This window comes from Nyctereutes procyonoides, unplaced genomic scaffold, assembly GCF_905146905.1.
Source record: "Nyctereutes procyonoides isolate TBG_1078 unplaced genomic scaffold, NYPRO_anot_genome, whole genome shotgun sequence".
In the NCBI taxonomy this organism is placed as follows: domain Eukaryota; kingdom Metazoa; phylum Chordata; class Mammalia; order Carnivora; family Canidae; genus Nyctereutes; species Nyctereutes procyonoides.
In genome coordinates this window covers 60,804,113-61,092,470 of record NW_026575133.1, presented here as the reverse complement: position 1 = coordinate 61,092,470, position 288,358 = coordinate 60,804,113, and the positions used below count along the sequence as shown (strand labels likewise).

Here is a 288,358-nt window from a genome sequence, read left to right as displayed (position 1 = left end):
TTAAGAAAAAGAAATGTTTTGCCACTATAAACTCAGTGCATAGTGACATCACAGTTCAAGAACCAATTCCAACAGATTATCCACTCAGGGACTAAACCTGATCCATGTTTGTATTTTTAGCGCTGTGTTTTGCTCAGAGTAGGCGCTCGAAAAATCTTGTTTCATCTAAAGTGAAGGTAGTAGAAGAACAAGTAGAGGCTCAGAAGCATCCCCAGTACAATGATCCTTAATGTTGCCACTGTGTAAAAACAAAGACTGCCCTGAGGTATTTTCATTTCATTTATTTTGGAAGTCACTCAAGGCAGAGTTCAGAATTAAGAAATTGGATATTATCTTGGAAACTGGTGATGGGCCATGAAAAACAAATTAGGTCCTTTAAATAGTAAGTATAGCAAAACTCAGGAGTAGGGACGCCTGGGTGGCTCAGTGGTTGAGCAACTGCCCTCAGCTCAAGGCGTGATCCCGGGTCCGGGGATCAAATCCCACATCGGGCTCCCTGCGAAGAGCCTGCTTCTCTCTCTGTGTCTGCCTCTCTCTCTGTGTCTTTCATGAATAAATAAATACAATCTTAAAAAAAGAAACCTCAGTAATAATCCAGACAAAAAATGGCAAAGCAAATTTTTAAATAAATTTTTCTGTAATCTATTGAATCTTTTTAGAACTCAGACAATATAATAGACTCAGAACTTTGTCATAAAAATAAAACTGCCAGGGATCCCTGGGTGGCGCAGCGGTTTGGCGCCTGCCTTTGGCCCAGGGCGCGATGCTGGAGATGCGGGATCGAATCCCACGTCGGGCTCCTGGTGCATGGAGCCTGCTTCTCCCTCTGCCTGTGTCTCTGCCTCTCTCTCTCTCTCTCTCTGTGACTATCATAAATAAATAAAAATTAAAAAAATAAATAAAACTGCCAAAATAATGATATGAAATAATGTAGGATTTTTATTTTTATAAATTTGTTTTTCAAAAGAAAATAGAGACTCAGTCAATTTATCGCTCAGTGACCTTCCAAATGTGTGAAGCATTAAAATAATATAGGCTATTTAAAAATTATTAGGGATCCATTAAATTGGCAAGATCTCAGATTTCATGTGTTGAGGGTTTTGCTTTGGTGGGAAGCAAATGCTATAAACTCCCTATTGGAATGAGATAGTTTTGGATGTGAGTAACAGTTTTCTTCTCGCTGGAGGGAAAATGCTGAATAAATAAGAGTGAATAGTTGATTTTCATCTGTTGAATTCTTCTCCCAGCATTAGACAGCAGCGAAGCAACCTGCAGGAAGGAAGAAGAAACCATCCACCCATTGTGGATTCTCTGTTTAAGAGGATTTATATCCACGAAGGGGAAGAATTGTTCTCCAGCCCCTTCCAAGTTGATAGCTGCATCAGTGGAGCCTTGTTACTGCTGGTTTTAGTGTCTACACAGGCTACTGATTCTATTAGAGGCATATAATGTCACATATTGCTGTTCTGTTGCCAGCTAGGCTCTGTTCATGTGTACACATCTCTTCAGTAAATGAATGATAACCTTTCTGGGGTCTTACCCTCTGTTGGGAGGCTGAGCATCTGACCTAGCCCAGGTGGAGAACTCAGAGTTAGGAACAAGGAATAGTTCGTATTAGTGATTTGTCCCTCCCTATATCCCCCCCCCCCCGTCTTCTCTCTCTCTCTCTTTTTCACTTATCATTGGTAAGCACCACAATATATGTCTATCAGGTGATATAAGCTATTATAGAAACAGAAGATAAGATTTTAAATTGGCATGGAAACTTACATTGGGCATCTCATAAGCATTCCACAGCAAGTCATAAAGGACACGCAAGATGAACAAGGCATGATCCTTTCCTCCTGGGTTATAGTTGAAATGACTGAGATCAGGTCACAAGTGACTTGGTGTTTTCATCATATTGATTTGTCCAATAGTCTCTGGTGGCTGAGAAGCGATCATAAAGATTATAGGGGAAAAAACACCCTTCTGCCACAGCAAACTAAATAACGAAGCCCTAATTGGATCCCTTACCATCTTCTGGTTGAAATGCACTTCATATGAACATCTGCCTACTTAGATGAGCTTTTGTTTTATGCAATACTAAAGAAGCCATATGATTTTTTTCTTTATTTCTTTTTATTTTTCTTCTTTATTTATTTTTATACAGTTCAATGAAACTATCTGTATTTAGTGCCTTGATTTGTTATTTTTTTAGCACTGTGAGAACTTTCAGAAACAGTCATGCTAACTAAAAGCAGTGGAATATAAGTTTTACTTAATAGTTTTTAAAAGTTAAATATGTTCGTAGTTTAGCACCCAAAGGCAAATAAAATGAACAAATCTTATGAAATATCAGTGGACTCTAGGAAATAAGACATTTTTTAAAACCCTCTGTGAGTAATAGCCTTTAAATACAATTTCCCCCAAACATCAAAGGGTAAGAATTAAGAAGAAATAAGGAAAATCTTATTCTTTTTAACCTTTGAAGGTTAAGCATTTATGAAGAAATAAAAGCTGAAAACATTATCTATTTTTTGAACATTAAAAGCAGCATAGCAACTGGGCCTCTGTGATGAAATGATATTGGCTATGCACAAAGAGTTTTTGAAGTCCATTATTCCTGGATACTGAGCTTGGAGATGCAGTATAGATTGAGTCAGAAAGAAGAAATCACCTGATAGATTTATGAGAATAAATGTCAAGTCTATTTGAAGGCAAAGAATTAAAGTGACCCTATATAATGGCAAACGCAAAGTAGGTTCTTAATAAATACGGAGCGCATTTGGAAGAAAACAATGCATTTTTGCTTAGAGTACTAACAAAGTCTTCTAGAATCTTCGTAGCTTCTTCATTGTGGTTAAACCTATGCAGGGCTTCACACCTGAACTGCACTCTGGGTAAGAATACCCCCATCTCTAGGGCAGCTCAGTACAGAAATTGGAACAGTCTCCTTAAGCTTCTATCAACACTGCCCCCAACACACACACACACACACACACACACACACACACACACACTTTTATACTCAAATGAGTATTTAATTCTGTTTTTTAAAAAAATCAAAATTCTAAAATTACCATTTGAGAGTAAAAACCAGAACAACCAACCAAGTAAACCATTTTTTTGCAGTGAGTTGCCTCATCAAAATAGTGAAGCCTTAAACCACCAGAGAACACTAACTCCTGAAGAAGGAAGAAGAGATGGGAAATGAGTTCTGAAAGTAGAATCACACTGACCTCTTACCACCTCTGCTTCTTCCTTTTCTGACCCTGTTGCTCCCTTGACTGGGGCACAAAGCTTTCAGCTGTTATTTGGTTATTTATCACGGAAGCCATCATTTCTCATGGGAGAATCTTTCTTTTCAAAAGGAAAATAAAAAAGAATAAAACTCAGTGTCTAACACATGGCTATGGAGTAATTAATAATATGCAAGATGTGTTCACATATATTTTACCTTTCTCATGTATGATTTCCTTCACTGGTTGCATCTCTGGCACATTAACTTTAGAAGTTTTTTCTTAAGATTGTATTTATTTCTTCATGAGAGACACAGAAAGAGAGGCAGAAACACAGGCAGAGGGAGAAGTAGGCTCCTCGCAGGGAGCCAGAAGTGGACCTGATCCCAGGACCCCAGGACAGACGCTCAATCACTGAGCCACCCAGGGACACCTAGAAGTATTATTTTTATGGGAACCTTTGTGATACTTGGTGGCTGAACTTCAGAAAATTAGATTCCCTTTAGCTGTTTTATTTTATATAAATATGTATCTTATATACATACAAAGAGATTTAGTATAAGGAACTGGCCCACATGATTATGGAGGCTGAGAAGTCTCAAGATCTGTATTCGGCAAGCTGAGGATCCAGGAGAATTGATGGTGTAGTTCTAGTGGGACTCAGGGGTGGAAAACCAGGAAAGCTGATAGTATATAGTTCTAGAATGAAAACTGCAAGCTTGAGGGATGACTGGATGGCTCAGCTCAGTAGTTGAGGATCTGCCTTTGGCTCAGGGCATGATTCTGGGATCCAGGATCGAGTCCCACATCGGGCTCTCCTGCAAGGAGCCTGCTTTTCCCTCTGCCTATGTCTCTGCCTCTCTCTCTGTCTCTCATAGAAAGAAAGAAAGAAAGAAAGAAAGAAAGAAAGAAAGAAAGAAAGAAAGAAAGAAAGAAAGAAAGAAGAAAAGAAAAGAAAGAAAAGAAAAGAAAAGAAAAGAAAAGAAAAGAAAAGAAAAGAAAAGAAAAGAAAGAAAAGAAAAGAAAAGAAAACTTCAGGCTTAAGATCCAAGAAGAGCCGATGTTTCCATCTGAGTCCAAATGCAGGAGAAAATTGGCTTCCCAGCTCAAAGGTGGTCAGGCAAGGAAGACTTGCCTCTCACTCCTGGGATTGGGCTTTTTATTCTGTTGTTCATCGGTTGATAAGATGAGGCCACATGCATTAGGGGGGCAATTTGCCTTACTTAGTCTATTGAATAAAATGTGAATCTCACCCACAAACACCTTCACAAACACACCCGAATAACATTGGACCGAGTGTCCGGGCTCCTTGTGGCCCATTCAGGTTGACACAGAACATTAACCACCACACCAGGAGAGATTCAATTATCTGATTAAATGATGACTGATCAATTTACATGTATAGAATTATGCTTTTATCATAAGTTCAAGTATTTGATTATAGAACGTTTGGAGACTTGAGGGCGCTTGGTGGCTCAGTCGATTAAGTGTCTGCCTTCAGGTTGGGTCCTGATCCCAGGGACTTGGGATGGGTCCTGGGTCGGGCAACCTGCTCGGTGGGGAGCCTGCTTCTCCCTCCCACCCATTTGTGCTCTCTCTCTCTCAAACAAATAATAAAAACAAAATCTTAAAAAAAATTTGGGCACCTGGGTGGCTCAGTGGTTGAGCACCTGCCTTTGGCTCAAGTCATGATCCCAAGGTCCTGGGGTCGAGTCCTGCACTGGGCTCCCTGCACGGAGCCTGCTTCTCCCTCTGCCTATGTTTCTGCCTCTCTCTGTGTGTCTCTCATGAATAAATATATAAAATCTTAAAAGTACACACACACATTTGGAGACTTGAGTAGCCATTTTAAGGAAAAATTAGCCTTTGCAGGATTATCTGCAAAATTATTGTTTGAACAAAAACTCTTCTAAAAATATTATCCACTATTAAATTAGTTCATTTATTCATCTATCAATCATGAATATGTTCAACAAATTTCCTTTGAGTATCTACTATGTGCCCCACATGGTATCAGGCAAGGCATTCAGATGCCAAAGGAGAGAAACCTGGTTCCTATTAGCCAGGAACTAAATAAATTAGGGAGTAAAGTAGGTGATTCATTTATTTTCTAAATCAAAATTTAACTGACATATGCCATTAGGTTTCAGGTACACAGTATGATAATTTGATATATGTGTGTGTGTGTGTGTGTGTGTGTGTGTGTGTGTGAAATGAAGTATTAATGGTGGGATGACCATTAATACAGTCCACTAGTCCACAGTCCACTACCGCAGAGCAGTCCCCTTTACATCTGTTGTTGTGTATACTAATTAATAGCTCCCTGTTATTTGCAAAAGTGTCCTAATTTGGGCAATAAATTATGCAGCCACCCAGCTATAGGAGATGTGAAAGACGTTCCTATGAAATGCAGTAGGGATTCCCGTGAGGGAGAAGCTGAGCTACCTGTTGGAGATCCTGAGACTGATCCTGACAAATGAGGATGGGTGTTTATTGGACAGTGGGAGAAATGGAAAGAAAGCTCTGTGTGTAAGGGGCAAGAGTCAGGGATCAGCAGCGGGTGCAGGACCGCTGTAAATATTTTGACATATCTGGGGCAGTAGGAGCTGGGGGTTGGGAGGAGGTAGTAAGGCTGCAGAAGTTCACAGTAGCTCAATCCTGAAGGCCCCTCTGGGTTGCACTGAGGAGTTTGAACACATCCTGTCAGTGAGGATGACACACTGGCAGGGTCGTGGCAGATAATGGTTTGGGTTACATTTGTGATTTTGAAAAATAAACATGTCTGTTGAAAGTTGACTTTCTGGGGGAAAAAAGGTTGACAAAGTATTTGCCAGAGTGAACCAACTTTTGAAAACTGAGGTATTAGAATTAATGGCATCATTAACTTCACCCTCACAATTTTAGAGCTTTTTATCAGATGATTTTATCAGACATCACGTTCTAGGCATTAGGCTAAACAGGTTACATGCATTGCCTCAGTTAATCCTCACAGCCTTACCTTTTAAGGCAAGTGTTTGATCCCATTCCCCATACATGTAAACCTTCCCCAGGGGTCTTCGTGAAGAAATGCTCACCCCTTCAGAATATATAAGCGGTCATTTCTGGTTAGTGCATTTGATAACATTGAGGAAAATATTTTCATCTTCCCACTGATCTTTCAGAAGCACTAGCAGAATCCAGAGGAATTGGAGCAAACTCTTTTAGTTTCATGGCACTCTTCCTCAGACAGTTGCCACCTGTCTGTCATCACCAAGGTCATGATATTCTGAGTATCCTCCATGAATTCATATGCTTCTTCAGGGGCTATTTATTTTTAAATGTTAGTTGAAACCATGAGTAGGGAATGTCATTTAATGATTCAAGATCCCAGAGGAAAGAGAAGATGGGAAGGAAACTTTCCTGTTTCTGGTGCACTGAATGTTTTCCTGAATTTTTTTTTCTGAGAAAGCTCTAAGTCGTACCTTTACAAAGACCTCGACTTCCAGACCACACATGTGATTCAGGCAATAATTTACTCAGCAGCTCACGGCACCAGGGTCTCCTCACCTTGGAAGCTGCAACGGGTATGGACTTGGAACCAGAACATGGACCCAACACCTGGCTCCGGCAGCCCCACACAGACCAGATTTGGCCACTGCCATTGACAAAACCCAAAGTCAGAGAGTGGAGTGGTGGTGAAACAACAAAGGAATTTATTTCCATGAGACCAACACTACTAGGAAGATAGTGTACTAGCGCCACAAGGACTGTCTCCAAAGTGATGAAAGTACTTCTAGATTTCTGTGGGACGAAGGTTGGCGAGTTCATGCAGGTGGGCACTAAAGGTCAAATTGCGGTCAATCACGTGGGGTTGGGCTGCATCAGGGCAGTTCCGACTGCTTGAGGGTGTAGTTTGGTTCACATCACAGGATACTTTGCCCTCAGGGTCTTTTGCCAAAGTTAAGAGATTAGTGGGACAGAAGAACTTTGGGAGCCTGGGTTGGCTCAGTGGTTGAGTGTCTGCCATTGGCTTGAGTCATGATCCCCATGTCCTGGGATCAGGTCTCACACCGGGCTCTCTGTGACGAGCCTGCTTCTCCCTCTGCCTATGTCTCTGCTTCTGTGTGTCTCTCATGAATAAATAAATAAAATTTAAAAAAAGGAGGGGGGGGGAATACCTAGGTGGCTCAGGAGTTTGGCACCTGCCTTCGGCCCAGGGCCCAGGATCCAGACCCATATCGGGATCCCTGCATGGAGCCTGCTTCTCCCTCTGCCTGTGTCTCTGCCACCCCCCTCTCTCCGTGTCTCTCATGAATAAATAAATAAAATCTTTAAAAAAAAAAAGACCTTACACACTAAGGTGGAAATGAAGGTAGTCAGAGTCCTCAGACATAAGAGAGTAACAGGCATTGGACTACAATTGTTATTGTTCTTGCTGAAGGAGACCTTGGCTGGAAGAGCCAAAGGAGGCAGTGTCCCAAGCCTGCACCTTGTACCTACTATTCATTTCAGTAAACTTATTTATGTGCAGTGCTGCCATCTTCAACTTCAAATTCTGAGAGATTGGACAGCCAATTGCTTCCTTCTGGTCCAGGTAAAATAAAGAAGCAAAAGGCAGGGCATCACCCAAATATGCAAATTGAAGTCACTGATGATGGAAATTCCCACACAAGTGAACATTTAGCTTGGAATGTTATTACGAAGCCGCAAGAGACAGGATAGCCTTTAGAGAGCTGGAAGCAATGTGAGGATGGCTTTTTCTATCAGGCTGGAGATTCAGTGTACAAGAAACATAACTTCATGGTGCCACTACAATTCTATTTCAAGGCATTGTTCAGCCAACTCAGGAATTTTCTTTGTCACTAGTATCCCATTTTGAATTCTGGGGTGCTTTACACAGAGCCAAGGTATTCAAGAGGCTCATCTAATTACTGGGTTATATGGTAATTCTGTTTAAATTTTGAGGAATTTTTATATTGTTTCCACAGTGGTTGCATCATTTTACCTTCCCACCAGCAATACACAAGGGCTCCAGTTCCTCAGTATTCTTGCCCACCAGTGAGTTTTATAACAGGGGTGCTCTTGGCACTTGGGGTCAGTCCTCCCTTCTTATGCAAGATTGTCCCACTCTTTGTAGAATGGTTAGTGTCCCTGGCTCCATCCACCATTTGCACATAATGGGATAATGTTTTTCACTTGTGACAAACACCTACCTCCACCCCCTCACTACACTTTCAAATGTCCCCTAAGGGGTGGGAAGAAGCTACCCCCTTGAAACCCCTGGTCTATGCCTTGAATGTTTTCTGACGCCATAAGGCCTTGTCTTTGAAAGCTCAAAGTCCTGGAAGAGGCCCTTTTTTTTCTTTGTCTTATTGTCACATCACTTCCTTGATTCAATAAGCAAAGAAAGGCCTAGTTTAATTAGATGGAGGGGACAGGAAGGGGGGTGGGGAGGGATGAGAGAGAGATTAATATTTCAAAATATGAGCTCACCACAGAAGGATTTCTCATCTTGTTGACTTTCTTCTCTTGAGTAACTATGAGTTACTCTGTCATTTTTATTTTCTTGTCAGACAAATTTAGATTTTCTAAAAAGGCCTAGACTTGCATACAACGTGTCCTTCAAAAAAGCATATGAACTATATTAACAGAATGAATGCAGTGACGAATATCACTCCTATCCTTAAAGGAAAACACCCCTCTGTGTCTCTTTGACTCTCACACTCCTCTACTCTTCCAATTCACTCCCAACTGGTATCATGCTGTGATACCAGTAGGGTGTCTTGCAAGGGAGCTCAACTCTGACACTCTGAAGTAGCATCAGATGCCACAGGTTAAGGGCTCAGTCCCACAAGATTGCCCGCACCACCACCACCACACTTCAGATGCCAGTTGCAAGTCCAGGTTGTCACCTGTGTTCCTGACTGGCTATAAACTGGTGGTGCCGATTACCATCCCCTCCTTGGGCTTGATTAATTTGCTAGAGTGGCTCACAGAGCTCAGAGAAAGTCTATTTTCTAGTTTACCAGTTCATTACAAAAGAATATAACTGAGGGACTGCCAGATGAAAGAGATGAGGGACAAAGAAAGTTCCTGAATTAACTGAACAATAGCTAAATGTTCACTTGTGTGAGAATTTCCATCATCAGTGACTTCAATTTGCATATTTGGGTGACGCCTTGCCTGTTGCTTCTTTATTTTACCTGGACCAGAAGGAAGCAATTGGCTGTCCAATCTCTCAGAATTTGAAGTTGAAAATGGCAGCACTGCACATAAGTAAGTTTACTGAAATGAACAGTAGGTACAAGGTGCAGGCTTGGGACACTGCCTCCTTTGACTCTTCCAGCCAAGGTCTCTTTCAGCAAGAACAATGACAATAGTTTTTTTTTTTTTAAGATTTTATTTATTTATTCATGAGACACACACACAGAGAGGCAGAGACATAGACAGAGGGAGAAGCAGGCTCCTCTCAGGGAACCTGATGTGGAACTGGATCCCGGGACCGGAATCATGCCCTGAGCCAAAGGCAGATGCTCAACCACTGAGCCATCCAGGCGTTCCATGAACAATGACAATTGTAAAGTCCAATGCCTGTTACTTTCCTAGCTTATGTCTACACCTATTGCAGCTTCCAGGGTGAGAAGACCCTGCTGCAGTCAGCCACTGAGTAAATAAATAATTGCCCGAAATACGTGTGTGGTCTGGAAGTTGAGCTCTTTGTAAAGGTGTGACTGAGAGCTTTCTCAGAAAAAGGGTAATAAATACTACACCAGAAACAGGAAAGTTTCCTTGCCATATGCTTTTCCCTCTTGGGTAAGTGCTCTTCTCCTGTCATTCCAAATAGATTTCCCCAAGGTGTTCAGGGGCAGGTGGATCAATAGAGCACATACCTACGGACAGCTGCAACACTCTCCCCTTCCAGTCAGCACAGCCAGAAGCAGCCTTCCATGGGAGGTGCCTACATTCTACTCTTCCTTTATGGAGGAAGGGAGGTGAGTTGAATGAGTATGATGGAGCTTCTGGCCTGAGATAGCCAGCACACGGTCTTGCTTTTGTTTTTCTGTAAAGAAATGATGCTAAACCCTAGTGACTGGGTTTGGCTCCCCCAAACACCTGGATTCTAGTACCTGAAAATTTAAGCTAATTAGAAAAATAGAAATCCTACTTACCATATAGCTTTCATCTGCTGATATCAATTTAATATGGTTATTCCCAGTGTTAATTCCAAGTTCTAAATACAGTCTCACATAATGGGTGGCTCACATAGCATCTCATCTCTCCATTTTACTAATTCTACTGCAGATAAGTGGTCCCTGGGCTACTCAGGCAAATCCTTCTAATCCTGGGCATGTGGTCCTTAAGTAACTAACCTCTTGTTGGAAAAAATACTACTCCTGGTCTTCATCACATTTCTATACTCTACTGAGCCCAGATTTGGGCAATTTCCAGTTTTCTTGTGTCTAGAGACTTCTGCTGGCTGCAAGACTTCTCAATTTTCTCATTTTCCTCTCATGTCTGCTGTAGAGCTTCTCACAGTTTTAACTCTCCCTCTGGCTCACTCTTGCTCTCTCTTCCCCCTTTCATCCTGGGAATTGAAGGTATGTGCTCTGCAGTCTCAGTAACATTGGCTTTTAGTCAGACCACAGTACAAAATAATAAATGAGATTTTAAACAATGTTTGAAGTGGGTGCGAGCCATGTCATATGTTTCAAGACTGATATTCTTGCAGAAGCCATTGTGGAAGATGACGAAAGGCAAATGAATCACAGATGGGGGTGAAACGAAACCAATGAAATAAAGAAAATGAACAGACGCAGATTTTAGAAATGGTTTTTTATTCCTAATTAGGCTTGATACCACCATGTTTGATTTTGAGTATGTTTTCACTCCCATCTTCTGACCTTCTGAAAACAGGAAACAAAGAAGTTACTCCAAGGGACCCCCATTTCAATTTCAATGTGTGGCACAGTTAGTTCATTATATCACTTAATATGGTTATTAAAGAGTTGAGTAGACCCCATATCTTCCATCAGTTCACGACTTCTTAGTACAATGGGTGCTGCCGGGAACACATTTTGTTACTCATGGCAATATGACATTCACTTCCATAATACTCTATAGTTCCACTTCTAACTTGGCACGTAGTAATGATAAAATAAGATGAGTGAATAAGAGAACTACAACACATAACTCTGGTAACCCACTAATGCCCAATTTAGCAAGCCAGATATGCATGACTACTATACACAAAAATGGCACCCCAAATGACAAACATATGAGCAGAGAATTTCATAATTTTAGGTTGAATATAACCAGCTAGGTGAAAACTCTGAAAAACAGTATAATCCTTTATAAAACTAAAAGCACAAGGAGTTCTGTTTAAATAAAAACAAAACCTAACGTTAGGGAACTGAATTTTTCATGGTGCCAAATTCCATGCCACTTGCTTACTGACAAAGGGAAAATGCATCTTACTAGTGAAAAGAACTGTGTTTGCCATCCCATTAACTCAAGGATCAAACTTGTCATCAACAGTGGGGCAACCAGACAATGCACAGCTGATGTCATGCACTGTGAAGTAGATAACTCTCTTTTATGGAATATTTTTCGATGTATAACCTGGAGGCACCTGGGTGGCTCAGTCTGTTAAGCGTCTACCTTCAGCTCAGGTCATGATCCCAGGGTCCTGGGATTGAGCCCCACATCAGGCTCTTAGGGAGTCTGCTTCTCCCTCTCTTTCTTGCTCATGCTCTCTCTCACTATCTCTGTCTCTCTCCCACATAAATAAATAAAATATTTAAAAAAATGTATAACGTGAATCTCATCAAGACTTAAGATCTAAGGGAGAGACAGAAGATAGATGGAGCAAGTTAAAGTACCATGAAAAATGAACCAAAAGTCCAGAATTGGGGTAGTCTGTAAGACAGTTGGCCTTGCCTTGCCTCTTCAAAAAGTCAAAATAGCATGTGAAAAGGGTAAGTATGTGCTATTCTAGATTTTAAAAGACTGAAGACATAATTGTTGAATAAACTATGCCACTGGATTCTAAACTGGAAAAAAATCTATAAAACTGAGGTTACCATTTAAATATACACTGGGTATTACACAATACTAGGGAATTAATATTAATTTGTTAAGTGGAGTATGTTAGAATTTGGTTATGCAAAAAGATATGCGGGGCACCTGGGGGGCTCAGTGGTTGAGCAGAGTCTGCCTTTGGCTCAGGTCATCATCCCAGGGTCCTGGGATGGAGTCCCACATCAGGCTTCCAGCAGGGAGCCTGCTTTTCCCTCTGCCTATGTCTCTGCCTCTATCTGTGTCTCTCATAGATGATAGATAGATAGATAGATATGCTCATTTTTTGTAGATGTATGTTAAGTACTTGAGGGTGATTAACTTAAAAATAATCCAACAACAACAAAACAGATGAAGCTAAGATGGAAAATGATAATAATTATTGATAAAGGTCATGGGTATTTATTGTACTATTTTTTCCATTTCTCTGCATGTTTGAACATTTCTGTGATAAAAAGGAAAAATGGCAACAGTGCCTGGTTTTCATATAAGTTAAAATCAATATAATTGATTATTTGCTGTTCTTATTAATGAATGACTTTTAAGTAGACTTTTAAAAGTGAAAACAATCTTGCTCATCACAAAGTATCTGTTGTAATCAATTTTTAAGAGTTAGCTGAAGCATAGAGAGTACCTGTCAGTAAAAAGAGAGCCAAACTTTGGAAAATGCCCATAATTTTTTTAAAAATTTTATTTATTTATGCATGAGAGACATAGAGAGAGAGAGGCAAAGACATAGAGAGAGGGAGAAGCAGGCTCCCCACAGGGAATCCAATGTGGGACTCGATTCCAGGATCATGACCTGAGCCAAAGGCAGACACTCAACCGCTGAGCCACCCAGGTGCCCCAATGCCCATAATTTATAAATAAATGATCTTGTTTGCACATTAACAAAATAATTTAGTCCTCATATTTCTTTTAACCAGCCTACCTTCCTATCTGGATGTTTGTATAAATATGTTAATAAAATACTTATATTTTCTGCATATATTTGACTTGAATTATCCTGATTTGGTAGTCAAATGTGATTTACAAAACTGCTGAAATCCATTGCCTGTAATAATCAGGTGATTATCTATTGGGCATAATGCAAATGGCACTGGACTGGTAGTTGTAAGACATACATGATAGGCATACTTACGTGCTTCTATACTACATACATATCTGACTTTGGGCAGGTCTTCAATCACTTTGGGTTTTAATTTCCTTATTTAAATATGCAATGGTTAGAATAGATGAAAGGCTCTTAGCTTCCCCCACTATGTAAATTAGTGCCTGCCCTTCTGCTGGAGACATGTGGCTCAGCTGACAGCCAGCAACAACCACCGAGTATGTGACTAAGGCAATCTTGGACCATCTAGCCTAAATTAAGCTATACATGACCAAAGCTTCCTGAGTGATTCCAGACAAGACCAGCAGGAGAACCACCCAGATGGACACAGGAAAATAGCCAAATTGCGAACAAGTTAATAATAGCTGTTTCAAGCCACTAAGTGTTGGGATAGTTTGTTACACTGTAATATCCAACTATTTCAAAAATGTATTTAACTTTTATTTAATTCTCAAAGGTTGTAAACTTCTGAATTTGAATGATTTAAAATTTTAGGATTCCTCATCTCTAGCCTCTTCATGAACTATGTCATAAATAGGATTAAACCTGGCAAATGTTACAAACTGTGCTTAAAAGTAAATTCTAGGATTTTTGAACTGAAAAATCAACAGGTCTTTGAGTCTATAATTCAAATACATTTTCTACTCTCCTTTTGAAAAAAAATGTGGAACTGGTCAGGTACTTCTTTTATTTGCTATACTTTCTTCCTTAAAAAAAAAAACTCCATATTTTTTAAAGATTAAAGCAATTTCATTTGAAAATTCTAATAATATTCTAGTCTGATTTCCAGTGTTTGAACTTATTTAAGACAGTTAGCATTTGCTCTTAAGTGCTCTTATTTTTCAATTCCTTCTTCCCAAACTTTGTCCTGCCTTTCTCATTTAAAGAGATGATGGAGTCTGAGGGGGTGGCCACCTTGTATTTTCACCGTTGACATAACCTCAACCTAACACCATCACAGCCCCACACAGATTCCACACTTCTTTGATTTTGTTTCAAACAGACCCTCTTCATCATCTATAATGTTAGTCTCCTTCTAGATTTAATCTTTCCTACTCTCTTCTCACATATTCTTGACAGAGTTTTCATATCTATGCTTGTTTTTTGAGATCATCTTTCACATTTTACATATACCATTTAAAAATGTATCTGCTCTCAGCAGACAGCTTCCTGCATGAAGACACTAAATCTTTTTGGCCACCTCCTTCTTTTTTCTTTTCTTCTTTTTTTCTCCTCTGTCTAGGACAATTTACCATAGTAGCATCCGAATTTTATTTTGAGGACTCTCCCCAACTCCTTTTTGGAATCTCAGACTGAGGGGTCAAAGTCAGGCTTTTATAATTTCCTGAGGTATTTTAAAACTCCAACTAACCAAATGTGTGTCTGGCAGTGACCACATCCCTCTGGAATTTTCTGATGGCCAGGTGGCCCTCTTCCAGGATTCCTGTCACTTCTGATTTTCCATGCAGGGCCTCTGAGTTGGCCAGAATTAGAAGCAGGGTGTTAATCCTCTTCATCACTTCCTCTCCCTTCTGAAAGATGAAATTATCATGTGGGTTAGTGAGTCTCAACCTGGCTGCACATTCAAATCACTTGGGAGCACTTCAAAAAGAAATCTGGGGCCCTACCCTGAGAGATTCTACTTTAATTGGAATGGGTGGACCCTACCTATTGATATATATATGTATATATATTTTTTAATTTTGGGATTATTCTAATGTGCTGCCAGGACCAAGAATACTAAGTGAGGCAAATCGTGGATTTATCAGATGTTCTGAGTTTAGAAATTGAACATCTGGCAGATGCCTGGATAGTGGAAGCCCCCATCATTAAGATCCTGGATGCTTCTCTTCTCTAGCCCATTAAGTTTTAACACAGGCAATCTAGTTCTAGCGTGTCTAAACAGGATAATGACAACCAGAACCATGATATTACTTTCTGATTGTTGATATTAACCTCAACACAGCTCTGACATCTTTAAACAAGATGAAGCTAGACAGCAAAAGGTCCTTTGAAAAGTTCAGAAGACAACTAGGGACACTGGCTTTTCTGAAATTCCAAATGAAGATGAACCAACTATGTTGTCCTTGATGGTTTCCCTCATTCGTTAAGGGAGTCATTTGACAAAGGAAGTATATTTCAAGTGACAAAATGAAACACAATTTTTTTCTACTTCTTTGGTCAGTTCTCAAGATGCCAATGCTCTGTTAGTCAAAAGGCGATTGAGACGTCAAATACATTAGATTTTTGAAAAATTTCCTCTTACCGCACATCACACATGCCACACATTTGGGCTTTCTTAAATCTTAAGTTCTAATTGTTAATTATTATCACCAAGTATGCAAATGCAATTTTCCATGTGGCGATTGTCCTTTCACCATAGACATAGCCTTGTTTCTGGTTAGTGGCAGAGCTGATTTTAGTGTCATTCTCAGAGGTAGGCTAGATGTCAGCCCAACCGGGACACTTAAGAGTGAGCAATAAATCAACACAGAAGCTGCATGATTTGAATGAGCATCTCCTCAAAGGACCCACCAAGGGGCATGGCTGCATCTTGGCCACCATGGCACACACTGGGAGTTGACAAGCGTGACTGTGTAACTTGGTAGGCTGTGCTGGGCACTCTGGGCACGTGCAGTTCAGCCTCCTAGGAGTTAGAGGTGACCATGGGAGAACATGAGAATGAGATTTTCCTGTATGCTTGATCAAGAAATAAAAGGCATAGAGTGTCCTAAAACTCTAATCTGTTCTGAGTTAGCTGTGTAGAAATGGCTATCGGGGGACAGTGGAGGTCCAGAGGTATGTTCTATAGCAATCTAAAAACAGATCGACGAAGGAAAGGATAAGCCACATTCTCATGTTGAAACACTGCAACTGCTTTCAATTAAGCAGGCCCTTTTGGAATCACATGCATTTTGTCAATAATTCAGTTCTGCAAATGTTTGGCAATATGGTTTCATCTGACAAACTCTCAATAATGTCTTTTTCCACTTTCTAAAGAAAGCACATGTAGGAGAGGGTGTCAAGTAACGTTAAAGAAGATGTTTCGGAACCGTGGACACTATGAAAACTAGTGTTGGTTCTCTCTCCAACTCTAACTCATGCCATCTTAAGCTAGGATTATAGGAGTCTAAAAACAATGAATGAGAAGATGGTAGAATGAAACAGGATGCCTGCCAAAACGAGACAGAGCTAATAGCAGAGTGAACACAACTGGTAGAGGATTTCCTAAAATGGGGCGCTTTTAAAGTACGAAGACTTACTTTAATGTCTCTTTCATCTTACTTAGACAACACCTATATGCACACAAATATTTCATCATCTGCACTCAAACATCGATGTTAAAAACAATGTATACTGCAAAAATTGCAGATTCATGCATGAGTGTTTACAGAAGTTTGAAAAATAATCCGGTTACATTTCTGCTCCTACCAAAATTGTGCAATCTTTCTAAACAACTCTGTTGACTTTCCTGCAGAAAAGAGAAGATTCCCACTGCTTCAAATTAAAGTCCACATATTAGCAGAGGAACTATTGGTTATGACTGATGCAAAACAGATTGGGTATTCTTTCAATTAGAAATAAGTACATTCGTTTTATAAATGGTTTGCCTCAGGAAAGCAGGCACGTTCAGACCTCAGGTGTACATTGCGATTGCTTCTCCCACCTCTTTCCTTAGAAATGCAGTGAAAAACTACACCTAATACTTTGAATGTTTTGGTTTGGCAAGCAATACAATCTCTTAATTTCATCCTCAACCAGTAGGCTGTTTGGTACAGATCAACCAGGACTGCACAAAGGGCCAGGATCAAAAGAAGACAGTCTATCTCTTCACTTGAGCTGAGTCAGTGTAAATTAAATTAAAATGTCAAACTTGATTTCTATAAAACAGGCTTGAAAAACAATACTGTTTGGTTAAGAAAGAGGTTAATGAGGAAAATGTAATCCCCACTCAAATGCCATTGGAATGCAAAGCCACATTTATTTGCATGTGTGGTATCTGTAAAAGGTCCAAGGAATTTTGTTTTTGGTGTTTCGAATTGTTTATAATGTATTCTCTTTTTATTCCATCTACTAACAATTCCCAGAAATGATGGAAATCAAAAGACGGAAAAATATAAATGCATTTGGCTTCTAAGAAAATTACCAGTTGCAACATCAGCTCTAGCCACAGTTCATAAAGCAGGTGATTATGGGGACAATAAAGAAAAATGTTATTAAATCAGTATAAAAAAAAAATCTCTCAAACCTTGCCAATTCTGTGATAGCGTCTTAAAGTCTGACACTCCAAAACAGTCAGTGCCAAAATTTGCAACAAAATTTCACTAATAATGATGCTCATTTGCAAGCATATAGTTTAGATATTCCAGGCTGCAGGACACAAAACACTCTGGATAATTTCTTTGGCCTTGTTATATTTTATTATAGCATTTACCAAAGTGTCAAATAAAACAAATCCATTATTTTAAAATCAACACTGGAAAGGTCACTGACTTTCAATAGACGAGTTTTTCATCACACTTTCAGATGATTTTCTTACACATTTCAGGGTCAGAAGCTGCTTCATTAAGAACACTGGGTTTCAAAACAAGCCCTCTTCCCTCAGGCCCTGCAGCCGGAACAGAGCACTGTGCTGGGAGCCACAGGCTGTCAATTAACAACAAGCCAGGCCCTTGGAGGAAGGGATGTCTTGGCAGAAAGTCGGTCCTTTAACCTTCAGGCCTTGGTTCTCGTTTACCACGGAGCTGCTTTCCTATCGCAGCTATGCGCTAATAAATTACCTCTATTAAATGTAGGTTAGGATTACCATTATCTAAACTTATTTCAATGCCTTGATCTGTCACTTGAATGCTTCTCCCAGGCTTTCAAATATGCAAGAATAAAAATGAGACAAAAATTAATGTTTTTATCGCCTCTCCTAATATTTCTATTTCTGGAAAATTCTTTTTGCTGCATGGAGTGATAAAGTTCTACAGTAACAAAATCCCTTCAGAAATCTCTATTTCCCTTGCCTAAAGTTTTCCGGGGATTGGATCCAGGACCAAACCCTTTGGAGTAACCGCTCTGGCCCCTGAGAGGGAGGAGGGGTGATTTGATTGGTGCCCTTGGAAGAAAGACCTGAGCATGCCCAGTCCAGTCCTTTGGGACCAAACTCTGGCCAGGACAACAGGTGTGATATATTGAGCCTCAAGAATGCCAATTACTTCACGAAGTAAATTACCTAGTACAGAATTAATATAAAAACGTAAGTTTTAGCAACATGTCCACTCTGCGTTCCCATTCAGCCCTGCTCCACAGACTTTATTCTGGAGCCCCAGCCTCTATCTGGAGCCACCTGTATGTGTCTACTTCATTGCTGCCATGTGCTTAGAGGGACTAGGGACCAAAGACAGTCATTTCCACTCATCCTTCATTGGCCAGGGCCAGTCTCCCATGACCACAACTGTCAGCCACAGAGTGGGGACATGTGTGCCTCCTGCAGAGAGTGGTACCATGCATTTGTGAACAACGACACAATCACCAGAGTGATCAGTTCCTTCTGCACAAAAATTAGCTAAATGACCATCTTGTCTCTGCTCAGGAAGAATTGACAAGTCAAAGAACCAGCTCCTGAATAATATCTGCAGTTTGAGGGCCCCAAGGTGGGCTTTAGGCTGCAAGGCCGGGCAGAGGGCATGGCCATACTGTCTGTGCTGCCACAGAAACTTGCAGCGTCCACTTGGCTCCCAGGTCACACTTGAGTGAAGCAGACTCGCCCAAGAAAATCATCATTCATTCTCAGGCTGGAAACTGAAAACTCATTATCCTCCTTTAATCACTTACAACCTTACCACAGAGTGAGTGCCCAGATATTGGAGCACAGCACAGGACAACACACAATCAAGTATCAAAATGAGCAGAACAGATAATCACTGAGCCCTACGACAAATTTTTGCCTGAACTCTCCAAAAATTACTGTTTTTCCTGTTTTGCCATGAAAAATCAGAAGGGGGAAGCAGCAGAAGTGAGCTTTTGTTGGGAGAGAGAACAAGATGACAGCGATTCAGCAGGCTCATCTCTTCAGTTTCCTGATTTCTGGATAGCATGCAGGCTCCCTGGGATCAGGCTCAGTGTCCCCAGACTGCCCCAGCCATCTTACCACCTGCAGGGTCTCCACTATGCTGTGCCACTGTGCCCACGCTAATCCTGGCCTCAAGTATGAAGCGCCCAAACAGCTTCTTCCCTGGATCCATCAGGGTTTAGCACAGGAAACAGAAGACAATCTAGATTTTTCGAGCTCAAACAGATTTAATACAAGTTCTCAAGTGGAAGGATTGGAGGAGTAGAGTCCAGGGGAAGCCATCAGAACCCCCATAACCATGGAATGCAGCCACCGCCCATATTCATGCCTTCCAGAGCCTTCTTGGGCACTCACAAACTAAAGGAAGACAGGGTGCTCCTCTTTCTGGCCTTCCCATCCTATATGAGTGCTTTTCATTATCAGAACCTAAAGTGCACCCTGAATTCTAGACGCAAGGGCGACTGGGAAATAGTTTTTATACTCCTAGGCCCTGTGATATAAGGTGGTAGAGAAACCCAGGAATGCTGAGCATATAGATAGTAACTAGCAATCCTACAGGGCCTCTACAACCAATCACTTAATGGTCTGTCCAAGAATAAGGTGCCCCGAACCCATACTCTCCTGAGTCCCCCTCCAAGATGGAAAGTCCCCCAACTAACCACTGGGAGCTGGTGTTGTTGCTGGAGTCACCGTCCTCCATATTGGATCCCCTGGCAGCCTTGAGTGTTGGGGGATTGGCCTGGGGCAGGGTTCCTGGGATTAAGTTGGCATTAGGGCCCAAAACTCAGGAGTGTTTTCATTTTGCCCTGCAGGTCAACTTCCTACTCCTGAACCCTTCTCAGAATTTTTTTTTTAAGATTTTATTTATTCATGAGAGACAGAGAGAAAGAGAGAGAGAGAGAGAGGCAGAGACACAGGCAGAGGGAGAAGCAGGCTCCATGCAGGAGGCCTGACGTGGGACTCGATCCCCGGTCTCCAGGATCAGGCCCTGGGCTAATGCCGGCACTAAACCACTGAACCACCTGGGCTGCTGCCTTCTCAGAATTTTATGGAGAAATCATTCTCAAGGTTTGGTCCTGGGTCAGCAGCAACAGCATCACTTAGGAACTTGTTAGGAAGGCAAATTCTCAAGCCCCACCCAGACCTGGTGAATCAAAACAATCAGTGGTTTAACAAGAGCCCCCGGGTGACTCTGATGCATGCTAAAGTCTGAGAACAACTGCTATAGGGAATTATTAGACATTTCTGGAACAAGAGAAAATGAAAAATGCCCACTGGATTACTAGAGGCAAAAACAGCATACACCTCAGCACAGAGCTCTAAGTCAAGCTAAATGGAGCCTGTGGTAGGTCCATCTCCGAAGTCCAATTCAACATCTCCTTTCCCTCTGGCTCACCAGGGGAGGCAGGAACCCAAAGCCATGATCAGCATGTTTCCAAGTAAAGAAGGCCACACCCAAGCTGGGTCTTGGCTCAGCTGCCTAGTATTTGGAGTAGGAAAGGGATGTCAACTCTTAGGTGTCCCCCTTCAGGGCAGACTGTACCCAGCAGGCCCACTTACCAGGAAATAGGAGAGAGCCAAAGGGAGCCATTGCCTTTAAACACAAAATGACCTGGCTTCTAGTAAATGTGGTGTAATGGGTGCCCTAAAACAGTAACAGTAGTACCTGCTCCTCTTCGCCGCCACGGAGACTAGAAAGAAGTGGAGGAACAAAAGCATTCCTTACCCCCCAGCATCCATCACTGAGATCCTAACTTGCTTCTCATGGTCAACACTACCCCACCTGGTCCTGTTAAGATAGTGAGTCCCCAAGCAGCCCTCTTCCCACAGCCAGTTTGAATAAGCAGTACTTTGCTTTGCTCTTTGCTCCAGGGCCCCTATGGTAATCTTCCTACTGCCACTCATCCTCTCTTAAAGCCTTGGCTCCTCATCCCTTCTTTCTTGCCAGTCTTCTCACTGTGGCCCTAAGCCTGACATGATCTCTTATCCAGTGTAACCTTCATAATCAGGAAAGAACCTACCATGCTTAGGTTTTAAAATTGAATACCTTGGGGTGGTTGGCTGGCTCAGTCAAGTAGAGTATGTGACTCTTGATCTCGGGGTTGGTGAGTTCCACCCCACTTTGAGCTTAGAGATTATTTTAAAAATAAAATAAAATTTTAAATTAGAAACCACAATTTTCAAACTCCTTTTAAAATGTAAACCATGATAAGAAATGCATTTTACATTGTGACTCAGGTTATAGGCACGAAATGGGAGAAAAAAATGATTTGTGAAAGGATATTTATTCTTACATCTTTCTGATATCTTTAATTCTTTTCTATTTCGTTAAAAGAAAAAAAAAATACCGCTCAAATCCCACAGTGTCGATTTCATGAGTTACTAATGGTTGGCAACCTGCAGTATGAAAAACACTGCTCCAGAGTGCACACTGTAATAAACACACCACCAGCACCATATAAAAAGCAGCATTAATAGCACACTGTCATCATTACTATGTTGCTGAGTGCTCTATGTGTTTGTATGTATGTTACTGTCATTTCAATTAAAATCTTAAAATTGCTATAGGCCATAATACCAACTCGACTCTTAAGTGTTCCAGTGAATTAAAAAAAACTTACTTTTATTGAATTCATCTTAACTTCAAATTTGGTGATGATTTGCAACAGCAGCACATGTGTATGGCTCCATTTTCGTTACCAGACAGTAGTTATTTTGTAAGTTTCAACAAACATTTTTATTCAGGGATGTTTGGTTTAGATCACGTAAATCGATATGCTCATATAATGGAGTTTCTCCCTTCTTCCTGTTAAGTAACAGTAGTTCAAAGACTGGAAACATTTCAAGGATAAAAAATGGGGTTTGAAAACTGAACCGTGCGCCTTCCATAATAGATTCAGACTCTCAGCTGTCCTAGGACGGAACCTCAAAGCCCTTCTCTTGCAGCTGGATTTCTTGCTACCCGGTTTTTGTTTTGGTTTGTTTTGTTTTTGTTTTTTAAAATGAACATGCACCTACTCTGTTCCTTAGAGGCAGGTAGGCCACCACACACGACACCCAGAGACGGGATCCTGCACCCACGGCCCCCGCGCACCAGAGCGCCCCACGCGTCATCTGCTGCACAGACAGATGCAGCTTGCCGGCAGATTGGAACCGGCCTTAACCTTTCCTCGCTCTCCTTCCCCAAATCAAAACCCACCGTAAACACCGCGAAGAGCCAGGAAACCTCATGGCTTTAATGATTTCCGTTCCCCAAGCTCCATGTGGCACACAGGACACCCCACTTCCCTTTGGGCTTGCCGGGATCGTGCGAGGGGCGCGGAAGAAGAGCAAAGCCCGTGTCCCTCCCCGCAGGCGCGAGAGCGCAGAGCGGAGGGGAGGGCGCGGGGCGCGGGGCCGGGGGCGCGGGGCGGAGGGCGCGGGGCCGGGGGCGTGGGGCCGGGGGCGCGGGGCGCAGGGCGAAGCTCCCGCCTGAGGCTGAGCTCGTGCTCCCTCTCTCCTCCCGACCCCGCCGCGGGCGGGAAGACCCCCCAGCTCCAGCAGGGGTTGGGAGTTGGCGCCACCTGGCTTGTTAAAGAAGAACGGGACCCGGAGGTGGACGCAGTGGAAGAAGCCCCCGCGCGCTCCTCTGCAGCGCGGCCTCGGGCGGCGCCTAGAGAGCCCCGCTGCGCCTGCCACTTCAAAGCCCCCAGGGCGCCCGGGCAGCTGGCAACTGCGCGGTACGGAAGGAGAGGCAATTACCCTGCCGGGAATTGAAAAAATCGGGAACTGATGTGAGAATAGCGGATTCCACATTTAGGGCAGGTCCAATGTGCAGAGATAACTGGCAACTGAGAGCATCGTCGTACATAAGCACTGGACGGTTTACACACTGGTCAGCTCTGGCTCGGTCATATCATCACTTATTCTGTGCAAACTTTCTACACCAACTCTTGGAAAAAGAAAGAAGACAGGAGAAACGGCATCCTAGGGTTCTGACCTCCACTCTGTTGCAACATTGAAAAGCAAGCATGGTATTTAATGAATCATCTGTGCCTCCGTTTGTTCACGTGCAGAATGAGGAAAACAATACCATCAATGAATGCTCCGAGTGACCCACGTAAAAATAAAATGAAAGCCTAGCGGGAAAGTGCTTCAATGTTACCGTTTTAGTAGGAAGGTACAGAATACTCATAGTAAAAAGAGGAAGGGGCTATAATTACCCATTCGGTGTTCTATAAATTTGCACTGTTTGTAGTTGTGTGTTTGGATATAATGAATCCACAGAATGGCTGCTAATTGGGGGGTCCATTATATCCAAACACATAAATAGGGAAAGGTATGTTTGGAAATTGCTTTTCCATGTAACCACACAGGTGCACAAACGCAGAAATGTGGATCCGTACAGTAGGTACGCATTAAGTGCCTGTATGAAAATGTATACATGCATGGGAAATGTAGCTCAGTCCTTATTATAACAATGACCTTCCTAGGGTGCTAGAAGACTTGCATTCACTTTTCATTTACTTCTCACAATATTAGGGGTATTGTTAGTTCTCATCTTAACAAATGAGAAACAGAGGCGCAGAAAAAGAACTTTCCCCAAATTTTGATGATACAAATCTATAGAACCAGTCATTTGTTCTAATTTGGGGTCATTCTCATATTCAGCAAACACGTGATAAACACCTACTGTGTGCCAGGCATGAAAGCCTTGTGGCCACAAAGATCGAAGATTTACTCACACTGCCCTCAAGGAACTCACACCTAGTAGAGAAGAACAAGAAATTGCAATCCTATAAAACTCTGTAAAACTCGGGATAAAAACTCTGTAATCAGCCTGGGGCTTGGTGAAAGCTTCCAAGAAGCAAACACCCAGGCTGAATCTTGAAGGACAAGCATCAGGAATCTGATGAAGGAGAGAGTGGTGTATGCTGGGCAGAAAGACAACATGTGCAAAGACATGAAGGCAAAAAAAGAAATAAGAAAGAAAAAAAAAAGAAAACCTCAGTGCCAGCACTTAGCAGGTATGAAGGGAAAGTGGTGAGAAAGGAGACTCTAAAGAGCATTGTACATTCAGCATTTGGGTTTTTCTGATGTCTATGGGGAATGCACAAAAGATTTAAAGCAGGGCAATGACATGATCAAATTGCAATACATAAAGATCCCTCCAGCTGCTGTGAGGACAGACTGGCAGTAGGAAAAATGATGGAATGATACAGGCAAAATTCAGTATCTGTCATTACTAAGGCAGGAGGTTGTGGGTTCACTTATTTGAAATATTTAGGAGGACTTGGTGACAGTTACCAGGTAGCTGGCCTGAGCTGCTGATTAGTGGTGGTGTCGCTCATAGGGACTAGGAGAACAGACTAGAAATTCAGTCTGTTTTGAACATAGTGGGCCTTACAAGTCTAAGTTCATCTATATGTAAATAACCCGCAGGAGGTGGTTGGATATTCAGATCTAGTGTTTCAAGAAAAGGTCTGAATTGTTGACAAATATGTCATTGGCATCAAATGAAATCACCGAATGGTTCAAAATACTAACTGCTAACATGCATTGAATACTTGCTATGTGTTGGGCACTGTGGAAAGCACTTTTAGTAGATTTTCTCATTTAATCCCCATAAGGACCTCAGGAAGTTTATTATGATTATATATTGCCCAGAGAGAGATTTTCATATAAGAAAAGGTCCAAAACAGGATCCTGAGGATGATGTTTAAGAGGAGTGGCAGGAGACCTCTTTCTACTATATTGCACAGCTAGAGCCACAAAGAACAATTTACATATCATCTGGATTTAAACACAAGGGGTGACATGTCTACCTTCAGTTGGCTGAATTTTCAGCTCCATCCTTTCTCTGCATGCCTAGGGCATGGAGAGCAGATGTTTGGGCTGGGCAGCCCATTCCCACATGCCTAAGTCCCTGCTGAAGGAGATTCTCTCAAACCTGGTGCTTTGTGAGATTCTTTTAGCCCCCACGTCATCAAGGTTCCCAGTAGGAAGGTGACAGAGGAAAAGGCAGTCTCAGTGAAGAGAAACTGCCTGTCCCACTCCATATCGAGGGAAAACATATCACAACTCTTCCTTGATACACTCTGGATGCCAACAAGGCTGCATCAGGCTAGTCAAGGTCAACCAGGGCCAGGCAGGCAGAAGGGAAAAAGTGCCCTAGACTTAATTTTCAACACGGCAGACAGTTCCCCAAATAATTTTCTCACATCAAGAAAGTTCTTCCCCAAAGCAAGCAAGAACAACTTTATTGTCTTATTCTTAATGGTGGATAATTTGCTAGCTTCTCCACTTACCCCCAACATTGATAATTTGGGAGTTTGTTGTGTGAAGGGAAAGGATCAGTTGAATATAATTGTGAACATTGGCTTTATTAATTTTATCTCATTATTAAATTTGACTAGAGTTTATGTTGATTTTGAGACTCTAAAAACAAATTAAGACTAGCTGCTATACTCCTCATTAGAGGAACCATTCCCCTTGTCACAGTGCACCTTGAGGGCTCAAAGTCTAAGGCAACAGAGAGGCTATGTTTTAAGAAGCACCACCCAAGTAAAATGGTACTGACTTCCATTTCTGCTTTAAATTCACCCTCCTGAACCCAAGACAATTATATTCTGCCTAGGTTATTCCTGGCTTGAATGAGAAAATGGAGCGAGGAATGTGGATGAATGGGTAGTAGAAGTAAGTATCCTAAAGAATTGATCTGTGCTGGGAGAGGAGGGGCAGTGATGCTGGCTAGCTCAGTCAGTAGAGCATTCAACTCTTTTTTTATTTTTAAGATTTTATTTATCTATTTGAGAGAGTGGTCAAGAGTGAGAAAGAACACAAGCAAGGGGAGGAGCAGAGGGAAAGGGGTAAGCAGGAAGCCATACTGGGACTCCAGGGCTCCCAGTATGCAGGGCTCCATACTGGGACTCCAGGACCATGGCCTGAGCCCAACACATGTTTAACAGACTGAGCCACCCAGATGCCTAAGAGCATGCAACTTTTGATCTTAGGGTTGTGAGTTCAAGCCCTACATTGGTGTAGAGATTGTTTAAAAGTAAAAAAAAAAAAAAAAAAAAAAAAAAAAAAAAAAAAAAAAAAAAAAAAAAAAAAACTTTACGATTTTTTTTTTAAACCTTATTGATCTATGCTCATCTAACCCATCACAGAGACTGGTGGATGCCCATATTTGCAGTAACTCTCTTCAGGGAGTAGGAACTGTCTTCCTGAGCAGGGCTCTCCAGCTGTGCAGTGTAGGCATGGGGAAATCAGCTCTCTGGGCTCCAAAAGCCCCTGCTCTTCTGGGGCAGGAGCAGCTAGAAACCCTTTTGCAAGTTTAATATTGACTCAATACTAATACAAGAAGCAGCAGGGTTCTAGTGTTGACTCTTGTTTTTCCATCTATATGGGTAAGGGGATCACTGTATGTTGATACATCAGAGAATAGAAGAACAGAAATTGGATTTATGGGGATCCCTGGGTGGCGCAGCGGTTTAGCGCCTGCCTTTGGCCCAGGGCTCGATCCTGGAGACCCAGGATCGAATCCCACGTCGCGCTCCCGGTGCATGGAGCCTGCTTCTCCCTCTGCCTATGTCTCTGCCTCTCTCTCTCTCTTTCTGTGTGACTATCATAAATAAATAAAAAATAAATAAAAAAAGAAATTGGATTTATGAATAGATCACATAGATTACAAATTAAAATATATTATTATCTATGCATAATACATACACATACACACGTTTGTATATATATACATATATGTATATATGAGAGAGAAAGAGAGAAATAGATGCAGCAAAATTGGTCAAGATATGCAGCAGGTTGATGGCAAAGCCAGGTCTAAAGCCCAGGTTTTCAAACTACTTGTCAGGTAATTTGCCCACTGGTCTCTGTGTATAAGTCGTGTAAGGCCTCCGAACACTGGAAGATGTGATAAAGATTCATATTTAATCAGCTCCATGTGTGATATATTTCCTTCCCCCACCATCATTAATATTGCATTAGAAAAAGCTGCAAGTTCTGGCAACAGCATGCTTCTTCTTTTAAATGGGAGCCCCAAGAATTTACCCCTGCTTTTAATACTAACCCTACATGTAAATTTACTGAAGGAGAATATCATTTTTCAGAGGTGATGATAGGAATCCATTTAATGGGAGAAGCTAAAAGAGAGGAAATTATCCAGCTTGTCCTTCGCTTGAGGGTAATGTGAGGTAGTGAGCCCTGTGGGTACTAGGCCTGGGAAAGAGGGCCCTTCCCCAGCTCCATCCCAGCTCTGTGCCCTGAACACCTTTCTGGGTCTCTGTTCATCTTCAGAGAAATTCAGAAGTTGAACTAGATCACGTTAATGACACCTGACATTCTGAGATTTCTTCTTGAGAAATTCCTGAAGGAAAGTGCCTGAACTTTTAGCCAACTTTCCCCTGCCTCTCTCTCTGCTAAATAATTTGAAAAACTGAGCCGGTGGTCTACACAATAATAGTAAATAATAACAATAATAGCACTTAAGAAGAGGAACTGTGCAACTAACTCTTGTTTGGAGCGAAGTAAAAAAGTGGTTTGCCAGCTATTGCCTTTACTACCTTCATTCAATATTCATTCAATAAACATTTAAGTGCCCCCCATTCGAGCAATATACTAAGGCCTGGGGATTCAGCCAGTGTAACTTGACCGCATTAAGGAAGCACTAACAGGAAAACGTGCTTTTGCTGATAGAATGCCAAAAGCGACCTGCAGCCTGATGATGCCTGGACTGTGCCCCGGGCAGGCTCTGGGTCCTGGGGAGTCCGGGCCTCCCCAGCCTGGCTCTGCAGCCCATCTCCCAGGTTCCCAATCCGGGCTGGAGGCAGTTCCTGAAAGGCCTCATGGATCGCCTCCAAACAGCCGCCAAGGGGCCTCTGGTGAACCCCGCACGTCCTAGGGTAACTCGAGCCTGGGCTCCCTCCCATTTGGGGAGAAAAAAGAGAGAGAGAGAGAGAGAGAGAGAGAGAGAGAGAGAGAGAGGGAAGGGAGAGAGAGATTGGGGAGGCGGGGAGGAGTGTGATCGAAAAAGGAAAGGAGAAAAATACTGAGAAACATGTTTTGGCAGGCGAGGCCTTCGGAGACGACCATATGTGCTCCATATTGAGCAGCCCCTAGGTCTTTGATGTTTTTTCTGAAAGTAAAGACATTATTCTTTCTCAAACTGTGCCTAAGTACTACAGACATTAAAACAATGAGGCCAGGGGCACCTGGGTGGCTCAGTGGTTGAGCCTCTGCCTTCGGCTCCGCTCCGGGCGTGATCCCTGGGGGCTGGGATCGAGTCCCACGTCGGGCTCCCCGCACCGAGCCTCTTCTCCCGCTGCCTGTGTCTGCCTCTCCGTCTGTCTCTCATGAATGAATAAGTAAAATCTTTTAAAAATAAATAAATAAAAGTATGTGGCCAGAAGGAGCGGACTACTGGGTCCCTCACCCCGGTGCTCACCGCCCCCTCCAGGCCCTGGTGTCCCTGGGTCAGGCCCTCGGGCCGTCCGGACCCCCCACCCCCCACCCCAACACCTTGGCGCCAGGTTGGGCAGTGAGCACTTTCCCGGAAGCCCTGCGCGTACTCCCCAGGTGTTTCCAGCGCCACGGCAAGGAGCCCTGGTGGGATCTGAAGCATCCACACGGGGGAATCCCTGGGTGGCTCAGCGGGTTAGCTCCGCCTTCCGCCCAGGCCGTGATCCTGGAGACCCGGGGTCGAGTCCCGCATCCGGCTCCCCGCATGGAGCCTGCTTCTCCCTCTGCCTGTGTCTCTGCCTCTGTGTCTCTCATGAATAAAAAAGTAAAATTAAAAAAAAAATGAAGCATCCACACGACGACGGCGGGTCACGGGGAGAGGCCCACGCGGCGGGAAATCCAACCGGAGCGGCGGGCACTTGATTACGTGCGAACACGACTGAAGGTCCCTAATTCGCGTACAGCCTGGTCTCTGGCTGGTCTCTGGCAGTCTGCTAGTCACCGACGCGCCGACTGTAAAGTCCTCCTCCGCGCCTCCCCTCACCCACGGCCAGTCAGTCACAACGGCGACCTTAAACGAGGGGCCTAAACCCACTCGTGGCTCCTCGGGGAACAGGGAAGCCCGGGCCGCCGCCGCCGCCGCCAGCGAGAGAGCCCCGGGCGGGAGATGCCCCCGGAGGGGCGGGAGGGCGGCGCGAACCCGGGACCCGCTCTCGCGCGACGCGTGGCTTCGCAGACCGGCACCTCGCGGAGGGGCGGGGAGGGCCGCGCGCGCGGGAGCGGCGTCCGCGCGCCGCTGCTTCCGGGTCTCGGTAAGCGCTTCCGGGGAGCGAGCCACGCGGCTGCTCTCCACGCCGCCGACGCGTGGTGACCGGCCGCTGACGGGAGAGTGAGCGCCGGAAGAGAAGAGCGACGGCGGCGGCGGCCGGTCACAGCCCCGGGGTCCAGCCCCAGTGCCGAGCACATCCACATCTGCGCTCCGCCGACCAGAGAAAGGGATTCCAGCAGCGGGGCCCAGAGCGCGCGCCTCAGCATCCCCGTCCCACCCACCCGTGGTCGCTGGGGCTCCGCGTGCCTGAGGAATGGCCTCTCTGTGCCCTGGTCGTCTGGATTGAGTCTGACTCCGTCGGGTGGGCTCAGCTCACCTTGACCCTCGAGGGTGAGGAAAAGAGCCCTGGACGCAGAGGCCACTGATGCCACGTCTGCAAATGGGTCAGCTGGAGGGGGCTCCCTCGACATCCCGGAGGAGCCGGCTTGTGTTGGGGCGCCGGGCTGAGAAGTGGGAGCACAGCCTCGAGGTAATCTCGTATGTGAGCCTGAGCCTAATTGACAAGGCACAGGAAGCACACGCGCCCGCGCCTTTACTTACACTTGCTCTCGAATAATTGCCCCCTTTTCTTCGAAGCATACGTGTCGCCAACCAGGATCTACTGTCTCAGCTCCTACTGTGAGCTCAATATCTTTTTTTTTTTTAAAGATTTTATTTATTTTTTCATGAGAGACACAGGCAGAGGGAGAAGCAGGCTCCTCACAGGGAGCTCCGTGGGCGACTCGATCCCGGGACTGGGATCACACCCTGAGCCGAAGGCAGATGCTCAACTGCTGAGCCACCCAGGCGCCCCTGTGCTCAATATCCTTACCAGACCCTTCAGGGGCTCCAAGGGCCCAAGATTCTGGCTCATGAGCCTGACTCAGGACTGGGAATTAGTGGAAGAAAAGGAGGTTGCCCATTAAAGTTACTTCTGCTGCTGCACTTTATTTTCTGGAATGAATCAAAGGCACCGGAGAAGAATATAATAATGTATGCTTGGACTTCAGGCAAGGCTTCCTTTCTTTGACCCTTGCTCAACCTGGCTTTCCCCCCTCAAGAGATTTGGAATTCCCTTTAAGGAGGGTGGGTGGAGAAACTGCCAGCCCAGGTAAGTATGGGAGCCACATGGTCTCCTGAATGGAAAAAAGGAAATCATCTCCAAATGCAACCAGGCAGGTGGGGGTAGATCGAATCTGAAAGGGAAGGGGAAATCTAAATAACCCCCAAGGCATCAGAATGAGTACCCAATGGTGAGGTGTGAGAAACAGTCACCATTTGGAGCACTGGAGTCAGAAGAGTTTTGGCAGCTGTTAGATAACTTCCTGATCTGCAATAAAGTTCGTATGACTGAGAGAGGATGTTTTCCGCAATTCCGTTGCCTGGCTACCTTCCTCTTTCTCTCTCCAAATCTGCAAGTTTAAGAGATATTTTTTGGGTCCCAATTGAATGGTGGTGCTGGCTGACAGCAACTGGGTTGGACAGGTGCCACCCAGCTGTCAACTGCAGGGTGACATCGAGGCCCCCCCTTTTGAATGAGAAATCCAGGTGCCCCCTCCCCACTACCAGCCACCAATCTGTTTGTTCCAGACCCCACCCAGATGGTGCAAACTAAACAGCATTTTTTCTATGTAAAGTCCCAAGCACCTTACTGGGCCCCAGGGTCCTCAGGCCAAAACAGCCAAGTTTCTTCAAGGCCATCTTCCATAATTAGTGCCTGACTCCTATGGAAATATAAGGAAAAAAAAAAAAAAAAGGAAAGGAAGCCCACAAGTTCTTCAAGAGTCCCTGGGAGGCACTGAGTATTGAGAAAGGCCCAGACACACTAACCTTGAAAGCCTGGGCAAAAGGCTGGGAGGAGGGATGGTGGGGCCCAGACCCAAGAGGTTTTTCATAGCTCAAATCCCTGGGTACATCCTAGCAAAGGATCCTGCATGGCCAGCTAGTCCTCACATTGTTCCCACTCCTGGAACTCCTAGTCAGGCACATGTGGACTGGCCGCCAGGTAGGTGCATAGGAGGCTGTGCTCCACTGGCATCACGGGTCTGAATTTTTGCATGAGTTTTGGCCTGCTTTGAGGGACCATCCTTGGGGTCAGTGGAATATGGGCTTCCCAGAAGTGCAGCTTGGAGGATAACAATTAACCGAAATAGTAAGAATGCAAAAATCAAACCTTGCCACCGGGGGTCAGAGGAGAACATAAAAAGGGGCAAGTTGGAGAATGCACTGGTGAGTTGCAAAGGGAAGGATTTGGAATTTGCAGAGTTGGTAGTAGCTATGGGGGAGGGAGATGATCAGCCTAGCAAGCCATACCTCCCGGTGGGAGAGGAAGCTGGACGTTTTGTTACATTTCTGGAGTTTCTATAAAGAAAAGGAGTCTTTTCCCCCCAAAGATGAATAAACAAATGCACAATGATGAGGATCATCAGGGCTAGGAACAGCACTTTCCAAATCTTTATTGGGCAAATGTCCCGGTTTTGCAAAGGCAGAAACAAACTTGGTGAGGCCAAGGTGCTAGCTTGAGATCACAAAACCAGTAAAGCCAGAAGCCAGGACCCAACCCTGGTGTACCTGGCCATGAAATGCACTAAGCACTTGCCTCTGACAGGGAGGTCAAGCGGGATCTTGGAGACCTAATTCTCCAAGAGTTCCTGATCTGACCAAACTCCTGATGGATTCTGGGGCCAGGGTTGGTCATTCCTAGCAAAGGAGAGACTTACCTTAAACCTGTTGCTGGGGAGGAAGTAGGGGTAGTAGGTCTTCTTAAGTATTCCAGGAGTGCCTCCCATTTTCTGCCAACCAGAAGTGCAGATATTCTAGTTTTTTTCCTATAACCCTTCCAGCACTATACAACTACACACTCTGGACCTCAGAGCCCACCCGCATGCACCTCTTTGCCTGGCGTGGAGTGGATGCTGAAGCAGCAGCTATGGACTTGGTCACTGGTGCAATCCCCTGCTTGCAGCCAGCGTGCAGAATCCGAGCTGCCCTAGTTTCCTCATTTGGATCCATTTCTTTTTGGTCTTGGCTTAAAATCAGTCTGATAATTAATAACTGTAAGTAGAGCACTCTGGCTCAAGTCACCGGGATGGACTGGAGCCCTGAGGCTCCCCTGGGGTGGTGGATGCTGGTGTCCCTCCATATGGATGGGGGAAGACCTCCACCTGACATAAGCCACACCTGCCAGAGCTTTTCTTACCTCATTCCTCCCTGCTACCTCCAGCTGTCCCTACCCACTGCTGTTGGGTAGAGCCCTGCCTGAGACCAAACCCACTTGAATGTGCCCCACCCCCAGAGATACTGAACAAGGGAATTGGGTTTGAGAAACCCACGGGAGACAAACAAGCTTTAGCTTCAGTCGTCAGAAATTCAGGGAGAATTTCCAAATGCCTTTCCAGTTTTGTGTACAGGTATTTTCCTTTTTCTTCCTTTCTCTTCCTACAGTTTTTTGTTTTCTCTCTTGAATTTATTGATCTTTTTTTTTTTTAGAGTTTTCAGACAGCCAGTGTCTCTGAGAAGAGAGGAGATTTTATACCTGAGTCATGCCATTCTAAAACCAAGTCCAATTCAAATTGGCAACCTAATCCTAGTCTTGTGATCAGGCTCTTCCACTTGGTGTTCCTAAAGTCCAGTGGGGTGCCACCAGCCATAGGCAGCAGCAGAAACTATGGCAGAGTATGATAGAGGAGAAAGACATGAATGCAGTACAGCTTTCTTAACTTGATTTTTACTTGTCTGTTGTCTACTTTGTTGTCACCTCTGAGTAAGATAATCAATAATTGTGAAATAGGGCACCTCAGTGGCTCAGTCAGTTAAGTGGCTGCCCTCAGCTCAGGTCATGATCCCAGGGTCCTTGGATCCGAGCTCCACATCAGGAGGGAGTCTTTTTGTCTCTCTGTCCCTCCCCCCCTGCTCATGTTGGATTCTCTCTCTCCCTCAAATAAATAAACCTTTAAAAAAATAGTTGTAAAATAAAACTAGGGCGGGGGGGGGTAGGCAGAGAGACTTAGCTAGTTGGCATTTAGGAAATCACCATAGTCTCTTCCTCTCCCTCCACGATGACTATAAACTGAATTATTATATGGAGATAGGTTTTTTTCTTAATCCTATTAAATGACCACTCATTTAGCTGCCTCCAAGTTTGGAACACTGCTCCAGGGACAATTAGGGTCCAGAGGTCTTAGATTAACCAGAAATTCCCTTCCATGCCCAAAGGGAACAGAGGGCTCAACAGGAATGAGTATAGCTTTAAGGACTCTTTAAAACAATTGGTCCTAAATACCCACCTGGAGTCTGTGCCCCATGCAGCAACTGACCAAAAGAGAAGAATGTGGGCATCTGGCTCCCTAATTTTCCTTAGTCAGGCCCAGCATCAGTAAAGAAGAAGGAAAGTTGTGAAGTAAATAGACAATGGAGAGGATCTAGACTAGGATCCTGCATCTGTGTTGAAGAGAAAACAGAGAAAGTTTCCCTAAGCAACTCCCAAACCACAACTGCCCCTCTGCCCCTCCCCCCCCCACCCCACGCACACACACTTTCCTTCCTTGCTTCCAGGCTTTGCCTGTTTTGTCTCACCCCTCCTGCCTTCTGCAAATGCCTCAAATCCAAAATTGAAGGCACTTTCTCAAGAGTGTGAGCAAGTAGTGGCCAGTTTCTCTGTAGATGAAAAGTCCAGTTATACCAAGAAGGAACTACTGAACAAGTGCTGGAAGGTAGATATGCCAATAAGAACGTTCAAGTAGTGGAACTCCTGGTGTTTCACTGCCAAAAGTTGAACCCTGTATTTCCAGAGCCCACACTCAGTCCTCCCCCGGCTTAAGGGTAGGTGTTCTCTTTTGCTTAGTAGACAAACTCTGGTCCTGACAAGTGGAGGAAGGTCTGAAGTGGCATTTGGAAGTTAGGAACCAAGTTAATTCCTTCCTTGGGTTCCCCAGGCTTCAAAGCCCCAGGCTGAAGTTTAGATGTTAGTGGTATGAACATACACTGAGGTCCAGTGAGTTTAAATCTTCTCAACCCTGGAGTGATGGGATAAGAAAAGTGACAGTAAGGGACATGTGTGTGGCAGACTCTGGGCTCCTCTGGTTGAGTAAGAGATTCCTGGTAACTTTGATTTTCTCGTGAATATTTTGGAGGAATAGGTACAAAGGTGCTGCAGCTTAAAATGCTGTTCAAAGCTTCAAGTCCATAGAACCAGATTTTCTACCAGTTAAATCACTCTCTAGGAATATATGTTAGAGGCTCATGGAAGGCAGAGCATCTCTCTCTTAAAGGTCAACAAGAGACCTCACCCAGGCTGCAGGATCTTTTGGTGTGTCATCAACTCTCAGGACATTGCTAGAAGTAAGAGCATGGTCGTAAGGAAGCCTGGAGTTTAGTTTGGATGCACAGACCTATGGCTCTGCTCAGGTCTCCCCTCTCTGCACCTCAGTTTCCTTGCAGGCACACAAGGTTTGGAAAAACGTCCCTTATGGTTTGTGAAGATTAAACATTATAGAGCCTGTAAAATGCTTGACACTTAATAGGCTCTCATTAAAAGTAGTTCTTTCTCCTTTGTTCTGGAAGTAGGGGCAGGCAGCTTTTACTTCTCTTTATTAAAAAAAAAATTATTAAGTAAGCTCTAGACCCAAGGTGGGACTTGAACTTGCTACTTGGAGATCAAGAATCACATGCTCTATGAAGTGAGCCAGCCAGGTGCCCCTATTCCTCTTTTCTTGATGGAAGAACTGAGGAGAAGTCTTGGAAGAGCAGCAGAGGACCACCCTTAACTTCCCTGACTTCTCAGGTTAAGCCCCATGGCCACCAGGCCCAGTATTGTTGTGGTGGGGAGCTCTCAGCCCCTCCTCACCTTCACAGCATCTTCAAAGAGCCTAGGCCCAAGCTTAGGCAAGTGCCAGGACTGCAGTGCCTAGTACACCAAATTGGGTCCAGTCTGTTTTAACTGGATTCTTAAAATATCTTGCTGTTTAGGTCCACGTGTGACTGACTCAAGTTCGTTTGACAGCCAAAGGGCAAGCAATTCTTGATACAGAGAAGGGTGGCTTTCCCACAGCAGCCTTGCTACTTTGTCCTCTCCTCCCCAGAGATCATTAAGTCTGACTGGGCACAGGGGTCTAATTTAATTGCCCCCACTCCACCCCCACCTGAGGCCCAGATGTATGGAGCAGCCCCCAGATTCTCAGAGCTGCTGCATGGCTGCCAGAGGGGGTGGGGGAAGCATGGTGATTTGCTGTCTCAGAATCCATTAATGCCCAAGTGCTACCATTGGGATTGGCGCTCCAGAACCCAAAGCCAAGAGGTGGTGCTTATGATGTAGGCCAGGCTTTACTCCTTGCTTAAGGCCGACAGGCCTTGTTCTTTAAAAATTGCCAATCTAGCCTCATAAAATGACCAAAAGCCAAAAGAGTCCCCAAATCTCAACCACCTGCTCCAACCACCCCTGCCACACCTGAGGACCCTCAACCAGTGGCCACCACCAGCACCACCTTACCACAGTGTGGATGTAGATCCCAGAGAGAAGAGAAGCTAACTACCCCCACAGGACTAGAGAGCAATGTTCATTCCCATCACCAGGAGGTGGATGAATGATCTGGAGCTGTAGTGGGAGACCTGGCTTGGTGCATGGAAGTATTCAGAGGGTTCAGTGCTATTACTGCCTAACAGGGTGTGAAAAGTAATATGAATGTGAAATAGTGTGGGAAAATGGAAAGTTTCCAAAGCAGGCAGCGAGGCCCTCTCCACCGCCTGGCCTGGGAAGCTCAGAGTCCCTGCCGCCTCCCGTCTGGCACTAGGAGGCGCTGCTACTGGCCTGGGACCACTGATGGAATTAAGGACCCAAGGAGGGGGCGGTGAGCATAAAGACTACTTACTACTGGAAGGGGTGGGGGTACTGGGGGCCAAGCTGGCAGCACTGGGGAGAAACTCCAGTAAAGCCTTGTAGGCTCTCCGGTCTTGGCCAAGGAGGTCGACGCTAGGCAGCCTCTTGGAACTTCACTACCTCCCTACTAAAGGTACCGATAAACACTGACTTTTTACCATTTTTTTTTTTTTACTAATTTTATGAAACAACCTATTAACTCACTGCATAAAGATGACAAGACGTTTCTGCAGGGGGTATGAGCGGATGTGAAATGGAAAGGTCCTAGTTGATGGAAATTTCTCCAATTGGTCACAGATCGAGGAGGCACAAGCCTGGCAAGCGTCTCCCAACTGGGTCCTGAAGACAAGGACCCCTCCTCGGAGTCTGACAACACTCCCCGACCCCGGCACACAGAGGGGTTCAGACTCTCCTACCTCCCAGGCCTCAGCGATCCCTAATTGCAGGACGCCCAAACCACAGACCGGCAACAGGGGGAGACAGACCACCGGCCGTGCCCCGCAGTAGGTTGGTGCTCAAGCGACTTGTCCTGGGGCGATGGCAGGGCCCTCCAGGAAGGCGCCAGAGAAGGCCTGGGACCAGGGTCTCCCCAGGACAGCGTAAAACGACCTCTCAGCTCCCACTCCGCCCGGAGTCGGGCTCTGGACGGTCGCCAGGTGTCTTCAGATGAGAACCCTCTCCGCTACCACCAAGTAATGACTCGGCTGGCAGGGCGGGCCGGCTGGAGCAGCGCGCTCGCGATCGGGAGGCCGAGGAGCGTGTGCCTCCCCTGGGAGCAGGTGCCACCGCATTTGTTGGGCGCACCGTCAGTTTGGAAACGCGGGTAGCTGCAGGCTCCTATTTTCTGCATTCAGGGCCCGCTGCCGGGAGAGGTGGCCGGGCTCCCCTGGGGAACGTTTCCCCAGACCAGGCTGCCTCGGAGCAGTTGGGTGACCGTGTAGTTGGCTGCCGACGGTACCCGATTTGGAACAGACCCCCGGAATATTATTCTAATTCCCCAGTACTGCCGCGTGTCAAGGATGGGTGGCCGAGGTCACCCTGGTTTTCTCATGAAATCAGGCGACGTTCGAATCGTAAATCAGAGTTCCAGGACGTGATTTTGAGAGGGGCGCTGATGAACGAAGAAGTTAGGTGGGGAGGGGGGGATGTGGAAGAGCGCGGGGCAGACGGAGGCAGAGGCTCCCGCCACGGGAGGGACCGGGACGGGGGGGGGGGGGCAGGGGGCTCGTCCGCCTGCAGAGAGCCCAAAGTCTCCAGCCTCAGGTTTCTGTCCAGGAGGCCTGAACCTCCTCCTCCAGGACAGGAGGCGTGGCTCCACGCGGAGTGGTGGCCCGCGGCGCCGGAGCTAGGAAAAGCCAGCCTTGGCCCCCGGCCTGCTCCCCGGGCGCCGGCGGTCGGACCCGACTCGCGGGGACTCCTCCTCCCGCCCCGGCTCCGCGCGCCGCAGCGCTGTGCCTCGGGCCTGGAGGCGGCCGGCCCCAGCCTCTCTTTCCTGCTTTCCCCCGTGAGCTCACTTCCTCCCCGCGCCGCTCCCCGGCGTCGGCCGGAACCCGCTCCTGGGCCGTGCGAGGCCGCGGGGCGCACAGGGCGGGGGGGGGGGGGCGCACGGGCCGCGGGGGGCGCACGGGGACTCGGGCCGCGGGGCCTCCTCCGCGCTCCGGGGCTTTCCTTGGGGCGACGGCCATGAGCCGAGGTCGAAACCTCTGCGAAGACAGGAAATGGCTTCGTCGGTGGCTAAACGGAGAGCGCGGGCCGGGCCGGTGGAGAGCCCTCGTGGTACCCCGTCGCTGCGGCCCAGCCGCCGGCTGCCTCCGCCTGCTTCCTTTCTGTCTCCCCCGCCCCTTACCCCCATGCTTCTCCTTCAGTTTTCACGTGTGTTAAGAAATTCATACGCAGGCACGTTTAAAAAGCAATTTCGCATTTTAAAGTCGGCAGCAGCGGAGGGAGAATTACAAATAGGATTGGATTTAATTAGCTGGTAATTCTCTTCTCATGCCCCCATAATTAAACAGAGATTCTAGAGCTGCTTCAGGGCTCGCAAGTGATTATTACAAGCATATTTTACATTTACGTTAAAGTGCTGTCCCCGGGGTGTAATCCAAGAGCTGGCTCCTTTTATTCGGATTTCGAACCTGAGCGCTGAAGCCAGAATCTCGCTCCCCCAGCTATGTTGTGGGATGGCCTGTGGGGGCTGTTGTTTAGTTTCCTTGGCTGACTTTTAGTTTTGTTCAGTTCTGTTTCCGGGGAGTAAGAAAAGACAGCCGAAGGCTGGGAGAGCCTTCGACTTCAGATCCCACCGAGACTCGCGCCAAAATAATTATATTTAAAGGAAGCACCCTTTTTTGAAAGCGTGAAGTTGTGCAAAATTCAGAGCCACCTTGGTGGATCCCCACCGGGCGTCCAGGGGCGCGTCCTGCCCAAGCACGAGCTTCAGCCCCGACAGCGGACTGGATCCGGCCACACTAGGAGTGGACCCTGTTTCCCTGCAGAGATCCATAAGCTACGTTTCCTGAGCATCCAGTCTCTCTGCCCCCCCCCATCTCTTCTCCCCCATTTCATCCTTCTCAGTCGCGGGGATGTACCAACCTTCCTCCCTCAGAGATTCCCTGTGAACCGTCGCCAGTTCCGCAGCCGAGCCTCAGCCTTTCTCCAGGGACGAAGCCCGCCCCGAGCTCCAGAAAGGTACGGGAGAAGGCGTGGGGCCCGCGCCCCCCCACCCGCCTCTACCCCTGGTCCGGCGTAGGCCCCCCTCCCCCCAGCCCCACCCCACCCGAGCGCTCACCTTGGGACTCCGCAGCGCTGGCGTCCCCCACCCCGCCTCCACCGCCTGACAGTTTCCAGGCTCCAAGCGAAGCGCGTGTCGGTGTTGTCACCAGATCCACGAGGCCTTTTGATGAGAGCTGCTTCCCTTTTAAAAAACACCATTCCCTTTCCCCAAGAGAAAAGGATCTATTCTCCTGGACTGGTTTAAACACACACAGACGAAAAGTATCTGTGTTGTGAAAACATCAGCCTTTAATAATTGTCTTGGAGTCGAGTAAAGACTTTCAGGAAATGATGGAGATAGGCCTGCTCAAGTAACCCATCCCCAGACTGTCATTTCTCTGGCTACCTCTCCTCTTGCCTGATCCTCTGCATCATTTTTCTTCTTAAAAATGGTTCTTACCGCGACCTCCTTCTTTATGCCTTTATCTTAAACAAGAGATCCCTGGAAATAACTATCTAACCAGAGGAGAGGAACTCACCACTCCCAGTTTCACTAATTAGTGGCACATGCTGGCTGCGTAGCAGGAGCATCTTTGGGCCTGAGTCTTCTCATCTGGAAAGAAATGGTTAGAACAGATGAACTCTAAAGGCCTATTTCCAGTCTTAAATTCAGTACTTTCAAGAAAAAACGTTCCTTCTTACTTCTGAATGATGTGTGTGCGTGTGTGTATAACCAGTAAATCTTCTGTGACAAGATGCAGATGAAAAGGACATTTTAAACTTCTAACAGTGTCCTCCTTGCCTAGTTCCTCCCAAACCAGTCTTTCTCTCCCGGCGCAGAAAGAGAGCACCAGGGATAGGTCTCCTGAACACAGCCACCATCCAAGTCCACTTATGGTCACATGATTCATTAGGGACCCTAATCCTCATCTGACCCGGACAATTCATGCACCGCCAGTGAGACCCCATAAAACCAGCCAAGAGGCTGGCCAACATATGCACGCACTAATTAGAGTTATGGGGGCCTTTGGCTTCCAGTCTGATGAACAGTTCCAGGGCTTCAGGGGGCAGAGGGTTTGGGGTACTTTTTACCAAACCTAGTACCCTCTGGTCTGACAAGGGCATCAGCTGAACACAGTGGGTGATCTGAAAGCTAACCCCAGCCACTAAGACTAAAACCTGGCAGTAGGTCCCTAAGAGGGACTGGCAAGAATCTGCTCAAAGGAGATAAAGGGAATTAGCAGTGAGCTTTTCTTGTTATTACTGCACCTAGTTTTATTATGAGAGAGAGGCAGGAGAAGCCCGAAGTAAAAGAGACTTTTAGCATTTATATGCTTAGCAGTTCTCTCCCTGAAAACACACACACACACACACACACACACACACACACACACACACACACACAGTAATGATTGTAGTTTATAAAAAAGCTGAAGATGCTTCCAACCCCATTTACAAGGACAGGGGAAGGCGGAAGGCGTGGTGAGGAGCATGTGGGCTTGAGCCAATTTAGTGACTACAGTTCTGGCCAGGTACCGGGAAGTCACAGAACACCCTAGATAGCAGAACTGACTCCATCCCTGGCAGGGGGCTCTGTGCATGGTACTTTTCCTATGAGAGGTGGAGAGGTGTCCTCTTCTCCATCCACATCTGACTCCTAGATAGAAGATGGTCAAGGTCAGTCACTGCCAGCCAGCAAGACCTCTTTGAGCCTCTCTGAGAACTGCAACAATATAACTGAAGGTACCCCCTGCTCTGTATAGGGAGCAATCAACTCCGGCTTTTATCTTCATCTTTCATTTCCTTATAAAGGGCAAAATATTCAAGGTCTTTAGAGTCTACATACGCTTACTTACGATATTGCCAAGTTTATCTGTTGTTTTATAATACATAGGTATGTCCCAATCCCGTTCTCCTTTATGTATAACCCATTCAAAATATCTACAGGCTAGAATGGGGCAAAACCTCCCTTATAGGAGGAGGAAATTTATGACTTATTTGATGCATAACAATTTAGTCCTTTCCAATTTGTGTTTCAAAGAGTTTGCCTCAAAAAATGAGGAGCCACATTCCCACAAATCTAGAATGTTATAACCTCACTTTTTCTGCTTGCTTTTCTTTCTTCTTTTCTTCCCTGCTTCCTTATTCTTTGGACTTGACCACAGAGGAAAAAAAAAACCCAGTTTGGAGCTTTTAGAAATTGTTTGTTCTGCATGTGCCCTCTCTTTTCCCAGATACTTTTAATTACAATCAGGAGGCATCTTACACCCTGGCCAGATTGTATTTGGTGCGAGTCTCTTTTAAAGTTCTTCAAAGCTTCCAGGGATCTCCCCCCACTGTCAAGCCCTCCAGACCAGCAAAATGGATACAAATGGAGTAACTTTTCTCATTTTAGATCCATAGAGATTATATTCCTATTTGCTTTTCTATGCATTCAGAAGCTCAGGACGGATGTTCAAGAAATGAACAATGGGAGAAGCACCTGGACAGATGTATTCCCATGTACATTTTGTAGGTTTCTGACACATGAGAATTACTGCATATTCATTAGAAATTAATCTGATCAGGGTATATATGAGAGATGCTAAATGCTAAATATATTTAGACATAATATCTCAGGGAGGAGGATCTAGAGGAGATCTAGAACATACCATAGACTTTCTATTTTGTTTAATTGGTCATAAGCTAGAAATATGACTAGAAAATAATACTTTATGCAGATTTATGCAGAAATATAAAACTTTAGGTGAGGCAAAATGCACACTCCTCTTCTCCTCCTCAAATATTCCTTTCTTATTCCCAGATGTGAGTATTTGTCAGTTTAAAGCTATCGATTCCTCCAGTTAAATCAGGTTTTACTGGGAACACAGACTTGCAGGACTGGCGGAGCTCAGTCCTAAGTACAAAGGTTAAACTAGAACACATCTGAAAAAGGACTGACGTTTCCTAATAGACACTTGAAAATGGACAGTTTTCCTCCTTTGTATGAGGAGGACAAGATCCTTCCCTAGAAACAGCCGCCCCTCAGTGGCTCCCCCTCCACACACATCCTTCCACTCCTCTGAGGGTGGGCTAAACACTTTGCCCTAGGACTTCTCCTTTCCCTCAAGCTTTAACCAGGTGCAAAAGTTTTTATTAGGCAAATTCAACTCAGGAAACAATGTTTTAAGCCTAAATCAAAAAAAGAGGATAGTATAAATTCCTTTAGTGATGTTAACACAACCAACCCAATTCTGCCGCACCCCCAACCCAGGTCATTAGATGGCCCTTGAATGCCAAAAAAACTTAGAAGTTCAAACTCCTGTGCCCTTTAAAAAATATGCAAACCAACAACTCCACCTTACTGAGGGATGCAGCTCTTCAGCTGACACTAGTGTTTATATCTCCTGCAGTTTTTCCTGTTGCGTAGTCCCTGCTAGTAAACAACCTAAACTGGTCTCAGGGCGAAGGTCAAATTGCAGTATGAAAGGGACTTTTAAAAACTCTTATTTAAAGGTATGGTATATAGAAAACCACAAGGGGAATAATTTTGTGTTAATAAACAAATCCTCCCCAAATGCGATGTCAGTCACCTTTTCCCACAAAAACAGATGGTTAACTATGTGATTTCCAAGGAGATACTCTTAAATTGGAAACCAGGAGAGATTTCAGGAAACAGACCAGGAGAAAGAACTGGTCAAGGTTTGTAAAACTCCAAAAGGTGGCATTTAGGGAAAAGTGGGGGGCGGGGGCAGGAAGGAAAAGGAAGTGACTTGAAAGAGCCATTGGTTTCCCCAGCTGTTTGCAGAACTTGGAACATATGGTGCCAGGGTTTTCCAAAGATGACAACGGATAGAAAATGAAATCATTTTTCCCTAAGGCATGCCTTTCCCCCAAATAAAGATGCCTCTTCAGGCGGGAGACATTTTTTCCTTCCATAGGGACTTAGAATCAATTCTCGTCTTTTAGTGAAAATAACAGAGTGATTATGGAAGTAAAAGAAGGAGTCAAGGTGTTCATGCTAAAAAAAACCTTTAAGATCAGGCCTGGCCTGGAGTGGGAATATTCAAACAGCTTCTTCATATTTCACATTTTATAGACAGAATTTTCCCCTAAAGGATACACTTTCATTAGGTCATAAATGCACCAACAGAGGAGAGAGAGAGAAGGTAAGAGGGGTGTGTGTGTGTGCGTGTGCACGCATGCACATGGGGACGCCGGACACGGTGAGAGGTAGGGTCAGGGGCGGAGGTGCTTGCCACCCCAGGGCAGAGTTCAGGGACGGTGACTTGAGACCAACCTCTGTGCAGCTTCCTAGGGCTTCTGCTTTGACTTTTTAGTTCTTCTATTTCCTTCGGGTTCCACTGGAGTGCCTAATTGCCTCAAGTCCAAGTACTTAACTTGCCTAAAGGCCATTAAGAAGAGGGATGGAGAGAAACGTTTTTTTTTTTTCTTCTCCAAAAGTTTGTTAAGAAATTTAACTGGAGGAAGATTTTTAGTTGGGGCCTCAGTGCCTGAGCCTAGATGGCAGGGAAAGGGGTTGTCTGAAGACTTTTACTCTCCGCTGGACCCCACTCCTGGACTGGAGAAGTTTACCTCCCCCAACACCCAAGGGATGCGACTTAATGCTCTCAAAGGCTAGTGCTCACCAGGTCTGGGTTCCCTGGGCAGGCAGGAGAGAACGCTGCGGACAGGGAACCGCCCTGCCTCAGCTACAGAGCCACGTTGGCTTCTTCGCATTTCTTAAAAAGTGAGTCGGAGTTATGCAACCAGCATAATTAGCGTCTATCGAGTCCCGGAGAATCTTTACATCCACAGCACTGATTTCACACCTAGAAGTCGTAGCAGTTTCGAAATTATTGTAACACACCGCCCGGATGATATATTGTCTGTCTTAGGCCAGATTAGCAGGACACGCGCGCATACCCTACGTTTAAATCACACCCTGAAACGCGGAAGACGGTTAGCCCCGTAGGATTTACGCGCGACAGAGGAAAACTGGGACAATTCATTGTTTCTCTTTTTTGATTTCCTGTTTCTAGAGAAAGCATTGGTGTCAAGGACGAGGTAGGTAATGCGCTCTAAAAGGCACGCCGGATGCCCCATCCTAATCCGCAGTTCCAGGAAAACTGCCTTCAGTCGACACCGCGTATGTTCCTCTCGCCTCTCCAGCTGCCCCGGCAGGGACGCCCCCAAGGGTCTGTATTCCTAGGGCTGGAAACAAAACAGCTAACCGGGTCTGCGGCGTAAGAGAGCGCTCCAAGATGGACTGCCGGGGAAAGGCATTTTGACCCCGATGGAAATTAGTCATATTGACAGACGCCCAGGGAAGGTAAATTACCCAGCGCGCTGACGTTGCGCAGAAGCGCGCCCCGGTGCGGCTCCGCCGCGGCGCCCAGGGGCCCGGGGCTCCCGGTTCGTTCCCCCAGATGCCGACCAAGCCCCGCTTTGCTTCTCTGGGCCTGGGGTTTCAACGTGAAGGCGCGGAGAGAGCGGTAAAAAGGTGCTCGAGAGTCGTGGGGCAAGAGAAAAACCAAAAAAGGAAAAAGAAAAAAAAAATAGTGGGAAAGAGAAGTGCTGCGCCATAGTGCAGGCAGGCGAGCTGTGGAACCCAGAAGAAAACGAGCAAAATGCGCAGGGGAGGGAGGGAGCGGAGGGAGGGGGGAGGCAGGAGGGAGAGGACCGCGCGGCCCGGGGCTCCCAGGCCCGCCACTTGGGAGGTCCCGGCCCCAGCGCGGGCCGGGCCAGGCGTCCCCCCGGGGGGCTCGCCGCTCGGGCGGGGTCACGATTCCACCGCGGCTGCGGGCGAGGACTTGAAAACCGAGCGGCGGGGGCTTCAGTCTGGAAGCCAGGCCCTGCGGTCATCAGAGGGAGGCCGGGCCGGGGCGCAGGAACTTTTTACAAGGCGTGTGGGTACAAGGGGGGGAAAAATCAAAATAAACCACTTTCATCCAGCGTGGGCCGTGAAAATAAAAGCTGCCTTATAAAGGGGGCGAGCGGGAGTTTTGAAATTCAGTGTGTGTTTTGCTTTTACATAAAGAGCTTTGTGGTTTTACCTGATAACCTAGGGGGAACTGTGGGGGATTAAATAACTGCTGGATTTCTTTCTTTTTTTCTCTTTTCTTTTCTTTTCTTCTTTCTTTTTTTCCGGAAGAGGGCTGTAATAGGAGTTCACAGGTTTCTCCCAAATAGCCTGTATCCCAGAACCGCAAACAACTGTATACATCCATCCATATAGGTCATTACAAACTGGGAGACGGTACTTGCGTGACCAGAATATTGTGGCCATAAAGTGGGATCCAGTAGCTCCACCTTTTTTTTCAAAGTGAGTCTTTAAAACCGAGTCTCCAGAGGAGGCGGAATGTTAAGCGTGAAACAGCGTAACATCTCATTTTACCAGAGACTGGACCGGTGACTCCGGCGTGGTTACAAAATACGCGGCCCAGGACGCAAAGACCAGGAGGATTTGGCCCGGCGGCTGCAGGGAGGGCGCCCAGCCAAGCCCGGGCTTCGGCCCGCGGCTCCACGGAGGGGACTCGACAGCCGGCCCCCCTCCGGGGCAGGGCAGGGCAGGGCTGGGGGGAGGCGGCTACCTCCTCCTGGACTTGGGCCTCCTGTCTGCGGTATTTTTAGCTTTTCTCTCGGGTCCCTGGAGGCTCTTTTGTAAGCCGAATGAAGGCTCTCCAAACTGCCCTCACTGGGAGGGGGTGTGGGAGTAGGTGGAGGCGACTGCACGAGTCTTTTGAAAGAAAAAAAAATTACTTACGTTTAAATGAAAATAAAACTCTAGGTTTTTGTCCTTGCTGCCTTGTCTCTCTCTCGTGCCCCCTCTCCCCGGCCCAGGGCCGTGGGAACACGCCAAGTTCCATAATTAAGAGGACCAAGGGGGGGGGTCAGGATGGGTAGGATCTAGACGTTGGAGCAGAATCCGAGCGTCCTGCGTTCCTCCCTGCTCTCCTGGCCCCTGCTGCTCCCCCGGAGCCCGCCTAGGAACCCTCCGGAAGGGAAGGGAGGAGGGGAGGGATCTCGGTCGCCTTCGAGGAAGCAGGGGCACGCGGCATTTGTTTATTTTTTAAATAGAGGTTTAAAATAAGTCCAAATGTTTTTGCAACGGAGTTTCCAACCCGTGTGTGCCCAGGGATGCGAAACTCGGGACCCAGACTGGCAAATCCCGAAGGGACGGATGTTTATCACGGAGAAAGCCGGGTCTCGCTGCGCCGCATCACACCTTGGAGATGCCCTGGTCCAGCTTCCCGGCTGAGGCCTCAGCCAGGACTTTCCCCATCCCGCGTCCGCCCATCCAGGACCAGGCTGGGCCCCTGCTGGGCCCCGGGGCTCGCCCTCAGCCCCTTCCTGATCCCTGCAGACCTCCCCTGCCCACATACCGCCCCCCCCCTTCGCAGGCTCAGCGCTGCCCCTCGAAGGTGCCCTGGCTCGCGGGACGGCGCTCCGCTGCGGAAAACTGGGGAGGGAAAGCGGAGCGGAGCGCGCGGGCTCTGTGCTTCCGCCTTGGCTTCCATCCACTCCCCACCCCGTCCCCACAGCTGCGCGAGGTGCTCCACGTTGCCCCACATACCCGAAGCCGTGCTTCTACCCACCGGATTGCCTTCGGGGGCCCCTCGGAGCCGTGTCGACGCCGCGGCGCTGTGGGTCCGCGCGAGCAGGAACCAGCAGGCCCGTCAGGTCTGCGCTCTCGGCAGCCGGGTCGCCCAGCGTGGTCGAAGATGCTCAGAGGAGGAGGAGGAAGCGCCGAGAAAAAAAGAGGAAGGAGGCGGCGGGGTGTGTGTGTGTGTGGGGGGGGGAGGACCTGACATACACACAAGCGCGCAAAACCGACTTTGGTGATGGGCTTTTTCAGTTTCACACGAAGCGACCTGTAGTATCTGGAGAAGGTTTTTGAAGACGTTTAGGAGGGAGGGTGAGTTTTCTGCTGAGAAACTCAATCTGCCATACAGTAGCGGCCCCATCTGGGATCTGTCACTGCTGACAGCACCACAGGGCACAGACGTGATCTTCTGCACAGCCTGCACTCCCCGAAATACCCTCCTTAATCAAAGGATGTCTGCGCGCCGGAGCTCAGCTGACCGCACCGGGAGCAGAGGGGCCAGCGAATTCCACCCCCGCCTCCCCCGGCCGCCCCCTCCCCACCGACACAGCCGGGCCCCTCTCCTCTGACCAGCGCATTAATTAAAAGCGGAAAAGAGACAGAGGCTGATGTCACTGCTCTCAGAAGATCATAAACGTAAAAGAGTCATCCTGTGAGAATCCCTGAAAATGACTTTAATGAATAATTTCAGAGACAGTTATGGCTTTGGGTAATTACTGAGCGAGAATATGAAAACCAGATTTGGAAAGCGAAGGCGATGGTCAGGCGGCCTGGCGGCCACTTTCTCCCATTAAAACCGCACCAGCTTTTCTTCACCGCCAAATTCTAGTTACAGACTTTAGATGCATTTTCTTCTTTAGGAATAAAAGCAACAAACACGCATTTTTTCTTTCCTGCGCTTCTGCCTTATCCGAAAGACAAAACTGTCAGCTCAAGGCAACAGCAACCCACTTTAAATAGAAGCCAACCACGTACTGGCTTTAGTAGTCATTGGCTTCCATCTCTTCAGGAAGGGGATATTAACAGCGACTTTGATTTAGAAAGGTGTCTTCTTTGGCCTCTTCTCTAGGCAATTTACTTAAGAAAGGTAGAAAACTTCTGTCCCTAAGTAAGAAACTGTTTCAAATCCTTTCACCTGGTGAAGCAGCCAACAAGTGAACAGCGAATGACCCCACTTCTTACAGAAGAATTTGCAGGTCTCCCTGACTCTAGCACTTGTTCGCCAGGATGATTTGGTTCTACAGTAAAGAAAGATATTTTGAAACACTCCATCTGGTCACAGGGAAGCATTAGATTGGGTCTGGCTGTTCATGGTTAGTTGTGCATTAAATATACTATTTGAGAAAATTGGCTTATTAGTTGGGGAGGAGGTTGGTGAGTACCCTGTGATCTTTTATATGAACCATTTAGCTGCTTGCAAGCCTATCTCCTTTGCTTAGAAATAAAAACTGCGATTTTCCGGGCATGTGGCCCATGTGGATTCTTTCTACCTAATTCAAGTAAAAAAATAATTTATGCTATCTGCAAGAAAGTATTAATAAAAAGTAATGTAGGCAAAAGCAGTGTAGGTTTTTGTTGTTAGTTTTGTTTGTTTTTGAGTCTGTGTTATCTGGACAACTGCATATCTGCCTGAGTAGACTACATCATTAAGGAAGATCATGGGGAAGCCACTTCCCAGCACTGTGGGAAATTACATTGTGCGGCTATTACCTGCTCCTCCCCACTGTAAAAGCACAGCTAGGCCCCTCCTTCCTAGCCCCAAGCCCCCGCCCCCAAACTTTCCTTCCCCTTCTGCTGGGGGATAAGGGTGGGTAAAAGAGGGAGTCAAGCTCTCTCTCAAATGTGACACTGACTTAGGAGGAAATGGTCCTCATCCGTTCTAGATTACATGAAGACACTTTGGAATCTGGTGTACTGAGTTGCCTCAAGGAATTGAAAAGGGGTGAACATTTGGGAAATTTTCTCCACTGGATTTCCTGTTTATATTTGATATCCTGCCCTGCCCCCCCCCAAATAGATCTTCTTGTCACTACGTTCAAATCATGGGCCATGAATTCTTTTCCCTTTTAGCTAAATTCACTGTAAACACCAGCATGGGCTTTGCGACCTGTGTGAAAATAAATAGCATTTTCTGGGTTTGTTTTGAGTCCTTGACTTGCCCAATTAAATGGAGGTGTAGGACTGATTCATGGGATGGTCAATTCTCTCTCTGTAGAGACTTAAAATAATACAGGCCTTGCCCTACCTCTCCACCATCCTTGATAAAGCCATCCTCACCCCCAGGGTCCAGTATTTCACAGTGGTGGTTGACTGAGTGCCAAGAATGTGGAATCAGCTACAGTAGGTGTGTGTGGCCTCAGGCAATGGTTCCTAAATCCCGGGAAAAGGGGTTGGGGGGAGGGGAGCTTTTGAAAATTGAGGACTTCGTTTCTCCTACCTACCTGACCTTCTGAATCAGGATTTCTCGTAAAGTTGGGGTGAAATGAGGGCTGAATTTATAATTTTATCAAGTTCCGGAAATTGTGGATAACTAGGGTGGTAAGCTCCAGCATAAAGTGTTCTGGAGTTGGATTCATCCCAGAGACCAGGACAGTGCCCCAGGGCCTCAAAGTCGGAGGTCTGGGACGTACTCCTCAGGTCCCAGAATTATACAAATACACCTAGCCTGTGCTCTGGGCGTTGAGACATAGTGGGGGACGAGCTGCTGCTGCTGCCAGTCATCCTCCTTTCAGCCAAGGGGCACTCCCACTGGGGAAAGGGGGACGGTAGGCAGAAGAGGGTCTAGAACCTCTGTTCCTTAGATCCATTGGGCTTTAATAGCAGGTGCAGAGACAGAGGCTCGGAGAGACGGCCCGTTCTGCAATTAGCTTCTGCCCAGCCTCCTCACTGGGCAGAAACGGCCAACCTTGTGGCCGTAGGGCTGTGGGGTCCAAGCGGCGGCTAGCGCGGGAAGGGCCGCGCGAAGAGCCGCCTCCCTTGCCTCTCGCCTGCGCGGGCACCGCCGCCAGGGCCGCAGCTGTTGGTGTAGGAGAGCAGCCTCCTGGCGCCCGGCTAGAGGAGCGCTCGCAGGCCAGTCAGGGCCGGCTGGGGAGGCTTTTTCGGCGAAATGCACCAGGCGCAGCGAGTTGGAAAATTTAAAGTGAGGAAGGGGCCAACAGGAACTTTAACTGGCCCCGCCTTACCTCAAACAAGAAAAACAAAAACGTCTTCGGGGCTAAAAATACATATTGAGAAAGTCCCCGTGCGCAAGCAGGCGGCGCGTTCCAGCTGCCGGCCTGGCCCAGGGAGGACTTGGCCGCGCGGCCGCCGATTACACCCAGCTCGGCTGGGATGGCTCCGAGCCGTCTGCCCTGACGTCAGCGCGGCCCCGGGCCCCGCCGCGGCGAGATAGGCAGCGCGGCCCGGCGCGGGCGCGGCGCTAATCACTGCCAGATGTCCCTAATAGCGGAGATAAAGACGGACGGAGCGGCCGGGAATAAATTTGTAATCAGGGCTCTACCATCTGATCATCAAAGCGGCCCAAAAGCCGGGAGAATTTGAAGGGAACGTGCGTGTAGGGGGGTGACGTTTCGGGGAGAGGCGGGGGACGCGGTCCTCGAAGCGAACGGACTCGGGCGGGGTGGAGCGACGGCAGGGAGAGGAGTCTCACGGGTGTGCGCGGGGAAGTCAGACGCCCGGTGCACTTTACCTTCCGCTAGCCTGGCGGGCCGCAGCCGCGGGCGGGGACAGGCCCCTTAGAGCCCGGCAGACAGTCGCCTGCGGGGCGTGCTCGTGGGGCAGAGCTCGAGGGGCAGGGCGCGTGGGGCCGAGCTCGTGGGAGGGGCAGAGCTCGAGGGGCAGAGCTCATGGGACAGAGCTCCAGGGGCAGAGAGCAGTGGGGCAGAGCTCGAGGGCCGAGCGCGTGGGGCAGAGCTCGAGGGGCCGAGCGCGTGGGGCAGAGGCTGGCCGTAAGTCCTCCGGGAACATGCCAACCGCTTCCTCTCCTGCAGTTACCCCCTCTCCCGTCCTCCCCTGCCGAGAAACAGTTAAAAAATACCGCGTTCTCCCACCTCCCCACCCCCTCCCCACCGTCCCGTAGACGGGAACCCTCCTGCTCGGCTGAGCTTCTTCAGGAAGGGAGGTACTGGGGCCTGGAGCAGGGACGGTCTTTCTCTCCGAGGGATCCGCGGGCTGCGACAGGCCAAGAGTCCCGTGCGTTGTAGAGACTCGGTAGTGCCTCCTCCTCATGCGGGGTGCAGGGTCCGGGCGGAGGAGTGGGGCTGGGTGGAGGGAAGGGGCTCCCTTGGGTCAACAGATCCAGGAAAGGCAAGCGGAGCCCGGGGAACGGATTCGGCCCTCCACGAGGCGTACGCCACAAGCCTCCTCCTCTGCAGATCACCTCCGCCTGGCACCTACCACCAGCTCCTCTTCCAAATCCAGGCACGTGGGTGGGACTCGCGCGCAGACGGAACGCAAGGCGGCTGTGGAAGAGAAAACTGCGAGCCGCGTGCGCGGCGTTAGACACAGCATTTCTGGAAAGCTGCAGGAATAGCTGAGACGTTTCCCGCGCTTTGGAGACCCGCAGTGCAAGGCAGTTCCGGCTACTGTGGCATCCTGGGACCAGTTTATTGTTCCCTGCAAGCACACCTCATGCAACTGGCTCGGGTTCTCTGGGCGAAGTCAAAGACTCAGAAGTAGCTCACAAGCCTGCCTCCTTCGGCTCCCCGTGGCTTTGATTTCGAGCTCACTCTCACCCTAGGCATCCCTTCCTGCGAAATCGGCGTGCACGCAACTCACCCTCCTGCTTCCTTCACAACCGGTGGGATACCAGCTCTGTGATCCTCACCAGCAGCAGGCGAGGCAGAGACGAGGGGCAAAGGATTGAGCCACCCTCCAGGCCCAACTCATGCATACTTGCTGTCCCTTCTGGCGACACCAATGCCCCCACCTCCTCAAGGGGAGGACCAGGCCACCTGGTCCTGAGGAGGGCAGCCTAGGCCCAGAAGCCTACCCTACCCAGAGCTATTGGCTAACCCGCTGGGATGCTGGAGCTTCCCAGCAAGCCTCCAGGGAGTGGGTCCGGGATTTAGAAGGCAGGAAGAACCCCAAGTGATCTTGCGGTCTTCCCATAGTTTTGACCTGAAAAAGGCTCTTAAAGCTGCAGTTAATGTTCCAGCTGGGGGCGGAAATCCTGAAAAACTGAGAATGGGAGCAAGGAGAGTGCTCAGGTCCCACTCTGTTGAATTTTTCAGGTTACTTCCCAAGAAGTAGAGAATGGGTAAGAACGAACACACACACACACACACACACACACACACACACACACACACACACACACAGCAGCCGAGCCCTCTCCCCGCTGGTGCTCCAGGGTTATCAGGCTCTCGGCCTGCCCGGCGGTCTGGGGCCGGGCCCTGACAGCCAGATCTACCATCAATTTACCTTCCGCCGCCCCAGCTTCCCATTTAGCTTTTAACGTCAAATCCTGCATTTTTGTCGGCTCCGGCCTGTCTAGAGAGCTTGTGATTTCGCTGCAGGAGTGATTGCTTTTAACAAAATGGCAGCAACCACATTATCCGAGCAATTAAAACAGAGGCCCTTTTAGCAGATCCCGCAAGGCAAGAGGTTGGAAATCTTTTTTTTTTTTTTAAAGCAAAGGAGAAAGGGAGTTAAAAGAGAAATAAATGTGTAGAAGAGAAAAGCATGGACGCTCAGAAGAATCGCCTGCCTAGCACACCACTCACTTCCCGGGACTTGACAACGTGGAGCAGGGATGTTGGGTGGCTGGGAACGTTGGGTAGGTTGGGATGTCCCAATCGACTGTAGAGATGTATAATCTGGGGTGTCTTGCCACTTAGGGTGTGCGTTCAGTTAGGGGTTCGGCCCCCTGGGGTGTCAGGTCTGCTGGATGTCTGGCCAGCTGGGATTTCACACAGGTTGGAATGTCGAGATGCTTGAGGTGTTGGGGCCTGGTGCGGCTGGGCCAGAGGAAGCGTCGTGGCAGGCAGGAGAGCAGGCGGGCAGTGCCTGGCCCGGGCCAGACAAAGAGGATGAATTTCTGCAGCGCGGGTTTTAAAGCATGTGTAGCAGCAGCAAGCTGCCCCATAGCGATGCTGCTGCCAGGCTCTTCTGGATCTCCTCTGCTGGTGTTTAATAAACCAGAAAAAGTGTTAGACCAGCAAAAGTGCAGTAAGGCCCAGATGGTAAAGACGACCAGCTACCCAAGGCAAGTACACATGCATGATGGACATAACTCCTCTTCAGTTCCTGTTTTAAAATCTTACCACCTCCACCACCACTCTCTCCACTATTTCAGTAAACCCTTTTCTTCTGCCCCTGGGATATGATGTCTTGAAAGGATTAAAGACGCAAAAGGCCGTTGGAGGCAGGGAAGGGAGAACGCCACTCGGTCAAACTGACAAGAATCCCAAGAGTAATAGAAAATCAGGGCGCGCCTCCCTACGCCCCCCCCCCCAGTGCTATAAACAAAGGCAAGTGTCTGTAAACACAGCCCTCGCCCACCACGTCGGCCCAGCGCAGCCTGACCCGAGGGGAGAAAGTTCAGATCGCTTTGGCCGAGTTGTTCTAACCCCTCGCCCTCGCGTTGTCAGCTGCCCACAGAAGAAACCCGCAGAGCCACTCGCTGGTCTGTCCCTCAGCACTTGCGAATTTGCCTGCTGTAGGCGACAGGCTCAGAGTGGGCACCGGCGAGCCGCGGGAACCCCTGGGACATCGGGGCAGCGTCTGTGCCTGGAGCCGAGGTGCGAACATCACCCCGAGGATGGGTTCCAAGATGGAAACCCTCTGGCAAGCCTCCCTAACACCAGATTTATATACGTGGCGTTTCATGAAACAAACCGCTTTTTAATACGTTTCACCTTTCTTCCCCCCACCCCCCATCTCTCCCCCTCCTCCCTCCCCTCCCTGGCCTGCCGAGTCCTTTATGGCACTTCAGGTTCTCTGGTTCCTGGGGCAGAGATTCCGGCTGTAGCCAAGACTATGGGCAAAGGAGGCCTCAGGGACTTCCATTCGGGATGTTCCGGGGTTCGAGGAGACCGAACCTCAAACGGGGTGACGTCCCTGGCGGCTGGTAGCCCGGGGAGGGAGCCGGTTGCTCGGCTGGCCTGGGGCCGGGAAGACTTCAGACACTGCAGTTAATATTGAGTTCCCTGTAGCTCCTTGTAAATCTAGTCCCCCCTTCACCCCCCTTTAAATCCTTGGTCATGTTCGCGATTTCTTACTTGATGTAGAATTCCTTGTTACCTAATCATAGACTTTTTTCCCCAAAAGCTCGCCCCTTCCCAAGGCCGGCTCAGATGAGAATCACCCTGATGGAGACTACAAATAAAAACCTCCTCTTTCCCTCTTTTTTCTTTTCCCGGATGAAAGCCCTACATTTTGAATTAAAAACTGTAGACTATTTCCTGCCACTGCAATAACTCCTGGGATCCTCCTCAAATCTCCTCCACCTAAAACATGCTCCCCAAACAAAAACCAAAGTCCCCACAGAATGGCATTTGGTTGATTTTGTGAAAACAAGGACACCTTTTCACCTTCCAGTGAACTGCCAAGGCCTTTCTTGGCCCCAGACCCTCCTAATACTGACCACTCAGCCTACTCTGGGGCTGGGGGTAAGGAGGGGAGCCAGAAGGAGACAGGACCAGGGTAGAGCCCAAGTCCCAGGATTTTCACCAAGGACACTTCCCAATGAGGGCTGCGGCTCCCGCTGAGGATTGATCGGAACTACCGACTCTTTCAAATAAAGTTAGAGGCAATCACGATAATTTAGTTTACTTCTGAATATTTTAAATATTATGAAAACAAGTATAACAGTTTTGTTTTCAAAACTCTTTTGAGGTATCAACCATTAAAAGATTGGGGTTTTTGTAAAAAAAAACACACAGTGGTTTATTGAATACTTACAACGTTTACACCTTCAATATTAATTAAATTCCACTTAGTTTTAGAGGACGGAAGTGCACAAAACAAGTAGCTGTTGGAAACATCTTCGAATAGGGAACGACCACAGATGAAAAGACAGCACTAGATACCGACCTCAACAGAAATGTTAGCGGCCCCGTTTTCTGCTTTGAAATAAAACTTTATAATCCCCAGGAATATTTATATCCAAAGGCCAAGTAGTAAAGATACACTTCACATACACACTATTGTCTGCTGTCTTTATCTGGAAGGGGTTGGGTAAGTGGGGAGGGGGCAACACCGGTGTCTACACAGCCAGGAGGGAACATTCACACATAGAGAATCTAGGAGACGACGGGATCCCTTACCACGCGGGAGTGTCCTCTTCATATTAAAATATGGAATGCTTTTCTTCAAATATCCACTTTTTTTTTTGAGGGGGAAGTGGGGAGCGGATGCCTCAAAGGGGGCCAAAGAGAGGGCAGGCAAATTGCACATAAATAAACCGGATGATTCCAAATGCATGAAGTCCTCGGAGCGGAGCCTGGAGAGCTTGCCCGGAGTCCTGGGTCTGCTTCTGGCTCCTGGGCCCCGGCTCCTTCGCGCTCTCCTCCTCCTCCTCCTCCTCCTCCTCCTCCTCCTCCTCCTCCTCCTCCTCCTCCTCATTGCTTGAGCTCCAGGGCCCAGACGTGCTGTGGCCAGCCCGTCCGGCCTTTCGTTTTCTTGTCGTTGCTGCTTACTGTGCTTTTCAAGATTTCGTTCTGGGCATTGGACAGACGAAGGGGAGAAAGGTGGAATGAGAAATTCAGAAAGGAGGCCTGGTTCCGCGACACCCCCCGCACTTACTGGGGAAAAAAAGGAGATGGTGAGAGATCGAGTTGGGGATGAGAGATATGGGATGGTTTCGAGTCCTCGCCTCTGCAGAAAAAGCTACAAAGGTTTGCGCAGCCTTAGCTACCGCCCAGGCCTCCACGCGCCTGCGACGCTCAACTACCGGATAGGCAGGCTTATAAACAACCAGCCGTTTCCAAGTCTTTTATGGAGGAGCTGGGGCCTTTTCTCTAACTCCAGATGTAGGGGCTCCCTGTTTTCATTCGTAATCCCAGCTTCGCGCTCTAGGGAAGGTGGGGATAAATTCCTGGTGCCTTGGACCTGGCCGGTAGGCGAGGGGCTCCCCGGCCCCCAGCACGGCAGTGCCTCTCCAACGAGGCCTTTAAAATCCCTCGTTATTCGGGAGGTCACTCGACTATGCACCAGCTAAAGCGCCACAGGCCCCAAAGAAGAAAAACTAAACAGCAGCCCTGCTCCGAACACCACTGACCTACGGAGGACTTGGTAGGAACTTGAGAAAACTAATTTTCAGTTATAGGTCCGTGTTACTGTTAACAACAATAACAACGACCATATTAGTATTTACTGTTTGGCTTAAAATGCTCAAGCAAATAAAACCAGAAATAGCCATGACGCACACTCATCTGGGAGGTTACAGTTTAGTCTCATCGCCAAAGAGAAACTGGAGTTGGATTTTAATATTAAAAGTACTTATTTTTATGTTTATCTTTACGTCTTGGAGCATTGTAATGAGAACCACCACAAAATTCTCTTACAATCAGTGGTGGCCTGGTTCTCCTGAAGGGGATAAGGGATCGATAGTGCAATAATTGCAATCTAGCGCTTCCGGGCGATTTATTTTAGAAATACCTGAAAGCAAGATAGGAATGGAGGCCAAATGAAGGCTCTAAGGGACAGAGAACGATTGCACCAGTGCAGTCAGAAGATCGGCGGGGGCCCTGGGTCCGAGAAGCACGCCCGAGGTGCTGGTGCAACAGCGATAACCCAGAGGGAAGATCCCCAGCGCGAAGCATCCCTCCTAACCTCCTCCTCCTCCTCCTGCTTGCTACCTCACCCATCTCTTCAGCTTCTCGGGAAACCACCCTTTCCACAGCCTGGTTTAAACAACCGTGGTTAGGATGCAGCCAGAGACCGAGGGACGGCATGGCTCAGCCCACTTGGAAAGATCCCCGTAGCTCCGGTCCCCCGAACCCGCACCCCCCTCCCCCCTGCCCCTCGGTACTGACCAGCTCCTTCTTCCTCTTCTCCTCTTTCACATCTGTCTTCTTGATCTCCGCCTTGAAGGCCTCCGCCTCGCCATTCTGGTCGTCCTTGGCCAGCAGGTCCATGAGGTAGGCGATGTAGCTGGTGGCCAGGCGCAGCGTCTTGATCTTGGAGAGTTTGGTGTCGGCGGGCACGTTGGGGATACACTCGCGCAGTTCGGCGAAGGCGCTGTTGATGCTCTGAGTCCTGCGCCTCTCCTTGCGGTTAGCGGTGCCCCGGCGCTTCACCGGGCGCGGCCCCCCTAGGCCCGGGGGCCCGGCGCCCGGCGGCACCCCCCCGTAATGGGAGTGGTCCAGGCCGGCCGCGCCGCTGGCGTACTCGGGGCTGTAGGACAGGGCCATGCTGTAGTCGGGGGGCGACATCTCGGGGTGGCCGATGAGCCAGCCATGGAAGTAGGGGTTCTCCTCGTGGCTGCAGCGGCTGGCCGCGGCGGCGGCGGCGGCGGCGGCGGCGGCGGCGAACGGATAGCCCTCATGGTGCACCACCGGGTGGTGGGGGAAGCCCCCCACCAGACTCATATCGCCCTCCGCGCCCCTCCACGCGCCCCAGCGTGCGCGCAGCCCCGCCGCGCCCTCGGCCGGGGCCCCCGCTTCGGCGCCGGGCGGCCTCCCCCACCCCCCGCCCCCCAGCCCTCGGGCGCCCGGGCCGGCCCGGCAGCCGCAGAGGGGGCTGCTGCAGCCCGGGCCCCGACCCCCCGCCTGGCCCGCCGGGCCCGCCTCAGCAGCACCGCGGCCTGCGGCTCCCCATAGGGCGCGGCGAGCTGGTCCCGGCACCGTGCGCCCCCGGCCGCCGCCGACTCCCGCCTGGCTCCCCGGCCCGCGCGCCGGCTCCTGCTCCCCGGGCCGCTGCGCGGAGGCACAAGCCGCTCGTGCTCATGCAAAGGTGCCCGGGCTCCCGCGGGGCTGCTTGGCGGAGGCGCCGGGCTGCGCCGCGGCCGCGATCCTGGCACCGAGGCTGGCTCGGGAGTCCCGGGGCGAGTCCGAGCCACGGTCGGAGGAGCCGGCCCGGCTCTGCAGGGAGGCGGCGGGGTCGGCTGCTCACTGCGAAGCTGCTACCTCCATGCGACCCTCCCCTTCCCGCCCCTTCCCCTCCCCCCACCAGCCCGGTCTGGGTTCTTGGGCGCTTATTGTTTTAATGAAATTTTTGGTTGTTGTTGTTTTGGTCCTTGAACGTGATTTTGGCAGCGGGTAACGTGTCCTCACTCCTCTCGGGCTCCCTCGGAGGGTTTTCAGAGAGGTCTCATTGCATCCATTTTCTCAGATCCTCTCCTTCTTTCAGGGGAAGGACCTGGGGCCCTGCAGGCGCCCCGGGGCGCGAAGGCGGCGGCGCGGGTTCTCGGGGGTCTGCGCGGTGGCCGCGGGGGCTCCCGGGCGGCGGCGGCGGCGGTCCTCCGGGCCTGGACGCCGTGAGGGGAGTAAGCGGATTTCCCCAGCAAGATCTCCATGTACAGCTACATCTTTAGGGCTGCTCGGGTTAATATATGTCGTCAGAGGCTCTTCACGCCAATCCCGGGGCGGCAGGGGCGGTGCCTCTCGCTCTCCGCAATAAAACTTTTTGATGTTCTCGTTGCTAATTGTCGAAGTCCTCTTCCAGGATTGGCTGCCCCTTCACAACCATGAGATAATTAAAACTGGTGGTGGGGGGGGGGCGGGTTAAAAAAACTTTTTTATCAGTCAGAGGTTAATGCAAGTGTTTAGCAGATGCTTTACTATTAAATTATCCGCCCTCCCCCCCCGCCCCAAGTCTCAAATCTTGAAGAATCTCAAACCAGGTATGGTATCACTTCTGCTTTCTTTTCTGGTTTAAGAAAAAGGAAAAAGAAAAAAAAAAGAGGTGGAGGGGACTTAGATATCGCTTTTGTAAGTGTTTGTGTAGGTGACCGAGGCAAGAAAATAAGCAGGCGGCGTGGTGCCTTTTCTGCACGGGATGGGGCGGGGGCGAGAGCAGAGGGGCGGCCGGCGGGCCCCGCCAAGGGGCGGCGGGGGAGGGCTGCCGCTGCGACCTGGGCACCGCTGCACTCGCGCGTCTCGCTGCTTACCCACTGCGTTACCCCGGCCCGGGCCTCTGAGGTCGCTCCTGTGACCGACGTTGCTTTTGAGGATCGCGGTTGAGGCCGCCGGACGAACGTTCAAGCCCCCTGTAAATACCCTTATTTCCATATTCTTCAGGGACACCAGCCCCGGGCGACGACGACCCTGGGCGATTGCAAAGCGCAGGCAACCTCGATTCCCCGAATTGGTGGTGTGGCCGGCATCGGTGTCCCCCTGGTTTCACTGGCCTGTTTGGTAAGTAACTGAATATTTTTTACAGCGTGTTCGGAGCTTATTTTCCAGTTTTTATGAACAAACATATAAATATATCCGTGCATTCCTGCGTCTCCCATAAAAGCGGGCATCTGTGGAAAGCAGGTTTAGTTATCGGAGGGGAACCATTAAACAGCAGTTTAAGAGGCAGACCGGGAGGACGGCTCGTGGATGTTTAGACTGCTGGCCTCAGTGATCTTGAACGCATTATAACGGAAAGTGGATCTCCGCTTGCAAGTCAGCGGGGCCGAGGCGCCCTCGTGGCGTGAGCGTTTTGGGAAAGCCGGAAAGAGGCCGGGGCAGGGATGGACGGAGGCAGCAGCTGGAACATCCCCGGGCTTGGCAGCCAGTCGCGAAGGAGGTCGGGGCCTGATGGAATTGGGTGCGGGTGAGGGTGTCAAGCGGGACCCTGCGGGCCCTAAAGTAGAGGTAGCCCAGGGCCGAGTGGAGAGGAGACCACGCGGGCCCTGGAGGCCTGGGACTCTTGGCTGGGCCTGGCTGGGGTCACCCAGAGGAGACCCTTGACTCCACCTTGGGGGTTGTCCTTTGGAAGCAGGCAGAGACAGGCCCCAGGCCTCACAAGGAGCCCCACCTCACAAAGGGAGCCCCAACCCAAGGACTCTGCAGGGACAGCCCTTTCCCAGGGCACGGGGGCGCTTTCCACAGGTCGGTGGTTGGGGATGGAAGGCAAGGTCAGAGCCAGCGGACAGAGGGAGGGTGGGGGCCCCCAACTGCTCTGCTGCAGGGGATTCAGGGTGGGCTTCACCAGCCTCTACAGCCCAGGGCATCAGCATCGAGAAATGCATTTTAGGTTTGCGGTGGCTTGGTGGTAGGAGAGGGGAACTCAGAGACCGGCATAGGCTAGCAAGCCCAGTCCTGGAGTCCATTCAGGGTCCCTTCTGTCCCCTGGGCAAGGGGTCAGTTCTCTTGGATGCCCCCAGCATTGCGTCTTAAGCCTGAGCACGGGATGTGGGGAGAAGCTGAAATCAGATTTGTTGGTAAAGTGCCACTCAGGCATGGAATAAAATAGCGACCTAGAGCTTGCAAACGCCCCCCCCCCACACACACACTTGGTTGGGTCTGCAATTTTAGCGTGAACGGGAGTGTTTTAAAGACCTCGTTCTTCAAGGAAAGAATATAGGTAGTGTGGTGGGGTTCTGTTTACATTTTCACCAGGGAGGCAAACTCTGAATGTGTAAATACTGGTAGTTCAATCCTCTGACATTTGATACTTAAAAAAAAAAAGTCTGTTTATAAGAACACATCTAGGCCTTGGAAGCAGGTAGACAAAGTTAAAATGGTCGCACTACGTATGGCCGGGAACAGATAACAATATAAGGGAGCAGTTGGTAGGCTGCTTTCAGACCCAGAGGGGGTTTTGGAAATTGAAAGGAAGAAGAGGCTAGGCGGAAGGCTGAACTGGGGACTGAGATGCTGTGTCCACCAGAAGCAAGTAGCCTCAGTGTTGAAGCTATCAGAATTTACCACTTTCAGCCTTTCTCATGCTCTTTTAATTGAAACCAAAAATGGGCAAATCTCTTCATGGTCCCAGATATCATGGCAAGTGATAAAAGAGATGGAGAACACGGGACAGAAAAAAGTCGTAAAAGATGCTAATCTGAGCATCAGTCCTTACTGACAGTGTCATTATCAGTTAATTAATGCTGTGCAAGGGTCTAGGGCTTCACGTAGCTCAGAAAGCCAAGCCCAGGGACTACAGCCTTAGAAAGGCAGCTTGGAGGCAGGGCACAAAGGGATGAACCCTAGTTAGTTATTGACCCAGAGACCAGACTGGCTGAATGCACAACCAAATGAGTCCACTTTTTTTTCTCTTGGTATCCTCTTTTGTATATTCCGCTGCGGGTCTGGTGGCATGCTGGGTTAGGCTCTGCTTTGGAAAGCTGTGAGGCAGATGCCGCCATCTCAAGTCTCACGCGTGCCCCCAGTTTAGATGGCCCTTGCCTTTTAGGGGTGGGGTGGGGTGGATAGTGATGGAGGGGAAAAGTGGGAAAAGAAAGGTGGTGGGGAGGATAAGTTTCCCAGCTTAGATGTCAACCCGGGGATTGTAGGAGTGTGCACTCCCGGTGTGTGGTGCGCTGCCCCCCTAAGGGCACATGTTCTGAGTATTCAAAGGGCCCAAGCAGCTGAGATGATGCAGGCTCTAGGCCACCCTGGGTGCCCGCAGGAGGAAACCTAGTGAGGATGTGCTAACTTGACTCCCCTTTTCTGAAGCCATGGGCAACCCATCTTACCCAGGTGGGCAGCCCCAGGCTGAAGAAATGCTGTGATTCTATGTCACAGTCTTCACTGCAGTTGCTGATATACCCACTGTACTGCGCATTACCTCTGCCCAGAGAGAAACAGACTGAACCGGGTTCAACAATTTATTTTGCGCCCATGTCTCTTGGCTCCTTCCTTTAACTCCCACCCCTTCTCTGGAAAAGACTCAAAGAGCATGGGAGAGGCTGAGCACTCCCTTGCAAACATTTTGGTCTTGTGAGATATTCCTTTTAAAATCAATCTGGTTTAAACTAAATATTTTTTTAAAAAACTTCAGTCTGTTTTTAGGGAAAATACAGATCTTTTTGAGGTATTTATTATTACAAAGGCAAGGGCAGTTTGTATCTCGTGTTTTGCTCAATGAGAACTCAAAATAAACTGGACCTGAAAAGAACCAGGCCGGAGGGCCATAAACACACATTTTATGTTTACGGGAATTATGGCTCAATTCCCTCCATCGTTTTTCAAATCTCGTTTTACCTTATTTTCCTAACCAACATAGTAGAAGTGACTGAGCATTCTTTTAAATACCTATGACACTCTTATCTAAGCCCCAGAATGTGTTAAGAACTCTCCAGAAAGAACATCAAACCCAGGAGGTGGCAGAGAAAGTAATGTGTTCTTGAAGACGTGACCACAGCCCTACCTGCTCCAAGGAAGGTGCTTCTTATGACACCTTAGCTTTGCATTTTGTCTGGCCTAAAGTGGGATTGAGTCATTTTATATGCTAGCCCCTTGGTCTCAGAACCTTTAGGACACATGGAACAAGGCACGTTGTCAGAGTGGCAGCAAGGCATCTCCTTCTAACTCAGGTTCCCTCGTCCCTCCCTTCCTGGGTTGCCTTTTGAGAAACAATTGTCTACCGACGTGGCAAGTGACAGTGGCCCCAGAAATGTAGTGGTGCTCAAAGTACACTCTTACAAAGCAGAATCAAGTTTGATTGACCTCTGATGTCTGCTTCAAAAAGGAAGGACAGGAAAAGTTGTCTTTGGCTCTTAGGAGGTTTTATTTCTGAGCATTTTGTTTTTGCATTTTAGAGTGGGGGTAGGGTATTTGAAGAGTGATCCCTCTTCCCTCCTCTTTCCCGTCCCGAGCAGAGCTGTGGAGATGGGGGTGGGGTGGGGCTGAACTAGCTGCAAGGACTAGGGAGGGTTTGATTGCTTAGGACTCCGTCAGTCCAGCTTTTTTTTTTTTTAAGTCCAGTTTTGATTAGGAAAGATTTAAATTGGTGGAGAAAATTGGGACTTGCTTGGTGCCTCCACCCCACCCCATTTAGCCTCTTTCTCTTTCCCCTTCCTTCTGTCCCTGTCCTTCCCTCTTTCCAACCTTCCCTCCTTTTCTCCTTCCCTCCCTTGTAATTTACCTTTGAGCAATGCTTGGATTTCTTTTCTGAGTTTTTTTTTTTTTTGATGTCACTGAATCTGAAACTGGTGAAGAATAAGAAACTGGTTTATCTTTTAGTCCTTTAAGAAAAAAATTGAGATATGATCGACATACAACACCATGCAAGTTTAAGATGTATAACGTGTAAGAAAAATCTTAATATCCACCACCGTGGATATTAAGGTAGGAATTTGCATTTCCTTCTAATAATCAATGACCAGATCTTCATATTAAGTGGCAGATGTGCTGTTTTGGAAGGTTTTCACTGGTCAGGGAGAACGAGATACCTGGCCAGGTATCCAAGCCTGTCCGTAAAGCTAAAATACTTACTCAGACTAAAGAGAACAAAAGTTAATGTATGCAAAAGGGCCACTCTAGAAGCAGCAGGGTGTGTACATGGGAGGTATTATTAATGTTGTCATACTAGTCTTTAGAAGTAAGGTAGATCTGGTCATTGCTAGTTTCTAATAAAATAGAGCAAAAGTGGCATGAGAAAATGCATCCCATGGGATTTATGTGAACTACTTTGTTTCAAGCAAATTACATACACACTGGCAACATTTTCTTCCAAGCCAGAGAGAAAGCATTCAACAGTCAGATGAGGAAGTAATTGTAATTTTGCAAACCCCGTCTATGGAAAAATAAGTAGTAGTTCACTTTGACCAGTCTACAGTACAGTCTGGGATTCAGAATAAAATACAAAAGCAAATGGCACCTTAAAATGTGGAACTTTAGACAAGCCATTGAAGTGACGGGAAGTTTTGTTTGTGACTCGAGCCCCCTGTGCATTCCTGGTTCTAACTGCAGGGTTGCTCACATTCCCAGGATGTCTTGCTCTGAAGCCTCCTTTGCAAATTCATGTAGGGCTTTTTTTTTTTTTTTTTTTTTTTTTTTTTTTTTTTTAGCCCTGGCAGTTTCTTCCAATCTTTCTACTTTATTCTAGGGCCTTTGCTCCTAGACAGGGGACTTGAGCCAGGACGGTTGGGTTTCAGGTTAACAAAAAGAAACCCTTTTATTGTCAATATTAATGGCAAACCTCGATTTTTACAAGGCTTAGGTTTAGCAGCATGAGCAGATCAAAAGCAGCTTGGCTTGATTTCTCAATATTCTCTAGAGCTTAGACAATTAACTGCAATTTTGCTTCTAATGAAACAACACAAAAATGTTAGTTACAAGAATGTTAAAGTTAGTCTTTCAGCAAAAATTTTACCTGTGTACAACATGTCACAATCTAATAAATTTGTCCACTGATCCTGAGTTGGGTTTTGAGGGAAACCTCCTTAAGAAAACGTGTGAGCGGAGTGTCTTCGTTTGCAATGCCACGAGCCTGTTTCAGTGTGTGCATTCCACACTTGCCTTTCTGGCTGGGTAAGGATCCGGCGACTGAGGTCCCCCTGGTAATTTGGGTACACCGAGTCTCCAGTTAATGATAGATAATCAGCCTTTGGGTCATTCGGTCATTCTCTTATTACAAACCCCTCCTGCTCTCTCTGATCTCCTTTCAAACTAAATTTCACACAAACAAATAAAGCAAGACAGGGACAAGTTCTTGAAAAAAAAAAAAGAGGGAGAAATATTAGAAACTCCTGATACAGAACTCTAAACAAGGAAAGGCAAGCTAAAAGAGGATAGGAAAGAACATCTTATCAAAATGAACATGTTGTGTACAAAACATTAGAAGAAAAGGCTCTGGTTTCTGTTAAAGTGACAGAAAATTAAAATAAAAATAATTGCAGGCAGAGAAGTTATAATATAAACAGAGAAGGCAGGATGCTTGTTGGAAATGCGCAGCACCAGGAGGCTAATTTGTTGTTAGAGATTATATATCTGCACCAGGATAGGAGAGGCGCTACTTTGTTCTATTTTCCAGAAAAGAATGGCTTTCTTTTGAGTACTTGTATGAGTGCCCACTTAAGTTAACAGAGGCCAAACCCTCGAGGAACAAAAAATGGGAATCGCATTCTGCTTGCGAAGCATCCAACTTCAAAAGAAGGAATCGGTTGCATACAAAAAAGGAAAAGCAAAATTCCATTCAGAGCGCATTTAGATGGTTCACTAAATCGGTATGACTGATGCTTTTTTGTTTCGCTGACAGAAGGTGCAGATCATTCTCCGGGAAGTACAGCTGAAACCAGTCCTCCTCTGCCCTCTGGGGGCCTTCATTTTCCCAGCCTACATCTGCTTGTGACTCCAGAAAGACAGACTTCAGATTGGCCAAGGTACATCTCTGACCAGATCCCTCTAAGAAAAACTCAGAAATGTGTGACTCTAATTGTTCAGAACTCTGGTGAGAGCATCCTTGGTGCTATTTTCCTGCCCTGTCTTTGCCCAGTCCTTTTGGCCCAAGTCCAGGGTTCCGGAAGGGTCAAGATTTAGCTACTGGTGTCACCTCCAAGCCCTGGGTTTTCAATCCTAAAAGAGGCTGGAACTGGATTAAGCTCAGGGCTTAATCAACTCCTAGTTCTCCAAGTTAGAGGGGCAGCCGGGAGATGGCAGCAGGTTGTGACAGTGTGACTCCCAGATTGTCCTCAACCATCTGTCTGGCATTCCTTGACTTGCCAGCATAGCTGGCAAACAATCCATCTTTCTCTCTTTTTAAATGTTTCTTCTAGGCCCAGTTTAAATGCCGCCTCCTCCAGGAAGCCTGTCCAGGTATTGCTTTCCTTCTCTCTGCTCCTCCAAATCAAGTCCCCCCTTTCGGAGGGGCCTCCTCATATTCTCTCTGCTAGATCACTGGGCACATACCTTTAACTTCTGGCGACTGTGGGTTCCTTGAGCCCCCAGTCAATGCATTGTGCCCAGTAGGGGACTAAACAGCTTGTGTAAAAGGGATGACTTAGAACTGGGTGCACTCCCATACCTCAATTGCAACCGGATTTATTTTCTTTATTTTGAAAGTGACTCGAACTAGTAGGGGAGGTGGACGTCTCAATAGGGAACAGACCTTCACTTCCAAGCCCACGGGAGAACCGGGGAGGGAAGGCTTCCTTGGGATGGATCCCGGGGGCAGTGGGTCTGCGTGAGCGCATATGGACTCCGAGGGGGGAAACCCGGGCGGGGCCTGGCCTCCCCGCGTGGCCCCTGCCCACGACCTGAGCTCCGGAGTCAGAGCTGGGCAGGGCGGACTAGGGGCACCCAGGCACCAGCTGCGGGATCTCAGGCAAGGCCGTCCGGCTCTCTCAGCCTTAGTGCCTTCATCTGAACAATGGGTTAATGATCCCGAACTGGAGGGTGCGTGTGGGGGGACTAAATGAGATCAAGATGAGCCCGAGAGCAGGGCGCCTGACGCGCAGGCTGCGCTCAATAAATATTCATGTATTTTCTCTTCCTGCCTCTTCCCCTCCCTGACAGCCTCCAGGAGCCCCGGCCCGACGGCGAGGGGCCGCGCGGCGGCGGACCGCACCACTGGCCTCGGTGCCGCGAGCCGAGCCGCCCGCTGCTCCGCGGAGGTGGCGGGGCCCTCAGGCCTCCCGGGACCTGGGCGTCGGGGGGTGATGCGGGCTGCGGCGGCCGCCGGGAAAGCTGGGGTGGGGGTGGCAGGGGGCGCGGCCGCCCCCTGCATCCCGGTTAAGTTATCCTTTTGATCCCCACCCACCTGTCGGTGCCCGGCACGGGTGAGGCTGGTGCCCCGCAGCTCGGACCGGGGTGGGGGGGAGGTCGCCGCGCCCGGGCGGGATGGACCCCCCAGCTCCCCCTAGCTGGTCTCCGAGGACTTTCCGCCCGAGGCGGGCAGGAAGGGGTTAACCGCGCCCTCCCCCCCCCCAAGCCTCCCCCTTTCGCCTCCCGCCCCAATCCGGAGCCCTCGGCCGCGGGGCGAAGGCCGCCGCTCCCTCCCGAGGTCTCATTAGGGAAACCCTCACCGCTATTTGCAACATTTCCTCAATCAAGTGCCTTTAAATAGAGCTGCACAAACAAATTGGCGGCAAAAGCGTAGATCTTGTCACGATTGAGACCGATCCAATATTTCAGCCTTGTTTGCTTTGCAATTACGGGTTGGCTTGTGGCTGCGGTGCCATCGGGGCAGATCTGCAGCCGCGCGCCCGCTCCGCTGCACCCTGGGCGGTGGAGGAGGCGCCCCGCGGGGCCGCTGCCTGGAGGAGGTGGCGGCAGGAGAGGCGGGAGCGCGGCGGGGCGCGGCCTGCACCCGCGTGCAGAGGGCGCGAGCGGCGCGGAGAAGACGGACTTCCCGGCTCTTGGCGGAACCACTGAGATGTACGCGGCAGTAATCAAATGTGCAAGGCTCTCGCAGCCTCTCTCCTCTCTTCCTTGTCCCCTCACTTCCATCTCCTTTACATTTTTCTGCAGTATTTGTTAGCGGTTACCGCTTCCCCCTTCTTTCCCGCTGTTAAGCTGCTAGCATGATTTGTTATGTTTTCCATAGCTGCTTATTCTTGTTTGACTTTTTGTACAGAGTCACCTTAAATCTGCTGCAGGGAGCCTGAAGCTCCCAGCCCTGTGGATGGGCTCCCGCCGGCCTGAGGCTGCCCCCACTGCTCTCCCTCAATTCTTGCGCGATGGCTCTTTTGTGTAAATCTGCTCCGGGTGCGTTCGGTCCCCGCGCAGGCCAGCCTAGTTTCTATCAGCAGAACAGTAGTTAACTCACATCAGGTCCTAAAGCCTTGTATTTCACAGACAATTAAATCTTGGCTGCTGTTTAACAAAATTGTAATATTTACTCTGCTCAGTACTGAGGAGCACTTTTAAAGTCAAAAACAAATACATTTCAAAAAGAAAATATGATAATAAATCTCTTTTTATGGATTTTCTCTGCAGAAGTGGAAACAACGTGATTTAAATCCTCACGCCCGCACCCCCCTCTCAGGCACAGCTGAGGTTACACAGATACTGTCTTTTAACGCACCGTCTTCGTGTCTGGGGCGGGGGGGGGGGGCGGGGGAGGCACCTGCATTTGTTATATTCAATTTAGTTTTTAAGATTTCCCACTGCACCCTAACCCGTATCTGCAAAAGCAACAAGGGTTTTGGAATAATTAGGTCTGGGATATGAACCTTATTTTTCACACTGATTCAGGAAAGGTGGGCATGGCTTGGGTCATTATTTTATGATTTCATATTACCTTATAAATGACAACCCATTTTCCTCTCATGTTGACTTCTGATGGAGGTGAGAAAGTTGAGGCAGAGAAATATTTTTATGAGACTCTGGGGTACATATTAAAATATGGTTCTTTATTATTTAAAAATGTGGAGGTGTGGATGGCCCTACATTTGTTTGCTAACGGTCATAAAATAAATTCATAGCTGTTCTAGTCAATTAACAATCTCTTTTAAGTTTTACATTTTTTTGGGGGGGTGTTTATAATCCCACCTGGATTGTAGCTTCATTCTTCTGGATTACACTCCTATTGTAACATTTTGGCTCTCAATTTTATTTAAAGCAAACCTCTGGAATAATGGTTTCATAAAATTGTGCAATGTCAAAGCCACAGAATAATATTTCACGTTCATATGTCATGCACACCCATGAATATCTTTCAAGAAATAGGAAGCAGTAGCTAGAAAAGGTACCATTTCATGAGAATTCTCTCTTCACCAAAAAAATTGGTCTGGCATATTATTCAATGCACAAATTATAATATTACTTTCATGTGTGTTAATCTGTTTAGTATTAAAACTGCTAGTGTCTTAATCATTAACATGTTTTACCACACTACTTTCAAATGGGTGATCTCAGATAATTATGAAGATTTTGATGTTAATCTCATGTTAAGTGAACAACTATGAAAATAACCTTAGAGCATTATTATTCTTATATAAACGCCAACAAACACAATTGTAAAGGGAACACGATTACTTTTTATCTGGCATTATCCTATAAGGATATGGCTACATTCATTTCTCTTAAAATCAGAGCAGTTTTCAATTACTTTTTAACAATTTTTTTCAAGACAGCATTTTGCAGTATCTGTAAACCACAACAACTTTGTACTGACAGATACATATTTTTTCAACATTTATCCATTAGCTTCTCTGCAAACTCACTAAAATAGAATAATATACAAAAATATCAAAATATAGAGAACAATTATTAGGTTCTACATATTTATTTAGGTAAGCCAATGTTATTAAAATTAAAAACATGTGCCTGGCATATAAATGTTTCTTTAAGAATTCTTTTTTGGATGCACAGTTATTATTTTTTAAACCAACTCAGATTTTCAAGTACTGATTTTTCTCTCTAAACAGGCATTGCATTGTTTTAAACAGTAGCTCCTGGAACAGTACCACTCTTAGTATTTTAGACTTCCAAACAACAATTGGAATTGGATAAATGCTTTCAGCTGGGAGCACTTTCTTAATACCTTTGTAGGTAATAGGATTCCCTATTTGTGTGGAGTGACAAATGGACAGTGTGGTGGACAGACTGCTTACCCTTTACAGAATCTGTCAGAAAATGGCGTTTTTTTCCTATGAGATTGTTTGTGGTCCATCTAAAAGAAATTCTGTTCAAATGTGAAATCAGGGAAAATGAGCGAGTGCTTTTTCCAACTACAGTTATGAAGTGACGACTGAAAGAAGAGGATGAAAAAATAAGACAGAAGGAATGCAAAAACATAAAATCTGAAAAAGACAATTTCCTTAGGCAGGATCTGGCTCTTTGTCTATAAACAGGAGAGTGATGAATTGGATCCATGTAGTCAGAGTTGTTTTTGTTTTCTTCAATCCAGTGATTTTTAAAATAGATTTTTCACTAGATGAAGAAGCCCAAACAAGGAAATATATTTAAATTCTTGAATTTGGGAAAATGGTAGCTTCCATCATTTTTATGTATTAGTTTAAAATATAATGAATTTTAGGGGTCCCTGGGTGGCTCATTTGGTTGAGTGCCTTCAGCTCAGGACATGATCTCCAGGTCCTGGGATCGAGTCCCAAGTCTGGCTCCCTGCTGAGTGGGGAGTCTGCTTCTCCCTCTCTCTCTCTGTGCTCTTCCTCCTTCTGTCATACACTCTTTCACATAAATAAATAAAATCTTAAAAAAAATATAATGACTTTTAATCCATTGTACCATTGTCCTTTCTAAATGAGTACATGTCAAAAAAGAACCTCATGATAAATGAATACATGTCAACAAGCAATGAATTTTCAAACCAGTGAAGTATATCCATGAGATAATTTACGTAAACTCTGACTTGCTGAGAAAAAAATTAAAAAAACAACTTTTTTCAGGAACACACGAAGGAACTTTGTTATTATTCTGGGATAAGTAAAGCAAGAAACTGCCTCCTTCCATTCCTAGTCATTCTTTTGGTTTTTCCAAACATTGTTAAGTTCTATGCGTCTTTTGCTATTCAAGTAAAGATGATGTCAGCAATAAAATTACAGAATCTAATCAAGTGACTATTTTTGCTTTATTACAAATATACATTATATATGGGCTGTTGAAGTGCCTAGTTGTTTGAATGCTGAACTTCTCTTTTTTTGACACACTGATATTTAATGAAGTGTTTGTAAAGATAAATATGATGGCTCATCAAAGGTAAAACAGTCATGGTAACAAAGCGGTATTTGAGTCTGTGAGGTGTGGGCTGCACTTTGTAAATTATAGTGTTTTTAAATCATGACCTAGGTATTTGTAATGAGGATATGTGGGAAGAGAACCCCGAGGGTCCTCGGCATACAGAGGCAAAGGAACACAATCCTATAGGGGAACTTGCTCTCAGAAGAACATTGCCTTTTCCACCCCACTGCCCCAGCCCCTATCCCTGCCATATTTCCACTTGCTATATTTTACTAAAAGTTACAGAGGGACATCTGGGTGGCTCAGTTGGTTAAGCATCTGCTTTTGGCTCAGGTCACTATCTCAGGGTCCTGGGACCCAGCCCCGCATTGAACTCCCTGCTCAGCTGGGAGTCTGCTTCTTCCTCTTCCTCTGCCCCTCTCTCCTGCTCATGCTTTCTCTCTCTCCACCCCCCCCCAAAAAAAAGGCCACAGAATTAAGAGTGGCTGCAACCGGATGGGCTTTTCTCTCCTTAAATACTTTAATATCACATGGCATTAGTATAGCTGCATTAATTATTGAAAAGTTCACTCAGCTGTTCCTGTGTTTTGTTCTCATTGCTAGCTATATGAATATGTGAAAATGACTGGATCAGGCACTGAATTTTTCTCATTGCCTTAAATACTAGTTTTAGTTTATAATCTCAGATAGATTTGAGTAAGTTGTAAGCCATATACATTTTATTGTGTTATTGTGTATGCCCTGCTTCATGTCAGAAAGACTCTAAAGTCGTTTTATCAATAGTTGGTAAGATAAATTTTTAAAAATCTGTAAAAGTAATCCCTGTAAATCTAATTGTAATTTATTTTGACACTTATTATAAGATCAGTGATGTGTTCTGGCAAATATTTGATCCCAAGATGAAACAAAGTCACATTTGAAATATACCAAATTTTAAAAATTAATTTTGAGGATATTGTATTATTAAGAAATCATCATCATAATTCATGGGAATAAAGCTGTACTATGCATGTAGTATAGTATGCATAATAGCAGCATAATGTAGTGATTAAAAGCAAGTCTCTGGAGTGAGAGGCACAGTTTTGAATACTGACTACAACACATATCTGCATGTGATCTTGGGAAAAATCACTATTCTCTGCTTCAGTTACCATGTCTACAGGTGAATAATAATTGTAGACTGTTACAATGTCGTGAACATTTTTTTGAGATGATTCCCACAAGGCTCTCAGTTGAGGGTCTGGCATAGAGTAAATGCTTGATAAACAGTAGCTCTTCTCTTCGGCACAGCTCTGTAGCATTAAAAAGTGGCAAGCCACAGTTCCCTTCCTGAGAGCCAGTAGGCGTGGGGATGTTCATTGCCCACAGATTTCATGGAGATTTGTAGGAGAAGCCTACATTGGCTTCCAGACCTTGATGTTGACAGGGTAAAGGCAATGGCTGCTGTCTGTCTTTAGAGTTTCTAGAAAGGTATGGGGAGATGGTTCTGGTGATAGCAACCTGGCAGATTGGCAGCAGAAGTCTAGTTTCATGCCATCTTGGCTATGTGTAGTGTGGTCTGTTGGTGCCTGACACAAAGGTCTAGACCGAAGAAAATGACACATTAAAGGAATGAAATCCACTAGGGCAATGGTCTCCTCATTGTTTTAATTGTGCACTCCAACAGTAAGACATTTTAAGTATATATTTATTTGCAAATTATAAATCTGCACCACTTTACTGATGTAGTATATACTTGCAAAAAATAAGCTAAAAAAGGGCAAGATAAAGAAGGCTTAAACAATAGGTTTAAATATTTGCAGGTGAGATAAACTCAGTTCAGCAGCAATGGATGCAAATCCACGTTTTAATTGGTCTTGGTCACTTAAAAACGCTTTGGTTGACTTACTCTCTGTGTTATCAGTGTTTCTGTCTTGTTTTGTGGCTGACTAAAGTCTCTAGTAGGAGAAACAGAGTCAGTCTGTCATTTTCTTGATGGTTTATGCCTGTATTTGATTGATCTTTTACTCTAAGGTTTGTTGTAGGGCTATTTGTAAAGACCCCTGTCCATTTGGTGAGGGTTAGTTTAAGTAAAACTGGATTACAGGGCAGCCCGGGTGGCTCAGCGGTTTAGCACCTCCTTCAGTCCAGGGCCTGATCCTGGAGACCTGGGATCGAGTCCCACATCGGGCTCCCTGCATGGGCCTGCTTCTCCCTCTGTGTCTCTGCCTCTCTCTCTCTGTCTTTCATGAATAAGTGAATAAAATCTTTAAAAAAAACCTGGATTACATCATCTACTTCCACCTAACTGAGCCAGATAAGCCATAACACGTCTTGATCTACCCGTGCTCCTGCAGGGCCCATCGTCAACCCTTCTGCAGCTGCGATCTCCTCCTTCCCTGAGGATCCCATATGTGCCTCAGACAACTTGACTAGCACCAAGTTGGGGTGTTGGTGAACTCATTTCTGAGTGTTTACATGAAAACAAATATGAAGAGAATTTCTAATGTGGTCTTCTTGTACTTGATTCTTTGGGCACCATAGTCCCAGATTCAGGTATCATTATGGTACCTGGCATTTCTCTCCCTTGAGGGTCTACAGCAGAATGAATGGGACCCTTGGGTGCACTTGACTTTGTTTTATCTATTTATTTATTTATTTATTTATTTATTTATTTATTTATTTATTTATTTATGAGAGACACACTCAGAGATGCAGAGACACAGGCAGTAGGAGAAGCACAGGAAGTAGAGCCTGATGTGGGATTTGATCCCAGGACCCCGGGATCATGTCCTGAGCTGAAGGCAGACACTCAACCACTGAGCTACTCAGGTGTCCCCAGACTTTTTTCTATAATTTGCCTTATTCTGTGTAGCTTTCCACTGTTTACAAATCACTTTCACCTGTTTCTGTCATTTGAACTTAGCAGCTTTGTAGGGGTGGTAAAGCAGGTCTGATTCTGTCCATTCTGAAGGTAGAAGAGATGAACCATCAGAGGCATTGACTGGAGAAGTGAAATAATTGCCCAAGTTCACACAGGTGGTAGGAGGCAGAGCTGTGTTTGAACTTGTTTTCTTTTCTTTTTTTTTTTTAAAGACTTTATTTATTATTCATGACAGAGAGAGCGAGCGAGCCAGAGACATAGGCAGAGAGAGAAGCAGGCTCCCCACAGGGAGCCTGATGCAGGACTCTGTACCTGGATCATGCCCTGAGTTGAAGGCAGACACTCAACCACTGAGCCACCCAGGCGTCCCTTAACTGAATTTTTAAACTGTATTCATATTTGTCTGAACTAAGAGAGGGAATGACAGGACTGAAGAGAAGCAATGGTTCTAAGTTGTGCTGGGGAAGAGGGGATTAAGAGGAAGCACCTATACTGGAATATACAAAGATCAAATGGAGTAATGCAGAGGAAAGGAATTAGCATTTGTTGAGGACTGATTTTGCCCAGTGCTCTCTACACACATTGTTCCTTTAATATAGTTCTTTACTTCAAGGGGTAGGTTTTTACATATATGGAAGTTGAAGTTCAGAGGTGTTAAAGCAATTTGTCTAAAGCATACAGCTTTTAGGTTGTGGGGTTTAAACCAAAGAGAGCTGACATTAAAAATATATACATTTTCGGTATCCAGGTAATGTTAAAATAACAACATATGTTAAATTTGAAAATCTGGGGATGCCTGGGTGGCTCAGCAGTTGAGCGTTTACCTTCAGCTCAGGGCGTGATCCTGGGGGTCCTGGGATCAAGTCCTGCATTGGGGTCCCGCAGGGAGCCTGCTTCTCCCTCTGCCTATGTCTGTGCCTCTCTCTCTGTGTCTCTCATGAATAAATAAATAAAATCTTTAAAAAAATATTTGAAAGTCTGGTGAGCAACTTTTGTCCCTAATCGGATCTTTGGCTTTGGCTAAAAATCAACAATGACAACACCAAATGCTAGCAAGGTTGCAGAGAAACTGGATCACTAAGGCACTGCTGGTGGGAACGTAAAGTGGTCCAGCCAGCCTGGAAGACAGTCTGGAAGTTTCCTAAAAAGTAAATGTGTAACTACCATGTGACTTAGCAACTGCACTCCTGAGCATTTTTCTCAGATAAATGAAGATCTAAGCTTGCATGGAAACCTGTACATGAATGCTTATTGCAGCTTATTCATAATAGCCCTAAACTGAAGACAACTCACAGGTCCTTCACTAGAGACAAACTATTAATCATTGTGTTAACAGTTAAGCATGTATTGGTAAGTATAGTACATCATTCTGGTGGAATACTGTTCAGCAATAAAAAAGGAATAACTTATTGATAAGAGCAACAACCTGAATGAATCTCCAGAGAATTAACGCTGGGTTAAAAAAAAAAAAACTAACAAGGACAAATTATAGACTATGTATTTCCATTTATATAACATTCTTGAAATGACAAAATCATAGAAATGAAGGAAAGATTAGTGGTTACTAGAGGCTAAGGAGCAGTGGGCGTGAAATAGAAGTGTGTATAGCTATAGGAAGGCAGCAGGAAGGATCCTCGTGGTTATGGAAATGCATCCTAAGTGTATTAATGTCAATATCCTGGTTGTGATGTTTAACTACAGTTTTTTGGATGTTACCACAGGAAGAAACTGGGTAAAGGGTGCAAGGGAACTCAATTATTTGTTACAACTGCATGAGAATTTATAATTCCTTCAAAATAAGAAGCTTAATAAGAAAGTCAATAGACCTTTAGTGACTTCCAATTTTAGTATATGTGCTGCTGAAGTGAGCACTCTTTAGTGACTTCCAGAATGGACCTGAAAATAAGGAAACATTGGGATTGAGAATAGGAGTTGTGAACTTTAAAAATTATTTTGGGATGTCTGGGTGGCTCAGTGGTTGAGTGTCTGCTTTTGACTCAGGCCGTGATCCTGCTTCTGGGATCGAGTTCCACATTGATCTCCCTCTGCCTATGTCTCTCATGAATTGATAAATAAAATCTTTTAAAAAATTTAAAAAATTATTTTCAGTACACCACTCAAACTGGGTCTGAATTTTTTCCTTCTGGTTTTTATTATGGATTATAATGCATTCTTTTTTTTAAATAATGCATTCTTACTGCTATTTTGGGGAAGAAAAATATCACCTCTTCATCATAGGACTTCTGTTTTACACACTACAGTAAATTTTTAGTTCATTGGGTGACAGGTTCACGCACTAAAAGATGAAACTCAGTGAGAAGAGCATGTGACTTGATCTTAGGGTTGTGAGTTCGAGCCCCATGTTGGGTGTAGAGATTACTAAAAAAAAAAAAAAAAAAAAAAAAAAGAAAAAGAAAAACTTAAAAAAAAGGTGAAACTAGATTACTTTGGATCTGATTGTCACATCTATTTTTTTTAAGATTTTATTTTTCAGTAATCTATGTCCATATCCAACATGGGTTCAAACTCACAACCCAAGATCAAGAGTTGTATGCTCTACCAACTAAGCCAGCCAGAGGTCCCTGTCACATTTATTCTTAAAGTCAAAGAAGAAGTATCTTTTGTTTTCTGTTTTTTTATTTTTTAAAATTTACTTATTTATTTGAGAGAGAGGAGAGAGAGAGAGAGAGAGAGAGAGAGAGAATGCCCATGTGCATGTGTATACACCCTTGTGGAAGGAGGGGCAGAGGGAAGGAGTAAGCAGACTCCATGGGACTGGATCTCCCAACCCATGAGATTGTGACCTGAGCCAAAACCAAGAGTAGGTTGCTTAACCAACTAAGCCACTCTGGTGCCCCGAGAGAAGAGTTATTATCCTTTTCTCTTCGTCCGTTTAAACTTATTTTTCTTCTTTTCCTCTTTATCCTAGTTGATCCCATTTCCTTATACTGTACTATTTAATCTAAAAGCCAGTAAGTGTATATATTGTAGATGAAGTCAGTGATGTCATTCTTAAAATGCAGACTAGAAAGATATATTGATTATGCACACAGTACTGTATTTGTACAGAATTCTTGGATGTTCTTATTTTTGGAGAGGTGTAGTGGAGATTATAAGTGTAATTAAAAAAAATCTACTGATGGCTTGTTGAGAAGGTAAAGAAGCAGCAGGATTATAGATGGTTGGTCTCGCTCTTGCAAGCCTCAGACACAGTCACAAGCTCCCCTGCAAGCACCTGACAATGCCAGAGAATGATTTAGTCATTGCCGGGGAGCTGCCGTCATGACAAATAGGGGTTAAATTGTGAGAATTTCAGGACATATTTTGGGGAAGGATTAAATAAATCAGGGGACTTGCTGACAGCAAATAGTATCTTTGAGTGGCTGATTTGAAACACAGCATCAGAGAATTGAGATGAATCCCAGGTGGTCTTTAGGAGCTGGAAAAAATCCCAATGAGATGGCCGACTTCAGCCTCGGCTTCATTTTAGCATCATTAAATGGTCTCTAAGTGATGGCTTATCAATTATCACCTTACGAAAACATTGTGCTAAATACAATAGTGGAGTTAATATATGTTAATCCAGCGAACATTATTTATAGTTAATTTATTTCCCTTATTGCAGGTTAGAAGGCCCTAGAACTGCTCCTTTTTGTTTTTCAGATTTTATTTTATTTTATTTTTTTAAATTTATGATAGTCACACAGAATGAGAGAGAGAGGCAGAGACATAGGCAGAGGGAGAAGCAGGCTCCATGCACCGGGAGCCCGACGTGGGATTCGATCCTGGATCTCCAGGATCGCGCCCTGGGCCAAAGGCAGGCGCTAAACCGCTGCGCCACCCAGGGATCCCTCAGATTTTATTTATTTATTCATGAGAGACACAGAGAGAGGCAGAAACACAGGCAGAGGGAGAAGCAGGCTCCATGGAGGGAGCCCGATACGGGACTTGATCCCAGGACCCTGGAATCACGCCCTGAGCCAAAGGCAGGTGCTCAACCACTAAGCCACCCAGGCGTCCCTAGAACTGCTGCTTTATATTTTCAGTTCTATCACTGTGCTACTATAACACGCCTCTTTCAAGGAACTTAAAGTGCAGTAAATTCTTAACCGTCAGACTGCAGAAGAATTTTTTATTCTAACAGTACATGGAAGCTCTTATACTCTTATGATAGTGAATAACGAACTTTATTCAAGGATGCCATAATTGGATGTTAAAATGAAGTCTTTCAACTCAGCTAGCTCGCAGGGGAGTGAGAGATGTCAAAAACGGTGATTGTGGCACACGTGGGCATTTCCAGCTGCTTGCCAGGAGGAAGTGCCATGGGGGACAGGGGCAGTAAAACAGGTGAATGCCAGGAAACAAAAAGTTCTTGTTGCATGTCTCTATAAGAGAATTTAGCACCACCTCAATTTATAGTTTTGTCAGACCAAATCGACAAAGAAAATATAAACCACAGAAACTGTGAAAATCCCAAGACCAACAATCACACAACAAAAACTTTAGTATGAACCAAAACAAAAATTGGGCTTTTATGAGGTTGGTTCGAGGTCAGGAAAAGAATGGTACACTTTTGAGAGGAAGAAAGAAATCATCAAAGCCAGGGGAAGCTCGAAGTGGGGTTTAATAGCAGCTATCATATTGCTTCCAAGCCTTGGCCATTTCTGATGCAGCTGTTTTGTTTTAAGATGTTCCCATTTCTGTTTCACTAACACAGCCTTCCACAGTGACCCGAGTGCACACACCCAGGCACTCGGGCCATTCTAGATAACCGTAAACCCCTCAGAGAATTACTGCAGGGGCCGTGTAAATGGAAATGATGAAATCCAATATAGCATTTAGCTGAATCATTGTCTGAGGTTAAACCCAGTGAACAGTTAGCAATATTGGGAGTTCTCCGTATACCTGTCAAAATTGCACTGATGGCATTTTGTGCAACTTATGTACATGAGTGGAAGTGACTTTTTATCTTTAATATCAGTGGACTTTGGGTAGTAACTTGGATACAACTTTTTAAAAAAATTATTAAGGACAAGAGTGGTGATAGGCTTCTCACTCTGGAGAATATTTTTAAAAATTGCAAGGTATTAGGCCTTTTGGCGAATTAATTTTATTGAGTGGTGAATTTTGTCTTCTCATCTGCAAAAGGAGGATGATTTATTATGGGGTGAACATTCTCATGGGGCAGTGAGCACCTCTAGGATAGTGTGAAGTTCTGGAAGTTGGTCAAGACCTTGTTTCAACCTATGGCAGGAATTAGAGGTTGAAGGACACCTGGCTGGATCAGTCAGTAGAACATGCAACTCTTGATCTCAGGGTTGTGAATTTGAGCCCCATGTTGGGCGTGGAGATTACTTAAAAAAAATAAAACTGGAGGTTGGAATAGTAATAGTAATAATAATAATAATAATAATAATAATAATAATGGCACTTGCTGTATGTCAGGCCCTTTTCTAAGTGCATTTCCCATATTATCTCATTTATTTTTCACAATTATTAAGATACCATTATTCCTCTTTGACAGATGAGAAACTAAGGCACACAGAAGTCACCAGGGTGACAGAGCTACTGAGTAACAGGAAGGAATGAAACCCATGCAGACTGGCTCTTGATTGTGTTCTATTATCCACTTTCATTCATTAATTTGTCACTTATTAATTGAGCATCCATTACATTATGGGCATTGGGCTTTATGCAGCCAATACTTTAGTGAATCCAGATGGATGTTTGTCTTCTTTGAGCTTACCGTCTATTGGGCATGAAGCTGATGACTTACTGTGTAAAGTACTTGATGTTACGAGAAGGTATTAGTCAATATTTGTATGGCACATTGATTTTGATATAAGCCCCTTAATAAAAAGAAGTAGCCCAACTCTTTCCCATACAACTTTGGTTGTCTTCTTCCTTCTGCTCTCCATCTAAGTGGATAGGAAGGTCAGCTCACTTAAATGTGAACCCTGAAAGTCAGGCACCTTCACTATATGCTGGTGTGTGTTTCAGGTCACAGGCTAGGTGGGCGGGTGGATATGGCTGTACCAGTAATAGTGGCAGTAAAGGTGGGCTTTGGGGGTGGGGGTGACCTTAGAATGCATTGATGTTAACCCATTTTTGGTTTGTGTTGACGTATATCCATACAACTCTGGAATATGACTCTGGGTTCACCAATTCTGGGATGGCCTCCAGAGAGGATGTAGGAGAAAACTTCAAAGGTTCTCTTCTTTTATACACAGGAAGGTCCAAGCTAGCTCTTCTAAAGACATAGTCACATCTATTATCTCTGACCTCTGACTAATTTTGTCTTGACCTTTTGGAAACCTTAAAACTATTTCTTCCTGGGATTCAAATTCAGAATTATGTGGAATGAATGACTCAAAGTGGATTTGAGCCCTGTTTTTGAGACTTCTATCTTGAATTCCATCTGGGATTTCCGCTAGGGTGTACCCCTTTGTGACTCTGGTTTGGGTTCCCAAGTTCAGGTGATTGGGATTCCTTAATTTCTCCATGAATGTTAATTGAATATCTACTATATGCAAGACCTAAAATAAATCCAACTGGAGATTCTAGAGTTCATTGATTTCCTTACAAATTCTAAAGACAAAAAAAAAATTAAATAAAAAATAAAACAAAAAAAAAACAAATTCTAAAGACAAAAATGCTAACTTTAGATTTATATGAGGATTTAGGATTAGAAGGAAATAAGAAAGTAACATTATTGAGGAAACAATTATTTGTTTTGCTCAGGAGGAGAATATTCAATTCTAAGACATACTGATAATGTATAAACACATTTGGTAATAAAACAATGTAATTTTTATGAGAAGGTATCTATCTAAGCATGAACACTGAGATCCAGCTTCTTCCAAATGTGTAAAGTAAGTTAGAGTTTTATTCATACTAATGATAATGGGAGTGACATATGTGCTTACAGTGGGTTGAAGGCCCAGCTGATTAGAATCTGTGTCCTGTGGTTTTTGTCACTTGTGTGTGATTAAACCCTATAGAGTCTGTCCCCATGTATTTGGTTTATGAAGAAACTGGTAATATGATATTGAATTAATGATCCAGTTTCTTAAAAAGGGAGACTATTGGCCTAACACCTTTCTAAATTGTAGCTGTCAACATGTTTATTTGGTTCTAATGGGAGTTGGGCTGGAGAAAGGAAAAGTTTTATAAGAAAGGTTATGTGATATTAATAAGAACCACATTCTGTTTGATGTTCTCTCAAACTATATGTCTTTATCTTACTAAAAATCAAACCATTCACAAATAATAAACCTTCCTTTTCTCAGGCTCAATGAATGATCAACATTTTGGTTGATCAAAAATTTTTGTCCTAAAGATATCCCCACTTTTAGCTCAGCTTTATTTTCTGGTGCTGATTTATAGCTAAGAGCACTACTTCATATTTTTTTCAAGTATCAAAGTCATAATGTATTTTACAAATACTCAAAAGTGCTGAAAACCCATGAACCTCTGTATTCCTATTTTAAAAAATTCTTATATAAAATGTATCCAAATTGGTTAAACAGATGGCTTCCTATTTTTGAAGGAAAAAAAAAAACAACTGCTAAGAATATTCACCTTAAGATGGAGAACTCATAGGTTAAATTTCATTCTGGAGTGCACTTTTACAACCAAGTAATTAACCTTTGAAAATGAGAATATTTCAAGAAAGCAAGGGAAATCTTAACAAGAGGATCTCACTGGCTTGGTAGACATCTCAGAAGCAGAGATGCTCTAGAGATTAATAATGAAAGACCTCAAAATGTCTTACATTTTAAGTAAATGTAAAACATTTAATGAAAGACTTTAAATGTTTTATAAACGTAGCTATTTTAATTTCCCAAACTTTCTTGTTGTCTGTCTTTATTACAATGGCCTTAAGAAATAAATACTTCGAGAAGTATTTCTTCATAGCTATAGGAATTGAGATAAAAATTCTTGGTGGGAGAATGGAGATTGCGATATTACTCACTTTCAATCAGTCATATTTGTTGGGTGCTTACCACTCAACAAAGGTGGTAAGAGTATTTCCACGTTTGTGGAAGGATACAGCAAATTATAACATGGAAAATCTGCCCTTTGAGCTTATAATTTAGTGAGGCTGAGAGGGACTGGATTCATGAAAAGTGAAGAGGAGAAGTAGAAGGAATTGTAGATGGAGTGTTGAAGTAGTCTATGGTTGTTAGCTGAGAAGCTATGTTCATAACACAAAGTTAAACCAATGAAAGGCTGTTATAGGATGGAGTGAACAGGTAAGAAATCTTCTTGCCACTTTCACTAAGCCTTGAGAGAAGGACCAACTTTGGAAAGACAGAATTTGGGTATGTGAAGGCAAAATAATACCCTAGATGGGAGAAGGGTTTCTTTTTGGAGTCAGACAGGGTCCAAATCTGAGTTCAAATTTTAGTTCCATTGTTCTATAGATGTGTGTAATCTTGGGAAGTTACTCAGGTTTTCTAAGCATCTTGTGGAAAATGGGTGTTTTTCTTTTAGGGTTAAGTGAGATAAAACATATAAAATGATACATAATAAGCACTCAATAAATGCTAATGCCCTTAGTTAGAGAGAACATCCTTAACAAGAATAGGAGAAGGAGAGGGCCAGCGATGTCTGTGGAACACTGGGGAGGCAATTATGAGTCTTGGAGGGAAGGATTAAGTAGGAGAAGTGAAGTGAGAGAATGTGGAGAAAATCAGGCTCAAATTTAGTCATTCACTAGTTTCCTCATTCAATAATTTATTGAGCTCATTTTATATGGGAAGTCTTCCGCTAGGCATGGGGATGCAAAGACAAAGAAGACTTAGACTTGAATTTCTGCTGGATGTCAGGGTAAGGAATTGGAACTTTATGCTGAGGGGAATTTTATCTGTCAAAAAGGGAGGAGCTTTAAAATAGTATTTTGGGATGGCATTTTTGAAATATGCTTCTTGTGACCCAAGACATGAGTTCGGTTGTTGTCTCTGGTGGTTGGAGTTTAATGTTTTGTGCTTGTGATCTTGCTGACCAGGATCCTGATGGAAGAGTCTGTTTAAATGAATGAACAGGAAGAACTTACGAGTGGAACTTTATTTCATCCCTTGATGGAAAACCTTGGCAATGAAATTACTCATATTGTACTTGTGGTTAGATTTCTCACTAATCTGGAATTTTCCACACTCAGTGAGTATTGCATTAGGTCTACAGTCATGGTGACCCATAGAACTTGGCACCAGAGTAACTGTTTATTCAGGGCTAAGGAGAAATAGGATAATCCATGCTTAGTGACTTTCTCCATGATTGTATGCCTTATGAGTGGAAGCCCCCTCCCCGTTAGTAGATCTCTATAACCAGAGGCCCTATGCACACAAACACATGGATATTGAAGCAAAAGTTGTAGATTGGCTGAGCACAGATTTTTTTTTTTCATGAAACTTTGCCTTGGTACACAGCTTCTGTGTCTTCTAGTCACAAATTATTGACTCATATTCTCACCTCTACCTTTGCCAACAGTCTACTATTCTTATCTCTACTTCCCTTCTTAGTCCAAGGCTCAGTAGACTACAAGTCAGATGAGATGTGGAATGTATTGCTTTCTGGGATCTTCTGATACATTCCAGTTAACTACTATATAAATGGCCACTTTTTAAATTTCAGAGTTGGTACCATATTGAATTATGATACAAAATTGAGATAAAATTCTTTTTAAGGTGATTGGTTCTCAGTTTGGAAAATGCTACTGGGGCATCGGATACAATATATACAAATTATGAGAGAACATAATACCCTCCTTTAATATCTAAGCATCGCTTTATATCCATTGTCATATATTATTCTATACCTGGCTTTGACACCCACACATAGACATCTATCTACACAGTGTTCAGGTTTCACTTTTTTTTTTTTCTGGGGCTGTTTAGCTCAGGTGGCTAGGGCATTGAGCTAATGAGAACAAGGTCACAGGTTCAATCTTTGTGTGGGCCAGTAAGGTTTGCTTTGTTCAGTGTCCACAGACCTGGTCCAGCCAGCTGTCTAGCATATGTCTGCCCCAGGTCATAAGAGGACACGGCAGGAGTGTGTGGATGGACAAGAGCAAATCCATCACCACCATTAGAGAAAGCCAAACCAAGCACGTGTCCTACTAATGGGGGGTCATTAATGTTTCATTTAAATGAGGTTGACATTTTAATACCTCTTGCTGAGAGGGCCTTTTGAACACCAAATTTAAGCATTGTTACTTTTTTTTTTTTAAAGATTTTATTTATTTATTCATGACAGACACACACACACACACACACACACACAGAGGCAGAGACACAGGCAGAGGGAGAAGTAGGCTCCATGCAGGGAGCTTGATGTGGGACTAGATCCCGGGACTCCAGGATCATACCCCTGGCCTAAGGCAGGAGACAAACCACTGAGCCACCCAGGGATCCCCCTAAGCATTGTTACTTTTTAATAAACAGAAGTCTGTATAAGACCTCAGATGATTACGGATTGCCAACTATAGATTAATGACTTGAATCTCTAAATAGTTGGTCTAGTAATAAAAAGATTTAGTATGGCTATTCAGTTACCCCTTTTTCTTAAAACCTGTTTAAGTTAGTGAAATAAAAAATTAACTAGCTTTTCAGAGAATGGTTGAAATCATTATCTTTGTTTAAGAATGAAAACATTTATATCAAACTTTGTGATAATTAGACTATCAAAATGTTAGCAAAAAACCAGTACAATTCTGTATTTTTCAACATTTTGGCCATCACCCAGACCACACATTCCCTTTTTCATTTCTAGGCAAACAGGTTCCCCAAATTACTTCATTATTTAGCATTGTATCTTGGATCAAAATCTACTCCATTCCAAAGTGCTCTGCCTCAGCTGTTTCCTCCAGCCAGATCTTTATAAGCACTGAATAGTCATTTGATATGGAAGAAGACAGGGCAGAGTACAGGGGGAGATTTTGCAAGAGAAGAATGGAGAATCATACATTGAAGATTCTCTTAAAATCCGTTTGTTAGGGACGCCTGGGTGGCTCAGTGGCTGAGCGTCTGCCTTTGGCTTGGGTCCTGATCCTGGGTCTGGGGATTGAGTACCACATTGGTTTCCCTGCAAGGAGCCTGCTTATCCCTCTGCCTATGTCTCTGCTCTCTCTCTGTGTCTCTCATTAATAAATAAACAAAATCTTCAAAAAAATGAACTTTAACCTCTAGTTCTTATTTTAAAAATCCATTTATTATTAGGCAAACACTAGAAGAATGATAATGGAAATATATATTTGCAATTTTTTTGAATAGGTAATAGATTCACAAGGTTAAAAATAAAAAAATATAAAATGGTATGTTGTGAGAAGTTTTGTGCCTTCCTCTGCCCCACACATAGCCAGTTCCCTCGTATTTCCCTCGTATAGTAATTTTTACTAGTTTCTAGTGTACTCTTCTTGAGTTTTTTTATGCAACAATATCTTGAACACTCCCTTCTTTTGATGCAAAAGTTAACGCACTATAAACATTATTCTTAATCTTGCTTTTTTCACTTAATATATCTTGGAGATCATTCTAAATGCAGAATAGCCTCATTTTTCACAGTTGTATACCATTCTACTGAATGGATGTACTATAACGTATTTATCTAGCTACCTGTTGATAGACTTTGATATAGCTTCCAATATTTTCTATTACCGACAACAATGGAATAAATTATTTTGGATTGCATCCCCTAAAAGCATTCTTATTCTTTTTTGACGTTTGCATATTATCTATTGAATGGATATGTCATAACATATCTATCCAGTCCCCTATTGGTGGACAGTTAGTTTCCAATCTTTTATTTTTTATAGACAATGTTGTAATAAATAACTTTATACATGAATTATTCCATATATGTGCAAGTACCCATGTTGAATGAAACCCTAGAAATCAGATCTTAAGGTAAAAATGGAAATTTTAATGAAGTCAAAGTCATAAAAAAACTTACCACATTTTACAATTCAGTATTTTCATTTTCCAAGTTACCTCTATGCCTAAGTCATTTTTTCCTGGTTGTAGATATAAATTATTTTTCTTTTACACTTTACATTATAATATAGACATTTGAAAAATATAGATTTTAGGTCTATAATAAGAATTAAAGAATTGTGGGAAATCCAACAAAGAAGAAACTTTAGTGGAATGGTACTGGGGGTTATGGTTGTCCTTTAGGCAGTGTCAGAGCCATACAATACACTTAAAATTAGAGAAGTCTCTGTAATCTACTTAATTAAGATAATAGAAAATGACAAACAAAAGAAGTATGAGCCTAAGATAACTGCATGAGTGAAATTTTTGGTTGTGAACAATACTTTTCAGTCATGGATAATTTTTAGAAACTATTAGCTTTGGGAATGATGGGGAAAATCCCTTTGGTCACTGAGTTAGAAATTTTGTGAGAAAACAAGTTAGTGCTAATAATGGTTAATATTGTCATGTACCACTTCAAGAATGTATTATATCCAGATAATTCTATTTGCTTCCAATTAAGTGAAATTAATGGAATGAAGAATTCTAAAAATTATTTTATAGATTTTATTTATTTATTAATGAGAGACACACACACACAGAGAGGCAGAAACACAGGCAGAGGGAGAAGCAGGTTCCATGCAGGGAGCCCGACGTGGGACTGTCTCCAGGATCAGGCCCTGGGCTAAAGGTGGCCCTAAACCGCTGAGCCACCCGGGCTGTCTCTAAGAATCATTTTAAATGAAGAAATAAGAAGGAGAAAAGAAGGTAAAATTCAGGGAACACTTTTCCGAGTACTTTTCAGCTTGCTCTGTACATGAACAATTTATCCTTGTAGTTAACATTGTTATTGGCATTTCTTGTTATGTGTGACCTTTAAAGAAAGGAAATTTAAGAAAGTCATTGATGAATGACTGGGTTAAGGTAGGACAGTGTATTTTTGGGTGATAGCAATAGGGTTCACTATAGGGTATTCATTCATTCAAAAATCCATTTATTCAGTTCACTTATTCATCTATTCCTTGTCACATTCTGTATTTATTTGTGTATAATTATCGTACTCTGGGAAATCTCTTATAGTCTTGTAAAGCAATTAAGAAATGGACAGGGTAGAATAAAAGCATTTATGTACCTCAAGAATGACATACAATGCTATGGCAGTTCTGAAGAGGAACACAGTACTTTTTAAAAAAAAATTATTTATTTTTTTGGGGGAGAGGCCTAGACGGAGGGAGGGGCAGAGGGAGAGAATCTTTTTTTTTTTTCCAAAGATTTTATTTATTTATTCAGGAGAGACACACACACACACAGAGGCAGAGACACAGGCAGAGAGAGAGAAGCAGGCTCCATGCAGGGAACCTGGCGTGGGACTCTATCTGATCCGGGGTCTCCAGGATCAGGCCTTGGGCTGAGGGCGGCACTAAACGGCTGAACCACCTGGGCTGCCCAAGGGAGAGAATCTTTCAAGCCAACTCTCAGCTGAAGGAGGAGCCTGAGGTAGAGTTCCATCCCACAACCCATGAGATCAGGACCTGAGTTGCAACCAAAAGTCAGACACTTTAACCGACAGAGCCACCCAGGTGCCCCAGAAGACATTACTTTCAATAGTCAAGAGACAGTGGCATTTGTCCTGGAGTACAAGGCAATTGGAGTAACAAATATGCAATGTAAGATTTTACTGACAAGCAATGATTTATTCAGAGTCTATATTGACTGGATGAATTGTCAGTAGCTGATAAAGGCACTGTGCCCCTGCCAGCTGCCCACCTTTCCTTAGTTCTGGGGCTGGTATATCACACCTTTGCATAATTTGGTTCCATGTTGTCCAGTGGGGCTGGATGGACTGTTTTAAGTGTCTCTCCAGATGCACGCAAGGGGCAGACTGCCTTGGATGTAGTTCATGACACAGAGACTCTTTTTTCATGGTTGATTCTATCCCCTCCTTTTTAGCATATGTTTTGGGGAGCTTAGCTAGCACTTTCTCAGGCTGTCCCAGTCTCAGCAGATTCACCATGAAACAGCGTATTTGATAGAGTTGAGGCAAGGAGCACAGTACTGGGCTGCCTGGGCACTTTCCTGATGCAGCCTCTTTAAACTACTCATTCTTGTCCTTCTTGCTAAGCTATCATGGCTGCATCTGAAACAATTCTTAGCTTTGCCAAAAATAACTCTGGAAAGGGTCTTGATGAATTTGGACCTAGGGAGGGACTGGGAAGAAAGAGAAATCATTCAAAGTGGAAGAAAACAGGACAAGCAAAGGTATGCACACAGGAAATTGCCAAGTGTGAGGGGTGGGGAAGCAGTTTAGCATAGCTTAACAAGGGAATTTCTATGGGAATGGTGGATCTTAGGCTCCTGTTTTTCAGCTTGCTGCTCTAATTGTGGCATTTGTTGCTATGTTTTTTCCAAGAGAAAGGAGTGTAAGTAATTGTCATTTTTTTAAATGTACATGTTGCATTTGTAATGTATGAAGTGCATTCAAGATTAAAGCTGGCAATGAGATGAGAATAATATACTTAAAGTTAATTGGATTTGCTGGCACACGGCTAGAAGGACAACTATGATATTTATTATCACTCTCGATCAGAGTTGCTCAATTAAACTTTTGGCAATGATGAAGATGTTCCATATTTCTGCTAATACAGTGGTCACTAGTCACCTATAGGTACTGGGCTCTTGAATGGGGTTAATGCAAATGACAACTGAATTATTTATTGTGTTTGATGATATCAGTTAATTTAAATTTAAATGGCCACATTTTAACTAGTGGAAATTGTATTGGAAAGTGGAGCTCTAAACAGTTCTTGGGTATTCTGAAGATTTAGACTCATAGCACTTTTTAAAAAGATTATTTATTTGAGAGAGAGGGGGAGTGAGCATGTGGTGGGGGAGGGGCTGAGGGGGAGAATGAGAGAGAGAGAGAGAGAGAGAGAATTTTTAAGCAGATATCCCACTGAGCGAGGAGCCCGACACAGTGCTCCCCTCCACCGCTGTGTGAGATCACAACCTGAGCCGAAACCAAGAGTTGGTCACTCAACCAACTGTGCCACCCAGGTGCCTCAGAATTATAGCCTTAATCTAGAATAAACCTTATCATTTACCTAGTCTCGCACTTTGTTTTTACAAATGAAGAGACTAAAGCCCAGAGAGTGAAACACCTTGTCCAAGGGCACATGGGTGGTGATGAGCTGATTCCTCATCTTCCAGTTTACTGGACTTTTGACCCCACCATTCTGCTTCCCCATTTATGACAGTGGGCTGTGGCTACACATAACTAAAGATGGTTGATTGGTAGATGAGAAAGTGAGGTCAAGCTTTAGCCCTTCAAATCAAGCAACCAAAAAATATGTGCTGCACATGGTGCCAGGCACTGAGGTCAGGAAGAAATTGTTGGGGTAGGGATCTGAAAAATGGCATAAGGAACCCACAAGTAATTTGAGAAAACAGGAAATGTGTGTGTGTGTGTGTGTGTGTGTGTCCTTGTACAAGGTAACCTACATGGGCTAGGTGAGCAAAACCCCAGACCACTTTGGGCTATGAACATTTAGGGAGACCACTTGGATGAGTAGAGTGTGTCAGGGATGGGACTTGATCTATATTAAAGTCTCTAACACAGGGGGTAAAAGATAACAGTTAATGTCATTCAAACTTAACAGTGGTTGACATGAAGCAAATTTCTGTTTCATAGTTGTTTTTGTATTCTTGCATTCTCTATCAATTATACATGTTCATTTGTGACCACAACCAGGATGCATAGCTTAAAATTGTGTCTGGAGATTTAAAATGTAAAAGGAAAGTAGTTTGTTTCAAGATTTTCTTATAGAATGGTAATTATACAGAATTAATTAATATTGAGGCTGTGTTGTTAGCTCACCGAAAGGCAAACAATCATAGAAGACTGTATATCTGAGTTGGAGAAAAGTTTTGTCTGTTATTATCTTGTAGGCATAGCTGCAAGATCAGATCCTTACTTGGCTTATTAAAGTCTTAATGTAGTACTGCATGACAACATTTCTAGATTTTTCTTTCCCATTGGTAGGCAAAACAAATGAGACCCAAGTGCTCATAGAACATTCCAAAGAGTCAACAAAGAGAAATGGAAAGTATTAGAAACATTATTGTGTTTGGAAGGCAGGCATAAACGTAAGTACAATGGGGAATGAAAAATCATCTATTATCTGAAGTTCAGATTATGGATGTTTCTGAATTTTTTTGTTTGATTTTATAAAGGTTATATGTGCTTATTGTATTTAGCTAGGAAAATAAAGAGAGGAAGATGCAAATAAAAATCACTCAATCTAACTCAGAGATGGCCATTGTCAATCCCTGTTTTCCTCCTTTGCAAACATCTAGTTTTAAATGTTTAGGTAGCTACTATTGTAGAAAGTTTTGAATCCTAATTTTTCACTTTGCCTTAATTGAGTTTTGAATGGAGAATATTTTGAGGGAAGAACTTTTACTAGGGAAGTCCATGGCCAGTGGGGAAGCTATGCAGTATTTATGCCCTGTAGGTTTTTAAGGATGTTAATAAATTATGTTTTGTAATCAGTTGTTCATGACATCCAAAAGTTTCCTTTGTTGGTGTGCTTTGGTAAGTGGATTAAATAATCTGGCTTGTTATCTTGTTGACCAGAGGTTGATATGCACCACCCATCAATTTGCACCAAGTGTTCTTTAGTGACCAGAGGATGACAATTTAGAAAACACCAAATGTCTTCAATTGGCAGGGCCCAGAGATTCCCCCTTGCCTCCTTGGCTTATAGAGATCTGATCTGGTCTGTTGGGCTTCTGGAGTGGACTTCAAGAGCCATCTTTTTTCAATGAAACACATGTAATTATGTTTCATTTATTATATGGACTTTCCCCACTTCCATGTAAGTGTTTGAAAATAACTTCACCTGCCGTTTTGGTCAGTCCCCCAAAAGGATCCTTGATTTGTCAATTTAGTGTTTTTTTCTTGCTGCAAATGATCTATTAGAGATATTGCTAAAAATGTTTGATCAAACTTGGGTAACCTAAAATGATACTCAGTACTTACTAATCTTGAACTTTATAAATCAGTTTCTCATCCTCAGAGGAATTTTTTTTAAGATGCTGTTTCCTGCACAATTATTGCCTGCTTTGATCTAACACTACATTTGGTCTTTCAGATAAGAGAGACCAATAATTCCTCAGCTATAACTTCAGCAACATAGATAACTATCATGCATTGTGTGACATGCAATTCGTTATTCAGTTGTGGATAACCACCATGGTCCTATATTAAATGTTTTACAGCTCATCTCTTCATGGCTCCCTGAGTTAATATAACACTTATGACTATTTTAAGGTCCAAGAACAATAAAACAACTCTTCATAAAATGGCATATAATATTTAAATTAAAACATTTTGAAACATCTTAGAAGAAGAAAATAGTAGAGTGAAGTAAATCTCCATATGTAGCTTAGTTATTTTATTTTATTTTATCCAATAAAGGGGCCTCCTTTCTTTGATGTGTCTAGTAATTCTCATTACTGCCTTCTGGATAACCTAGATAAGTGTGTAGAAGCAAGATTCCGCCTTCAGAAATCTTATGATCAGCCTTTAATGATGTTCCATCATCCTTCTTTATCCATTTAATAATGTACTGTTGAGTTATTTGCCCCGCATAAAGACCTCTTTGGAATGTAACAGAAAACAAAAGATTGGTTCAAGATCTGATCACATATTTGCGGACAATCTTCCTACAGTTTTCCGTTCACCAAATAAAGAGTTGGCAGTCTGGAGATGGCTGGAAGAGCAGTTTCCTAATTTTGAGTCTTTGGCAAGCTGGAATTCCACCTGCTCAAATTTAACAGTGTAGAGATTGTTATCCAGTGGGTACATTTGCAACTTTCTGTTTGGTGCTCAATAAAGCAGACTGTATTACTGTGCTGGAAAAATGTAACTTGCTGTTCGTTTGAGTATTAATCTATCAAAATATTTCCTGGACTTATTTTACAAACTAACAAAAGAGCTATTATACATTTACCATCAGAAAGTTCTTAGTTCATATTGATATTTTTAATTCCTTAATTGAATGGTTTTACTTCCTAGCTTAATGTAGACATTATTTTCGGATTATTAGTGAACTAAGAAAAGGTAATTTGTAAGTTGAATTGGATTTTTGTTACAAACTGAAAAGCCTTTTTGTAGCCCAAGAACATTTTTTTCTTGGACTGTGATTCTCCCTATCACCCCTTTGCCTGCACTCCTCTGCTCTCAAACAGGGTCTCCCATTTCTTCATTCTACTTCTCTTCAGTCAAGTGGCTACTCTGTCAAATAGCATGTGCTCACTCTTTTAGGATGCCTTGGTTTCCAGACATTTTGCGGAGCGGGGGTGGGGGGCGGTGCAGATGTTCAAAAGTGATGAGAACTAAAGTTTCTTACTAAAGTAATGCTTTTTGGTGTAGGTATCAGGATAAAAGTCTGGTCACTTTGTAACATAAATTTGAACCCCCTCAAAAAGACTTTTATATTATTATTTTCTGAAAAAAGTCATTTGAGATGATAATGTACAGTAAATCCTTTTCTAATTTAGCATACAATTCCAGAGCAAGAGTTTAAAATTTTTTTTTCTCCAGTGATTTCTGGGGCTGTAGTTTTTCATCTTTTTGTGTAACATTTTTAACAGAGGATGTTCAAAGTTTGTTTAAATTTAAAAACAAATTTTTCAAGAAAGGTGAATTTAAAAAAATGATCTGAACTAATACTTTAAAAACACAAAATAGGAATTGTTTTGAATTTTGCTGTCCCTTTTTTAATAAAGATTTATCTATCTATCTATTATCTATCTATCTATCATCTATCTATCTATCTATCTATCTATCTATCTATCTATCTATCTATTTGAGAGAGAGAGACCGAGATAGCGACAGAAAGTGTAAGCAGGGTGAGTGGCAGAGGGAGAGGGAGAAGCAGACTTCCTGTTCAGTGGGGAGCCCAATGTGGGGCTTGATCCCAGGAGTCTGGAATCATGACCTGAGCTGGAGGCAGATGCTTGACTGAGCCACCCAGGTGCCCCTAATTTTGCTGTCCTTCTTTCCTCTTATTCAAATCTAATTTGTCAGTGTGTGTGTATGTGTTTAGGATCTGTGGGTATGCATGAACTATTGAAAACAAGAAACTTTAATAGAAGGAATGACATAGTGAATAAGATGTCTACATGAGCAAAATTGAGGGTCATTTAATAATTATTAGGTGAGTTTGGAATATATAGAATGACATGATGGTTGACTGATCTTGGTACCAAATTCCAATTCCTTCAGTAATAATTTTTAAATTATGAAAACAAATCTTTGCTTCATCTATGTGAATCCCACTTAAAGTATCTAGACACTGGGTACTATCAATATTAGCAACCTGAGCTCATGTAGGCAAGGTTTTGTCAGAATAAAAAATCTCTGCTTGATAATGACCTTTTCAGAATCCCCTTCCGTGATGTACATCTAATTCCTAGCCTTGCAGGGGCTTTTCAGATATTTTTATTGTGGACCTTCTGGGGCCTCTTGCAGCCTTCCCACACTACCACACATCCATTGTCCTCAGCACAATCAGAAATTCATTTCTTTTCCAAAATTAAAGTCAACCTTAAAGGCCTGGGAGATGGAAAATGCTGGAATAGAGAAATGGCTGCTTCCTTTTGTTTGCCAATGGCCAGCCATTGTTGCCATTCCCTCTGAGAGCTTTTAAAGGCCCTTGGTGTGGTCCTCATGACCTCCTACAACATCCCTTATTTCCTCTTTGTGGTAGAAAAAGCTCTATGTTCTAGTTGAAAAATCACTGCTGTGGTATATCCAAAGCTCTAAAGAAGAAAGGACTATGTCAAGGACAGACACTGTCCCAGTTTGAAAGTTGTTCAACATCTCGAATGGTGTGCCCAAAGGGTGTCCTAGAGGAGGCTATGGTGGGCCACCCATATCTGTGGTGGGCAATTCTTTAAGTGATAAAGCTTTGCAATCTTGAGAAATTTTGTCTTTTCCATTTCTGCAGGCCACTCCATTTATGTAATTGTTGAGGGGGAGGTACCGGGAATCAAGTAACCTTTGCCATATTGTGTGACCTTAGTATTATTTTCATTATTTAAGCAGACATTAAAAATAATCCCTACCTCACACAGCTCTGTGAACATTCAGGGAGATGAGATGCTGTGGCACTGGGCATGTTGTAGGTGCTTGAAACATGTGCTTTACTATTACTAATAACAAAGATAAGTACTAATAAAGATTGTAAGAGCTTCAGAATCATAGGCCTCTCATGGTTGAGCAAAGACAGATGATCTGATAGACTCAAAGAATGAACTTCCTGCTAGTCTCTGCCTTTAGCATGGCAGGTCCTATACTTGTTCTGGGGGGATGAAACCACTAGAGATTCAGACAATTGCAGAGAGCCCCAGCTTGGGGGGAGGTGATCGAAAGTGGCAGGATTTTCTTCATTGGTTTCTCAATGAGCCATAATTCTTTCAGATTCACTGCTCACATATGGCCTCCAAGCAGATCTGGCAGTTTCCATCCACGATATAGGCTGGAAGAGGTAGGGTCTGGAAAACTCATAAAAGCAGGTTGAGTGGTAAAGGAAAATCAATCTTCTCCTGCTTTGGACCAAGTTGATGAGAATCATTCTCCCTGATTCTCCATAAATTGGAACAAGGCTTAGGACACTAATCCTACTGTAATACCATTTGAAGACGAACACTGACATTTGTGACATTTAAATAACAGTTCAGGTCTGCTATTAAACCAGGGCCTCCAACTGTTTAACCTTTGCCCTTGTGTACTATTACCCTTCGTCTAGTGCATGTAAATGCATTTATTAATGCACTTCAGCTTTCTGATGACACATGCTTATTTAGTGTTGCTGGATACATTGCACAATGTGAACTACACTACACCAAATACCAAATTTATCTTAAAACTTTTAAATATGACATATTTCAAAGCTCTATCTTAGATTGCTTTTATACAGTCAACGCTAAATAAAAAGTTGAGGCAATTATCCAGAAATTTTCCAATGGGTGGATTCAGAAATACAAAGTGTATTTCTTGAGCTAAAATTATCTAGAATAATCCTAAGTCATTCATTCACTCAACAAAATGTCTTGGGTGCGTTTTATGTGTCACATAGAATGTTAGACCCAAAATAAGCAAGATGTGCCTCCTGCTCTTAAAGCACTGTAGCTATGTGATTTTAAGGACCCGCTCATATAGTCCTACAGCTCAATTTAGATGTTTCTTACCTTAGCCTTTGTTTGACAACACAGACAAAATCTTTACTGGTTTCAAAAGAGCAGTTTCTCGGGACATCTGAGTGGCTCAGTCAGTTAAGCATCAGACTCTGGATTTCAGCTCAGGTCATGATCTCAGGGTTTGAGATCGAGCCTCGTGTCAGGCTCTGTGCTCAGTGAGGAGTCAGCTTGGGACTCTCTCCCTCTCCAGCTGTCCCTTCCCCTCCCACTCTCTCTAATAAGTAAATCTAAAAAAAAAAAGGAGCATTTTCTCATTTAGTTTGAATGAATTAGACACTGGGAGTATGGATATTTCCTACTCAGATATGATGTTTTTATAAATATAGTGTTGGTATTAAAATCAGGAATAAACTTTTCATCCCTTGGATATTTTCCTAAACAAGAGAAAACACTTTCTTTTATATTCTTTATCACCACCTACCATTTTCTGAGTATCAACAGATCAGCTCCATATCTGATGGAGATGTGAGTTGGGTTACTTTACTTATTAGGGTCACTTTCATGTCAGAGATTCTAGTTTGGTTTAATATTAATTTAGTCCCAATCTGATGGCACATGACCGACCCAAGCTGGATGACTGGTTCTGCCAGTTTCTGGATGCTATGAAATTCAAGATGTTTAACTTCACAAGCCTCAGTTTCCTCATCCATAAAATGAATCGATAACACTTGCCTTGCTGAGTTATTGGGAAGATCTGAGAAAATAATTCTGGGAAGGTTGCCAACACAGAGGGTGGCATATCACAGCCTGCGTTCTCTTTCCCATGCTTTAGAGAGCTCCCCACCTCACCCCAGCCTGTCTCCAGCTCCACTTATTGCATCACAAGCCTTTCCTTTCTAGACCAGTATTCTAAACTGGGAGCGATTTTGTCCCTATGGAGATATTTGGCAATGCCATGGGATTGTTTGGTTGTTACGATTTTGGGGCAGAGGTTGTTAGTTGCATTTAGTAGGTAGAGTCCAGAGATGCTGCTAAACATCCTATAATGCATAGAAAAACCTCCTCCTTCCCTTATGCACCAAAGCCTTATTCAGGCAAAGTGTTGATAGTCCCAAGCTTAAGAAAACTTGCTCTAGATTCCTAGGACCCTGAGATTCTCTCCCTAAACAGCCTGCTCTCAGGATCTGTGCTTCTCATCACTCGGATAATAGGGTGGCTATTTGAGAGGGAGGTGGGCAAGATATGGATGTGTGGGATAGGATATCCACACAGGCTTGTATGAGGCCTCTCTCAGATGCCTGGAATGGAAGGTAAGGGGTGTGGCTCTTGGGCCAGCTTTCTCATACCACCAGGTTTTCAGTGTGGAACTCCAAGGAGTCTGAGAATTCTAAATTGGAACCTGGCTTTCTAAGTCGTTATGAAGGTATTATTTGTCAAGGACAAAGAATAAAATATATTTTATTTAAGTTTGTAAGCTTGATCTATAACTTTAAATATTTACACATATCATACGTGGGCCTTTGCGCTCTTGCTCTGGGCCCCACACATGTTAGGATGGGCATGCCAGTTAGATTTCCAATTTTAGTATATGTGCTGCTGGAGGGAGCATGCCAGTTAGATTTCTAAAACTGCATCATTCCTGCTGCATGCCTGGAGGGTCACCTGATCTGTGCCCTTCAGGCTCAGTTTTAAGAATTAACTTTTATTAAGGCAGATGCTGCATGATTGGCTCTACTGCCCCATGCCCCATGTGCTGAGGCTCAGCACATTTCTTTCAATTGCTAGTTTATTCCAGAGTTTGTGATCTTTTTTGTAGTTGAAGTATTTATGGTGACCATCCTCCCGATGACCTCTTTTCCTGAGAACTTCACTTCGGCGCAGGCATGGGCCTCTGGCAGACGTGTTAGTATCATCTGATCCAAGCAAGCCCTTCAGCATCCTTTCCAGGGAATCAGTTTCTGCAAATGGCTGTAACTCAGTGCTGTAAACATGAGAGCTGAGGTTGGACAGCCAGCCATCTCCCACCACAAAGAAAGGCAGTTGGTAGAGAAAGGAAAAGGCAGAGAGAGGAAGAGGCTTGCCTGGGTTCTTGATACTTTTCCAGCCTTGGAAAGATGGCTGGGTTCCATCAGATACCTCAGTTTCTTCCAAGAAATTATCCAGTTTGCTTAAGCTGCATTGAATTGGTTTCTGTTATGTGTAATCATAAGGCCCTTGACTAAGACCCCATCTTTCAAATTCACCTTTTGGTAACTTGCCCCAAATCTCAGTGCCTGGCTTGCACAAATCTGGCCTTATTCTTGCCAATGCAAGAACCAGCAGTGTGGAAGATGGAGCCCACTGGTGGGTGTCAAATTTTGCCTGTTCTAAGACCCTTCCCTTATCATTTACAGGTGGGGATTGACTCCCAGGAGCTGTCCAACAACAGTGGCTAGACTTGGTTCTGGAGTCTCTCTCCTAGTTGCAAGAAACAAGACCATTAGGCCATGTCCTCAGGTGTGATGCTCCCTATCTTCTAGAAATTTGCAACTTAAAGTTGTGTCTACATGCTTCCATAAATCTAGGTAAAACTCCTGAAGCAAATGGATAATGCATTTGGAAAGTTTATGATTAACAGATAAAGCAACAAATTTTTACCCGGACTCCTGCAGTTTATTGAATGTAATCTCAAATGCATATCATTGTGAAAGAACTGGTAGGAGAATATACAAGTGAATATTAAGATGCCAGTACAGAGGCCCAGTTCAGAGGGCAGGAATGGAGTTGTAGTTGGAGGATGTGTGCTTGTGAGTGAATGTGCCAATCTGCTCTTTTCTGAGGTCTTTCTGTATGTTCTCCCATTTCATCCTCACTATAACCACGTCATAGGTATTGTTTATTACCTCCATTTTTACAGATAAAAAACTGAAGGCTCTGTTAATGATGACGGTAGAATTTGAATTCAGGTCTTTCTGATTCCACAGGGATGAGGGTAAGGAACCCAAATTGGGAGGTACAGAAACCAGTGGTGTTCTTGTAGAAGAGAAATGTTGGGATGATTATTTTTCTTAACTGTTTGTATCATACAAAAAATAGATTCTAAGAAATCACATAGGAATTCTGTTATGTTACATAACAGTTTGGGACACTTTTAATTTTTCTCTTTCTGTTTACCTGGGGATTTAAGCCAGCTTCCACAAGAGACTGTTGATTCATTAGTTCAGCTAAATTTTTGTTAGGTAGAAAAAAGTTAGTATAGCTTTTAGGTGTAGTGGAGTTCAGACAATTAATTGACTGGATTGCTCACTCTCCCTTCTGGTCTTGCTGATCTTTAGATTCTTCCCTGGAGTTTGGCATCTTTTTCTTCTTATTTTTATCCATGCCACTCAATCAATGTCTACCAGTTTATTTGGATGGATTTGTCTGAAGTTTCTTCTGTATAGACTCAGATGGTTGTCCAGCTAATCTGATCATCTGTGCTAATATTATTAAGATGACTAACATAAAAACCCCAAACAAATCCCAAAAAATCAATTCTTTGACCTCCTAAATATTCTAATTACATGTTTCCAGGCTTAGCCTGGCCATAATTTTAAAATTAAGAACTAAATGCAATTATAGATTTGTATGTAAAAAAGATGTTTAGAATGTTTATCATGATCCAGAGAATTTGATGTCAACAGTTTTCTGACTTAGTTTTCATTTGTAAAATTCTCAATCTAATGGACATATCCAGGATTGTTCAAACAGGGAAGTCTTATTATAATTGTTGAGTAATTAGATTAAAAAATATTTTGCCATGTATGTTAATCAATAACCAGGAAAATCTAAAGCCCTAGAAATTCCACTGGTTATAGGAGAAAAATAAAGGACTAATCAAAGACCCATGTCCACAGTAGAAAAAAGATGATGAATCTTTTCATCACTCAGCAGTCTGGGATGCTCCAAATACATTGTTTTTTTCCCCCTTGGAGTTATTTATTGGCCAGAGGGGAGGGTGGACAGAACTTCTTTGAAGTTAAACATCTTGCTTGGATGAGCAGATATGTTGCATCAAATCAAAGTAATAAAAAGACAAAATGCTTTATTAAATCTTCTTTATCACTATATTGTGCTCCAATAGGATGATCTAATTAAAGGCACAGTTAAGCCTCTTTTCATCTGAAGAGGAGTTCAGAAGCTTTCATTATTAAAAGGTTTGTACAGAAACAAATACATTGTTGTATCGCTTCCAAGTTTTTCAGTGGAGCCTCCTTCCTGTTCTGCTCTAATTGTTATGGATGTCTTGGCTGCCACTTCCTGGTTTGATGCTAATTAGTCCTTTTCATCTTCAAAGTACCTGTATGACACTAACATGATTAACATTCATAATACCACTCTGAGGTAGGCACTGGAAGTGCTATGTTCTTGGAGATATAGAAACAAAAGAAAATAATTTAAAGTGGTATTTATTCGGATGCTGATGATGAGCACTTTGCTTTCTGGTTCTGAGCCCTCAAATGCTTAAGCTGGTTCCTTCCTTACCTTTGTGCTTGTCCCTGCCTTTGTGCTTGTCCCTGCACGGGTATCAGATGCTGCCACTTCTATTATGCATAATGTGAGATTTCTTCTAGTAGTCTATCTAACCACCATCATCATCATGAGGAAAACGTACACAGATTAGGAAGAACTCAATTAGTGATTGATTGCCCTTCAGTTGGATTCTCTCTAGGTCTTCTTGATTTAGCAAGCATCCACAAGACACCGACTCATGTTTTAATTTGATCCCTCTATAATATATAATATCATTCTTGCATAAAACTTCATTCAGGTTGGACTAAACAGGATCCAAACTAGCAGCTGATATAAATCCTAATTGAGCAGTCAAATTGTGTCATAATTTTTATTTTTGAATTTGCAGTGTTTGTGGTGAAGTTTATGCTTCCTGGATCATCATAGACCTCACTGTCCTCCATTGCTTTACACGGAGTTGAATCTGTGTGATTTATATTACTTGCCTAACTGGTGAAGGTATTTGAGTTTATTGACTAAAGAAAAGGAGAGATTGTCATATTTCCCCCAAACGAAGGCATATTTGGTAAATTGGTAGAACTGGTAAATTGCTGAATTTCTTGCATTACACCTCACTCCTGCCTAAAGATGATCTCTTTCCTTTCCCTGTTGAATTCTTATTTGTTTATTTCATTTAGTGCTATTAGAGGAAAGTAATCTAATAAAGGAATCCACATTGAACTGTAAATGGCTGACACCAGCTCAATGTTTTATCCTCTAGAACTACTGAGAGTTAAGAAAGAATGGTAACTATACCGCCATCTCTGGTATCTGCCAAGCCAACGATTTTTTTTTTTAAATAACAGCATAATTGGAATCTCTCAAGACACATTATATACTTGTGATTATTGGCTTTTATTGCTATATGCATATAAGGCAAGTTCTACGCAGAAGCCTGCATGGGTTTTACATATCTATATTTATATTTATATCTATATCTATCTATATCTATATATCTGTATCTCTATATACTCAGATTTCTATGTCAATATTTAAGACATTGGAAGAAATCAACAAGGAAATGTTGAAAAGTAATTCTAAAACATTGCTTATTTATTTAAGCTTCTCTCTGTAGTAAAGGGAGAACAGGAAGAGAATGTTCTGGGGGAGAAATGCAGCAGAAGCTAGGCAGACTCTCTCTTTTTTTTTTTTTTAAGATTTTTTATTTATTTATTCATGAGAGACACACAGAGAGAGAGGGAGAGGCAGAGACACAGGCAGAGGGAGAAGCAGGCTCCATGCAGGGAGCCTGATGTGGGACTCGATCACGGGTCTCCAGGATCAGACTCTGGGCCGAAGGCAGCGCTAAACCACTGAGCCACCCAGGCTGCCCCTAGGCAGACTCTCTTACTTTTTTATTTCCATTCTGAATTTGATGCTGACTTGCCTGGCCTTGAAAGTTTCAGACACAGATAGTAGAAATTTCCAGCCATGATGAATGATCTTGGTCAGAGGAGCTGGTCAGGGAACAGCAAATATTAGTGAGAAATAGGAAACATTCCAGGTGGGACCTATTCCAGAATGAACGTGCAGGCCTAGAAAGTGAAAGCCTAGAGCACAGCCTTACTGTGTCATTCTTCTGTGCCTTCTATAGCTTCACTTTCCACTTAACTTGACCTTAGTTGAATTAACTCAACCTAGGTCCTCAAAGGACCAGGCAGTGCAAAACAAGTCACTTTCTGAGACATGTGCATCTCAGTTAATTCCTTTGGCCTTCCATTTTTAATTTGTTAAATTAAATTAAATTAAGCTGTTGAATCAGCTTTTGCTTAACAGTAATTTGTGATCAAGGTTAAATTAAAGTTTATTTTATTTTTGGTGACATTTTGCAACTAATTTGAACTTAGGTCTCTTCTTGGAGAAATGTTTACAAAGAAATAACATCAAACTGCATGGCGTAAATGCCATGCCATTCAACTATGTAAATAGCAGCTGAGATAGTTAATTGAAAAAAAAACCAGTCGTAAAATGTTAACATCTTTCTTATTCCAGTTGCCTCAATGGCACAAATAAATTCACTAACTGATGGTAAAAGTTAGAATTTGTAACAGGGTCCAATAACTCCAGTGAACCTGGAAACGTCTTTAGTAACTGCTATATTCTTGCATGATGCTCAGTCCGCCTCTCAAAACACATTCATTTGTTGTCATAAATATTGGCTGTTTGAGACTTACTGCATTGGCATTTTAATGTACAATTCAATGTACCATTGTGGGTTCTGTTTTTTCTCTCATTCAGCTTTTCTGTGGCTGTACATTAGCTGTCTCTCTGCCTGCCTCATTGTCTCAATCCACTAGAAGTACACCGGGCACTCCAAAGTATCAAATGATTAGCGTTTTGAATTTGGTTATCTATTTTTTATGTGGCTGTAACTCTGTATTGTATGGAACACCCCAAGCAAAACCCTCAAAAGTCATATCCTGGCAAGCAAATTATTGGAGGAAACATACATCCTTGGTTATGGGATAAGGAATGTGCAACTACCTTGGAGAGAATTGTCTGAGTATCGCTTCTTTTTGGAGAGGGTCCTTTATTCCAGATTTATGGATTCTCATATGTGAAGATGAAATTAACACTTTTTGATCCAAAATTTTATGGAGAATCATTTCAATGATCCCAACCAATTGCATAGTCCACCTTTAAATTACATTAGTGGGATTACACTAAGATAAAAAGCTCTTGCACAGTGGATAAACCATAAACAAAACAAAAAGGCTACTGAATGGGAGAAAATATTTGCAAATAATATGTCCAATTAAGGGTTAACGTTCAAACAATATAAAAAACTTACATATAACTCAACACCAATAAAACAAATAATCTGATTAAAAATTAACAGAAAACTTAAATAGACATTTTTCCAAAGAAGATGTACAAATGGCCAACAGACACACAAGCTGCTCAGCATCACTAATTATCAGGGAAATGCAAATCAAAATCACAATGAGATATCACTTCATGCCTGTCAGAATAGCTATTATCAAAAAGACAAAAATAAGAAGAGTTGGCAAGGATTTAGAACAAAGAGAACTCTTATGCACTGTTGATGGGAATGTATATTGTACAACCACTATGGAAAACAGTATGAGATTCCTCAAAAAATCAAAACTAGAAATACTGTATGAGCCAGTAATTCCACTACTGAGTATTTACCCAAAGAAAATAAGCAAATTAATTCAAAAAGACATGTGCAACCAAAGGTTTATTGCAGTATTATTTACAATAGCCAAGATATGGAAGCAACCTGTGTCCATTAGTAGATAAGTGGATAAAGATAATGTGGTATATAAATACAATGAAATATTACTCAGCCATACAAAAAGAATGAAATCTTGCTGATTGCAGCAGCAAGGATGGACCTTGAGAGTATTATGCTAAGTGAAATAAGTCAGAGAAAAGGAAATACTACATAATTTCACTTATATGTGGAATTTAAAAAGCAAATGAACAAAGAATCAAAAAACATAAACAGACTTGTAAATACAGAGAACAAACTGATGATTGCCAGAGAGGAGAAGTTTAGGGGTTGGGCAAAATAGGTGAGGGGGATTAAGAAGTAGAAATTTCTAGTTATAAAATAAATAAGTCATAAGGATGAAAAGGTCAACGTAAAGAATACAGTCAATAATATTGTAATGACATTGTATCATGACAGATGATGACTACACTTGTGGTGAACATTATGTAACATATAAAATTGTTGAATCACTAATATAGCTGAAACTAATATAACATTGTATGTCAACTATACTTCAATAATAAAAATGAAAAAATAAATTACCTTAATGGAAGAACTTCCATTACCTTTTTTGGAATAACTATTTCCAGAGAGATATTATAACATAACTACTAAGAGCACAGTCTTTGGAACTAGACCTATTGGATTAGTTGTGAGACCTTGGGCAAGTTACTTAACTGTTCTATCCCTCAGCTTTCTTATCTTTAAAATGGGTTTAAAATAACACCTGGTTCATCAGTCTGTTGTAAGGATTAAATAAAGTAACATCTGTAAAGTAATTAGAACAGGGCCTGGCACAGTGCTATACGAATGTAGTATTATTCATTTAACTAGTAAACATTTATTAAGAGCTTTTATTATTTAGCATCTATTAATTCAATCAACTTTCTATATTATTATTATTATCTGTTATGGAAAATAATTCTTTTATTTTACTGATTTATTATTTTTTCCAGGTTTATTGAGGTGTGATTGACAAATACAAATTTATATATATAGGTTGTGCAATGTGACTTTTTAAAAAGATGCACAACGTGATGATTTGATATGCATGTACATTATGAAATGATTACCACAGTTGAGTTAATTAATATATTCATTATCTCAGTAGTTACTATTTTTTTTGCGTGTCTGGTGAGAAAATTTAAGATCTACTCTTTTATCAGATTTCAAGTATACAATACAGTATCATTGACTATAATCACCATGCTGTACATTATATTCACAGAACTTATTCATCTTATAACTGAAAGTTTGTACCCTTTACCAACATTTCCCCATTTCCCCTGCCTCTCAGGAAAATAACTCTTTTAGGAAGTAAATCTGAATATGAATTCTCACTACTTTATTCCCCACAGTGAAGGTCAGGCTTTGAAGAGTTAAAATCTAATGAAAATGTGCTCATATCTGGTAAAATTCTTGGTATGAACACTTCTTTTTTCATTTAAAGGGCAGCATCTGGACTTTAGTAAGCAAATATGCAATAAAATATTATTTTGACCTTTTAAAAAGTTGATCTTTATTTTATACAAATGGTAAAAATATTCCAAAGAGTAAAGTTCCATGTTGAATGGCATTTTGCCATTATTTAGTGAAATGTTTATGTGCAAATAATGCTTTTGCATTTCATATTTTGTACAAAGAAAATTAGAGTATAAGCTGACAAAATCATCTAATGTAAAAAATTAGAGATTTGACTTGGGCTCACCAAACATGGGAATTCAATTTAAAAATACCCTTTTTGGTTGAGAAATGGCTAAATTTTGTTTTCTAACATAAGGGTCAAAGATCTTAGGGTAGATTATTTCGCTCTGTTATAGCCACATTTCTCTCTCTGATCAGTGTCAAGTAAAACCCAGGGATCATTTTATAACCCCACTCATTGCAGCAAAGATCTTGGTGTGAGGTACATCTATTTTGTTTCCCATCTGAGGCATTTAATTTCTAAAGCTCAAAGTGGACTTTGTCAGAATAGAAAATCATTTCCCCAATGCAAAGACTTTTAAAAAACAAATGAAACTAGCATATTTACAGTAAACCTTTGGCTTGTGTGTGTGTGTGTGTGTGTATGTGTGTGTGTGTGTGTGTGTCCAACTTCCCTTTATTAGTCTCCAGTCACCTTTTGGTGAACCCTAACAGTGTGGAGTCCTTGGGAGCCGCACAATTGGCAAAAGGGGCCAGACCCTCCCTCTTCTTCCTCTCCGGAGGTAGCCATGCGATTTTGATTTGGGCAATCAGACATTGTTTTCTGGGTCTTTGAATCTTGAGTAGGTGAGTTACAAGGCAGAGCAAGCAAGGACAGATGGGGGGCACATTTGGCAGGGGCGATGGGATTGGAGCAGGCTGCTCCGCCTGCCTGCTCCTTGGGTTCTTGCTGCCCAGTTCTGTTGGACCCCTGAGTTTCTGACCCTTTCCCCAGACTGGTCCTCCAGCCTCCTATCAATTTTGCAAGCCTCCATATACTTCCATTCAATCTCCTTCTCCACAGTTGTTTTTTCTTATTATAATCAGAGGAGGTTTCTATTTCATGCAAACAAGAACTTTCATTGATGCAACAATCTTCAAAGCCTGGGTAGAAACAAATGCCAATCTTTTACACCAACGGTAACCAGTCTGAAGGCGACTTACTTTTAAATAATGTTTTATGGAATCTATTAGCTATTGCAAAACTGTATCAATTATATGCTTCTGTAGGACTGCACAAATAATATTTTGCTCAAATGTATTTTGGTTTGGCAATCGTCCCTAATCAGCCAGCGATGGCTGATCTTATTTCAGCCGCTATATTGGAACTGGAATTTTGACATTATTAGAATGAGCTATGCTACTGTCTTGGGGAGATGGGGCAAGGTAAATCAACAGACGTGTAATTGGTTTCAATACTGTGCTTTACAAAAGTGAAATGTCTGCAATGGTGTTATTAGCTGAGATACTGTAGATAGTTTTACATGTCAGGAACAATTAACACATGTCCTGTGGGTCTGATTACTAGCGTTAAGGAAGTTCTGCTCTGCATAAACCCCAAAGCAAAGCCTCCAGGAAAGTTAAAGGTCCCTGTTCCACCATTAAAATGGGAAAGTAATGTGCCTTTTTTTGATTGACTATAAACTTTGACTCATGGGACTTTGTTCTTAAAGGTGAAAACAAACATGAGTAGGAGGTAAGTTGTTTTCTTTAAAAATTCTTAAAACTTTAGTTGAAACCCTTTATCAGAAAATTTCTCAAAGTTAAACTGAATCAATATTACCTTATGATTATCCCAGGGGAAAAAAAGAACAAGATAAAAAGCCAAAGTGGACATTTGCCTTAATATACGACACAAAAGAAATTTTATATGTTTAGGCCATTGCCCAGAAGAGTGATAAATTTGATATTTGATATGTGAAACCATCATAGGAATAGCATAAGGAGTTGTATTTATAAAAAAATTTTAGGAGTAATTAAATGATTGAAAGTGAATTTATGAGACATCCTGATTATTACATATGGTAGATCTTTGAAATATACACGTAATTAGGTGAGATTCACATGCACACAGTAAATTAAAGGTATTACTCGTAATGCCCAGTAATATGTATATTCTCAATTACCACATGAGTAGAGAGATGGCGGAGTCAAGTCATAAATCGGGCCTTCTGCTCCCAGCTCCTTCACTAACCAAGTGACTAACTTGAGGCCAAGTTGGCTTCAATGTAAAGTGAAGAATGTGGCTTATAGGAGTTCAAGCTACCTTTTAGCTCTGAGATTTCATGATCCTAAAATTATGTTTAATTTTTTTTTAAGTCTCAGATTATATTTCTCTTCTCTCAGGATGAAGGAGAAAAGGAGTAGAAAGAAATGTGATGTCAATATAGACTGTATAATCCCAAATGCCTGGTCCTGGAATGGATCTGGGAATGAAGAAACCCCCTAGTTCATATGCTTTCTGGCCAAGAAAGAGTGTTGGGCCAGGTGTTGTTCTACTAGTTACCATCAGCCAAGACAGAGTTACCGTTTCCCACCACAGGGGAATCCTGATTTCAAGTGCTGGACTGAAGAAGGACTTTCTGCCTCTGTCACAAACAACCCCATGGCTTTGGACACATGATGCAGCCTGGGCCGACACCTATCTTCCAGAAATGAGCTTGGATAGATCGTCAACACTTCTCCTAGCTCTTCTATTTTTTGATCCAAAGAAAGCAATGTTTTGGGTATCAAGTAATGATCCGCTTTATCTAGTAATTTGAGGTTTTCTTTTTGTTTTGCCTAAAATATTATCACTCCAAGCTGCAAAGCAGAGACAGCTCCAAAACTGAGGCTAACTTTCCATTTTAAATTATAGCAGGCAAATTTGGGACTTTAGCTTGAATAAAGGGAATAAAAGGACAAGGAGCCTAGTCAGGAAAACTGCAAAGCTGTGGGAAGATAGAGAGATCAGACATTTTTCTATCAAAGGCAAAAAAGCTGTAAGAGGAAAGTGGAAAAAAAAAAAAAGAGTAAGAGTGAGAGAGCAAGCACAGGGGAAGAAGTGGGGGAGGAAGGAGGAAATAGAAGGAGCGCAGCCCCTCCCCAGCCCGCAGGGCTTTGAAGTTAAGCCAGGACCACAGCAAAGGATTGTGGGAGAGAAGGTCAAGAGAAAAAGTAGATGGGGACCCTTTGTTCAGAGGTTAATAGTTATGTGTCAGAAGTGCTTTATCAGAGTAAAATGCCCCGTGCATTTTTGATACTTTTTTTTTTTTAAATTTTTTTTAGAGGAGTAAACCCGTTCTGTGGAAGTTTCCCAAGGTCCTTAAGAAAGAAGCATTCCGTGGTTTCTAACCTAAAAAAAAAAAAAAAAAAGATATTCTGCAGTTAGAGGCTCTGTTTTAATTAGAAATGACCAATTATGGAAAAGGCCCGGGGTTTCGTATTTAAAATGATCCCAAACAAATGATTTTATTTTTATTTGGGGGCCCCTGGGGTAGGAGAGAGTGAAGCAGCTGAGAATGATCTGGAGAGCCTCTTAATTGCTCACCAGGATCTGCAGTGTTTCTACAAGTTCAGTGCCATGGAGCGCTGTAAATTATGAATGAGGGAGCGACTCCCAGCTCTTCTTAGGCATTCTGATTCCAAGGCGATTCCAGCCAAAGGTCAAAACCGAGGTAAATTCAAGTTTGCTTGGCAAGATCTACTTTCTTATTCTGATAGCTGGGCATATGATTGTGTAAAATTAGGAAAGGCTTCCACGGGAGCATTAAGAAAGTTTATTGAAAATGTTGCAGACAGTAGCACAGTGGTATTTCCTTGAATGAGTTATCCGAAGTGCTCTAAATCAGTAGTTCCAGGGAGTTACATATATATATATATATATATATATATATATATATATATATATATATATATATATTTGTTAAACAAGAAGGCCAAACAGTTTCCTTTACTTTTGGCAGGTTTCTTTGTGAAGAAAATGACGTGGTCAAGCTTTTATTTGTATAGCCTCAAATGGGCAGTCATGCAGCTCTCTCAGATGATTAAGAGGGCTCGCAGGAAACCTTCACCTCGGACTGTTTAACTTACCAGGACTTTTAAAAGCAAGGCTGATAAAGTTCATAAATTTATCACATCTCTAGCAGTTGATGACACTCACCAAGTCCGTTTCTGATACTCTTCAGTTCTGGGCTTTCGAGAAGCAGGGTCACTAATGACAAATCTAATGCAGAACGATCAAGTCATAACTAACCTTTAAGGGTTTCCTTGAAGGTTAAGACAGGAGGATCTGAATAAAAAGTAGCAGGATCCTTGCTCTGATCTTTTTCTGACATTTCTCAAATCCACAAAGCAGAGGGCATGGTGCAGGTTGGAGTGTAAACTGTTCCATACTCTCAACCCTCAGTGAGGAGCACAGGAGACTTGGTTTTTGCAGCAGGGAGAGGAATAAAGACACATGTATTATGTGACTAATATTTGATTTGAATGTGGATTTATTTTTAATGAGCTTATTAAAACCACTTATCTGCAAAGAAGACTTAAGAACACAGATATAATTGATTACTATATAATCACAAAAGGCTGAGATGCAAATTTCTATTGTTTGACATATTTTTTTTCTTCTCTCATTTTCTAGGGCCTTGCAGTATAGTTGTTACAAAACAACTGATTTAATACATTTCAGGATGATAAAAATTGTTTAATCCGTGGAAAAGGATTATATTTCCTCCTCTTTTAATTGGTGCTTAAAATTTCTAATAGAATGCAATATTTTATATAGATGATGACAGGCAAACTACATGTTTCTTATAGGATGGACGGTTAGTTGTCCTTGTATAACCAATATCATTCTCTGAAAAAGCAGGTCAAGTAATGCTAAACTTAGTAATAGCTGTGGGTACCCTGAGCATGTCTCAAATCAATAATGACAGAGGTAGCCTGATAGCAATTTATGAACCACAGTCCTCTTGGGAAACATATTTCAAGCCATAACTTCATCTAAACTGTTTATCGGCTAAGCTTGCTCAAATGTATGAAGTGTCAAAAAGTTTCTTTGACATTAGGCTTGTTATTGTCCTTTGATTTATGTACCCAAGCAAAACGTAGTAAATAAAAAGATTGTTTGGTGGTTTGGTATTTGAAGGAAATGATTAGAAACATTTGCCAATGCTATTCATTTTATATGTTTTTTTTTTCTTTCCAAATAAAAAAAAAAGTATTTCCATCCGGTGAGTGACTTCACAGTAATGGAACCTTGAATGATCATTAAAGTAAGCAGAAATGCCAGTGGAGTTGCTATGAAATATCCAGAAAACTCTGAACTCAATGTGTGATGTTCTTATAAAGCATCTGTCCCTCCCCTTGAATTTTGCATGCCCCAAAGTTCACAAAATGTCCCGTTTGAGGCACATTTATGGTGGTAAATCTGACTTATTAAAAACGTGGTCGTCATATCTTAGTTAGTTTTTGTGGAAACTTCCACATGGAAAATTCAAAGGACTATTCTCTTGAAAAACATCCTTAAAGAAAATTCTTGGGTATACACAAAGCATTTTTATTTGCGTAGAGATGGAAATATTGACTTCTTAGATTTTTTGATTATGGAATATTATAGATGTATAAAAGGCATCAAAAGGCAAACCATAAGACAAATCCTTTGAACAGCATTTCATTTAAATGTTTTGGTCCAGGATTTTGCATTTTATTTCAGTTTGAGGGTTTCCACTCATAATTATTTAAGCAGATTTTCACATTAGGCAACTCTATGGGTAGAACGTATATAAAAAAACTAAATATAAGATCATAAAAGTTGGCCAAGGATTCCAAAGGATTGCATTATGAGTTTTTAAAAGATTAACTTTCAAACAGTTTTTACATTGATATGAATGGAATTCACTCATACCTTAAAGGGAAACAAGAAACCTATGGGAGATGGACACACTTTAATGCAAGGGTTGCTTAAATGAGAGCTATTTCTGTTTCTAACATATCTTTTTTTTGAGTGGTTAACACTAAGTTGATGGACACCATAAAAAAAAAGTCACAGACACAGGACAAATGAGTACTCGGATATCTATACTAGAGTGGTTAACTTGTTAGCGAATCTGTTTCCTTGAAAACAGGATACAGCGAATCTGTGTATGTTTAATGGAAAGTGGCCACATTTACTGGAGGATTAGGAGAAAACACTCCCCAATGGAGTCAGAAGTTCTGATCTGCTATCCTTCAAAGAAAGACTGTTTCCTAGGCTGGCCAATATTCCTGTGGAGCAACCTATGCCTATTGATAAGTTATCGGATTCCTCTCCGGAATCAGCTGGTCAGGAAGGATACAGAGGGGTGAGAGAGGAAGGGAGACAGAATTGTGATAGTGGCTTTGTCTGATCGCCAAGGTAGGAAGGGGGTGGAGGATCGAGAAAGGAAGAATAAGAGAGGTAAAAGATAGGGAAGAGAACAGGAAAAGAAGGGAAATAAATCGATAAGACATAAAATAAAACAAAGCAGGAAGATGATAGTTAGATAGAAAAAAAAAAAAGCATCTCTGCAAATGGAATCTCCTTCCAGACCTCTAGGATCTTTAGAAAAGGGATTCCTAACCTGGATCTCTCAGACTTCCCCAGGTTTTTGAATCCACTGTGAAATTGTATGTGAAAAAAAAAAAAGAAAGAAATTGTATGTGTGTTTTGTGAGGATGTGTATGTGCATTTTTTTTTTCTGGAGAAAGTGTTCTTTTCTTTGATCTGATTCTCAAGGGATTCCAAGATTTAATGAAACCTAAGAACTACCTCTTTAGTGGGATCTTGTGCACACTAAAATTGTCTGTTAAGGAGTCTGAATGCTTGGGATGGATTGTAGATTGTTAAAGAATGTTACCTTCTAGTATTAGAAGTTGCATAGCTGGAGGTTCTTCATTTTTTTTCGGACCTTTAGAAGGCTAACTATTCAGTCAAATACCATTAATTATTTGCATGATATTAGGTCAGTGTTTGAATTGGGTGTCCCGGGAGAGTGGACACCTGTGGGCTGCGCAGGGAAAACGGTATTAATTTGGAGGCAAATATTTCTGTGCCACAGATGCTTGTATGGAATGCTAGCTAACAGTATGAAACTGGACTGGTAACATCTGCTGCTTAACTCTGTGTCCTCCTCTATAAATGAAGATGATGATGTTGATGACTTTAATGGGGCTGTTGTAGAGATGAACAGAAATGTAACTGGCTGACATTTATTGGGTGCTTACTATCTTCCATGTGCTGTGATAAACATCTATATGCTTTATACAACTTAATCTTTCCAATAATTTTTATGAGATTGCTGTCATGTTTTAATTTTATAGATGGGGAAATTGAGGCATAGAAGTAAAAAACTTACTGAAGATCGCGAAAGTAATAAATGGTTGAGACAAATATTAACAAACATAGGAGCCAACAGGTATTGGCAAGGATGCAGAGAAAGGGGAACCCTCTTGCACTGTTGGTAGGAGTGCAAACTGTGGCAGCCACTCTGGAAAATAGTATGGAGTTTCCTCAAAAAGCTAAAAATAGAACTACCCTCTGATCCAGCAATTGCACTAGTAGGTATTTACTGAAAGGGTACAAAAAATACACATTTGAAGGGGTTCATGGTGCCCACTGTTTATGACAGCATTATCAACAATAGCCAAACTATGGAAAGAGCCCAAATTCTCATCAGCTGATGAATGAATACAGAGGTGGAATATATATAAACAATGGAATACTACTCAGCCATCAAAAAGAATGGAATCATGCTATTTGCAATGATGAGGATGGAGCTAGAGTGTATTATGCTGAGCTAAATAAGTGAATCACATAAAGATAAATACTATATGATTTCACTCATGTGGAATTTAAGAAACAAAATAGAAGAACATATGGGAAGGGGGAAGAAATCATGAGGGACTCTTATGATAGAAAATAAACTGAGGGTTGATGGAGGGAGGTGTGTGGGGGATGGGATAGATGGGTTATGGGTATTAAGGAGGGCACTTGTTATTATGAAGACTGGGTATTATATGTAAATGATGAACAACTGAACTCTATTCCTGAAATGAATATTGAGCAGCATGTCAACTAACTAGAACTTAAGTTTAAAAAAACTGGTGGAGCCAGTATGTGAACTCGGTATGGGCCATGCAAGTCTGTAGCCCATGCTCTTCAACCATTAGACCAAAGCAATGCACCTGGTGAGACAGTTGCTTAGCACCTGCTGCTGATACTGATGGGGGAGGAGCCTGTTCCTTCTGTGGAAAGGAACTCGTGAAAGTGAAAGCTACTGTTTTCATATTGGGGCTAAAATACGGGTGAAGCTAGTGTGGTTAGTGAGGATTAGACAGTGCATGGCACTGCTTGCACAGAAGCTGCTCCTACATCTGAAATACATATTGTTACCTTATTTTCTTCCATGTTGAACATATTCTTCTGTTATGGCTCATTCTTCTCTTATACTCTTCTATTTTTTTTGAAAGATTTTATTTATTAATGAGAGAGAGGCAGAGACATAGGCAGAGGGAGGAGTAGGCTCCCTCTGGGGAGCCTGATGCAGAACTTGATCCCAGGACCCTAGGATTATGTCCTGAGCCGAATGCAGATGCTCAGCCACTGAGCCATCCAGGTGACCTGATTCTCATCTCCCCTTTTAGACAACTTCCTGGGTTCCCGTGGTTCTGTAATTCTAGGGGAGGAAGGATGACAACAATTTGATGTTAGTTTCAGAAGAACACTAATTTTCTTTTTTTTTTTTAAAAAGATTTTATTTATTTATTTGTTTATTCATGAGAGACACAGAGAGATAGAGAGGCAGTGACATAAGCAGAGGGGGAAGCAGACCTCGTGCAGGGAGCCCAATGTGGGACTCGATCTCAGGACTCCAGGATCATGCCCGGAGCCAAAGATGATCAACTGCTGGCTACCCAGGCATCCCAGAACACTAATTTTCCATCACCTACACAAAGTTGTTTCTTAGAAGCTCTGGGAGAAATTGTGTCTCCCCAGATACTTGGTTTTCTATCAGAATGAGAACTAATGCTTCTAAAATATTATCTCAGCAAGGTAGACCCCACTTACCATATGCAACATAAAAAAATTAAAAAACAACTTGGGGATGTAACACCTTTCTTTTTTTTAGCTAGTCTACTTCTTGTGGACAATTGTATAATATTAAGTTGACATTATATTTTTGGTACTTTACATCCAAAGAAAGTTCAGTATTTGTCTTCTCTTGGAATGTTTTCCTTTTTTCCTGAGGGATCTGGGTATTCATTGATGTATTTTGTGTACTTAAATCCTAGAAAACCATACATGTAAAAATGTATGTTTCTTTTTCTTATAATCAAATTTCCTTTCTTTTTTTTTCTTTTTTTATTGCTATTAATCAACAAAATGGCCAACATTTGTCTTAAGAGAATCTTATTATCTAGATTTTTGGAAGATTTGGGAAGATATGTCCTGTTGAAAGAGAGCCTTTTTCCCCCTCTTCCTCTTCTAGGAGGAAGGACACATATGGAAGGCCTTAGCTTATCTCTAGTGCCTCATATACCCTTTCTGGACTCCACGGAAAGGCCACTGAATGGGATTAGGCCCTAGAGATAGCATGTCAGTCATCATGAGGGATGAGCTAGAGCATCCTTTAATTTTTTCCTTTGGGTCACATGTGAAAAACAATTTACCAGCATTGACGAGTGTTATTAACAATGAGATAGGATATAGTCTCCTCCATTCCTATTGGACATGCTTAAAATAGAACAGCTATCTTTTCTTGTGAATGATTTAAATGAAGCTCTGAGGAGGAAAAGGTGGCTTGGCAGATCTCTTAAAGGAATTTTCTATTTCTATACTCTAGTCTAAGGTTTAATTCCTCAACCTCCTATATTGCCTTACTCTAATTAAAGATTTGAGTAATTTATTTTTCCTAAAGCTCAGATTGATTAAAAAAAATCAAATAAATTTTTGTTTTCTGTTGAGTAGTGAAGTCGATGCATTCTTTGGCTTTCTACCCTCCCAGCCGAAGGTACCTGATAGGCATCCCTGGGATTTTTAAAAATAAAGCCCCCTTTGCATATTTCTTTTCCAAATGAATTTTTCTTCATTTCCAAACATCACCTCTTATAATCCAAGGAAATAATGGTGCCTCATTACCTTCCAAAGCTTTTTGGCCTTCATGTTAAAAAGAAACCATTTTTAGGAAGGGAGTTTCCACATCACCTGACTTACAAATGAGCTCTTGATTAGTCAGGAACAAGTTTTTCATTGTAGGTACACCAGGTCTTCTCAGTTTGAAACACAGCCTGAGTAATTGTTCTCTGAGGCTCTAAGAGAGGTCAGGAGTGAGGTTTCCTGACCTGTTATTCCCTCAACATCATCTCTCCCTCACCTCCCTCCTTCTTAGGAGAAGTGGGCAGCAATGGGCTACAAAACTGGTTTTCCCTGGTGCCTGGTGGAACCTTAATTCCTCCCTGTCAGCACATCCCTAGGCCTTTCTCCTCGTTAGGATAAGGATTGGATAAGCAGTTGAGCTTCTGGGTAGTTTTGCAAATGAAATTCAACCTTTAGACCTCTTGAGGTTTGTCCAGTCTTCCTCACTGGCCTAAGATGAGTTTGGAATGAATTTTTCCTTAATGGATTCTATTTGTGGGTGGGAGAGGTAATGCTTGCATTGCTCAGAGTCACAAGCATAACTTCAAATAAGGGAAAAGAGCCAAGCAGGCATGTGAGAATAGATGTGGACCCGAGGAAGCTGTGCCGGAGGAGGTGCTGGGAGATTCTGATCAGCTGTTGAATGGAAGCACTGAATTTCATGTGACAGAGGTCACCTCCTAAAGCCAGAGTCAGCTGGAGTGGTGATTTAAAAACAATGTAGCTGCTGAAGAAATATGAAAAAGTCCTGCTTTGCAGCATAGTGTAATGAATATGCAACATTCAGGATAAATTCCTGAGGATTGATTAGCTAAGTGAGAGGCAGGAAGACATTAAAAATGAAATTTGTAGTAGTAGTACCCCAAGGAAGTTGGATTGTGCTTCCTAATGGTTTGTGGCCAGGACTTTTCTTCTGGGAAAATCTTGTTGAATTATGTGACTTGTGACTCTGGTTCTAGGGACTGTGAATCTTATAAGAAAAGAGAATTATTTTATTTTTATATTTTCCTTTTTAAAAGATTGTATTTATTTATTTTAGAGAGAGAGAGTGAAAGAGGAGAGAACATGAGCACAAGCAGGGGGAGTGGTAGGGGAAGGGAGGGAGAAGCAGACTCCCCACTGAGCAGAGAGCCTGATGTAGGACTCGATCCCAGGACCCTGGGGATCATGACCTGAGCTGAAGGCAGATGCCTAATCCACTGAGCCACCCAGGCACCCCAGAAGAGAGAACTATTTTAAAATACCAAGATATCTTTAAAAATTCTCATTTTTAGCACAGCTACCTTTTATTAAAAGAAATTGTTACAATTTTGTTTGTTCAAGCTACTGTTTTCATATTGGGGCTAAAATACGGGTGAAGCTAGTGTGGTACCTGTCACGGGCTTATTTTATACCACACCCTTTGTTTAAATGCTTAGACCTTAGATATATGTCCAAACAGGCTGTGCATCTATATATTTATCTTAGTAATGTTCTAAAGAATGGAGAGACTACATTAAAATTTGGCAATAAAACTCCTTTGAACTAAGTCTATTCTCCTTTGAAGATGAAACTTGTTTCCCATGATGGAAAAATATTACCATTAGTAACTCCTTCAACAACAAACAATTATACAGGAACATACCTTATACAATAAGTGAAATTATCAAGAGTTATAAGATTTAATCTTATCCCCCTAAAGGTTATGGTCTAGTCAGGAACACAAGACAGAGAGAAGGACTATGATAACTTCTTACATGCACTAGCATAAGCTAAGTGACAAGTGTGCAATACTGATGAGCAATGCTCCATGAAGACAAGTGCACTTTAGATTAGACAGGTGGATAAACATGGGACTTGAATCAAGTCTTGAGCAGAGGGTGGACCTATTAGCAGAGGAGGGGAGTAGATGATTTGAGTAGTCAGGTGGATTTTTTTTTTTGCAATTATTAACGTATTTTCTTTCCTGTAATAAGATTATACACTTCTGTTAATTGCAGTGTGATTTGTAATGTCCACTTATAGAGGAAGTGTATGTTGTTGGTCTATTAATGTTGGACTTGCCAATGGGACTTGCTTTGGCCTGACATATGCCACATCAGAGCAAAAGCCTTAAATATGACTGCCTGTTTGCTTCCGTTTTCTGCCAGGACTACAGTCTGTCCTGGCTAGTGGCTTCTTCTTGGGTATGGGTTCCAGAATGAAGTGACACATAGAGCCGAGTTGGAACCTGGTACATAACTAAAGCCCAGTGAAAGCCTACATGTAATATGAATGAGCAACAAATATTTGTTGTTGTAATCCAGAGATTTGGGGAGTTGTTTGTTACTACAGCACAACTGACCAACACAAGAGGGATTACAACTTGAGCAAATGTTTGGAGACAGACAGAAAGCCACATGGATGAGGGGCAGTAAAAAAAATCAACTTTGGTCTACTTAGGGATTGGTAGGAGAGAAATAATAAAAAAAGAGGTTGGGCCATATTATGGAAGCCTTGATTGACAGATTTATGAACACTGACCTTGTTCTAAAGGCAGTGAAAAAGCATTAAAGATTTTGAGTGCAGGAGCCTAAAGGAACAAAGGGAGAATTTGGGGAATCTTTGTCAAACAGCAGTGTTAAAGTAAAGTGGAAAGTGGGAAAAAAATGTTCATAAGCATGTGCTTTATGTATATGTATGTATATATGTATGTTTTAAAGATTTTATTCCTTCATTTGTGATAGACACCAAGAGGCAGAGACATAGGCAGAGGGAGAAGCAGGCTCCCTCCGGGACTTGATCCCAGGACCCCAGGTCACGACCTGAGCCAAAGGCAGATGCTCAACCACTGAGCCACCCAGGCACCTTTTAAGCATGTGCTTTAAAAATGTTTCTGAATAGGGGTTCTGGGCTGGCTATGTGACTTTTTTTAAAGATTTATTTATTTGGGAGAGAGAGAGAACATGAATGGGGGTGGAGGGCAGAGAGAGAAGCAGACTCCCCACTGCATGGGGAGCCCAATAGGGAGATTATGATCTGAGCCCAAGGCAGATGCTTAACTGACAAAGCCACCCAGGCACCCCAGAACATGTGACTCAATCTCAGGGTTGTGAAGTTGTGAATTCAAGCACCACACTGGGTGTAGAACCTACTGAAAATTTTTTTTCGAAGAAAAATGATTATTTTGTTAGAAGAGGGTGGAGTTCATATTTCCACATATAAAAATGTAAAGAAAACAAATCCACTGGGCAAAACAACTTTCAGGTAGAAAAAAATTGATACATCCAAGATAGCACCAATGTTTTGTTAGGCCAGGGAAGCAGGACAATCTGCTATGATTTGTTGACATCTCTGTCAAGTTGATGCATCGTGTAACTTACATTAATCACCAGAGGATGAAACCTTCATAATTCCAGTTTGTCCTTTTTCTTTGTACATATTTTCCAGCTGACACGCAATCTTTTTCTTTGCAGATCTGTTAATAATCTTCTGCTCATTGTGGTATGTATCCTGTAAAATCATGAAGTGGAAGAGAAGTATTAAGACATGGAAAACCTGTGGACTTGCTGGTCTATGACTGCTACATGCAGAATCTGCAAAAGTTCAGCATGAGTGATCTTTATCACACAGGATGAAAGCTGACATTAAGGGTGGCTATCTGATATTTCACAATAACATAATGTTTACCTGTTTTTTATTTTTCTCAAGGCTTCACCTGCTTTGGGTCCACTCATGAGCAACTTTCATGTCTAAGCAGGACATTTTTTTACATGAACTGGTTGAACTATCTTGCATTTTCCTAGATGATGGGTCATTTGATGACTTGGCTTTTTGAGATAACAGACTCCTACACACAACAACACAGAGTGAAGGTCATCTAAATGTGGCAATCCTAGGATCACCTGTGCCCAGACAGGAGTTTCTTCCATTTTGAATTCCTCAATAGAGTTTTTTTGGTTGCATTGAGACATTTTTACTCACCCTGATCACAGTGTTTGCCTCAAACCTCATAGAGCCTGGCATTTTACTGCTGTTCTGGAAGTCTCCTGCTTTGTGAATGACAAAGTTTAATGAATTGGGAATATCCATGTACATTGCATTCACTTAGGAAGGGAAAATCCTCTTAAACAGCTATAGCTACAGAAATTCAATTTAGTTTATTTAGGAGGAAATGAGAAACTTGAATTGTAAGTGTGGAGTCTTACAATCTTTCAGACTGATAAAAACATGGTTTGGGGGAAGGTTGGAACAGCATGGAATTGCTTCAGTCAAAATTATTTTTGTGAGCACATTTCCAAACTTACAATCATGTTTTGATAAGAAAAATCCCTTTCTCCGCAAGTTCTCAGGTCCCACTCATTGGCCCCTCACCCTCCATTCTGGAACCTATGTCAGGCTGTTATGTGGCTCAGTTCTTGGTGATATGTTTTCAATTTGAGTCAACTTGATGAGAGAAAAGTCACTAAAAAGTGGGAATGAGCTGTGAGGTGAATAGGGTTTTCCTATCAAAGTGGAGGTATTTTTAAAAGCATTTATTATTTCAAACTAAAACATTTATAGAAAGCCATGAGTGTGAAGTGTATGGTTACCAGTTGCGGCGTGCCGTATTGAAAACTTCAAGTTCATAGGAAATATTTACTGAGGCTCTGGCTAGCAAGTAGTTTGTTCATGTGAATAATTTGGTCCAGAAGGCATGTCAGTTTAAAACAATAGTTTACTAACATAGTAGTAACAGGCAATTAGGATTCATAAATGTTGCCATGATTGAGACATAATTTGGGGGTACTAGATGGAAGCAATTCTGTTTTTTAACAGAACAGAACTTACAGCCTGTATGGCTGGTTCTCACATATGACATGAATGTCAGAAGTGAGAAAATAAGCCCTCCATTTTCAATTTTTTATGAGCTCTGATGTAATATGGTTATTTTTTTCTGTGTTGAAAATGATGAATATCGTTTTTGGCACTTTGTTCCATAGTAAAGAAGTATTTAGCTTACAAGTGAAAAAGTCTGGCTCTGACTGTGTATTCAAGAGATGTTGTATAGCTAAGTTTACTTTTGTAGGAAAGGTCAGTTTTGGGTGGCATTCTCTGGACATTTGCTTTGGGAACGTATAAAATTCTCTTGTCATGTGAATTCTGGGGATCTGAGGGAAATACATTTAATCACATTTGGTGAGAACATTCCTTTTAGTGTGAGTTCTTAGTACGCTCACAGTGTTTTCTCTCACTCAGTTATATGTCATGGAGTTCATTCTACAACAATGCATATCGTGTATTGTTGAATAAAGACCAGGGAGCAGGGGTACCCCAGTAGGCTCAGCCAGTTAAGCATTTGTCTCAGTTTCAGCTCAGCTTGTGATCTCAGGGTTGTGAGATGGAGCCTCGGGCCGGGTTCCCTGCTCCGTGTACAGACTCCTTGGGATTCTCCCCCTCTGCTCCTCTTGCTAGTGCCTTCTCCCTCTTTCTATCTAAAAGAAATAAGGAAATCTTTAAAAAAAATAGGAGCAGGCTACAAACAGTATTTATGGTATATTATCTTATATACACGTACGATTGAGTGTGTGTGTGTGTGTGTGTGTGCATGTGTATAAAAAGAAAGATATCAGGAAGGTTGTTAATATTTAATTCTGGGTGGTGGGTTTTAGGTGATTATTATTTTCTCTGAACAGTTTTTTATAGTGCTTGGTTTTCTTTTGTTGTTATAAAATATGCCAAACATTTGAAAGAGGACATATGCACAGTTTAAAGAAGGATTATATAATTAATATCCACTGTCCAGCTAAAAAATAGGACATTGCTTTATCTTAGCCTTCCTTCTGCCTCTGCCTCTTTCTTGGAGGCAATTACTTGCCTGAATTTTGAGCTAATCATTTTTTTTTTTTTTTGCTTTTCTGTATGGTTTAGCCACCTACTAATGTATCCATAAGTCATATAGTGTTTATTTTCATTGCTTTGAATTTTAAATAAATGGAGCCATACTGGATATATTCCTCTATAATTTTCTTTTTTTTTTGGACTCCTAATATTTCTGAGATATATCCATGTTCATGTGTGCTGTTGATTGTTTTCCTTTGAGAGTGGATAATATCATTTCATCACAAAAAAATCAATACAGTTATACTCATTTTGAAAAGAAAAATCTTGTATTGACCTTTTAGAAATACATGTGCTGAAGGAATGCTGAATTATCATGCTTCTGTAAACTGAAAATTATTTTTTACCATTCTTATATGTCTATATGTAGATGGTGTCCATAGCTACCCATAGGATGGGATTTTAGGGATCCCTGGCTGTACATCACAACAGACAAATACCTCCCTACAATCACAGAGTCTGAAATTCAACCATTACCTATTATTTTTAAAAAGATTTTATTTATTTATTCACAGAGAGAGGCAGAGACAGGTAGAGGGAGAAGCAGGCTCCCTGCGGGGAGCCTGATGCAAGACTTCATCCCAGGACCCTAGGATCATGCCCTGAGCCAAAGGAGATGCTCAACAACTGAGCCACCCAGGTGCCCCAACCATTAGTTATTCTTTCCTTGGAATTTTAGGAGTTATCTCACAAAAGGAAAATCATGTCATTTACCATCCGACATAAATGAGTATAGCCAGTAATCGCTTTTAGGACTTGGGAAGTAATGAGCAGGTGTTGAGGAACAGAGGAAAGGAACAGTTCTAGACCTTGAGATGTTTGGAGGATGGGCTTCAGTGGGACATTTAAATGAAGACCTCTGGCATCCCACTGGCAACTGAGGACAGAGTGAGAGGCAATACCAGGTATATGAGCTACAGAGAAAGGAAGTGGAAAGGCAAACTTTTTACCTCCTTCATCACATTGTGCATGTGTAGTGACAAGCACTTTTTGACTACCTAGTGTGTAAGGCTCGGTGTCAGGCATTCTCAATTCAAGATATAACTAAGACTCTGACCCTGCTTTTAAAGAACTGCTTTAAAACAACAATAATTTTTGTACCATGTCCCAGAGAGCACAAAAGAGGAATTGACTGGCTGCCTAGGGGGCGTTAATGAGGAGGCCATTTCTAACTGAGGAAGGGTATTTTTTTTTTTTTGAGGAAGAGTATTTACAGAGGATAGGGGTGCAGGGTGCCGACACACCAGGAAACTGCTAGTACATTTGGTTGGTCCATCCTCTACCACTACCATCCTCTATCATGATTCTAGAATCATGGCCATGTCACCCACCTATCTGAATCAGCCTCTGCTTCTTTAGCACTAAGCCCCACATGGCATATGATATCATTTGCCCCTGGGCTCAGTCTTCCTCTCTTTCTGTACCACATGTTCCCCTATGAAGAAATAGAGAACTACCTCAGGTTACCTACACTTAGCTCTGCTTCTGTCAACAGAAAGCCTGACAGCAACCACCATTTGCCAGCTGGAGAATGAGTATTTCATCTCAGAAAGATATTTCTCTCCATTACTGTAGTTGAATAATAGAATTTCAGAAATGCCCAGGTTCCAGAGAACGTAGATGATCTGTCCATGAAGGTCCAAGTACAGGGGCATATGAGAACACCAATTAATCACTTATCAAATATTCAAGTACCTACTGTGAGCAAAACACTATGTGATCATTTTCCCATGTGTTCTACAGAATGGAGATTTTCCCATCCCTCGCCCACTGTCAACTTCCAAAATCAACCTTCTGCTGAATAGAAAATCCATACAAAACTCATCAGCCCTGTAATCAACCAGAACAGGCAGTGAAGAAGTCAAGTTCTCATGAGCATGGGCAGATTGAACTATAGATGTTGGAGTCTGCATTTCTGTCCAGAAACTGATAATTTCCTTTTCCTCTCCAGTTTTTCCTTTTATGGACAGTTTTAATATTATCTATCTAGAATTTCTGATAGTCCAGAGCAAACCCTATGAGAGGCTGTGTATGGCTTTCAGACTCCATTCTCTTAAACACCCCTAAAGGGATCCCTGGGTGGCGCAGCGGTTTGGCGCCTGCCTTTGGCCCAGGGTGCGATCCTGGAGACTCGGGATCGAATCCCACATCGGGCTCCCGGTGCATGGAGCCTGCTTCTCCCTCTGCCTATGTCTCTGCCTCTCTCTCTCTCTCTGTGTGACTGTCATAAATAATAATAAAAAAAGCACCCCTAAAGCTGTGCTTGGATCCCTCACAAAGGGAAGGCTGCTGACTTGCAGCGAGGTTTGTGTTGTAAGCTATCTTCCTATTCCTTCCAGGTCTCCTCTAGGACCAATTCATTCAGGGGAATAAATAGAAATGTCTCTATTGCTACTATCTTGGCCCAAGCCACTATATATCTCCCCTAGTTACTTTAATATTTTCCTAACTGCTTTCCCCATGTCCACCCTTGACTCTCCTTCAGTCCATTCTCAATGCAGCAGGTGGAATAATTTATTAAAATTTCATTTCTTGAGGCAACTGAGTGGCTCAGTGGTTGAGTGTCTCTGCCTTCGGCTCAGGTCATGATCCTGGGGTCCTGGGATTGAGACCTGCATCAGGCTCCCCACAGGGAACCTGCTTCTCCCTCTGCCTGTGTCTCTGCCTCTCTCTCTGTGTCTTTCATGAATAAATAAATAAAATCTTTAAAAAGCCCTCATCATTCCTCTGTTAAAACTCTTTCATAGTCTGCCTACTTTCCCTCCCTGCCCTCCTCTGTCCCCTTCTCCATCTCTCTTACTCAATGTCCTACTGTTCCCCTTGCGTGTTATATGTGTGGCACACTGGCCTCCTTTCTGTTTCTCCAACACACCTGTTTCTCTAGGCACTCTCTCACCTCCGAGCATTTGCACTTGCCGTTCCCTCTGCTGGTCCACTCTTCCCCCATATCTGGCTCATTCCCTCACCACCACCATAATATTACATTCTTGATAATGATTTCCCTGGCTGACTGCTTTATATGAAATTACAACTCCCAGACTCTGTATTTCCCACATTTCCCCCTTCTTTATTCTTCTTTATAGTACTTATGATCATTGAATACATTATATATTTTACATTTTTCCTTTGCTTACCCTTTGTCTTCCTCTACTAGAATATAAGCTCTGCACACTTAAAAGAAAAAGACTTTATTTATTTGAGAGCATGAACAAGTGAGAGAGAGAGAGAGAGAGAGAGAGAGAGAGAAAGAGAGAGAGAGAGAGAGCATGAGCAGAGGGAAAGGGGGAAGCAGACTCCCCACTGAGCAGGGAGCCCAATGCAGGACTCGATCCCGGGACCCTGGGACATGATCCCAGCTGAAGGCAGACACTTAACTGACTGAGCACTCAGGTGCCCTATAAGCTCTGTGCTTTTTTTTGTCTGTTTTCACATTATTGTATTCCTGGTGCCTGAATGGTACTGGCACATAGTGTGTTGTGTGTGTGTGTGTGTGTAATAAATGAATGAGTATATAAAAATAAAGGATTACAGCTATCTTATGTTACTTTTCTTAGAATACTTTAGTTACAATCTAGAATTTAGTTAGAACAACTTATGCAAAAACATTTGCCCAGGGTGTTTTCTTTTTATGTAGCACAATATTCACTCTTTGAATTTTGTCTTTTCCTAGCTGAAGAGAGTAATATATTCAGGGTGAGTTTAGTAATTTCTGCTGTCCTCATGTTTTGGAAAAGAGTCACTTGTGTTAGAAAGTGAAAAATTTGGAAACTTTCAAGAAATATTCTCGTTGAGGAAATGTTGCAGAAATTGTATGTATGTATGTATTTATTTATTGAAATAGCTTTTAAATTTAGCTTTGTGTGATCTATACATGCAATGAAAAGACATCTTTGAGCAGTAAGACTTATTGTTAGGTTAAGGGCAACTTTTACAGTTGAGGTGGGCAATCACATTTGTTTCTTGATTCTTCATCTTAAATATCAGATATTTGAGAGGACATTTGGGTCGGGTGGTCAACAAGCGCATATACTCCCTTTTTCTTCTTTAACTTAAGTCAGGGGGTAAGAAGAGAGTTTTCTCTGCAGAAATAAGATGGCAGGGGTTGTCAGCAAATCTGTCCTGCCACTTGATTTTGTAAAGTTGTATCGAGACACAGCCACACACACTTTTTTATGTGCTGTCTATGGGTATCGTCTATGCTGTCTGGCCCTGTATGGAAAAGCCACAGATCCTTTGTGGAGCTCTAACATTAAATCATAACCTATTCAAGTTGGCAAAACCAGCCAAAAGGCAGGGACCCACATAGAGGAGGAGAAGGCAAAGGTGTTGAGGATCCACAGAACGGCTACTCAGTTCTTAATCAGTTGATAAGTAATCACACAGTTTTCTCAATTTGTGCAATTTTCAGTCTTGTTACATAGTTTATAAATATACATTTTTGAAGTAAAACCACATGTCCTCATTGATATATCAAAATTCAGAACTTTTTTTTTTTTTTTAAATTTTGGATTGTTTTTCAAGTAATAGTGACTCAAGGGGCACCTGGGTGGTTCAGTGGGTTAAACATCTGCCTTCTGTTCAGGTCATGATTTCAGGGTCCTGTGATCCAGCCCCGTGTTGGGCTCTCTGCTGAGCAGGGAGTCTGCTTCTCCTTCTCCTTATGTGCTTGTGTGTGCTCTCTCTCTCTTTTGCTCTCAAATAAAATCTAAGAAAAAAAGTAATAGTGACTCTTGCCCCTATTCTCAATTCTTTTACAGTTTTTTAAGATTAAATGTTATTCTGTAAGCAACACAGCTTTTTATAATACAAATTACACTCTAATTTATCTGTTTTATATGTGTCTTTTAGCATATGATTGAAATTTGTTGTATGTAAGTTAACCCAATTGCAGTGATTAGTTTTAATGACATTATCTCTTAAAGCCTTAACTACTTCACAATGGAATATTGGGTAGCATTAATACTGTAGTTTATTTGGTTACCCAGTCAGATTTTATTAAAAAAAGAAAGACTTAGTCTTTGGACTTTCTTAAAACACAGACAGCATCTCTGCATTTAATGTATTTTATTTCTGACTCATCAGGATAAATTGTATTGAGATGCTCATTGAGATGTGTGATAAATATCAAAATTAAGAACTGTGCTTAACATTTGAGAAGTTATCCGAACGTGTTATTTGCATTTGAGAATCTCCAGGAAGGCTAACTTGGAATGTTTATCATTTTTTAAATTAATGAGGTTAGTATAATAGAGACAAGGTGTCAAATCAAGCCTTCCAATATTTGTTGGGTAATAAAAGGACATGTGACATTTTTAGCATTAAATACAACTCTTAGTGGTCTGAAAAAGTTAGGTGTCTCTGCAAACATGTTATAATCAGATTAATTTAGGCACTGTGGAAAAGAGTAAACTTCTGCCTATAATACAAGCTTAAATATATAGCATTAAATCAGAAATAGAGAATGCATCTGGCTGTGCACAGTTGAGTAAATTCTATCATTCGATCAAAAATCAATAATAAAAACAAATTGCTTTATGGAGTGTTATGTGTGCCAGGCACTGTTCTCTGTGCTTCCCAGGCATTATGTCACTTATTCTTCATAGCAGCCTACTTATGTCTGTTTTGCTGACGAAGAAACAGAGGTTTAAGTCACTTCTCAAGGACACAAACAGGATGTGATGGTGTTTGACTGAGCCAGGTCATTTGTGTGATCCTGAAGTCTGGCTTTAACCTCTGCAGTGTAGCACTGCTCTAGAGAGGTGTGATCTACGTCATAGGTTATGGAGAAAGATTTAAGTAGATCCTCTCTTCTTGTCTGTTTTGTGGCCTGTAAGTCTGGTTGAAAACACCATTCTTTCCAGAGAGTCTGGGTTGCTCAGTTGGTTAGGCATCTGAGTTTGGCTCAGGTCATGATCTCAGGGTTCTAGGATGGAGCCCTGCCTATCAAGCTCCACCTGGAGCCCTGAGCTCGGTGGGGGAGTCTGCTTCTCCCTCTCCCTCTGCCTCCCTCCCGGCTTGTGCTCTCTCTCTCTCTCATAAATAAATAAATAAATAAATAAATAAATAAATAAATAAATAAATAAATAAATAAAATCTCTATATAATAAATATAAATATATAAAAAATGTTCTTTCCTATCCTGTTATTTCCTACATGCTTCAAACCTGCATCCCTTACATTTGCATACTTATGTGCCTTTTTGAGAAGATCCTTTTAAGTGAAATTAAAAATCATTTCTTCAAAGCATTATAGTTATCTTTCTCTTATTTATCCTTTCCCTAGATTCTTAAATATGATGCTGTAAATCTCACCTATCACCCATGCCTCAAAAGGTGCTTTCTTATTAAAAAAAGAAAAACAGAGAAATTCCACTGTTGTTCCAGACAGCTGTATTATGTTGAGATGACTTAGATCTGGAAGGTGTTCATTCTACTGGACATTTTTGGAAACAAATATTTTAGCTTGATTTATGGTGCTGAAATAATTATTGTTATTTTACGGATTCCACATACTTCCATTGGAAGAACATTTGGAAAGCATCTTCCAATTGTCTAGGCACTATTCCCTGTCCTGAATTATTTCAATTTAATTAAATCATGTGGTATTTTCTAACAATAAATAATGCTTGTAAACAGACTTGAAGGTGAAAAGTACAATTTAGCAGGACTTGTTACTGATATGAGGCCATCAGCCCGGATATGTCACGTAATCTACAAGCACATTCTTTGTACACTTTTATGTAGAGCCAATCATTATGGTATCTAGACACAATCTGGATCGCACCCTCTCTCTTCATGATCCTGTGAAATTTTAGGACTTTTGGGGAAGAACCCATGTTTTTCATGCTGACTTCTTTTCTCCTTCTCCCAGCTCCTAGATTTGTCTGCTGGATGAGCAGACAATTATTATGCAGCATCTAGAAGTTGAAGAGTGTAGTCACATTACCTGTTCAATGTATATGTGACTAAAATTTCCACTTCTGCGTTTGGAAGGATAAGGAGGAAAGGAGGGGAGGTTTTGGGCAAGCAGTTAAGAGATTCTGCAAAGCCTGCTTAATTATTTCAATAATCAATGAATTATAATTGACTAATTAATAGTCTACCTCATTTCAGAGAAGATTTGAGTGATGTATGTGTATATATAAAATAAGATTAAAAGAATGCATGAATAGAAAGACCAGAGGAAATATAATGTGAAGGTCAAAGCTGGGGAGAATTAGAATAGAACCATTTACACCCATGTGAGTAAAGCCAAGTTCAATTTGGCTCTGAACTTCCTGTGACTAACATGGAAAGGGAAACATAATTGATAAAGTCTAAATCTAAATTTAATTCACTGAAAAGAAACTATGCCAATATTGCAGTGACTTCCTCCCTCCCCCATTATTTAAAGCATAAAAAATCACATGGGGCAGAGCTTTCCTAAGTCCCATCTTGATGTGTTGTTCATTTTTAGGGAATTGAATTGGTTTTTTTTCCTGCTATAGGTCATAACTAAATGTATTATTTCATTACCTCAAATGTCACCTAGAAGAAAAAAACTTCTCTCACAATGTCAATTTTTTTAAACTTTTTTTTTTTTAACAGTGTATTCAATTTAAGCTTGGGCTATAATTAGCTCACTTGACACAATCTGGCTTGTTCATTCGGAGTTCAGTTATAAGAACCTACTCTAGTTGCTGTATAGAATAATCTAGAAATACTCATATCTTTCTCTGTATTTCCTCCTGCATATTCCTGTTTCTAGGTCTTTAGTCAGTCTGTGGACTCTGCCTCAAATATGCCTGGTAGAAATTGCAAAGGGTATGATATTTTACCCTGCTCACAAGCTAACAAGTTAATGGCCACAGTTTTAAGACTATAGCAAACAGCGGTAGACAAAGCATTAGCATTGGCCTTGGGCCCTGAGCTCCACTTCCTGCAGAGGCACAAAAAGACTATGTGATACCTGCAGGCTTGATGGGTTGTCTTGCAAGAGGGGATCCCTGGGACGTCTGGGTGGCTCAGTGGTTGAATATCTCTGTCTTTGGCTTAGGGCGTGATCCTGGGGTTCTGGGATCCAGTCCTGCATCAGGCTCCCCATCGGGAGCATGCTTCTCCTTCTGCCTATCTTTCTGCTTCTCTGTGTCTCTCATGAATAAATCAAATCTTTAAAAAAAGAGGGGATCCCTGACCTTTAGGAACCTGAATATTTTATTTTTTTAAAATGGGCAACAAGGATGCCTGCTTCTTTGCCCTGGAGAAAGACGTTATCTCTATCTTCCAAGGTGGTTGGCCATGGAAACATCCTTGAAAAGATAGTTTGGGGCAATGACAGTGCATCTACTTATAAGAAAATCAGAAATGTGATGGATCCAGGAAGAATGGTTTCTCATTACTACCTTCACTCTTTTATATCTTTAAAAAAAAACTCCATTCCTGAAAATCAACATTTTAAGGGCTGCCTTATTTCTTGGTTCCTACATTTCAGTGAAATGTTCTCTCTCTCAGAACTCTCTGGGAACTTCCATTATAATTATGATCCCTACCAGGATTTTTAAATTAATCTTCTCAAACAATCTTCTCTGTTTCTAATGTTTTCATATAAGTCAAGAGTTTTTTCTAAGGTCTTTGAGGGCAGAAACTATTGGGGCTTATTTTTTACCCACTATAGTACTCAATATTATAGATAGGATTAGAGAATATATAGGAATATGAGAAAAGACCACAATTAGAAAGGTTGTCCATGGTAACAAAATGATAAATAATTGTCCATAATTTCCCATCTGTCATGTTTTAGTGACCAAAGAAACAGAATTCCTAACAAAGAGTCTGAAAAGTTTTTATGACTTCATAACTGTAGCATGTCAGGATTCTACAGCCAGCTCTTGGCTTGATTTTACTGGAGTTTAATCTTGGTGTGTTAGTGAATTGTGTTGATTTATCTCTGATTCAACACAAGGGATGGTAGGGACTCTTAGGCAAGTCTGGCTGTTTTTATCCAAAAGCTTCTTGAATAAATAGAACCATGCAATGTGCAAAAGACAGGTGGCAGAGATAGAAAGGAAAATTCTGACATAGCATAATCTATATAGATACTAATTAATGAGGAACAAGTCCATATTTATTGAAAACTAACTAGATATCTGCCCTGAGCTTGGCAGCCTGGCTTCTGGCACAGAAGCAGAGAATGAGACCAGCGTGTATATTTGAAATAATTTGGCAACCTAAGTGAATAGTTTTCTTTTTTCTGCATAACTCTCTCTCCAAAAAAAAAAAAGAAAGAAAGAAAGAAAGAAAGAAAAGAAAAGAAAAGAAAAAACAAACAAAATATGTTTTAAAAATGGATATTAAAGGAACACCTGGGTGGCTCAGTTGGTTAAGCCTCTGCCTTCAGCTCAGGTCATGATTGCTGGGTCTTGGGATCAAGTCCTATGTTGGGCTCCCTGCTCCAAGGGGAGCCTGCTTCTCCCTCTCCCTCTGCCTGCCGCTCATGCTCTGCCAAATGAATAAATAAAAATTAAAAAAAAATGGAAATAAAAGGCTCTTCTACAGAACATGTAGATGTGTGAGAAGGATTATAGTCCAGTGGAAAGCATAGGCTTTGAAGCTGTGAATAAGGACTGTACGATTTAGTCAACAAGTGGGTCAGGTTAAATTACATGTGTTTGTGGAATTATCTTATCAGTAAATGTGGAAAATAAAACCCACTTCTTGGAATATTTGAGCATTAAATGAGATAATGTATGTCAAGCACCCAGTGTGGGGTCTGGCACATACATTTGGGCCGGGGAATGATAATTTTCATGATTACTAAATAATTGACTCATAACAATGATTCAAGGCTGGAAAAGTGGGGAGATGATTAAGGAAGAATTTAAAAGGCCAAGAAAAGGACAAATGGGTAGAACATGGTATCTTTAGGGCACTGAAATATTCTGCATGGTAAATTTGGTGGATATATGAAATCACACTTTTATTCAAAGCCATCGAATGCACAACACCAAGCGTGAATCCTAATGTAAACTATGTACTTTATGGGTGTGAATCCTTATGTAAACTCTGAGGATTATGATGTGTCAGTGTGGGTTCATTAGTTGTAAGAAATGCGGCACGGTGTGGGGGGGTGATGTTGATAATGGGGCCTGCATGTGTGGGGTCAGAGGGTAGATGAGAGATCTCTATCTTCCGTTCAGTTTTGCTGTGAACTTAAAACTGCTCTAAAAATAGACTATTGAAAAAACAACTATCTCTTAGAGGCATCCCCACGCAGGAAATTACCCAAGGGACCTGTGAAGGTTTTAACTGTGAGTGAAGGTACCCACCAGATCTCAGGAATGGAGGGAATGAAGATGACTGCTCTTTGGTGGGTTGTCCTGATTAGTGATGGGTTGAATTGAGAATTTCAATCTCCAGAGCCATGGGGGAAAAAAAAAACGTAAATTTTGTCACCTTATCAATCTTTGTAAATTTCCCATGCTAAAATAGACAGCTTACAGAATTACCTGTGATGTACTTTGTCTGGAGTTCCAACTTGGCTTTCTGTATTTTTCACTTGCTTTTTAGATATTCCCATTATAAAGTATAAAACAGAAATTATAATGTAGGGAGTAATAGTTTCTTTGTCAGATTGAAATAAAGTAATTGGTAGCTTTCCAAGATAGTCTGAAGGGGGTAAGTTACATTTATGTGATCTAAATCCATTGGTTAAATGCACAGGGATTAACATCTGCTAAAAGAATTGTGCTTGGCACGCAGGTGTTTCAATATTTGCATTTAGTATGTGTTTCAGAAACAGCCTCTGAGAAAAACATTTATGTAACAATCTGGTGGTTTTATTGTTTAAATCTGTCAGGACAGTCATTTTGTTACTCAGACTTTGTGACCCTCTTGCAAGCTGTAAACTATTTAACGAAGTGAATATATTGAGAAAGATGACAGACTTTCAAACTTTGGGGGGAAAGAGTATTATATGAGAAGAATCAGCTTTCCCCCTTGAGACTGTGCCTAATATGTGAACAGCAAAAACAATTACATTGGTGATTTCAGGAAGTCCAATAAATTCCATTGCACAGTCCTACTTTTGAAATATTACATCACTCAGCAAAAGCTTAGGCTCATATATTAGCTGAAATGAACTAATCATGAATTAATTACCATTAGTTCAGTTTTGTGAATGGAGTGCAGAGGTAAGGCTCTGGTTTTCCCTGTGGCCAGCGCCTCCAGGTTTAACGACGCCTGCACTTTGGTCTCCCGGTGCCCAAATGTGGGGGGCACTCTGGAGCTACTCATTTCAGCAGTCCTGCTGATCACCTCTCGTTGCGGTGATTGACTTAATCATTCTGTAATCCACATTGTTAAAATAAGTTGTGCTCTGGTCGTTTGTTTTGTAGGTAAAGTGGGGAAATAAATGCCGTGCTTCTCTAGAGATTTGTGGCTTAAAATCAGAAAGAATATAGAGGAATCAATTGGTTTCACACACTGCCAGATTATACCTCAAGCAAATTAAAACTGGGTAAAAATTGAATTGCCAGTGATTTCAGCTTTATAACATCCACACATGGCTATGATAGCACGTGATGGCTCACTTTGGCTTAACTACTTTTTAAGTGCCTTAAAAGTCTTTAGGGTACATGAGTATCCAGTGGGACACAATGTCTTGTGTATAAATAGCAACTAGTTTTGACTGTTAATATCTGCCCTGTGGCTTGTTCTCACAGAATTTCTTTGCTTTTTAACTTCTAGATGGGTTATTCAGGGTTATTTCAGGCCACTTTGGAAATTCACCCAGGATGTTTCAGTTGGTGCAGATTTCAGATACATCATTGCTTCAGGTAATTGTCTCCAAGACCCACTGGGTAGGGTGGGGGTGTGTATGCCGAATTGTATTTGGAATTTTGTTTGATAGCTTCTGAAATAGCCGACACTTCTCCAAGGCTAGAACTTCCATCTACTGTATTTTCTTTACTTAATAATACATTTCTCAATTGCTGTAGCCAGTCCCATAAATTCTACCTTATTAATATCTCTCCTTTGATAGTTTCCAGATATGGGATTGCACAGACTAGCAAAATCTCCAGAAATTTTTTTTGGGAAACTCTATTGATGGTCAAGTTTTGATTTTGTTAATTATGGGCATGAAACAAATATTTTTATCATTTAATAAATGAGAGTACATTTTAACACCAAAAGTTAAGAAAAGTCTAATGTATGGATGAAGAACAGTGCTTTAAATTTAGTCAATTTAACTAATGCAGAAGTCATGTCATCAACTTATTTTTTCTCATTTGGGTAACAACTTTGCCAAGGATTGCTATCCAGCAGGAGAGATTAGAGAATTATTGACAAATTTCAAAATGGCTTTGGAATGCCTGAGTGGCTCAGTTGGAAGAGCATGAAACCCTTGAGCTGGAGGTTGTGAGTTTGAGCCCCACATTGGGTGTAGAGATTACTTAAAAAAATGAATAAGTAAAAATGTTTTAAAAAGTTTAAAAAAATAAGATACAAATAACTTTGGCTTGGAATCAGGAAACCTGGGTTAGGGGCCAGACACCACTCCATGTTAGTTATTGGATTTTCTCTAAGCTTCTCCAGTGGGACAAGGGATGATAACCCCGGTCTGGCCTTTCTCACAAGGTTATTGTGAAATTCATGTGGAATAATGCATGCAAAAATGTGCACAATGAAAATGAGGTGGTTTTAATAATTTTTTTAAAATTTTTATTTATTTATGATAGTCACACACACACACAGAGAGAGAGAGAGGCAGAGACATAGGCAGAGGGAGAAGCAGGCTTCATGCACCGGGAGCCCGACGTGGGATTCTATCCCGGGTCTCCAGGATCCTGCCCTGGGCCAAAGGCAGGCGCCAAACCGCTGCGCCACCCAGGGATCCCATGAGGTGGTTTTAATGTAAATTTATGCAACATTATGATGAGGTTCTAGAATCCTACAATTGGGCTTAGCCTCAGGAATCATCCGAGAAATCACCTCAGAGCCTTTCCATTTTTCAGTGGCAACACAAGTCATCTCTGGTGTCTCATGGGTGAAGTATATAATTTTTAATTGACCTGGTTTAGATACTTTGCTGTAGCATCCACCTATTGGGACTTGTTTCTTGAAGAAAGAAATGCTATTCTTTCTCTTCTGTGATGGCACTTGAGAAAAGTAAAGGGATTTAATTCCTGAGATTTTTTTTCCAGGCCAATTATCTCTAATTCCTTTCATCTTTTTTTTTTTAAGATTTTATTTATTTATTCATGAGAGCCACAGAGAGAGAGGTAGAGACATAGGCAGAGGAAGAAGCAGGCTCCCTGTGGGGAGCCCAATACAGGACTCCATCCCAGGACCCTGGGATCACGCCCTGAGCCAAAGGTAGATGCTCAACCATTGAACCACCCAGGTGCTCCCTTTTCATCATTTCTTGAATGAAAAATTCCAAGTCTCATTGTCATCTTGTCCTGCTTCTCCAGTCTCTCAGTGGAACTAAAGATGGACCACTGTATTGCAGGTGTGCTGTAGTGAGCATAGAGAGATAAGGTATCAGCTCCCCGTTTAACAAATTGCACTACTAGCAATGCAGCTGAAAGTCTTGAGTGAGATTGTCCCTGAACATCTCTGGGTGCTGTCTTCTCTGCCTTCCCCAGACTCTGCATGTTCCTGCCTTCGCTCTTAGTACGTTCTATTTAATTATATAGTTTTTTTTTTTTTTGAGAATGAAATGTATTTAGCTTATTTTATTTTTATTGAAAAACAATTAATTAACATAGTGTATTATCAGTTTCAGAGGTAGAATTTAGTGATTCATCAGTTGCATATAACACCCAATGCTCATTCCATCATGTGCTCTCCTCACTGCCCATCACGTAGTTACCCCATCTCCTACTTCACCTTCCCTTGAGCACCCCTCAGTTTGTTTCCTATGATTAAAAGTCTTTTATGGTTTGTCTCCCTTTCTGATTTCTTCTAATTTTCCCTCTCTTCCCCTGTGTTCATCTATTTTGTTTCTTAAATTCCACATATGAATTAAATCTTATGGTATTTGTTTTTCTCTAAATTATTTTGCTTAGCATAATACCCTCTAGTTCCATCCATGTCATTGCAAACGGCAAGATGAATGGTTAAAGATGTGGTAAATATATAAATGGAATATTACTCAGCCATTTATTATATGGTAATATACCTTTACCCAATAGTTTCCTCTATTACCTCCTTCAGAACAGGATTGTTATCTTTTTCATTTTCGTGCTTTCATTACACACAGTAGATTCTTAATAAATGTTGAACACTGAACATGGGTCTTTTTCTTGGCAGCCACATGATTCTGTTTATAAATATAAAACTGACAGCCCAAATCCTCACATCTTTTTTTTTTTTTAATTGGGGCTACTGATAAGTCATGCATTTCTTACCTTTAACTGTTTACTTTTTCTGGTGTCAAAGGAAAACTTTATAAAAAGTTAATTTTAGGGGCTCCTGGGTAGCTCAGTTGGTTGGGCACCTGCCTTTGACCCAGGTCATGATCCCAAGGTCCTAGGATCTCTGAGCCCTGCATGGGGCTCCCTGCTCAGCAGGGAGCCTGCTTCTTCTTCTCCCTCTGCCTGCCACTCCCCCTGCTTGTGCACTCTCTCTCTGTCAAATGAAATAAAATCTTAAAAAAAAGTTAATTTTATCTTAAAAAAAGTTAATTTGGCCCTGTACTCAGTGGGTTTGGTAATTGAGTGCAAGTCTGACTTCTAATTTTTTAAGTGATTTTAAATCCAGGTAATATATGTATAAAGAATTTGGTTCAAAGGGCACAAAATGTGTATGTAGCATAAAGGAAGTCTCTTTTCTGTTTGTCATACAGCCAGTCATTTCTCTTCTCTGGATGAAATTGTTACCTATTTTCTTGTGCATTCCTTAGAAATAGTTTGCATACACACACAAATATACATTTTAAAATATATGTACATTATTTTACATTGCATTTTTATTTTTTGTCCAGTTTCATGGAGAAATTATTCACAAATGTAAGTGTATATATTTAAAGTGTATAATGTGATGACGATATACATATACATTATGAAATGATTACTAATATCAAGATAATTAACATATACATTGTTTCCCATAATTAACTCTCCCTTTTATTGAAAGAAAAAATGAAATCCCATAAAATCTACTCTCAGCAAATTTCATGTACACAATACCATATTATTAACTATAATCACCATGTTGTATACTAGATTCTCTGAACTTACTCATCTTATAATTGGAAGTTTGTATCTTTGACCTATGGTTCCTTCATTTCCCTCACCACAGTCTCTGGCAACCACAACCCTGTTTCTATGAAATCAGTTTTTCTTTTTTTAAGATTCCACATATAAGTGATACCATATAGCATTTGTCTTTCTCTGTCTAGTTTATTTCACTTAACGTAATGCCTTCTAAGTTTATCCATGTTTTCTCAAATAGCAAGAACTCATTCTTTTTTAATGGTTGAGTAATATTCTATTATGTATTCATTATATATGTATATATACCTATATATGTGTGTGTGTACATATACATCTATAACATTTTTATCAATTCATTTACTAACACTTAGGTCATTTGCATATTTTTGGCTACTGTGAATATGCTGCAATGAACATGACAGTATGTATGTCTCTTCAATATAGTGCTTCTATTTCCTTTGAGCAGGTTTTCAAGAGTGGGATTGCTGAGTCATATGGTAATTCTATTTTTAATTTTTGGAGGAAACTCCATAGCATTTTCCATAATGGGAATTTATATTTCAAACAACAGGGTACAGTGGTTCCCTTTTCTCTGCCTCCTTGCTGATATTTGTTATCTCTTATTTTTTGATAATAGTTATTCTAACAGATGTGATGTATTGATGTTTGGTTTTCATTTCCATGATAATTAATGATGGTGAGCATCTTTTTAATGCACCTCTGGTCATTTATATGTCTTCTTTGGAAAAATGTCTATTCAGCTGATTTGATCATTTTTAATTGTATTTTTTTTTGTTTTGCTATTTATGTATATAAAATAAATATTTTTACCATTTAATAGGTTGTCTTTTAAATTTATTGATTGTTTCCTTTGCTATAAAGAAGCTTTTTAGTTTGATATAATTCTACCTATTTATTTAGCTTTTGTTGCCTATGCTTTTGGCATCTTACCTAAGAAATCATTGTGATAATCAACGTCAAGAAATTTTTCTCTGGGGCAACCCCAGTGGCTCAGCGGTTTAGCGCCGCCTTCAGCCCAGGGCAGGATCGAGTCCCACGTCGGGTTCCCTGCATGGAGCCTGCCTCTCTCTCTCTATGTCTCTCATGAATAAATAAATAAAAATCTTAAAAAAAAAAGAATTTTTTTTTTAAAAAGAAATTTTTCTCTGTGTTTTCTTCTAGGAGTTTTATAGTTTCAGATCTTACATCTAACTCTCTAATCCCTTTTGAGTTATTTTTTGTGAGTTGTATAAGATAAAGTTTCAGTTTCATTCTTTTGTATATGGGATATCCAGTTTTCTCAACACCTTTTATTTTATTTTTATTTTTTTCAAGAAGTTTCTTTTTTTTAAAGATTTTATTTATTTATTCATGAGAGACACAAAAAGAGAGAAGCAGAGATATAGGCAGAGGGAGAAGCAGGCTCCCCACAGGGAGCCCAAAGTGGGACTCCATCCTGGGACTCCAGGATTATGCCCTGAGCTGAAGGCAGATGCTCAGCTGCTGAGCTGCTCAGGTGTCTGACTCAATAGCTTTTATTAATGAGACTATTCTTTTCGCATTTTTTGTTCTTGGTGCCCTTTTCAAAGATTAGTTGGCTTATATGTGCAGGTTTATTTTGGGGCTTTTCATTCTGTACCATTGGTCTATATGCATGCTTTTATGCCAGTACCATACTGTTCTGATTACCATAGCCTTGGAGTATAGTTTGATATCAGAAAATGTGATACCCCCAGCTTTGTTCTTTTTAAAGATTGCTTTGGCTATTTGTGGACTTTTGTGGTTCCATACAAATTTTAGAATAGTTTGTTTGTTTTTCTTTACTTCTGAGAAACATGACATTAGAATTTTGGTAGTGATTGCATTGAATCTATAGATGGCTTTTGGTCATATGGACAGTTTAACAATATTGATTCTTTCAATTCATGAGCATGCGATATTTTCCATTTGTTGGTATTCTTCAATTTCTTTTTGTCAATGTCATATAAATATTTTCAGTGAATGGGTTTTTCACCGCTTTGGTCAAATTTATTCCTCAGTATTTTACTGTTCTTATGCTTCTATAAATGGGATTGCCTTGTTAATAATTAATTATTAATAATAATAGTGTGCAGAAACACAGTTGATTTCTACATGTTGATTTTGTGTCCTGAAACTGTTAAATTTGTTAATTATCTGTAACAGTTTTTTTTTTTTTGGTGGAGTCTTTCGGTTTTATATATATAACATCACGTCATCTGCAAACAGTTTAACTTCTTTTCCATTTTGAGGTGCCTTCTATTTCTTTTTCTTGCCTCATTGTATATCTAGGACTTCTAGTACAATGTTGAATGGAAGTGGTGGGAGTGGGCATCTTGTATTTTTCCTGGTCTTAAAAAGGGCTTTTAACTTTTTACCGTTATGTTGTTAGCTGTGGGCTTGTCATGAATGGCCTTTACTATGTTGATGTACATGCCTTCTATAGCTAACTTGTTGAGATTTTTTTATCATGAAAGGATGTTGAGTTTTGTCAAATGCTTTTTCTGCATCTATTGAGATGATTATATGATTTTATTCTTCATTTTGTTAATGTGGTGTATAAATTTAGTGATTTATGTATGTTTGAAACATTCCTGCATCTCAAGGATAAATCCTGCTTGATTATGGTGTACGATCCTCTTCATATGCTGTTGACTTTTGTTTGCTAGTATTTTGCTGAGAATTTTTCCATCTTTGCTCATCAGGGATATTGACCTATAATTTTTTTCCCTTATTGTATCCTTGTCTGGTTTTGGTATCAGAATAATGTTGGCCTCATAAAATGAGTTTAGAAGCATTCCTTCCTTTTCAATTTTTTGGAAGAGTTTGATAAAGATTGTTATTAATTCTTCTTTAAATATTTGATAGAATCCCCCAATGAAACCATCTTGTCCTGATCTTTTATTTTTGGGGAAGTTCTCTATTACCAATTCAATTTCCTTACTTGTTACTTGTCTGTTCATAATTTCTGTTTCTTCATGATGCAGCCTTGGTAAGTTGTATGTCCCTGGTAATTTATCTATTTCTTCTAAATTGTCCAAATTATTGGTATATAAATATTCATAGTAGTCTCTTATGATTCATTGTGTTTTTGTGGTATCAGTTGTAATGTCTCTTCTTTTGTTTATAATTTCATTCATTTGATTCACCTTTTTTCTTAGTCTAGCTAAAGGTTTGTCAGTTTTGTCTTTTTACAAAACCAGCTCTTAGCTTTGTTGTTATTGTTCTCTAGCCTCTATTTCATTTATTTTTACTCTATGTTTTAGGCTTCCTTTTTTCCTTAGTCCCTTAATATGTAATCTTAGATTGATCTTAAGGTTTTATTTTTATTTATTTATTTGAGAGACAGAGCAAGAGAGAGAGAAAGAGGGAGAAAGAGCAAGAGAGTGAGCACGAGCAGGGGGAGGGGTAGAGGTAGAGGGAGAAGCAGACTCTCTGCTGAGCAGGGAGCCCAATGTGGGACTAGATCCCAGGATGCTGGGATCATAACCTGAACTGAAGGCAGACACTTAACTGACTGAGCCACCCAGGTGCCCCTTAGATTGATCTTAGATTGCTTATTTGAGATCTTTTTTAAAAGTTGAGGCATAATTGATATGTAATATTGTATTAGTTTCAGATGTTCAATATAATGGTTCAATATTTGTATACACTGAAATGAGCACCATAGTAGGTCTGACTTCCCCATTATCATATAAAGTATATAATATGCAATACAGTATTGTTAAGTATAGTCACCATGCTGTACATACAACCCCCAGGACTTATTTATTTATGACCTGAAGTTTGTATCTCTTGACTCCTCCTCCTTGCCCACCCCATAATCCTCCTGTCCTCTGACAGCCACCAGTTTGTTTTGCATCTATGGGTTTTGTTTTGTTTTATTTTTTAGATTCCACATATAACTGAAATCATATGGTATTTGATATTTGCCTCTCTGTGTCTGACTTATTTCACTTGGCATAATACTCTCAAGGTCCATCCATGTTGTTACAAATGGCAAGATTTTGTTCTTTTTTAAGGCTGAGTAGTATTCCATGGTGTGTGTATATATATATATATATATATATATATATATATCACATATTCTTTACTCATTCATCCATCAATGGACAATTGTGTTATTTCCATATCCTGACTATTGTAAATAATGCTGCAATGAACTTGAGAGTGCATATATATCTCTTTGAATTAGTGTTTTTATTTTCTTTGGGTAAATACCCAGAAGTAGAATTACTGGGTCATATGGCTTTACAACTGAGATGGGTCTCTTGTAGACAGCATATAGATTGATCTTATTTTTGTTGTTGTTTTGTTTTTTATCCATATAACTGTGCCATGTGTTTCAATTGAGAATTTAGTCCATATACATTTAGAGAAATTAAAAATTTATTGGTATATACTTATTGCCATTTTATTAATTGTCCTTTTCTTGTTTGTTGAGATAGACCTGTATTGCTATGAGCTTCTCTCTTAGAACTACTTTTGCTGCATCCCATAGATTTTGATGAGGTATTGAATAAAATTCTTTTTTGGATTTTTAAACTATTGCTTTAAACATTTCAAATTTTTAATTATTCATTTCTAGTGTATACAAATAAAATATTATAACCTGAAACCTTGTTAAATTGGCTCTAATAATTATTTTTGTTTTTTGAAATTTCCGAGGGATTTTGTCTGCAAATAGAGGCAAATTTTCTTTTCCAGTTTGGAGACATTTTATTTCTTTTACTTGCCTTATTGAACTGGCTAAAATTTCCAGTATAATGCTGACTAGATATGGTAAGGAAGGCATCACTGCCTTTTTCCTAGTCTTAAGGAGAAAGCTTTCAAACTTGTCCATTACGTATGATATTAACTGTAAGTTTTCTATAGTACTGTAAGTTTTCAAGTTGAGGAAGTTCCCTCCGAGTCCTTCTTCGCTAAGAGTTCTTAGCAGATATGCTTATTTAATTTTTGTCAAATGCTCTTACTGAATTGTTGAGATGATCATATGATTTTTACTTTTTAGTCTGTTAATGTGGTAAATTACATTGATTTTTGAATGTTAAACCAAACCTTATTTTCTTTGAATGAACCCTTTTTGATCATGTTTTGTTATCTTTTTAATATATTACTGAATTTGATTTGCTAAAATTATATTTAAAATTTTTGCATCTATGTGCATGTAGGATACTGGTTTATGGTTTTCTTTTGTTATAACATCTGTCTTGGTTTCATACCAGAAAACTTCTGGCCTCATGCAATAAGTTGGAAGGTATTACCTCCTATTCAATTCTGTGGAAAAGTTTGTGTAGAATGGATATCATTTTTTTTCGTAAGTTCTTGGTTAGATTCTCAAGTGAAACCATTTGATCCTGAAGCTTTTGTTTATTTGTTTGTGGGAAATTTTAAATTACAAATTCAATTTATTTAATAGGCTATTTAGGTTAGTATTTATTCTTGAGTAAATTTGGGTAGTTTGCATCTTTATTTTTTTAAAGATTTTATTTTATTTTTATCTATTTATTTTAGATTTTATTTATTCATGAAAGACACAGAGAGAGAGAGAGAGAGAGAGAGAGAGAGGGGCAGAGACACAGGCAGAGGGAGAAGCAGGCTCCCTGCAAGGAGCCTGACAAGAGACTCCATCCGTGTTTCCAGGATCCACCCTAGGCTGAAGGCAGCGCTAAACCGCTGAGCCACCAGGGCTGCCCTAGTTTGCATCTTTAAAGAAATATGTCCATTTCATCTAAATTGTCATATGTTGGCATAATGTTCTTAATATTTTCTTATTTTCCTTTAATAACTGTAGAATATATAGTGATGTCATCTCTACCATTCCTGATATTGGTGATTTCTGTGTTCTCCCTTTCTTTCTCCTAATAGTTCAGCTAGCAATTTATCAATTTTATTTATCCTTTTAAAGAGACAGCTTTTGTTTTTATTAATCTTTTCATTGATTTTCTATATTTCATTCATTCAGTTTCTAGTTTGATTTTTTTTTATTATTTCATCTCTTCTAGCCTGGTATTTGTCTTTTTTTGTTTCTAGCTTCTATCTTTTTATTTAAAAAAATTTTTTTAAATTTTTATTTATTTATGATAGTCACGGGGAGAGAGAGAGAGAGAGAGAGAGAGAGAGAGAGAGAGAGAGAGAGAGGCAGAGACATAGGCAGAGGGAGAAGCAGGCTCCATGCACCGGGAGCCCGATGTGGGATTCGATCCCGGGTCTCCAGGATCGCGCCCTGGGCCAAAGGCAGGCGCCAAACCGCTGCGCCACCCAGGGATCCCTATCTTTTTTTTTTTTTAAGATTTTTTTTTTTTAAAGTAATCTCTACACCCCATGTGGAACTTGAACTCCCAACCCCGAGATAGAGTTCCACACTCTACTGACTGAGTCAGCCAGCCACTTCCCTAGTTTCTTAAGGTAGAAGTTGAGGTCGTCCATCTGAGGTCTTTGTTGTGTTATTTTAGTGGTTGCTTTGGTGATTGTAATAAATATCTCTAATTTATCACATTCTAACTTCTGGTAATTTTATTCTGCTTTACATACTGTATAAAACCCTTACCATAGCATACTCCCATTTTCCCCTCCCAGCCTTTCACTCATCATTGTCATATATTTTATTTCTCTATATATTACAAAATCCACAATATGTTATTGCTGTATATAGTCAATTATCTTTAAAGATACTTAATAAGAAAAATGTATTAAACACACATAGTTGCCATTTTTCGTGCTCTTTGTTACTTTGTGTAGATTATAATTTCCATCTGATAGCATTTTTCTTCTGTATCATTTCTTGTATTTCAGCTGTGTTACTGATGAATTCTTTCAGCTTTTGTATATTTGAAAAATGTCTTTATTTTACTTTTGTTTTTAAAAGATATATTTGCCGGATAAAGGATTTGAGTTGATAGATTTTTTTATTTTTCATTTAGAACTTTAAGGATGTTTCTCTACTGTCTTCTAGGTTGACTGTTTCTGATGTGAAATCTGATGTCATCCTTATCTTAGTTTCTTTATGTAATTTTTTTAATGTAACTTTTTCATAGATAATATACAGAAAAATATACAGAATTGAGTATTACTTTGTATTTTTTAAATCTGATCTGATAATTACTGTCTTTAACTCATGTTTGTAGGCCATTCACAGTTTAATGTGATTATTGATATGATGGGGTTTAAATCTTGGTATTTGTTTTCTATTTGTTCTATCTGTTCCTTATTTTGCTTTTCATCTTTTTTTAATGTTTTCTTTTGGATTAGTTGAGTATTTTATTGTTCCATGGGACTTTTCTATCACAAAGATTTTAAGTGATTTGGTCACAACGTGTCTTGGTGTAGTTTTATTTATGAATCTTAGTCTTGGGTTTCATCGAGCTTCTTGAATATGTAGGTTTACATATTTCATTAAATATGAATTATACTACATATATATATTTTGAAGATTTTATTTATTTATTCATGACAGAGAGAGAGAGAGAGAGAGAGAGAGAGAGAGAGAGAGAAGCAGAGACACAAGCAGAGGGAGAAGCAGGCTCCATGCAGGAGAGCCCGACGTGGGACTCGATCCCGGGTCTCCAGGATCACACGCTGGGCGGAAGGCAGCGCCAAACCACTGGGCCACCAGGGCTGCCTGAATTATACTACATTTTAATATAGTTTGGCTATTATGTCTTCAAATATTTCCCCATCCCTTTCTTTTTGAGGAGCTCCAGTTACATGTCCATTAGACAATTTGAATTTGTCTTTAGCTCACTGAGACTCTGGTAGATCTTTTTAGTTTTTGTGTGTTATTTTGGATAGTTTCTATGTCTTCAAAGTAACATTTTCTTCTGCAGTGTTTAATCTGCTGTTAATCTCATGAGTGTATTTTTCTTTGGCATTGTAATTTTCATTTTTTAGATATTTGACTTGGCCATCTTTTTATTTTTGGTATTCCTCTATAACATATTCAGTCTTACTTCATGTTTCTTGAACATGTGGAATACAGTTTTAATAGCTGTTTAAATGTCCATTTTCATTAATTAAGAATAAGGCATACAGCATGATGGCTTGATTTACATATATTGTGAAATGATTACCACAGTAGGTTCAGCTAACAGCCATCTTCTCATAAAGACTCAATTAAAAGAAAAAAAAAAGAAAAAAAAGAAAAAAATTCTTTTAATGATGAGAACTCTTAGAATTTACTATAATTTTCAACAATTTTCCTGTGTATCACAGAGCAGGATTAGCTTTAGTCATCATATTGTACATCTCTGTACTTATTTGTCATGTAACTGGAAGTTTGTACCTTTTGACTACCTTCCTCTAATTTCCTCTTTTCCTACCTTCCATAGTAAACACAAATCTGATCACTTTTTCTGTTGTTTTTTAAAGAATTTCAGTGAGATCATAGTATTATTTTTTCTGTCTGCCTTACTTCACTTAGCAAAATGCTTTCAAGTTCCATCCATGTGTTGCAAATGGTAGGAATTCCTCATTTTTAATGGCTGAATAATATTCCGTTGCACAAATGGAATGTAGCTTTTTTCTCCATTGTCCATCAATGGACACTTAGGTTGTTTCCATGTTGTAGCTATTGTAAATAATGCTTTTATGAACATGATATCTTTTTGAGTTAGTGTTTTTGTTTCTTTTTTAAGTATATCCAGAGACAGAATTGCTGGATCATATGATAGTTCTATTTTTAATTTTTTGAGGAAACTTCTTACTATCTTCTACATCAAATTACATCCCCATCAAGAGTGCACCAGGATTCCCTTTTCAACGTTTTCTCCCTGTGTCTCTATGTCACAATTTGATAATTCTCACAATATTTCAAACTTTTTCATTATTATTCTACTTATGGTGGTCTATAATTGGCGATCTTTGATGTTACTATTGTAATTGCTTTGAGGCACCACAAACTCCACTTGTATTATATGGCAAACTTAATCAGTAAATATTGTGTGTGTTCTGAATTCTCCACCAATTGGCCGTTCCCTGGGTATCTCACTCTCCTCAGATCTCCCTATGTCCTGAGACACAACAATATTGAAGTCAGGCCAATTGCTAACCTTACAATGGTCTCTATCTATGTGTTCAAATAAGGCAATCGATATGGCAAACTTCATTGTTGTGTTCTTTTAAGAAATTGCCACTGCCACACCAACTTTCAGGAATCACCACCCTGGTAAGTCAGCAGCCATTAACATCAAGGCAAAACTCTCCACCAAGATTATAACTTGCTGAAAGCTCAGATGATGGTTAGCATTTTTAGCAATAAAGTATTTTTTTTAAAGATTTCATTCATTTATTTTACAGAGAGAGAGAGAGAGAGAGAGAGAGAGAGAGAGAGAGAGCACAAGCAGAGGGAGCAGCAGGGAGCCTGATGTAGGGCTCCATCCCAGGACCCTAGGATCATGCCTTGAGCTAAAGGCAGATGTTTAACTGACTGTGTCACCCAGGTGCTCCAGCAATGCAGTATTTTTAAATTAACATATATATATATTGTTTTTCTAGGTATAATACTATTGCACGCTTACAGTATATTATAAAAATATTTTTACATGCAGTGGAAAACCAAAAAATTTGTTTGACTTGTTTTATTGTGATACTCACTTTATTGTGGTGATCTGGAACTGAATTTGCAATATCTCTGAGTTATGTCTGTGTATATGAGCTTTAGAGATGGCCATCTTTTAAGAAACTCTTGTATGCTTTATTATACATGTAGGTTACAAGTAATTATATTTTTTGTTTAGACTCATGGTTGATGTTAAGCATCTGAGACACTCTTGTTCTTTAGGATACAGCTAGGCTAAATTCCCATCTGTATTTTATTTTGCCCATCATGTAAAATAAATAATAAAAGCAAGTAAAAATAAACAACAATAGCAGCACTGACAAGGGAATGAAGTCATCCCAAGGCCAAATGCACCTTGAAATTTATTTATGGATATCAAAGAGAAAGTCTCTATCCTATAAATTTGCTTTAGTAAATACCCATTCAAAGGAGTACATGCACCCTGATGTTTATAACAGCATTATCAACAATAGCCAAATTATGGAAAGAGCCCAAATATCCATTGACTGATAAATGGATAAAGAACAAGTTATATATATATATATATACATATATATATCTCAGTCATTAAAAAGAATGAAATCTTGCCATTTGCAACAATATGGATGGAGCTGGAGTGTATTATGTTAAGTGAAAAAAGTCAATCAGAGAAAGGCAAATACCATATAATTTCACTTATGTGTAGAATTTAAGAAACAAAATGAACATATGAGAGGGGAAAAAAAAAGAGGAGGAGGGAAGCAATCGTGAGAGGCCCTTAAATACAGAGAACAAACAGGGTTGACGGATGGAGGTGGGTGAGGGATGGGATAGATGGGTGATGGGTGTTAAGGAGGACACTTGTTATAGTGAGCATGGGGTGTTGTATGTAAGTGATGAACCACTGAACTCCACTCTTGAAACTAATATTGAACTGTATGTCAACTAACTAGAATATAAATAAAAAGAAAGAAATAAAAAATAAAAAATATAAATTTGCTTTAGTGATAGTATGGGATTTATATACAGGTCATATAAGATGAAAAGTGCTAAAATAGAAAAATCTTCTTCCTAAAATCTGTTTTGTATTCCCTGACTTTTATATTTCCATGAATAGCATGATTATTTTTATAGCTACCTACATAGGTTCAAAGCCTTGGAATAATGTTTTATTCATTTCCTTCTATACTTTAATCAATCACCTATTATAGCTGCCTTTCACTGAGCATCTAATATTGGCCGAAAAGACATTGTTATCATCTAAATTTCACAATGTCTTATAAAGTAGATATTATTATTTCTATTTTCTCAATGAGAAAAAAGAAACTTAAAGAAGTTAAACTGGTGACTTTGTGTCATTGAGTTTATAAAGAAAAGAGCCAGGATTCAGGGCCAGGTTTATTGGTCTCCTGAGCCCATTTTTTTTTTTCTATTGGAGGAGGCTAGCTCTCTCAAGGGATGGTAGTATTTTCTAGGGATTTTTATTCCTGAAAAATTATTTTATTATTAAATTATTAAATAATAATAATAATTATTATTTTTCAGTTTCAGAGACAAAGATTAGTCTTTATCCTTGGTTCACAACATTTTCATCATCAGTTCATTCATGGCCACCTTTGATTTATTTGTTTGTTCTTCTGCTTTGAAATAGTAATGATGATAATAATGAAGTGAACTACCACCCAACATGAAAGAGAGGACCTTGACAATAACTTGCATCCACTCATTGGTTCTTTTATTAATATCCTGCCGCTACACGACTTAAAAGTCTAGATATCTCACCTTTGAGTTACTTAAATTGCCTCATAATTGACTCATATCCAATTTTTTTTTTAATTTTTTATTTATTTATTTATGATAGTCACATAGAATGAGAGAGAGAGAGAGGCAGAGACACAGGCAGAGGGAGAAGCAGGCTCCATGCACCGGGAGCCCGACGTGGGATTCGATCCCGGGTCTCCAGGATCGCGCCCTGGACCAAAGGCAGGCGCTAAACCGCTGCGCCACCCAGGGATCCCTCATATCCAATTTTTAAAAAAGATCTATTCATTTTGAAGATAGAGAACAAAGAGCATAAATGCCAGCAGGGGGAGGGGTAGAAGGAGAAGGAGAAAGAGAATCTCAAGCAGAGTCTCTGCTGAGTGTGGAGCCCAACCAGGGTTCAATCTCACAACTTTGATATCATGACCCGAGCTGAAATGAAAAGTTGGATGCGTAACTGACTGAGCCACCCATGCACCCTGACTCATCTAATTTTTTTCCCTTCAATCCATTTTAAACATCTCTTGATATTTGATTGATATTATTAAAATACAACTCTCTTGACATTAACATCTTGTTCAAATCTTTTACTCTTAACCCTGGATTTCTTAGCTGGCCTTTGGAGACCTCTAAGATTTGACTTCAGCCTACTCTCTAGTTATATCTCATAGTACTTTTGTACACTGTATGCTCTATACAAATCAAAGTGTTATGCTTCTCAGACAGTCCTGCCATGTTTTTATCCTTAGCTCTTCAAGCTGTTCTCTTTGCTGGTAAGCCAAACTCTGATCATTTATTCATGTCTTTCATAAAGTTTTCCTTGATTCTCCCAAATAGAAGTAAATACTGAACTACATGAATCATTCACATACTTGTGTCTATTGCATGGTTCTTATCACCTGCAAACTCCTGCTACAACAACTTGTATTCTTGTTTTATTTCAATTAATAGATCATAAGTTTTTAAGGAATGGGGACTATTTTAAATTATTTTTGTAGGGATGCCTGGATGGCTCAGTGGTTGAGCATCTGCCTTTGGCCCAGGGCATAATCCTGAGGTCCTGGGATTGAGTCCTGCATCAGGCTTACCTCAGGGAGCCTGCTTCTCCTTTTGCCTATGTTTCTGGCTCTCTCTCTGTGTCTCTCATGAAATAAATAAAATCTTAATAAAATTATTTTTTGTATTTCTCATCAGCACAGTCATTTACTTAGGTTTTCCCTTACTTGTGAGAAGGATGGATGTCCATTAACCTCAGGTGTTCAGCAACAATGAATTACTTCTGTCTTTCATTCTCAAAACCTTTTTTTTTTCTTTTTCTTTTCATGACTCACTCCTTATCTTTGCATTGAATATATGGGTGGTGGTGGAAGTTTAGTGGGGGTGGGAGGAGTAGAGATAAGGGAAAGAGGAAAGGAAGTACCCAATAATTACAGCTATATCATAGTCTCTAAGAGATGGATCTACAGGGAAGTGATGTAAGCACATTGATAGGTAAGAATATAACAAAGCACTTATTTCAAAGGTAAAGAGTGGTTGGGTTGGAAATTAGATCAAGAAAAACAAGGTGGGAGGGGATTCAATTTCATATCATGCCTCGTGCTATTTCTGGAGCATCCTAGTTGATTAGTCATTCTTACTACATTAAATAATAATACCTTGTCCTTGAATAGCATGTTTTAATGTACTTCATATTACCCTTATTTTAAAGATGAGGAAAGTAGATTGATGCAATTTCTTTATTTTATTTTATTTATTTTCTTTAATTATTTTATTTACTGTTTTGTAAGTTGGTAGTACTTTTCCCCTAGCCTAAAAGAATGTAGGGACTTTTGAGAGGCAGAAGCAGAATGCTATCTCTAAATGTGTCTGAACCGGAACATTGGTGGAGGGAACTCTCCCCCTGTTTGATGTGGTGCTGAAACCAAACACTTTCATGCACTGAAATGCAGTTCCTAAGGTTCCTTAACATTTATTTCGTAATATGTTTTCTTGCTTCTTTCAGGGCTCCAAATGCCACTGCTCTTTTGGTGCTCTTGGCTTCCTGGGCTGCAGTTGGGGCAGGGTCCTTCTCTTGCCAGTCTCACTGTTCAGAGCACCCAGGCAGTGACAGACAAATAATGCCTATTCAATCGTGTGAGTTCTAGTTTTCTTAGATCTATTTCAGTTAAGTTGCAAAGAAGGACCAGTTCTTTCACACCTTTATTCCTGAGAAAATGCCATTAATGAAAACACTGTAGAGTCATAATTCCATTTGCTCTCCAATAATTTGTACATTGTGTGACCTACCACATGCTGCTTTTGCAGATTTACACCTTCAGTGGAAACTTGCCGGATAAAGCCCTTAGAAAAGAGGGAGGGAAGGAGAGAGGGGGAGGAGGGATGGAGGGAGCAAGGGAGGGTGTAAGAGAGAAAGGGTGGAGGAGAGAGAGAGAGAGAGAAATAGAGACAGACAGAGAGAGAACTTTATTTTTAGCAGGACTCCTAAATCAAGGCAGACAGGAAACCATTGCAAATGTACATGACGTTGATGTGTAGGTGACGAGTCCTGTCAATGTTACTAAGTTGTTCAGAGTTTCAGTGGCATTTCTTTTAAAATACAACCTACGGATTGAATGTACTTATGAGAAATTCCAGAAGAAATGTTATTTCCAATGAGTTTTTTTGTTGTGGTGGTGATGAGGGGTGTGTGTTATTGATCTTCTAATAGAAATAATGACTTTACACCAGGTTTTCTAAGAAAATTAATGACTGCCCCAAGTTAATGGCCTTCAGCCAATCTCCCAGTCAGCCATTAATCCCCAGGAAATGCCCTGGGCCTTGATCATTATTGTGTCAATAATACAAAAGTGGGTAGAGTTCTCTTGTCAGAAGGGAGGCATACATTGCCCATGTTGTCTCTTAGATTCCTTTTATGGTAGTAAGAATAACCTATTAGGGAGGAAAACTAATAATTTTGTTACCAATGCAAATGGATAGTCTTGTTTAAACAAAATTATTAAATAAAATATTAAACAACTTGAGCTCTGTATGTTTGAATAAGAAGTAATGAAGGACTCCAAGCTCAGAATTCTTAGACAGCTGTAGTTAGAGCCACGAGTGACATAAAATATAGAGCCAAATATTGAATTGAGAATAATGCAATTACTGTCATATTAGATATTTCAAGTTAAAAATCAGGGTTAAAGTAACACATAATTGACTCCTTTAATGGTTGCAAACAAAAGATGGTACTGAAATTGACTTAAAATTAGGACCTTATATTCTAAAAATATCTTGAGGACTACATTTTACAAGTTTTCAAGTAAATATCATGGTGGATAGGGATATTTCCCTTATCTTAAAATATCAAAGGACTTTCATAGTCCTTTTCGTGGCTTATTTTGCATTCCAGGATCTTCAAGAAGGCAAATAGTAAAATGAAAAACATGTGTGGGAAATTAGTAGAGCAGTTGCCCTTGACTGCCAAAGGAGATGCTACTGAGTAAAAAGGCCTTCGAGGGGATTTTCCTGTTTTGAGCAGAGATGGTCATGCATATTGTCATCTCATGTCCCAAATTCAGGTGTAGAACTTTACATGAAGTTTCTCAATAAACATTTTCAGAATAAACAAATGTACTTTAAATGGCTTAAAATTTTGTCAGTTATACGTCGGTAAACTTGGGAAAAAAAAAAAACCCCAAAAAATGCCACTCCTTGCCCTGAGTTTTTTGTAAATTTGGAAGATTAGCTCTTTTTAATTTTTTAAAAAAGTTTATTTATTTATTTATTTTAGTAACGTCTATGCCCAACATGGAGCTCAAACTCATGACACCAAGAGTCACATGCTCTTCTGAGTGAGCCAGCCAGGGCCCCAGATTAGCTCTTTATCTTTGATATATGTTGTGTGTGTTCTCTCCTAGATTGGAATTTATCTTTTTTCTCTTGCATTTTTTCTTTTTCCAAACGACTATCCATTTGTTACAGCACTATTTATGAAAAAAGTCCATCTTGTCGTCACAGGTGTGAAATGCTATCTCAATTATATTCTAAATTTCCATATATAGTTGTATTTATTTTTAAACTTTCCTATCTGTTGTATTAGTCTGGCTGTATATTCCTAGGTCATGTTTTGATACATAGGAGAGCTCATTACTTCCCCTTTGGCTTTTCTTTTATTTTGTTGCACTAGCCAGTAAGTTTGATATTGTGTTAAATAGTTAAATAGAGAACAAATTCTCCCAACACAGGAATGAGTCAGCAACAAGTTCCTTTCTAGAACCTCCATAAAAGAAAAGAGCCTGCAGAAAACCTTGATTTTAGTTCAGTGAGACCCATATTTGGATTTCTGTAGGCATTTTTGCCTTATTCTAGATCTTAGTGGAAATCTTCTAGTGTTTACCTAAAAAATAATATGCTGGCTTTAGGATTGAGATAAATTTATTTCATCAATTCAAAGAAAACTCTATGGCTTTGTATTTTACAAGATGTTTTATCAGAAATGAATTTTGAGTTTAGTTGCATTTTTTTCAGTGTCCTTGTCATTAGTCAAGTAATATTTAAAAATATTTTAAGATGGTGATCATAGTAATGGATTTCTTAATATTGAATAACTCATGGCATTCACGTAATAAATTGGTCATGAATGTATTATTTTTTAATGTGCTGTTGGATTCTATCGCCCAATATTTTGTTTAAGATTTTTTTGCCTCAATATTCTAAAGTAAGATTGGTTTCTGTTTTTCTTTACTATGCTATTTTATCAGGTTTATGTATTGATACTTTTTTTGTAATAACATTTTTGGAAATAGATCCTATGTTTCGAAAACTTTGTGTAGCTTTGGATCATCTAGTCTTTGAAAGTTTGGCTGAACTCCCCTGCACATAGTAATGTTTGAGGGCAAGTTCTCCATTTCTTCTTTGAAATTTAATCCAAAAAAATTTTTTTTATATATAAGAAATCTGTATTTGGATCTGTGATAGGAGAACAATGGCCTCCCAAAATATCCATGCCCTAATCCCCAGAACATGTGATTATGTTATGTTGCATGGAAGAAGAAACTTTGTAGATATGATTAAGGGTAGGGACCTCTAGATGGGGAGGTTATCCTGAAATGCTTAACCTTTTGAGAATTTAAAAGTGATAACTTTTTCTTGCTGGATCAGAGAGACACACGGTGAGAGAAGCTCAATCTGCATCACTGCTGCTGGCTTTGAAGATGGAGGAAGGGACCAAGAGCAAGGAATATGGGTGGTTTCTGGAAGCAGTGAATAAGCCCTTAACTGACAGCCAGTAAGAAAACAAGGACCTTGGTCATACACCTACAAAGAAACAAATTCTCCCAACACAGGAATGAGCCAGCAACAGTTCCTTCCTAGAACCTCCATAAAAGGAAAGAGCCTGCAGACACCTTGATTTTAGTTCAATGAGACCCATATTTGAATTTCTGACCTAAGAACTGTAAGATAATAAATATGCCATGTTTTAAGCTACTACATTTATGGTAACTTTTTATGGCAGCAACAGAAAATGAATCCTTATCTGGATAGAGAGAGTTAAATTTGATAAATGTGTTTTATACAAAATTGACTGTGTTAGTTAGGTGTTCACATTTATTTTCATAGAATTACGCAGTATGGACCCATGATTTTCAAAATTTTATCAGTTTGTCTCTCCTTTGTTATTTATTATTTTGTGTAATCTATCTTTTTTCTTTTTTGGGGGGTGGTTGGCGGAGCCACTTGAGGCTTTATTTGGGAAAAAAACAGTTTTAGCTGTGGGGGATAGGCAAGAGGGGGTACCCAGGGCAGCAGACTCCCCCTCAAGGGTAGGCTGAGGGCTGAAGCTGATCCTCAAGTGGGTCTCCTGTTCCCGATGCTCCCTTGGCCAGATCCTTTCCCCAGAAGCTCTATGGTAATCACAGGAGTGAGGAAGTTGGGAGGGACCACAGTGGCTATTCACGTGGACAGGACATCAGGCAACTTGGACACCAGCTTCTCATTGTGAGGTCTCGATCATCTTCACAACCTGTGGAGGAGCTGACACAGCTAAAGGAATTAGAGCCCCCGCTAGAGCTGAAGCTGGACTGGAAGGAGCTCAGGCCATAGTTGAGGTCAGGCTCATGAGGACTCTGTAGGTCAATCTCAGCCTATCTGAGTAGCAGCTGTTGATCTAAGTATGGAAATTCATATTCTGCTTCCCAGACTCCAACTGGCTCTTTTCACCCTCCAGAAGCTTGCAGTAGGTGGTGATCTCAATGTGCAAGGCCAGCTTGATGTTCATGAGGTACTCGTGCTACTGCTGTGCCATATTTGCTTGGCTCATTGCAGGGCAGCCTCTTGCTTGGACACCTTGGCATTGGTGTCCTTAACAGCCATCTCCTAGCGCTGCTCAGTATCAGCAATGGTGATCTTCAGCAGAGCCCTCTGGCCTTTGAGGCCCTTGATCTTGGCCTAGTGTCTGCTGATCTTCTGGTTCATCTCCATCTTCCTGATACCAAGGTCATCCCCATGCTTCCCAGCCAATGCCTGCAGCTCCATGTACTTGATCTGGTACATGGTCTTGGCCTCAGCCCAGTTGCAGTTGGTGTGTCCTTGACCTTGGCCATGATGCCCATCCAGGTCTGGGGAGCGACTGATGTCCATAGATAGCACCACGGAGGTGTCCAAGATATGAGACTGCAGTTCATAGACCTCCTCTTCATAAGCTGCCTTAAGAAGCTATCTTTGTCAGCTCTTCCACGTGGGACTCCAGCTCTTCTAGAGTTCATGTAAGCTTCATCCACATCCTTCTTGATGAGGACAAATTGATTCTGTATGAGTGCACGTTCTTTGATGCCCTCCTTTTACTTATTTTTGAAGTCCTCCTCCCACTCTTGCCTGGTGCCATCTCTAGCTTCTGCTTTTCCTGGCCCAGTCTGTTCAGCTGCTGCCGAAGGTTGTACATGTATCTTTAGAATCCATGTTGTTCTGAGCTGTTTTCTGCTGCTGTAGGAGGCTGTATTTGGTCTGTAGAATTTTGTTCTGCTGCTCAAGGTACCTTGCCTTGATGATGGAGGGCCTTGATCTGCTCCTTCTCCCGTGTATGCACAGCCTGGATGTTGGGGTCTGCCTCTGACTTAAGGGGGCTCAACAGGCTCTGATTCACTGAGATAGCCATGATGCCCCTCATCCCCATAGCCCCTCTCTAGCCCTGACCATACTTATGCTGGTGCCCATATCCCCCCAGGAGATGGCTAAGGTGCTGATGCAGGCTCCAGATGCTCTGGTGTGGGAGTGGCTGCTAAAGTCCCAGGGGTGGGAAGTGAACCCCATATAGGACTTCTGGGTCACCCTGATGGATATGGTGGAGGCTGGAGTGGAGGGGTGGAGACTAAACCGGGCAGAGGTGGAGAGGAAGCCAAGAAGCTACTTCCAGGTGGGGATCTCTTTTCTTTGATTAATTTAGCTAAGTTTTTGTTTTGGGCTACTATGAAGTCATCTGAAACAGCAGTCTTGGATGAAAGGCAAAAGGCCCTATCTTTGTGTGGTCTTCGCCACGAGGCTGGCCTCATTCTCAGTGAGAGGACTGGGCCATTCTTATCTCCTGCTAAATCTGCCCTTACAGAAATATCTTCTAATTCTCTTGAACCAGTCTCTCCCTAGGGTGGCTAAACTTGGCAAGGAAAAGCCAATTCTCACCAATATTTTGATAGTTTTTTCCCCAGGTGGTCTCTCTCAGAGGCTCTATCTGCATATGATTTGTATTGTAAGATATTCTAGTCTGCAGCTAATCAAAAGGCACAGTTTAGTCACGGAATCTACCATGGCATAACAAGGATCACCAACTTTCCAGCCTGCGGTACCTATTTTCTTGCTGATCACCAACTGACCACAACATCAGTATATCATATTTTATGTTTTGTTAAGGTAGCTCCATGTCTAGGTACCAGACTCTGTAGTTGTATGTTATTTGTTAACAATATAACAAGATAACGCCGACTTTGAAAAAATAAAAGTATATTTGTCTCTCTTATATTTAATTCAAGCATAAGCAGTCCGGGATTATGATATGACAACTTTGTTATCTTTTCTTGCTCCCTTGGACTTGCTCTCGTCTGTGTGGCTGCATATCGCTTGTACTACTACTTCCAGGTTCCAGGCCTAAGGATGGCACACTTCACTGCTGTGTATATTCGGCTGGCAAAACTTGGGTCCATTCCTGCCTTCCTACTGTAAGGGAGAATACAGTGTTTATTCTCAGTGCCAGTTTGTCCACATGAAACACAAAGATAATCTCCGAACAGCAAAGGGGGATAATGTATAGGGAGGCTCATTAGTGGCATATGCCACATCTTTCTTTTTCTCATGATTTTTCCGCCATTTTTTTCCTTTAAAAAGTAAAGATTTTTAAAAAATTTTGAAGCTCAAAAATGTTCCCTATAGTATTTATATTGAGAGAAATAAAGCTAGTATGTTCTTTCTGTAGTGTTTAGGTTTTTTTTTGTCTCCAATGAAAAGAGCTCTTTCATGATATATTTTATATATAATAGTAATCACTATTTAAAAAAAATCAGCCAAGAATATAATCCAAGATTTTTGCACTTTGAGGAAAAATACCATCCATGTTAATGGCTACTGTTTCTTGTTCCTTTTTTACACAGACACTTGTTTTCCCAAAGATTTTATCCAAAGATGATAATATAATAATTCTGCTTTTACTTTATAAGGTTTTAAGAAATGCAGTTTTCTTTTTTGTTCATTGTCTCTTCTCCCACCAACTGACTAACCCTAGATATCAGTGTTACTAACTTGGTATGTGTCTTGATTTATTTAAATTATGGTCATGTGATTGTATTTGTATGCATATTTACATATATTCACACACATTTATGGTTGTATATATATATTCAAATATTTTTGGCATTGTTTGATTCAGAAAAGTGAGATAATATATATATTTCTCTTCCTCTTACTTTTCTCACTTAACAGCATAGTGTGGAAAACTTTTTGATCATAGATTGATAAAATTCCTTGTAATTGCTGCGTGTTATCTCAGGGTATGGTTTTACTGCAACTTATTAAGAATTCTTACCCATTAGTAGACATTCAATTTTTTTCCTCACTTTTTGTTCCTACCCTAAAAAACCTGCATTAACTATCCCTATCTACTTGTATTTTATTTCTATAGTATAGCTTACTGGTAACAGAGATGTTGATTTGAAGGATGTATATACTTTATATTTTAGCAGGTATTACTAGGCTGCTTTTCCAAAAGGCTTTGACAATTCATCATTCCTCCAGTATACTTTCCTATGTCACCATCAGCAATAGGCGTACCACTGTTTTAAATCTACCAATATCAATGTGTTACTTATTGCTACCTTAAATTTTCATTTTATAATCATTGAGATTGTGCACATATATTATACTTATTGTGTATATTGTGTATGTACATATATTAATTTAAAGGGGAGACAAATTTATTTTAGATTGCTCTTAGAAATTCAAAGTGCATGACTGCTGTAGCTGTATGTAATTGACGTACATATTATGGATGTCAAAATCAAATACGTGCATTTGATTGTAGTAGATAATTTTCCCCTAACAGTATTATGTTTCTCTTAAATCTTTAGGAGTCTGTAGGCTGCTATATAAAGGGTCTGAGTGCTAGGTGAATTTTTTTAATGTAAAGATATACAAAATTGTAGCTACTTGTTTCTATGTATAGAGACTGAAACTGTGAAATAAATTTGGTTGTTCTTGTGGCATTTTAAACAAGCAAAAAAAGTTAAACTGTCTATAAAGAAACTGCATTTATAAGTTTTATTATTAAATCCACCACTGCTTTGCTGACTAATAAAATGGAAAATGTGTGCTTTTATAGGTTTATAAAAAGGCAAGCTATAGTTTCATGAAAAATATCTTGCACCGATTGAATACAGGTGGCTACTTGTTTAGACTTTGAAGATGTAAAGACTTAGTATAGATGTCTGAAAAAGGTAATATGGCACAATAAAAAAAATCTTCCTTTCTTTGCTCATCAATCCTTTGGGTATTCCATGTCAAATAAACGCTACAACAATTTATAGTAAAAGTACACAGTGGAAGTGCCAACGTTAACACTCCTTAGGACTGGATACCTGCCAGATTTTTCACACCAATATTTAATGTGAACTAAAATGTCTTTTCCATTGGAAGTGTGAGAAGGAGCTTGCTTTCCTATATTTGGCAACACGCTTATGTGAAGTATAAAGTCAAATGCCCGTGATGTTCTCTTTATTTCAACCATGATAAATTGTGTTCATTTGTTTAAGTGCATGTGGCAGCTTTAGTGTTCCAACTATAAATTTTGGTTAACTTCTATTGACATGCTGTATTAAACTTAAGAAAAACAAATTACACTTCACCCGTTTTAATTGACTAAATGTGTCAAAAACACAGTAAGTATAACACAAAAGGTCAGAGCCTTAGTCTACACTGTAATGGGTGTCATGGCAGGGATCCAACTTTTCTTGTACATTTCATTTTTCATGAAGTTTTAGGACAAGGCATACGTTTAACATTCACTTCCACTTCTCATTTGTACTTCAAAGTTTATCATAGGCTGTGTGACTACCAAGAACACTTTTCTCTTGTGCTATTTAAAGTTCTCTTCACATTGACGTGTGTGCCCAGAGAATACTGATGTTCTCCTGTAAACAAGGCGTTGAGAATGGACTTTGACATCCTGAGGGACACAATGCTGATTTATAGCATGCCCATAGAACATTGAAACACTCCCTGGAAAAAAACCTGGTTTACATATCTAGTCCCTGCCTCCATGACTGAACAAGTAACCATGTGGTTAGGTGCCAGCTTAAACATGGCATACTGGATTCCCTTAGGATCTGATGGAAGTTACCAGTTTTAATTCTTTTGCTCTAATGTCCGATTGTTTATATAAGTCTTTATATATAAAGACTTCAGTCTTTATATATATTCAGTAATTTATTCAGTAATTTATTAGCTTGATGCCTGATGATAAAATAATATTAATTAAACTCTCTTTTACCTGCTGCCATCAACCTCTCTTTTTTTCTAGTTGCCCCTTGGTGTGGTATCTTTTCATCTCCTGTCTCAAAATTAGCTCTTTTTTCAGGGGTTCAAATGTTAGTTTTCAGTGTAAATTTATGTCTGGAAAAGCTCAAAATGGGGCAGGTGTTTGCAAAGTGTTACATTTCATATTGGAGAAAACAGAAATTCTGAATCTTAAAGTTTATTCCATTTTCATCACTATTTGTAAGAATTTCATTCCTTAGTACATGCTTTACCACCAAGAAATCACAAGTTTTATGTCGGCAGTAATAGGATACTGCCTATTTGTTCTGCTCTGATCAGTTTAGGGGTGGAAAAAATAGCAGTCATCCTTATCCAAGAAGCTCAGATGTCGCCTAATAAAGGATTTCAATTCTCCTTAAAAAAAGGAGGAGATAATTCCCTCCCCATACCCCAGGGGATCACTATTATCCTAAAGATTCCCTGAGAGTGAGTTTGGTTCTAAATTACAGTCAGCAAACTTTCTGTGAAGGGCCAGAGCGGAAAACTTTAAAGCCTTGAAGCCCATATGGTCCGTGCCAGAACTACTCAATCCTGCCATCCACAGCATAGCCATTGGTATTATGTAAATGAATGAATGTAGCTGTGTTCTAATAAATATTTATGGACAAGGAAATTTGAATATCATATAAATTTCATGTGTCACGAAATAGTCTTCTTACTTTTTCCCAACCATTTGAGAATGTAAACACCATTTTTAGCTTTGGGGCTGTGCAAAAACAGTTGGCAGGTTGGATCTGGCTTGAGGGTCCTTGCATGCCAATCCTTGCTCTAACCTAATATTAATTTCTAAAAGGCCCAAGAAAATTGAAAGGAAGTTTTTTTTTCTTTTAGAGAGAGGGAGAGAGAGAGAGCATGTGTGCTGGGGTGTGGGTGGGTTGGGGCAGAGGGAAAAGAAGAGAATCTCAAGCAGTCCTGCTGAGCACAGAGCCTGGTGTGGGGCTTTCATCCTCTGAGATTATGACTTGAAATCAATAGCCAGTGGCTTAACTGAGCCACCCAGGTGCCCCAGGAAGTTTTCTTTTAAAATAATGTTGCTTTAGTCTTCTTTCACATGCAGCATTCTCTTTCATACAAGGATAGTTTCCCTCCCTTCCCTCATTTTTTTGTTCAGATGATAAATATACTGGTATTTTGGAGTTCAGACTAATGGGAATTAGATGTAGCAAGTGCTGTTGATGTCTTGTCAGTATCTGCTCAGTGTCCACCATTCTCCTGCTCATCTACTCTGTTGCTTTGTGCAGCAGGCATGTGAGATTCCATATGAGATCTTCTCTGACCACTGGAGTACAATTGGCCTATTGGTAGGGCAAGCTGGCAGTGCTGAGGCGTTTAGGATCCTTGGGAATAGCTACTTGCCAATGTCTGCTAGAATTGGAGGGTAAACAAAACAACAAAATAAAAAAACAGAATTGGAGGGTAAACATCCCTAGCTTGGGATATCTCTGAGGCATATTCTACATGGTCCCTCTGGGTTCTTCAGTGGGATTGGAGCTCCAGTTGCTAACAGCTGTAACCTGCTTGAATATATACTCTTTATTGGCCTCCTTCCTTTCTCTATTTCAATTCCCTACTTCCTTCCTGGTGCTCCTCACGATTACCTCCCAAATAAATCACTTGCTTGCTAGATTCTCAAGAAATTGCATATACTTAAATTTAAAACTGGCCTGTTGTGATGAAGGCCACTGGTTTAGGTGGTAAATGTTAAGTCTTTGCTTTCTTTCCTTGTGTTTAGGCAGAACTTGCCATCTCGTCCTTTGAGTATGACAAGAATTTTCTCTTTTCCTCTTTTGCCTTCTGCCACAGGGAAGATACCACAACTATTGGCCATCTGCATGATCGCTAATCGAGTAGCATTCCAGGAAGTGATATGCTGTTTCCACCCAGGTTATACTGATTGTTGTGCCCCATGCAGTATGACACATGACACAAGAAAATAAGTCAGAGGGGACATTATGTATCCTCTACTTCCTTCCCTGTTCCCATCCTAGATATATATCAAAGACTATCCTACTGACAACTCACTTTCTCTTTTCCATTATGAAGTGCAGAACTCAGTTGAATGAAAATGACATGGTCTCTTTGGAATCCAAATCTTGGATAAATTTCTGCATCTAATCGACTATAGATTTCCTTATTGCCTCCTATCTGTTCACTTTGCTTCCAAACCATCTATGTCTTATGGTGCTAGGACTATTTTTCCCAATTATTCTTACTATTATTACTAGTAATTCCAAACAACAATTATTTTTATTAAAATTCTAAAAAAGTAATTATTTTTTCCCCTGATAGCCCTCTATATATCTTTCTTTCATTAGCAGGAAGCATGGATATGCTTTAGTAGCATTCTTACTGTTTTTGAGTAAAAAACAATACTTTATAATACTTTTACTACTTGCAGTGTAAATGGAGAAGGAATAGGGATGACAAGAAGCCTTTTTAGGGAAAATTTTTCATGAGGAAAAAGATACAAAGTGGATATATGCAAAGGAAAGACACTAGGATTCTTTTTATAGCAGGAAAGGGTGGTGGTGGTAAAAGCATCTGAGAATGTAAAATACAGAGTTGATAAGATGGAAAAGCTATTTCAGACAGACTGAAATAAAAGCAAATTTATATAAACCAAAAGTTTGAACTTTTGATAGAAGGCTCTACTACTACTTCAATGCCAGCTTTTAAAAAATGCATGTTTCAATGAATAAGTATTGTCATATTAACCCAATCCCTATGAATATTCAATCAATGTCTCCTGGGAACAAAAATATCTTAGGTAGTTTGGCGTGCAGAATGATGTGAAAGGCTAAGATGAGCATAAGGAAGACCAGAGATGACCAGGATTTATATCTTTATAGGCCACACTTACTTCAAAGTGCAATAGATGCATTCTTATAGTTAGGACTTGCTTTGAACCTATGCTGCATTAAGATAGCCATTTGGTTCAGAAGTTAATCAAGTTGATTCAGGAAAGAAAAAGGCAATTAAAAATAGTCCCCTGCTATTTGGAAATGACATATCTGATAAATGATTAGTATCCAAAATATATAAAAAACTTATAAAATTCAACACCCCCAAACCAAAAATCCAATTAAAAAATGGGCAGAAGACATGAATAGACATTTTGCCAAAGAAGACATACAGATGGCTAACAGACACATAAAAAGATGCTCAACACCAGTCATCATCAAGGTAATATAAATCAAAATCACACTGAGATATCACCTCACACCAGTCAGAATGGCTAAAATTAACAACACAGGAAACAACAGGTGTTCGCAAGGATTCCGAGAAATGAGAACCCTCTTATTTGTTGATGGAAGTGCAAGCTGGTGCAGTCATTCTGGAAAAGCATGGAGGTTCCTTAAAAAGTTGAAAATAGAACCCTATGATCCAGCAATTGCACTCCTAGGTATTCACTCAAAGAATACAAAAATACTCACTCAAAAGGATACATGCACCCCCAATGTTTATAGCAGCATTTTCAACAATAGCCAAATTATGGGAAAAGCCCAAATATCCATCAACTGATGAATGGATAATAATGTAACACACACACACACACACAGGAATATTACTCAGCCATCAAAAAGAATGAAGTCTTGCCATTTGCAACAATGTGGATGGAGCTAGAGAGTATTATACTAAGCAAAATAAGTCAGAGAAAGACAAATACCATATGCTTTCACTCATATGTGGAATTTAAGAAACAAAATGAATGAACATGGGGGGAAAAAAGAGAGGCAAACCAGAAAACAGACTTTTGACCATAGAGAACAAACTGAGTGTTACTGGAGGGGACAGGAGTGTGGGGATGGGCTAGGTGGGTGATAGGTATTAAGAAGGGCATTTGTTGTGATGAGCACTGGGTGTTGTACGTAGGTGATGAATTATTAAATTCTATGCCTAAAACTAATATTGCACTGTACGTTAACTAAGTGGAACTTAAGAAGTTGAAAAAAAAGAAAAAAATAGTTCCCTGTTTATGAAGAGCTATGTATTAGATGAAATCTTTTCATTTAACATTGATATAAATATGAATTTGCATGGCTCAATGAATTTTCTTAAATCATCCTATGTATAGCCCCAGAACTGGATGCTAATGGTACCACAGATGCAATCTCTAGCTTAAGTAGCCTGTTGCGTCCTGACTTGATGGGTGGCACCAAAAATGGTGCAGGAAAACCCATCAGGTGCCTTATGTTCTTTGACCTATTTTGGCCTCTTGCTGTAATATGGAAAACCTGAGATGTGGTTTTAGCTTTGCTTGGTTGCAGATTCATCCTGACGTCATCCATTTATCCATGCATCCATTCATTTATTCACTCAATCAGTACTTTCTGATCACATATTATACACTAGATACCGTATAAGAGTTTCAGATGTCTTCACGGAGCTTACTGTCTTTATCTTTAAAACAAACCAACACTGAGATTTAGAAATACATTAGTAATCCTTGGGTTTATGATGTTACTGAGCAATCCATATTATGGAGGTTAAATTATGGCAGATTCTAGTCTTTGAGGACCGCTTACTGACAACATATCACTCTGGTCACATGAAGACAGGAGATAATTTGAAGCCAGGACATCTATATTATGTTTAAAGAATGAATTGGCAAGTATTGCTCTTAATATCCTATAGAATATCTATTTATCAAAATTCAGCCAAATCAATTTTCATGTTTCTTTTTGGTCATTTGTATAATCCGTTAAAGTTTTTTACATTACAGATGAATGGCCACCACCCCAAAACCACTGCCCATCTCAACTCATCCCATCCTTCCTTGGGATTTTCAGCTGCACTTCATCATATATCATCACCTGTTAGCTGGTGCTGGCCACCCCACCTCACACTTCATCACTTCTTGCATTCTTTGTGAGTTCTTTGCTCTGTTACAGAATCTGTCTCCTTTGTTCACTAATTCATTATGTACAAAACAAATATAAATTAATCAGACTTAATTGGTATTTAGATTAGTTGTTTCTAATTTATCAAAACAAGACAATGGCACATTATAAAAAGGAATGATTTCTATGATAAAATGTAAAGGAAGTGTTATATGTAATATTACATACTTTCTGGGCTTTTAGTTCTCTTTATATTGACTCTATAAACTTGAGCAGGGAACTTACCACTAGGCAACTTTGTTCCATTAAACTGAAAGTAATGGAGATATTTGCCACTGCCCTGTTGAGGTGTCAGCATTATGAGTTGGACATGTGGCTTTTGGTGATGTTCGCTTGAGCAGATTTTCATTTTGAGTACATTTCACCATAGTGAGTGTCATTTTCTTGTGTGTGGGGTCATCTTTTTACCTTAAACAACTAAGTAATTTCTCTCATTCTGATTGACCAGTCCAGGCTGAATGTTTGTGAACTAATTTGAATTATCTGAAAGAAAATCTCTACAAAAATACAAGTACTGTTGTTACATGGTTTACTATTGATATAAGTAGATTTTCCTGAGTGAATTATCCCTTCAAGATTTTTGATATAAAGTTTCCAGCAATTATAATGGAATTGGTCACAGTAAATGTAATATATTTTTTAAAGATTTTATTTATTTACTCATGAGACACACACACACACACACACACACACAGAGAGAGAGAGAGAGAGAGAGAGAGAGAGGCAGAAACACAGGCAGAGGAAGAAGCAGGCTTCATGCAGGGAGCCCAACATGGGACTCGATCCCGAGTCTCCAGGATCATGCCCTGGACCGAAGGCAGTGCTAAACCGCTGAACCACCCGGGCTGCCCTAAATGTAATATTTTTATTCATAGTTTTACATTTTATCTATTTAGGTTCTTATGCATTCTGTGTGTAACTTCTAACTCTTTGCTACCATAATGACCTCAAATTACCCAAGTGGAGTTTTCCATTACTTTGTGGGTCTTAGTTCAGGCTGCTATAGCAAAATTCTGTAGACTGTGTAGCTTATAAACAACAGAAATTCATTTCTCAAGATTCTGGAGGCTGGAAAATCCAAGGTCAAGGTGCCAGTATGGCCGTAATCTGGTGGTGGCTCTTTTCCTGATTCATAGCCAACAGTTTTATGGTAGTAGGGCTAGGGAGCTCTTTAAAGCCTCTTTTATAATCCCACACAGAGGATTTCACCCTCGTGAGTTAAGCATCTCCCAATGGTCCCACCTCCTAATAGCATTATCTGTGGGGGTTAGGATTTTAACATATGTATTTTGGGGAAACATAAAATTTAGATCACAGCATCATGTCTATTAGAATCAAAAGTTGTACATTTAGAAGTTCACCATCCCCACATGGGGATGCAACTTTTAACTTCCATTGAGGTTTTTTGTTTTGTTTTAAAAGTAGCCTCAACCTCGCAGAGAGCCCAATACGGGGCTTGGCCTCATGACCCTGAGATTAAGACCTGAGCTGAGATCGAGAATCAGATGTTCAGCCAACTGAGCCACCCAGGTACCCCTGCCATTGAGTTTTGTAGTTTAATAGAGTTTAGGGGAAACCAGCCAGCAATTTCAAGATATAGTGTGAAAAGATCGTGATTTCTGATGACATCATTTTAATAATTCTAGAAGTTTTATTTATAGTTAAGTGGTATATCTCATTGATGTTACTAGCTCATTATTCAATTAGTCTTAGGGAATGTTGAATCTATACTGTTAAGGTGGGAAAAACATGCTTATATAAGATATTTTAATTATTATTTAGGAAAGTATTTATTATTTGGAATGATATTTTTTAGCTTAAAAGTCAAACTGCTGCAAATTCAGTATTACTTACCTTTATCAAGTCCTCTTTGGGTATCTCTTTATTGCTTAGGTACTAAATTGTGGCATTAATCACATCTGTTACAGCTAAGTAGGCAGGTGTGTGTGGCCAATTTTAAATTTTGTTTTTATTTTACTTCTGGCCTGTAGAATTTACGATTTTGTTTATTCAGAGGATGATGAGAAAACCCTGCCTTTGGAGTACTCCATAAAAATTTACAGAGACAATGCTTTCTTCTTTAGTCAAAATAATGCATTTCATTTATTTTAATGACCGTCTAAAGTTGTAATTGGTTTGCACTTTGAAGCACTTTGGTATTTGTTGGTGGTTTTTTCACTTAAGGTATGCAGGTCAAAATACAAATTGGATTGATGAGGCTGACTTTAGGAACTGGCCTTTAATTTTAATTTTAATAACTCAGTGAAACAAGTGTTGAAGTTTGCCAAATTAGAGGATATGACATTACATAACCAAACATATACAGAAACAGTTTTAGGTTTATCTGGTCTGACTTGGAATTAGAATTGTGTGAGTTTTTCAAATCGAGACAGGCAGTGTGGCATTGACATTTCTAAGTAAGCAACTGAAGGAACATGTAGAATTCTCTGCAATCTTGACTGCATGCAGACATAGACTTACTTTATGATTGGATTCAGATGGAAAGGATCAGATGACTTAACTGATGAATTTTAAAAGCCCACAGCCAGTCTACAAAAGCCTGGTGCCGACCAAGAAGAGTCCAAAATATTATCTATACTATTTTTTGAGCAAATATTTCTTGAGTCCCTATAATGCGTTAGGCACAGGTGATAGAGATATAAGCATAAATAAGACACTATTCCTCCTCAAGGATGGAGCTATATGGAAACAATAAATGCAGAAGTAAAAATAGTAGTAGTTACATTTACTGAACACCTAAAATATGTCCACTACTTAAATGCGGTTGTCTCTAACACAATTCTGCAAAGTATCATTTGCTCTGGCTTGCCAGCAAAGAAACAGCCCCAAAGTGGTTAATTAACTTGTCTGAGTCAACAGAGAGCAAATGGAAAATTTGGATTTGAACCTTGTTCTGATCCCAAGGTCTAAGGTCACCATTTTGAAAATACATGGGTCAGATCATGTAGATCATTTAGGACATTCCAAGTAGTTTAGATTTTATTCTGAAGGCTATTGAAAGCTACTGATTTTAAACAGCATATGGCATGTCAGGATTTGGGTTCTAGACAGAAATCTGACGATAGTATGGAAATGGAATGGAGGGGCTTCAGACTGCAGGCAAAACACCATTGCAAGAACTAAGGTGGGAGGCACTGAGGTTCTTCCTTAGGAGATGGCTATGGGAAAGAAAATGAGGCAAATGGATTTAAGACATACTCAAAAAGGAGTGAGTGCAAGGATAAATCAAGAATGACTTCCAAATGAGAAGATAGTACAATTTGATGCCATTTTGTAAATAGCAAATACACAGAGAGAAAGAGATGAGATTCATTTAAAAAATTGTATTGAAAAACTGTACAAATTCATTATAAAACTTAAAGCAAAAAGAAGACAAACGATGGAAGTTAAATCTCACCCTAAATTGGAGAGCTCAGAAATATTCATTATTATGAATATTTATTTTGGTATGCTTAATTCTGGACATGTGTTTATGAGAAAAATATATATAGGGAAAGAGATACATTATAGGATTCACTCAGCTTTAGATGCATGATTCTTTACTGTAAAAGATATTAGTTCCTAAAAGCTCCCTCTAAAGTTAGGACAAAAGGTAATAATACAGTTGAACAAAATGGGTTTGAACTGTGTGGGTCTGCTTTTACATGAATTATTTTTTGGTACAATATGGCACTGAAAATATTCCCTTCCTTATGATTTTTAAAATAACATTTTTTTCTTTGGCTTACTTGATTGTAGGAATACAATATATAATAATACGTATGCAAAATATGTGTTAATTGACTATGTTATTGGTAAGGCTTCTGGTCAACATTAGGCTTTTAACAGTTAAGTTTCAGGGGAGTCAAAAATTATATGTGGATTTTATTGTGAGGGGATGTCATGCCCCTAACCTCTGCTTTGTTCAAGGGTTAATTTAATTCTGGTTTTGTAATTACGCATTACATCTCTAAACAGTGTCCTATGGATTCAAGTTCAATTTTTAATGTGTTACATTTAAAACGATATCTGTAGGAACAGATGCATTTGTGGTCTTGGATCCACAGTGAGATCGGGGTTAGAAATATTGAGTCAGGAGATGTTAATATATAGGTGAAAGTTGAACCCCTCAGAGGTTCACTAACACTGAGTTAGCATGTAGAATTAATGAGGCCTGAGGGTAGAGCCTTTGAGGGTACTTAAATATTTAAGGAGTGGGAGAAATAAGAGATGACTCTCCGAAAGTATTTATGTAGGTAGAAGAAAAACAAAGAAATATATATAAATCCAGGAGAGAAAAGAGTTTGAAAAAGTTGTTCATAGTATTGAATGTTATAGAACAATCAAGAAAAAGTAGCTAATTATCCATTGTCTACAGCAATTTGGGAACAACATTAATAGCAATTTAGTCTCATCAAGAATAGTTTTTGTAGATTGGGAAAAGAAACCAAATTACAGTGAGTGAAGAAATAAGTGGGAGGCAAAGACCACTCTTAAGTAACTTGGTTGTGAAGGTCAGAGGAAGCTAGTGAGATTGCTTAAGAAAGACAAAGGAGAGGCGCCTGGGTGGCTCAGCGGTTAAGCGTCTTCCTTTGGCTCAGGGTGTAATCCTGGAGTCTCGGGATCGAGTCCCACATCGGGCTCCCTGCATAGATCCTGCTTCTCCCTCTGCCTGTGTCTGCCTCTCTGTCTCTTATGAATAAATAAATAAACTTAAAAAAAAAGAGAGAAAGACACAGGATTGAGAGAGCGCTTATGTTTTCATTGAGGGGGCTTGACTACATCATATGCAAAGGGTAAAACCCCAAAAGAGGAAGAGGCTGAGGGAGAAGCAGAACTGATTGGCAGAGCAGGGACCTGAGTGAGTGAAAGATGTAGATTGCAGGAATAGCTTTGGGCAGGAAGTGGGGATCTCATTCTCTGTGATAGAAGCGGTATAGGTATGTAGATGTACTTATATGAGAAAATAGGGCTTTGAGAAAGTTCTTCCTAAGTGATTTGTGTTTTCTATATTAAGCAGAGGACAAGACAATCTGCTGCAAATGAGAATGATAGGGTTTGAAAAATGAGTTTGAAAATAGTAAATGTAAGTAGTAAAGTTGTTTGTGGTAATGGGAAAAGGGGAATATATAAAGGACTGCTAATTGGCCCCAATGGCTCAACCAGAGTTAGAAACCATATTTCTTCCTGGTGCCAGGTTTTATGGGGGTATGATTTCCTTCACAGAACATAGATGTAGAAATAGAGTAGATCCATGGTTAGCTTGATCCATGGGTATTCAGTCCTTATGCACTGGAAGAGAGATTGACAAGGTCAAAGCCAACAAATGTTAAGAAGAGACTATTTAAAGGGATAGACCCTGACTTAGCCCAGAAAGGGAAGAGAAAGGGAGGAAGATAAGGCAGATTCTCTGAGGTTGACTGTAGGTATCAATGAAAGTAAAAGAGTGCAGAATACATGAAGAGAAAAAGGTGCAACTGGGATGTGACATTTTAGATTTAAGAGATGGAATATTTTTAGTGGAAATCAGAAATTTAAAATAGCCAAAAGCAGTTTGCATATTTTATCATGAAGGGAACATAGTACCTGGGTAATCTATTGTTGTGGATTTAGGACTTTAAACACAGTAGCTGTGGTAGGCACATGCCCAGAACAGCATGTCTGTATTGTGAAAGAACAATTTCTTTCTTTTGGCTATCAGTTCTACAGAGAACATTTCTAGTAGAAAGAATGAGTTTCAAGTGGGATGATGGAGATGAAATGAAGCTCTATTACTCCAAATCTACTGCAGCTAATGTTAAAATGTGTTCAAACTCAATGATTATGTGAAATGGATGAGCTGGTATCTTATCCCTCATTATTATGCTGCTGTATAGCTTAGCACATAAGATGTTAAGAACTGTTGTCTGTCTCCCATTAGACTGTGATTTCATCTGTGGCAGAGACTGCATCTTATTTATTTTTCTATCCCCAGCCCTTAGCAGTGTCTGGCACATTGCACAGGGGTTCAGTAATGTTTATTTCCTCACATCAACATAATCAAGAAGAATTCACAAACTAAGTAGTCTTTGAGCAGCTGACTGTCCTTTTTTGAGAGAGAGGGAGAGAGAGACAGAGACAGAGACAGAGCATGCAAGCGGCGAGGGGGTGGGTGGATGGGGGTGGTGGTGGTGTGGGGGGCAGGGGCACAAGGAGAGTGAGAGAAAGAATCCTAAGCAGGTTCCATGTCTATCACGGAGTCCACTGAGGGGCTCAATGTCACAACCCTGAGACCATGACCTAAGCTGAAATCAACAGTCACACATTTAACTGACTTAGCCACCCAGGCTCCCCTCTGACTGTCCTTTTTATCATTGTTTTCTATATTTGACTTCCCCTCAAAGGACCAATATAGCATAGAGTCAGTGCATAATAAATATTTGTAATCAAGTGATTATAAAATAACATCTTTTCTTAATTGCAGAATTTGGGGCATTGCTTTGCTATTTTTTATGTAAATCTGCACCTGTAGAACTGTATTTATACAGATTCATTTACTTTCCTTAGTTCTGACAAAGAGATATGTTTTATTTCCTAAAACTACGCCTCTGCAATACTGCTTCTGCATCTCATTAAAGATACTTATCACACAATTCTGATGATAAGAAAGTGATTTTAATAGTGGTGGAATATCTCTGTACATTGTATAGCTCCTATTAGAGATCTAGGATGTTTACTGAAAATTCTTCTAGGGATCCCTGGGTGGCGCAGTGGTTTAGCGCCTGCCTTTGGCCCAGGGCACGATCCTGGAGACACGGGATCGAATCCCACGTCGGGCTCCCAGTGCATGGAGCCTGCTTCTCCCTCTGCCTATGTCTCTGCCTCTCTCTCTCTTGTGTGACTATCATAAATAAATAAAAATTAAAAAACAACAACAATATATTTAAAAAAAGAAAATTCTTCTAAATGCATTATACCTATTGATTCAAAGGCTATGTCTACCTAACAAAAGTGGGAGGTTGAACCCCTAAATTATTTTTATCATTTTTTTCTTGACTGATTCTCTATCATTCAAAAATCATTGGCTAATTACTCAAACAGCTCAACTGTGGTTTGGGTAAATCAACAAGTACAGGGATTATTTGACTGATATAAGATGGAAAAAAATTTGCCATTTAAAAAAGATGAAAAAGTCATTTTTAATTACTGGATTATTTGTGTACTGGGAACTGGAATGACTAGTTTTTTTCTGGCGCACAAGCAAATGTCCAAATTTGTAGAATGTTTGGCTGGAACCTATGCCATAGTCTTCAAGATTTTCTGTTTCATTCTCAATTTTAGGGGATAATACTCTTGTATTTGAACAAAGTGTCCTTCCTTATTTTTAGTATCTACTGAGAGCTCATTATCTCTATCATCTATCTATCTATCATCTATCTATCTATCTATCATCTATCTATCTCATCTCTCTCGCTCACTCTCTTTCTCCCTCTTTGTCTCTCTCATTATCTATCTGTCATCTCTGTCTTCATCTTTCAGGGAAGTTTGAGCTATCTGGTCCCTTATATTTATAAGGTCCCCTATTTATATCCCTTATAAATAGTCATAAAATTCCATTTAACACAAAAAGGGGCCATGAGGATATCTTAACTGATTAAATTGTGAACCCAGGTGAAAATGTTTCTATATTCAGTGGCCATCACAAATAGCCACATTCTAATTGATATTTTGGCCACAAACTAAAAAAAATCCTAGTGAGATCAGAGGCCAGATGTATTACTATTCTACAGCGATTTCAAGATTTTTGGCTCAGCCTTAGTGATGATAAAATGCCAAGTATGACAAACCAATACAAATTATTTCTTTGAAATCTGGGTTAGAACACCATTGTTGGGTTTTTTGAAAATTTTATCAAATGTAATTTAGATCACTTCAGACTTAAAAGCAGTATACAGAAGGAGTAGTCTCACAGAAGAGAAATCTAAAGCAAGAGTACTTTAATTAGTTATTTTCACCATTGACTTAAGAATCAACATTTACTTGGGATATATTTTTATAAAATGTCAGAAAGTGGGAATCCCTGGGTGGCTCAGTGGTTTAGCGCCTGCCTTCCGCAAAGGGCATGATCCTGGAGTCCTGGGGTCAAGTCCCACATCAGGCTCCCTGCATGGAGCCTGCTTCTCCCTCTGCCTGTGTCTCTGCCTCTCTCTCTCTCTCTTTCTTTCTCTCTCTCTCTCTCATGAATAAATAAATAAAATCTTTAAAAAAATGTCAGAAAGTAAAAAAATATGTGTCATTTAATGTTCTCAATTTCTGAAGCAACTGAATGCTTCCTTTTTTGAAGTTAAAGGCTTTTCAAGAAAGATTAAAATAAGTATGCAATCTCAACCAGATGTTACTGTAATCCTTCTGAAAGACTAGTCAGTAACAATTTTTTTCATTCCAGATTGCTTGTCTTGTTGACAAGATTTTTCCAAATTCTTCTTGGATTCTAAAGAACCAAAGTAAGTGTGAGTGGGGGGCATAAAATCTGTTATTTCCTACTAAGTTAGACAATTTGCTTTCACTTTTTCAGATTAGGTTCAGACACATTTCCTTAATGTGTCAGGAAAGCTGGGCTTACCTCCTGGCTCTTGTTTCACCTCTGAGTGAAGTATTTTTGGGTCTGTTTTCCCCAGGTCTGTTCCTGGATTCTTTTTTGGATCAAAACCAAACTTTGGGTTCTCTTTTGTTTGTGCCAACCACAAGCTTTTAATAACCTCCCTCTTCTCTAGCACTTCTCTTTTTCATACACCCAAGACATCTATTGATGGGATTCATGAAACTGTTTTTCTGTCCTCTCTTTCTTTATTATGATGTATTTTTTAACCATTTTCAAAGATCTCTTTTGAAATCTTAATCTTTTTTGGTGACTTATATATATAACTTGAATATATATTATATATATAACTTGATATTATATTAATGGACATATGCTGCTGAGCCACAAACCAAATACAGTGTCTAGATACAGAGTTCATAAAGAAAGCTGAGGAATTAAAGAGGCTTGTCATCTCTTTTCTACCTGGGTGTTAGGTGGTGAAGTAGAGAATGATGAAGAAAACTAAATCCAGTTTGTTGGATCAGGAAGTTAATTAGATCAAAGTATTTCATCTTCATTGCAGTCCTATAATTTTTTTCTTTTACCATAGATAAGGAAACTGAGGTGCAAGATGTTGAACAGCGTTCCTTGGATCTCCTGGTTAGGAACTAACTACCCTACTACATCAACCCAACCAGCTATTTAAAAACATTTGCAATAATCATAAGAAGAACTTTGTTATGGTGACAACTCAAAGCTCAGCTGATATGAATGTTGGGTCAGTGTTCCTGCCTTGCACAGTACTGTATAGTGATGCCCAGAATGCTTCCATTGTGTCTAGAGAGAAAAATATTTGTTACCTTCTAGGGCAATTAAACTCTGGGAAATCAATTCATATTCAAAAGACCCACAAGAGATTGGTTTATAAAGTAGAAGTCCAAATTATTTCTGTAAAGAGAAATACATGTCTGCAGGAGGACAAATATTGATCATTTGGAACGAGTTTTCTCTTTAGCTAGGTAGATTCACTTAGGAGATCCATAATCTATTAGAAAGATTCTGTAATCAGAACACCCCCCCCAATATTCATAATGGGTTTCCTTTAAATTCCTATAGTTGTATGATTATCATGGGCTGAATTTTAAATTCACCAGACTTACATGTTAAAGTTCTAACCCTCAGTATCTCAGAATGTGAGTGTGTTTGGGGATAGAACCTTTAAGGAGGAGATGAAGGCAAAATGAGGTCATAAGGGTGGAGCCTTAATCCAATGTGACTGATACCCTTATAAGAAGAGATTTGGACACAGGCCTGTGATCACATGGAGGAAAAGACAAAGTGAAGACACAGTGAGAAGATGGCCATGGGTGAAAAAAAGGTCTCAGAAGAAAGCAAACCTATGCTCACCTTGTTGTTGAACTTCCAGACCCGTGGGAAAATAAATTACTGTTGTTTAAGCCACTTGATCTCTGGTATTTTGTTATGACAACCCTAGTAACTTCATTTGATAATTAAATTTTTTAATTGTAGAATTATTTCCATTTCATTAAATAATATTGGCCATTAAAAGTCAGAGTTTACTCTCTCAAAACAGTCCTGAAGATGTACTGAATGATTTTTAATCTGTTTCCTAGATTCTGTATTTCCCTGTCTCTTATGTTTTCTTCACTAATAAATTATATTATTTTTAAAACTACTTTAATTAGATTTGGTAAGCACTCCAGATCAGCACTGAACAATTAAAATATAATGTGAACCATTAAAGCTCAAATTATTAAAGTTTCTAATAGGCACATTTAAAAAATAAAGAGAAAAAGTGAGGTTAATTTCAATAATATATAAATATATATGTGTATGTTATGTCCTATATATGTTAATATTCCATATAATACTTCCAAAATAGAATCACTTTAACATATAGTCAATATAAAATTGTTTAATGAGAAATTTTCCATTTTTTCCCCTTATACTAAGTCTTCAAAATTTAATGTTTATTTTACTCTTAGAGCAGATCTCATTTTGGATCAATCACAATTTATTTATTTATTTTTTTTTAAAGGAAAGCTTTTTTTTTTAAATTTTTATTTTTATTTATGATAGTCACACACAGAGAGAGAGAGAGAGAGGCAGAGACACAGGCAGAGGGAGAAGCAGGCTCCATGCACCGGGAGCCCGACGTGGGATTCGATCCCGGGTCTCCAGGATCGCGCCCTGGGCCAAAGACCGGCGCTAAACCACTGCGCCACCCAGGGATCCCTCAATCACAATTTAAATGCTCAATAGCCAATACGGTTGGTGGGTAGGACAGGTCTAGACCTATTGTTGAATCTTTTTCTATTAACAATGTATTTGCATATCTTTTTTTTTTAAAAAAGATTTATTTATTTGAGAGAGAGTGTGTGTGAGAGTATGGGGAGGAGCAGAGGGGGAGAATCTTCAAGCAGACCCCTTGCGGACTGCTGAGGCTGCCATTGGGACCCCACAACCCATGAGATTATGACCTGAGCCAAAACCAAGAGTCTGACACTCAACGAACTGAGCCATCCAGGTGCCCCATTTGTATATCTTTTTAAGGCAGATTTTCTGGAGATGTCTGAGATCGCCTGTTGTAGGTTGGTTATTGGAAGTTTTAGTTTCAGAATGTAATATACTCTTGCACAAGAGCATAAACTTTATCTCAGTTTACTGCCACTTTATGTGACAAATTCTTGATAAAGTGTGATAGGAGGAAGTCATTACTAAAATTCTGATCAGATAATATTTTCCTATTCAGGCTTTCTGGAAACATCAGTAGATATTTATGAAGTGGCCTGCTACATGCAAAGCACTAAGAGGGAAAATGTGTGTAAGGTTGCTTATTTTCAAATTGAGTTATCTTAAATATTGAAAATCTCTAAATGGATTAGAGGAAAAATGCTTCCATTTGTTGGTCTTTTACTAGGTACTGAGATATGTGATCTTATTTATCTTTTTTTTTTTGAAAAAAGATTTAATTTATTTATTTGAGAGAGAGAGAAAGCAAAAGCACACGTGTACATGTGGGGTGGGGGGGACAGAGGGAGAGGGAGAAGCAGACTCCACTGAACAGGGAGATGGATGATGCAGGGCTCCATCCCAGGACCCTGAGATTATGACCTGAGCCAAAGTCAGATGCTTAACAGCCTGAGCCACCCAGGAGCCCCTTATTTATCTTTTAAAAATCTTAAGAACTTTCTACAAATGGGAAAACTGAAGCTTAGTGTTGTTTTTTTTAAAGTATTTTATTTATTTATTCATGTGAGACAGAGAGAGAGAGAGATAGGCAGAGGGAGAAGTAGGCTTCCCACAAGGAGATCCATGTGGAACTCAATCCCAGATCCTGGGATCACACCCTGAGCCGAAGGCAGATGCTCAACCGCTGAGCCACCCAGGCGTCCCAAGCTTAGTGGTTTTAAGTAGATTTCCCAAGATCACCTTATTCATAATCAGTGGGGTTTATCATTCATATTTGTCTGATTTTAAAGGGTTCGTAATATGGTTAAATCTTGTGTCAAGGGCGTGCTTATATCTGTGAAATTTCAAAGCAGTATGAAGTGGTGTATGAATTTTGCAGAAACCATTAAATCTAGCATGGATTTTAGAGTACACTAAGTTCCAGGTCAGGTTTCTAACTCTTCTACTTAGTAGGCTTTTTGTCTTTGTTTTACCTTATTTAAACTCCACAAGCCTGTTTCCTCATTTAGAAAATGGGCATCATCAAGAGTAGATCATCATAGAGTTTCCTATCTCTTAGGGTTGTGTAAGGATTGAGTGAGCTAATTCAGGGAAAGTACACTGTGTGAGGCATATATTAATGACTCACTAAGCATTAGCTGCTTGTTCTTTTTTTATCATGAACAGTGATGGGCCTGGTATATATTAACTCTTTCAATTTACAGGAATTTTCTTGACCACTCAATATAGCAGAATACCTTTTTTTTATATTTTAAATGTGATTAAGCAGAGAGGCCTGAAGTACTTTTCTATAATTAACTGCTTAAACTGTGTTAGAACATGAGAAGAGCTTTCAGCACCAACAGCTCAGGAGAGGACAGTGCTATGTCTTTTTTACCTATGAACAAATGGTTTTATCCTTCAGAGGTGATGATCTTGATTTCTTTCTGAAAGACACCTGAATTCTGACCAGTGCTGTTTTAGAATTTAATGTACCATCTGACTCATCTCAAAGGAGATAGAAGATTAAAGTTTTTCAAAGGTCATATCTCAACCATTTAAGATTTTTCTGTTTTCCAAACAAGGGGTAGTAAAAGGAAAGATGGGTGGGGAGATGGGGTGACTGGGTGAGGGGCACTGAGGGGGCACTTGAAAGGATGAACACTGGGTGTTATACTATATGTTGGCAAATCGAACTCCAATAAAAAAATAGTAATGAGGGAGAAAAAAGAAGATTTTTATGTTTTCGTTACGGCTGAAGATTGTATTACAGCAATTGCAACAAAAACAACAAAAGTCAAAATGAACCAATGAACACAACAAAAATAACAAAGAGGAAAAAAGGAAAATAAAAGAGCTTCTGTCTAGGGTTCAAATACTTCCACTCGTCAGTCTTAACCTTTTTGATAATTATATTATGTGTAGCAGCAAAGAAACAAAAGGGGATAAAGGTCTTAAGAGTTAAATTGATAAACTATGTGTGGTGCTCAAAAATGGCATGGAATATCTTGTTTAAGCTGTAAAAATATATTAGCATGTCATGTTATCTTCATAAATTCTTCTCACACATAGGGTGGGTGGAGTTCCAAAATCCCAAGGCACATTACCAATTTGGTTGGTCACTGCAATTCATCAATTGTTTTGTCACATATTTGCAGGCTCACAGTTGGGACTGAGGTATTATGATTCTAGAGGTTTTGATAATAGGTGAATTATTAGCTGCTGGGGACAGATTTGTTTCTGAGCCTTTCTGTGGCGGTCTCTTATATAGGAAGGCAATCATTTTCAGAGTTTGCTCCCTCAGACTTAAAGAGATTGTGAATATAGCTTGTAATTTTTTCCCTGGTAAAATTTCATTAGTGGCTAATTATGATTGGTAGAGCTTACCGGAAGTTCACCAAGTGTGTTGAGAGTTTAAACATGTCAAATTTTAAAGTGTCATTATGGGATGGACAGCTCTTGGTATTCTCTGTCACCATGTTTATACACATTGCCTATCAATCTTCTGTGTATTATCGCATGTTGAACTTGTGATTTTAACCTTTTTGGAAAACAAAAAGGACTTGTAGAATTTACTTTTTAGTGTGGGCAACTTTACTTTTTGGTTTTTGAGCATTTGCTTCATATTCTATGATTTGGGGTAAGAACTCAAGGAATGTTTAAACAGCATCTAACTTTGATAGGATGCAAGAAGTTAAATGCTTTTTTGGATGTTGTAAATCAGGCCAGAGGAACCCAAAGTGTGCCTAAGTCTGGTTAGTCCCATTTACAAGTTTCTCAAAGAAGCCAGATCATATCTAAGGCAGATTAAGCAGAATTAATTTCTCCTCCTAAAAGTGCACATTTGTAGGAAATAAGAAGATAAAACACAAAGGTATATAATAAACTTCTCAGTAAATTCTTCTGAATGTTTCAAGTTTCTATTTTAGAAGGGTATCCTCATATTTAGATAGGTACTTTAGTTCAAAGAATTGTCATCAACTCCAAAATTAGCTTTGACCACTAAAAAAAATTATTAGTTGCTTATATTTTCTTCAGGAAGGGTGAGAGGAAATGCAAATAAGAGGACTTCCAAAAGGCAATACAAAATGTAGTTATATTGAAATAATTAGATAGTTAAACACAGGATTTAAATTACACTGAATCAAAAGTTTTTGCCAGGAATGTAATGCTCTCAGAGTTTTGTGCTACCTTTCCTTTCTGTTTTACTGGAGACTGGGTTTATCTGAAAACTGCGTCTCCTACCTGGAGAATATAGGAGAAATGAAAAAAGACTTACTAATGATGAAAAAATGGTCACCTTGGCAGTAGAGCTCCCAAGTGGTAATTGTATGTATAACAAAAATTTTAGAATACCGGAGTAGATTTAAAATATTGCTAAACAGTTTTATGTTTCTGCTGTGTCGGCATAAAACATTTTTTGATGAGAGGTATTTCTGTTTAAGCAAAGAATTATGTGACTGAATTATCTGGAATGGGATTCAGGGCCTGAAAACTATCTGATGATATGCTATAGAGGCCTCAAAATTGAACTGAGGTATGAGTGTTAGACATTGCATATCCATTCAGCAGTTACATAAATTATTACTGATAAGTAATTTTGAGCCGTTTTTGTCAGCCTTGTATCTCTCAGGGTATTTTGGAGAGCCCTTGGCCTAGGTCAGATTCAGTCCTAGATTCTACTTAAAAGTGCTTTAGAGGGGATACAAAATAAACCTAAATCATGGACTTTGTATTCTAGAAGCTTCCTAGAAAATTTTGGGAAAGCAGCACTCACTCAATGGAGTAGGGAGAGGAGGAAGACCAATGAGAGCCTACAGTACTATGGAATGTTTGCACTCGGACGGGCAATGAATAGGGAGGAGGATAATCCTGACCTATATTGGTGGGGCAAGCTGAATGGGTGTTGAGGCTGAAATGTGTCTGGCATGAGGAATTACATGGCTCTTCTCCCTCTTATCTATTTTAACTCAGTCACTTACTCAACACATATTTATTGTGAATCTACCACGGTTCAGGTACCCTGGTATGGAACATGGTGCTGAAGACAGTGAACAGAGTTGCTGCCTTCATGACTTTCAAGACCCAGTGGGCCATAGGCATGAAATATGAAAACAAACAAACGTACATAACAACAAACTGTGCTGGCAATAGTAAAGGAAAACAAGATGTTGGGAAAGAGACTATGGATTGGGGGAATGCAGGTCTGAAGAAGAGACATTGAAGCTGAGATTCAAATTAAAATACAAAGACATACTTCTCATATAGGATATGCTAAAACGAGACAGAATTTCTACCAAATTGCTCTTTTATAGTCATGTGTCTGACAAATGAGGTAAAGAAATATTTAGAACATGCTCAATTTAATTAGCAGGTGTATCAGTCAGAGAATCCCCAAGAAACAGATGCCACCTGCAAAATGGAGAACTTGAGGAGGGTTGAATAAATGTTATAAAACTGTGGTGGTGGTATAGAGAAGTGATGCAGGGTAGAACAGTATTTTTAGGGCTATTGATAGCAGAGCTGTCACAACCCCTAGACCTAAAAGAATGAGATGGGGGGCATGGAGACCTGAGTACTCAGGAGAGGTAATGCCTTGAGATGAATAGTGACTTTGGTTGAGGGATACAGCAGTCTAGGGTGCCTCCAGTGTGAGAATGCAGGGTTGTGTGGGGGCTATAACCTGGGATCTCACTCTCCTTTTCCTTCTGCTATCCTGGAAATGACCCCCTTTGGCTGGACCCAACTGGAAGTTGTAGGATGATGAGTTTCACGTGGGTTGGCCTCCCAGTTAGAGATCAAGGTCTGGAAGGTAGAACATGGACTTTGGAGAGAAACAGATGATACCTCACATAGCAAGTCTACATGAAACTCTCACTGTAGATAAAGCTCAGAGGTGAGGAGTGTGAAAGAATAATACACCTTGTGAAAATTTTATAAAGATTTGCTCTGTTTTGAATTCCTCTGTGGTGGGCATGGTGTGGTCTGTCAGAATCAAAACTATGGCTTCTTGAACTGTTATAATAGCTCTTTCTTCTAAGAATTTCTCCTGGGTATTCAGACTTCTCTTTGAGTGGCTGTGTTTTCTCTGTAATGTCTGTCATAATACCTGAATCATGCTGGGAAGGTCTAGCACATGTAATGGCAGTGCCACGGGAAGTGCGACGGGCCAGAAACATCTCACAGCTGAGCACTGCGCTACCAGAGTTACTTACCCAGGCACCTCCAGTGCATTCCTACACATTCCTACAATGCCACTTCTCCTCGTGACCATTGCTCTGCTCTTTATTAGGATTGTTTTGTCTCCCCCCCCCGCCCCCCACCCTCAGCAAGGCTGGGGAAGTGGAAATGAAGAAAGGCAGAAGTTGAAATGTGTTGTAATACTAGCTGACCCTTGAATGCCAGGATTCCTGCGGAAGACGAAGGAATGGCTGTATTTATCAAATGGCACCAATCCCCCTTTCCTCCTTAGTTTCACATTCTGTAGGTAAAGAGACAGCTCTGAAAATTTATGAGCAATTACTTGCCCTTCATTTCTTGGTCACAGGGTAAACGACGAGCACCCAAGCCCAAGGACCACCTGCAGATCTGGAAACCTTTTTTATAAGGAATTTTATAAATTTATAATTTTATAGGGAAGTTCATTGGCTGCAGGAGGAGTGATAAGGTGCTGAGAAGCCACTTTTTCACCAGGGAACTGCTAAGTAGTTTTGTTATAAATAAGGATATACATATGCACAGGGATCTTTCTTGAGAACATACTCCCTAAACGTGAGAATCTCAGTTAATTGTTACAGTGGCCCTGTGAATTGGGCAGGACAGGCCTCGAAAACTTTCATTTCAGATGAGACATTGAGCTTCAGAGGCCAACAGGACCTGCCAGCGTCCTGTGGCTGGGAAATGGCAGAAGTACTGGAAATGAATTCCAATTTAAAAAAAAATAAAAAATCACAACAGTTTCCAATTGAAGATTTCAAAGCAGAGAACATTGAGGCCTTTTACTGTTCTCAGAAAATTCGAGAGGGTTGTGATGATCAGGAACTTTTCTTTTACTGAGTTTGTTTATAAACTTGTCCAATGAAAAGAGAACTGTGGTTGGAGGTAAAATTATACTGTCGGAATTGCTGTTCAAATACCTCTTTTTTTTGTCCTCTTCAGAATGCTAGTAGCAGAAGGGGAAGCCTTCTCTACTTCGCTGTCATGAGTGCTTACTCTCAGTAAAGCAAGGACTCATTGCAGCTTTGTAAGCAGTGGAGTTATGTGGCCTGACTTCCAGTTTTACAAAGACTCCTCTGGCCACTGTGCTGAGAGCAGACATTGGGTAAGGGGGAAGCAGGGGGTTCAATTAAAAGGCCGGGGCAGCCTGATATGTGAGAAGTCATAATGGGGTTTTGGACAAAAGTAGTAGAAGAGGTGGTAACAACTATTATTACTTGGATATATTTTGAAGACAGAGCCAGCAGGACTTCCTCACAGTCTAGATGTGGTTTGTGAAAGAAACAGAGGAGTCAAGGATTAATACAAGTGTTTGGCCTGAGCAACTAGAAGGAAGGAGGTACTATCCGTGAAGATAGGGAAGAATGAGGTGAAGCTAATTTGGATGGAAGATCAAGAGGTCAGTTTTGGAAATGTTGAGCTTGGGGTGTCACACATTTGTCCTTCCTTTCTTCTTCTTCTTCTTCTTCTTCTTTTCTTTTCTTTTCTTTTCTTTTCTTTTCTTTTCTTCTTCTTCTTCTTCTTCTTCTTCTTCTTCTTCTTCTTCTTCTTCTTCTTCTTCTTCTTTCTTCCTCCTCCTCCTCCTTCCTCCTCCTCCTCCTTCCTCCTCCTCCTCCTTCTTCTTCTTCTTCTTCTTCTTCTTCTTCTTCTTCTTCTTCCTCCTCCTCCTCCTCCTCCTCCTCCTCCTCCTCCTTCTTCTTCTTCTTCTTCTTCTTCTTCCTCTTCCTTCTTCTTCTTCTTCTTGTTCTTTCTTCTTCTTCTTCTTCTTCTTCTTCTTCTTCTTCTTCTTCTTCTTCTTCTTCTTCCTTTCTTCTTCTTCCTTTCTCTCTCCCTTTCTTTCACCCTGCCCTTCCCTGTGCAGCAAATTACCAGAAACGGAGTGGTTTCAAATAACACCCACTTACGGTTCTATAGGTCAGAAGTCAGGCAGTGCATGGCTGGAATCTCTGTTTAGGGTTTTGCAAGGCTGTGATCAAGGGGTCTACGGTAAGGCTGAGTTTTTGTCTGAAGGCCCTGGGGAGCAATCCATTTCTAGGACCATTTAAGCTGTTGGCAGAATTCAGTTTCTTGTGGTGGTAGAACTGAGATCCCTGTTCCCTCCATTGCTGTCAGGTGGGAGCCACTCTGAGCAACTAGAAGCCACTCTGAAGTTTGCTCCATGGCCTTCTCTTACAGCAATGGAATTTTTCCTTCATGTTAATTCCTCTCTTGCTTCAACTTTCTGACTTCTTTTCCTGAGACCAGCTGGAGAAAGTTCTCTGCTTTTAAAAGGCTCATGTGATTAGGTAGGCCCACCTGGATATCTCCTGCCTCCCATCTTCAAAAAAATTGTATTCATAATTTGCCTGAATTTCACTCTAAGTATCGAGAAACCTGAAAAGGAGCTACGTATGACAAACTATTGATAGAAAACCTAAGTTTTGAACATAACTGTTTGAAAAAGAACAGGCAATTAGATTAAAGTATAGGTAATAGCAAAGGCTTAACCATCCTATATTATTTCTGCCCTTTTCTGGAAATATTATTTTATTTAAGTATAACTGACATGTAACATCATATAAGTTTAATATATGCAACATAATGATTTGATATTGGTATATGCTGAGAAATGATTAAGACAATAAGTTTGGCTATGATCATTACCATAAAGAGTTACAAATTTTTTCTTTTTTTTAACTTTAGGATGAGAATTTTCAAGATCTACTGTCTTAATAACTTTCAAATATGCAATACAATATTATTGACTATAGTTACTGTGCTGTATATTATATCCTCATTGATTTATGCATTTTATAACTGTGAGTTTGTAGCTTTTGATCCCCTTCACCCATTTCACTCACCTCTTTACCTTCCTTCCCTCTGGCAACCACTAGTCTTTTCTCTGTCATCTAGAAGTTCTTGTTGTGTTTTGTTTCTTAGCTTCCACATATAAATGAAATCGTATGGTATTTGTCCTTCTCTTAGTTAACTTCACTTAGCATAATTCCCTCAAGTTTCATCCATGTTGTTGCAAATGACAGGATTTCATTTTTAAACTGCTGAATAGTATTCCATTTTACATATATACCACATCTTCTTTATCCATTCATCTATCAGGGAATACTTAGGTTGTTTTTATATTTTAGTTATTGTAAATAATGATGTACTATATTCATAGTGGTGCATTTATCTTTTCAAATTAGTGCTTTTGTTTTCTTCAGATAAACACCCAGAAGTGGAACTGCTGGATCATATGGTAGTTTTTTTTTTTTTAGATTTATTTATTTATTTGAGAGAGAGAGAAAGCATGAGTGGGAAGGGCAGGCAGAGAGGGGGAGGGAGAAAGAATCTCAAGGAGATTCTGGGCTGAGTATGGAGGCCTACACGGGGCTCTATCTCATGAACTGAGCCCAAACCAAAAGTTGAATGCTCAACCAATTGCACTACCCAGGCGCTGAAGTAGTTTTATTTTTAATTTTTTGAGGAAACTTCATACTGTTTTCCATAGTGGCTGCACCAACTTACATTCCTACCAACTGTAAGTGAGGGTTTTGTTTTCTCCATATTTTTGCCAATGCTTATTATTTCTAGTTTTTTTTTGATAACAGCTATTCTAATAGGTGTGAGGTGATATCTCATTGTAGTTTTTTAAAAATATTTTATTTATTTATTCATGAGAGACACAGACTGAGAAAGAGAGAGAGAGAGAGAGAGAGGCAGAGCCACAGGCAGAGGGAGAAGCAAGCTCCATGCAGGGAGCCCAATGCGGGACTCCATCCCGGGACTCCAGGATCACACCCTGGATGGAAGGCAGGTGCTAAACCGCTGAGCCACCCAGGGGTCCCCTCATTGTAGTTTTGATTTGCATTTCCCTGATGATTAGTGATGGTGAGCATCTTTTCATGTGCCTTTTGCTCATCTGTATAGTCTTCTTTGGAAAAATGTCTATTCAAATCCTCCGTCCGTGTTTTAATTGAATTATTATTATTTTTTTCGTTATTGAGTTGCAGGAGTTCTTTATATATTTTGGATATTAACCTTTTATCAGATATATGGTTTGCAAATATCTTCTCCCATTCAATAGGGTAGCCTTTTTATTTTGTTGATGGTTGCCTTCACCATGCAGAAGCTTTTTAGTTTGATGTGGTCTCATTTGTTTATTTTTGCTTTTGTTGCCCTTGCCTTTGGAGTTAGGTCCAAAAAATCATCTCCAAGAACAGTATCAAGGATTTTGTTGCCTATGTTTTTCTCTGAAAGTTTTGTGGTTTCAGGTATCACATTCAAATCTTCAATCTGTTTTGAGTAAATTTTTGTGTATGGTGTGATATAGTGGCCCAGTTTCATTATTTTCCATATAGCTGACTAGTTTTCACATCATTTATAGAAGAAACTGTCTTCTCCCTTGTATATTCTTGCCTCCTTTGTTGTAAATTAGTTGATTATATATCTATGGGTTTATTTCTAGGCTTTCTATTTTGTTCCATTGACCTATGTATCTATTTTTATGCCAATACCATGCAGTTTTAATTCCTATAAATTCATAATATAGTTTGAAACCAGGGAGAGTGATCCAGCTTTGTGCTTCTTTCTCAAAATGTCTTTGGCTATGTGGGATTTTTTTTTGGTTCCAAATAAATTCTAGGATTATTTGTTCTATTTCTCTAAAAAATTATTTTGGAATTTTGATGAGGATTGCTCTCAATCTGTAGATTTAGGGGGAGCAAGTCTGTCAAACGTGGAATAAGAGAGAATGCAAAAAGACAAATTTTAAATGGTCACTCTAGACTATTCTTTGAAAAGATTTACCATAAAGGGACCTGAGAAATGATGGTAGTTGGTGCAAGACAAAGTGGAGCCAAAAAATGGGAATAAAAGTGTGATTAAAAGTGGGACAAATAACGACATGTTTGTATATTGAAGGAAATGGTCAGTTTGAGAGGAAAATAATTAATGATGTCAATGATGTAGCATAGAGAGGCAAGAATTGCCTGTGTGGCCATGAATAGGCAAAGACTAAAGATCAAATGCACAAGTGGATGAGTCAGCTTTAGATAGGAGCATAGAGTATCCTTCTACAGTAACTGGTGGGAAGCAGAATATTTGGTTACACACTGGGCCATAACCAATAGATGTGTAGGTTGTACTCTGCTCAAGGTTGTCTACCTCAGAAGAACAGGGGGGCTGAAATATAGCCACATTGTGTGCTTTAATGTGGGATCAAATCTACAGAGCAGAAGGACCATAATAGTATCATTTAGGATACATATGCTCATAGACGGTGTTATAAGCTGAATCATGTGTTCTTCCCACCCAACCTCAAATTCAGATGTTGAAGGCCTAATCTTCCCAGTCCCTCAGAATGAGACTATATTTGGAGATAGGGTCTTTAAAGAGTTAAATAAGGTTGTAAAGGTAAGGGATTAATCCAATATGGCTGACAACCTATAAGAGGAGGAGAAAAGAGACACCAGGGATATGTGTGGCAAAAAGAAAAGAAAAGAAAAGAAAAGAAAGAAAAGAAAGAAAAGAAAAGAAAGAAAAGATGTGTGAAGACACAGGGAGAAGGCAACCATCTGCAAACCAAGGAGAGAGGCCTTGGAAGAAACCAAAACTGCACACACCTGATTTGAACTTCTAACCTGCAGAAATGCAAGACAAAACATTTCTATTGTTTAAACCACTTAGCCTGTGGTACTTTGTTATGGCAGCCCCAGAAAACTAATTTGGGTGGGTAGATGTGGTGGAGGTCTATGGAAGTTCTTTTTAGATTGCTTCAGTTTTTCTCAGTTGGATGTAATCTTTGAAATGTAGGCATGCAGATGTCGCTACAATGAATACTATTTAAATTGTTTTCTTCTTTTCATGGGTTTGTGTTGTTGTTAATTTACTAGAATTTTACGGTAGATACCTAGTTCATCAGTTTTGAGGCTTTCAACATTTTCTGCAGCTGTTAGTGTGATAAGATAAGAAAAAGCAATTGTAGGAATAAAGAAGACTAAAACTCATTATTTGTGGCTAATTATTTATATGATTACCAAATAATATAAACAAATTATTATTAAAGATAATAAAAAATACACAAACTAATCAAACTATTTAAAGAAAAAAGTGAGGCAATGATGAACATGGGATTTAGTGGGAAGGCAGTAGGTGGGAGAAGGGACTACATGGCCAGATGTGAGTTGTTATCATAGCACTAGCTTCTGTTTTGAGTGGTGATTTCATGAATATTTATTACATTATTAAAAATACCAGCTAAGTAATCAACCAATTAAATAAAGGTGGGCTAAGCCTGGACCAATGATGAATGTGTCATATGAATTAAAAATGATAATTAATCTAATTGTATGTACCTTTGGCACAAATAAAAAAATTAATTGTACCATAATCACCATGGGTTTAGTACTTTACAATTTATGAAATGTTTTCACTTCCATTCCTTGTCTTGACAATCATTTGAAATATCTCATTTGATTTTCAAGATGACCCTGTGACATAGAACTTTATCCTTATTTTCCAGTAAGTACAGGGATCAAGGCATATTAACTAAGTGTCACATTGTTCATACATAGTATTAGTTAGGACTTGGAGAGTCATGCTAAACTTCATGCCAAATATTATGTATAGCAATGTTTTCCAAATTGTTGAGTTGAAAGCCTAAGTCTAAAATCATTCACTGTATTTGGATGTTGTTTGATTTACTTTGCTATCATTTTATATACTGCCTTTATCTTTCAAACAAATTCATGTGAATAAGAGCTGTCCATATGTTCGAAAATTAAATAAATAGATTGATATTTGAAATATCAACTTAGCTGTTCAGATTGTGAAATTGTACAGTTTTTAATTCTGATTCAACCCTTAGGCATTATTAGTTCCATTGTCTTACTAGTTACTAAAATCAGGAATGCAAGTAGCCTCGAAAAGCAGACTCCTCCCCACTCCATATGCTTGATAACAGACCAGCTGGAAACCAATTAACATGCATGGCGATGTAAAGGAGACTCTTAAGCTCCTCTCTCAACGACAGAGGGTAGAGGGACCTTAAGATGGCTATTGCATTAAGAAAGTTCTTTTCACAAATACCTTTCATTTGCCCCATTTGTTCTTTTATAATGTCAAATTAAGGCATATATTATTATTAAATTCCATTTAATATAGGTTATTTATTTTTTAGCTTCAAAATATTCACCTATTAGAGGCAGAGGAAATTAGAAATAATTATTCTTTACTATTTTTTTGAATGGGAGCATTATTTTACAAATTTATTTTTGCAGTTCAGTAGGACACTAATTTTTCAACAGATTTAATTTTTCAGTTCATGAGATATATTGTGCACTTCAAATCTATTTCTCCTGCAACTGGTTTTATTTGGAAGCTGTAAAGGGTTATATAGCTTTCCAGCAGCAGCGTCTGCTAAGAGTGTGACTCTCTCCTCTCAAAGACAGTGTTGTGTTCTAATAGTATGTTGGTTCTAATTTGGTAAATAATGTCAAATAGCATCAAAGTTCAGTATGAGGATATAGCATATGAAGCATAAATTCTTTCAAATTGTATTCTCTCCTGATCCTTTCAGCAAAGTTTAACCCATTGAAATTTTGGAACCTATTCTCTTTCATGACATTAAGGTATCTGTCATATTTGATAAGTAACTTTCCTGCTTTGAAGTATAAGCAAGTGAGAATACCTTTCAAGCTACTTAATATTCAGCAATAGGATAGGACAGTGAGCATGTCTGAGACAATGTGTGTTCCGGAAAATATCTTCAACAACTTATTGCATAATCAGAAAAAGCACATTTTATGGATATGGTCATGTTAAGATGCTCCAGTACCCTTCCTATATCTTCAAGATACTCAAAATCTTTCTTCTGAAAACATTTTAGTTTTCTAAAATATTTTATTTATTTGAGAGAGAGAGAGAGAGAGAGAGAGAGAGAGAGAGAGAGAGAGAAAGCAGGAGGAGCAGCAGGCTCCCTGAAGGGTAGGGAGCCCAATGCAGGGCTTGATCTCAGGACCCCAGGATCATGACCTGAGCCAAAGGCAGATACTTAACTGACTGAGCCTCCAGGTGCCCTGCTTAAATTACTTTAAGCAAAAATAATTGTGCATATTAGCACATGAAAAAAGATGAGAATGACTATAACTAACTTCTACTTTTATTTTGTAATTCTAAGCTTCAAATCATCTCAAAGTTACCAGGAATATGCAATCTAGTATTCATTATATACAGTTGATCCCTGAACAACATATGGCTTAGGAGTGCCAACCTCCCATGCAGTTGAAAATCTGCATATAGGGCGGCCTGGGTGGCTCAGCGGTTTAGCGTCGCCTTCAGCCCAGGGCGTGATCCTGGAGACCCGGGATCGAGTCCCACCTCGGGCTCCTGGTATGGAGCCTGCTTCTCCCTCTGCCTGTGTCTCTGCCTCTCTCTGTGTCTCTCATGAATAAATAAAGTCTTAAAAAAAAAAGAAAATCTGCATATAACTTTTGACTACCTCCAAATTTAACCACTAATAGCCTACTGTTGGCCAGAGCCTTATCAATGGCATAGAGTTGGTTAACACATGTTTTATATGTTATATGAATTACATACTGTATTTTTACAATGAACTAAGGTAGAGAAAAGAAAATGTTCTTAAGAAAATTACAGGAAAAGAAGATACATTTACTGTACTGTATTTATTAAAAACAAAATCTGTGTATAATTGGACCTATGAGGTTCAAACCCTTACTGTTCAAGAGTCAACTGTACTTAAATTGGAAAAATTTACTTGAAAAAATATACTGTTAAGAAAATACTATCCTGAAACAAACAAAAAAAACCCACAACAAAACAAAACAAAATAAAACAGAAAAACAACAACAAAAAAGAAAATACAATTCCATCATGGACTGGCTGTTTTCTTCCTACTTGTGATCTTCTCCACTTGCCTCCCCTGTCCCTTACCCAACTTCTCCCATTTACCTGACTAAAATTGTAAGTCCTTTAAGGTTTATTTCAAATTGTTACCCAATGAAGTCTAACTTGAGGACTCTAGCCTTGGTCAAACTTTGCTTCCCGAGCAGTCACGCACTTAGTAGCTGTATCATTGATTCAGATACAATTACTGTAGAACGGGTTACGTGTAGTTTAATGCAGTATTACATACCATTTAAAAAATTTTAGGGCAGTCATAATTCTCTCTCCAGTAAGTTTCTGATATGTCTGAAGACAAATGGGTCATACCTTTTTTTTTAATAAATTAATTTTTATTGGTGTTCAATTTACCAACATACAGAATAACACCCAGTGCTCATCCCGTCAAGTGTCCCCCTCCGTGCCCGTCACCCATTCACCCCCACCCCCCGCCCTCCTCCCCTTCCACCACCCCTAGTTCATTTCCCAGAGTTAGAAGTCTTTATGTTCTGTGTCCCTTTCTGATATCTCCCACACATTTCTTCTCCCTTCCCTTATATTCCCCTTCACTATTATTCATATTCCCCAAATGAATGAGAACATACCTTTTGTTCTGGTATTTTTTTTGTTGAACAATACATTTTATTCATTTGTTCAACTGTCACCTATCCAGTCAGTGCTCACTATGAGCCAGGGACTTTGCCAAGTATTGGCACACAAAGATTTATTTGCTATTTATTAATTCAACATAGTTTTGAGTGTCTAGCATCTGCCAAATTCTTGAGATACAGGTATAAAGTAAATTAAATTTCTAGTTTTATGTGCCTTCAATCTTAGTAGAGGGGACAAAATAAAAAAAAATCTATATATATTATCAAGTAGTGATAAGGGCTGTGAAGAAGGTGAAACATGATAAAGCAGTAGGGGTTGATAAAGTGTGGGTATGGGGGTATTTGAAGATGGTGAGGAAGGTTCTCTCTGAGAGATGACATTTGAGCAGGAACCTGAGTGAAGTGAGGGGGTGAGCTAAGCAAATATCTGACAGGAGAGAGTTCTTGGCAAGGGAAGAGAAAGTTCAAGTGCCCACATGGAAGTGTTCTTGGCGTGTTCCAGGACAGCTAGAAGGTAAACTGGCCGAAAGCCCTAAGTGACAGGGAGGGCTCCCTGGAGGTGAAGTCAGAGGAGGCAGGGCCAGCTCATAAAGGGCTCTAGAGGATTTGATTCTTTTTTTTTAAGATTTTATTTATTTATTTGAGAGGGAGAGTGAGAGAGAGTGAGCACATGAGCAGAGGAAGAGGCAGAGGGAGAGGGGAGAAACAGACTCCCCACTGAGCAGAGAGCCCAAGGAAGGGCTGGATCCCAGGACCCTGGGATCATGGCCTGAGCTAAAGGCAGATGCTCAACCAAGTGAACCACCCATACACCCAGGATTTGATTCTATACATGTCAGAAAGATGTTGGAGGTTTTAAGTAGGGAACTGATATGGTCTGATTTATGATGAATAAGACAAATGAAAAAGATCTTGGAACTGCTCTAAAGAAACTTAAAATCTATTATTCAAAGTTCTATACAAACATTCATAGGCATTCTTATTAAACTATGGAATTAAAAAAATAAATTTACTAAAATTTAAAATATTCCCACTATGTGTATGTTCTATGTAGAGTGTGTGTGTGTAAATGCACATATATATGGGTAATTGTGGGAAGAGGCAAATAGTAAATTTAAGCAGAAAATTGTAACCTCAAAAGTTATAAAGATGAGGAATGTAGCATTACTGAAAATTCAAATCCAAGAAATGTAGTTTATTCATTTGAGAAAAAAACGCAGTGACTGTTTTTTTTTTACTTCCATATTTTTGTATCTAAAAATACCAAGATATGACTTAAATATTTTATGCAAGAATATAAATTACTGCTATTTGAATTGTAGGTCCCAAAGAATATTTGATCAATATTTACCGCACATGTTTGCTTCAAAAAAGGACATAGTGATTGGTTGTGAAGTGGATCTGAAGAACTGTGAAATAGAAACATAATTATATGATCTTAAGGTACTAAATAATCAAAGGTCCTTTTTTTTTTCTGTCCATAGATAAGATCTTAGCACTGTGACGAAGGGATCTGGTTTGTAATATTAATTTTGATGCTAATGTGATAGGTGACTGAGCAAGACACAATGTTGGTAACAGCAAATGCTAATTGAGTCCTCATTTTGTGCCAGGCATTCTGTGAACTGTGTGCTTTCTGCTGCTGTTTTCTTGCCAGAGGTCAGAACCAAATGAGAGATAAAACAAAACTGGTCAGCTGGAGAACCAAGTATCACCTTTATGACTAATGAAGCTATTATCAGACGGCATGGCAACAACGGGCTTCCAAATACTGAACCCTGGGATAAAATAGATTTCTGCATGCAGTCTTGAGCCACGCTGGTTAACTGTGAGATTTCCCATTAAAGGGCATCTTGAGATGTATAGAACAGAGAAAAAATTGAGTTTTCTAGGGGTTATTAATCCTAAGAAAAAATAGAGTAAGAATTTGGGCTATGTCATCATAGCCTTCTTCTAAAGCCATAGCCAGATGTATTTAAGGAAATTTCCTCTTCATTGAAGTTATGTGAATGGAGAAGAACTGTTTTTCTTGGTAATGAATCTCATTTAATTCTCACAGAAACCCTAAAGAGTAAGTATTATTATCTCTGAAACAAAGGTACAGAAAAGTGAAGTGTGTTGGCAACGTCCCACATGAAGCTGTGGTGGAGACATCTTTGAACCCAGGCAGTCTGGCCCCAGACTTCACATTCTCACCCACATGCCCTCCTGCTTCTCTAATCTTTTTGAGCTGAACTTTCTTATCTGAAAAATGACGGGGTTAGACTAGAAAAATCTCTAAAAATTCCTTTCGACTTTAAAATGCTTTAATATGTCTTTTGGTTTATTGTAGAAATATCTGGGTGTGTGAAATATTTGAAACTCCTCAGGCAAGGGATAATATGGAACAATATTACATACCACTTAAAACGTTATTTTGATGAAAAGCCACAGTAGGTAATTGTAACCCAATTCTCTCCTCAATGTGGAAAACTTAACAGTTTAAAAAGGAACAGACAGATGGAATTTTGCTAACACGTCCAAGAAGGAAATATGATTTCACATGCATATTATATGCAAGTTTATGAATGCAGTCATAGTGTCTGGAACCTAGGTAGGAAACTATGATGAAAATCAGTGAAGTAAAATATCAAAATAAAACATTGCATGACAACTCCTAATGGGTAGCAATGCTGGCGCCTTTAATAAAACCACTTGGGAGTATTAACGTGAGACGTAAGTGGCTGAAGGGTTCTGAATTTCCCCAGTGATATTCATATATCAAAATGAATGTTAGCTGGCAATAATTCAAGAAGGGACATGCTTAGCATGCCACTGTTGAGATGCCTGAATTGTGATCAGGGAAAGTAAATTGTGACATTTTACTTTGCGTCAAAATTAAGTAGACAACTTTGTTCATAATTTCCTAAGAGATTGTTTGGAGCAAATATTTAGACTTATAATCTCAATTAAGGATGGAATGTGTGATTTAGGTAACAAAATCACCTCTGTATATTTGAAAGGATAAAGGTATTATCGACATGTTTCCAGTGAAACCCCTTTTGGAGTCTTCTGGGCAGTGGAGAATTTACTCCACATTTGAATGCCCACTCTGGGCATTTGGAATAATATTTTTAAAAATTACTTTAAAATAATAAGCTTTTAAAAGTGGCTTCAAACCAACATAGGTTTTTTTTTTTTAAATAAAGATTTTATTTATTTATTTAGAAAGAGAGAGCGCATGCACAAGTGAAGGGAGGGGCAGAGGGAGAGGGAGAGAGAGAGAGAATCTCAAGCAGATGCTCCACGGAGCATGGAGGCTGCCGTTGGCTTGATCCCAGGACCCTGAGATCATGACCTGAGCTGAAATCAACAGTTAGATGCTTAACCGGTTGAACCACCCAGGCCCCCCAAACCATTATAAGTTCTAATCATACAATTAATGTTCAAATAACTTTAGTTTTTCTGTCAAATTAATTTGGTAGTTGGCAAGTATCAAGTACTATTATTTAATGCAATATGTTTAAATGCTAGCTGATAAGTTTTCTTCTACTTTTCCACCAAAAATTAAAATATTAAAAAAATAGCATTGCCTTTACTAATTAAATGAAATATCTTTGGTAAATGTGACTTTGGAAAAAAGATCATTTTCTTTTTCAGGGCTTGCCTGGGTTTCACGTATAACTGTAGTCCTAATTCTCCACTTTTACCAATCATTCTTTCTAGTAACGTTATTTTCCAGACAATATCTCAGGGGTTCCTTCTGAAGAATTTCTTTTCTGTTTATTTAGAAAGAGATCCTCTTTGCCTCTTGGAACTTCATGCATATCTACTCTTTCTAAAGCATTGGTGTGTTTTGAAATTATTTCTTTAAATCGGCACGAGTGAGATGTTATGATGCTTGACTTTCTTTTTATTAAAGATTTCATTTATTCATGAGAGACAGAGAGAGAGAGAGGGCAGAGAAATAGGCAGAGGGAGAAGCAGGTTCCCCATGGGGAACCCGATGTAGGACTCGATCCCAGGACCCCAGGATTAGGACTTGAGCTGAAGGCAGACATTGAACCACTGAGCCACCCAGGTGCCCCTGATTTTGATTTTCATAAGGAATCTAAGCATGAGAATGATTTCTAATGACATAATTTATATATATATATTACAAATTGCTTCCAATAATATGTGTGTTTTATTGACTAACAACTCAGGAAAGAGGATAGGAATTAGTTGTGAGCAGAGCTGGATTGTTCAAAGAATAAATGACAAATGTCAAGTACTCTGGAGCAGAGAGGTTTAATGAAATAAAGAGAAAAAGCCCCAGAGGTTTTTTTTCTTTATTGCAGTATTATAAAGTACAATAAAGTTTCTAAACATGTAGCATAAAGCAAACTAAAACTATATTATTTGACTTCTAATAAGTTATGTTAATGACTTGTTACAAACAAATGAATAAGTAGAAAATATGAATGTATAAGTAGGTCAACCTGTATTTTAAAAACTCTAAAAATATCCAGGGTGTAATGATTATGGAGATTCCAGGAAAGGGGTTGTCTGTCTGAATAGTGAGATTTCATTTGCTGTTTATTTTGAGAACAGTCACTCGGACCTCTTGTGAAATAGTCTCTTGTGATTTCTCCACCTATTAATAGCTTGCTTTGGGCCTGATGGCTTCTAATCAGTGAATAATGATTACTGACTGGGCCATGGTTATCAACAGCAACAACGGTAGCATTTATGGGCTTTTAGTCCTCATAACAACTTAGTGAAGTAAGGATTATAATTACTTTCATTTTTACCCACATGTAAACCAACACTCAGGAATTTAGGTCATTGCCAGAGACCATCAAACAATGCAAATATAACTGATATGTATTGTGCTGCCGCTATGTTCTAGGTACTGTGGTCGAAACAGAATAGAAGACAGCGTTCTCAATTCCTATTCTGGGGGAAACAAATGAATTTTCAGGCAACTGCAAAACAGACAGCTAAGATCTAATTTTTGAAGTACTGCACTGGGGTGCTAGGAGGTACAGAACACATTCATAGGGTGGGAGGGAAGATTTCTGCAGGCAGAAAGTAGTCGAGCAGGGCAAAAGCATTCTCTCACTTGTGTGTGCCTTGCTAGTGAACATAGATTGTGTTCATCCTTATTTTAGCTCTACAAGGCTTTAGTTCTTTGCAAGCATATTATAGCTCACCACAATACCACATGGGAAACTACTCCTCTTTTGCATATGTAATACCAGAATAGACCTTACATTTATTTTCAGGGTTGTGTTTAGGAGACTACTTATCTATTTTGCCAAAGAAAATGCATACTTGAGAAAAAACACTGAATAATTCTCTAGACACATGGAATCCACAGCCAATTGTTTATAAGATCTGGTTACTATTTATAAACTCTCAATTTTAATATAGGAAGTTTTAGCTGCTGAAAAGTATTTTTTTTTTTCATTTTAGAGGTTCAGCATTGCATGTACTTTCGATGTGGAACGACGGTATGAATTTATAGCATTGGGGAGCCATCTGTAGATCTGACTAGGTTTAAGAATGAAATGCAGGACATACTTGGTCAGTCATGGAAGCTTTGAGCAGTGGGAGTAGAGTGCCAGGAAACTGTCTGCCAAACATGTCTTTTTTAGGAACTGTATTCCCCCTCTAAATTCACATGGTTACCATAGATGTCACCATATTTATAAATGTGACCATTGATTGGTTCAGGGTGGAAAGAAGATTCAAGCTGGAATAAGCATATTATTCCACTATTTTGATCTCATTAATTAGGCTTGACTGATCAGAGTCCATTGTTTCCATCCCAAATGGGTTGACTACAATTCAATTCTGGCATTAACTACTTGGAATTAGCACCAGACTGCACAGGTTAAGAGCTCAGTCCTCCACCAGACTGCCCTGATCTTAGAAACCAGATGCAACTGGGGTCCCCAGGTCAGCCACACTTCGAATGATCTGCTTTAAATTTGGGGGTTTCTGTGGCTCCTTCAGTTTCCATAATTTAATAGAACTCACAGAACTCAAGGACGCACTGTATTCACGATTACAATTTTCATATAAAGGACAAACTCAGAACTGGCCTAATGAAAAAGCTGCCTAGGGCAAGGTGTGGGAGAGACTCAAATACAAAGTGTCCATGCTTGCCCACGGAATCAGGGCACCTCACTCTCCTGACACATCTCTGTATTCACCAACCAGGAAGAACCCTGGTGTTGAGTTTTTATTGGAGTTTCATTAAGTGGTATGATTGATGAAATCTTTGGCCATGTGTTTGACTCTATCTCCAGCACCCATCCTCTCCTGAAAGGTTCCAACTGTCTAGTCACATACCAGGTCTTTCTGGTGACCAGTCTTCATTGTCCTGGAGCTGTCTTCAATGCTCACCAGAGACCGCTTCATTAACATAACAAAGACACTTATTATTCAGGAAATTCCAATGGTTTTTAAAGTTCTGTGCCAGGAACTAGGGACAAGGCCCAGGTATATTCTTTATCATACCACTGAGTTGGTGCCTGGAAATTCTGTTATTGGAACTGAGTAAGATAATTCGATCTTTTTAGATTCCTGTACTGTGTTATATGTAAAGCTTAGGGCTTTTGTCTGCCATGTTTCCTACCAAGAAAACAGAGGCCAATGTGTAGAAAGGAAAAGAGAAATGAAGCAAGTGTACAGAGAAAAGAGAGGAGTGAGGGAGAGAGTGAGTCCATAGAGATTTGAGTCTCTTTTCCAACATATTCCTGTCCTTGGTTTCTATGAGGCTTCACATTGCCTTTACCAAATATCTTTTACATCTTCTGACTTCATCCAACTGTGGCGGAGTTTCTTAAACTCCTAACTGACCACCTATTGGTAGAGTGAGCAAGTGAGCATATGTATGGAAATGGAAGTGTGCAGACGTAAGTAACATTAAGCTATGGGCAAGGTTGGTATCTACTTACTACACGTTGCACAGAAGGTCATGTGCTGCTTTGTGCAAATGCTGATCTTGTTGCTCTTCAGAAGGAGTTGACGTCAGTATTTGGGGAATGTTGTCCATCTGTTGTCAGGTGTTTCCTTCCACATACAGGTGTCTGGCAGTAAGGGCATCTCACTCTTTTTAAGATACCACTGTAGGAGCTACAACAGAATTGGAACAAGTGGCTCAACTCCAGGGTTTGCTCTTACTGACCTAGAATCTGCTGCTGTGTGCGGATGCACTGTTGGTGCCATAGTGGCAGCAGCTCTGCTTCCTCCTGGTGGCCTTTTTTACTTGCCTTGGATTTAAACAAGTTCCTTGTGGGGACCCATGGTTGTGACTTGGGAATTTTAAGTGTGGAAAAATGTTAAAGCTCTCAGGATTACTAGATAACGTATAATTTCACTCCAGGCTTTGCACATTTTCCTATAGGGTCCATGTGAGTTATTACAGTGGGTAGAACATGCTTACATCACCGCATGGCTTTTGCATGTGCTAGTCTCTGCCTGGAAGGTCTATCCCCGGGGTATCTGCATCACTTCTTTCCATAGTACCTGGAGGCCGTGTACTATGGATTGCTCAAGTGCAATCTCCTTAGTGATGCCTCCCTGACTCCCCTGTCAGGATGGCACCACTTATTCTTTGCCCCTCTATCCTGCTTATTTTACTTTTTAGCACTCATTCAACATCTGATATATTGAATATTTATTTGTTTACCTGTTTAGTGTCTGTCTGCTCCTCTGGAATATAAAATCTTATGAAGGAGGGCCTTCCTCTATTTGGTTCATTGTTTTATCCCAGCACCCAGAAGAGTTCCAGGCACATTGTAGGCACCAGCAAAGATTTCTTGAAAAAGAGGGAGAGAGAGAGAAATGAAGAAATACTTTTGTTGTCCAGTACCTTTGCAATACTTTTCTCCAATGGGGGAACTTTTTGCCTTGTCAATCTTGTCTCCCTAAGAAGGCAAGTCAGGTAGTTGATTTGACTTGCCTACAGCTGGGGCATGGATCAGATGTACCGCACAGTACTCTGAATCAGAAGACAGCAACCTCTGGATGTATGTACTATGAGGAATGCGTGTGCACGTGTGTGTGTTGTATAAAGGCACTGGGGTGGATGTTCTAGTGGCCAAAGCCCAGTGCTAGTGGTGTGAGCTGCAGCTTCTGTGTCCGGTGGACTTGGCAGTGGATTTTTCTGTGGAACAGTCTGTATGTGTTTTGAGGGTTGTAGTTGGTTACATAGCCCCCTGGTTTTACTCTCTCCCCTTCCTACAGAGTTTGTGAGTGAGGTAAGTTACTTTTGAAAATAAATTTCTTTTTTCTACGTAGAGTTTAAGTGAGTTCTGTTGTCGGCAACTGGGAGTCCTAACTGACTCACAGCTGGTTTGAATCTGAATAATATATCCCAAAGTCTACAGTTTTTAAAAGCAATTTAGCAGTTTATAAGGTAAAACATTCTTTTGGTTAGACCTTAGTGTTCATCTGGTCAAGTAATTTTCAGTATATATATATATATATATATTTTTTTTACATAGAATTATTTCTTCAAGTGAAATTTTACAAGAAGGTGAACATCCAGTATGGAAAACAGATAAAACTGAAACTACTCGAGTTGAAGGGTGGGAGATATAAGAATCCTCCCCCCACAGTGTCTGAGGCCTCTTCTTGAGTCCTTAAGCACTCCAAAACATGAGAATTCACTGACAATTTACCTCATTTTCTAGAAGAGGAAACAGGTACACAGGAAAATGTAAAAGAAACACATTTAATGAGAGAACAGTCACTGGAACCCATTATATCTACACTAGCCTAGAGTTTTTGTACTACACTGCGCTGCACAATCATATTAAGAAAAAAAAGTAGGGGATCCCTGGGTGGCTCAGTGGTTTGGCGCCTGCCTTTGGCCCAGGGCGTGATCCTGGAGTCCCGGGATCAAGTCCTGCATCAGGCTCCTGGCGTGGAGCCTGCTTCTCCCTCTGCCTGTGTCTCTGCCTCTCTCTCTCTCTCTCTCTGTCTGTCTATCATGAATAAATAAATAAAACCTTAAAAAAAAAGAAAGAAAAGTAATCTTTCTCTTTTAAAGTTTTCTTCTAGACATAGTACGAGTAGCAAAAGCAATAATCTGTTTAAATTGAGGTTTTCAGATAAAAAAATTTAACAAATTTAATTTAAAAATTTACTTCCAATAGTATATTTGAGAGTACTTTAGAAGTTAACACTGTATGGTTTTTAATTAAAAAATGTATGCAGTCCAACAAATAAAAAACCCTGTTTCAAGATTTCTTACCAGTATATGGTAATCTAATGGCTATACATTATACTTTCAAAATTCAAATGCATTGAAAAAACAAATCAAAACAGTATTAAAACCGTATTAAAACATATGTTAAGCTCATCTAGACATGTATTATCTTCTGAAAAGTCTAATAAGATCAAATCAGTGAAATAGATGAATGTTTCCTTTCCCCAGGTGTGCATGTATGTTTTCTATAGCAATGCAGATATAGCAAAACTAACTCTTTCTATTAGTGAATGAAATGAGTGCCTTTATTGAAAGGCAAATTTAAATAGAATCAATAAAAAGTAGAGGATCCATTTGAATTTCAACTGAAATTTTCTGGACCTACATGACCAAACCATTATATAGAAAATATGATTAAAGTCTCCATTCTCTCAATGACCATTTGAGACCTTTGCAATTTTAGTTGCTGTGATTACCTTCTCAGTGTAAGCTCTCATGAAGAAATCAAAAGTCACAACAACTTCTCGTCAACATCATTGGTTCTCTCTTTCATTTTTCTTTTGCAAATGATAATAATTTGTGTCTGGTGATTTGGAAGGCTGTTTTTTTATGACTCATCTCCCAAAGGGCTATAATTTCCCATTAAATTGCTCTCCATACTAGTACCACAAAACAACTCCTCCCTTCTATCATGATTTTTTCTCGACTATTCCCTTCCCAAACATTAAAAAAAAATTAAGCTGTATCTTACTTGGGGGTCTTTACCCTTAAATTTTGGAGGGGCTATCAGTGAGTTAATAGAGAAATTTCTCCTCAAATAAATTTATATTTCACTTGGACCAAAAAAAAATTAGGCATTCATCAGGAATTTAGGACAATTTCATGATTGATAGATCACTTTCTTCTCAAAAATAATTCTTTTAAATTTGAGTATGGTAGACACACAATGTTATATTAGTTTCAGGTGTACGACATAGGATTCCACTTTTTTATATGTTGTGCTATGCTTAACATAATTGTAGCTACCATCTGTTACGTACAATGTCATAACAATATCATTGACTATATTCCCTATGCTGTGCCTTTTATTGCCATGTATTATTCCATAGCTGGAAGCCTGTATCTCCCACTCCTCTTCACCTCTTTTACCCAAGTCCCATCCCTCTTCCCCTCTGGCAATCATCAGTTTGTTCTCTGTATTTATAGATCTATTTTGCTTTTTGTTTATTCATTTGTTTTTTTAGAGTCTACATATGACTGAAGTCATATGGTATTTGCCTTTTTTTAATTTGACTTATTTCACTCAGCATAAAACCCTTTAGATCCATCCATGTTGTTGCAAATGGCACAATCTCATCCCTTTCTAAGGCTGTGTAATATTCCATTGTAGCATATATAGGACATCTTCCTTAGCCATTTGTCTATCAATGGACACTTAGACTGTTTCCATATCTTGGCTGTTACAAATAATGTTGTAATAAATACAGAGGTGCATGTATCTTTTTGAATTGGTGTTTTCATTTTCTTTGTGTAAATACCTAGTAGTAGAATTATTAGATCATATGGAATTTCCATATTTAATTTTGAGAACCTCCATACTGCTTTCCACAGTTGCTGTATCAATTTACATTCCCCATCATCAATTTTCTTGATGTTAGTGATAAGAGAATCTTAGAAGTGACAAAATAAGCTCAATACATGGCATCCAAAAGTGTTTCTGATGCTTACAGTTCAAGATACCTTGCATTGCACCATCACTGTCCACACCTGTAGGCTGCCACCGTTGGGCACTATGGCAGTGGAAGGCATCAGATATGTAGAATTCTCAATGACCAAAGCTTTGCTGTGTACCATAACTCTCAAGTTCTATTCAGAATTTTTCCTCTTTTCTGAAGAGCCATAATTAATTTTTTTTAAAGATTTGATTTATTTATTCATTAGAGACACAGAGAGATAGAGAAGCAGAGACATAGGCAGAGGGAGAAGCAGGCTCCATGCAGGGAGCCCAATATGGGACTCGATCCTGGGACTCCAGGATCACACCCTGAGCCAAAGGCAGACATTTAACTGCTAAGCCACCCAGGCGTATCAGAAGACCATATATATATATATATATATATTTAATTAGATCTGATAAGGAGTAATTGACAGGATGAAGTATTTCCCGGGAGGCTTTCAATCCCTCGTATTAAGAGGGATATTAATCCCTCATATTAATCTTTCTTGGATTAATTAATTTTGACATTTAAATATTTTGACAAAATAACGAAGGACTACTATAGTAAAACAGTAGTTATGTGTTATTTGTATTTAGTCAATAACCATAAAGTCCTATTCGGGGCCAAAATTGACCTTTCTGTTCTTAGTTTCTTCAGCCTTTATAAAATGCCTACTATTCTACTATGTTTTCATATTTCTAAGTTTTAAGGCTATATAAGCATTCATTCACCCATTTTTTCCAATAATGCAATTCAAACCTCTATCCTTGACCAATGTATTAATACTCCTTTATATAAAGAATTGGTACTCCTGTCATGAATGGTAAATGTAGTTTTAAAAAAGTAACCTGGTCCTAGTCCTGACTCAGTTTTCAAGATGAAACAAGTTGCTGATCCCTTTCCATTGTTCTATGCAAGGCTTGTAGAGATGATTGCCTTAGACAAGGCCAGTGGGGCCACTCACCCAGGCCACCCTTTAGAGGGTCATTTTATCATAAATACCATTCAGTTCCAAGGAAATGCATTTCTACTTTTCTTGCCCTGTATCCATGAAGCAAAGGCTCCAGTGTCCTAATTCCATGAAGATTGTGTCACTGTCAATGTCAGAGACAGACACTGTTCTGAAATGTGGGATAGAAATAGGTAGAGCAAAAATAAATTAATTTGCCAAATCCTTTCTACCAAACAACAATAACACAATATTTCCTTGTAAAGTAGTGCTGAGTGTCTATATTCCCTCTTTTCCTTGTTGCCAAGGACTGGATTGTTTCCCTAAATTCATGTGTTGAAGCCTTAACCCTAATGTGACAGTATTTAAGGAGGTAGTTAAGTTTCAATGAGGTCATATGGGTGGGTCCTCATCAAATATGATTAGTGTTTTTTTAAGACGAGATACCAGATTTATCCCTCTCTTCCTCTTTCTCCCTCTGCATGGGCTCAGAGGAAAGGCCATGAGGATCGCAGCAAGAAAGCAGCTATCTGCAAGCCAGGAAGAGAGTCCTCAGTAGAAATCAAACTTTACTGGATGTTGATCTGGAAATTCTAGCCTTCAGAAATGGGAGAAATACATTTCTATTGTTAAGTCACCCAGTCTATATTTCTTGTGGCAGCCCAAGCAGACTGATACATTTGTGTTCTAATTCTTGGATCTGGAGGTGGTCATAAATTACTGAGGTATGCACAACAATCGTACACAGTATCTGAGTAGCCTTTACAGTGTTAAATAATTTATAGTTCTTGAAAAAAAACCATCCAGTTGAAACATGTGAAGCATGACATTGATTCTTTTTTTCCCCAGTTTTACTGAAGTGTAATTGAAAAATAAAACTGTATATTTTTAAAGTGTACAACACGATGATTTGATATATGTATACATTATGAACCACAACCAAGTTAATTAACATATCTATCATCTCACATAGTTTTCTTATTTGCTTTACTTGGTGGGGATGCTCAACATTTACTGTCTTAGTGGATTTCAAGCATGTAACACGGTATTGTTATTTTTATTTATTTATTTATTTTTAAAGATTTTCTTTATTTATTCATGAGAGAGACACAGAGAGAGAAAGAGGCAGAGACACAGGCAGAGGGAGAAGCAGGCTCCATGCAGGGAGCCCGACGTGGAACTCGATCCTGGGTCTCCAGGATCACACCCTGGGCTGAAGGCAGGCGCCAAACTGCTGAGCCACCCAGGCTGCCCCACAGTATTGTTATTAACTGTAATCCCACCATGTTACATCTATCAGAACATATTCATTTTCTAACTGAAAGTTTGTACCCTTAAACCAGTGTCTACTCATTTCCTTTACACTACAGCATTCTACTCTCTGTTTCTATGAGTTCAACTTTTGGCTTTTGATTCCAATATAAGTGATACTGTACAGTATTTGTCTTTCTCATGACATTGATTCTTTACATTGGCTGCTAGATAGACATTGAACATTTCAGTTGTGAATGGTTTTCTTTTTATAAAAATATTTAATAAGATATAATTACATTTTCAAAAGTTATATTAAAATTTTGTTTTTTCTTTATATCTTCTGGTTTAAATTTTGTTACTGATTATAAGTTTTATTTTGCCTTCTAATTTTATTAGCAATAATCGCGCCTCGGATAAACCTAATTGGCTACAATACTGCCACTGCACAAAGCTTATTTTGCCTTCTAATTTTAATTCATCATTTTGATTATTTTAGGGAAAAACTAAGAAACATAAAAAATAGTCTTACCTTATTTACCTTTAAATTTTTTTATACTTTGAAAACAATATTCTATTTTTTACTTCTTTAGACCAGAGGTCAGAAAACTAGGACCTGTGGGTCAAATCTGGTCTGCCATTTGTTTTTATATAAGGCTTTATTGGGACACATTCATGCCCCTATTTTTATGTATCGTCTATGGTTATTATCATGGTGCAACATCAGAGTTGAGTAAATGCTACAAATACTGTATGACCTGAAAGCCAAAAGTAATTACTATCTGGCCCTTTACCAATAAAGTTTGCTAGCTCCTGCTTTAGATCATTGAAAATGTGTACAATTTGAATCATGATAAAAGAAATTAAAGTAGGATTAAAAACTAAAAGCAATAAGAGAGAGAAACTTTTCAAATTAATGTTCCAAATTTAAATAACCAGAAGCTAGGAAAGTGAGGGGACTTCTGTACAGCACTGCTCACACAAAATTTGTAAGCAAGACATTACAAATTATTTAATTCAAGACTGAAGGAAAATGAGCAAGGGACATTATTCACATGAAATCCACACTGAAATTGGTTGGTTAGAGCTCCTGCAATGACAGATTCTCATTAAATGAAGCCGTAGTCACTGATCAAAACAATGAAAATGAAAGACAAAATTGCTCATATCAAATTCATATTTCAGAGACAGCAAATATAATTCTGGCATACTTGTTAGAAGTTGAAGAAAAATGCATTCATAAAATCTGCAAATTGGATAAAAAGTTGAAAACTTTGGAACTTTACTCTGTTTATTGGATGGTGATTCTGGAAAATGGCTGTCATATCCTGACACAAATGAGAATGTTTCTAGCAAAGCACAATCTGATTCAAATCAATGATTACAGTTTTCCATTGGATAAACGTGGCAGAAAATTTATATTTCATATTTTCATAGACTTTGTTTGTTAGAGCAGCTTTAGGTTCACAGCAAAATTGAGTGGAAAATGCAGAGATTTCCCATCTCCTTCCTGTTCATATGCACGCACAGCCTCTCCCATTATCAACTTCCCCTACCAGAATGCTGCTCTTTGTTACGATTGATGAACCTGCACTGACACCTCATTATCATTCAGAGTCCATAGTTTACATCTGGGTTCACTGTCAGTGTTGTACATTCCATAAGTTCAGACACAGGTATAATGACGTACCCATCATTAGGTATCATACAGCATAGTTTCACGGATCTAAAATTCCTCTGTGCTTCACATATTTCATTTTAAACCCCAAATCTTTCAAATTGGGAAAGAAACATATTCTAAGTTCAAAGACAAAGTATCCTGTTACTACCATTATATATTTCTCAACCAATGTTCATAAATGGTTTGGGGCAATAATGATATTTGCTATTGGAAACATATCCTTGATTAAAAGAAAATGAAATGATAAAGTGGCAAAAAAATACAATGTAAGCAAGATAAATGCCAACCAAATGGAAAATAGTTAAATGAATCATGCATGGAATATTATGCATTATGAGCATGTATCATTAAGGAATAACTAAACTATAAAAAGAATGTGAAATGCCATAAGCACATAAAATCAACAAATACTAAATAAATGGACAAAAGGACTAAGTAAGTGACAATTGATATATTTTTTAAATTTTTATGTATTTATGATAGAGAGAGAGAGAGAGAGAGACAGAGACATAGGCAGAGGGAGAAGCAGGCTCCATGCACCGTAAGCCCGACGTGGGATTCGATTCCAGGTCTCCAGGATCGTGCCCTGGGCCAAAGACAGGCGCCAAACCACTGCACCACCCAGGGATCCCCTGATATTTTTCAACAAAGAAGTAAATGTAGAACAGAATACATATTGTTATAATGTTCTTAAAAGAATATTAAAGATGATATCATGTGTCCAATTTTTAAACAAAGTACAATGATGCTTATGCAACAATGTTTTTGTTCACTTTATTGAGGTATAATTGATAAAATTGTAAGATATTTAAAGGGTACATTGCAATGATTTGATAAATGTATACATTGCTAAGGAATTCCTCTCATCTAGTTAATTAACACATCCATCAATTTACACATTTATATATATATGTTATACACACACATATATTTTTTTGGTGAGAACAAACAAGTTCTACTCTCTTAACAAATTTCGATGACATAATACAATGTTATTAATTATAGTCACCATGTTCTATATCAGATCATCAGGCCTTATTCGTCTTATAACTAAGTTTGTACCCTTTTATCAACCTCTCCTTAGTATTTATATAATCATGAAAAATTTGGAGATTTGGTAGAAATGATCTCCAAGTTTGTTAATGAATGGCTAAATATGTAATATGAATAAAAACAATGAAAATAATAAAAAATGCAATTCCCCTTTTGGACGGAGAATCCAAATTAGATCGCTCATTTATTGGATAAGGAAATGAGAGAAGAAAACACATAAAAAAGTAAATATTACTCAGTTTAACTGGATTTCAAAAGTTATGTTGAGAAGCTCCTCAAATAAAAATCAAATTGTGATATTTAGTAGAAAATGAATTTAACTTCGAGTGTCCGTGTTGCTTGTTATTATTAATCATGTTAGGAAAAGATAATGACCACCAAAAATACATAAGTGATGTGCTTGGATACTTCAATTTTTAAAAGACTTATAAACTTAAAAAAGCCCCAAACTCTGGAGAAAGCTTTGGAGAAATTGCAAGAAGCTGCATGTTAAATATGCAACAAATGTGACATTTTATTAAAATAGAAGGAAATTGCAACTAGAGATAAAAATATTTCCTAACTATGCAGAAAAATATTCATGTACAAATATTTCCAAAACTAATTTCTATGAAGAATATTTTCTAGTCATTAGAAAGCAAGCTATCATTTCAATTGGAGAAAGATTGGAATAAATAGAGCAGCACACGGCTGTTTTCAGTTCTCTTTATAATATTCCAGTACAGACAATTTTGAAAGAAAAAGAACCTAAGAAATATTGTATGGCTCTAAATACTCCTTTAAAATACTTTGAAAATCCGATAAAAGCAATAGAGATTTATATCTTGGAATTAAATTATTTTGTAATGGTTTTGTGTTAATCATTTATCATCAGCGTTCCTATTATAATGTTCAAACATGATTTGTTAATTTCATATTCCATTTTGAATCTAAGGATTGCTTTAAATTTTTATTAACAATTCCAGGGGCATCTGGGTGGCTCAGTGGTTGAGTGTCTGTCTTTGGCTCAGGTGGTGATCTAGGGGTCCTGGGATTGAGTCTCACATCAGGCTTCTTTTCAGGGAGCCTGCTTCTTCCTCTGCTTATGTCTCTGCCTTTCTCTCTGTGTCTCTCATGACTAAATAAATAAAACCTTAAAAAACGAACAAACAAAAAACGATTCCAGTTCCCACTGCCTCAGCAGAACAAAGTTTCTCCATATTAATATGAATAAAAAACTATCTAAGAACCACAAGGACTAAAGAAAGGTTATCTGATTTGGCTGCTGATAGAAACCAGCTATGTGGAAACTTTAATTACACCAAATAATTAGTGACTTTGCAGAAATTTTGTGAGATAAATCTAGAATTTTAAAATGAATTATGTTATTTCCGTGTTTTATTATTCACCCAAACATTGTTGGCCCATCAATGGAACACCTAGATGTGCACAATAAAAATTAAATTCAGTTTTCTTTGATATTTTGCCAACTTTCAGTTTTATACACATATTTCTCAATTTTACTAGGAAGATATATTTGTTAAAAAGGGGGGAATAGAACATATTAAGTGTTTTATTTAACAGCTCGTTAGCTTGCTATAAAACTTCAATATTTAGACATGTGGTATGTGAACCTCCATTTGTCCCCTGCTTTCGTGGCGAGGGCCCATCCTGCCGGCCTCCTCTTTATGGGCTAATCTAAGGACCCCTGGATGAGATGAAATGTAGAAGTATGTTGACAACGGATGAGGTGATGAGCTAGTGTCTTTCGTTTAGCCTTTTCCCTGCTGTTGCTACATTTCAAATGGATCTTTCGTCGCTGTTCCTAGGAAGGGAGGATATTGCTGCATGCTCCAACTGCTCAGTATTTTCTTCCTAATTTGATGCTTTTTACTTTCTTGACTGAAAAAGATGTTTTGGTTTTGAGTGAACTCACCTAAGTTGGCTGGCTCTGTCGAAAAGCCAAAGAAATTTGCTTTTGGATTTTTCCTACGTGCTTCCAAGGAGGGATAAATGTCTTAGCATCTAGGAGAATCAGCAGGCTGTCACAACCCAGACCTATTAAATTTAATGATTTATTGTAACAATGTCTATGCTATTATATTCAAGAAGTTATTACATATCTTATATGCCAAAGTTGTTAAAAATAACAAAGGACTATTATCTTGAGTGTGGGAAACAAAATCATTTTTTAAAATGTGATTAATTCTGTGAGCTTGGACCTTTTACGTACATGTGGTAAGCAGTATTCCATGGGAACTTTCTCAGCATGTGTCCAACGATGTAAACAAAAAGTTAAAATACAGCTTACACTCTCCCTGGCATTTATTAGCATAGCCAAGAAAGCAGGAACTAACCACATTTTACATAAAAAGACTTTAGAAATCTGTGTCTACTTACATTAGCATTATTCAATCTGTGGGTGCCAACTAGATGCATAGAAACGATTTATTTATAGGCCTATCACCAAAATGTGTTCTTCATTAATTCATATTTTTCCCAGCTCACATTACTTCTTGAACCCATCCAGGTGGTTTTTAAATGCTGTGGGTAATTGAAAACTGAGCGAATTCATGCACACCCTGTTTTTTAGTGCTTAAGAACAATCGAATGGAAATGTCCTTACCACTCATTTGACATTTTGTCAATTCGTTTGCGTTTAATTAACCTGAGGAATAACACAATTATGAGCTTGGCTGGACCTTTTGAGTTAAGATCCACATTGGGAAAGAAATAAACCTTGAACATCTTGCCAAAGATATTTAGAAATACATTTCTCACAAGATTAAAGCTGAAAATCCAAAGTAACTGCAGTTTATTCTGACAGTACAGTTCAGTGAAACTGTGTTATATTGAACATTTCCTTATATATGACATTCGTTAAAATAGAAAGGGCCTCATCTAAAGCCTTGTAAAGTGACGTTTCCTCCATATAATTTTTCCTGTATGTAATGTTCAAAAGTGTAGTGCCTTGGAAAACATTACAAAGGACTTTCCTTGTCGATCTGTGCTTGTTGTTAAATTTATTTTGGGCTGTACTTCTGGTTAGCATTTCATAGCTCTTCACAGATTCAGTCAATATATAATAGAAAAACAGCCCTCAGAGTTTGCCTTTTAATACTGTGAAGCAGCAGGAGAAAGTTTAGGTTCTTGGCTGAAGGTCCTTCTTGAGCAATACTTTGGTTCTGATAAAGCTTTGGTCCCGTCCTTTCATTTTTTCCAGGGACTTGTGTCACCTATGCTGGTCTCAGCAGCGAAAAGGATGTGTGGAAGTGACCTGAGCATGAGAAGAATCTTGTTCGTAAATTCAAGTGACTCTGTTTTGGAGAGCAACTTTCCCTCTATGTTGTATTTCTATATTGCGTTATATAGCCAAAGCCTCTACTGAGAAAAACGTAACTGATTTGTGTCCCTATGGTACAATTTCTCAATATCCATTATTCTTCAGCCTAGCATGTGATTCCATTAGATGATTAAAACATTTTTCTACATTACGCTTTGAATTTTCCAGTAACAGATTTCAAATGTGTAGTATGTACGTACATATGTACAATGGAATTTGTGCAGACATAATCTATCCTCTGTTGCTGTATTATTTAGTGGTTTATTTTATTTTATTTATTTTTTCAAAGATTTTATTTATTTATTCATGAGAGACACAAAGAGAGGCAGAGACACGGCAGAGGGAGAAGCAGGCTCCCTGTGGGGAGCCCAATTCGGGACTTGATCCCAGGACCCCGGGATCATGACCTGAGCCGAAGGCAGATGCTTAACCGCTGAGCCATCCAGGTGCCCCTCATGGTTTATTTTAAGCAAGTGTTAATCCAAAAGTGCCTTCTTGTTCATTCACTCATTCATTTATTCCAAAACATTTTTGAGTCCCTACTGTGTTCAATATTAGACAGTAGGCATAAAAGTGACACTGTCTTGATCTGCCTGAGTTTTCAGACAATTAACAGGGGAATATAATAGCACGTGAAGAGGGTTAACAACAGTGGACGTACCAGGTGCTATGGGGACAGACTGTAGGGTGATCTGAGCTACTTAATGGAGCCCACGAAAGGCTTTACTGAGGTGGAAGGGGGCTGGGGGTGGGGAGAGGTGGAGTGTAGGTGAGTGTGATGGGTGGCATTTCATCTGACACCTGAGAGATGATCAGGACAAGCTAAGGGAGGGGATACATTGAAGGTTGAAAAGATTCTCGATAGAGTGAATGGCAACTTGCAAAGGCTCAGAAGCCAGAGAGAATGTGGTGTATTCAAGGAACCAAAAGTTTGAGGCCAAGGTGAGGGGGCAAGGGGTGAACATGATGTCAGATTGCATGTCTCTTCTCGGCATAATTTAGGCAGAGCAAATGGTAACTAATGTAAACCATCATAAAATCTACATCTGCTAAGGAAATTATGGAATAGGTTTTATATTTAACAGCACTACTGCATATTCAGACTTATTGTATATGCAACCTTGCCGAACCTGAAATCTAGACATTCTCAGGGCAGAAGAGATTTAAAAGTGATTTTTATTTGATAACTGGATGCTGGAAGGATTTTGCCCCTGCTGAACATCTGTGCCATTGAGTCTAGGTGGGGGATGTAGACATAGACACACATTTGGAGACTGAAAAGATGCCTGCAAGGTAATAGCTCCAAGTCTGCCACAGTCCACTTGTGTTGTTCTCCACGCTTCTGGGCTGACCTCAGCCCCCTCCTGCCTGGTGACAGAGCTCCCACTGGGTTCCACTGTGAGGAGGGGAAGGGGATCACTCAGAAGTCCTGTGCTTCCTTGGTTCCCCCAGCTGGAAAGCGGTAAAAGAGAGAACAGAATCCAGGTTTTATTTTTCTCCCCTTTTTAAAATTACTTATTTATTAATTATTTTCTTCGAAGTTAGTTATTTTTACTATGAATTCTTTTTTCTCGAAAATGATCTATAATCCAACTGCCCAAAAGACCCCTGTTGACATTAAAAAAAAAGGTTAATGGTGATAAAAGCAAACGTTTTCTAAGCTTAAACAATACATAAAGTCATAAACAAAAGAAAAAGCTTGTGTTCTTGCCCTAAATGTTCCCAGTCTGTCTTTCCATAGGCTCCACCATTCACAGCTTTCTTGTATATACTTTAGGACTTGTTCCTTTCTCTGCCCAGATAGCTCTGTGGCAGACAACTGTGATGTGCCAGATGCCCTTTCAGGCTAAAAGGACTGAATCCCTCGCTTGCAGGGAGGGCTGCTGGCAGAGAGCATGTGGTGGTTGCCAGAGGTGGGGCTGGGGTTGAGAGAAGAGAAAGTGGGGGGAGGTGGTCAAAGGTAGAAACTTCCTGGGGCACTTGGGTGGCTCAGCTGGTTAAGTGTCTGACTCTTGATTTCAACTCAGGTCTGGCTTTCAGGGTTGTGAGTTCAAGCCCTGCGTTGGGCTCCTGGTGGGAGTGGAGCCTACTGAAAAAAAAAAAGGGCAGAACCTTCCTGTTCTATGATGAGTAAGTCATAGGGATGTAATGTGCAGTGTGGACTAAAGTTAATGATATTGTAATTGTTTATTTGCAAGTTGCTAAAAGAGTAAATCCTAAAAGTTTTCATCGTAAGAAAATAATTACTACTATATGAGGTCATGGATGTTAACTAGACTTATTATGGTGATCATTTTGCAACAAATAAATATATCAAATCATTATGGTGTACACCTTAAACTAATACAATGTTATATGTCAATGATACCTCAATAAAATGAAAAAAAAGGGGGAGAACTAACAGTACAATGGGAGGAATCAGAAAGGAAATTTTATAGGTTATATTTTTCCTTAAATTAAATGTCTCAAAATGGATATGTAATCAGTAATTAAACTGCAATTTGGAGATCTTGCAGGTTGGATTACCGGGGAAGCTGACTCTAAAACAGAGTCGCATGTAGTGTGTTTATTCACGTGTGCCCTTAAGAGCAGCACCCATAGGAGAGAGGGGAAGAAAGCTAGGCTTTGATGCAGTTCAGATAAAAGGCCTCAGAGGATCTTGTGGGAGCTCTGGAGCTGCCTGGTCTCCACCAGCATCACCCCATGAGGCCGGGCCTTTATATCCTGGTGCTGGATGCAGACCCTGGGTGAGCTGTTTCCCCTTGCTACCAACGGCAGAAAAGGAAGAGTTCCAGAGATGAGAGCCATGATGGCAGTTCTGGGGGTGTCCACAGTGGGGGTGTCCCTGAACACAATGATGTTGGAGACAGTGGCAGAAAAAGGATGGCTGCTGTGGACTGTGGCAAGGAGAGAGAGCAGTGGGATCTCACCCATGCTGACCTCAATGCTCTCTCTGAGAGAGCTTGCCGGGAAGTTATGCTGGCAAGACTACAGCAGCAGACACACGAGGCAACTGAAAATAACAACAACAAACACAGAGAATTTCTGCCGAGGGCTTTCACGAGCTGGGCATTAATAGGCATGAACTCCATCCTTGCACCAAGTCTTCTTGGTGGTCAGTACTATTATTATTGTTGTATTACCAATTTGGAAACTGAGGCACAGAACTACTAAGAAACTTATTCAAAGTCATAAAACAAACAGCCAATTTGGAAATTAGACATTGAAACATCCAGTGGGTTTATGTAGAGTCACTTTGGGAACAACATCTTGTGAATGGTTGCTTAAAGAGGAGGGGTTAAGAGAGACGCCTGAAGATGACATTTACTTGCAGGAGGTTAAGAATTCAGAGCTTACAGGGAGGAAAGTAATGGGTGGGGGGAGGGCTTTGTGAAAGCCTATGTTTTCCTTTTTTTCAAGTCATTTGTGCTGTATGGGTCTTCGAATGTATTCCAAGTCATTTTGGATCTAGGGTTGACTTTGTCAAGATGAGTCATGTACATGGTCTGATATGAGGATCTGCTGGCCTCCAAAGATCTTTATCACTGCCTGACAGAGTCTGAAATTCCAGTATTAAACATTCATTCCTTTGAATGTTGAAGAGTTTTTATTTTACAGAATTCTTTCTTAAAATATAAATGTCCCTTTGGAAGAATAAATATAAGTCCTTTGGAGTGATGGCAAATATAGGTCACTGTATCCTGAAAATGTTTCCAGAGTATGGAAGGTTACACCTGTAACAGAAAGGGATAGAGAAATGTGGAAAAGACTTTTACCGAGAAGATATTAGAGAAGAAAAATTGCTTCTTGAAGTCCTTGAATTTATTTGTGACATCCTGAAGACACAGCCTCATAAAATTACACTCATTAATATATGTAAATTTTCTTATATGGGTTCTTTTATTACACATGTTTTATTTTTTAGAATGTTGACTGGTTATTTAAAAACAGCTGATTATGTAAGAAATCATTGTTAACCATTACTAGTATATATGTACTTTTCTGAAACTGTTTTATGTTGCAGATGATGGAGAAAAGAGAGCTTGTTTTAAAATTTATCTGAATAGCACTATTACATCACAGTGGAGAAAAGAGTATAACATCATAAAGTAAATTATCTATTTTTAAGACAATCAAACATACTTTCAGATGTGGTTGTGGTGATTGTATACCCACAGTTAGGGCAGTTAATGTTTGAGACTGATGTTGCATTTTCAACCACATTCAATGGATTAGAGTTTATTATTTTCTTCTCTTGCTGTATTTATTACTCTGTCAAGTTATAGTTCAAATTAAGTTTCTACAGCACGGATAAGTATAAACACTAAACACCCGGTGTGTCAGAAGCTTCTCTTCTAGGATAATTAAGATGTGCAAATAAAATTATTTATAAAAGAATTATGGCCTAATTAAAAATACTGCATAATAAACATATAAGGCGCAGAGTATTTGCAGAGGCAAAAAAGTGCATTTTTGTATTAGCCTGTGGGTTTTGTGAGAAATCAGGGCTGTCATAACTGAGGCTTTGAGTTCTCCTTCTGTAAAGAATGTAGGTTAAGGGGGCACCTGGGTGGCTCAGCCGGTTAAGCATTGGACACTTGATTTCAGTGCAGGTCATCATGATCTCAGGATCATGAGATTGAGCACTGGGTGTGGAGCCTGCTTAAGATTTTCTTTCTCTCCCTCTCCCTCTGCCCCTTCCCGACCCCTCTACCACCTCCGGCCCCCACTTGCATGTGCCCACACACTCTCTTTCTCTCTCTAAAAAAAACCCCAAACTGTAGACTAGTAATACCTTCTGTATACCTCTCAGGATTGTTGTCAGAATCAAAACAAATTGTGTATGTGAAAGCCTTTCTAAGTTTCATGGGTGAGATACTGCAAAGTTTGTTCAGAAACATTGGGTGGGGGAGACAAATGCTTGGTGTGATAGTCACCTCTGTTTATATGTCAGAAAACTCTGAGGTTAAGTGGATGGAGTGTGGCCTGTCTGGGTGGGGGGGGGGGATCCACAAAGCCCTTGGAATGTGATTTCATTACAGTGTCAATGCGCAGTTTTCTGAGTAATGGGTCCATATTTTTAATCCAGAACCTCAGTCCTTTGAAACTATGAAGTGTTAGGACAGCCGTCTGGAGGTATTTTCTGTATACTTTTCCAAATGAACTGAGTAGGAAAAACAGCTTCGCAGACTGTCTTGCTTTGTGGAAATTTAATCAATTCTTAGAGTTTACGGAGCACAGTTTAAGGTTGAAAGCACGTGGCTCTATTCGGAACACTGGTTCCTCATCAGAGTCTTACCTATTAAGGCTTAATTAATTGATACATTTTAGAATTGACTTGCAATTCCAAATAATGTGCTAATTTTATGTCAGGGCATCAAATATCACAAAGATAATTTGCATGGCATTTTGGGATATGCCACATGGAGTTTGGATGTGTCTATATGGATCTCGGTTAAAAAATTGTTTCATTTTCTTTGCATAATTACAATTAAGTAAAATACAATGAATCAAAGGGGTAAATACTGAATTTACAAGACTTTTATTTTTTATTTTATTTTTTTAACTTTTATTTATTTATGATAGTCACAGAGAGAGAGAGAGAGGCAGAGACACAGGCAGAAGGAGAAGCAGGCTCCATGCACCGGGAGCCCGACGTGGGATTCGATCCCGGGTCTCCAGGATCGCGCCCTGGGCCAAAGGCAGGCGCCAAACCGCTGCGCCACCCAGGGATCCCTACAAGACTTTTATAAGTAAAATATTTTCAAACAATTTTAATGAGAAACTGAGCTTGCTTTTATCAGCTTTAATGCTTGAAATGACTACATGAAGTGTTTGATCAAAACCTGTAAATGATGATCTCTTCAGTTTTTAAATTTTTTCTCATTAATGAGAAACTTAATTCAAGATAATTAATTAATTAATTAATTAATTTTAAATATTGTATTTACTTGTTTATGAGAGACACAGGGAGAGAGGCAGAGACATGGGCAGAGGAGAAGCAGGCTTCCCAAGGGGAGCTTGATGCGAGACTTAATCCCAGGATCCTGGGATCATGACGTGAGCCAAAAGCAGACCCCCAACCACTAAGCCACCCAGGCATCCCTCAAGATAATTTTTTAAATGACTTACCACACAATCAAAATTTCCTAAGAGTTTAAAATTTATTTTAAAGTAACTAAGAAAAAAGATAAAATACCTACTAAATTTTCCTTTTCTTTGTTTTTTTTTCCTTTTCTTTCATTGAAAATTTCTTAGACTAATGTACATGGATTCCAAATCCAATGGAACATTTCCATACCAAGAAGATGTGGTCTATATATACAATGGACTATGACTCAGCCATCAGAAAGGACGAATATCCACCATTTGCTTCAAAAATGGGTGGAATTGGAGGGTATTATACTGAGTGAAATAAGTCAGTCGAAGAAAGACAATCATATGGTTTCACTCATACATGGAATATAAGAAATTAGTGAAAGGGATTATAAGGGAAAGGCGGGGGGGAACTGAGTGGCAAAAATTAGAGAGGAAGACAAACCATGAGAGACTCCTAACTCTGGTAAACAAACAAAGGTGTGCAGAAGGGGAGGAGGTGTGGGAGATGGGGTGACTGAATGATGGGGATTAAGGAGGGTGCATGATGGGATGAACATTGGATATTATACTATATGTTGGCAAATTGAATTTAAATAAAAAATTAAAAAAAGATATTTTAAACTACTGAAGCTTTGGGAATATATGTGCACTGTTGTAGTAGTCATCTTTCAGCTAACACGGACAACACGAAATGGACCATCAGCCACCAAGGGGCAAAGAATTCAGCTTGGGTGAAGACTCAGAGTTAGGACTACCACTCCCTGTTGAGCCTGCCAGGAACCCCTGCTGTGTGGTCCTTGCCTGACTTCTCTAGTCTCCACCCTCTGACTGGCTCCTGAGCTCTGGGCCCTGTATCCTGCTACCTGGGAACATGAGATATGAACTCCTTCAGTAGCTCCATAGCTCTTGTTCAGAGGGTAGCCAGTGGGGAAATAGACAAGCAGATGGTAGTTGAGGGGAGGAATAAGGAGTGTTCAATGATGTACATCCTGCTGCCTCTGGGGACAAGCTGGGAACACAAAAGGCATCAAACTCCCATTAGGTGGTCAGATGCTAGAGACTGTGGCTTGGGGGCTTTGAACCTGTCCCTGAGGGCTGAGAAGATGAGTATCTCTATTCAGGGCAAGCTAGCACAAAAGTTCCAGACCAAGGTTTTTCAAACTTTGGTGTCCATCAGAATTACCAGAACGGCTTGTTGAAATACAGACGTGAACTCTGTGCTTACTTTCTGATCCAGTTGATCTGGGAGTGCAGCTCCAGAATTTGCATTTCTAAGAAGTGTCTAGGTGATGTTAATGTTGCTGGTGGGACAGGTTGAAAACCACTGTTTTTAAGCATGGGTTTTTTTTCTTTTCTTCTTCTTCTTTTTTTTAATAATTTGTTTATTTATTTATTCATGAGAGACACAGAGAGAGAGGCAGAAACACAGGCAGGGGGAGAAGCAGGCTCCATGCAGGGAGCTTCATGTAGGACTTGATGTGGAATTTGAGCCGGGGACTCCAGGATCACGCCCTGGGCCAAAGGCAGATGCTCTACTGCAGAGCCACCCAGGCTTCCCAAGCATGGGGTTTCTAATAGGATTAAATAGAATTTTCCACTTTTCCTCGATACATTTCTAAAAATCAATCTTTTAAAGTATCTCCTTGCCTTTAAGGATTTTCATAGCATGCAAAAGGTTATTGCCACTCAAAGATGCAAGATTCGTGGTTTGGAAATATGACAGCAACCCAGGTAAAATAATTCTTAATTTGTTGGAACAAATTTGAATTTCATGTTATACAGCCACTGTGTGTATGGACAGCAATGAGCAGATGGTGAATGAATCTCTGCCAAGGTCAATGTCAACGATTCAAACTGTCTTTGTTTGCCACTCATGGCTGTAGTGCATTTTAAGTGAATACTCACATTTTTTTTTGTGTGTGTGTGTGTATGAATACTGACATATTCTTATGCCAGGGTCACAAACTCAAAAGCCTAACTGGTCCAGGGAAGCAATTGCAAATGAGTGGAAAGAGCAGGGGGAGAGGGTGGTGAACTGATGGGCTTGTGTCCATCCAAGGGCAAACGCCTTCCAGGGCTCCAGCCGACTCATGCCAGGTAGGAATATGGGGCTGTTTTGTCAGGTCTTTCAATTTTCAAGAGCGTCACAAATCCAGACTTTTACGTGAGATCCCCCCCCCTTTTTTTTAATGTCAGCCCTCTGAAGGCCCAACAAAACACATTTACAAGCCAGTTCTAAATTTACTTTCACCATCAAATAATACCCCACAATTTGAACATTAGTGAAGATTTTGGAAACACAGCTTTGGGGAATATCAAGTGCTCACTATTCAATATTTTAAAAAGGTTTAATTTAGTTTAAATATGTGACTGCCCTTTAACAGCAGTTTTATTATGATGAAGGAAAGGAAGTAATGGAGTATGGAGTTTCATTCTCAGGAGCAGGAGATGGAGTAGGAGTTTCTTCACAGAATAATGAAGACAAACTTGATAAAGTAGGCATTCAATGCCACGAGTACCTAATCCTGTGCCAAACAGAAATTGTACTTTCTGTGCTGCACATAATCATTATTCACATTTTTTACTAGCCTGAAAATCATGTGGGGGAAACAACCCTCCAGTTGTTGAAAGTAGATACAATTTTCCTAAAGTGAAACGATTTGCCATGAAAATGTTTTTATCCAAGGGCCAAAGTTGCTGTATGGCGGTGGAGGTGTTTACAGTCAACTCCCAATTATCTAGAACCAGGCTGTTGGATTTTCATATGAATTCTCTTTTCCCTCGCATACCCTATGACTATTTTATTGCTCATACCATTGCCATCATAAGCCTGGCAGATGGAATGATAGGATTACAAGCAATTCTTTTAAGAGTCAAGTTGAGAAGTTCTTGGAATCTAAACCTAAATTTGAAGTTAGGGTTTTGGCATTTTTCATTTATACGTTTTCCTGCCAACCCTGCTTTCATTTAAGTAGCTGAGGATGACTAGGATTTGTGTTTCTTCTCTTTCCAAAACTCCCGGGATTTTTGGTGTTTTGCCTTGAGAGGAAAAAATGCCAATCTTTTTACAAGAGAAGCAGCAAGATAAACAACAGATAGCAATGAGAGGTAAGCAAAGGGTGGGTATATGGAGAGGCCAGTGATGTCGTTGATAAAGTACTTTGTGTCTCTAGACCTTAGTTTCTTCATGTAAAGAATGAATAAGATTGGCAAGATCAATGATTTTCCTCACTGTGCTCTGTTCCAGACTCTCCCTTGGTGTGCTGTTAGTAGATTCTTCTATGGATCGTAAAGGGTAGAGTGGTGCCTTTACCAGTCAAATCTTGCCTAAATGAAATTGAGCTGGCTTTAAAAAACCTTCACAGTTCAGGGCTCCAGTAGGAGTTTTAGGTAGATATTAGTCATGAAAAGGGAAAAAAAGTTAAAAGAGTAAAACAGGGGCACCTGGGTGGCTCAGTGGTTGAATGTCTGCCTTTGGCTCAGGTCGCGATCCCTGAGTCTTGGGATCGAGATGGGGCTCCCTGCAGGGAGCCTGCTTCTCCCTCTGCCTATGTCTTTGCCTCTCTCTCTGTGTCTCTTATAAATAAATATAAATAAATAAAATCTTTTTTTAAAAAAGAAAAGAGTAAAACAAACTGATAAACTTGTATATTATCCCTTTGAGTTAACTAGAGCTAATGAAGCAAAAGAATTAGTGTTTTTCTCCCTTCATAGTCTGGAAAAACATGGCAAGGAATAGCATCTTTCCAATATCTTGTTATTGTTTTAAAGCAGAAGAGAATGATATCACACACTAGGTAAAAATAACTACAACTAGATTTCCTAGCTCTTCTTTTTATCACAAATAATTGCAACCCATGAGGTCAAATGCAGTTGAAAATTAGCCACAAGCTTTTGGCACTGTAGTGATTACTTTGTGAAAGGAGTTTAATAACATCTTTCTCAGCGGAAGCCAGTGAACTGGACCACATGATCATTCGTGACTCCCTTTTATACTAATGATCAGCACATATATAGTCAAATGCTGTGATTAAATCTTTTGGAAGAATGTTAAGAGACACACAGAATGTAAGAGAAAATAACATAACCCTCTTAATGTAGATCAGCATAATTCTAGTATTGATTGCAAAGTTAATGGGAAAGGAGGGGACAACATATTTCTATTGAGTTTATACTATTGTTCCACGAGCTGGAAATATGGGTGAACAAAATAAAGAAATCTTGCCTTTATAGATTCTACATATTATACACACACACACATACACACACACACACAACGCTTCAAAAATGAATAAATCAGAATAAAGGAGAAGACAGTGATATAGGAGTCCTGTTTCAGGTGTCAGGGGGTTCTCTCTCAGAAGGTGGCATCAGGGCAGAGACTTAAATGAAATGGAGGAGGAAACCATGCCAAATTCTAGGAGAAGAATGTTGTAAGCCAGAGAGCAGAGAATATACAAACACTCTGAGAACGAGGATGAGCCCGATGCTCTCAAGGAGCAGCTAGAAGGCAAATGTGACTGGAGAGACAAGTGGGGGTGGTAGGGGATCAGATCTGAAAGGAAACAAGTTATTTGGGGCCTCATGGTAAGCAGGTCAAGCAGTTTGCATTTCATCCTGAGTGTGTTGGGAAACCTTTGGAAGGTTGAAGAGAGAGGTCAGTGATATGATTTAATTTATTTATAAAGAGTTGACTCTGCTACTATGTGAAGAGTAAAATTTGAAGAGGGCAAGTGTGGAAACAGGGAGATCAGCAAGGAGCTGCCCCAGGTAGCTGATGGTGGCTCCAGCAAGGACAGCTATGCAAGTAGAAAGAAAGACATGGTCAGATTTGTGCCATCTTTCTGTTAGAGCCAAAGGGGCTTGTTGATGAATGGGATGGGAGTGTAAGGGAAAGAGATATACCAAGATGACCCCCCACCCTACCCTAGTCTTTGGCTTGATCAAATGTACGGAACCCTTTTTTGGGAGGGCAAGAACATAAAGAGGAGTGAGATGGAGGAATCAGGAGGGAAATTGCAGTTAAGTTTGCCTGTTAGGTATCCAAGGGAAGATATCAAATGGGAAGTTGGATGTCTGTGTCTGGCATTTTGAGGAAAGGCTGAGGTTGGAGAATAAAAATTGGGGCATCATTAGTGTATAGATTATACTTAAAGCTGCCGGCTTAGATGGCTTCTTGAGACAGTGGAAGGAAAATAGAAGAGGCTTTGTGACTGAGTCCTGTGGAGCACTAACATTTGGAGGTGGAGAGATCAATGTGTGGAGAGGAGACACAGGTGAACACCTTGGTGCCTGCTGCTTTATCCTGTTTTTTTTTTTTTATATGTCTATGTAATTCAGAGGAAATAGGTGCAGTTTAATAAGATTAAGTTCATTGTAATGAATTAAAATTCTCAGAAGTCCAGGTGTCTGGGTGGCCAAGTTGGTTGAGCATCTGACTCTTGCTTTCAGCTCAGGTCATGATCTCAGGGTCTTGAGATTGAGCCTCGCATCAGCTCTGTGCTCAGCTACTAGACTATCTGTGAGTCTCTCCCCCTCTGCTTCTCCCTCCTCTCATGCTCACTTGCTGGCTCTTTCAAAAAAATAAATCTTAAAAAATATCTCAGAAGTTCTCAACAGAGATCACTTTACAAATCTATCAAATGATAACCTCACTTAAAAACAAAATATAAATGGCCCACTGACCTAGCATGATACGACATTCAGCTATCTTAGCAATAGAAAGAATGCAGCAGTAGCCTATAAAGTTGCAAGTCATATCATCAAGATAACTAGTTTGATGATCATTAAAAAATACTATTTATTTTAATATTCCAAGACTAAGGTATAGATGCAAGTAATAAAGCTGGGATTGACTATTTGCTTATTAAACAGATAAGACCATGAATGGTATTTGGTCTCAAAGTTTAGGAGACTTTTGAATTAAAGAGCAATTTAAAAGAAATCCAAATTAATAAAAAAACTGAAACAATCCAATTTAAAAAATGGGCAGAGGATCAATAGACATTTTCCCAAAGAAGGCATATAGATGGCTGACAGACACATGAAAAGATGCTCAATATCACCAATCTTCAGAGACATGCAAGTCAAAACCACAATGAAATATCATCTCATATCTGTCAAAATGTCCACTATCAAAAAGATAAGATATGACAAGTGTTGGTAAGAATGTAGAGAAAACAGAATGCTTGTGCACTGTTGGTGAGAATATAAATTGGTACAGCCACTGTGGTGGCTATACTTCCATGGTATGGAAGTTTCTGAAAAAAATTAAAAAATAGAACTACCATCTGATCCTGCAGTTTCACTTCTGGGTATTTATCTGAAGAAAATGAAAACACTAACTTGAAAAGATATGGTCACTGCAGCATTATTTATAATAGCTAAGATGTGGAAACAACCTAAATGTTTGTATCTTTTGCAAAGTAATCACCATAGTATGTCTAGTTAACATCCATCCCCATAGAAAGTCACAGAATTTGGGGGGAAGAATGGAGAAAGGAATGTGGTATTTATGTACAGAATGAAATATTATTCAGCCATAAAAAAGAATGAAATTTTGTCATTTGCAACAACATGGATAGACCTTGAGGGCATTATACTAAATGAAGTAAGTCAGATGGAGAAACATAAATGCCATAATGTCATATGATCTCCCATGTGGAATCTAAAACAAAACAAAACAAAACAAAAAACTAGCTCATAGATACAAAGAACAAATTGGTGATTGCCAGAGGCAGGTGGTAGGTGAAATGGGTGAATGAAATAAAAAGGTACAGACTTCTAGTCATAATATAGATGTCATGGAATATAATGTACAGCTTGGTGACTGTAGTTAATGATCCTGCACTTCATATTTGAAAGTTGCTAAAGGAGAAGTTCTCCTCATCACAAGAAAAAAAACTTCTATAACTATGTATGGTGATAGATGTTAACTAGATTTGTTGTGATGATCATTTTACAATATATACAAATATTGAGCCATTATGTTGATACCTGAAACTAATATAATGTATATCAATTATACTTCAATTTTTTAAAATTTTTTTATACTTTAATTTTTTAAAAAAGCAATTCACTTTAAAAAAATACATGTTTTTTACCCCAGTGGAAACATGGCAAAGGATTTATACAGGCCAGTCAAAGGGAAGTATATTAGGATATATGCTGGCATTTAGTATTAATCAAGTAAACACCAACTAAATGAAATGTCAATTTTAATATTTTGGGGTGGCAATATTTTTAAAAAGATGAATATATGTGGGGCAGCCTGGGTGGCTCAGCGGTTTAGCACCGCCTTTGGCCCAGGGCCTGATCCTGGAGACCAGGGATTGAGTCCCATGTCGGGCTCCCTGCATGGAGCCTGCTTCTCCCTCTGCCGTGTCTCTGCCTCTCTCTCTCTCTCTCTCTCTCTCTCTCTCTCTCTCTCTGTTTCTCATGAATAAATAAATAAAATCTTTAAAAAAATGAGTATATGTGTATTCACATGCCTTAATGATGGGAATGTAAATTGGAAGAATTTTTCTAGACTAAAATTTCACAATTTATAAATAGCCATAAAATATTTAAATTCTTGTTGACAGGAAATCTACTTCTAGGAATTTATATTAAGAAAACATTCTGGGGCGCCTGGGTGGCTCAGTTGGCTAAGCATCCAACTATTGCTTTCAGGTCAGATTGTGATTTCAGGGTCGTGAGATGGAGCCTCACCCCTGGAATGTGTTGGGTTACCTGCTTTCCCTCACTCTTGGTGTCCTGCACCAATCCCCACCCCCTATTTGCAGTTGTGTGTGTACTGCTCTCTCTGTCTAGAAAAAGAAAAGAAAGGATTCTGAGTTAGGTACTAAAATATTTATTGGAACAGTATTTGTAAAGGTGAGAAATTAGAAAAATAAGTATACAGTGGTGAGGATTGGTTAAATTTATGGTATATGTATATGATGTGATTTTTCCACATGTTTTTGAAGACTTATATGTTTTGAAGATTTATAATATGGATACATGTTCATTGTATCCCATGAGAAAAAAGCAGATTACTGAATACTGCAAACATTGTGATAGTAACTATTTTTGCACGCACATGCGTATATAAACATAGAGGACACAGAAAAAGATCTGAAAAGACTTTTACCAAAACATTTCAATAATTTTCTCTGGGTAGTAGATTGAGGTGTTTCTCAAGTTCTCCAAATATCTTTTACATTTTTTAAAATTTCTGTAATATTCATGTATTATTCTTATATTTAGAATTTAAAAAATGTATGGAGATCTGAAAGGGAGATAACATTCTTAGACACTTGTTTCTCTGATAATACCTGTTTTTTTAAAATCTGTTCTCCTATTTACTATTATTGGACATTTGTGGCTTAGAACCAAGGAACTTTTATAAGTGAAAGAATTTTGTGACTCATATGCAAAGGGTTCTCTTTTCTTCTTTCAACTTGATAGTGTGATGGTGATGTCCCCTGCTGCTTAATAATGACAGCTGTCATTGTACTGTATTATATTGCAGTCATACAATATACCACAAGGAGAATGTGAAATATGGCAATAACTGGTAGTTAGCAGAGCTGAATTAAGTAATTCTGAGTTCTTGGCATTGTATTAAATGCTAAATAGTAAAAGACTGAATAAATATGTTGAATCAATTATTTTCTTTTCGTTATGTGTGTTTTAATCTGACAATGCGAAAAGATGTAATTCCAAAAGATTTCCTAGGCCAGAAATCTCAATTCTCTGAACTCTTAGCTTTAATCTGGAAATTGTTGATGTAGGGAGAGTTAGGAATTTAGATGGAGTGAAGGTCCTTTTCTTTAATTAATTAATAGAATACATTTGGGGAAGTAATGTGAAAATTACTGTAAAATTCATCATAGGTAAGGATGGGGGCGATGATCCATATAAAAAAGCTCCAACTTCTATGGCTAATATATATGTCTGTATATATGTGTTGGCTCAAAGTGTTTAATTGGCTAAAAATTATTTTAGGTCTGTAAACGGCATGTTTGTGAAATGACATTAAGTATGCTTTTCAAGACAGGATATTCCTGGCCTTAGGATAATTGTACAGTGACTCAGAAGAAACTAATATGAGTAAATGGTAAAGTAATTGAGGCAACCCCATATGTAATTTAAGCAAAAAGGAAAGCAACTTTTCTCAAATCACCTCTAACATGTCCGTTTCCCCTGAATAACCCAGATAATTGCCATGATACTTCATTTCATTTGGACTATGGAGGCCTGACTTTTAGCTTTTGGTTTCTATATAGAACACAAGGAGAAAAGAAAAAAGAAAACAGAAGCCCCCTCCTTTGTGGAATTTCTCAATGAAATTGCAAAGGGAGTAACTTTAGGTCTCCTGAGTGGCTCAGCTGGTTAAGCCTCCGACTCTTGATTTCAGCTCAGGTCATGATCTCAGGGTCACGATCTCAGGTTGGCTGGGTGCTCAGCAGGAAGTCTGCTTGAAGATTCTCTCCCTCTGCCTCTCTCTCCACTCAAGTGCTCTCTCACTCTCTCTAAAATGAATACATAAATCTTAAAAAAATAAAAGAAAATGAAAAGGGAGTAACCAAAAAGTTGTAGAGTAAACCAAAGATCTTAACTTCTGTCAGAAGTCCTCTGAAAGAGATATTTAAATATGTTGAAGACAGGTTTTATGTTCTCTTTATTTAGTGCCAAAGTATTTCCATCAGTTTTGGTGAAAGTAATCTGATAAAAGCATTATTTCTAATTAAGTGAAAGGAAAATATCTTTACAAGATTATAGATGAGTTTTAACACCTATCTATTTTAAGAAGTTGCATTGCCAGCTAACCTGGGTATTTTAGAATTTACTTCTCAAATAAAAAAACAGAATTTGGACCATGCCATTGGTATGATTTCAGAATGTTTTAATGACAGGCTAAGACAGACTTAATGAAACATACAAACTCTTTAAACAGAGCACGCACATTGATAGCCTTTGAAATGGGCTTGGGGCTGTGCACCTAATAATGTTTATTACTAATGTCGAGTCTTTTAGGAGACACATGAGAATTTTTTGGCTGTTGTCAGAGTGAAATACTTGAATTACCCCTATCTAGTCTCTGATTGTTTACAATCTCCTCTCAAGGTGTCAGTGTGCTTGAATTGTACTTAAAACACATAAATCTCTCTTCAAAGGTAGCTTGAGAGCCTGAAGTGTAGCCAGGGAGTTTTAAATGGAAAGGATAAGCCAGGCCTACTGAGTCCTCTCGAATGTAGATATTCCAGTTTGTTTAAATTATAGCACAATCTAGTCCAAATAATAAAATCTCTATGATAATTTAGCTAAGGAAAAAAGTATAGCTGCTGTTGAGAATAAAACATTTGTAATCACCAGAGACTCTTAATTATTTAAGGCTACCTGAAATATATATTTTTGGGGGTAGTGGTTTGCAATTCCACCACAGTCCTCAAACAAACAAATAACGAAACCAAGTCACAGACAGACACCTTAGTCATTAATCACAGCAGCTAACTGGAATTTCTTATGCTGATCCAACTTGGAGAAGAGTAAAACTTGTGAAGTTAATGGAGGACTACCTGCCTTGATTCATCCTTTAAATTCTTGAATTCTAACAAGTATTCTCATGTATTCATTTGTGTTTCCCTCACTTCCCTATGTATCATCTACATCACAAATCTGCACATTTGGCATTTTTAAAAAAAGATTTTATTTATTTATTCATGAGACACACACACACACACACACAGAGAGAGAGACAGAGAGAGAGAGAGAGAGAGAGAGAGAGAGAGAGAGAGAGAGGCAGAGACACAGGCAGAGGGAGAAGCAGGCTCCATGTGGGGAGCCTGACGTGGGATTTGATCCCTGGTCTCCAGGATGATGCCCTGGACTGAAGGTGGCGCTAAACCGCTGAGCCACCGGGGTTGCCCACATTTGGCATTTTTTTAAAATCACAAATTATAATTCTACACCCAAACCTGCAATATGTCAAACTGAGTTGAGCCCCACATATCTTTTGCTTGGCAGGAACTATTCTAGTGCTTAATGAAGGCTGCTTTGGCTGATCCTTCAGTGCCTTAATTTGTCTGGCCACAGTAGTTGGTTTTTGTCTTCTCCAGAAAATGGTTCTGTAGCCAGTGTTTTTTTCTTTTTTTTTTTTCTTTCTTTCTTTTTTTTTTTATGTTGCTTCATAGCCATTGCATGCTTTGTTTTACTTGGAAGCCTGTTTTCTTTTGGCTTTTCTTGCCAGCAAATCATTCCCCACTTTCTAACTTTACCGTCTTTATTACAACAATCTGGGATTGGGGGGTGGAGAAGTACAAATCTGCATGCCACGATCAAAATCCCTGGGTGGCGCAGCGGTTTGGCGCCTGCCTTTGGCCCAGGGCGCGATCCTGGAGACCCGGGATCGAGTCCCACATCGGGCTCCTGGTGCATGGAGCCTGCTTCTCCCTCTGCCTGTGTCTCTGCGCCTCTCTCTCTCTCTCTCTCTCTCTGTGACTATCATAAATAAATAAAAATTAAAAAAAAAAAAACACTCCTTTTGACATTTGGGTTAATGCCAAGACTTTGATATCTGAAAATGAAGCTAATACTTGAAAGAACCTTTCACACAGTTGACACAAATGTTACCTTTCCCACCCGTGTTACACAGGGCGATACAGTTTAATTAACACTTGCACATTCGTGTGTCAAAAGCTTTCTTACTCCTTGGTAATCTAAACCTTTCCTTAGTCATTATTTCCCAATAATCAGTGGCATGCTGGCACTCAGGGAATAATCGAAGTAACAATTATCCCTGTCTTTTTTTTTTTTTAAGATTTTATTTATTTATTTGGGCGGGGGGAGAGCTGGAGGAATGGGAGAGGGAGAAGGAGAGAGAGAATCTAAAGCAGACTCCAGGCTGAGTGCAGAGCTGAGACTGATCTCATGACTCCAAGATCATGACATGAGCCTGAACCAGGAGTGCAGCACTTAAATGACTGAGCCACCCAGGTACCTCAATTCTGGCTTATTTTTAGCTATGATTGGTAGAATAGAGACTGTGTTGATGCTTCTGTTCTTAGCTTGCTGGCTTATGTATTTGGCCAAAGGTAGTTGCCCTTCAAGAGATATGTGAGAGGATATAAACAGGCTGTTGAATTTAAGTGAAGATTAGAATATAAAAACTGAAAACTGATATACTGATTATCTTCCCCCCTAAAATCAAGACCCTATTTTATTTTATTTTATTTTATTTTATATTTTATTTTATTTTATTTTAATCTCTTCACCATCTTGATTTATTTTTCCTAGAGTCAAAGATGGAAAGAAGCAGAGTCCATGAACAGTTGTCCCCCATCTAATCACTTTCAATTTTGCCATACTGCTTTATTTTCTTCATGACACTTGTTACTATCTGAAATTGTCTTCTGGATGCATTTGTTTGCTTGTCTACTCCCCTGTCCCATACTCATAAGAATGGGAGCTGGAGACTGTGGGGCCTCCTCTGTCTTACTCACCATTGGTATCACCAGCGCCTGTAGCTGCCTGGATCGTAAAGGGAATTCCACATGATCTGTTCAGTGTGTGAACACATAGTTGGCTATGTGACTAGAGTGCGAGGGATCAAGTTGTGAAATTCTAAGTTCTGTGAATGGTGCAGAGAGAGTTTCCTCCTAACTTTCAAACATTTTATTGGATTTATTTGGAATGCAATTTGAGAACGAAAAGCTACAAGAATTACTAGAGCAATGCATGCTTAAGTAAGGGAATGTATACGAAAAATATATGTAGGGACAGGAAAGAACAGACAAAATTTATAAAGATGAGGTGCTGATAGGGGATAAGGGTTTTCTCACATCGAGGTTTCTTTTTTTCTGGAGAGCATTCTGATAGCATAACTCTCCTGGCTTCTCTTTGCTCCCTCATTCATTCTGCAATGGGGGAGTTAGAGTTACCTCTCATTGATGAGGTGGGAAGTAGAAGTTCAGTGCTTTCTCTTCTCCCTTCCTCTTGTGAGTGGCCTTCCCGGAGAGAATCTTCTTTGCATTTCCATGTCATAAATCTAACAGAGGCAAGTCCTCAGGCAATACAGGTGTCTAGAATGGAGAAGTCTTTCCAATTTTGAAGTTCAGTATTATGAAGTTCACTTGTCCACTTTGTTTAGTAACATCTTTATGAGGAATAAAGATATTATCTTGGCAACTGTAAGATAACAACAGCTCCATGGATGAAGGGGAGAAGTAGAATTATATTGTTTAAAGTTCTCATACTATACTTGAAGTGATATGAAGGTAGACTGTGATTAGTTAAAATGCATATTATAAACCCTAGAGCAATTACTAAAAAAAGAGATACATCAGTTGATGGAGATAAAATGGAATGCAAGAAAATATTCTACCAAAACCAAAAAAGGGTAAAAAATAACAGAGAAAAATGAAAACATATAAGAAAAATAAAAAACAAATAGCAAGATGATAGACCCCAAACCAGCCATATCAATAATAAAATTAAATGTAAAATGTCTATAAATATTCCATTAAAAGGAAAAGGTTGTCAAAGTGGATTAAAAAAAATCAAGACCCAAATGTATGTTATATAGAAGAAAAGCACCTTAAGTATAAGGATAGATAAGTTCGAAGTAAAAGATATGCCCTGCAAATACTAATCAAGAGAGAGATGGATTGCTTATTTTAGTATTACATAAAGAAGGCTACAGGGCAAGGAATACCAGCAGAGATAAATATGAAGAGTCAATTCATCTAGAAGGCAAAATAAACCTAACATGTATGTTCCTAATAACAGCTTTAAGATACATTAAACAAAAAAAGTGGCAGAACTAAAAGCAGAAATAGACAAATTATATGTGGAGCTTTCAACACTTCCCAATAATTGGTAGAACAAGCAGAGAGGAAATCAGTAAGGATGGAGAAGACTTGAACGTTACCATCAACCTACTTGACTTACCTCACATTTATAGAAGACCAACTATAAAGAGTGTATGATCACAACAGAACTAAATTAGAAATTAATTACAAAAAATATCTAAAAAATGTAAAAACATATGGAAATTAAACAGTATATTTCTAAATAATCCATGGGTTGAAGAGAAAATCTCAAAGGAAATCAGAATTTTTTTTTGAATTGAATGGCAATGAAAACATGATATATGAAAATTTGTGAAATACAGCTAAAACAGTGATTAGGAGGAAATTTATAACAATAAATCCTAGGATTAGAAAAAATAGAACTTTAATCAGTAAGTTTCACCTTAAGAAACCGACAAGGAAGAGAAAATTAAACCCATAATATTTTGCATACACTTTTAGGTGATTCTGGAACCTTTTGAAGCCCATCATAAATTCAGATTAAGAATCCCTGATCCTAGGTTTGATCCTAAATTCATATCCCCATACCAGACTTCTTTCTTTAGCCCCAGAATGTCATATTTAAGTGATTTCAGGGCATCTACAATTAAGTATTTCACAGGCACCTAAAAGTTAAAACTTGTAAGAAGTAGTGCATTAACTCTTCCTCTTTCCTCCTATCCCCTTTCTTCCCTCTCCTTTTCCTTTTCTAAACCTAAACCAAAGAATAGTACCATCATTCACTCAGCTGCAAAATCCTGGGCATCTTCCCTCTCCCTAATTCACACAGCTAAGCAATTACTAAATACTGTTTATCCTATCATCTAAAATTCCTCAAATCCACCTATTTTTCTGCATTCCTATTGCCACTGTCCTAGAGTGGGTCACCAACATATCCTAAGTAGATCATATAATAATTCCCTAATTTATTCTCATTGTCTCCTGCATAATCCGTTCTCTGACATTTTCACCTTTAATAGGTAGTCAGGGTGAGATTTCAAGAAGAGTAATGTGATCTTATTGCACCTCTGTTTATAATCTTTGTCTAGCTTTGCTGTGTTCTTGGGGTTAATTCTTGTGCCTTGGCTCATAAGACCTTTCATTATTGGGTCCCTACTTATCTCATGGACTTCACTCTCTCTTCAAGTTCTGCTATTAATTATACAATGTTTATTTAAAAAAAAAAAGACTTTGAGAGAGAAAGAGCAAGCACATTAAGTGGGGGAGGGTCAGAAGGAGAGGGAGAAGCAGACTCCCTGCTGAGCAGGGAGCCCAATGGACATGGGGCTTGATCCCTGGACCCTGAGATTATGACCTTAGCTGAAGGAAGATGCTCAACCAGCTGAGCCACCAGGTGCCCCTGATGTTAACTTTATAATGAACTTCTTCCTGTTTTCCTTAGTTTCATGCTTTCTTTTTCTTCCAGGCCTTCCAGATGCTATTCATTTTGTCTGGAATATTTTTCCTAGCCCATTTCCCTTTGCCCTTCTCCCTCCACATTTTATTGGATCATTCATACTCATCCTTTAAACCTAGTTTAGCTGCTATTTCTCAGGATCTCCAGATCTTCTTCCTATTGCTTGTTTGTCTTCATCTCCAAAGGATTCAATGTCCCCACTAAGAATCTCTTTGCATTTTATCATTTCAAATTGTAATTTCTGACTTATGAATCTCCCCTACGGGGCTGTAATATAATGTTTGTCCTTGTGGATAAAATCATGGTGTATTCTTTTTCATAATTTAGGGTAATATAGGAAGGATTCTGGAATTCGTAATCATCTGGGAAAGTATATGGTAAAAATAATGCAAGCATAAAGTAAGGCTGATGGACATTCCATGAATATTTGTATAATGAGTGTAATTTATTTGTGATTACGTATTGTCATATGTCATTATCATAATGGATGCTCTTACAGATTTTTTTCTCTGTTCCATTGACAAAGAAAACATAATCGTTTTGTTAATAAGTGTTGGTGGTGTGTTGGATAGATTATGAAGGGAAATTAAATGTTCGTGTCTTCTCTCAATTTCCCGTGTAGTTAATTATATTTTCTCTTCACTGAGAATTCTGATCATAGAGTTATGGATATTCGGTTGAGAATCTATGATATAAAAAGCTCTGCATCCCAGCTGAATGCAAAATTGATGGGGTTTTGACTATGCTAAGCCATTTTGCCTGCCTTCCATTTTTCTGTTATTAAGTTATAATTGCCCATTCTCTCCTGCCCCTTTGCTATGAACATCCAAATGGTTAGTACTAAAATTACACTATGCCATCACCAAATGTCCAGCACCAGATCCTTATTAGGCTAATAACAGATTCATTAGAGATTAGAAGGGGTCAGTATGCCCTTTTGGCGTGGCTTTCGTACTCTGTACTCTACTTTGGTGGAAAAACAAATCATTAAAATAACGTTATGCACGAATAGTCATTAAACCATGTTATAAACATTTGGCTCATTTAACTATGTCTGGGGTTGGCATGTTTGTTCATCAAGTTATCCTGATAAAAGTGGCAAAGAATTTTGGGTTGTTTTAAAAATAACCTATGGTCATGTGCTCATAATTTTTGTTTTCTTTATAACACTGTAGGAAGGAAATCAATAGTAAAGTCAAGGGTGTTAAGGATAGTTGAGCTATATTATTGTGTCATCTCTAGACATAAATATAACACATCTAGAAATGTTTTGCTCTTCCATAACCCTCGAGCTGTAAGAAGGAAAAGAATTATCAGTCATACAGAAAATGAATTAGATGCAGACCTTATAGGTATTTAATTTCCCATAAGTATATTATTCGAATAAAAGCTATTGCCAACAGATTAAAGCTTTTACTTTTAATATATTTGAACATTTTCATCTGATGTTGGCTTTTTGAATTGTTATTTTTTGGTCACTCCAGTCAATGATCAGTTTATTGATGTCATTTACTCATTTATCCATTCACCATATGTTTATTTACTTAGTATATGTCAGAGACTGCTGTTGAGGTTCCAGAGATGAATAACATACAATCTGTGATGTCAGGGGGCAGAGCTATGAGTAGAGGCTCTGGGTACTCTATGCATCTTTGTGTATATATTGGACTTCCTTCTCTGACAGGAACTGTAGGGCATGCTCCCTGGCCACCATTTGAGAATGTTTGTCATGGTGCCTCTCTCTGGAACTCTGTGGGCCTGGTAGGGGAATGTCTAACGCAACTGTGGCTGCTCTGGGTTGGATGCTCTCCCTCTAAAATATTCAGAGGACTCTAAGTCTGGCTCTGGATCATCATTTTCCCCTCAAATAAATACTCTAATTATATTTAGATTTCTATTGATCTTTTATTTAATTTAGAAAGAGGTTTCACTGATGCATTACATTTGTTGCTCTGCAATGTCAAAGAATAGTATCATTATGATTGGTATCATTTATAATAAAGAGGAAGATGCATACAACGGAGCTGAAGATTTATAGCCCCTCTCCCAACTGACATGGGCTTGTATTGGGACACTACCTCTAGATTGGTACAATCCACATGCCAACAGAGTAGATAGATTTCTTTGGGCCTTTAAAATTTTGTTACATTTTGTGACTCAAAGGTTTTTTTTTTCTTTTTCCTTTTTTCCTCTTGGGAATAAAAATATGTTTTTCCCCCATTTTACAGGCAAACCACTTCAATAGAACATGGCTGGCGGCCATATGGTCATATATGAATCCAACAACTAATTTAGCAAAGAAAACTTCTTGTAACAAGTTTTGTATATGCCATCCCAGGTATTACTTTGATGATAAACGAGGAGATGATTGCCAAGAAAATGATAGTAACATTTATAAAAAGGCATGTTCCCTTTACTCATTTAATGATGGTCAAATTATTAGTTACCATCTATTTGAAGTAAAGTCCGTGGCACTTGTAGGAGGTACTTAACACTTTTTATATATAATTTTATAGCAAAAATATGGTGTTAATTTTCAAGCAGCTTACAATCTAGTAAACTTTTGAATGAGTGCTTGTATTACCCTTATCTGGAACTTCTAGGTCTAGACTTTTGGCTGGCATGACTTCCAGAACTGGCTTTATGACTATATTTCAGAACTGGTGCTCCTAGCCAAAACTAATAAGCATGGAATGGCTTAAAGATGGAAAAACAAAACAAAACAAAAACCAAATTAACTAAACACTTTAGAATCTCATAAAGAGTTATTAGGAATTTTTGGGAAATGGCTCATCTCAGTTTTTGTTTTATGTTACAGGCTATTGCTTCTGGATGGTTCCTTCTGCTTTGACACTTGTAGAATCAAAGCTTTAGCTCGACAGCCATCACTCTTCACATGCAGGGAGCATGATATGTAGTTAGAATTCTTTTCCTTTATAATTCCTTGGCATCAGGAGTAGATAAAAGGGAAAGCAAAAGTATTAGGGTATTTTGTGAATTTTATTTACACTTTACTGAAAGGTGACTGTTTAACCTCCATCTGGGGGAAAATAAATACACCATAGTCACTCATAGATGTGAGAATTACACATTTATAACTACATGAACACTAAGGAATATTTCCTCTGAATAAATCTATAGTAGTTTTTTTTAAATTTTATTTATTTATGATAGGCACACAGTGAGAGAGAGAGAGAGGCAGAGACATAGGCAGAGGGAGAAGCAGGCTCCATGCACCGGGAGCCCGACGTGGGATTCGATCCCGGGTCTCCAGGATCGCGCCCTGGGCCAAAGGCAGGCGCCAAACCGCTGCGCCACCCAGGGATCCCGTAGTAGTTTGTTTTTATCTAATTTTATCAGCTATTTTCAGTAATGTCGCTAGTTAAATATTTAGATAATTTATTGAATGTACCATATAAATAATCTTGGTTGAATTTCTGAACTGAACTTGTCATCTGGTGCCAAAATTATAATACAATTCAAATGAATAGGATATTAATACTATGATGACAATTGAAGAACTATTCACAAAATACCAACAAGTCTGACTTCTGGAAGGAGACAGAAACACTTCCTTAAAATATTTATAAGCTGCTATTTGAACAATGGAATTAACGAATAAAATTTTTAGAAAATCACTAAAATGTATGCCATTATATGTTCCATGTATGAAGCTAACTACAACTGAAGTCATACAACCCCAAGATCAGAGAGCAACAAACTGAAATGTGTTCCAGCGCTGTTTCTTTTTGAGAAAATTTTTATGTGCACAGCAGTAATGCACAGGGGTACAAATGCTGTGAAAGGGTTAAATGCTTAGACCACCATTCCTTCAGACTTTTCTCCATGAATCTCTTGACTTTCAAACAGTTTAGCATGGTGTGACTCTTTCAATATGTAAAAGTCATGACTTGATCCAGAAAGTTTACCAAAACGTTTACTTTAAAAAAAATTTTTTTTTTTAGCCTAGCACCTAGTACTCCAGGGCATTTACAAAACAGTATGGATTCCTTACAGAATACCCAAAATGCACTACTTATATAAGAGGAGAGAAGCTTAGGAAAATCTTAGAAAAAGATTAGAGTATGCAGTAAATCATGGTTTAATTTCTCTGTAAAAACCTGTTTTACACTGGTTATTTCATCTAGCTTTGAATTCGAATTCAGACTTGCAGCAAATGGTCAGATTTTATATTTCAAAACACAATTACTTTTTGTGGCTACAGAAGAATGAGTGTTATAATGGAGAGAATTTCTAATGTGGAGGAAAATTATCCACCACCGGCTAATCTCAGTTGAATTTAAAATGGAAAAAATAATCACGATCTGCCTTTTGAGGCTCCTGTGAAAATTAATAAAATGCAAAGTCGAAAAATCAATCTTGGTGAATATTTATTTTAAGAGGCTGGCAGAGCAAAGGGTGATAACAACATTGTGTCTAATTGCAGCCCACATTCTTTAGAAGGCAGTATCTAATGTTTAGTGTTTTCTGGACTTGCCACATCTTAGTAGGAGTTTATATTGAAGTATGTTAGAAGTCTAAACTTTAAAGGGATGGAGAAACATTATCCTTTGGAGAAACATTATCCTTTATATATCATCAGAGTGATCTCTCTAAAAAGTAAAATTTATCATTTTACTTTAGTGCTAAAAATTCCCCAGTGATTTCTCTATTATATTCATTCAAGAAACACATTGTGTATACCCTATTGTATGATGAATTTTTGATTATCCTTTTTAAGCTTTGGTTGCCACAATCCCAAGATATGCCCCATACTTCACTTATACCACATTTCCTCATGTTCCAGGTTCTCCTAAGCTTTCCTGCCTTAATATATGTTATATGATATGCCATATCCTCATGACCTTCCATCACTAACCTATGAACTTTTATTTGACCTTCAAACCTCAACTTATATCACCTACTTTACATATCTCTTCGTAATCTTCTAATTGCCTAACAGAATGCTATATTTGGTTTATGTCTCTCCCCACCCCATATTCTGTGAGTTCCTGAAGTGTAGTTTCCCTATTCTATATACATTTGTATCTCCAGAGCCTAGCTCAGTGTTGCTGATTGAACAAATAAATAAATAGAGAAACTCTGGTATGGATTATGCAGCATCTCTCTGGTAGCATCTGGAGTTAGGTGCTAAAAATATATTGAAGTACTTCGCCTTCCTAAGGTTTGGAACTGAGGAGGGATGGAACCAAGAATCAGGCACTTGAAGATTCAAGTGATGGCTTTGTTAATGACAAAGGCTGAGTTGGAGAACATGGCTTAGGTATGTGGTAGTGGTGGGTTTCCTGCTAGAATCCATGAATTAGACATAATATTTTCTGAGTCAAGGCAGTTCTCAACAGCCACAGGCCTGGACAGTGTACTTCCTGGTTTAGGTACAGAGTCTTGACCACTAAGCTTATGACATTATCAAGAGTAGACCAGAACACAGATCCCAAAAAGAAGAGGAAAGAGGGGGATCCCTGGGTGGCTCAGTGGTTTAGCGTCTGCCTTCAGCCCAGGGCGTGGTCCTGGAGATCCGGGATCGAGTCCCACATCAGGCTCCCTGTATGGAGCCTGTTTCTCCCTCTACTTGTGTCTGTGCCCCCTCCCCACCTCCTGTGTGTCTCTCATGAGTAAATAAATAAAATCTTAAAAAAAAAAGAAGAGGAAAGAGCTGATCTAGGCTTGCCTTTTTTTTTTTTGTTACAAGCTTATCAATCAGTTAAGTCAACATTTCTCCCTGAGGAGAGAATTAGTGTAGGCATAAAGAGGCATTGTTTGAATGGATGTCCCTCTATATGGGAACAAGAAATTAGGACAAAAGAAGATCTCCTATTCTTTTTCTTCTAGTACTAATAACAGTCGTCTTTCCATGTGTCCTTTCTCTGTCAATGGCATTATTCTTCTCTCCGCTAAGTGTATTAGAGAACCACTATCCTAGTTTATAGCTCATCTCCCACAAAAAGCAATTGGCAATTATCCTTCAGCTTATGTCTAGTCCAAGAAATAGCTGTTGGTGTCTTACCTTTTATTGTTTAAATATAAAAGTAACAACAGGTTACTTTAAAAATTACAAATGATTCATATACATTAAAATAAACCTGCCTAAAAGTATACTAGTCATCCAGCATTTTTTCCTGTCTGAAGGTAACCATTGTTCAGGCATATATCAGACATTTTCCTATTGCCTATGCTATTTGTTTACCTCATTCCTTTTAGCATTCCACAGAATGAATGTTTCATAATTTCTTTCAGCATTCTACTATTACTAGATACTTAGGCTGCTTCCAATTTTTTTACAAAAGGCAAAGATTCAATACACCTATGTCTTTTACTATTTCTGTAAGAGAAATTCCTGTAAGTAAAACTGTTGAGTCAAGTTACCTATATATTATGCTTTCTTATACTATATTTTATACATAAGTTTATATACATACACACATTATATCTATTGTTTATACTAACAATATATCAAGTTCCCTTTTCCTGAAACTTAAGGGTGCTGGAAATTCTAAATCTTTCCAGTTTTTACTGATTCAATGGATAAAACATATCTTATTGTTTAATCCCATTTCCTTTATTATTTATGATGTTGAATAGATTTTACATGACTATTAGTCTTTGGTACTTCCTCTTCTACCAGTTCATAATTTTTGCCCATTTTTCTTTGATAGTTTAAAATTTTCATATATTACAGATTTTAATTCTGTACCTGTTAAATGTGTGGCAAATATTTCCTTACAGAATGACTTTCCTTTCAATTTATTTAATAGTTTTACTATTAAATGTGGAGGTGTTGGACGGTTTTTATTGATATTTTTTGGGGGGGAGACTCTCTTGGATCTTAATACTTGTTTCCTTCCTCAAATTGGGAAAGTTCTCAACTATGATTTGTTCAAATATACTTTGTGGTCCTCTCTCTCTTAGACTCTTATGGAATCCCAATAAGACAAATATTCTTCATTCTAAGCTATCATGTATTTCCCTAGGTCTTTCCTTGTGGGTTCTTGATTGCTTTTCTCTTTTTTCCTCAGCTTCCTTCCTTTCCATCAACTTGTCTTCTATGTCACTCACTCTCTTCCACCTCATTAACCCTAGCAGAGCACTAAGAAGGGCACTTGATGGGATGAGCACTGGGTGTTAATACTAGATGTTGGCAAATTGAATTTAAATTAAAAAAATATAAATAAATAAATAAATAAATAAATAAATAAATTTGAGAAAATTATTTAATAGTTAAATTTTACTAACAGATTTTAATTCTAACATTTTCTTTTCTGTTTTTCTGAAGATTTTATTTATTTACTTAGCATGTGCATGAGTCAAGGGAGGGGCAATGGGGGAGGGAGAGAATTAAGCAGACTTCCTACTGAGCTTGGAACCCAATGCAGGGCTTGATTTTACCACCCTGAGATCATAACCTGAGTGGAAATCAAGAGTTGGACACTTAACTGATTGAGTCACCCAGGTGGCCCTATTTATTATAGGTTTTAATGTAATTTTCAATTTATTACAAGCTTTGTAAGAGTCTTTTGTATTTCTCTTTATTAGCAAAAAAATTATAAGAAGTGCTTTTTTAAAAAGATTTTATTTATTTGAGAGGAGAGTGAGAATATGAGCAGGGGGAGGGGCAGAGGTAGACAGAGAAATAAACTCCCCAGTGAATTCAGAACCTGACATTGGTTTGATCCCAGGACCCTGAGATCATAATCTGAGCCAAAGGGAGACGCCTAACTGACTGAGCCACCCAGGCGCCCCTAGGAAGTGCTTCACCAGAAACTTTCAAAATAATCTTATATATTTCTCTTTTCATATGCTAATATAGTGAATTGCTTGAATAAATTCCTAACTTTAAAGCATTTTTTTTTTGATGCTAAGAATAAGTCTGTTTGTTTATTGTGCATTCTTTTTGTAATTTACTGCTGGGTATGAATTACATTTTATTCATGACTTTTCTAGAAAGTGTATGTATGTGGTAAACTTTCCAAGTCATTGTATGACCAAAGATTAATTTCACCTATAGATGTGAATAACAGTTTAATTTGCCATAGAATTCCAGGTTCAAAATAACTTGGAGAACACTGATCCATTATACTCTGGAATCCAGTATTATAGATGAGGAATTAGAGGCCAGGCTAATCCTCTTAGGTCAGAAATATTAAGAAAAAACTTGGGAAACAAAAGCAAAGTTGTAAAATTGGGATTTTGCCAGGGTAAAAAGCTTTTGCATAGCAAAGGAAACAACAAAACTAAAAGGCAACCTACAGAATGGAGAAAATATTTGCAAATGGCGTATCTGATAAAAAGATAGTATCCAAAATATATAAAGAACTCACCAAACTCAACACCACAACACAAAACAATCTAGTCAAGAAATGGGCAGAAGACATGAACAGACTTTTATCCAAAGAAGATATACAAATGGCTAACAGACACATGAAAAAATGCTCAACATCACTTAGCATATTTGGAAATACAAACCAAAAACCACAATGAGATATATCTTACACCAGTCAAAATGGCTAAAATTAACAAGTCAGGATACAACAGATGTTGGTGAGAATGAAGAGAAATGGAAACATCTTACCCTGTTGGTGGGAATGCAAACTGGTGTAGCCACTTTGGAAAACTGTATGGAGGTTCCCCAGAAAGTTAAAAATAGAACTACCCTATGACCCAGCAATTGCACTACTAGCTATTTAACCAAAAGATACAAACATAGTGATTCACAAGGTGATTCATGCAGTCCAATGTTTATAGCAGCAATGTCCACAATGGCCAGAATATGGGATGAGCCCAGATGTCCATTGACAGATGAATAGTAAAGAAGTGGTGATATATAGAAAAGTGTAATGTATATATGTATAATAATAATATTACACAGCCATCAAAAAGAATGAAATCTTCGGGTGCCTGGGTGGCTCAGTCATTTGAGTGTCTGCCTTTGGCTCAGGTCATGATCCCAGGGTCCTGGGTTTGAGCTCTGTGTTGGGTTCCCTCCTCAGTGTGAAGCTTGTCTCTCCCTCTGATCCTCTCCCTGCTTGTGCTCTCTCTTAAATAAATAAATAAAATCTAGAAAAAAAAAAGAAATCTTGCCATTTGCAATGATGTGGATGGAACTAGAGGGTATTATGCTGAGCGAAATAAGTCAGTCAGAGAAAGACAAATACCATATGATTTCACTCATATGCAGAGTTTAAGAAATAAAAGAGATGAATATAGGGGAAGGGAAGGAAAAATAAAATAAGATAAAAGCTGAAAGGGTGGCAAACCATAGCAGATTCTTACCTGTAGGAAATAAACTGAGGGTTGTTGGAGGGGAGAGGGTTAGAGGGAAGGGCTAATTGGATGATGGGCATTAAGAAGGTTGTGTGATGTCATGAGCGCTGGGTGTTATATGCAACTGATAAATCATAAAATTTTACCCCTGAAACTAATAATACATTGTATGTTAATTAGATTGAATTTAAATAAAAAACCCAAAAAGAGGAAAAACTTATGATTTGATGTGAATCACAGCAAAAATGGATTAGAGTGGGAGTTTTTAGATTCTATATGAGCTATTTAGTTGGGCTTTAATTTTATGTTTTTATACTCTATAGTTTTCACTGTAATATATCCCTGCTAGACAGAATGAAGTAAGAAAATTAATGTGTCATTTTTTTCATTTGGTCAGCATAATCTAATGAAAGAGCTTTTAAATCCAAAAATAGTTAAGAATAAGAAATTCTTAATACTGAAAAAGAAGCAAATTAAAGATTGTACTACTTTGCCAATGCGGGACTGAGGCCAGAATCCAGGTCTCTTAATTAATTATGAAATGTGTGAGATTCTGGAGCAAAGAAAAATTGGAACTTTTGTGTAAATGATAAAGGACTTCTGGCCGTTGCTGTCTCGGGGCAAAGAAAACCTAAAATACACGACTAATTTGGCATTTGTTTGTTCTCACTATTGCTCTGTTAGACTTGGAGCTTTCAACTATTAAACATATTGACCCCCCTTTTAATCACTATGTACGTATGTTAAAATAGTGTTTGCATATATAGAACTCTGGAACATCTATTAGTTCTTCAGAGTATTTAAAGTACTGATTTCTAGTAGAAACTCAATTTTTCCGTATTTATTTCATCAGTCTGGGAGTTGTCTGTTAGATACAAATTTACTAAATTTGAGATTGAGAATACACCCAAACAAAGCTTTAATTTATGAATTAATGGGCTCATGGATTTGTCAAATAAAGGCTGAAAAAGATGGTCATATCACAAGTTGCCCTACAGATCTTCATTAAAAAGAAATGTGATGATTTAAAGAAATAATGCCTACTTGATTAAATTGTTCATCTCAAAAGCATATCCTCATTTGTCATCTTCTATCAGTTAAAATTTGCATGTCACTTGAGAGCCTGGGGCAGCAAAATAATTCCAAAAATTTGCATGTCACTTGAGAGCCTTGAGCAGCAAAATAATTCCAATAAAGAATGTTAATCATTAGTTTCTTAAGAAAGTTGAACTGACTAAATGATAGAAATGCATAATTATAGAGGAAACAATCTGACTTTGAAACTTGAGTGTAATTATTAACAGAATGTATAGCATCAGATAAAAATATTAACGACAAAAAATGGCAGATAAGTTTCATGATGCATTAAATATGTATTAAATAATTTTAGACCTATACTCTAGTTGGCTCACACTCATACTGAATGGGGTGATTTAAGAATAAGAATAAAGGGGGATCCCTGGGTGGCTCAGCGGTTTGACGCTTGCCTTTGGCCCAGGGCGCGATCCTGGAGTCCTGGGATCGGGTCCCACGTCGGGCTCCTGGCGTGGAGCCTGCTTCTCCCTCTGCCTGTGTCTCTGCCTCTCTCTCTCTCTCTCTCTCTCCTCTGTCTATCATAAATAAATAAATCTTAAAAAAAGAATAAGGCAAACTGTCCTTTCTGGTTTTGTTAAATCAGTTTCCATGGGGGGGGGGAGATATTTTTAGAATTCATTGAAGCATATTATAGTTCTGCTATTATTGGGCCATCAAATGCAATTTGGCACGGCATGATGTTTCAACAGTTGCTTGACGTTAACGGTGACTACAGAACCCTTTGTGATCAGCTAAGGTTATTTTTAAACTTAATTCTAGATAAGTCAGAGAAGTGCTGTTCTGTATTCCACATGGTAATTGCAGCAACATTTGTCATCAAAGATGCTGCGTGCCTTTATGTGAGATTCCTCGTAAACCCCTCTCACCATCAAACCACTGAAAACAGAACCACAAAACAAAGAGAGAGTCATGCTATTTCAATTAGAAAGATCACACCTTATTCATTTAGGAATTCTCTGTTGCCTGGTGTAATTTGTTTGCTTACTCATCTGGGGAAGGAAACATCTTTGCTGACATGAAGCCTTAGTGTAATTAACCACTGCCATCTCATACATTGGGGTCTGTCCTCAAGGAAACCCTCCTATGTGTGAGTTTCTGGGACATTCCTGGGAGAACTCTGTGTTCATTTAACTTGATGACAAAACAGCAACATGCTAAATAATGTGATTAAAGTTGTTAAAAGCCAAAATAAACACTTATAATTATCTCAAGAAAAATGGTGTCAGGCAAGTGCGGTCTCTATAAAGTGGGACTCCGCATGCGTCTTTCAGGGCCGGCTGCACAATAGATCATAGTTTAAGGTCTGTTAACAGACCTCTGACGGCTGAGCTGGGTCGCTTGTGGTTTCCTTCGAAACCTATTGGCATAATGTGAATTTATGTGTGAGGTGCAAATTGGAAGTTGCCTGCTATTGGTGCCCTTGGCAGAACAGAAATCATACTGTAGGGCTAGCAGCAGGAAGTACATTGCTTTGAAATTACCCAGCAGGGTTTCTACTTGCTGCTCTCCTTGCTTCTGAGACTGGGGCCTTGTATTGTCTGGCCATGATTAAAATCAAAGTGTAGCCTTCTTTGCTGGGTGCCAGTAAACTTAGGTGAAAAACAGAAACAATCTGGAGTTTTAATTATTTTAAAATGCAATGTAGGCAAGAAACAAAGATGAAAGCATTTTTGACTAATCTGTCCCAATTATTTCACATAAACGGATTTGCTAAAAAAAGGAGCCCATAGAGAGAAAGAGAGATTGCTTTTGCAAGAGACTTCATAACGTATCTCACAGCCATAAACTATATCTATGCCATGTAATCCATTCTTATGAAACTCATAGAGAAAAAAGTGTCCAAACATTATACTTTGGGGTGAATAGAGAAAACCAGATGTGTCTTTACCTTATTCCAAATACAAAATGCTATGCATATGTGAAATAAACGTTCAAAGCATGGGATAGAATTTATTGGTTAATTACTTACTAACCTAAAATAGTCCATCTGTAAGGGAGTATCTCTGTGCTATAATTAAGACTGGTCTAATGCCATAGTAGGCTGGACAGATAATTTCCATTATGCCTTCAATTCCCAGAGCTGGCAGGCTCTGGAGTTCTAGTTTCTTTTTCTGTAAAGAGTATAAAAGCACAAGTCATAGGTTCAGAATTTGCTGTCTCTAGTCATCCACTGGGAGAAAATTTCACTCAATTTTTGAATAAATTACAGAGAATACAAACTTGCTGTCACATTATACCAACCAGCTCTCAAATAAACAGTGATGGATATCAAGAGTTAACGTGCAGGTTCTTTGGAGAACGTCTCACTACATCCATGTACGGATCCTGGGAACTCATGAGTTAAGCTAACATTTATCGTGTACCTGACATATGGTAGGCACTGTGGTAAGAACTGGGGAGATAAAGATGAACCCGACTTACAAGGGAAGCTAGAGAATGAAATGATTATTTACATATGTTACTCTGGAAATTGAGTGCCAAGCTCGGTAAGTAAAGTGTGCCATGGTAATATGTAGCAGGGGCCTCTTAATCACAAGTGGTATTCTCCCGAAAAGAGAGATGCAGATAATCACATTTTCACCTCGATTGTCAGATATTTTCAAATGATATACACGATGAGGAAAAATATATTATGTTGATCACAAGGTTAGAAATGGTTTTAGGAAAATTGGGTATGCTGGTCTATTATTCCCTTTCTTTAAAAGTTTCCTTCCTCCAACTCCAGTCTATTACATGATTCTTCCAATCATTTAGCCATTACAAAGAGCAGGTGTGTAGAACTGCTACAAATCCCATGGCTCAAATGCTAACAGCCTGTATCTTATTTGATAACACTGCTGAAGGTCAAGGCTCTTGGGCTATCAGACCTGCTCAGGCAAAGGAGAAATCTGGATTTTAGACCTTCTTCCACTCAAATTTCAGTGTAAGAAAGAGAGAAATCATAATAACATGGATATGTGAAAGAGCATTTCTGAGTGTCTTTTGCACCTACCTAAATTTTGAACCCAGCAGTTAATACTTGGTTTTGTTGGACAGATATAAGCACAGAAGATTCAAGCTGCCTCAGACCGTAGGAAGTTAATAGGGAATTTGGCAATTTCAAATTAAAATCTACTCATGAAAATTGGCTCCCACTGGTGGAAATATCTCCATTCAGTCCAAGAAGTTGTTTGAAGCATTTGTGTCTCTCAATAGCTCATCCTGATTGGAGTTTAATACAGTTTTCAAACCAATGTTTAATTTCATATGCATAATAGATTTGTTCGGGAAAGGCTTCCAATGACACACGTTGAATCAAATATAGATATTCAGTATCCCATCCCAGCAGCACCACCTATTGTTGTCTGGTAGCTCTTGAACTAAACTTCACAAGTACCTCGTTTGTTTATTTCTTTGGGCATCTCTGTGAGGTCTTCAATATATATATATTTTTTTTCTTTTTTTTTTTAGGTTATAAGGGTTAAGTATTAAGGCTGTGGTGACTTTTCCAAAGTTATAAATCTGTTCTGTAAATAAAATGAATTTTTGTGCCACTTCAGACTTTCATTTTAATTGGTGAAAACAAACTGAACGGAGAAGCTATATGGTCATAAAAATTTGTATGGACATAAAATAATGCTTGGAAAATAGAATCCTAGTTGTATCTGTATCTTTTGGAAGTCACCACTATCATATATTATTTATCAAATCTATGTGGAAGTTTTCCCCCCATGGGGTTTAAAAACACCTATAAAACACAAATATTATTACTTGCATTTACAGGTAGAAGCTAAAACTCAAAAAGTGTCAAATGGGGCTATTATGGCATTATTCCCAGAAGAGAGACAGGTAGGACTGAAAATTTTTCATAGTTTTTATTTATATATACATATATGAATGTGAGTAATAAACTATGTTTTCTGTAAGTCATGTGTATTTAAACCATGTAAACCATAAAAAGAATTTTAGGAGGAAAATAATAAGTAACATATGGAATATTTTCATACATATTGTACCATTTAATCTTCCCTACAACTGTCTCACAAAGGTAAGGTGGCTTCAAGTCCTAAACCATTTCTTTTTCCACTATGTACACTCTTTTCAGAGATTTCAACTACTCCTATAGATTTAATTATCATCTCTGCATTGATAACTTCAAAATTTGTATTTATGTCCCTTATATCTTTCCCATAGTTTAGGAAAAAATGTAAATATTTGCATTTTCCCCAAGTATCTAAAACTCCACACAAACCTATTGTCTTTCTTGACAAACAAAGCTACTCATTTTCCTGTATTCCTTATCACAGCTCATGCCCTACCATCTAGTTACCCAAGCCAGAAACCTGGACTTAGACTCCTTTTTGTTCATCCCCTTCACTCAATCAGTCATTGATAATTACCTTTCCTCAATATCTCTGAATTCTGCTTTACTTAGTTCAAGCTGTTAACATTTTTCATCTGGTTCAATAATTCTACTGCTTCTAATTTGACTTTTTCTGTTACCAGAAGGATTGTTCTAGAATTCAGAACTCTTAGTGAAAAGCTTCACAAAACTTTTCTCATTGCTTTTAGGATGAAGTCCAAATTCTTTGCACAAATAATGCCTTAAAAAAATATGATCCAGTGGGTGATCAGATGTTTCTACCACAAGAGATGTTCAGTATTCACAATGGGCCAGGCCTAAAGGTGGCTCCCTTTTTGGAAATCCATTAATAGAATTCATCTCATTAGAGCTAAGACTCAAACTCATATGATCATTTATATAGGTGGTTAAATGACATTTGAAAAATTCAGGATTAGTGTTATTATTGATGCTATAATCTCCACTCTTAATTCTAAGAGTGGATTAAACAAAGTTTATGATAGCCAAGGCATCCACAAGATAGATTATGGAAAGATGATTAGTAATTTTAAAGACAATTATTTATTAGTTTTTTCTAATTAAATCAGTTTTATTTTAATTTGGAAGTTAGGTGAGTTACAAGTTTTCAAAGAGCACACATTTTTATTAGTTTTTCTATAATAACTTACATAGAGTTTTGTAGATCCTTTCAAAAATCCAAATTAAATTTTCTAAAGTGACGTGTCTATATGTTACACATTGACTACATAAAGGTGCTGGATCACTGTACTGTATAATTATAATACTGATCATATTAATGTATATCTCTAGTGTAATAATTTTTGCATTTATTCATTCATCAAGGATAGCCATGACCAATGCAATTATAGTTTCATTTTAAACTCATTATTCATGGTCATCAATTTAGAGATAAGAATGGAATTATGTTAAGCTTATAAACTGATGGCAGGAGGCCAATCAGATTGCTTCATGCGCTTAAATTATTTTATGATGATATTTCTTATGGTGAACATGTTGATTTAAAGAGAAAGTTTTGGGATTCAAGTCAAGATTAAAGAGCTGTAAGTCATTTTTCATTTTAGGTCTTTCATATAGATGCAGAATAGGTACATGAAAACTAGTTCATGAGTTTAATTAACACCATCATAAATATTACAAATACTTGTATACAGAGAGGGGTTAATCTGTAGTCAGAATAACATAATTCTGGTACTTTGTGCAAAAAATATAACATAACTGAATTGACAAAGAAGTAAGTGATAATTGGTAAGTCAGAATATTAGAAGAAGATTTTTGGAAACATGTATTTGTTTGGAGACCCAAAGAAAAGGAACACTTATTTGAGGAACCAAAATAGTTGTAACTGGGCCAGATGAAATACTTATAGGTTTCCATGAGAAACATAAACTTATCCTGAATTAAAAATTGCAAATGGTCAGTAAAATTTTTAAAAAGTAGTGAAATCATCCAAGGACAAGGTAGGACTTGGTAGAGGAAAATAGTTTCTAAATCAGACATAAGTAGTATGCAAAGGAATAGACCATCTGCAATTAAAAACTAAAATCACTTGATAGTTGGAATAATTTTAATTGAAAATTTATCATGTGTTTGTAATCTTGTTTTTATACCTGTAGAAAATAGTCACAACCCACAGATATATTCAACTTAGTAAATATTTACTGAGCATCTATTTAATCTGCAAGGCCATACTAAGCACCATAGTCAAAGCGAAGGTTTAGCAAGATGTGGTCAAGGAGTTTGTCATCTGACAATGTGGTTATGAGAAATGCACATACATTTTGAAACCAAAGCACAAAGTGTCAAGTGCTGGAAGAACAATACAAACACAATGTTTTGGCAGACTGATGATGGACAAGCACATCCAATTGGAAAGATCAGGAAAAGCTTAATGAAGGAGACAACATGTGAGATGAACCATGAGGAATTAAAAGCACTTTCACAGGCTACAATATAGAGATATGAATAAAAACAACACGAGCTATATGTATTTAGTGGTAAGCACTGTTTTAAGCATTCCATTTATTCCATAAACAAGCATGTGTCATTTAATCCTCAAAACAGTGACAGAAATAGTACTCTTATTATCACTATGCCACAAATGAGGAGAATGAAGAGGTTAATTTTCCCCAGCTCTCATGGTTAAGGGATGAATCCAGACATTAGACTCAGATCTGTCTAGTTCCAGAACCTAAACCTCAGTCACCACATCATACTGCCTTGTCAGGAATAGTCATTTGTTTTTTTTTTTTTTTTTTTTTTAGGAAGAGTCATTTGTAAAGGTGAAAATAGAAAAACCTAGATCCCCATAACATTTATATTTTAGTACCATGATGCTTAAAAAGTCAACATTGGTAGGGTTATGATAAAAATATATAATACATATTCAGTTCAAAAAGCACAAGACAAAATTGTGCGTGTGCTTTACAATAATGCAGACTTAGTAAATGCTTGTTGAATGAATTAATGAATAATGTAAAAAACATGTATGCATATGAGGATAATGAGAAGAGATCAGGAGATCAATATGTAAAAATGATTAGTTGTAATAGGATTGTGGCCTTTCCTCTTTCAAAGTCATCTTTAATTTGTATATTGTCAGATCTTTCAGGTTTGAGTAAAAGCCAGCTGTTTATTTCCTTTTCATTAACAAGACTAATGACTTCAATCCTAAAGGATAAATGCATCAATCTGTGCTATCAATAATCAATAGAGAATTCTCTTTACAGAATATTTGTTAACATATGCAATCTTTCTGAATAGTTTTTTTCACTTTTTAATTTTTTTCAGTAATGAGGAATATAAATCCAGATAAAATGATACATATATCATAACTTAGGCATGCACGATTGAGACCAGATGAGGCAATGATAGTTTGCATGCTGACTTATTTCTTTAATTTCCACAAATTGAAGTCTTATTAATCATTTGCTAGTTTCATGCAATGATACATTCTTCAAACAGTGCCTAATGATAGAAACAAGAGAAATGATAAATGAAAATGGCCAAAGTATTTAATAACATGTTGCTGATGTACTAAGATTTAGCGTATCATGGGATTTTTGCCTTTAACTAGACTAAAATATATTGTTGACTCATTTTGAAGGAATTATTAAATACCATATACAAATTGCTTTAAACTTATTAGATTATGAAACAACAGTTATACACAAATATGGACCCATGCATATATATTTACCAGTGAAGTTGACTAACTCCTATGTCTGAAGGACCATTTTTTTCACTGAAAAAGGGAGGCTTCTGGTGACAACATAAAATACATTTAAATGTGCTGGGTTGACCTACTTACTGTGAAACTGTCAGTTTTGAGTGGGCCCAGAGTAAAAAATATGCTCTGCAGCTGGTCCAAGCTTAAGTATAAGACACTCTGCTACTTGGGCTTCATGATTGGGCAGATCCAATGACACCCAAAATGTTTGTGTCAAGGAGAAATGTTTTATGCAGTGAAGACTCCTAGGATTTTGGAAAACAAATCCTTTCCTTCTTTGTCAGAGTTCCTGCTCCCAACTTGCCAGTCTCTGGTAGACACTGAATACCCAGCTAAGATGCATCATGAATATTTGACCAGAACTGCTCTTTCATCCAAGACATGAAGTTGGGTTTGCTCAAAAGTGCTCCATGGAGTGGCAATGGTGCATAAGACACGGGACTTAAGAAGTCATTGAAGGCGTGCATACTGTGTGTCTCCAGTTATCTTGGCATCTACTTCTGCTCTAATATTTTACCTTCAATCCACATCTTGTCTCACAGGGAGTTCCCTTTGATCAGTTGACTGAAAAGGTAAAAATTCAAGTGTGGTTTATTGTGGTTTTGTACAAAAGCGGGCACTAGCTGAATTGGACTACTGCAGTCTTGTATTACATGTTGGAGGTGGCCCAGAAGGATTTTGGGGAAGGAAACCCTTCCAATAGGAAAAATTACAAGCAGTGCATCTGAATATTTACTTTGCTTGGAAGGAGAAAGGGACAGAGATATAAATCTTGAGGAATTAATAGATAGTGGCTAATGGCTTGGCCAGAAGTTCAGGAAGAATATTGAAGGACTGATGAAATGTAGATCTGGGAAAGAATTTGTGGATAGATTCCTTAGAATAGTCAAGGATGTGAAGTTCCCCCATTACAGAAGAGGATCTCAGTGATCAATGATCAGGATGACTCATTGTCAGTCAGCTTCTCCTCACCAACTCCAGAGCTGGCTCACTGGGGTCATGAACAAAATGGCAGCAATGAAATTTCCATGATTTTAGTAACATGGGCTTCCCCTCACCAAGAGCGATCTGATTACTGCCAATTTAGTTATTTAACCTGGACATCCTATTAATGTCAAATTAGTAACATTTTAAGAGAGAAACAGATATTGATGGAACTCTGGGGAGACAGTGTGGCCTATACTAATCCCTCAGAATAGTATCTCTCCCCAGAGGGACTAACCAACTGCCCATGAGGAAGTTGATTATTTTGGATGCCTTCCCTCTTGGAAGGGACAGTGATTTATTATCACTAGAATTGGCTCATTCTTTATTTGATTTGCTTTCTTCACCCACAGTTCTTCTGCAAACACTGCCAGCACCATACACAAATTTTCTATGTTTTTCGTCATCAAGTGTCTTATACAACATTCTTTATGATAAAGAGTGTTTTGGCAAAAGAAGAGTAGCAATGGGCTTGTGTGTATACTATTCACTGGTTTTACCCTGAATTCCTTCATCCTTGGCCTATCGAATACCCGCCAAAAGTGAAGGAGAGATTTCTAGTGTCCTTATGCTTTTAGACTTACAGCTTTATTGTCCAAAGGAGTAATGATGTGGTACAAGATTATTAATTACACTTTTATTATTTAGTGATATGACTAGTTAGTAAGTAATTATTTCCATTTCTATTTGCCTTATTATTTTTCTTCTATGTGCTCTAAAAGTGAGATATAAACATCCAACATTAACTTAGTGTTTATTATTTTAAAGATGGTTTTAGTGCAATGTTTGACATGAGAATATTATATAAACTAGCATCAAGTGATTTTTACTGACATTTATGCATGAGGTTACTACTTTATTCAAATAAGGATATTAAGAGCTAGACTTCAAATCCCATTTAAATTCTGATTTTGTTTAGTATAATTTTTTGAGCCAGATAACTTCATGTATTTTAAAGGATTCTAAATGAACAGTCAGATATTAAAGTCAGAAACTGGTTCAAATGCCTTGTCAAAAGTCTTTGAGATTATTTATAGAAATATTTAGTGATGTAATTTTAGGATCTTGGTAAATTTCATATTGCTTTGATTACATTTTAAAAAGATTTAGTGCCCAAAATAGCTAAAAATTTAAGCTAATGTATACTTTAAGAGAGATACCTTATATTACAATAACTGAAAATTTTTTTATGAGATGTCTTCTGTAAAAACACATAGATCACTCGAGGAAAATGTCAGCAAGATAAAGACACACTATTAATATAAACAGTTAAATGTTCTGATCTAAATGTGGTACACTCAGGATAAAATTAGAACCAAAAGTTAAACCAAATATAGCAAGTAACTTTAAAAATATGTAACCTAGAGGTTAACGTAAGCTATTCTGAAATGAGCATATGAAATGTACAGAATGCATAAAGCTAAAGGTGAGTGTTACAGGCATTTAAAAAATTTACTTTGCTTCTCTCAAAGGAAAAAAAAATGGAGTTCAGTATAATCTTTTCCATAATAGGAAATAAAGCTTTACAGGCAAAAGTGTAGTGAGTCTGATGCAGAAAACTTACACCTGTATCTTTTCATCAACTGAGGTAAGAATCTATAGCCAGCAAAAAAATCAGCTTGAGTTTTGTCATTGACCAAATCAGGACAATTTTCCTGACATGAAAAGCTTTCTAATGAATGCTAAATGGAACTGGAAGCCAGAATTTGATTCAAGCCTCCGTTCTGCCAGTGATGATGTGACCCTGAGTACATAGTTCACCTTCCTGGGCCTTAGTTCCTTTGTGTGTAAAGTGGGGGTGACAATTTGTTCCCTTGTCAAACATGCTGAGTTCTGAGAATTAAGTGAAAAATCTAGTACACATTTGTAATATGAATATATGGAGATATCTAAAGTCATTTTGTAGATTATAAAGCCCTAACTGCAAGTCAATTATTTATTGTTCTATCCCAAGCTCACAGTCTTATCTGAGAATCTTTTTTTTTTTTTTTATTTAAAGGATGATGCTTGGTTAAAATATTTTGCTATGTTTGGATGCCAGTTGTTTTATCTATAAATGAATGTAATAACAGTGAGTGAAGCTGCTTGTCTACTGGATATCATTTGATGGTATATTATGGTTTCTCTTTTCTAAAAAAATACTGTTTCATAACAAAAGATTCAAGGCAGGGAAGGCATTGCCCTGGGTTAAAAAGTACCTATTTTAGGGGCACTTGGGTGGTTCAGTTGCCTTCAGTTCAGGTCATGATCCCAGGGTCCTGGGATGAACTGGCATCAGGCTCCTTGCTCAGTGGGGAGCCTACTTCTCCTTCTCCCTCTGCCTGCTATTCCCTCTGCTTGTGCTCTCTCTCTCACATAAAAAAATAATAAAATAAATAAATAAATAAATCTTTAAAATAAAAGTACCTATTTTAGATGACACTTTAAAAAAAGATGAGACTAGCTCTTTGAGAATCAAAAAAGAAATAGTTCAGTTACAGAGATTGTCAAGGTGGTATTAGAAGTTGGACATCTGTTAGGATATGGGCCCCGTCATCAGGAGGGAAGTGTGGGAAACTACACTAGAGCTCTGGAGGCACCCCGCTGTACCAAGCATTTAATCTTTAATTGGCAATTATGGGGAAACCTTGGAGGGTTCTGGGTAGGGGAGGTAGAGCAACCAGAATGGCATTCAGAAGGCTTGCGATGGTTAGCAGCTGCTACCTGTAATAGCTACTTTTATCATACTTGTGTTTACTGGCTAAGTATCAGCCATGGAGGTAGCAACTCAAGAGCCTATAGGAGTTGAGGCCCCTGGGTGGCTCAGTCAGTTAAGTATCTGGCTCTTGATTTTGACTCAGGTCATAATGTCAGGGGTCATGAGATCAAGCCCCACATGGGGCTCTGCACTGGGCGTGGAGCCTGTTTAGGGTCCTCTCTCTCCCTTTGCCCATCCCCTCTTCTCCCTCTAAAAATGGCCTATAGGAGTTAAGGCCTCGAGTACCTGAGAAGTAAATGTGGTGAATTTTGTAGTGAACTGGAGATATGCGCCATGTGGAGAGATAGCTGCTAATCTCCAGCCAAATGTCAGGAGCAAATGCAAGCTTGTTATTTTCAACATCAAGAGATTTTACCATGAAATCTCCTGAATTGAGATGCTGGCAACACATCCAATTTTTTGTTAACAGCCCCTTTTAAACAAACAAAACATGAATGTGGACTGTATTTAAGCAAAGGAAGCAAACTGTTCTTTAAAAGGGAGGAAAAGGAGAGGTGGAGGCCCAGAGACAAAATTTCCTAATTCATGATTTTGCCTCAGTCTGATCCCTGTACAATCAGAGTAAAAGGAGAAAAATAGATCTTCTAAAGATCAGGAAAGTGATTCAGAATGGTGGCTGTTGCCGCTATCAAAAGAGAGAGGTTTAGAGACCAATGGGTAGGGGTCAGACCCAGAGATAGCAAGCATTGAGTAATGTTAGGGAGGGTTATTCTCTGTGCCCTAGTGATTGTTGTCAAGTAACTGATCACTACAGTCATGTCCTGCAAGGAAAAGGTTTCTCTCCAAAATCTTTTCACAAACACATAGAAAATATTGTTTTACAAATTCATCTTTGGCCATCTGCAGTAAATATTTTCAGATTATGTCACAAAATCATTGGAAAATTTCTAAAGGGGAGAAAATTTATTAAATCTTAAAAAGCAACATACAATGTTTTGATATCCTTTTAGATTTAAGAAATCTGCATTTATTCTTTCAGTAGGAAATAACTTTATACTATAATATGATGAGATACTGTTTAGAATTTGGTGGGTGCATTTCTGATGGAATGAAAATTAACTGTTATAGCATAGAAACCAGATCTGACTCTGATCTGATCAAATACATGCTTAGCTGTGGACCAGTATGCTGATCCAATTTAAAGTAGGGAACAAATGTCATTCTTCAATGTCAGATGTTCTGCACAGATCCATGTATCTTTGAGGAGAAAAAAAAATGAAAAAGGAAAAAGAAAAAAATATCTTTCACACTAAGCAATGATAAATCCAAATATGATTGCATATGTCTGAATGAAGCAAGAGCCTAGAGTTGATCCTGGAGAAATCTAGGAGAACACGCTGGTGGCATGTGATGAGCCAGTTCTGTCTTAATTTTAGCCAGCTCTCTATAGTTCTCACTCTTTCATTTCCCTGAGTCCAATTTTAATGTGCCTAGCAAATTAACAGTGTTAACAATATTGTAAGATAAAATTAGATTTTATAGAATATAAACAATGTGAAATTGGATTGCTTCTATTTGAGTTAATGTTATTTTTATTTTATTTTTTACTTTTTTAAAAAAAGATTTTATGTATTTATTTAAAGAGAGAGAGAGAAAGAGCATGAGGGGGGATTGGACAGAGGGAGAGGGACAGAATTTCCAGCAGACTCCACCCTGAGCTTGGAGCCCCACCTGGGGCTTGATCCCACAACCCTGAGATCATGACCTGAGAATAAATCAAGAGTTGGACACTTAACTGACTAAGCCACCCAAGTGCCCCTTAAGTTAATGTTACTTTTAATAAGCGGGTATTTCAGAAAAATAACACCTTGTCATACATATCAGAAGATGGTAAAATTGAATTTCTTTTTAAAAGGTATTTTTTTTGGCGTCATATGATCCAGGCCTCAACTCAGACTAAAGTAATGAAGTGATAAAGGAGAAGTTAAAGTTTCTAATTTTGGGGGAGAGGGAGTGCCTGGGTGGCTCAGTCAGTTAAGCATCTGCTTTTGGCTCAGGTCATGATCTCAGAGTCCCAGGATCGAGCTCCACGTTGGGCTCCCTGCTCAGTGGAGAGTCTGCTTCTCCCTCTCCATCTGCCCCTTTCTCCTCCACTGCTCGTGCTCTCTCTCTCTAGTTAATAAATTAAAAATCTTTAAAAAAAAGATTTTTTTTTTGCATTGGCTCTTCTGTTGACTGGATATGTGTTTTTTTTTTTTTTTTTTTAAAGATTTTATTTATCCATTCAGGAGAGACACACAGAGAGAGGTAGAGACATAGGCAGAGGGAGAAGCAGACTCCCTGCAGGGAGCCCAATGCGACATTCGATTCCAGGACCCAGGATCATGACCTGAGCCAAAGGCAGATGCTCAACCAATGAACTACCCAGGGGCCCCTAGATATGTGGTCTTAAATGAACAACTTTACTGCATTGGATTTTATTTTCCATGTGGTAAAATAAGGGCATAATGTAATACCTGTCCTTCCCATCGTGTAGCTAATATAGGGGCTTTTGAGGAGAGAAAGGACCACAGAGAATTTGAGTAAACATAGAGGTAGAATGTACACAAGCTCTAGCATTTTGCCTGTGGGGAATTTAAGATAATTCAAGAGCGGAGCTATGGGGACAGGAAATAATTTGTGTCACCAGTGTGTAAGTTGTAGTAAAGCATGGCCTTTACTGGAGACACTCAAGGTAGAAAATTTGAGAAGGTAAAGAGCAGAATTCTGGGGGATATAAGCACCAATATTTAGCTCATATTCCCAATGGGCAGAATGAAGAGTAATTTTGGTTATCTCTTGCTGAATTATTCTGATGAAGCAAATCAGCCTCTTCCCTTGGGAAAGAAGTATTTCAGGAGTTCAGTAAAATTAGGTGAAGGTGGGGAAGCATTGGGGAGGACCCATACTCTTTTCTGGGCCTTAGCCCTGAGGGAATAATCTCATAGTCCTGCCATTTTAGTTGAAGTGTTAATGGGACCTACAGTGAGAGAAATCCCCCAAATCCAAGAGTGGGGCAAGGGAGGCAAAGTTCCCCTGTATGGGATACCCATTAGGGTAGGACTGGAGCAGAAGGAGAAGGAGGAATTTCATAAGGTTTTCAGTTATATACTAAAAGTGGGAGGGTCTGGTAGTCAATATCAGAAAGAACTTTAATTGTACAAGGATGGGTATGTATTTCTAGGCTTTCCATTTTAAAACTTGAAGGAGAGGGGATTTAACCCAATTATCAGCCAATATTCCTGTCAGCTAGCAAGCAAACACTCAGAGGCTAGGATGAAAATGAAACAATCCTTGGGAACTTCCAATCAACATAGACCCAATAGGTCATGGGCATTTGGGCTTAGTTCCTTTTTCTATTGGATTCCAACTCCTCAAGAGACTTGGGGCCTCTCAGGACTCCATGTACTAACCTGTAATGTGCCCTATAGGGAAATCCATTCACCTTGGACTCTCCCTCCCCTTCATTCTCTTCTTTATTAAAGAGGTTTAGGTTTTTTAAATCTTTCCCCTGCCCCCTCATTTCCTAGATCATATGGCTTTGGTCAGCTGGCTTCAAGTATTGGCTTTAGCCAGTAGATTGCATTTGATATCACTACTAGAGGGGGTGGGATGAGGTAGGTGACCAACTTTCCTCGTTTTCCCAGCATGGAGGAGCTCCTGGATTATTGAGTGTTTCAGTTTTAAAACCAGGAAAATCTCAGTCAAACCAAGAGTCTGGTCATCCTAGGAGGAGGAGAAAGAGGAAATGCGGTATTCCAAACTCAGCGTGGAATATTTACACAAAAACCAACCCTTTTACACTAAAGAGATTAACCTTCTCTTAGCATATTTCCTATGACCTTAAAAGAAACTCCGTCTCTTTGTTTGTCTTGAGAAATGTGTCTTAAAACCCTGTAATAAATCCCTTTCAGCTGAAAATAGCTAGAGCAGATTTTATTTTCTGCAACTGCACCCTACCTGACTCAGTGCCACGTTATAGTTACACTGAAGAGATTACACTAACAAAGCTAAAAACTATTTTTAGAGAACTTGTGTCTGGGAGTTTTGTGGATTTTTTTTTCTGGCCAGCAATTTCTTCCTCTTCCGTAGGTAGCAATATCTTGATTTTCCTTTAGACATCACCCCTTCTCCCTTCTTAGTCTGGGTAGGGCTGATACAACACTCAAGCCTGGAGACAGAACTTTCTTTTTCCAGCCACAGTGATGGTTCAGGCATTGGAGCACGACCCAACTAGACTAATGAGGATTATCTCTTGGGAGTTTTGCCTGAGCTACTGAGAAAGGAGTTTGTTTGTGTTATGTATCCGACTGCAGGAAAAATTAAAGCTAAGATCGGCCAGTGGACACAAATCTTCCTTGAGAATGCAGGCAAAGGAAGTAGAGTTGTAAGACAAAGGGCTGCAGGCTTATCATCTTGTTGGAACTTCTGGATCTGGTCATGTCTGAAGTGGCTTTGCATCAATAATACTCCTCTCTATTTTATTTAAATGGGTTGGAGATGTGTTTCTGTCTTTAGATAACTAGAGAGTACAGAACAAAAGCAATGATACAACAACATTTAAATTTATACACAGGTAAATTTGGGGTATTATTACCAAAAATGATTCATTTGATTAAATAGCTAATTTGACTGCATTTAATGTACAATTTAATTTTAAAAATTTAATCGACATATATACTTTCAGAAACACACATAAAACGTCAAGAGGGGAAATTTGGTAGAGCTCTTTCTCTTAGCTTGACTCTGTTACTTACTCTAGCATGTTTCCTTGGACAAGTTATTTGACCTTTCTATGAATTATTTGCCTCATCTGATAAATGTAGCTAAGAGCAGTAACTACCTCATACAGTTATCATGTGTAGAGGGCGAGGCAGCCAGAACAAAGGTCTGTTACCTGAATGCATGTTAGCCCTTATTGATGAGATGAATTATTGTTAACTCATTATTTATCCTATTACATTTCATTTTTTTCCTATTACATTTCAAATTAATGCAATAGTTTTTAGGCAGTTTAAATAAGAACATGGAGCATTACAAATAGGTAAGGAAGTCTGTAAAACACTTACGTATAAAAAAGTTAGAAACAGCTATGTAGATAATGAGTAGACATAGGAGAAAGGCTGAAGAATTATAATATGCAAAAGAGCAAGCCATTTTTTTTACATGTTCAGGTTATGGTTGATTTTTGCTCATTTAAAAATTTTATTTATTATACCAATTTTCCATAAAAAGAGATATCAGTATACATAACACAGAAGTATGTTTCAGAGAGTCAGTTTTTAAAATCTTTGTTAGAGTAAATATTGCTGTTTGATAATAACAATTTCATAATAAAGTCTTATAAACAGCATAATACTTTATTGCTTTTTAAAAAAAGAAACAAAAGGCTAGAATTGGGTCATATATCCAATGTGAAATATAGGGTATTTCAATTAAGATTCAAGTTGACTTTTTAAAGTGTTGTTCAAGTCAAATGCTACCCTATGTCAATTGCTTCCAGCTGCTGAATGAGTTTGTAAAGTTATAGGGCATTACAACAGCATTGTCTGCAACACTTCTTAATTTCACTCTTAGGACATAGAAGATAAATCATACAGTGCATAAAGTGTATCAAAATAATACTAAGTGATAAATAAATAAAGAATAACAATTATAAATAATATATATGCAATCCCTCTTTTTTTTGAGGAATATGTGTGGAATGAAGGCTAAAATGTGTGGTAAACTTTTAAAAGCAAATTACCAATTACTTCCAATGTTGCTTTTATCTTATATCTTCCCATTTTTTTAGTAGACAAACTTGCAAATATTTAGTATGAGCGTTGACTGCTTTTTTTTTAACTATAGCTCATTTTTGGGGGGAAAAAGAATAGGGACACCGTTGTATTTCAAAGCCAAGGAATGTTGTGCCAATTTTTTTTGTGCCAATTTAATTCACACTATTGCCATTTTAGTGGAATCTCACTGATATCTTATGTATATAAATGAGAAAAAAAACCCAGTGGAAACTTTCAGTGGTCCAACATTACCCATACTGCCTCACTCTGTACATTCTTCAGGTCAGAATGAAAACTAATGATATTTTGAAACAAGTGTACACATCTGAAAGTATCTTCCAGAACCCAGTGGTCTCAAAGTGAATTGGAAAGAGAAAGGGTTCATTGCTTGCCAGGGGCTTATTCCCCATTTTTCATTTCTGTTTGTAATTCCTGTCATCTTTGTTTCTTATGCTTTGGCTAAAAAGGGCGAGTCATATTTATTGGAACTAGGTTTCAATAAACATTATGCATTATGGTGAACCAAAGAGTGATTTATTGATAATTTGTCACTTATATTTATGAAAATGTAGACCCCAGAGCTCCAGAGCTGGTAAATCATATTCTACGGCTTGAACGTGTTGGTTCTCCTGTCCCACCACCATTAACTTTTCAAAAGCACACCCTACAAGCTGCGGGCCCCTTAAAATTCACGTCCTGGTCATCATGCACTTGCTCATACAAAACAAGAAAAAAAAAAGAACAACTGTTCGAAATTTATTTTTTGTTTCAATATGTTTTCAATTTAATCCTCAAGTTGCAGAAATAATAAATTGATAAAATGTAATTAGATGTGAGATTACTATTTAATGAGGCCAGAGAAGGGGCAAGAATGTAAATGGAACAGTAGGACCGTGTGGATTTTTTTTTTAAATTTTGTTTATTATGTTACAGCTGTAAAGAACTTTCGCACAGATTCCAGATGCAGGCAGCTGTTAGTCCTTCACTCTTAAGGAAACAAAGGTTCAGAGTTCATTTTGATCCACTTGTTCTAGACTCGCAATGTTTAAGATGACACTTGACTAAGTCGCTGCCTTCGGTCATATTACAAGGCTGTCAAGATGAGCATCATGTGTTCATTCGCCCTTGTTCGCTTATCTCATCTGGCAACCTCTCCAACGACAGGCTGCCCCAGTTTCCATAATATGTTTATCTGCCATGGTGATGTCAGCAGAACTCAGCAAATCTAATATTCATGCTCAAACAGATTTTCTGGTGCTCTTTCTTTATAAGGATAGGCCCTATATCACTCGTGCAGCTGCTTCCTCTAGATATGGGGCCGGGCCTTTGTGTTTCATGTTCCCCTCAGACAGGGCTTGGGCAGGGAACAAAGCACCTACCTATCTGACTACAACCTATTTTTTGGATTTTTTTTGTTTGTTTGGTTTTTATTCACATAAATCAAATTCCAGGGTGTTTTTTTTCCCCCACGGATATGACTCTAACCCACATCTTTTTCCATTTGGCCAAATCTCTTGGGCATAAAATACTTATAGCAGTAAAGTACTGCATATTCTTGCTTTTTCAGAGGAATAATTGAAAGAAATAAATAGGATTTTAAAACACAATGGAGGCAGAAAGATAGTTCTTAAATTTAATGTTCTAGGTCTAAGGAATTAAACTCATGAAAAATAGACCTCCACATAGAGTTCTATGAAAATCATGTCAGATGTACTATTCTACAATATCTCTAGTTTTACTGGTACAGTAATTAATCACTGTTTCTCAAGTTTAAAGTGACTTTTAGGCTTCGGTGGCAATTACATAACAAAAAAAATGGAGAAACAAACATAATTAGGTGTTGCAGGTTTCTCTTAAACTGTTTCTAGTGCAAATCTTTAATTTTTAAAAAAATCTTTAATTTTTAATGTAGAAATATCGAGTTTAAGATCTGCATCTACTTGAGTCAAGATAACTGGAAGCTTACTGAGTGAAAGATGTGAAACTTTATTTTTCATCATGAATTTAAGGCAATTTGTTCCCATACTTGCTCATTTATATTTTAGCATGGACAGGTGAAATTGTTTCTAAAAGAGTCTCAAGTACATTTATTTTTAAGCACAATTAGTACTGTAGCAAGGGCTATCTTTGATATATAGCTAATTTTATTTTATTTATTTTTATAACTAATTTTATATAATCAAGTTATATATAATTTTATATAAGTTTCTAATTTTAAACAGTGAAAGACTATATATCTGTGTTACATCACAGGATTGCTTTTTTTTAAGTCTTTTGGGAAGCATAATACTAAATGTTGATTTATAATGATTAAAATGATACTTTTGCACCCAAACCACTCTATTTTTTCAAAGTAATTCTCAACTATGCTTCTTTTGAGATCTGCAGTGAAAACATGGTCTCAAAGTGCCTTGTTATTTTTAAAGTTATTTAAAGACAAGGCCCTTATAGTTTGTATTAAGAACTGTTTAAAAATATGGTATAAATGTTACAAACATTTGTTTTGTAGTAATTTGAATAAGAGCTCAATTGTATACTCACCTTACATCCAAAGGTCCCAAGGCATAAGTTCTCCTATAACTTGACATCAGCCCTATAAAATTCTTAGTGTCTTCATTTTACAAATATGTAAATTGATATTTGGAGATTTAATATAAACTAACCCAGGTCATATTGCAGCCACAGATGTCAGTAGTTTTATGCCAATTATTACTTAGTATTATTTTAAAAGATTTTATTTATTTATCTGAGAGAGAGAGAGAGAGAGAGAGAGAGAGAGAGAGGGAGGAGAGAGCGTGAGTAGGGAGGAGTAGGGGAGGAGGAAGAAAGAATCTGAAGTGGACTCTGCACTGAGCTCAGAGCCCCTTGAGGGGCACCGGGGAGGCAATCCCATCACCCTGAGATCATGACCTAAGCTGGAACCAAGAGCTGGATGCTTAACCCGACTGAGCCATCCAGGGACCTGTACCAGTTACTTTTTGATACAAATTTATATGATATAAATAAAAAATTTAAGTTTGAAGACTACCCACTTAAAAAAATTCCATATTTTAGGGAATAAGAAATGAAAATATATTTAAAAATCTTCTGATTTTACATTCTATGTGATTAGAATTCTACAAAAATATTAGTTAAAAAAATAGCCTCAACTACATATCTATAATTTCTTCTGATTTTGTATTTTATTAGTTTTCTTTTCAAATGTGTATTTATCAAAATCTGGTTAAGACAAGCTGTTGTGGTACCTCCTTTCACCTGATGAAGAATTCTCTGTTCCATTATTTGCAAAGACTATTGAAGTGGTTAATTTTTTTCCTCCTGAGTCAATAAGAATGAAATGCATTATTTTTGCTTTAAAGTTCCTATTTTCAAAAAAAAAATAAAGTTACTATTTTCAGTTTTCTGAGTTCATGTATTTTAAAGAGATCTTATTTTAAAAAAAAATACTGTAATTGCTGTTTTTCTTATCTTCCTTTGGGAAAGCAGATTTTCTGCTTTAATTACTGAGGGCCAATCAAGTGAACTCTATAATAACAGGACTTGATGATAGACATCTAAAGATATTGGAGCTCTCACTTTCTTTCTTCCTTTCTAAACACTGAAGTTAGATATGTGTGTATATTCACATTTATACATCCTTTATTTGTACTTTTTCTGAGGGGCATGTTAGAGAGCTGTGTTCATAACCATATTCTCTGATCAGTCCTCTCATGGGGTACTGGATACCCTTGGACCATGTAATTCATTCTCTGAACCATCTTTCCTCATTGTACTTTGATATCTAGTGCAAATGTCTATTTAGGTAAGTGGGTTTTTTTTTTTTTTCAGTATCCTGAAAACCACTTACTTCCTTATATTCCATTGAAGTTGCAGGGCAGTCTTGAAGAATCTCTTGAGAAGGAGAGGATCAAGTGCAAGGTGGTAAAAGATTAGATTTAGATCCCAGGGTCCTAGCTCCTAAGAACACTTGAGCTTTTATGGTGGTCAGATGAAAGCATCAGACTTGCCAGCCTTCCATCGCCACTCTGTAAAAAAGTCATGAAAACATCAGACATGTTTTCATTCAGTCCATGTCATCATCCCAGGGACCCTGTAATTGTGGCTCTTTAGTATTTGTACTATTAAAATAAGACATTTTTTTCTTTTCAAGTCCAGTTAACTTTTACCATAAAGCAATAATAACAGTAATAACAACAAATATTTATTGTGCTTGTTTGATCAAGGGTATTAAATTGGGAAATATACACTTAATATTTCCAGTGATCTTATTGGGTGTTATGATTAACCCATTCTATAGATGAGGAAACAAGTAGAGAGAGGTTACAAATCTTGTCGAAGTTCACACAGTTTTGTGGTAGGCAAATTCTAAGATGGTCTCAAGATTTCCTCTTCCACCCTGAGTACACACCCTGAGTAATGCCCTTCCTTTCAGTGGGAGCAGGACTTGTGACTATGATGGTCTATCACTTCCCCAATGATGGAAAGGTGTATTACAGAAGGGATTTTGCAGATCTATTAGCTGACTTAAAGTAAATCAGAGAGGAGGTTATCTTGTGTGGAGCTGACTTCAATGAGCCCTTAGAAGAAGCTGGGCCCTTCCAGATGGAAAAGAATGGAACTGTGTGGGAGGCCCATGCAGGAGGTCATAGAACAGGACTTGGTGATGCTGAAAGTATATCCAGTCAACAGCTAGGAAGAAAATGAGGACCTCTGTCCAACATGCCACAAGGAACAGAATGCTACCAACAGTTGGATGAGCCTGGAAGAGTATCCTGGACTCAGCACCAGCTGACACCTTGACTTCAGGCTCATGAGATCCTGAGCAGAGGACCCACCCTATCATACTGTGCCCATACCCTTGACCTACGGAATTGTGAGGTAATAAGTTACTATTTCAGGGTGCTAAGTTTGTGTAATTTTTTATGCAGTAGTAGAAAACCAATATAGCTATTAACTCGCAAAGCCAACATTTTAATTTGGGTCTGTCAAACACCAGATCTTTTGCCTTTTCACATGGGCACTTAATATTTGACTCTACTGCACACTCACTCTCTGTACATCTCTGTTCTGAATCTTCTCTTTTGGCTCTGGGTTCAAGATTAACTACAGGCAAAATACCATTCAAAGCCAATTTGTTGAGCTTTGAGGTCCTGGTAGCAACCTAAGGAAGTAAGAGCCAGAGCCAGAACTTAGCTGGTCCAGGCTGTTATGGTGAGGAAGCTGAAGACTGGAGAATTCATTGTCACCCCCATCCCTGGTGCCAGCTAACATATGACGTATGTATGACGCTTATATCAGTCTTACCATCTTATGCTAAAGTCACTACATTTGTAGAATCATGTGCAAACCACAGTTGATATGGACATCAGTTTTGGCTTGTCATTGAACAACATGTTCAACTTTGTCACCCTGTGTTTCTTTATAAGATGAGTGATTAGTCAGATTTAATTTTATCTCTTTCTTACCAAATAAAAATTCCATAAGAAACTCAGAATTGGGATGTAAGCAAGAAGGTTGAGATTCTGAAGCACTCCACCAAGACTCATTTGTGTGGTACCATGGGATAAAAATCCAGCATAGGTTTAAGGATTCTGAGAGCAGAAGGGAACTGTGCTTTGTTTAGACAATGGTACAAGACAAGTTCTCTGGGCAATATGGCAGACAAATAGAAGAGCAGGCATGGCTGCATCAGGGTGTTCAGACAGAAGAGTCAGATGCACATTTCCACATGCCCCATTAAGATGTGAGAAGAACCCTGGGTTCCTTCCATATCTGAGAGAGGCACAGACATGTCTGAGGTATATCTTGGGTGATATTAAGAGAATGAGCTGTGATCTGTGTGAATCAGGCACTGGAAACCAGATGACTGTGAGGTGTCTCCACAGGTATAAGCATGGGCAGAGGAAGTACAAACATGGGACGCTCTGTACCCTACTCCCTCAAGCCAAATGACACATTCTCTGGCATTCTGGAGGTCCCTGGAAGTTAGACACATTTCTAGGATTTGGATGACAGGAAAAGACCCTAAAATAATTACATGTACATATAGTTGTAATTGTATATCCTATTTCTATTCTAGCTTTATAATAATAATTATATTTTTGGGTTATATGTAATTATCTCTTTTCTTCCATCCAGTAGAACAGAATCTCAAAATAGAAACTATGTTTTGTGATACAATAATAAAGAAAATTATACTCACTGGAAACCGAGGTTTGGGGCCTCTATATGTATAACTACCCAATTTCATTAATAACAATACATTGGTATTGCATTGTCAATTAATCACCATCAACACCAGCTGTATTGGAAACAGACCCACAGAGACTGTGATCTGTCCAAGGTCATATAATAAATTAGAAGCTAACACCTTACTAGACTCTAGACTTTTAACTTGTCTTTGGTATAACTTGTGTTAGAATAATATTTACCTCTAATATCTGAAAAGCTGAAGGATCAGCTTCAGGTTTGCAGAATAGTATTCGGGGTTTGCACTTCTGATGCCACATAACCTAGGGAAATCCGTGGTTAAAGAGCAATGGATGAGCAATTGCAATCTCAAAGCCTTGAGTGGTGGTGTTCTGAAGATAAATATCTAAGAGGTGATGAATACGAAAATTGGTGACCTTAAGCAGCGTCCAGAGAGTCTTAAACAAAGATGGCCGAAATATATTTAGTTTAAGTAGAATAGCTAATCTGCAAAAATATACTAGTTCCTGAAGTCTTAAGCATTTCAGGACTGGCTGGGAGCAGACGTTCCAGCATCCCTCTCCTAGAGCCTGGGATGTTAAAATACCATTTAGATCCTTGAAGTAAGCTGATATTTTCACCTCATAAAAATACCTCTGCATGTTCACCTGAGAAGGAAAAAAAAGGTGACATTTTCTGGTGACTTTCATGAAGAATCCCAGTACTCTTTTTCCAAAGGAAGAAATGGAAAAGTCTTCATTTCCAGATGCTCAGAGATGGGAGGAGGTAGAAAATTAGTATCTATAGTTCTTATTGCAGTGTCTTGTTTTCAGAAAAGTGGAAAATGCTATGTGTATACATATGCACAGACATGCCAACATTTTTTAGCAATAACTAACATCTTCTCCCCCCACCGCCCACCCTTTGATTCCCGTTCTGCCTGCAGGATATCCGAAGGCAGAGATTTCAGCAGGAGTTGGATTCATTCTTGGAGATCCCTTAACTGCCCTGAATTTCCTACATGTTGGTTATCTGATTTTAAATCCAACAAAAGATGGCAGCCTTTAAGAGCGTGGGTGGGGACATCCCTACTTTGTCACTGCTGGGCTTACAAAAGCCCTGCCACCTAATTTTCTGTTCTTTCTCTTCTCTTGAAATTCATATTCAAAACTTGAAAGCCCAACATTAGCACTGAATATTTTAAACATTTTATAGCCCTTCAACTGTTCTGTTGTGCCAGTTTGTTTTCCATTCCCCTTGACATCTCATGATGCTAAGTGCCCAGTGACAGCCTGTAGAGGTTTCTCTATAATCCACCTTTATCCATTAACAGACACTCAATCACTAAAGTGCTTACTAGACTAAACATATTTATCCAACCAAATCACACTTTACAATGCAAATCTGCCAATCAGACCGCAGCTATTAACAAGAAACTGCTTTAAGGGGATTTTGGTGTTTGTGCTGTGAAGAGCCTGCTTACCTCCAACAAACCACTAAACCAAATTAACATAGCTGTATCCTCATAAAAGAAACCAGATATCCTGTTGTGAAAATAGAGAGCTTGGTGGGACAGGCCTCCTTTGATGGCTAACAGTGTGGCAGACAGGGCTTCAGACTTCAAATCTGGCTACCACAAAGTCATTACGAACCTCCAGCATCAGGCTTTTGATAACTTTAAAAGCAAAATAAAAATGTAGCGTTGGAGTAACTTGGTAAGTCGTCAACGTACTCAGTTACTATTATAATTGCAATAAGTGCTGTAATTGCTGGATAAAGCTCCTAAATTCTAATTGCTCCTTCAACCGAGTTCATGTTGTAAAAGTGCTTGCATTAGCCAAAAATAAAATCCAAGAGACACAAATGTGGTAGTAATAATAATTCTTTTTATTGGCCTGGCAGAGAGGAAGAGAACAAAGCTTTAAAAACTTCAAAGTTCTGACCAAATAAATAAATTAAATAAATAAATAAATAAATAAACAAACAAACCTAAATTCAGAATTGGAGAAACTCAACTCATATACTCTTTGCCCTTTTATTGGACCAATACTTACTAAGTGCCATCACCACAAGTTAAGTGTTTGACAACACTCTTTTTCCTAGTCTGTGGGAAAGTTACTCCATGTTGCCACACTAATTTAAGATTTCTGTCACAAACTACATACCACAGTCCTGTCTATCCTCACTCAGAACTCTTAATCGCCTCAGACTTATTGGTATTATACCTCTTTTAAATACCAATATTTTAAAGCAGCTTTGACACTTGAGGTAATTTTTTTCCTCCACTTAGTTAGCAAGAGAAGAAAGGTAGAATTTACTCAGAGTTAAGCTACAGACACAAAGTAAATAGTAATTCGTAAAATAATAGGCCATTATACTGCACAGAAAAAGAACGCTACTGTATCTCAACTCCACACTTCTGGTACTAAAATGAAATATGAATTTCCAGTCCTTACTGTTTATCAAAAATAATGAGCACTTTCTTATTTTAGTAGACTTTATAGGCACTGCTGGGGAAAATATTATGTGCAGCTAGAACAAGCTTCATTTTGGGGGCCACTCTTCACTCTGGAATAATTTCCAAAGTGAATAAACCACAATGTATATTTTCCCAAAGATTAGCTGAATAAAAACTTCCAGCCACAGTAGAAATTAAATTGTTATGCAGCAAAACGTCAGGAGTTTGCTAGAAATATTTTAGAAGCCTGAGTATATTCCTGAAATAGGAATAACAAATTAAAATTCTTGCTTATATATGTATTTAATCTTTGTCTACTATTCTCATCTCTCATGGTATAGGAATGAGTTAAGAAAGAGTTGCTAGATGAATCATGACATATTTTTGGACCAGGGTTTTCCTGTTAAATGTGTGTAAAAACAATCTTGATGGACTACTTAGTTAAAAAAAATGAAATGAGAACAAATACCAATATTTTTGTACATGTGTTAAGAAGTGTAATTTTTAGACATTTGAAGTAATAATATGAACAATCCAGGTTTATGTGACTATCCATTTATGTTAACGTGCACCAACTAATGTTCTTGTAAGTTAACCCACATTATGTTTATGAAAACAATCAGATTTAAAGCTGAAGGAGATCATGTTTCAAGATCAGCATGAAGTGGTGAAAACACTCAGGGAAATCATACTGAATGACAATATTGGAAAGTTTAGCCTTTTGTCTTAAAACTTTTTTGCCTCATTAAGCTATCATAGAGGATAACATTTACAAACATAATTATAATGCTGGTTTTCATTCTTGCATGATGGCTTTTTAATTTTTTATAGGAATGTTAATCATTCACTATTTCATGTTGGATTTTGAAACTGCATCTTTCTAGCAACAGTGTGTATCTATCGTCCAATAAAAGTGTAGATAATGCTGTTAGTACTTATTGATATGTACACTCTTGGAGACAGAGGAGCAGGAAACATGCTCCATGTTAGAGGTATTTTGATATAAAATTATGATGAATTTTATAAAATATTTATAAGAAGTGTACAAAGAGTGTCTGCAGGATTATAGTAAAGGAAAGGGAGAGGAGATAAACAGAATATCATATGAATATTGAAACAATATATGAAAATATGAAACAATATTTCCAGCATTGGATTGTAAATTCATCCGGAGATTACTGTCATTTTCTTTTCTTAATATCATTAGTGCCTGAGACTCTACAAGTAGGAGAGCAGGAAATGTTTGTTGTGAGCGAATAAAAAATTCCCAGAGAAGAAGTTGACAACAGATTTGGAGGGAAGGGGATTCATGGAAGAAGAAGGCAGGTATTTTCTTCCTGGGCCACTGGAAAGGAAAGGCCACAGGGGGAGCTGAGAACAGAAGGGGCACATCTATGAGGTATACAGTTTGAATACTACCTGTCCTTCTGGGCTTTGCCCCCAGAAAAGGCAGACAAAGAACATGTTCTTCAAAGGACAAACCGTTAGAATGGGTCAATGTTTTGAAAACATCGAAGACTCTTCACTACTGTCCCTTCCTGGTGTAGAAAGCAGGACTACCACTTACTATCAGATTTGAAACACGTGTGGTTTTCATTTAGCTCACTTCCCAGTTGGCGGCCGAGTCTCTCCTACAGCACTCCATCTCAGAAAATTACTCATTGCTCTAGGAGAATGTTCAGTCTTATTTTATTTTCTCACAATCCGGGCAAATGGGTACCTGAGAAGATGCTCCAGATCTGAGATGGAAATCCACCAGGGAAATTGCTCACCCCTGCAACCGTTTGTACTTGGTCTTGTCAGTTTTGTGTCTAAGTAGAACATTATCAGTTGTCATCCCCACAACCCCTGGCAAATGGAAATACCTGTAACATATAGGTATTTTTAATTATACTTACTGCTTTTTCTGTCTCCTGGTAGTTCAGAAGATTCTTTCCATCTCCAACTGTTCCTATTGGTACCATCTCAACCCCAAATTTAAAAAGGTATATCACTTAGTTCTCATGGCCTCAGTGACAGGACAGAGCAAAAATCTTTTGGACTTTAGTTTGCAAAAGCCTAAGCTATAAAGATGAGAGAGAAGGTTTGAGGGGTAGTCAAAGAGTGTCTAGGGCACCTGGATGGCTCAGTGGCTGAGCGCCTGCCTTTGGCTCAGGGCGTGCTCCCTTCGACCTGGGATGGAGTCTCGTATCAGGAACCCCGCAGGGAGCCTGCTTCTCCCTCTGCCTATGTCTCTGCCTCTCTCTCTCTCTGTGTCTCCCATGAATAAATAAATAAAATCTTTTAAAAGAAAGTGTAGATTTGAGGAATGAGGGGATTTTACTTCCAAACCAGAAACCATTTCTCTACACTGGAATGTGGGAGGAGAGAAGGAAGGGAAGTATTGTGAGAGGGGACTGTGGGGAATCCTGGGGAGAGGAGCCCTGTGCCCCAGTCTAGTTAGATCTAGATAGCTTTGTGCAGAGGAGGCAGCAGGAGGAGCAAGAGTGGGGGCAGGCTGCCCAGTGGGTCTGATAGAGACATACAAAGCTATAGTCAACCTCACAGAGATTGCCAAGGAACAGGCTGACCAACATGGCAGCACCTACTGAGGAGGCCCCAGGAACCCAGAGGCCAAATGGACAGGGATGAAGCCCACCTTAGCACTTGAGTAGACTGATAAATGAGAACCAGCTGGGACAATGGATTTTCAGGAGTATGCCTCCATGGATAATTGACATCAAAGAGCACATGGCACTCCCCTTCCCAGGCCTTGGCACTGTGAACTCACCTAGACCTCAACTTTGGAAAATGATGGTTAGTTACCCCAATTGACTGAGATTTGGTTTATGGCACCCAGATGGAGTGGGAAAGCAAAATATAAATTGTGCTGAGTTATGAATGGAAAACATTCAAAATGCCTGTCAACTGTGAATTTGTAGACTATAGCTGGCATCATGTACATATCTTTAGTGTTTCTAAAACAATTAAACTGTATGTGCATTTGACAAAAAGAAGAAAAAATATCCAGTGCTTCCCCTCTAAAGCAAAACAAAACACAACAAGTCTGAAAATGCAAAAGTGAAAGGCATACAAAGTCAATGTCCTCTGTTCTTTCTTCTCCCACCAACTTACACATGAATACCAGTTCTGCTCCATGGAGATAAGAGCTGTTGATGGAATATTTTCCAAACTTTAGAGGCCAGTAGATAATGATAGGCATCCTGATTTGAGGTTGAAAAAACAAGGAAAAAAAAAAAGAAAATTCTACTTTCACCAGGTTAATTTTCATATTAATATTTCATCCTTATTTTAAACAAGCTATGAAACCTACCACGTACCCTCATCACGACCTATCTCAGCAATAAGAAAATGTCCTTGCAGAACCCTGACAAAGAATGATGTGGGTTTTTTGTTTTAAACTATTGCAGCTTCAATGACGCATGAAGTTACAGAAATCTTAGGGGAGGGGGAAACCCTTACTAATGCACAGGTTATGTTCATTCAACAAGGAGCCATTCAGTGTTGTTCGATGACTGAGAAATTATGTTAAGGTCAAATAAACTGTGGGCTTTCGTTCAAAAGACAGCTGAAAGCACACTGGAACCACAGCAAAGGAGACAGTTTCTCCCAGCTGCCTAGATTTTATCTTTTCTTGGAAGAACTTACTATATCTTTAATTCTTGGATTGTGATGGAGTTTGCAAATGAAGAGGAGAGAGCATGAGACTATAAATTCATTCCGTTTACAGTTATATCAAGTAAAGTATTTTCCATTCATTTTCTTTTAGAGAAAAAAATACTCCTATCAGGGTAGACATCTATTTTGAAGGAATTTTGCAAACACAATGCAGGTAAATTACTTGTAATATATTTCATAATATAATGGTGATAATAATGATGGTAATGATAGTGATGATAATGGCAATGATGATGATAATGATAGTTTTATAAGTTTATTAAGTAAGGGTTTTTAAAAGTGGTTAGATCACTGAACATGTAGGGCTTCCTGCCTTTATTATAGGCTTTGTCTTCCAAGGCATTAAAATTAAATAAAATTAAAAATTCAATTCTTGTGTTGCACTAGACACATTTCAAGTGTCAGTAGCCATGTGTGACTAGGGGTTATTGTTTGGATAGTGCAGATCAAAGTACAACCTTTCCATCACTGAAAAAAGTCCTGGGGGACAGGGCTGCTGTACTGCTATGGCAATACACTAGGAGGGGCAAAATTTTGTAATATTAGTGCCACAGTTTTATTCTTTATGTACTGTGTAAACACAAAAAAATTCTGTTATGTTTATGTTTATGGTAACACCACGGTTAACATCCTACTCATTTTCTAATTCTCACTGACTAGCTGACTGAACAACTGAATGAATAATTTCCTTATTTTCATGTAGTTTGAAAGAAACAACTAAAATAAAGTAGTGGCTTAGTCTACTGATTTGAGGTCAATGAGTATCCTTTTAATGAAAATACTGATTACATGATTATCCTTTTTCAACATTAGCCTGCAGATACAAGCCATATTTCTATTTTTTTAAAAAAAGATGTTATTTATTTATTCATAAGAGACACAGAGAGAGGCAGAGACACAGGCAGAGGGAGAAGCAGGTTCCCTGCAGGAATCCCAGGACCCAGGACCCAGGATCACGACCTGGGCCAAAGGCAGATGCTCAACCACTGAGCCACCCAGGTGCCCCCAATCCATATTTCTAAGGAATAATTAATTCTTTAATTCCACACCACAATGTTTGTTTTTTCTTTAGTGTTTACTTTCACTTTTTCCCAAGTGTCTTCCTTGAGAAGACACTATCATAAATATTTGCATATGTTCAATGTGCTTATAGTGTCTTATGCATTTTGTAGTTAACTAGTCTTAAATATCCTTGGGTGTTCACATAAGGAACCTTGAGGTCAAACTTATTTGGAATTTTCACATTGAGTCAGATGAAGGAATTAGTTCATTTTAAAGAGTAATCTTTATGTCTGTAATCTCTATCTTTTCCTGTGTTTATTTTTGAAATCCAGTTTTACTGAAAGCTGTGGAATAACAACTTACCATGAGGAAGTGAGTCAGTGTCTCCATGAAATAAAAGGATTAAATTTTGAGTATAGTAATACTGATTAAGGTTCTAAGTGGTAGAACTGTGTGGTGAGGCCTAGAAACTATAGGGTTGTTCTGGAGGAAAGTGGTGTGAATCTTGGAAATTGAAATGTCCTTTTTTTTAATAGAATGTAAAATTGTGAGTTTTATTTTATTAAAAACTTTTTAAAAAATATTTTATTTATTCATGAAAGACACAGAGAGAGAGGCAGAGATATAGGCAAAGGGAAAAGCAGACTCCCTCCTGGGAACCCAATGTGGGACTCTACCCTGGGACTCTGGGATCACACCCTAAGCCAAAGGCAGATGCCCAACTGCTGAGCCACCCAAGCATCCCTATTTTTTCAATTTAAATTCAATTTGCCAACTTATAGTATAACCCCCAGTGCTCATGTCACATACCCTCCTTATTGCCCATCACCCTGTTAGCTCATCCCCCCAACTACCTCCCCTTCTACAACCTTTTGTTTTCCAGAGGCAGGAGTCTCTCATGCTTTGTCTTCCTCTCTAATTTTTTTTTCCTCTCTAATTTTCAAAATATACTCTTAAATTGAAGAGGAGTCCTTGAAGATGGGTTAAAAAAACAAGATGTATGTTTTCGGTGACATATTTTTGATGACAGTAATGTTATCTTAGGTAAGTAGAGGTGTTCTTATTTATAAAGTAGAGTTGTTAACTCTAGAATCTATTTCTAAGTAAGATGTTTTTAAAGATTTATATATTTCAGAGAGAGAGCGTGTGTGAGAGGGTGGAGGGGAGGGGCAGAGGGAGAGAATCTTCAAGCAGACTCCCCTCTAAGCTTGGAGCTGAAGTGGAGCTCGATCTTCAGACCATGAGATCATGACCTGAGCGGAAATCAAGAGTTAGATGCTTAACTGACTGAACCACTCAGGAGTCCTTTTCAGTCAGATATTTTTAGGGAACTGTTTTGTTGTTCCTTTGAATGAATGATGAAGTCTTTTCTTTACTTTTTGAATAAGTGCACTTTCATCATTTTGGTTTTTTTGAAACATATATTTAAAATAGAGTCAGTAGCATATATATCAGTATCATTATCCCATCAGTCGCTCCCTCCATACAGAGAAAGGTTAGCCACATTTTCCTTCAGCAACCTATTCTCTTTCAAAAACACTCCTCTAGTGCCTGCTGTTTTCCCTTTTCTGGGGCCAAGAGGGTAAAATGAGGATTTGGCAAAAGTGAATATGGTCAAAGTTTCTTCTCAAACATAGAGTTTTATGCTAATAAAATCAAAGTAGAAATCATGATATTTATGCATGTGGCCTGCTGTTTTTATGGGTGAAATGATTTTTCTTACTCTTCAGTAGCAGTTTTTTTAAGCTATAATATATTGTAGTATGCAACTATTATGTTCAAATATATTTTTAAATAAATTTCCTAGATCAACTATTCAAAAGCAGTATGAGAAAATTACTTATCTTATATTTCCTTTTGAGATACACTTAAAAGTCTAGATTTAAAAATAGAACCTCATGGAGAGGGCTCAGGAAGGACGCAAAAGTCCCTGAACTCACCTGGTCGCCCAGAAACACCAAAGCTACAGCTTCATATGGATCATTTCTCCCTGAAGAAGATCTGAAAAACAGGAACTGCTTCTCTGCAAGAAAGGATGAAAGGACCACATCGACCTAGCAGAGAGGTGGTCTTGGCTAAAAATCCCGCCCCTGTCACAGTGACCCCTATGGAAGGATCTCGCCAGTCCTGTGCTTCTCCTGGAAGAACAAGGGCTTGGTGCCCCACATAGGGACCCCAAACCTTGGGATCTGCACCAGAGACAAGAGTTCCTTGAAATTCTTGGCTTAAAAACCAACAGGACTGGGGTTCTTGGGTGGCTAAGTGGTTGAATGTCTGCCTTTGGCTAAGGTCCTGATCCCAGGGTCTTGGGATTGAGTCCTACATGGGGTTCCCCATTGGGAGCCTGCTTCTCTCTCTGCCTATGTCTCTGCCTCTTTCTCTGTGTCTCTCATAAATAGATAAATAAAATATTAAAAAATAAAAAATAAAACCAACCTTGACTGTTGTTCAAGGGACCTAGACTCCTATAGGAAATGGAAATTCTCCTAAAAGGCTTGAGTTGGGTCTTGCCCCAAGATCTAGCACAAAAGCACCAATTTGAAAAGCACTTAGATTATATGTGATAGAGATTTATTTGCTGGTTGGGGGAATCTCCTGGAGGATCAGGGAACAGTTGGGGCTCTCTCTAGAGATGGAGGTGCCAGCAGTTAATGTGCACATGATCTTCTTCTGCCCTGTGAGACAGGTGGGCAGCCTCCCATGCAGCACCCTCTCCACTGCCTGGCTAGGGGAGGCCCGGGTAAGCAGTCTTGGCGATACCCTGTTCCTATCCTAAATATGGGGCCTGTGCAGGAGTGTAGACAAAGCCTTCTCCCAGAGCATTGCTGAAGCCTCAGAGCACATATGAGGAAGGTATTTTTCTACTGCCTTTCTGAAGCCACAAGGCAGGCCCACCCCTGCACTCTCCAGCTGCCTGTTAAAGCTAGTGGGCATGTACAAGGGGATGTCCTTTGCCTGGCTTTGATGGCTGAAGGGGCTGGCATTCCTAAGCTCTAAGGGACATTAACAATTAGAAAGACACTTTTTGGCAGGCCAACACCCCCAGGGCACTGCATAGACAGCCAACTGAAACACACTTCCAATCTTCCAGTGAAAAAGACCTATTTACTTATCCTGGAGCTGCAGCCTGAGGGACAAGCTTCAGGTTTCTCACTCATCCAGAGACTATGAAGGTGTCTCCCTGAGACAGCTTCCTTGCTTCCTCCTTGATTTATACAGTCCCTTAGCTGCAGCTCCTTGAGGCTTCCCACAAAGGAGCTTATACACTTGCCTGAAGCCCTATTTTTGCAACTGTTGCTCAAGAAACACCTTCAGATCTCTCAATATGGCAACCAGCAGGATTGATGACTGTAAACCATGACAGTATATATTTGCATACTTCAAAAATTGCTAGGGTGCCTGGGTGGCTCAGTCCATTAAGCATGTGCCTTCCACTCCGGTCATGATCCCAGAGTCCTGTGATCCAGTCCATATAGAGCTCTCTGCTCAGCAGGGAGCCTGCTTCTCCCTCTCCTCCCTGCTCGTGCTCTCTTTTGCTATCTCTGTCTCTCTCAAATAAATAAATAAAAGGAAAAATAAATAAATAAATAATAATAAATATCTTTAAAAAATTGCTGATCTGGCTTCCAATCAGCCTCAAACTTGGTGCTAAAGGAGATTCCTCCCCTTGGGACACCAACAGATCTTGGAACACCCTCAACAATGGAGACATATCAAGAATAAGTCAGGCTGTTTAGACAATTACAAAGGTTTGAGAGACAAGCCCAAGAACTAGGGCAAAACATGAATGAGAAAGACCATCACCTACACAAAGCCATCCTTCCAGATTAAAAGATGTAGCTGTTTCACCTAATACACAGAAACAAACACGTAAATCAAGCAAAATGAGGAGTTAGAGAAATATGTTCCAAATGAGAGATAGGACAAAACCTCAGAAAGACTCAGTAATCTACCTGACAAAGATTCAAAGTAATTGTCATAAAAATGCTCACCATACTTGAGAGAAGAATGGGTAGAGGAACACAGTGAGAATTTCAATAAAGAGAAAGAAAATGTAAGAAAGCACTAAACAGAAGTCACAAAGCTGAAGAATATAGTAACTGAACTGAAGTTGAGGGGTTCACCAATATACTGGATGAAACAGAAGAACAGGTCAGCAAGCTGGAAGACAAAGGCATTGGAACTCACCTAGACAGAGCAGCAAAAAAGAAAGAAGAGAGATAATATGAGACCTATGAAAGCATCATATTCCCATTATAGGGGTCCCAGAAGAAGAAGAGAGAGAGAAAGGGGAAGAAATACTATCTCAAGAAATAATGACTGACAATTTCTCTAACCTGGGGAAATTCAGGTCCAGAAAGCCCAGAGAGTTCCAAATAAATGAACCCAAGGACAGCTACAGCAATACTCTCTCAGAAGTGACTAAGAATGGGAACAAGGTAGCCAAAGCCTGCCTGGAAGGCCTATGTTTGTTTAAGTCCATATAAACTTGCCACACTGGCTTAGAAATCAGTTTGTAACTATGGTGTCTTTCTTTACAGTGATAATGGGAACTTTCCAGAAGCAAGCGTATTTTATGCTCCTCTATAGGCTTATACTTTTATGATGGAGTCCAGAAGAATGTCTGGGTCCCTTAATACTGTTGTAGTGTTTGCTTGAGAGAATACAAGGTCACCATCCATTTGCAAGGCAGGAACTTCTAGAGGTGGACTTGGCTTGCTGGTATCCTCAGAGTTTGAGATGTCACTCAGGATGCCTAGTGTAACTAATCAGAAGGCTGAATCTCTGCAGAAAACAAAAGTTTCTAAAAAGTGTGGGATGATCAGTGAAGGAAAACAGATTTTAAAGCAAGGCTGTTCTTTCTATTGAAGAATATCTACCAGATTCTCCAATCTGCTGGGAATTTGGAGAAGACTACTTTAACTTCCAGGCTAATTGTTCAGTTGTTGAAGATGAAAAGTGAAGAGTAACACACGAGTTTTACAATAAATGATGATGTGGCTTCAGACAAAAATCAGGGCCTCAAATGAGTGTACTTTGCAGACAAGAGTGATTTGTTGTGATCTTTTTACATGTTGTACATCGACTAATGATGTGGATCTCTGATTAGTAGGTTTCACAACAATTGGGAGAGCTGATTCCATACTTTTTATTCTTGGGGGAGAAAACAAAAGAATGTGTAATAGAGGCTGAGGCAAAGTTCCTTGGAAGGCAAAAAATATGTGCTAGTGGTAATAGAAAGAAAAAAGGGCAGAGTTTTACAGGGAATAAGAGGTTAGACCTAATACCAGAAACCAGGAAAAGAAATTTTGTATAACCCACAAGGACTATGTATCTATTGACTTTGCTAATTTTAATCACTCTTCAATAGTAGAAACTGAGGGAAAAGAGAGCAGTTTTTGAACATTAAATGTGGAGCTATTTCTACCTTAGAATAAATATAAATATTTTATGAATGCTTAAACAATTCACTGCATGGGAGCTTTCTTTGAGATTCTCACTTCACTAGGAATCAAAAAACATTTATTAAGCACCTACTTACTGAAGAGCAATACATTGGTTCTTTTGGGTGATAGCAAAGAAATATGATATCATCTCTGCCGTAAAGTGGTTTGTAAATCAGTGGTGAGGCAAGACTGTCAAACACCAAGGAAGTGGAGAATGGATAATGCAAGATAATATTTTAATGTCACAGACATCAAATATGAAGCCTAGAGGAAAGGGCAGGTTCTCTGGAGGAAATGGAGCTGAGGCTAGATCTTGATAGATAGTTGATATTTGGGGCAAGGGCAAGGGGTAGGGGTGTGGGTGGGTGAGGGCAGGGAGATGGGTAAAGGACATGTGTGTGAGGCAGAAGAGTGATAGATGTGATCCTGGAGACCTGAAGGGTGCACGCAATGTTCATAGGGCAGAGGGAGGCTGGCTGCTAGCACACTTGGGATAAACAGTGGGGAGGGGAGAGCCTGAGGTTGTATACTGAGAGTGATGCTCACCTAGTGATCCCTATTACAGTAAAGGATGTGTATATGTCCTGTGAGGGATCTTAGATCAACCAGTTATTCAGACAGTGGTTAAGGAATGAGTCTCTTCATTCAGGGCACTCAACTAAGCCATTTTTTTTTTAATTATTAAAGAAGTGAGTAGTGAATTCTTCAACACTTCTTTTACCAAAAGTGGTTGAATTTCCTTTTTTAGTCCTCAATCCATGTTTAAGTGAGATGCATTGTTTTGAAATTTTACTTATAGTTAAAAAGTTTCTTGGTTGTTTGAAAACTTAGAGTAGAAATCTTTCAGAGTTTTCCTCCTTATTAGTTTGTATAAATATTGATTTGCCCTAGAAATGAGTTATGGGTATGAAGGATCTTTTTTTTTTTGTACTATACAACACAGCATTCCAGAAAACCCTCATTTCCGTTGATGAATGGCTATTGGCATACAGAAATCTGGCATGTGGTTGAGGAGAAGGGATACAGCTGACATGAGAAAAGCTTGAGAAGGAAACCATAATCCCCCTTCAAATTCGCTGCTTATTAGAGGAGCTAAAATGATTAAGCAGCTGGAGGTTTTGATGTATGAGGAAAGATTAAAAGAATTACATGTGTGTAGGTTGGCTGAAGAGCTAAGGAGTATATGCGCATGTGTGTGGGGTGGGGGCCTGATAGCCATTTGCAGATAATTGAAAGTATAAACCCCAGAGAAGGAGAGGGATTGCGGAGGTGGTCTTTAGGGGATTATCTAAGGGTAATGAATGAACTGAAGAAAAGAAAAAAAATGCTTTCATCAGGAAGACTTTCATAATGGGTGAGACTTAAGAGGCCATAAAAGAATCTCCCAGGAGAGGTGGTGAGATTCCCATCCCTTGAGTCATTTGAAGGAGGCCTATAAAGTTTTGGAAATGCATAACGCTGCCCTGTGGGGGAACAGATTTGGTAAGCAAGACCATCCTTTGTCCTAGTGTTTTATAGTTCCATTTCTAAGATGAATCAGTTGGTAAACAATACATTTGGAAGCTCCCCAGGAACTGAGTCTGTCTCATCTCACTGATAACTTTCTTCAAGTAATAGAGACATTGTTCTACACCTCCTCCTTTTCTGATTTCCACGTGTTGTCTCTGACATATACTTTTTTTAGGGGACATACAGGTCTGATGGTAGATGAAATGCAAGATTGAAAGGGTAAGAGGGACAAAATTCAGCACATCACAATATTAATGAACTTCCCTCCCGTGCAGTCTCTTTTCCAAACATGCTTGCTATCTGTTCCATTAGGATGATTCTTTGTATTGTGTTCCTTGGGGTACTTCAGGGTTAGTGTTTGGATCATGCTCCTTTTGGAAATGAAATTGGTAAAGGCTTGTCTTTCTACAGTATCACAACCAAGCAGAAATTCTTTCTGGTAACTTTTGATAAGGACATCAGTATGTCTATTCCAATAATTTGCAGAAACTCAAATTGATGAGATCTTAGAGCACTTTATTTTAATGCTAATAGCATAAAAAGTCCCATGACCTTATAAGATCATGTCATTTGATCTTATAGTTTCTCCCTCAGGTTTTTTTCCCCATAGAAGGAATAATAAATGATTCTCACACGAAGATTTACAAGCGAGTTTTTCTTCATGGTGTTATTTATATGTAACCAGAAATAACTTAAATATCAACAGTAAGTTAAAGAGTTTTATTATGTTTTATAATATATTGTCACAGTCACAAATTCATGGTTTTGAAGAATATATAATGATATGAGAAAATGCACATGATTATGTTTGAAGAAGTTAGTAGAACATTCAAACACAGTAGTACCCTAAATGTATTTATGTTAGAAGATATGGATAAATGGATAGACATTTATTTTAGCTCTGTTATCTCTGAGCTGTGGGTTTATGAATAATGTTAAGTTTCTTCTTCCTACTCTTTTATATGTTCTACAATTAATGTATATTACTCATCAGACTTATTTAAACAAATTTTTACTTTTATTTTTATTTTTTTGTAGTTTTACGTTTTTATTTAAATTCTAGTTAGTTGGGATGCCTGGGTGGTTCAGTGGTTGAGCATCTGCCTTCGGCTCAAGGTGTGATCCTGGGGTCCTGCAATCGAGTCCCACATCAGGCTTGATGTGGGGAGCCTGCTTCTCCCTCTGCCTAGGTCTCTGGCTCTCTCTGTGTCTCTCATGAATAAATAAAATTAAAAATATTTTTTAAAAACCCAATTAGTTAACATACAGCGTAATATTAGTTTCAGGTATAGAATTTAGTGATTCATCACTTCCCTATAATACCCAATACTCGTCTCAAACAAGTGCCCTCCTTAATACCCATCACTCACTTAACCCATCCCCATGACCACGTCCCCTCCAGTGACCCTCAGTTTGTTCTCTATAGTTAGGAGTCTGTTTTGTGGTTTGCCTCTCTCTTTTTTGGTCCTTATGTTCATTCATGTATGTTTGTTTCTTAAATTCCATGTATGAGTAAAATCTTATGGTACTTGTCTTTCTCTGACTGACTTATTCACTTAGCATACTCTCTAGTTCCATCCCTATCACTGCAAATGGCAAGATATAATTCTTTTTGATGGCTGAATAATATTCTAATATATATGTATAATATATATAATATATATATATATCTTTATCTTCTTTATCCACATCTTCTTTATCCATTCATCAGTTGATGGATATTTGGGCTCTTTCCATAATTTGGCTATTGTTGATAGTACTGTTATAAAGATTGGGGTGCATGCATCCCCTCGAAATCAGTATTTCATGACCTTTAGTAAATGCCTACTAGTACAATTACTCTATCATACAGTAGTCCTATTTTTAACTTTTTGAGGAACCTCTGTACTGTTCTTCAGAGTGGCTGTACCAGCTTGCATTCCTACGAACCGTGTAAGAGGGTTCCCTTTACTCTGCATCTTCATCAATATCTGTCGTTTCCTGGCTTGTTAATTTTAGCTATTCTGACCAATGTGAGGTGATATCTCATTGTAGTTTTGATTCGTATTTACCTGACAATGAGTGATGTGAGATTTTTACCTTTAAAAGATAAAAAAAAACCAAACCCACAGATATTTGGATATGAGTGTTTTGCACTAAGAAATGGACTGCATGCATAGAGTATAGAGTGGGCTTTCCTGCATTAGAAGAATATATAGTAGGTGGAAAGATTGTGGTGCTTCTGTACAATTCAGAAAGTTAAAATATCAAATTTTTTGTATTTTTTATACAAAATATTTTAATAAGCTGAAGCTAGAAGAAAGTTGAGGATTTTAGAAGATGGTCCCAAGTACCCCAGTGTATCAAAATATTTTGTTATGTTTCCTTCAAAAAAGCTTTCACTGGGATATAATATTAGTCATTCCAAATAGTACTAACAAAGATAAACAAGTTTCCTTCCTTCTTGACTTACTAGAATCTTTAATATGGTGATATATATATTGTATATATATATTTATATATATATATATATCTCTTCAAGAGAGGTATATTAAAACATCATGTTTGACAGTAAACCAATAAAGAAATTACTATGACTGAAGGATAAAACAAAACTTTGTTATTATATGTTTATCTTTGTTTTTTATAACTTATTTTGTAGTGTAGTTATAGACTGGAATTATTAAAAAATTATAACAATCCGAAAAAGAAAAAAATCAAATGAAAGCAATTACACCCATAAAAGTTTCATGAGATCCTTGTAAATATAAAATATAAAACTTTATTAATTTATTCTACAAATATTTATTGTATACCTCTGATGGCCCTAGTACTCTCCAGATTTGGGGGCTACTTCGATGGGAAAAAAGGACAAGAACTCCTGTCACTAAGAAGTTTTTGTTATGGCAAACTTTAAATCTTCTATAACATACTAAGTCTCTGTATGTACACACTAAATATTGTAGAAATAATTTTTACTCAAATTTTTGCATTTGTTTCCTACCAGAAGTAGAAGCACTGAATTTGAAAATTATATATATAAATACTTTACAGATTCCTGACAGGGACTGTTTTTTTTTTCTATAATATATATGTTTTTAATTGAAGTTCAATTTGCCAACATACAGTATGACACTCAGTGCTCATCCTGTCAAGTGCCCTCCTCAGTGCCCATCACCCAGTCACCCCATCCCCCCACTCACCTCCCCTTCCACTACCCCTTGTTCATTTCCCAGAGTTAGGTGTCTTTCATGGTTTGTCACTCTCTCTAATTTTTTTCCACTCATTTTCTCTCCTTTCCCCTTTAATCCCTTTCACTATTCCTCATATTCCCCGTATGAGTGAAATCATATGATGATTGTCCTTCTCCGATTGACTTACTTCACTCAGCACTATATATATTCTTGAGTATATATATATATATATATATATATATATACACACACATATATATATATATATATAGCATATTTTTCTGAAGGTTTAATGCCAGTGAAGGTAGTAACTGCAGTCAAAGCAGCAGACCCAATCACTCTCAATAGAACTATAGACAACCATGCTCTTAAAAATTTCATGACCCTCTTCATAGGGAGCTGGCTTTCTTTTCTTCTTGTTCTTTCTTTTCTCCTTCAGCCTGGCCAGATACCTTGAAAATCATTCCCTCTGTATTAACAAGGTATTTGGTTCTCTTTTTCTCACTTCCAACCCATGTTGGCCATGCTCTGAGGGCTCACATCCTACAACCAGAAAGGCTGATCAAAGTTGCTTTTCTCAATAGAGGGGATTTTTTTTTTTCCTGAAAGGGATTCTGATGTCAGCTATTAAATTACTTTTTTTTTCTTTCTTCCCATCACATATTTTTTTGTGCTATAGTTGAGGGTTTTTTTCCCTTAGTTTTACTGAAGTATATTTGAAAAATAAAATGATATATATTTAAAGCATACAATGTGATGATTTGATATCTATGTACACATGGTGAAATGACTACTACAAGAAAGCTAATTAACATATCACTTCTTATAGTTACTATTTTTTGAGTGTGATAGGAACATTTTGGATCTACTGTCTTAGCAAATGTCTTGTATATGAACTATAGTCACCATGCTGCACATTAGATCCCAAGACCTTATTTACCTTAAAACTGTAAGTTTTATCTTTTGACCAAGTTTTTCCCAAGTTTCCCCATCCCTCAGCCCCTGACAACCACTTTTCAGCTCTGTTTCCATGAGCTTGACTTCTTTTTCCTCACTTATGAGTGAGATCAGATAGCATTTGTCTTTCTTTGACTTATTTCACTTAGCATATGTCTTCCAGCTTCAACCATGTTGCAAATAGCAGAATTTTCTTCTTTATAAGGCTGAATAACCTTATTCAGTTGTATTGTCTTTCTATCCCCCGCATCTTTTTTTACCCATTTATCTGTCAATGGACTCCTCAATTGTTTCCATGTCTTGATGATTGTAATAATGCTGCAATGAATAGGAGAATGCAGATATGTCTTTGAGATATTGACTTGGTTTACTTTGAATATACACCCAGAAGGGGATTTCTGGATCATATGGTAGTTATACTTTTAATATTTTGAGATTTTGTAGTTGAGATTTTGATTGCTATAAATTATGCCAAACAATTTTATTCTCTTTTTTAGCTCTCACCCATTAGCTGATCCTGCCTGTAGTGCAGGTTTTGATATTTTGTTCATCATAAATTTTGACATGAATTTTTACTTCCAAAAAATATTACATGTAAGTATTATTTATCTTATTTACTGAGACTTTGGCACTCTCTTAAATTCTGTGGCCAAGGCAAGTGCCTCACTTGCCTAATCCTAACCCTGGCCCTGCCTATTTATCAGAATTAGCTATTAAGCAATCTCCAAAGAAGGCAGCATCACAGCACAGGGTTTATCAAATCTTTTCTGATAGATACATTTTAATTCTTTTTCTCCTTTTTTTCTCATGTAGTTAAAATCGCTTGCCAGGTTTTTTTATTATCTTCAGACTATTTTCAAGTTATCTTAGATAACAATTGGAATGCACTCCATTTCTTGATTTATTTGCTCATTTGTTAGGGAAACCAGCAATACTTATTGACCAAATAAATGAATTTCTGATGATTTTTTTAAAGTCTTCATCTGTTGCAGTATAATACTGGAACTGAGAATGTTTCTGGAATTTGGGAAGACCACATAATTCTGAAAAAAATCTAAGTACAGAATCTATTTCAAAGTCCTCAAATAACAAAATCCTTAGATAATTTTGTTTTCAGAAATTATTCTTCAGACAAATGCTCTCCTACTTTATATAAATGAGGAAATGATAGCTTTTGAGAGAATGGTATAGAAGAGTTTTGGATGTCTGCAGATATTGAATGATTTAGTGAAGAGGGAGGCAAGAGAGAAGGGTAGTTTTCAATGGTTTTGGGATGGGGCAGTCCATTGTGTCTATCATTTAAAAATTGTAAATATTTACAGATAGTCTTCTGGATATGAAGAAAAAATTCTTATAAGAAGATTGTAATTAAGTTTTTGGAGGCATTAGGGTACCAGATCTAAGAGAAAGGCAGAGTGGGAAGAATGTAGATAGGACTGAAGACCAGTTTGAGATCCAAAGAAAGGACATTTGGGAACTCTATTTTCTATAGTTGAGTCATATCTTTAAAGGAAAGAAGGGAGGCTTTTAGTACAAACAGGTCAAGACAAAATATTCGTTTGACTCTCTGCACCCAGTGATTGCAGCTAGTGAGATGACCAGGATGGCAGGCAGCCCAGCTTTACTCAAGCAGTCCTTGGCTCACCTCCAAGTGACCATTGGTGAATAGGGTCTCCTCACTATGTTATTAATTAACCCTGGCAGACCTTCAACATTTTCATTACCTTGGCAGAAAGTGGGCTTTTCCCTCAGTGTGCTGGCTAGCCTTGGAGACTGTACTTATCTCCATGCCAGCACGGCACTGAAGTCATTAAAATCATCACATTTAACCCTACTGCTAATGGCTGATGTTGCAACAGTCTTGGAAACAGTGAAGTGTCATCCAGGTGTCATCTATTTTCTTTAAAAAATGCTACAGCATGTCCAGTGTCTCCTGTTTATTCTGAAATATTTCTCAAGAGTTCCTTGTTTCAGTTCATCAAATATATTTGGGAATAGGAAAATCAGAGAATAATGTGCTATGAGATCTGCCTTCCCTGAAAATATCACCTGAAGGATTAGATTTGTGGCTTATAATTAATGCAGGTACAAAGAGTAAGGATCACAGTATATTAGAACTGTATGGTCCAACCTCTCTCTCTCTCTCTCTCTCTCTCTCTCTCTCTATATATATATATATATATATATATATATATATATACATATATATATATATACATATATATGATTTTTTATAACATCCTCAGGCATTTTGTCATTTGAACTCTATCTGAATTCTTTCATTAATGAGATCTTAATTATTTTTTTTAAAAGGGAGCAAGAGTGGGGAGAGGCAGAGGTAGAAGGAGAGAGAGGATCTCATGAGGCTCGATCTCACAACCCTCAGATCATGACCTGAGCCAAAATCAAGTCAGAGGCTTGGAGTGCCTCAGTGGTACAGTTGGTTAAATCTCCCGGTTTTGGTCATGATCTCAGGGTGATGAGGTCGAGTCCTGGCTGAGTCTGCTTAAAACTCTCTCCTTCTCTCTCTACCCCTCCTTCCCCTAAGATAAATAAATAAATCTTAAAAAGAAAGTGTTGAACCCTTAACCAGCTGAGCCACCCAGGTGCCCCAATCTTAATTACTTTTTAATATTTCACGTTGTTCAAAGAAAAAACAGAAGATTTGAAGTCATATAACTCAACCTAAAACTTAGACTTGATATTTAGGAGCCATATGGTGTTTGGTAAGAAACTTAGTTTATCAAAACCTCAGTTTCTCATCCATGAAACAAAATTCAAATATCTACTTCAAAGAGTTGCCATGATAATTAACTACTGGAAAATAATATACATTGTGTGTAATTTCTGTCTATTGGGAGTTACTGGACTGAAGTCAAATTTCTTTTTTAATGGTTTGAGTTATACTTCCACTTGACGATGGGCAGTCAGTCTTTTACCATGTTATTGGTTGCACCATTGGTTCTCACCATGAATATTTTGGGGAATCCACTAGGTCTAGATGTTCCACAGAGTCATCTAAGTGTAGTCTTCTGGGGTTCTGCTCTTCCCTTCTGCCATTCCTGCTACTTCAAGAAATCATCTTGATTTTCCTCTGGCTGCCATGCTTTCTCTTATATAGCATCACTACCAGCATGGGGTACAGAGCCTGTTCTCAGTCCTCTGTGGCAAAGGAAGAATGTAGCTACAACTTTTAATGGGACATTATTCAAGGCTTGGGGAAATGGATGGAAATTCCAGCAATAAAAATATCTAAAAGTAACTACTTAAAAGTTCTCAAATACAGAAACAAGACTGAGACCCATTACAGGTCCTCTCCATTTTACTGAGCTCTTACCTTGCCTCACTGTGGCAAACCTCCAGACCCTGCCAATGATCCTGGCCTTTTGCCACATCATAGGAGCTTTACCACTTCACCATTTCCAGCAGGGCAGCCCTCAAGTAATCTCACCTGTTTCAATTCAGTCCTCCAACTCTGTGACTTTGAGATGGAAAAACGTTTTCTCTCTACTCCACCTCTACCTCTTCAATTCTGCTCCAGAATTTAACTGTATGCAGGAAGATGTGCCATGAGAACTTCTACTACACCTGGGGAAAATTTCTTATGTCTCCCCACAATGTGGAGTACAGTCTAACCATAAGATTTCTAAAAGAAAATAATAATCTTACAATAGAATTTTCCCCAAAGTCCATGTTTTGCTTTCCTCCAGCTCAGCATAAACACCAAGTCTGTGTTTTCTCCTGCCAATTTTATTACATATACATGCATACACACACACACACACACACACACACACACACACACACATATATATTGCTATCGACTGAATGTTTATGTTTCCCCTTCAAATTCATATGTTGAAACCTAATACCCAATGTGATGATATTGAGGGGTGAGGCCTCTGGGAGGTGATTAGATCATGAGGACAGAGCCCTCATGAATGGGATTTAATGCCCTTATAAAAGAGGCTCCAGAAAGCTCCCTTGTCCTTTCCTTTACGTGAAGACGCAGTGAGAAGACAGCTGACTATGAACTAAGAAGTGGGCTCTCACAAGGCACCACATCTACTGCCACCTTAATCTTAGACTACCCAGCTTCCATAACTTTCAGAAATACATTTGTGTTCTTTATAGAGCACCCACTCTCTGGTATTAGCATAGCAGCCTAAACAGTCTAAGATGAATATATACATGCACATATACAAATACGTAAAAATATATAAATTTTTGTTTCAAGATCCCCAGTGGATGCCTGAAATGCAGATACTACTGAACCCTATAAACTATGTATTTTCCTATACATACATACTTTTGATAAAGTTTAATTTATAAATTAGGCACATTAAAGATATTAACAACAATAGATATTAACAAAATACAAAAACTATAACAATATACTATAATATAAATTATAGAGTTGTGGTCTTTCTCTCTCAGCATATGTTATTGTGTTATTGTTCTATACTCACTTATCTTCTTTTGATGACGTGAGATGATAAAATGTCTACAAAATAAGATGAAGTGAAGTAAATAAGGTGTGCATTTGACATAGCAGTAGGTTACTACTGACCTTCTGACAGTATGTCAGAAGGAAAATCGCCAGCTTCCAGTCCACGGTTGACCGTAAGTAACTGAAACCATGACAAGGGAGACACAGATGTGGGAGACCAGCATATATCAGTAAGGGGAATTTTATTTTTTTTTTATTATTTTTTTTTATAAATTAATTTTTATTGGTGTTCAATTTACCAACATACAGAATAACACCCAGTGCTCATCCCGTCAAGTGTCCCCCTCCGTGCCCGTCACCCATTCACCCCCACCCCCCGCCCTCCTCCCCTTCCACCACCCCTAGTTCATTTCAGTAAGGGGAATTTTTAGATTGATTCTAAGAAAATAAACATTTTAAAGTAATAATAGCAATTTGAGTTTAAAGGGAAGATTTTATTATGATCATAGCTTTTTCTTTTTTACCCCTACTGTTTGCAGAGGAATTGGCAACCACAAGAAACTAACCATCTTTTCCCCATTTCATAGAATAGTTTAGCTTCTTACATAACACATTGCACCAAATCTTTTTTTTTTTTACCCAGAAGACATGTTTTCTTAGTTTTTATGCTTGTAAAACTCATTAGGTTGGTTTATCTAGGAAAAGAAACACATTTGTCTTAATATTTAAAATGAAGTTTGTACTCACAACAAAAAATGCCACTTGAAACTTATAATTGAGTTTTTCTATTTTCTTCCTATCAGCTGTTTAGAATATATGACAAGAATCAACTCGTTATATATTTAAACTTATTGGCACACACTAGATGTTCAGGAATATCTGTTTCCCTTTCTAATCTTTAAAAACTTTTCCTTCACTTGTGCCGAATACATTTCTCTGACATTTTCATTCATATATCTGTGCCTTAGGAAGCTGTACTATTTCATACCCTTTAAATTGCAGCTCTGCTCAATATTTGGGTTTTTACAGCTGCAAATGGGCAGCACAGATTTAACCTTGTGTCTTAGTGAGTGTTGAGGCACAAAATATGCCTCAGGAAATCACACATGCACACACACACACCTACTTTCTGGGCATGAAATGAAGAACTGGGCTTTTTTAAATGTCTGTTTTTTTTTCTTGGATTGAGAAGGAAAACAAGGAATTTTAAGAGTCAAATGCTGCTATTTTTTGGAAAGGGAAGATCTGTAATTCACGGTTGAAGCTTTATTTAGTGCATAAATTACTATACATTTTATCGTTCAAAAAATTGAGCCAATCTAAGGAAAATAGTTTTCATTATTTCTCTGGCCTTTCTCTTAGTAACTTCTTTCACTACTAATATTTGTCAGACAGGAGGACTCATTCAATAGGCTTTCCCTAGGTGTCTCATTGAGGCTAAAGATAGAATATTGTCTTTACAATCTCATTACCTCCCTTAACAAAATACCACTCCATCAGAGTTTTATTAGCCATCCATCGATCTGTTCAGCCAGCCAGCTATACACATCTTATTTATGATTTGATCAATTCTTTCAATGTCTTAGTGACTTACTCTATTATTCCTCTGAGAGAAAGAGAGAGAGAGAGAGAGAGGGAGAGGTGTAGATCTGAAATTGATCTCTGCAAAGATTATTCTTTACTGTGTTTTGCTGTACAGTTACCCTGTTCACTTTCAGGTATTTTTGACTAAAGACATAGCCAATTGTCAAATTTTAGAGCCACTGTAAGCTGTGAGAGATAACAAATACAATAGATATTATTTTTATTATTTATTCTTTTTTTAAATATTTTATTTATTCATGAGAGACACACAGAGAGAGAGGCAGAGACATAGGCAGATGAGAAGCATCTACAGGGAGCCTGATATAGGGCTTGATCCTAGGATTCTGGGATCAGGACCTGAGCCAAAGGTAGACACTCAACCACTGAGCCATTGAAGTGTCCCTATTTTTACTATTTAAAATAGTTTTAAAAAGTTTGAATTAATAAATTAATACAGACAAGATCAAATTTAATATAAGTCTACATGAAAAAATGTAGACATATTTGTATAGGTACAAAATGGGACAGCATGACTAAACAGCAGAACCTATAAAAAAGCCTTCAAAATTGTTGTTGACATGTGTTTAATTCTACAATGAGGCTTCAAAAATTATGTCATTTCACTCTGCATTACTAGAATTATTAATATTAATATTAATATTAGGCCACTAATTAAAAATAATTTGCGTGTGTGTCTCACAGTCTGTCCATTTACTCATAATAAGAATACAAAAACTGTTAAGACTTATTGATTGTAGACCATCTTTTCATATCGTGTGGTCACAGAAACTCTGTTCTGTGGGTGGATGAAACAAGGTTTAGAAAGCTACCCTTGTTGATATACCTTTGGGTAATTTAAAGTATCTACTATTCCTGGTTTGGTTTCTTTTTAAATTTGTTTTACAGATTTTTTTTTTTAGGAAATATGTTTATAGTAGAAAATTCAATGAAATTAACAAAGGTAGGTATGGAATTTACTTAATTTCTTTAATTACCAAATAATGAACTACAGTCTAAGCCAAATTTGCAAAATCTTTTATAAGAAAACACTAAAATTATAAACAAAATGTAAATTCAAATGTTAATCTTGTTTCTTCTGAATGAGTATGTGAGACATGTGTCCTTAAACCATCCTAGAGGAGGGGCGCCTGGGTGGCTCAGTCTGTTTGGCATCTGCCTTTGGACCAGGTCGTGACCACTCTGCCACTCCCTCTGCCACTACTCCTACTTGTGCTCTCTTACTCTTGCTTTCCCTCGAATAAATAAATAAATAGAATCTTAAAAAAAAAACAAAAAATCCATCCTAAAGGAAACAAAAATGTAGCCTTTGGTTAGATGAGAAGACTTCTTCCTATGCTCAATGAAAAATGTTCATTAGAAACATTTTGGTTATTTCCCACACACTCCCCTTGGTCACAAACAGAAAAGCACAATAGAAGAAACCATTTGGATTTTGTGATTAGATAGAGTTTTTTCCTGAAGGATTGTTTCTGAAAAAAAGTTGTAATGATTATAATAACTGATGGATAGTCTTAACTATATGTTTCCTTCCATTAGCCCTCATCTCTAGTGATCTGCTTAATTTATAGTGGAATCTAAATGAACTTACAGACACATCACAATAGAAACTTTCATTCACAGACATATCCTGTTCACCAAGAAAACACAAGAAACAAACTTTTCCCTCCTCTAACTCATTACATTTAAAATGCACCTTGGGGGGCAGCCTGGGTGGCTCAGCAGTTTAGCACCTGCCTTCGGCCCAGGGTGTGACCCTGGGGACTCCGGATCAAGTCCCACATCGGGCTCCCAGCGTGGAGCCTGCTTCTCCTTCTGCCTGTGTCTCTGCCTCTCTCTCTCCTTCTGTGTTTCTCATGAATAAATAAATAAAATCTTTAATAAAATAAAATAAAATGCACCTTGGTCTTCGGTGCAAAGAGAGT

The 288,358-nt window shown here is 39.6% G+C and overlaps 1 protein-coding gene, 1 long non-coding RNA gene and 1 pseudogene across 2 annotated transcripts; 1 reads left to right on the top strand and 2 right to left on the bottom strand.

Annotated features, from left to right (window-relative positions):
• Positions 1-55,409: 55,409 nt before the first annotated feature.
• HAND2 (heart and neural crest derivatives expressed 2) lies at positions 55,410-57,480 on the bottom strand. Its single transcript, XM_055345741.1, has 2 exons — positions 56,851-57,480; positions 55,410-55,533 (listed from the first exon to the last, which is right to left on the bottom strand). Exons 1-2 carry the CDS (start codon positions 57,403-57,405, stop codon positions 55,435-55,437), a joined length of 654 nt encoding a protein of 217 aa, XP_055201716.1. The 5' UTR covers positions 57,406-57,480; the 3' UTR covers positions 55,410-55,434.
• Positions 57,481-131,258: 73,778 nt separating this feature from the next.
• On the top strand, positions 131,259-249,477 carry LOC129493770 (uncharacterized). Its single transcript, XR_008661208.1, has 3 exons — positions 131,259-131,385; positions 242,641-242,706; positions 246,752-249,477. It is a non-coding gene; the product is annotated as an uncharacterized LOC129493770 (long non-coding RNA).
• On the bottom strand, positions 201,482-201,553 carry LOC129494002 (U4 spliceosomal RNA; annotated as a pseudogene).
• Positions 249,478-288,358: the final 38,881 nt, after the last annotated feature.

Bases quoted from the DNA above. Each gene is read 5' to 3' on its own strand.
- HAND2 (XM_055345741.1), bottom strand. From the start codon at position 57,405: ATGAGTCTGGTGGGGGGCTTCCCCCACCACCCGGTGGTGCACCATGAG. The intron at 55,534-56,850 runs GTCAGTACCGAG...TCCAATGCCCAG, and splicing joins AGAAGAGGAAGAAGGAGCTG to AACGAAATCTTGAAAAGCAC.